Below are 288358 nucleotides of genomic sequence, written 5' to 3'. Positions count from 1 at the left end.
AGCTGACCATTCACTGAAATCTGATCTTGGTCAGTGCTATCAGTGAGAGGAAGAAAGACAGAGTAATGGGGAAAGAGTAAAGACAAAAGAGTGAGAAAGAGACAACAATAGAAAGAAATACACAAAGATGAATTCTCTTCCACAATTCCATTCAAAATCAGATGGTTTAGCAATGGAGAATGAGGGAAAGTTTGGGCAATGAATCCTACATTCTTTCTTAAATTTGCTTCCCCACCTGATTGCGCACATTTGTCCAGGCTTGAAAATGGCATTGTACATTGCTGTCAGAATAAACTGTGTCTCTTTTTAAACACCAAGAATGCTGGCAACATAAGTTATCTGCTCACAAGTCACATAAATGAGTTGCTGGTGGATACTCTCAATTCTGTCTCCCCAGCTTCTGTCCATTTCCCATTGACAAACAACAAAACAGCACTTAACTATTGCCCGGACCTGCCAACAGAATGTATTCAGCTATCAGACAACCCTACAAATGAAAAGAAGGTCCCGCAGATTCTGGTTGAGGAGGCAATAGGTGGGGCGGGGAGAAGGAAGTCAAAGGCTTCACTCAGATCTATAGACGTCATCATTTTAATCTTCCATTCTTCACCTCCTTATTCGCTGTTATTCATTTCTCCAAATAGGCATTCGCTGTAACATACATCTTAGCAGAATGAACATTTTCCAAATCCATTCATTCTTGCTCCATTGACTTGCAGGTGTTCCCTCCTTCAACTTACTAACTGGTGGCACAATGGTTAGCACTGCTGCCTCACAGCGCCATGGACCTGGGTTCGATTCCCAACTTGGGTCAACTGTCTGTGTGGAGTCTGCACGTTCTCCCCGTGCCTGTGTGGGTTTCCTCAGGTGCTCCGGTTTCCTCCCACAGTCTGAAAGATGTGCAGGTTAGGGGCATTGGCCGTACTAAATTCCCCCTCAATGTACCCGAACAGGCGCCGGAGTGTGGCGACTAGGAGATTTTCACAGTATCTTCATTGCAGTGTTAATGTAAGCCTATTTGTGAAACTAATAAATAAACTTTAACTGAACCTCCTTCTCCCCCTGCCTCCCACCACCACAGCGAATCCCCAACCCCTATGTTGGGTGTGTCAGTGCTGCCACTTTCCATTGTTGAAATTATTCACTTTGCCACCTCATCTTTTCAGGGGATCAGTAGGAGTGGAAGAAAAACAAATTTTGCAATGCTTCCAGAAATAAACCAATGTAAAAGAGCTTACCAACAATATTTTGTTTGGTGTTGTGTGTACTGTATATGCCCTTGCTCCCCAGCTAGTGTAGAATAAATAAAACCCTTTTGTTTCCTGCCTGTGCAGTGAGGTTACAGTTTACAACTTTGGCAAATAGACAAATTTTTATCGCAAAGAATCTGAGTTTTGATTCCAAGAGAAACAACTGGAAGTATATCGCAATCTTCTCCCATTATCTGTTAGCATGAAGCTGCTAAACCATACCCATGGGGCTTCCCATTACCTAAAACAAGAGGCACAGATAAGAACTGAGCTGGCAAACAGTGAGTGATGTTGCAATAGATTCGCCATTCCTGATTAGTTGTGCTATATCGTCCATAACACTGGTCAGGTTAAAATGGGATAGAAAAATCAAGACCTATCAATCACATTTGTATGATAGAAGTTTGAAACAGCTGTACATTACTTAATGGATAACTGCACCATTTGGTGTCATTTGCTGATATCAGCCATTAAACTATAGCAAGCATCATCATCAAGCCCAATGTTTTTTTCAGTCAACATCTATGCATCATTTTGCAGCCGGCTTCACTGGATAATAGGAAACCTGATTGATTGACCCAGAGACCAATTCTACTGCCCAAATTGAATTGAGGCAGATTTTCCAGTCCTGCCGCCACAGGAATCGTAGCGGGCGGGACACGGACTACGCAAAGGTCCACTGACCTTGAGCGGAATTTTCCGGCCTTGGGGCAAGCGCAGCCACAACATCCTCACCTTTTGTTTGTGATCAGTAACTTGACAGAGATTATGCTTTGAACTTGGACCTTCCTAGTTAGACTTGGTGCCAGACTAGCCTGTTAAACTGATTCACTAATGCAGTCAGTGAAGAAGCTTGAAGATCCAGACAGGCATGATTATGAGGCAAGATGCAGCAACATGTACTCTGGACTGTAAATTTAGTCAAATTGTCCAATCTCAGATCAAACATATTTACTTAACAGAAAATTGAAGCATTAAGTCCACAGGATACAAAGGATTCAGATAGAAAATCATTTGGTTATTGAATTTCTATTTGGTTAACACAACCTGCAAGTTCCAAGGCTCTGCTGGTTAATCGATTATAATTGATGGATCAATGGTAAACTGGGTTACAGATTGATTTACCCCCTCCTTTTCCAGGCATCATAGCATGTCTTGTGTACAGTAAGCACAGTTAATGAGATGATTTAATCGTTGACTCTATACATGCTTCAGTGTCAACTTGGACTTTAATTCAGAGTTAAGCAGTGATGGAATGTTGTAGTATAGTGATTCGTATCTCTGCCTGTCACACGGGAGACCAGGGTTCGAGTTCCCAACAGGGAGCTTAGTGGTTGTGTAAAAGTTGCATTGTCAGTCACGGTGAGCATAAAATAAAGTTGGTACCATGGTTTAGTTGTTAAAGTGCCTGTTGGTAAACAGGAGATCCTGAGTTCAAATCTCAGTACTGCCTCCGCCCATTTGGCCAATGCATGGGCTTTAAATCGAAACTGTCTGAAAATAGAGGTTGGAAAAATATGTGGGGTACGATTGAACTAAATTTTATATGGAATGAAAGAAACAGGATTTACCTAGAATAAGTAAACCATGGCTCAGAGAAATACAGATGTTGGAGGCAATTTAACCCAATCATCTCATCCTTGTGGAGAAATTCCCTTCACAGAATCCACAGAAAGTTTTTACTTCTCGCTCCTTACCTGAGAGATCATTGCAGGTACTGCTCACTCTTTGTGAGATAAACTTGTCTATTTAACAATTTTTGTCCATGCCCACATGTTCTACAGTTATGGCTTAATGTGGTGCTCAGGATTAACTTCCCTTCCTTATTCCATTTAGTATGATACATATCACCTTAAGGTTGTCTAATCCTTCCTCATAACTTAGTCTTCTAACACTAAAGACATAATTTAGTCTTCTGACATGAAAGACGAGCTTTCCTGGCCCCCTCACACTGACAGGATCTTCCGAAGTCAACAAAGATTTGAAGGGCGCATCGCAGCAGGATCGGAAAATCCAAGCCTAAGGACATGTGTCATTCTCTGAAGCCAGAGTTTACATGTTTCTCTTGTGCCTTGGTAACTGGAACTGAATACACATACGGAAGTGCAGTTTGTCCAGCATGAAGGACTTAAACTCTGCTGGCTTGGCGGCATACTCAAAATTCTGTTTGCTTTGTTGACAGCTGCTCTGCAATGGTTGGGCAGGCTTTGTGTTTCAATTATCAGGACAGTAGTTTTCTTCAGTATTCAGTGAGAAGCTTTTATTGAATTGATCTTAAGATGTCAGCCTGTGGAGACAGAAGGCAATACCTTACCAAAACATGGCAGGGTGTTGTTTCTGACAATTCATTTTGGTAGGACAAATTTGAATGCGGACTACAGGGTCAAAGGTAGGGTTCTGAAGACTGTGGAGGAACAGAGAGATCTTGGGGTTCATATCCACAGATCTCTGAAGGTTGCCACTCAAGTGGATAGAGCTGTGAAGAAGGCCTATAGTGTGTTAGCGTTTATTAACAGGGGGTTTGAGTTTAAGAGCCGTGGGGTTATGCTGCAACTGTACAGGACCTTGGTGAGACCACATTTGGAATATTGTGTGCAGTTCTGGTCACTTCACTATAAGATGGATGCGGAAGCACTGGAAAGAGTGCAAAGGAGATTTACCAGGATGTTGCCTGGTTTGGAAGGTAGGTCTTATAAGGAAAGGTTGAGGGAGCTAGAGCTGTTCACTTTAGAGCGGAGGAGGTTGAGAGGCGACTTAATAGAGGTTTATAAGATGATGAGGGCGATAGATAGAGTGGACATTCAGAGACTATTTCCTCGGGTGGATGTAGCTGTTACTAGGGGGCATAACTATAAGGTTCGTGGTGGGAGATATAGGAGGGATGTACGAGGTAGGTTCTTTACTCAGAGAGTGGTTGGGGTGTGGAATGGACTGCCTGCTGTGATAGTGGAATCGGACACTTTAGGAACTTTCAAGGGGTTATTGGATAGGCACATGGAGCACACTAGAATGATAGGGAGTGGGATAGTTTGATCTTGGTTTCGGAAAAGGTTCGGCACAACATCATGGGCTGAAGGGCCTGTACTGTGCTGTACTGTACTGTTCTATGTTCTATGTTCTATGTAACCAGCATGTTTTTCTCCAGATCTTAGGACACTCTGCTTAAAAAATCAAGTGGGTGTGTTTCAAGCCGTCAAAGGCGTTGGGGAGCAGGGTTGCTTCTAAACAGTGGCAAAACCCAGCTGCACAGAGATTGGGGTGCCCTCTGTAAAGGACACCCTGTTCATAACCTGATTAAACCTCCCCCCTCAGCCCATCAAGGAGTTCTCAGGGGTTCTTCTCCCCACCCCGAATAAGAGTCGGCACTTCTCAAAGCTTGAACCTGATGACTCCGCCTGTGAGGGGCGGGGAAAATTCGAGATAGGGATCTCACCGGCGAGATCTGTGACTTCTGGATCTTGAGCCCCCGCTAGCATTTTCCTGAACGGTGATCATGGTCTCAAGATTGCCTCCAAAGTGTCTCATGGCAGAGTCACATGAATATGGCAAGCCTCTGAGTCAGTACAGGAATCTATTTGCAAAACTCAAACACTAAGGGCAGGATTTTCTGGCCCTTCCTGCCGGTAAGTAAAATGCCATCGGCTTCAGTGGGACCGGAAGACCAGCCTGGGGGGCAATGGTAAACCACCTCCACCGTCGGAATCACACCCCAGGGGGAGTGGGGGTTCCATGTGTCGAATCTACTATCACTCTTATCAGCATCTTGCCTAGCTGGTTCCACACCACTCATTGAATAAGTGCTCTCATTTTTTCTTTCAATGAGTTAATATTTATTTATCTTTATTGATTTAATCTGTCCTGGCATGTGAAAATTGTTTAGGTCCCTCTGCAATTCCTTGGCCAATCCATCAAAACCTAACTATTCCTGCCCTAGCAATTTAGCATGTCTGCAAATTTATGCATCTTGCATTCTTATTTCAGCATTTAGTTATTAACATAGATTAGAAACAGTAGGGCCCCAGCAATGAATTCTGGGATAACTCACTGGGGCCGATTTTACCAAATCGGGACTAAGTGCCGGGTGCGGCCGTAAATCAGACCCACGCCCGGCAGCGGCGCTCCAGCGCCCCCATACGCCTTTTTTCGGCGTGGGTCTAGTGGGAGGGACCTAGTGCATTTGCATCTGTCGGAGCGCCAACCTGCACATGCGCAGTTCGGGAAGAATTTGACAGAACGCGCCCGGGCACAAAACAAAAAGCAGAGAGCGGAGAGAGCCTCTCTGCTGTTCATCCTCTGGTCGGGGGTGGGGGGGGTGGGGAGGGAGGGTGGGGTGACTTATCATTCCCTGGGGGGGGGAGAGGGGGTGTGACGTCTCATTCCCTGGGGGGGCGGGGAGGAGAGGGGGTGTGACGTCTCATTCCCTGGGGGGGTGGGGTAGGAGAGGGGGTGTGACGTATCATCCTCTGGTCGAAGGGGGTTCCGCTGCCTGTCTGCGGCCGGTCCCTCCTGGCACCATCACTGGTTCACTACCAGCCACAGATTACTCTTCCCTGCAGGTGTGAGAGAGCGGGAGAGATGGCTGTGGCTGGTAGTGTACCAGCGAATGATCCGTCACATCCACTCTCCACCCCCCCCCCCCCCCAGGGGACGATACGTCACACCCCCTCCCCTCACACCTCCTTGGAGGTGATCCATCACACCCCCTCCCCTTCCACACCCCCCTCCCCCCAGTGAATGATCCGTCACACCTCCTCTCCTCCCCCCCCCCCCCCCCCCCCCCCCCCCCCAGGGGACGATATGTCACACCCCTTCCCCTCACACCCCCTTGGAGGTGATCCATCACACCCCCTCCCCTTCCAACCCCCCTCCCCCCAGTGAATGATCCATCACACCCCCTCTCATCCCACCCCCCCGCCCCCCCCAGGGGATGATCCGTCACACCCCCCTCTTCTCCCCCCCTCCCCCCAGTGAATGACCCGTCACACCCCCTCTCCACTGCCCACCTCCCCTCCCCCCGGGATGAGACGTCACACCCCTTCCCCACCCCCCCCCCCTCCCCCCCGGGGATGAGACATCACACCCCCTCCCCTCCCAGCCCCCCAGGGGATGATATGTCACACCCCCTCCCCCCCACCCGGGGATGATCCGTCACACCCCCTCCCCCCCTCAAGGGGATGATAAGTCACATCCCCTTCCCCCCAACCCACCCCCCAAGAGGGTGATGTGGGCATGCCCCCTCTCCTCATTCCACCCCCCCCACCAGAGTTCCAACTGGGCCCCCCCCCCCCCCCCCCTCCTCCGGCAGATGCCAGCGGGCCTGTGTGAAGCCCGGTCACTTCAGCCGTGGCTCGAAGTCAGTGTCCAGGAACCTGCTGCAGGCTGTCGAAGGACTGAAGGTGAGCGGTAAGGATGGTGGAGGGAGACCACGATCGAGGTAGGTTAGGGGTGTGCTCTGCTGGGGGAGCCTGTCTCGCACAGGGATCCGATCCCGGGGGGGGGGGCGGGGGGGCCTGCCTCCCACAGGGGCCCGATCCCGGGCGGGGGGGGAGGGGGGGGCGGCTGCCTCCCAGAGGGGTCCGATCCTGGGGGGGGGGGGGCTGCCTCCCAGAGGGGTCCAATCCCGGGGGAGTGGGGGGGCCTACCTCCCAGAGAGGTCCGATCCCGGGGGTGGTTGGGGGGGAGGGGGGCTACCTCCCAGAGGGGTCTGATCCCGGGGGAGGGGTCTGCCTCCCAGTGGGGTCCGATCCCGGGCGGGGGTGGTGTGGGGGGTCTGCCAGGGTGGTTAGAGGGGGTGTCCGCGAATGGTGGGCCTCGGCGATTCCCCTGCCAAATAAAAGTACAAGTTGGACTTTCATTTATCAGGTCGGTAAAGGCGCGGACGCCAATTGGGCCGAACGCTGGTAAAGGGGGAATTAAGGGCGCGCGCTTCATTATGCCGATTTAAATGAATGCAAATGCATTTAAATCGGCCCGCTGGCCGATTCGGGCGCACGCTGGATTGGCGCCCGGATCGGCCGTTGGTAAAGGCGCGATTGACCTTGGGTCGGGTCTGGACCGCGTTTTAGGCCCGACGCCCAACTTTACCACAATTTCACGCCTGAAAACGGGTGCGAAATTTTGGTAAAATCGGGCCCACAGTGTACAATCTGATATCATTCCCCTAAGTAATACCCAATGCCTTCTCTTTCTTTTGATTTGATTTGATTTGACTTGATTTATTATTGTCACATGTGTTAGTACACAGTGAAAGGTTTTGTTTTTTACACACTATACAGACAAAGCAGGAGCCATACCAAGCTGTGATACAAACAGTAAGAATGCTTTCTATAATGCATCTGTAGAAGTTGGTGTGAGTTGTAGCGGACGTGCCAAATTTCGTTAGACTCCTGAGAAAGTAGAGTTGTTGGTAGGCTTTCTTAACTATAGCATCCACATGGAGGGACCAGGACAGGTTGTTGGTGATCTGAATACCTAAAAGCTTGAAGCTCTCGACTATTTCTATTTCATCCCCATTGATGTAGACAGGGGCATGTCCTCCACCATGCTTCCTGAAGTCGATGACTTCTCCTTTGTTTTGTTGACATTGAGGGAGAGATTATTGTCACTGCACCAGTTCACCAGATTCTCTGTCTCTTTATCCATCTTTGGGTTTTACTTAGGTTATCCACTGCTCTTAGCTTGAGCCTTGTTTCTGAAAGTCGTCGCTATCTATACAAGCGTTCCTGAGTCCAGTTGGGTTATTAGTTCATCAAAAATTCAAGAAGTTGGTCAGATAGGATATCAGCTGTCTAACATTTTGCTGTCTCCCGCTCTAGCCCAATTCTGGACATTACACTTCAGATGTGATCTCAAGGCCTCGGAGAGGGTGCAGAGATAAACTACCAAAGATTTCAACTGTGTGAAGAGACTGCGAGAGGTTGTCTTGTTCTTCTTAGAGCAGGGAAGCTTAATGGAAGATTTAATGGAGGTGTTCAAACTTATAAAGGATTTTGATAGAAAGAAAGGAACTTTCTCCATTTGCAACAGGGTCAGTAACCGAAGGACGATGATTTAAGAGAACTGGCAAGAAAGCCAGAGGAGAGCTAAGGAAAATGCTTATTATGGAGCAAATTGTTATACTCTGGAATCCAATGCCTGTAAGTGTTGTGGAAACAAGTTCAATAGTATCTTTCAAAAGAGAATTGGATATATGCTTTGGGCAGGATTTTACCCACTGGGAAGTCACCTCCAGGCAGTGACCTTGTTCCTGATGCCTCCAAGAAGGGGCCATAAAGTTGACTGGAAAATCCTTGTCGGTCTCTGATAATAGTCAAATAGCCATGATGTGGAGATGCCGGCATTGGACTGGAGTAAGCACAGTAAGAAGTCTCACAACATCGGGTTAAAGTCCAACAGGTTTATTTGGGAGCACAAGCTTTCGGAGTGTTTCTCCTTCCTCACTCACATAATCAAATAGGCTATTGTCCACCATCAACTGGTTACCTGTCCCCCTCAACAATTAAAGACATGGGACAACTGAGGTCAACAATCAGCTGGTATCAATAGGCAAAAAAGCTTTGGAGTTCCATATGCAAGTAGATGCCATGAGGAGAGATAGGGCGGGATTTTCCAGCCATGCGCGCTGCAAAACCGGAAAATCCCACCCAAGCTCAACGGACCTTTGCACGGTCCATCACCCACCCCCCCACACCCCCCCCCCCCCCCCCCCCCACCGCGCCCCCCCCCTCCCTCCACCCGCTACAATTCCCGTTGCAGGCAGGAAGGGAAAATTCCTCCCCTGGTGTCACACACCACAAGATACCAAATTAGAGAGCCCCTTTATCACATAGCATTGTGAAGAGTAACTTCCTTGTGCATCAATCAATTTCTGAGTTTATAACTGTGCTAATGTTTTTGGTCCAAAGGAAAAAAGGGAAGGTGTGTTACCTTGTCTGAAATTGGCGAGCGGTTGAACATTTTCCAGCAGTCTGCAGATCTGGGGTGAGAGGGATGGTGCCCGGGTTCTGCCACCTTCTTCAACATGCCACATGAAATATTTTTCTGCATCTCATGTAAGAGCATCTGAATTTGTTTCTCATCCAAGTTGTGTGTTCTTCATTTCTCCTTCTTCCAATACTGCTCCCTTCTTTAGATGCCTTTACTTGCCTCTTCCCACTTGAACACATGTTGTAAAAGAGATACAAAATCATTTTTGTGCCATACCTTACAGCTACATCACAGCTAATTCACTGATCCAAACACTTTTTTTTTACCTATCTGCTACTTCCCCATCTCCTGCTGCAACCACAGCCAGTCTTACATTATCATTGGCTCTGGTTTAATTTCCATGAACCCTCCAGTTCACTATTCCTGTATTACATGGCATTTACCCTACTAAACCATCAATGGATATTTAAATAATCTCCCCCCCTCCCCCCCCCGCACCCCACAATTGACAACAGTATTAGAAGTTTTATTTATTTATTTATAGATTGGTGGCACAGTGGACAGTGAAGAAAGTTATCTCCAATTGCAACGGGATCTTGATCAATTGGGCCAGTGGGCTGATGAATGGCAGATGGAGTTTAATTTAGACAAATGCGAGGTGATGCATTTTGGTAGATTGAACCAGGGCAGGACTTACTCAGTTAATGGCAAGGCGTTGGGGAGAGTTACACAACAAAAAGGTCGAGGGTTACATGTTCATAGCTCATTGAAAGTGGAATCACAGGTGGACAGAGTGGTGAAGAAGGCATTCGGCATGCTTGGTTTCATCGGTCAGAACATTGGATACAGGGGTTGGGACGTCTTGTTGAAGCTGTACAAGACATTGGTAAGGCCACACTTGGAATACTGTGTACAGTTCTGGTCACCCTATTATAGAAAGGATATTAATAAACCAGAAAGAGTGCAGAAAAGATTTACTAGGATGCTACCGGGACTTGATGGATTGAGTTATAAGGAGAGGCTGAATAGACTGGGACTTTTTTCTCTGGAGCGTAGGCAGCTGAGGAGTGACCTTGTAGAGCTCTATAAAATAATGAGGGGCATAGACAAGGTAGATAGTCAATATCTTTTCCCAAAGGTAGGGGAACAAGCTGCCAGAGGTAGTTGTAGAGGCGGGTAGAAATCATAAAAACCCTACAGTGCAGAAAGAGGCCATTCGGCCCATCGAGTCTGCACTGACCACAATCCCACCCATGCCCTACCCCCACATATTTACCCACTAATCCCTCTAACCTACACATCTCAGGACTAAGGGGCAATTTTTAACCTGGCCAATCAACCTAACCCGCACATCTTTGGACTGTGGGAGGAAACCGGAGCACCCAGAGGAAACCCACGCAGACACGAGGAGAATGTACAAACTCCATACAGACAGTGACCCAAGCCGGGAATCGAACCCAGGTTCCTGGAGCTGTGAAGCATCAGTGCTAACCACTGTGCTACCGTGCCACCCGATGTCACAGGGATCAGCTAACTTGGTTCAAATTAAGAAACCTGGTCTGGGTACAATTTTATCTTTTAAAAAGTATTTAAAAGCATTTAGATAGTTACATGGGTACAATGGATATAGAGGGATATGGGCCAAATGCGGGCAATTGGGATTAGCTTAGGGGTTTTTTTTAAAAAAGGGCGGCATGGACAAGTTGGGCCGAAGGGCCTGTTTCCATGCTGTAAACCTCTATGACTCTATGACTCTATGAGTCACAAGTAAACTTACATTCACAAAGCAATGAAGTTACTGTGAAAATCCCCTAGTTGCCACACTCCAGCGACTGTTTGGGTAGACTGCGGGAGAATTTAGTGTGGCCAATTCACCTAACCTGCACATCTTTGGACTGTGGGAGGAAATTGGAGCACCCAGAGGAAACCCATGCAGACACGGGGAGAATGTGCAAATTCCACACAGACAGTGACCTAAGCTGGGAATTGAACCTGGGTCCCTGGCGCTGTGAGGCAGAAGGGCTAACCACTGTGCCACCATGCTGCCCCAATTGGATAACATTAGCAGATGCAGACCCTGGCTTAGGAGTGCAATGCAGGAGTAAATTTCACCACTGGATTTAGATGCCAGGATCTGCTGTTGCTAAAGAGTTTTTCATATTCTCAGTTATTGTCCCATTCCTCACCAGTATAGCTTGAGTTACTCGCAAATGTCAGCTACTTCTGATGACTTGAGTTCGCTGTCTGCATCAAATGGATCTGGCACTGAATCATATTCTAATAACTACCAGTCCTGGACCATTAGGAATAAATTGGTTTTCACCCATTCTTTACTTCAGTGGTTACAGCGGCTGGCACTGTTGATGAAATCTCTTTGAACTGATAGGCACGTGTTTGTGTTGAGTAATTCTGTTTACATTGGATTAGTGGGCTCTTATATACACACACAAAAAAACAGCTGTCATTCTTTGACAAGGGAGAGGGCCTAACTGAAGGATGGGAGATGGCGGATAAACCAAAACAGAAGGCAACTTATTAAAGAACAGAAAGAAATACAATCAATGTCAAAAAAAATCTTCACTTAGTCTTAACAAGATACATTTTTCAGTGGACTCTGCACGTTTAGTGAGACACTATTTGCATGCCAAACAGAGGAAGCAATATTTGATAGACAGAGCTAAGTGATCCACTACCAACGGAGCAAAGCTCTGCAGTTCTGTCACATCCAGTCATGAATGGTGGTGAGCCATTAGACAACTAATGGGAGGAGAAGGCTCCACAAATATCCCCATGCTTCATGACGGGAGGGCCCAGCACCTTAGTGCAAAAGACAAGGCTGAAGCATTGGCAGCCACCTTCAGCCAGAAATGCCAAGTGGAGGACCCATCTCAGCCTCCTCCTTAGGTCCTCAGGAGCACAGATACTAGTCTTCAGCCAATTTAATTCACTCCATGTGGTATCAAGAAAAGACTGAAGACGTAGGAAATTGCAAGGCAATTAATCCAACTTCATTCTGGCAGTCATACTGAAGGCTTAATCTCCACAACTGGCTGTATTCCTAGCTAAGTTATTCTGGTACAGCTATAACACTGACACTTAACCCAGGTATATCCTGTCCATAAATGCAGACAAATCAAACCTGGCCAATAACCATCCAGTCAGTCCACTTGTGACCAACAGCAAAGTGATGGAAGGTGTCATTGACAGTGCATTTAAGTGGCACTTCCAAAGCAATAACCTGCTTACTGTCACTCAGTTTGCATTCCTCCAGGGAACTCAGCTCCTGGCCTCATTACCGCCTTGGTCCAAACATGGAGAAAATAACTTAATCACAGATGTGAGGAGAGAACGGCCGCCCTTGACATCATGGCCACATTTGACTGAGTGTGGCATCAAAGAGCCCTCGCAAAATTGAAGTCAGTGGGAAGCAGGGGGAAGCTCTCCATCAGTTGGAGTCATACCTAGCATAAATGAAGACGGTGATTGAAGGCCAATAGAGTCAAAGAGTCATAGAGATTTACAGCATGGAAACAGGCCCTTTGGCCCAACTTGTCCATGCCGCCCCTTTTTTCTAACCCCAAGCTAGTCCCAATTGCCCGCGTTTGGCCCATATCCCTCTATACCCATCTTACCATGTAACTGTCTAAACGCTTTTTAAAAGACAAAATTGTACCCGCCCCTACTATTACCTCTGGCAGCTTGTTCCAGACACTCACCTCTGTGTGAAAACATTAGCCCTTTGGACCCTTTTGTATCTCTCCCCTCTCACTTTAAAGCTATGCCCTATAGTTTTAGACTCCCCTACCTTTGGGAAAAAATATTGACTATCTAGCTGATCTATGTCCTTCATTATTTTATAGACCTCTATAAGATCACCCCTCAGCCTCCTACGCTCCAGAGAAAAAAGTCCCAGTCTATTCAGCCTCTCCTTATAACTCAAACCATCAAGTCCCAGTAGAATCCTAGTCAGTCGTTTCTGCACTCTTTCTAGTTTAATAATATCCTTTCTATAATAGGGTGACCAGAATTGTACACAGTATTCCAAGTGTGGTCTTACCAATGTCTTGTACAACTTCAACAAGACGTCCCAACTCCTGTATTCAATGTTCTGACCAATGAAACCAAGCATGCCGAATGCCTTCTTCACCACTTTATCCACCTGTGACAGTTAGCTTCAGTCCCAGACATCACTGCAGGAGTTCACAGGGTAATTCCAAGGCCCAGCCATCTTCAACTGCTTCATCAATTACATTCTTTCCATCATAAGATCAGAAGTGGGGATGTTCACTGATGATTGCACCATGTTCAGCACAGTACAGCAAAGCCTGTTGGACAATATTCAGGACTGATGTAGCAAGTAGCATTCATGCCGCACAAGTGCCAGGCAATGACCATCTCCAACAAGAGAGGATTCAACCATCGCCCCTTGACATTCAATGATACTAACACTGCTGAATACCCTACTGTCAACATCCTTAGGGTTACTATTGACCAGAAACTTAACTAGACTAGGCTATATCAGCAAAGCAGAAACAGGCAATGCTGTACCTCCTGACTCCCCACGGCCTGTCCACCATTTACAAGACATAAGTCAGGAATGTGATGGAATAAATGTCTACTTACCTGGATGAGTGCAACTCCAACAACACTCAAGCTTCTCAACATTGTTCAGGACAAAATAGTCCATTTAATCAAGTACCCCATATGCCTACTTAAATATTCAGTCCCTCCATCACTGATTCACAGTGTGTACATCTACAAGATGCACTGCAGCAACTCAGCAATGCTACTTCAATGCACCTTCAAACCCACAACATCACCACCAAGAAGGACAAGGCCAGTTGACACATGGGAACACCATCACCTGCGAGTTCCCTGCCAATTCATACACCTTCCTGACATGGAACTATGTCACTGTTTCTTCACTCTCGCTAGATTAAAATCCGGGAGCTAACAACACTGTAGATGTACCTGCACCAGATGAACTGCGGCTTTTCAAGAGGCAGTTCACTGCCACCTTCTCAAGGGCAATTAAGGTTGGCAAAAATGAGTTGCAGTAAGATACTAATCCATGAGCCAATGCTACTTTCTGTACTTGAGGCAAAAAATCAAAAAAGGAATAATTTTGCAATCAAATTCTCTGCTGATTTGCCAAAGTAATTTATTTGGCGACATCTTGACACTAGAGTACAGGAAATAAACTGGACAAATTTGATAAAACAACAGGTTATCCCTGATTATCATCATAAACTGTAAGTTTGGAACAGTGATGTGGATTGATGAACAAACGGAGGAGGATAATGTGGATAAGTGGCACAACATGGTGCTGAAAGAGAGTGCAAATGGGAGACAATGATGTTGGATGACAGTCATGATGTGGAGATGCCGGCGTTGGACTGGGGTGGGCGCAGTAAGAAGTCTCACAATACCAGGTTAAAGTCCAACAGGTTTATATGGAATCACCTGATGAAGGAGCAGCACTCCCAAAGCTCGTGTTGGACTTTAACCTGGTGTTGTGAGACTCCTTACTTGGATGACAATGTCAGAGGGAAGACAATTGTACTGAGTGAGAGTATAAGTGCAGGAGAGTGGCATTGGGTGAGAGTGTCAGTTGGAGAGAGTGGCGCTGGGTGAGAATACAAATAAGGGGGAGAAGTGCGGATTGAAAGTATGAGTTCTGTAGAGAAGAAAAATAAACATGGTGCCAGAAAGCCACATATGTAACATCTTTCCCAAGTGTGAACTTCAAAGTTGAATCTGATGTGATTGCCCTATTGGTCTTCAATACAATTTATTCATCTGTTTCTATACTCCCAGCAACAACTATGGTTAGATTTAGAAACATCAAACCTTGTTACATTTCACTCCATCCCCAATCATTAAGCATTTCAAATGTAAAACAAAAGTTGTGTTACCTTTAAATAACTGGTGTTGATGATATGGCTCAGGAAGAGGATTTGCGTTACAGCTTTACAGATTGAAATATTTGGACAAATCTCAATCTTTCTGTGCAGTCTGCCACTGAAGACCATCATAGTTTGACACAAGTTGCCACTAAATTAGCAATCATATTGAAAAAGATTGTTGATATGGGTAAAAGGTACATTGGGCAGGATTTTAACTACTGGCTACCAATGGATGGCTAATTAAGCCAGCTAAGTGTCCAATTTAGGGCTACTTCCTGCCCTCACTGGCATTTTACCAGCATTAGGATACGGTTGATATTTTCCCACCTTGGCACTGAACACTGGGGCCTTCAGCATGGTAAGAAAAAAGCTTAGCCTGTCTACAAGACTGCCTCCATGGACTTGCACACTCCTTCTTCCTGTAGAATCAGCAGCGGCCATTTTTAATGTTGGCGCTGCAGAGACTACCACCATTCGCAGGATCCTGCTTTAAACTCCAGTGGCAGGATAACTTAGTGTAATAAAATTCCAGCCATTCACTCTAATTCAGTTAGGATTGCACTCCTGAGGGTGAGCTGTGGCATGGGGAGGCAGGGGGCAGGGTGTGGGAGGAGGTGGAAGTTTTTACTAAGCCAGTTTTCTTGCATCAATTTGTCTTCTCTTTTAAGGAACGGGAGTAGACCATTCAGCTCCACAAGTCTGCCCCACCATTCAATCAGGTCTTGGCTGATCTGGTTTCGAATTAAGTGAGTTCTCTCCTGAATGCATTGATTGCTTGGGTACAGTTTCACAACCTTCTGGTATTTCCATAAATTGCCAAAACCAAATAGAAATCAGTACTACAAAATGATACTGCACAATGTTAGCATCGAAACACTTCTCAGAGTTCAATGAACTTGCTTTGCCTGTACTTCGATGAAGGTATTAGCCAATCAGTCAATGCCTTTATTACACTGGTAGACAAAGGTATTTTATGCAAACATGCTAAGTGCCTTTATGCTAATTTTGCACAGCATAATTTCAACCGATAGATTTAACCGATTCTGCTAGAAACATGGCTTGTTTCGATTTTGAGAGGGGAGATGTTTGATGGCAGAGTTTTTAATGTTCAGACACAATCAAGAATCTTACTGTGGGAAGATACGGTTGAGGTGTGAACATTTGTGTGAGAGTGTGTGTCTGAGTAGAATGTGAGTGTACATGTGTCAATGTGTGTCTGTGAACGTGAGCGTGAGTGTGTGTGTTTTGTTCTGTGAAGACCACACAGTAGGACTGTCTAACCCCCAGTCAAATCATTCTTTTCAAATAAAGAAACAAGTGGACTAATCATGTAGAATATATTAACCATTGCAGTCCAAGAGATAAAAGAGAACTGGAGGATTACGAGCAGTGGTTGGGAGAGTCCTTAATCCTGTTTAATTAAAATGACCTTTACTATGCAGTGGAGTGACAGCTTCTCAGCACATTTCCCTTCTAATGCTGGAGAAAGGGTTTGGAATTTTTGTCCCAGGAATGCAAATACATTTCGGCTTAGTATTCGGTGCTCAGGAGGAGGGCAGTGAATAGATTGAATCTCAACCCTTTGGGCACTGAGAAATTGCAGATAGAAGTGCAGTGTTTTCACCGAAACATTTTCTGGTAAAGCACGTTAATTGTTTTATCGTACCAGAGGCTGTAATTTGCTTGTTGGTCATCTTCCTGTTTACTGAAAAGCTCCATTAAATGTGAATGGGCTCATGCTGCTGTGCCATGCTTGGGATGGCAGCAGCATCCTGCTGGTCTGAAGGCACTGTGCCAATGAAAGGGCAAAGGAAGTCAGGAATGCACAAGAGATCAGAGTTGGAGAAAGAGAGAGTTCATCTGTGTGATATATTTGTATATCGTACATTGGGGTTTGGAGGTGCATACTGCCCGTGAGTGTGGTCAAGTGACCTCTGGGGAATTAGCTCCGGACAGTGTGGGACCCAGTTGGGCAATCTTAGATGTGCATACGAACAATAAAGAGTTTCCAGTGTTCAAGTTACCAAGTCTAACTTGTGATTCTTTATGCACCCTTAGTCCAGAGGGGCATACATAATAATCTGTGGGCTCTAGGCCCTGGAACTCCCTTCAGAAACCTCTCCACCTCTCTTTCCTTTAAGACACTCCTTAAAACCTACCTCTTTTTCAAGCACCTGTCGTAATATCTCTTGATCCGTCTCAATCCTAAATTTTGTCTGAAAACATTCCTGTGAAGCACCTGGAGACTTTCTGCAGTATGTCTTTACTTAACGTTATGCCTGTGTTCCTGAAAAGTGTAACTTGAAATGAAACAACTTTAAGTGAATCAGATTTTCCCCTCACAGCAAATGTAAAAGTTGTGCTAAGTTCTCTTTTCTCTTCAGAAAAAGCATTAAGATATTTATACCCTCTAAGTTGCAATACTTTGCTTTGTAAATTCCTATATTCTTAAATGAAATAACTTCCAAAGTAAAATACATTTAATAATATAAAGTAAATGTGTGAACTCTTTCCACTTATTCCTGCTTGCTGCTCTCCTGCTCCGGTGATCTTCCAACTCACTGCCTCTCCTATTTGCTGCCGATTGTGATCGCCAAACCTCTTGCTCAGCACACATCCTGCTTCTAAACCCTTCCTCTCACTAACCCTCCCTCTCATCAACCCTTCCTTTTGCTGCTGAACTTCCCAGCCGCTGCCAACCCTCCCTCTCACTGAACCTCCCACTCCCCACCTCTCCCGCTTGCTATTTTCCTCTCCCAACTCTTGCTGCGAACAGGAAAAGCCATTCCAAAGTAACACTGATCAGGCCACACCTGACATGAAACAACATTAAAATAAAACTCACAATACTAAACCTGAATATGGGCCCCATTAACTACGCAGCATTAAAGGGAAGGACATGGAATGGGGCAACCTATAATGGGGACTCGCTGCGTAATGTTAATCATAGAATCCCTACTGTTTTAAAGTTTATTTATTAGTGTCATGAGTAGGCTTACATGAACACTGCACCAAGTAACTGTGAAAATCCCCTAGTCACCACACTCCAGTGCCTGTTCAGGTACACTGAGGGAGAATTTAACATGGCCAGCATGTCTTTCAGACTGTGGGAGGAATCCGGAGCACCAGAAGAAAACCCACGCAGACGCAGGGAGAACATGCAGACTCCGCACAGACAGTTACCCGAGCCTAATCGGCCCATCGAGTCTGCACCGACTCTCCGACAAAGCACCTTACCCAGGCCCAACCCTATCCTTGCAACCCCATGCATTTATCATAATGCCCCTTACCTTAACACATGCTGCAGCGGGAACCAAGAATCCCCTCCAATGAGCTTCATGGCCCTGCAGGGGTTCGATTTTCCCATTGCAATGCGCTAGCTTTTTGGCACGTCGGTTTGGAGATGCTCGTGTCGGCCATTTCATGGGATTCAGGCATGTGTTCCCGACGCATGCGCGTCTCCCACTGCCAGTGAGCAGGCGCAGTCGAGACCACGCTGAAAACCAGTGGGAAGACCAGGTATATAATTTTAATATGTTTTTAATGTAATTTAAATGTCATTATTGGACCCAGGACTGAATTCTCCAGGCTCGATAGCATCTCCCACCCTGCCAGGAATATTTCACTCCGGTGGGGTTTAGAGTAGCACCCCATGTTTGGCGAACAAGTGGGAGACCCCGCTGGCATGAAGGGGGGGGGGGCAATCGATGCCACTCCAGGGCTCGGGCTCTGGGGAATGTTGCCCCCCTGGGCATGGGCACCCTGGCACTGCCAGTCTCTGTCCTCTGGCACTGCTCAAGGGGCAAAGTACCTATGCCCAGGGACACCTTGGCACTGCCCACTCGGGCATGGGGCATTGCCAAGGGAGCGGGGCCTATTGGGGCAGGGCCCTGGTGGGGATGAGGAGTCCCATTGCCACTCTGCATTGGGATTTTCTCGGGGCTGGAGGGAGGCCAGCGTTCGGGCCGGTTGGGGAGTAGTCTGCCGGAGGGGTCTGCCTCCCGGGGGGGGGGGGGGGGGGGGGGGGGTCTGCCGGGGTGGGGGGGACCTGCTGGGGTGGGGGGAGTTGGGGCATTCGTCACTTCTGGGGGGAGGGGGTGGAGATCGGGTCACTCTATGATGGAGGGGAGGTCAGTGCTGGCCTAGGAATGATCGTGGGGGCCGCAATTGGGCCATGGGAGGATTGGGGGGCCAGTTTTGCGAGGGTCCCGGGCTTGTGAGCGATCGAGCTGGCCAGCAAACGGGAGGCTGACAGATCAGGGCCACTGTGCATGCAAAGAGTTCCGGAGCTGTTAGACTCTGGGGTGAATACGCCCCGCCCCCAAGCTTTTAATGATATTCACGATTGTGACCTCTGCAGTGCAGAGTGTGGGAGATTTGAGTCTGAACTCTCACTGAAAAAAAATTTCTGGGTGAATTGAGCCCCTAATGTCCTGGGAAAGAATGAGTTGAGATATAAATGGGTATGATGATCTTAATTTTACAGTGTTGTTATGGGCAAGACAGACAGATATAACGTGATGAAGTTCATTCCTTGTTTCTATCAAGCCTGAAGCACAGAAACAGGCTCCAGTGTTTGGTTTGCTTTGCTATGGCCTTATTCAGCCTCACTGCTGTTAGTGACTCGGGAATGTGTATCAGAACATTCCTTTGCTTCTCAACGTCATTTAGGTTCTTATTATACAAAGAATATGTGGTTTCTTTATTCTTCTGACCAAAATACATCACCTCACTCATATCTACATGGAAATTAATTTTTCAATTATCCATTCTTCAAATGTATTAATGCCTTGTATTTTCTCATATCCTTCCTTAGTGTTAATTACAACACCGCTCAAACTGGTGTTGTTTGAGATTCACAAAGCACTTTGCCATCAAGGAAGTACATTTGGAATATAGCCAATGTTGTAATGTAGTGAAGTTTGGCACTTAAAATGTGCACAATATTTTTACAATATGCTCCCACAAACAACAATGAGAAAAATGATCTGACAAGTTGTAGTGGTTGAATGATAAATGCTGGCCAGGACTGGAAGAACTCTCCGACCCTTCAAATTTTGCCATGAGATCTTCCACATTCACCTGCGAGGGCAAGGTGGGGTTTCAGTTTAATCAAGTTTATCTGACTGATCTCTGACAGTATAACTTCCCCTTGATGCTACAATGTAGTGTAAACCTAGATTGAGTTTATTTATTTAGTGTCACAAGTAGACTTACATTAACACTGCAATGAAGTTACTGTGAAAATCCCCTAGTCGCCATACTCCGGTGTCTGTTTGGGTACACTGAGGGAGAATTTAGCATGGCCAATGCACCTAAACAGCACGCCTTTCGGACTGTGGGAGGAACCTGGCTTACCCGAAGGAAACCCACGCAGACACGGGGAGAACATGCAGACTCCGCAGTTACCCAAGCCCATTCGGCCCATCGAATCTGCACCGACTCTCCAACAGAGCGTCTTAGCCAGGCCCAACTCTATCCTTGCAACCCCATGCATTTATCCCACTAATCCCCCTAACCTTAACATTTTAGGACACGAAAGGATAATTTAGCATGGACAAACCACCTACCTACACATCTTTGGACTGTGGGAGGAAAACCATGCAGACACGGGGAGAATGTGCAAACTCCACACTGACAGTCACCCAAGGTCAGAATCGAACCCAGGTCCCTGGCACTGTGAGATCACAGTGCTAATTACTGGGCCACCGTGCCGCCCCCACATGTATAAATGCAATTTATTGTTATAGGACTTAAGGAGGTTACAAACATGGGGAAGGGCAAGCCAATGGAGGTATTTCAACATGAAGATGACATTTTCAAAATCTAGGTGTAACTGGATCAAGAGCCAATATAGACCAGCAAGATGAGGGTCGATGGGTGAACAGAATTTGGTGTGTGTCGGGGTATGAGAAAGCTGATTTTTGGAGGAGCTTACATGGAGGGTGGAAGATGAAAATTTGAAGACCATTGGAATAGCTGAGTCTGGAGATAACCAAAGGTTAATGAGAATTCAGAAAGAAAAATGTAGCAGGTTAGCAGTAGTTTCATATAGTTAGGATCATCGACATCATCCTTCTGTGATGGATGATGGACATGCAACAAACAATCCATTTCAGGTAGTGTGTCTTCAAAAGGCACACCGTTGCTGACGGCTGAAGAACCGAATTATTAAGAGGCAGGTTCTGTCACAAGTGCCGCACATGAAGGCTATTGCTTTCACTTTTAGCATGTTTTGCTGAGACGCTGTAGCTATAGTCATCCTGGTGGTGCACGCCAGCCTAGAGGAGTTGCTGCCATTTTCCTCTGTCATCAGTTAGTGATCCCCAAGTGTGTTAATCATGTCTAGGGTCTTGCTGTCACATTTTCAAGCAAGCTTGAAGTAGAGCTTTTGTTTAAATCTAGTATTTTCCACCAGTGCAGTGCCTGCCTTCTTCCTCCCACTGCAGAATAAGGCTGCAAACAGAATGCAGGTCGAACACCAAGTAAACAGGCAAGTTAACTAGCTTTCTCCTTCATGATATCCCTCAATTGCTGTCTGAGTACCTTTTATTCATTCTGGGGACACATTGACCTTACGGCTCTTGGTGACATTTTAAGGAGCTCATTTTCCCTTTAAACCATAGCACAATCTTGACAAATGTCAAAGAATGACAAAACCTGCAATAGTTTATTCTGAGTTAATTCAATTCAGCCTCTCTCTTTAACCAGGGCTTGGGCCTGTCAATTAAGCATGTTAACCAATTGTCTTAAGAGAATGAAATCAAGAGGAGAGGCTTGGTGGGAACCTGGTTCCCTACAGTGACAATGGCAAGCTGGTCAATGGAATCAGCACTCACAAGGCCCGGGCTGTCTATTGACAATACATCTGTTAGTTGAAGGGTCAGTGCATCTGTTTTTACTTCCTGTGCTTGCTCCAAGCACACATCCTTCCCCGAGTTCACACAGGCCCCTCACTGGTCCTCCTCCCACTTTTCTCCATACCTGCTGTTGTCACGGTGGATTAGCAAACTCTTTCTCCCATTTTCCATGGTCTCCACCCTTGTTGCTGGCCACCTGTTACTCTAGATACTCAGATTACCTGAAAAAAAACAAGCAGTTGACATAGAGGCAAAGCCTACACACAGATAAAGATAGATGTGTAGATAAGAATGTTTTGGTTTGGCTGAGCCTCCATAGCATGCAAAAGTTCCCCTGATATTTGAAATAAAATCGTTTTTGACTACTGTTTTACAAGATCCTGTCTGCATTCTTCAATTTGCTCCCGATGTTTCTGAAGTTACAGGCCCTTGCTCAGTTATAGTTTCACAGATGCCAGGTTCCCCCAGCACTCACCTAAGTCATTGTTCTTTATCCCTCAGCCTGAATAATGAATGTCAAGAATCTATTTGAGCATTGAGTAGGGGTCAAGGTTGATCCAATTTTCACTCAATGGGCCCTATTTTACCATTTTGATTCTAAGTGCTGGGCGGACTTGAAACTGGGAGTGTTTCAGATCCGACTGAGGTGCCCCCATACACACTCTGCCTGCAAAAATATCAGCGATTCCGAATGGCGCTGCACAAGCCTGTGGGTGGGACTTAATGCGCCCAAAACCCTGTAGCCCCAATCGGTGCCTCCGACTGTGCATGCATAGAAAAATAAAGATAGAATGTTGCTCCCCTGCCACATCCCTCCCTGGCCAGGTAATGCCTCACCCTGGCCCCCTCAGACATTGCCCCACTCCCACAACATTACTGACCCCCTTATCCCCCCACTACCCGCCATCCAGACCGATCACGGGCCCCTTCCCCCTTCCCCCCCCACTGATCTCAGGCAGAGTGCCAGCGGACCCACCTCCCCCCTCTCACACCCCCCCCCCACCCCCCACCATTCTCAAGCAGAGTGGCAGCGAACCCACCTCCCCCCCCCCCTCGCACCCTCCCCTTGTACCTTTAGTCATCTGGTAATACAGAACCTAGACAACGTGGACTACTTTCCAAGCCTTGACCAGGGCAGACATCAACATGAGGTTCAGCACCATCTTCATTGTGCCAGTGCAACCTTCAGTCGCCTGAGGAAGAACTTAATACTGGGGCTGACCAGGACCTCAGACCCAGTATTAAGTTCATGGTCTACAGAGCAGTAGTGATACCCGCCCTCCTATATGGCTCAGAGATGTGGACTAGGTATAGCAAGCACCTCAAAACCCTGGTAAAGTGCCACCCGCGCTGCCTCCACAAGGTCCTGCAAATCCACAGGTAGGATACATGCACCAACATCGGTATTCCCGCTCAGACCAACATCCCAGCGTTGAAACACTGACCATGCTTGATCAACTCCGCTGAGTGCCCCATATCGTGTGCATGCCAGACTCGAGACTCCCAAAACAAGCACTTGACTGGAGCTTCGACACGGCAAGTGAGTCCCAGGAGGGCAGAGGAAACGCTTCAAGAACATCTTCAAAACCTCCTTGAAAAAGTGCAACAACTCCACCGACACCTGGGAATCTCTGGCCCAAGACGGTCTGAAGTGGAGGAAAAGCATCCAGAAAGGAGCTGAACACCTCGGGTTTCGATGCCAAGAGCAAGCTGAAGCCCGTCGATGACAATAAAAGGAGTAAATGGCAACCCGGGCACCTCACCCACCCGTTCCTCCACCCACTGTCTGCCCCACCTGTGACAGAGACTATAGCTTGTGCATTGGACTCCTCAGTCACCCAAGAACTCATTTTTACTTTGGAAGCAAGTCACCCTCAGCTCTGAGGGACTGCATAAGAAGATGGTGCTAGATTTTGTGGCCATTCCCTGTCGTATTTTAGGTTATAGCATCAAGCCTCTGCAAAGCTAAAGACAAGCGCAAATTCTCCACTTCTCCTTTGCATTGTGAATTATAGTTTAATTTAATGCCTTGTTCATGTGACTAATTTTAAAATTGATGTACACTTGTGCTCATTCATATGTTCAAAGGCCATCTTCATTGTTCCCTCAAAATTATCATTTCAGAAATAATCACTTTTATTTTTAATTTTGTCCCTTTCCCTCCGAAAGACATCGATTCTTCTTGGAATACAGTTTCATGGATACCACCATTTGATCACCTTGTCTATGAGCAGAAGTCTGTGTAATGAGGTGTTAGCTGGGACCAGATAATGCAGTATTCTGTGAATACCGAACAACTAGTCGCAGTAAAATTACTGAATTTGTCTGCAATGCCTCCATCTCCACCCCCACTCCCATCCCCTTTCTGACCCCAAATCACTTCCAATCTGGTCCTCTAAGAGATACACATGCTTCATTGTTCGATGCCTGTCACATTGAATGCTGAGTAGACCTAAATGGGGCATTTATCACAGTAGGTTGTCAAGGGGCTGTCTGGGAGTTACATGGGTATATTTACTATGTAGTGTGCTGCCAGATAGAGGTTGCAAACTAGCTCTAAGTATAATGAGATGTTTAAGTGGCCGGATTCAGGCTACAGCCTGTTTTATTTCGGAGTCAGTCTGGATTAGCGGAGATGGGCAGCCACTCTCAAATTCTTTGCAACATACAGCACTCATCTTAAGGTTTAAGTGGGAAGTATATATACCTCTACTTAGACACTCAAATGGACACACGCATAAACTGATAGGGCATCAATCAGCACCAAACACTGCCCTGCTGAATTTGATTTCTAATATTACAGACAGGTCAGCTGCCTACTATCAGAAGATAGGTTACAAGGATACACATAAAACAACCAGCGAGGACTGTCGATTTTCAAACTCTTCAGCGTTGGTAATGTTATATTCAGTTGACCGCCAAGGACAATCTGTCACTACATGAGCACTTAATCACTGCAGCACCAGTAAGAGTATCAGAGTCCTGGAATGACCAGTCCATCCACACCATCTGTCAAAACTGCCAGAGTACCAAATGATCCCCTCCTAGCCCAGTCACCTGGAAAAATTACTTTCTCCCCATGTATTCCTCTGTGTAATCCGATTATTACATAAAGGTGAAGATGAATCTGAAATGGAGCTCAGTTGGGTCAAATTCAAATCAGCTCCCCAGTATCAGCGTGTAAATGTTGTGGGAAGGCAATAAGAATGACACGCAAACCAATCTGAGAACTGACCACCGATATCGAGTGTGAAAATTGACATGAACAGTCCTCTGCTGTTAAGTCACTGTTGTAAGGTGTCTGTAAGGGATAGCAGCATAACATTCACTCAGAGGGAAATGTGTTATGTAATCTTCGTTTAGTTCGGCTTTTGTTTTCAACAGAATACACACACACGTACACACACACACACGCGCGTGCGCACACACACATACACACACACATGCACACACATGCGCACGCACACACACGCACACACATACACACACACATGCACACACATGCGTGCGTGCACACACACACGCACGCACACACAAACACACATGCACACACACATGCACACACGCACACAGCTCTTTCTTTTTGTAGCCTTGTGGTGTCCATGGACTACGTATATGTCAGTTGTCCTGGACTGCACCGCCCCTTTTTTTATTTTTCTGGGAAATATCTCCATTTCTGTTTGCTTGCACGTCAGCCACACGCTCCTGATCTTTGGGGACCTGATGCAGAGGGGATGGGGAAGGAGAAGGATCTCCTTGTGGGCCTGCTGTTAGGCCTGGCCAAGCTAGCCATTAATGGGTCCAAGAAGTGGGAGATCGAGGGGGGGGGGGGGGGGTCATTGATCCCAACTGTCTACCCCCCTTCAACAGCTATGTGCGCTGCCGGGTATCCCTGAAAAGAGAGCACAGGGTGTTCACCAGCACAGTCAAGACCTTCCATGCCCGATGGGCACCACAGGGATTGGCATGTTTCATCAACCCCTTAAATCACATTTTATTTTGATGTTTTAAGTTTCGTTTGAGATGCTGTTTATTTTGGTGCAGTATCCCTTAAAGGAACCGTGCTTTTAATTTATCCCTCAATTTGTTGAACTAGTTTATTTAGTTACCCAAAAGAAACACTGCTCTGATGTCTTCAAGCTTTCTGTCCATGTAAATCTGTTCATATGTGCCTAGAATTAATAAGTGAACCTACAAAGTATTTATCCAATCCTTTATTAATGATCAGTGTCTTTATGTCATTATAAAAATACAACAGTCACCAATTTTTAATTCAATTTTTGCCTTCTGCTCGATGTTTATGCTGGGTGGAAGGCAGACAAAAACAACCTCATCATTTTTTGATTGTTTCATGGGATGTGGGTGTCACTGGCAAAAGCCAGTGACCGACTCCGAATTTCCGTTGAGAGCAACTAAGAGTCAACCACATTGCTGTGGATCCGGAATCACATGTAGGCCAGCCTGGATAAGGACACAGGTTTCCTTCTCTAAAGGACATTGGTGAACCAGTATCCTTGTTTTTGCAACAATTGGTGATCGTTTCATGGAGGCAAACTTTCCCGTTCTGCCCACCACAGGAATCATAGCGTCCGAGGGGCGGAATATGGAAACCTCTGTTGACCTCGGGCGGGATTTTCTGGTTTCGAGATGTGACTGGAAAATCCCATCCATGGTCCCCATTACTGAGACTAGCTTTCAATTCCAGATGTTTTAGAAATTGAATTTAAATTCCACCAGTTGCCATGTCCCCAGAGCATTAGCCTGAGTTTCCGGATTACTAGTCCAGTGATGGCTCCCACTACCCGCACCACCTCCCCCTCATCATCTGCATATCAGTCTTTAAATGGAACTAACTGGTTCCATTTTGAAATATTTCCTGGGGGTCATTGCACCCTAATCGGTCATTGCTTCAACATTACACATCACTTTGAACAAGTTGAATTGGAATCTGTTACAGGGCCAGTTTTAAATTTAGTTTTGCATTTCGCACACCAGTAACACGGCTGAATGGGATAAATAAGTGGAAGATGGAATGGGGAGGAGAAGATCATAAAGTTTGGATAAGAATATATGATAGAGGTGCAGAACAGCCACTTTTCTATAGGTGAAAAGAGTTATTCAGCATTGGCATAGGAACATTGTTGACTTTTCTACTGTCGGGCCTGATTCAGCATTCTTGGCTTGGCTCAATTGCCAGCAATCTTGCTTCTGGGTGCAAGGTGGTGCATTCAAAATCCACGCAAAGACTTGACAACATAATATATGCTGACAACTCAATGCAGTACCGAGGCAGTGTTGCATTCAAAGATCTTGTCTTTCAGCTCAGATTCTAAACTGGGGTCTTGTCCACCTGTTCTTGTGAACATGAAGATTTCCTGGCACTATGTGCTGAGCAAAGTTTTCCTTGTGTTGTGCTCAACATTCCTCCCTCAACGAATGCCACCAAAAAAACTCAGTCCTTCATCACATTGCTATTTGTGCAAGGTTACCTGCAAGGCACTGATAATAGCTGAAGCGCTCTAAAAATAATTCACTGTGTGAAATGCTTTGAGACAGGGTGACAAAGTGATAAGATACTATATAAATACCAGTCATTCTTGCTCTCTGTTTAACCATATAAAGAAAGCATTGTAAAAACAGAAAGATACCTCTGCGATGATTGGATAATTTGTTGAAAAGAGTCACAATAACTAACAGACCAGAACATTGGTTAAGGCTTGCCTGTATTCCAACGCAACGCCGTAACTGAGTATCCAATACCGTGATGAATGTTGAACACAATTATCCTCTGAGTAACCTGTTAACATTAGTGTAAGTGTTTGTGACACTTATCAGCTGTGGAAAGTTGCATCTTCAAAGAAGTAGGAATTACTCTTCAAACCATTTTGTCCGATGTAAATCTCATCTTATCTCAACTTTCTAACAGACAGCATCTGTGGGAAAAAAATCTGGTTTATGTTAAGTTTCGGAGTCTAAAGGAGGAACAAAGTACTAGAGGGTACATAAATAAAACAGGATGTAAGGATGTTAGAAGACTTAGCAATGAGTTATTTCATTCAGAGAATTAAAACTGTCCAAGTGCCCTGGCTAACCTATAGATCATAATGCATTTGATCAGAGGAAATAGGATCAGAGGAAACACTGAGAGGTGAGATCAGGAGAATTCCACTGCAGTTACTCATAGTCATAGACTCCACTCGGATCAGTATATAGCTCCCCTTGTGTTCTTTTCTCCATCAGTCCCTTCACCCTTCTCTCCTCCCCGAAGGTGTTGACACTTGCTATGGTACATTTCTGCGGCACTCATTGCCTTACCCAAGTGGCTCTCTTTCTTCTGTAAGATTAGACAAGTGTTGGCAGGTTATTTGGCCTGCATTTTACTGTGGTGATGACGGCGACGCAACTGTCATTACTCCATTAAAACCGACAGCAAGTTTGGGCATTCGACATGCAGGGATTAAAAGAAATCCAGAGGTTGCTGTCAGTAAGTCTGTGATCCTCTGTAGGATGCACTACAGAGGTTCCCACAGACTTCTATCTCCCTTGCAATCATAAATTGATGCTGTTAGTCTCACTGGTAAAAGTTATACATTGCTGAGTGAGGTGTAACTGGGAGTTTAACAACATACTCAGTTCATAATTACTGATAAACACCTTTACTGACCTGAAAAGCTAATTTTATATTTATGGATTTCTCCACAGTTTAAAAATTCCACTTATTTTTAGTAACATAAGAAAGCTCTTTAGAAGTATTTCTCTTTATTTTAGCCTCTATCTTAATACAATCATACATCTTTTGCCATTTGAAAAGTTACATTTGAAGTGAAATTTTTTGTTGTTTAACTTCCTGCCTTGCTATATATGAATATTTTAATTTGACTCACTGCCTACCTGATTGCTGATATCACTGCTGCTGTACACCAAGATTTTGTACCAGATCCAAACGGATGTGGAGTAGGAGGTAATTCTCGCCATTGAGATGATTAGATTTTTGTGGGCAGCATTTCTCAAGGATACTTGCAAGCACTCTTTTAACTCACTGCTGACTGCAAAATTCAGGCCATTGAGTTTAATTCTCCCCTAACCTGGCACTTAGGGTTAGGTTCTCATCAGCTAGGCCACTGGAGGGTGATCAGGAACATGTGCCTCCCCACATCCAGCAGCATGAGGGCAAATTGCCGTGCCTCTCTCACCATTGTAACTAGCTGACAGAGCAAGAGTCATGAATCTGCAAGCTTTTTTATCCTGTTATTTGCATAGCCAGTGGGGAGCATTTATTTAAAGTCCCCAGTTGTTAAACTGTCAACATTCTTCTCATTTACTTCCATCTCATCCTGTCTGGTGTACACTGTGTGAAAAATACAGGGATTCCTACCTTGTCTTTTCAGTTCAGGTTTATTTTATTGTCTGAAAATCTGTGTGATGGACCAGGGACAGTTTTTCCATTTGTTTAATGTTGTGTGATATATATCATACACTGAGAAGTGGGAGATTAATGGGACCTCTGTCACCTTTACAAATACCAATCTGTTTATTGCTTGTTCAACAGGCCCAGTGAGGACAGTTCATTATTCACAATCTAGCAGAGTCGAGCCAGTAGAAAAGGAATACCATAAGTTGCTTAAAGAGTGCAACCCACCTTGTTATTCTAAACATAAGTTCTGCATCAATGCAAGTTCATCACCAGGCCTGTTTCTTTGACTTCTATTTACTTCCTTTCACTCGAATAACCTAAATTAATGTATGTTAGTCATTATTGGTCCTTATATCCATATGCTTCACAATCTGGCTAATCAACAACTAACTAACATGCAGTGCGAAGTGAAGGAGTAATAACATTATTTAGGACTATAAACTGGACCACCATTGGATATTGAAGTATATTTAAGTATTGCTGAAAAAAGACATATGCTGTCGAAGACTTTTGTCTTGTACTCATCAGGACAATTTGCAAGAAAACCAAATGTAAAGGGAACAAAAAGAGAAAATGCTGGAAAATCTCAGCAGTTCTGACAGTATCTGTAGAGGGAGAATAGGGCTATCGTTTCCAGTCTGGGTGACCCTTCTTAGGGTAAAGGGAACAACCATTTATACCAGTAGATGTAAAAAATCCCATGGCGCTGTTTGAAAAAGAAGTCTCCTGGTGTCCAGGCCAATATTTATTCCTCAACCAGCAGCTTAAGACAAATTATGTGGTCATTATCCCATTGCAGTTTGTGAGGCTGTATACAGATTGGCTGCTGTACTTCTGACCTTACAGTAGTGACTACATTTAAATAACACCTAACTGGCTATAAGTACTTTGGGATCTCCTGAGGTCATAAAAGTCACTATAACAATACAAGTTCTTTCTTTGTTTTTCCTTCTGTTCCTACTCAAAGGGAGGGTTTTATTTTATGCAGTGAAACATTGGAGGGAGGAGTTCCATCTTTCAGGGCACCACCAAATTAGGAAAGGGACAGCAGGGAGAAGAGAAGAGTGAGGCAGTTTTTGTTAACTCCTGTTAAAAATGAGTTAGGAGACAGATTTTCAACTCGCTGCCTCAATGTAAACCTATCATTGCACATTGAGCACCACAAATGAGAAGATTGATGGAAGCTTAATAATGGGTGACTTATCCAAATTGCCAGTTTTATACCCAACTGGGTGAGTTAAGATTGTGCCCTGTGGGTTGAAGGGTGCTGCTCATCCTCATGGGACTGTTATGACCTTAAGTAACTCACTTCCATTAGGGGCAAGGGTATTGAAGTGTCAGTTGGCCTTCTCTGCCATTCCCCATTCGATTCCCGGCTTAGGTCACTGTCTGTGCGGAGTCCACATGTTCTCCCCATGTCTGCGTGGGTTTCCTCCGGTGTTCTGGTTTCTTCACACAATCCAAAAGGCATGCTGGTTAGGTGCATTGGCCATGCTAAATTCTCCCTCAGTGTGGCGACTAGGGGATTTTCACAGTAACTTCATTGCAGTGTTAATGTAAGTCTACTTGTGACACTAAATAAATAAACTCAATCTAGGTTTACACTACATTGTAGCATCAAGGGGAAATTATACTGTCAGAGATCATCCCTTTTGGACAAGACATTAAACTGAAGTCCCACCTTGCCCTCACAGGTGAATGTGGAAGATCTCATGGCAAAATTTGAAGGGTAGGAGAGTTCTTCCAGTCCTGGCCAGCATTTAACATTCAACCACTACAAATTGTCTGATCATTTTTCTCATTGTTGTTTGTGGGAGCTGATGGTAAAAATATTGTGCACATTTTAAATGCCAAACTTCACTACACTGGCTACATTCCAAATGTACTTCCTTGATGGCAAAGTGCTTTGTGAATCTCAAACAACACCAGTTTGAGCGGTGTTGTAATTAACACTAAGGAAGAATATAAGAAAATACAAGACATTAATACATTTGAAGAATGGGTAATTGAAAAATTAATTTCCATGTAGATATGAGTGAGGTGATGTATTTTGGTCAGAAGAATAAAGAAACCACATATTCTTTGCATAATAAGAACTTAAATGACATTGAGAAACAAAGGAATGTTCTGATACACATTCCCGAGTCACTAACAGCAGTGAGGCTGAATAAGGCCATAGCAAAGCAAACCAAACACTGGAGCCTGTTTCTGTGCTTCAGGCTTGATAGAAACAAGGAATGAACTTCATCAAGTTATATCTGTCTGTCTTGCCTATAACAACACTATAAAATTAAGATCATCATACCCATTTATATCTCAACTCATTCTTTCCCAGGACATCTGGGCTTTGAAGCTCATTGGACGGATTCTTGGTTCCCCCCACGGTGTATGTCATCCTGCAAGAGGCGGTGCACTTATGGTCGGTGCAGGATCTTCTGGTCCTGCTACTGTCAATGGATTCCCCATTGACTTGTCCCTATGCTGCCAGGAAACCATAGCAGTGGTGAGCCATCAGCAGGCCCAGGAGACCCTGCCAGCAAGAAGGTTAGGAAAATCCCAACTATTTTATCCCTCCCCAGCCCCTTCTTTTACTTAATTGAAAGACTTTAACTCTAATTGCAAATTTGACCTTATGGATCCATTAAGCCTTCAAGTTACCTCATCTTCCCATCTGCCATTTTCCCATGCTGATGATTGCCTGCTCCATGTTGTGGAACAAATTCCTGAATCATTAACAACACTGATACTGGTTAATAAGGCCATAACGAAGCAAACCAAACACTGAGGTTCCTTTCTAGAGGATAGAATTGAAAGGAGGAGATGTTTGTTCAACTTGGTTAGATTAATCTCGGACTACTGTGCACAGCTCTGGTCCACATCTTATCAAATTGATATGAAGACATTGGAAAAGGTGCAGAAAAGATCCACAAAATTGATACCGGAACTGAGTAGATATACTTATCAGCAAAGGTTGAACAGAGAGGGACTTGTTTCTCTAGAAAGGAAAGGATTGAGGGGTGACCTAATAGAGTTGTTTAAGACTTTGGCTATTTTCCTCGGTTTTCCAACAAGTAAATTGGACAGTTTTCCAACAATGTACTGTCAATTTCTGTAACCATCAACATGTCTTGAAGTCGATGTTTTCAGCAAGTGGTAAGAGATGCCACTTTGTAAAGCTAACCAATCAACATGAGAGTACTGCTACAAGGTCATCCCAAATGCTTTGTTGCTGTTGGCAGCAGGTGGTTTTCTTGGAGGAAGCCCTGACATTCCGATCAGGGGTCACCTCCCAGCAGAAGCCAGACTTCAGACATTCCGACTCTAGGAGAAGACCTTGTCTTGGCTTTCTTTCTGGAAGTAAGCATCTACATTTCACAAAGGGAAAAGCAGACCCTGTGGGGGTCTTTCACTGCCTGCTCTCATGGTCTCTGCATGGGCCTCATTGACCAACCAACAGCACAGCCTGGTTTTGACCCCGTGTCTACAGCTGTTTCTCATTATGTTCTCATACATCTTGGTCTGTATCCTTTTGAAAGTGATTTCCTGTTCCAGGATTTCTCTGTAATGTTAATTTCTCTTGTCTTTTTTGAGCGCCGTCCTCTGATTCCTCTTTGGTTATACCAGCAACTTATTTTTCAGAAAAAAAAGGCACCGCCTGTCTTCGCTAAGTTAGTCGATCTCTGCTGGGACTGAAGGAACGTTACAATTGACTTCAGCAAACCTAGGCTGGGAACTAGGTAAATCAGCCATGTGGGTCCTGCTCGTGAGGTTTACCAGCTGGAAAATGTGCAAAAGTCAGCTGGTGGAGAAGTTGGCATTAGACATATGTAAGTTGGAGAGGAGGGGAAGCTAGGAAGGGGACAACATTGAAGACAGATGAGGGCCGTGCAGTTGATGTTGTCTACATGGATTTTAGCAAGGCCTTTGACAAGGTACCGCATGGTAGGTTGTTGCATAAAGTTAAATCTCACGGGATCCAAGGTGAGGTATCGAAATGGATACAAAATTGGCTTCTTGACAGGAGCCAGAGGGTGGTTGTAGAGAGTTGTTTTTCAAACTGGACGCCTGTGACCAGCGGTGTGCCTCAGGGATCAGTGCTGCCCCCACTGTTATTTGTCATTTATATTAATGATTTGGATGAGCATATAGGGGGCATGGTTAGTAAGTTTGCAGATGACACCAAGATTGGTGGCATAGTGGACAGTGAAGAACGTTATCTCCAATTGCAATGGGATCTTGATCAATTGGGCCAGTGGGCTGACGAATGGCAGATGGAGTTTAATTTCGACAAATGTGAAGTGATGCATTTTGGTAGATTGAACCAGGGCAGGACATACTCAGTTAATGGTAGGGCGTTGGGGAGAATTACAGAACAAAGAGATCTAGGGGTACATGTTCATAGCTCCTTGAAAGTGGAGTCAAAGTTGGACAGAGTGAAATCATAGAAATGCTACCGTACAGAAAGAGGCCATTCGGCCCATCGAGTCTGCACCGACCACGAGCCCACCCAGGCCCTATCACCATATCCCTACAGATTTATCCACTAATCCCTCTAACCTACGCATCTCAGGACACTAAGGCCAATCAACCTAACTCGCACATCTTTGGACTGTGGGAGGAAACCGGAGCACCCGGAGGAAACCCACGCAGACACGAGGAGAATGTGCAAACTCCACACAGACAGTGACCCAAGCCGGGAATCAAACCCAGGTCCCTGGAGATGTGAAGCAGCAGTGCTAACCACTGTGCTACCGTGCCTTCCCTGGAGCGTAGGAGGCTGAGGGGTGACCTTATAGAGGTCTATAAAATAATGAGGGGCATAGACAAGGCAGATAGTCAATATCTTTTCCCAAAGGTAGGGGAGTCTAAAACTAGAGGGCATAGGTTTAAGGTGAGAGGGGAGAGATACAAAAGTGTCCAGGGGGCAATTTTTTCACACAGAGGGTGGTGAGTGTCTGGAACAAGCTGCCAGATGTAGTAGTAGAGGCGGGTACAATTTTATCTTTTAAAAAACATTTAGATAGTTACATGGGTACGATGAGTATAGAGCGATATGGGCCAAATGCGGGCAATTGGGATTATCTTAGGGGTTTTTAAAAAAAGGGCAGCATGGACAAGTTGGGCCGAAGGGCCTGTTTCCATGCTGTAAAGCTCTATGACTCTATGACAGCCACCTACTGCTTTAATGTGGAGCCATGAAGAATAGGTTAAAGTGGAAAATGAGGAAAATCTAGAGGGGAAGGCCTACTGCCGTACCCCAAATCCAATACTCCTGTGCCCCAACAGGAACGTCTGCTGACCTCTCTTTCACCTCTGTGCTACACCTAAAAGCTCGTGGAAAAGTGCAGTCCAGCCATCCAATGGATTGCCTTACCTTCTGTCACTCCTGCTGACTTCAGGCACTGTCAGAACAGAGGCGACAATAATCCCTTTGACGGTAAAGAAATGTCCACTAACCTCGATTTGGAGGGAGAGAGCCCATTGGTGGGTCCCTTTACCTCAGCTCAACAATTTGCATGTTCAGGTTTCAGCTTTCTCCAAAGCCTAAAACGAAATCAACTCTTCTTCCTCCTATAAAAATTCCTCTTAATAGAGCCTCAAAAACTTCACCACCATACACTATTACATAATAATAGCACTTTATTTTATACAAAAATATTCACAGCCCAATGGCTGAACTGCAGGGTAGCTTGCATCAAAAGATTCATATTAATGTTAAGTAATCAGTTCAAGAACATGTAAAAGCCTGTATGTACCTATCATGTAGTAACAGAAATAGACAAAGAAATTCAACAGATAACAGGGAAGAGCCGAATGGGATGTTAAAAGAAGGCTAAACTTGAATCAAAATTGTATTAAAATTACAAACTCAAACACCATTCCCACACTACAGGCACTGATATACATGCACACTTTGAATAGAAACAGAAAATGCTGACAATGCTCAGGAGGTCTGGCAGCATCTGCAGAGAGAAAACAGTTAACGTTGTGAGTCCAATATGAGTTATTTTCCTCTTTGTAAATAACTTTGCAAATTTCATCATTTACGTAATTAACTGAGAACCTGAACCATGTGAGGAATAGGGCTGCACCAATACCGTCCTACTTTGCACATTGTGTGATTGAATTTAGACAAACTTCTGGAGCTGTCTTGATTGCCCTGGGCATGATGGAGGGTTTCCAGTTCTGAAAATGGGGAGATTGCATAAAGGATATTCTGAACTTTGTACAAATATTAACTCTTCTTGTTTGTAGGGTTTTGAGCTTTGTTTGTGACATAAAAGGTGCTCATATGACTGGTACTGAGGGCCTAAGCTCAATCTGAGTAGGTGCTTTATCTGGGTGCATGTGTGTGACCTGGGCGCCACTCAGGCACAGCATATTTAATGAAGGGCTGGATGTATAGCCAGCGTAGATCAGCAACAGATCATGGACACGGGTGAGGAATCTGAGAATGAATCACTGTTTTTTTGTTTTTGTTGAAACATACTGTCCTCTTGGCTATCCCACTTTAAGTTGGATTGAATGTGTATAGCTAGGATTTTCAAGGGTGCAATTGCCTAACTTTATCTCAAGGGGTATGTATTCATGTCTACCAAAGTGTACTCTCATGGCATTACACTAAGTCGCATTTAACTGCACACTGTTTGTCCCACACCAATCATTGAGAGTGTCGAGAGTTTCCTGAAGCTCAGGTTTTTCACCCTACAGCCTGGACTCAGTGTTATATCATCCATTTCCAGTATTTGAAGCCAGAGAAAAAGAGAGCATCATTAATAAGGATTAGGAAAAAATTGGCGCTAACCAAGTGTCCTAAGGCACACCTGTTATTATTAACTGAACACTTTTGATAGATAGCCATGATATCTGACACATAGATCAGTATTTAATGTAAACCACAGGCCCCTGGTTGGACAGCCGATGGGAAATGCATGTTGCTTCGCTCTGGAGAACCCAATGCCATTACCAATCAAGTACTTGTCCCCCCCACCTCCCCCCCCCCCCGCCCCCTCCCCACACACGCACACACACTCCACCGTACCATCAAACTCTCAGTAGGCAGATATCATGTCCCCAAGAGCCACTGGCTAGTGGTTGCATTGGCAATGTAACTGGGAGCAGTGGTCACTGGCTGTACAACAATCAGGCCTACCTTGAGGATTGCTTCTGGATCCCCAGATAGAGGTGAATGTGGGAGGGATGAGTGTTGCATGGAGCAGGTCCCTAGCAAAGGAGGCAGTCAGGAGCAAGGGTAGGGCGTTGATTTTCAGCAGGCACCCTTGCCTGATGCCTAGTGCCTTGATTGGGCACAGAGTGCCTGATAACAAAGGACCCCCTCCACCCCCACAACCCACCCACCCCCAACCATTATGCCCCATTAGGCTTCAGGCAAACCCCAACAGGGTTTGCTCACCAATTTTCCCTTGTAGTGATACCTCGCCCACCTCTGGTTGAATGGCAGTAATGGTGGGATGAGTCCTTTAAGTGACTCAAGTTCAAGTGACTAAGGGCTTCAAGTGACCTCCAAGCAGGAAAGTTGCCCTCCACTCCTGTCTTCGCTGATCAGGAAGGCAGTGGGACGGATCCCCACCTCTCACTCTCTTGCCCAATCAAACTCCCCTCCTCCCCTCGACTACCACCAGCGCCTCCCCAAGTGCCTCCAGGGTGCCATTAATTTACACCCAATGAATGCAGCCAGTAAGGGAGTCAGCAATCCATTGGACAAGAATCTCATGTAAGTTTAACTTTATCAACTTTATAACCACAGCTGGATGATCAACCCTGTCAAACATTTCAAAAAATCTGTTATAATAATGGTTGAGATTGTCCCATGTTTATTGATGCTTTTACAAAGGAGATTTACAACATCAAACAGACAATGGGGTGTCGATCAAATTGATGATAGTCAAGTAGAGAATTAATGTCTGATAATAACCACTTAGTCATGAACAGCTCCGCAGTTTTAGAGAAGTGGCCTGTCAAAGCAATGTGGTGTAGTTCGTCCAGTGTTTCTGGTTGTTACTTTGGCACAGGAACAACAGTTGCTTGATTCCAATGGCATGGAATTGCTCTCTCAGTAAAGGAAGGATTCAAGGCATCTCATAATGAACACTAAACCCATAGGCAAAGAACTGCTTAAACTTGTCAGGAACTCCGTCGTGTCCAGCTGACTCTCTAGCTTTAACTCTCAGGAGGTTCTCGGAGTATTTCCCATGGTTGGATCGCAGGAGGTTTTGCCGCCAGTAGAATCATCTGTAATTGGGAAAAGGTCAGAGATGCGACATCACCAGCTTTGTCTGCAAAATATCTATTGATGACATTGGCGAAGGACAATGACTGGAATTGTCTTCATTATGGACTGCAATGATCTGATTCATTACAAAGTCAAGATCAGTGATAACACAACATCACCTGTTATTACACAAGAATCAAGAATAACTGATAAATTCATCAAATTTGCTATTTAGTGATGTTCTTCATCGACAGCCAACAAATTATTCTTAGCAGGAGGAATCCTTTTGGTGTCCCCTCTGCATACATAATGAGTTCTGACCTAGGAAAATGGTAAGAAGTTTAACAACACCAGGTTAAGTTGATCCCAGTTGGAAGTCCAGTTGGAAGTCCCAACACCAGTTGGAAGTCCCACCCTGACTCTCACCAGAAGAGTAAAGCAATCCCTTCCCTCTGGATTGCCACGCAAAGGAAAGTTATTCAAATGAATGTAAACAGTGGATGTAGACAGGTATTCCACCATTCACTCAATTGTGTGCTGACTCTCCACAAGATAGTAATCTGAGATAAGATTTTGATAAGTCTTTATTCTCCATAGTCCACGACACAGGGAGGTTGACTGTAATGCCCAACGACCATCTCAGCACAGATTAGGGATCCAGCCATCAGGCCTGAGGCTCAGGCTTTTTGACTGCTAAAACGTGGCAATGAGTAGAATGCTGCTCATTGTTTTAAAAGGGAGGAAAACGTCAGTAAATTAAAAGATTCTGAAGTAATTCTGGGGATCAGTACCGCAGCTAAAGCACAATATGACACTGTTTATAAAGTAACATCAATAGCACAGGCCCCAGCGACTCCAGTCTTTTACTGGATTACCTTTTTGTAATTAGCAAAGAGCTTTTGAAAAAGAAAAACCTAGAAAATGTAAACATATGTCGACGTAAATATGAATTATACAAAGTGCAGAGTGAGGGTGTGGGTGGTCTGTTGTGAGTTGGAATTTGTTCACACGTCTTACTTTCACAGCTACAGATGAGGATACATCATCCAGGAAGGACAGCTTCTATGATCCAAACCAACTCGTAATGAGCTTCATCAACATTATAATTCCCCAAAATAACACCGTGGTACTTACACATTTTCCATCAGCATGTCCCAACATTTTTTATTGGCTTTCAATCCTGCCTGTTAACATTCGCTCTCATTCTCATAATTATTAGCTTTGAATTCTTTCTCAGCATCCTTTCATCTGCTCCAGACATCTTTAACAACAACAATTTGAATTTATATATCACTTTTAACACAGTCAAAGAGCCTGAGGAACTTCACAGGAACAATATCAAATAACATTCAACATGAAGCCACATAAGGAGGTAGTAGGAAAGATGAAATAGAATAGAATAGAATCCCTACAGTGCAGAAAGAGACTATTCAGCCCATTGAGCCTGCATCAACCCCAATCCCACCCAGGCCCTAACCCCATAACCCCACATATTTACCCTGATAATCTCCCTGACACTCAGTGGCAATTTAGACACTAAGGACCAATCAACCTAACCTGCACACCTTTGGAAAGTGGGAGGAAACCAGAGCACCCAGAGAAAACCCACACAGACACGGGGAAAATTTGCAGACTCCACACAGTCACCCGAGTCTGGAATTGAACCTGGGTCTCTGGTGCTGTCAGGCCACAGTGCTAACCGGGCTGTGCCACCGGGCTGCCCCAGAAACTTCAGCAGCGGTGGGTTAGGTTGGACATGAGGAGCATTTTAAAGAGAGAGTGTTAGAGGGAAACTATTGAGGTTGGAGTCCATGAAGCTGAATGCATGGTCGCCAGTCTGGAGCAATTAAAATAATGAGTATGTGAGGGAAAATTTGAGAGGCTGAGGAATATAGTATAATGTTCTTGGTCTTGTGTTAACATCCATATTTACAGTGTCTGCTGAGGCAGGGAAAACATGTACTTTATTGAGAAAGATCTAACAGTGGCTTCATCTTGTCAGGAGGTCTACAAGAGGGAGAAAGATCATGAAATGTTGCATAACTTCCTATGGTGATACTGTCTCATTAGCATATCACACAGTTAGTATTAACTCCTTATATTACTTCTAGGAGGGTTGCAGGGCTTGAGGAGGTTACAGAGTTAGGAAGAGGACATGAAAGGCTCTGCATGAATGCAAGTTCCTTCTTTCTTGCCCTAAATGGGAATTCAGGTAAAAGCTGTGTGTGGATGAAAAATTAGTTCACTGAAAGAAAGTAGCAACAATTAGTTAGGGGGATGATGTTGAGATGGGTAAATACTGACTGGAGTGACCCTGTGTAACCTGCATTAGCAGGTTGGATTCAAAAACACTGGGCCATAACTTCCTCAGAGTGGCCGTCAATGTTGGATTGCCAATTCGTACCCACTTACCCACACAATATTTCTTCAGTGCCTGTCTCACCGAACCTTCCTGACTCAGGCTGGACAAGATCTGGGCACTGCAGGGATCACCAGGTCCCAGCATTGAAGCCTAAAAGAATCGGAGCGAAGGAGATCGCGCCCCCTTTTTCACAGCAGGTAAGTTTAAAGGTCCCATTGAAAATAACAGACTCGGGAGAAAGTATGTGTCCAAGGTAAGTGGATAAGATTTGAGGGACGGTGTGGTGGGTTGGGGGGGACGGGGGGGGGGCTGTTGAACATTGGGGATAGGGGGTTGTCAGATATGGGGGGCTGGTAGGGGGTCAGACATTTGGGGTGCTGAACCAGACAGAAGGATGGTGTGAGGGGTTTTAGACATGAGGGTTTTGGACATTGAGGGGATCAATATCAGCAGGATTAGATATCGGGGTCATGCGGGGTTCAGAAATTGGGGTGTCAGCCATCAGAGGGGTCGGACATTGGGGGAGGGGAGTTGGATATCAGGGGAGGGTCAGGCCGGGGAGGGATGGGGTTCGGGTCAGGTTGGGTCAGCAGGTTGGGGTCCAGCTGGGTCGGGTTGGGTTGTGTCAAGTTAGGGGAGATCTAACCAGGTTGAGTTGGGGGAGTTTGGTTTGTGAAGGGGTGGTTATTAACCGGGTCGGGCTGGTGGGTCGGGTTGGGGGGGTGAGCAGATGGTCGGGTCAAGTTGGACTGTCAGGTTGGAGTGGGGTGGGTGTGAAATCCCATTCGAGTGTGAAGTCGGGGGAATCCCATGCTGGGACCCGTGCAGGGATCGATCTGGGTATTTAAAATAGTTACGCTGAAGTTAGAAATGGTTTTATTTCTTCTAACCTTTTAGAGTAACTAGTGTGCCATCTGCATTCTTTGGTCCTCCGACTCCTGGCTCTTTTGTATCCCACCTTCCTGAGTTCCTCAACTAGTGCTGGAGCATTCCTCGGCCTTGGTTCCATCCTTTGGAATTCCCACCTTTAAGTACTTTCCTCACTTTAAAAATCCATTATATCTATGAATAACACTCCATTCCTCTCCTATTTCAATGAGTTTGTATGTTTAATGCACAAATAGTGTTATATAAATTCAAGTTGTTATTAAGACAGTAACTTGACTCAATATTTCGAAGGCTGATCACACAAAATGAGGACAAACCAAATGTGAATAGATTCAGCAGAAGTCCATTCAGAAGGGTTTGCTGGCTCATGTTGCCATAGAAGTGCACACAAAGAAGCAGGTTTTACTTTTGTTACTACTCAGTCTATTGGACAGAGAGAACAGTTAGCCTCTTGTTAAATTACTTCTGTAACCCCTTTTCTCCCTTATCAGTGACACCAATACTTCTGTTATGTGATAGAGGCGGGTTCGATGAAAAAAGATAAAGGCCAAAGGATGTAGCTTTGATCACTGCTGCCATCTACAGGAGTTCTTTTTCAAAAGAACCGCATAGCCCCGTCCAATAATTCAGATTTTATGGCACGGGGGATCTCTGCAACTAAACTCATTGTGGTCTCACTCTCTTCCAGTGAGTTTGTGGCAGAGCAGTATTTCTGCTTGCTCATTGTTTGCATGCTGGACCCAGACCAATTTCTGGGGTTGAGACGCTTAAATATTTCAGTTGACTGTGATTCCATTTACAATACGAATAGCCACTCATCTCATATGGGGAGGATGGTGGGGTGATAGTTGGAGAGGAACATGTTTGAGAATTAAGTCCTTGAAGAACAGTTCACACAATGTTTAAAAGTGGGGAGTTTTCTGTTTTATATGCATTTTAAAATTTTAATTCCACTAAAACCTTGAGGAATAACAACATATTGCTGGTACAAATGTAATATAATATACTATATCCATTATAGTATAGGGTTATACTATGGGGAAATGTTGAGCAGGTTGGGCCTATGTTCATTAGAGGTTAAGAGAATAAGAGGTGAACTTATTGAATCATAAAAGATTCTGAGGGGGTTTCACATGGTAGATGCTGAAAGGATGCTCCCTTTTGTGGGGGATCTAGAACTTGGGGGCACGGTTTAAAACTAAGGGAGTCTCCCTTTTAACTTGAAGCTCACAAGGAATTTCTGCTCTTAGGGAGTCATTAGTCTTTGGAATTCTCTTCCACAGAGAACAGTGGACATTGGTTTATTGAATATGTTCAAGGCTGAGTTCGACAGATTTCTGATCGATGAGGAGGTGAAGGGTTGGGGGTTAGACATGAAAGTGGCATTAAGGTCACAATCGAATCAGCTATGATCTCATTGAATGGTGGAACAGGTTTGAGGGATCCAATGAGCTACTCCTCCTTATGAGCTGGTTTATTTTGCAACCGCCACTTCAGATGGAATTTTTGATGATGATACAAACTGGAGTGACAGCTTCAATCGCACCAAATTTGGCCTTGTCCATTTAGATCGCTGGTTGGTGCCATCTGATTTCAGGAAGTTAGGGACCAACCATGGTAAGTTTGTCTGCAATGTCTTACCATTCCCAGTGTCAGTCCACTATGTCCTCCTGCCCTACTTGTGTTTTCTATATTGTATAGCTCAAGTGGCATATTCTATGGGACTTCTTTGAATATAAAAGTTGTATTGCTGACCTTCACTAAAGGTACTGGGGGAGGGGGAGTGGTTTCTGGCCCGGTTTCAACAGCTGGGAATGGCAGCAGGAGTGGAGAATTGAGGGGGAGTCCCAGAAGTGGCCTTTGGCCTAGCAGGATTTCCCCACTCGACAGTCCCCAACCACCAATGATATAACAGGGTTCCTGCCATGCAATGGCAGGAACGCCTTTTAAATTCATTTACATTTAATTAATGATATCACGCCACCAAGGTTCCTGATAAGTTTTTACAAACTGGCAAACTGGTGCACAGGTAAGTGCAGCCTCCCAGAGGGAGAGTGTCATGCCCGGGCAATACCCTGACACTGCCACCTGGAACTGCCAGGGGCATTGTCAGGGGCATTATGGTTCAGGTCGGAAACTCCAAAATGTTTTATGAAGCCTGTGTGAATCATAGTTTTGCATCTTGAGTTTGGCTAGGATAAGCATGAGATGTTTCACTTCAGGTATGATTCAAAAGATCCACTAGGGAGCTTTTATCAAACAAAGTTTATATAAGAATGTAGTTAACATGTGTAGTTAGAATATTAGCAATAACTTTTATCAATTACAAACAAAAACAACCATGATAATGTTTACTCCTTAACCAATAAACATAGGATGTTCCAGTCAAAACCAATATCCAATAAACAAAACTCTTTAAACAGATTTATCACTGTCCAGGCTAAAGCTCACATGATACTGGAATGCAGTTCCCTAGGTTTAATGCTGATTTCGAATGATCTTGAAAACTCAGAGCACTTTTTAGTCAGATCAGCTCCCCAAAACCCCAAAGTACAGATTAATTACTGCAGCATGGCAACAAGTCTTTCTTTCAGCTAACTGGTAAATTTTCAAAGCAAAACAGAGAGAGAAAGAGACTTCTTTTCCAGCTTACTTCTAAGACTGCCTCTCCAACACTGCAGCCAAAATGAAACTGAAAGCTGAAAAACTTCGGTCACCTAACCTGCCCACAGTTTTTTTTCCTCCTTCCAGCAATGACATCACCCAAGGCTGTGACCATGATTTTAAAAAAACCTCTTCAAGGTAGATTAACATCACTAATGTCAGGGGGCACTGCCAGTGATCTTGGATTGGACAGATTCTGGATTGGGGGTGGTGGCGGGGAGGCGGGGGGGGGGGGTTCCCTGAGAGTGGGTGTCCTGTGTCCATAAGAGTGGGGGAAATCCTTTTTTGTTCAGATCAGGCTCCCTTTAAAAAGGCTGTCAGGAGCTGAAGTTGCTGGTGGGACCTGCCCAGCGTGACGCCACGGGGCCTGCCTCCAGGCTTTATTTTGACAATGTGTCAGAAAATATTTTGGGAAAAGCTGGCAGTGCAGCCATAGGGCTGGCTACACATTGCTTCTCCCGTCTGACTTGACACTTCGTGATGACAGGTCTCAGATACTCCATTTATTGTTTATTTTACATTATTTTTCTTTTATCAAATGGTTTCATGTAGATAATGATTATTTTTGTGTGAGCACCAGCTTTCAAATAATGGATCAAAGAACATTAACTTATCTCTGTGTTTGTGTCAAAATTACTTTTTGATTCCTCCTGAATAGTACAAAGGGAAATGAAGGTTTCCTATTGTAAAGGTTAATTAGTGCAAAACTAGTCTTCTGAATATCACTGCTCTCTTGATATTGTATCTGGAAAATGTTCTAGGTGTGAAATTCAGGTGCTCAGTTTTTTGGGTGCAGCAGCCACAATTGGTGGTGTGTCTGTGCCCTTTGAAATCAGTGGGCAAAATTCTCCAATTTTGAGACTAAGCGCAGCGGCGGGCAGCTCTGGCAGAGCCTTTCCCGCTGAGCAGAATGGGAGGATCCCGTGCCAGATTCTGCACTTGGAACCTCATTAATTATGCACAGGCGAGTTCCCTTCCCAATCTGCTAGTGGGTCAGCAGCTGATTTGCTTGCCGGCTGTCAGCTGACGGGTTCAACGATCCTGGCACCATATATTTAAACACTAGCACACTCACATCACTCTCTCCAGCCCACCTGTCTTCACCAGACCAAGTAGTGTATCAGCAACCTAGAGGGAAAAAGCATGCAGCTTCAAGAAAAAGTCTGTTCCTCAATTCAACCACTGTGCCCCCAAGCCCATCACCAAGCCCATAACCCACTTGGACCTTTATCCACCACATCTGGAGTCTTCATCCATCCCCTCAGTAAATCATCCATCCCCTTCAGTAAACAATGTGGTACTCCTTTGATTCACCGGTGTGATGCAGGACTGTAAGGGCAAACAGAATTCAGGTGGACAGCTGTTTTAATGAGCATGATGCAAATGAGATATAAATGAATGGCAATGGCATTCGCATCACCTGCCAGCAGGAAGACTGAATCGCCATTAACCCACCATTGGGAGAATTGCAAAGTGATTTTATGCCGGTGGATTTCTGACTTTTTGGCTCCCGCCAGACTCTCCACTCCCACACATCACCAAACCATGGCCAGAATTTCCAGCTGTTCATGGCCCGCTGCTGTAGCCAGTGATAATGGAGAATTTGGCACTCAGCCAAATCTCTGCTTACTGCAGCGGGACTGGAGAATCCCAGCTGCAGGTAAGGTCAGAAAATCCAGACCCATATCCTGGGTGAGATGGAAGAATCCCACCCAAGGTATTTAAGGCACAAAATTCATCCACACACTTCATTTGAATAATTTGGCCAGTAATTACTATGCCTGCAGCAATGTTCTCTTCTCCTCTACACTTCCAGAGAGCTCTGTGCACAGCATGAGGCTCAGGTTGTGTTGCTACAGGCCACATGGTACAGGCAACCTGCTGTTTCTTAAAGACAGATTGCTTCTTTAGAGGAAACTGCACAAACGAATTTCTGCAATGGGAATTCTTTACAAACTGAACACAACAGAAGGTGGGATCCAGACTGATGGATATGGCACTGGAGGCACTGTGCTGCAGGTGGGTAGGAGGAGAGAGATGGCAGGCCAGAAAACCATCAAGGATCACCTTTAGAAAAAAAGTGGGAGCAAGTGGTCAGGAAGGGTGACACAGCAGTGTCACAAAATGGCTAAAAACCTGACAAGGATGATCAATTTGATGTCAGTTAATGCATTGTCACATGACATCCCCTATGCATCCCACCATCAGTTTCTCATGCTGCTCAATGCACCACACCTTCAACACTCCACTTCCCAGAAGCGCTGCCTGTTACTCTACACTCACACCTAGCATCCAGTTCGCCTGAGGCCTACAGAGGATTTGGCTCTCAGCATCATAAAAATGGCTGCAAAGGAGCTTCACTCCCCTTCACACCCTCATCCCACTACTTGGTGTAATGAGCTAAATCTTTTGTTTCCCACCGCATTGTCTTCTCTCAGAGCAGCCTTTCCCTTCTGAGTTCCTGCTTTCAGACACCCAAAAGCTGCCAAGTGCCCAGGTACAGGAGCTTCAAGAGGAGGAACGTGAACAACAGCACGGCATTGATGAAAAGGTCCAGTCACTTGATCACCACTCACGGCTAGCAGCTGATGGAGACGGCCACTACACCTTTCTTGAAGGCTTGTGTCGAGTTGGGATCAATACCCGTGACTCACTGGGTGTGAGTCAGCTGCAATGAAGCGGAGAGTAAAGGGCAGTTCATTTTCCAGCCCATTGGAGGGCATGCTGGTGCATAAGACTCAGATGAGAATGCCCAAAAGGGTAGCATATAGGACAACACTGAAGAGGCAAGAACCCCAAGATGCTGGGTACATTAACTGGCCTTCCCTAGACAGCCTCATGTCACTGTCAAGGAGCACAGAGGAGACTGACTTAAACTTGGCAAAGAGCATATGCACAGCTTTCCCTCTCCACAGCCTCTGCTCCTGCAGACCCACAGACACTATCACTGCTGGCACATACCTTCGTGGACAAGTCCTACTTTCCTGTCAACCCTGTGAGGATGGAGGAACACTCCGGCAAACTTACCAGAATACTTCCAAAGACACTCCAGAGTACTTTCAGACATTTGCCAATAGAAACAGTTCCAAAAATCTAACTTATCTGCAATCGGGACACCTGGACCTTGAAGTAGTGACACCACAGGGCCCATTGTGCTGTTTAATGCTTCTTTATTCAAGAGTGGGAATCCAGACCTTGTCCAGATTGTGATTCCTGCATCACATCAGCCTGTTAGACTGTGCAAAATCAGGATAGCGGTGATGCAATATAACCAGGTGCATGCTGCGCCTGTATACATGAATAATCCAGCGCACATCACAGCCTGCCCTCAAGGAAGTCAGGCAGGCTTTTGTCACATTGCTGGATTGAATTTCACACTGTACGATTGAATTTCACACCCTCAATGTTTTAAGACATGCATTTGGTACTAAATCATATGACCAGAAGGATCCCAGGTTCAGTCTCACATTTGGGCTCACTAAAATGGTCTGAACCTAGCAGTTAGTGGAATACTGCTCAATTGTCCCCAACAGTCGTGAACTAAACTGATCCATCAGGATTTGCCCTCATTTTTATTCATATCCAGTGACCATGCAACATTGCTGGACATTGGTTGAGAGTACCATCAGGCTCCATTATAATGTTCCATGATTGATTTGACTGCCAATTCTCACAATTTAGACACAGGCAGGATGATTGGCCATTTGGGTTTAAATGTGCTCTCAAACAGTACACAGACACAGAAATCAAGTTACAGAATACTAATTAGATTGCGAATCCCTACAGCCAGCCAGGTCTTAAAGGTACAGACAATGTGGGTGGAGGGAGCATTCAACACAGGTTAAAGAGATGTGTATTGTCTCCAGACAGAACAGCCAATGAGATTCTGCAAGTGAGCACTTCAGCAGTCACGGGCATTCAGCCTTGGATCTTCAGGTAAGCGTTCTCCAAGGCGGCCTTCACGACACACGACAGCGCAGAGTCGCTGAGCAGAAACTGATAGCCAAGTTCCGCACACATGAGGACGGCCTAAACCGGGATGTTGGATTTATGTCACATTATCAGTAACCCCCACAGCTTGCCCCCTGGACTTGCAGAATCTCACTAGCTGTTCTGCCTGGAGACAATACACATCTCTTTAACCTGTGTTGAATGCTCCCTCCACCCACATTGTCTGTACCTTTAAGACCTGGCTGGTTGTAGGGATTCGCATTCTAATTAGTATTCTGTAACTTGATTTCTGTGTCTATGCACTGTTTGAGAGCACATTTCCACTCCATCTGACGAAGGAGCAGCGCTCCGAAAGCTTATGGTATTTGCTACCAAATAAACCTGTTGGACTTTAACCTGGTGTTGTGAGACTTCTTACTGTGTTCACCCCAGTCCAACGCCGGCATCTCCGCATCATTTGGGTTTATACCAGAGTAGGTTTGGAAAAATTCCATCAAAAGTCATACCTCTTCAGGAGAGAAGAGTAGGAAGGCGGGAGTCGGGGCTGGACTAAACCCTGATAGCCAACAGTCAATATTGGAGGGTTGCGTAGTTTGGGAATGATATCACAAGGGCCCACACAGGCTGATTTCCATTTTATCTTCACTCAGCTCAAACAGTCTGCAGTAACAAAGATAACAATGATCTAATGGCGAACTCAAAAAAGGAATTTTAGTCAAAAAATTATTGCATCTGAGGTCTGTAATTATCAGTGACACTTTAAGCACCCTTTCATCCTTAACTTCTGGCAAACAAACTCTTTGCATCTACCCTCAAACATAAATATAAAATTCTCTCCTCCAAATCCCTTTAAGCCCTACCCATTCACTCCCTTCAGCACACAAATTCTCCTGTAATAACATTGTACTAAAGTAACGACATACTTAGCACAAGGTCCATAAAATTATCATGATGTGGAGATGCCGGCGTTGGACTGGGGTAAACACAGTAAGAGCTTTAACAACACCAGGTTAAAGTCCAACAGGCTTATTTGGTAGCAAATACCATTAGCTTTCGGAGCCCTGTTCCTTCGTCAGATGGAGTGGATATCTGCAGATGGCCCCTAGACCGTAACGCTAATAGAACGGCCTTCCAGACAGTTGCGTTCTCCCGCTCTACTTGACCATTTCCCCTGGGGTTATAGCTAGTGGTGCGGCTGGAGGCAACGCCTTTGGCGAGTAGGTACTGCCTCAGCTCATCACTCATTAAAGAGGACCCACGATCGCTATGGACATAGGCTGGGAAGCCGAACAGGGTGAAGAGCGAGGTCAGGGTCCGAATCACTGTAGCCGTGGTCATGTCCGAGCAGGGGAAGGCAAAAGGGAAACGTGAGTATTCATCAATGATATTCAGGAAATAAACATTGCGGTTAGAGGAGGGGAGGGGGCCTTTAAAGTCAATGCGAAGGCGCTCAAACGCGAGTGGCCTTTACAAGGTGTGCCCTACCTGGCTGGTAGAACTGCGGTGTGCACTCAGCGCAGACCCTGCATTGCCTGGTAATCGTCCGAACTTCCTCGAGGGTGTAGGGCAGGTTACGGGACTTGACAAAATGGAAAAATCTGGTGACACCCGGATAACAGAGGTCGTTATGGAGGGACTGTAGCTGGTCTAGTTGGGCGCTGGCACATGATCCACGGGACAGGTCATCTGGGGGCTCATTGAGCTTCCCGGGCCGGTACATGATGTCATATCTGTAGGTGGAGAGCTCAATCCTCCACCGCAAGATCTTGTCATTCTTAATCTTGCCCTTTTGCCTGGTGTTAAACAGGAAGGCAACTGACCGCTGGTCCGTAATTAAGGTGAATCGTTGGCCCGCAAGATAATGGTGCCAGTGCCGGACGGCTTCCACGATGGCCTGGGCCTCCTTCTCGACCGAGGAGTGTCGAATCTCAGGGCCTTGTAAGGTCCGGGAAAAGAAGGCCACCGGACGGCCCCTCTGGTTAAGGGTGGCGGCTAGGGCAAAGTCAGATGCATCACTTTCCACTTGGAATGGGATGGATTCGTCCACAGCATGCATCGCGGCCTTCGCGATGTCCGCTTTGATGTCGTCGAAGCCCCGACGGGCCTCCTCCGCCAGGGGAAAAGAGGTCGATTTTAGGAGCGGACGGGCTTTATCCGCGTAACGGGGAACCCACTGGGCATAGTAGGAGAAGAAGCTCAGGCACCTCCTCAGTGCTTTGAGGGTAGTAGGAAGGGGAAGCTGCATAAGGGGACGCATACGGGCTGGGTCGGGGCCAAGGACACCATTTTCTATCACGTACCCAAGGATGGCGAGGCGGCGTGTCCGGAAAACACACTTCGCCTCATTATATGTGAGGTTCAGGAGAGTGGCCGTACAAAGGAATTTTTGTAGGTTGGCATCATGGTCCTGCAGGTCATGGCCGCAGATGGTGACGTTATCCAGATACGGGAAAGTGGCCTGTAGCCCGTGCTGGTCTACCATTTGATCCATGGCCCGCTGGAAGACTGAGACCCCATTGGTGACACCAAAGGGGACTCGGAGGAACTGGTAGAGGCGGCCATCCGCCTCAAAGGCAGTATATGGGCGATCCTCCGAGCGGATAGGGAGCGGGTGGTAAGCCGATTTCAAATCGATCGTCGAGAAAACCCTATAGTGCGCGATGCGGTTGACTATGTCCGCGATACGGGGAAGAGGATACGCATCTAGTTGGGTATACCTGTTTATGGTCTGGCTGTAGTCAATCACCATGCGGTGTTTCTCCCCCGATTTAACTACGACCACTTGCGCCCTCCAGGGGCTGGTGTTGGCCTGGATAATCTCTTCCCTGAGCAAACGTTGTACCTCGGACCGAATGAAGGCCCGGTCATCCGCACTATAGTGCCTACTCTTGGTGGCTATAGGCCTACAATCCGGGGTGAGGTTATCAAAAAAGGGGGGGGGGGTGATCTTGAGGGTCGAGAGACTGCAGGTGGTGCGCGAGGGGCGCTGCAATGACGGCGCCTTGCAGACGGAGAGCGGGGGATAAGGGCCATCATACTGCAGGGTGACGCTCCTATGATGGCTGAGGAAATCTAACCCCAGCAGTACAGCTGCGCAGAGTCGCGGCAGCATGAGGAGCCGAAAACGCTCGTAGACTGTGCCCTGTACCGTCAGCGTCACCAAACAGCACCCGAGGACCTCCACTGAGTGGGAATTCGAGACCATGGAGATGGTCTGGCTCCAGGGTCGCATGGGAAGGGCATATTGACGCACTGTGCGAGGGTGTATAAAACTTTCTGTGCTCCCACAGTCGAACAGGCAGTTTTCTGCATGACCATTTACCTTGATCTCCATTATTGACTTGGTGAACATAGAACATAGAACAGTACAGCACAGAACAGGCCCTTCGGCCCACGATGTTGTGCCGAGATTGATCTGAAACCAAGATCAAGCTATTCCACTCCCTATCATCCTGGTGTGCTCCATGTGCCTATCCAATAACCGCTTAAGTGTTCCTAAAGTGTCTGACTCCACTATCACTGCAGGCAGTCCATTCCACACCCCAACCACTCTCTGCGTAAAGAACCTACCTCTGAGACCTTTCCTCTATCTCCCACCACGAACCCTATAGTTATGCCCCCTTGTAATAGCTCCATCCACCCGAGGAATTAGTCTTTGAACGTTCACTCTATCTATCCCCTTCAGCATTTTATAAACCTCTATTAAGTCTCCCCTCAGCCTCCTCCGCTCCAGAGAGAACAGCCCTAGCTCCCTCAACCTTTCCTCATAAGACCTACCCTCCAAACCATGCAGCATCCTGGTAAATCTCCTCTGCACTCTTTCCAGTGCTTCCACATCCTTCTTATAGTGAGGTGACCAGAACTGCACACAATATTCCAAATGTGGTCTCACCAAGGTCCTGTACAGTTGCAGCATAACCCCACTGCTCTTAAACTCCAACCCCCTGTTAATAAATGCTAACGCACTATAGGCCTTCTTCACAGCTCTATCCACTTGAGTGGCAACCTTTAGAGATCTGTGGATATGGACCCCAAGATCTCTCTGTTCCTCCACAGTCTTCAGAACCCTACCTTTGACCCTGTAATCCACATTTAAATTAGTCCTACCAAAATGAATCACCTCGCATTTATCAGGGTTAAACTCCATTTGCCATTTTTCAGCCCAGCTTTGCATCCTATCAATGTCTCTTTGCAGCCTACAACAGCCCTCCATCTCATCCACTACTCCACCAATCTTGGTGTCATCAGCAAATTTACTGATCCACCCTTCAGCCCCCTCCTCTAAGTCATTAATAAAAATCACAAAGAGCAGAGGACCAAGCACTGATCCCTCTGGCACTCCGCTAGCAACCTGCCTCCAATCCGAAAATTTTCCATCCACCACCACCCTCTGTCTTCGATCAGATAGCCAGTTACCTATCCAATCGGCCAACTTTCCCTCTATCCCACACCTCCTCACTTTCATCATAAGCCGACCATGGGGGGCCTTATCAAACGCCTTACTAAAATCCATGTATATGACATCAACTGCCCTACCTTCATTAACACACTTAGTTACCTCCTCAAAAAATTCAATCAAATTTGTGAGGCACGACTTGCCCTTCACGAATCCGTGCTGACTATCCCGGATTAATCCGCATCTTTCTAAATGGTCGTAAATCCCATCCCTAAGGACCTTTTCCATCAATTTACCAACCATCGAAGTAAGACTAACCGGTCTATAATTACCAGGGTCATTTCTATTCCCTTTCTTAAACAGAGGAACAACATTCGCCATTCTCCAGTCCTCTGGCACTATCCCCGGGGACAGCGAGGACCCAAAGATCAAAGCCAAAGGCTCTGTAATCTCATCCCTTGCCTCCCAAAGAATCCTAGGATACATTTCATCAGGCCCAGGGGACGTATCGACCTTCAGTTTATTCAAAACTGCCAGGACATCCTCCCTCCGAACATCTATTTCCTCCAGCCTATTAGCCTGTAACATCTTCTCTTCCTCAAAAACATGGCCCCTCTCCTTGGTGAACACTGAAGAAAAGTATTCATTCATCACCTCGCCTATCTCTACTGACTCCATACACAAGTTCCCACTACTGTCCTTGACCGGCCCTAACCTCACCCTGGCCATTCTTTTATTCCTCACATAAGAGTAAAAAGCCTTGGGGTTTTCCTTGATCCGACCCGCCAAGGACTTCTCATGTCCCCTCCTAGCTCTCCTAAGCCCCTTTTACAGCTCATTCCTTGCTGACTTGTAACCCTCGATCGAGCCATCTGAACTTTGTTTCCTCATCCCTACATAAGATTCCCTCTTCCTTTTCACAAGACATTCCACCTCTTTCGTGAACCATGGTTCCCTCACTCGGCCATTTCCTCCCTGCCTGACATGGGCATACCTATCAAGGACACCCAGGATTTGTTCCTTGAAAAAGTTCCACTTTTCATTAGTGCCTTTCCCTGACAGCTTCTGTTCCCAACTTATGCCCCCTAATTCTTGCCTAATTACCTCTCCCCCAATTGTAAACCTTGCCCTGCCGTACGGCCCTTTCCCTCTCCATTGCAATAACAAACGACACCGAATTGTGGTCACTATCTCCAAAGTGCTCTCCCACAACCAAATCTAACACTTGGCCCGGTTCATTTCCCAGTACCAAATCCAATGTGGCCTCACCTCTTGTCGGCCTACCCACATATTGTGTCAGGAAGCCCTCCTGCACACACTGCACAAAAACTGCCCCATCCGAACTATTTGACCTACAAAGGTTCCAATCAATATTTGGAAAGTTAAAGTCCCCCATGACAACTACCCTGTGACCCCCACACATATCCATAATCTGCTTAGCAGAGTTGATGAGGCTGCGACTGGTCCAGGCAAATCGATGCCACCGTCGAATCCAAGAAGAATCCGTCTTCGTCCCCGTCTGATGACGTCACGGATAAAGCTTCCTGCTCAGCGCGTCTTGATGCCAGTCTCAAAGATGGCGATTCCCGCGCTTCCGGTGACCGCATCAAAGATGGCGATTCCCGCACTTCCGGTGACCGCATTAAAGATGGCAATTTGCGCGCAGCCGCCGCCTGCCTTAAAGATGGCTGCCCCCGCAGAACACACGTGGCGCCACAAGGCTTCGGAAGCGGCTTTGCCCGGCAGACTTTAGCGAAGTGGCCTAGCTTACCGCATCCGGAGCAAATCGCGTCCTTCGCCAGGCAGCGACGCCGAGGGTGCTTGGGTAGGCCGCAAAAGTAACATTTGGGCCCCGCCGGAACAGCCGTCGCGGTGGAGCCGTCGATAGAACGGGATGCAGGGTAGGACCCGAGGTTGTGAGAGGCCGCTTCTAACGTTTCAGCCATCGTGGTTGTTCTTCGGAGATCTAGGTCATCTTGTTCCAGCAGGCGCTGCCGGATGTATGTAGACTCAATGCCTGCAACGTAGGTGTCGCGGATCAGGTCCTCTGTGTTCTGAGCTGCTGTAACAGCCTTACAGTCACAAGCTCGAGCTAGGACCCGCAGGGCGCGCAGAAATTGGGCGCACGATTCTCCTGGCTGCTGCTTGCGGGTAGTTAGGAGATGTCTGGCGTAAACCACATTAGGGCTCTTTCGGAACTGCCCTTTTAGGAGTTCGATAGCGTCCGCGTATGTAGCAGCGTCCCGGAAGATTCCATAGACAGCTTTGCTTACCCGGGCGCGGAGCACGTGGAGTTTAGCATCGTCGGTGTCGATGGCCGTAGCGGTGTCGACGAATGCTTCGAAGCAGTCCAGCCAATGATCAAATCTATCAGAGGCTCCAACCTCTTGAGGGTCTAATGCTAACTTGTCGGGTTTTAGAAACTGCTCCATGCTGGTCAACTGTTGTGAATAAAATTAATGCGCTATCAATAAGGCGAAAGACTACCGGTGTGCCAATACAAGTGTAGACTTTTATTCACAACAGAATCAGGAGCAGATCCCAACAAATAACTGACCTGGACTGAACAAGGGGGAGGAGACAGCCACCTTTATACTAGGTGCCGAGGGGAGGAACCAAACTGGAAGGGGGTGTGTCCAGGTATGACAAACACACACAACAGTGGTCCATATAGGACAAAGGCACAACTGAGGTCCACCACACCTCTGTCTTCTTTGACTGATGTGGAGATGCCAGCGTTGGACTGGGGTAAACACAGTAAGGAGTCTAACAATACCAGGTTAAAGTCCAACAGGTTTATTTGGTCGCAAACGCCACTGGCATTTGCTACCAAATAAACCTGTTGGACTTTAACCTGGTGTTGTTAGACTCCTTACTGTTCTTTGACTGAGCCAGTTTTGTATCCACCTTGCCAGCTCACCTCTGATCCCATGCGACTTCACCTTCTGCACCAGTCTGCCATGAGGGACCTTGTCAAAAGCCTTACTGAAGTCCATGAAGACCACATCCACTGCCCTACCCTCATCAATCATCTTCGTCATTTCCTCGAAAAAAGTGATCAATTTCGTGAGACACGACCTCCCCTTCACAAAACCATGTTGCCTCTCACTAATACGTCCACTTATTTCCAAGTGGGAATAAATCCTGTCTCGCAGAATCCTTTCCAATAATTTCCCTACCACTGACATAAGGCTCACTGGCCTGGAATTACCTGGATTATTCTTGCTACCCTTCTTAAACAAAGGAACAACATTGGCTATTCTCCAATCCTCTGGGACCTCCCCTGTAGCCAGTGAGGATACAAAGATTTCTCTCAAGGCCCCAGCAATTTCCTCTCTTGCCTCTCTCAGTATTCTGGGGTATATCCCATCAGGCCCTGGAGACTTGTCTACCTTGATGTTTCTCAAGAACCCCAATACCTCCTCCTTTCTGATCTCAACATGACTCAAACTATCTACACATCCTTTCCCAGACTCATCATCCATCAAGTCCTTCTCTTTGGTGAATACTGACGCAACGTACTCATTTAATACCTCATCCATTTCCTCTGGCTGCACACTTAGATTCCCTCCATGGAAAACCATAGAAAATTACAGCTCAGAAACAGGCCTTTTGGCCCTTCTTGTCTGTGCCGAACCATTTTTTGCCTAGTCCCACTGACCTGCACTTGGACCATATCCCTCCACACCCCTCTCATCCATGAACCCGTCCAAGTTTTTCTTAAATGTTAAAAGTGACCCCGCATTTACCACTTTATCCGGCAGCTCATTCCACACTCCCACCACTCTCTGCGTGAAGAAGCCCCCCCTAATATTCCCTTTAAACTTTTCTCCTTTCACCCTTAACCCATGCCCTCTGGTTTTTTTCTCCCCGAGCCTCAGTGGAAAAAGCCTGCTTGCATTCACTCTATCTATACCCATCAAAATCTTATACACCTCTATCAAATCTCCCCTCATTCTTCTACGCTCCAGGGAATAAAGTCCCAACCTATTCAATCTCTCTCTGTAACTCAGCTTCTCAAGTCCCGGCAACATCCTTATGAACCTTCTCTGCACTCTTTCAACCTTATTTACGTCCTTCCTGTAACTAGGTGACCAAAACTGTACACAATACTCTAAATTTGGCCTCACCAATGCCTTATATAACCTTACCATAACACTCCAACTTTTATACTCGATACTCCGATTTATAAAGGCCAATGTACCAAAGGCACTCTTTACGACCCTATCCACCTGTGACGTCACTTTTAGGGAATTCTGTACCTGTATTCCCAGATCCCTCTGTTCAACTGCACACTTCAGAGTCCTACCATTTACCCTGCACATTCTACTTTGGTTTGTCCTTCCAAAGTGCAATATCTCACACTTGTCTGCGTTAAATTCCATTTGCCATTTTTCAGCCCATTTTTCTAGTTGGTCCAAATCCCTCTGCAAGCTTTGAAAACCTTCCTCACTGTCCACTGCACCTCCAATCTTTGTATCATCAGCAAATTTGCTGATCCAACTTACCATATTATCATCCAGATCATTGATATAGATGACAAACAACAATGGTCCCAACACCGATCCCTGCGGCACACCACTAGTCACAGGCCTCCACTCAGAGAAGCAATCCTCCGCAACCACTCTCTGGCTTCTTCCATTGAGCCAGTGTCTAATCCAATTTACTACCTCCCCATGTATACCCAGCGACTGAACCTTCCTAACTAACCTCCCATGAGGGACCTTGTCAAAGGCCTTGCTGAAATCCAGGTAGACAACATCCACCGCCTTCCCTTCATCCACTTTCCTGGTAACCTCCTCGAAAAACTCTAAGAGATTGGTCAAACATGACCTACCACGCACAAAGCCATGTTGACTCTCCCTAATAAGTCCCTGTCTATCCAAATATTTGTAGATCCTATCCCTTATCACACCTTCCAATAACTTGCCCACCACCGACGTCAAACTTACTGGTCTATAATTTCCCGGATTTCTTTTGGAACCTTTTTTAAACAACAGAACAACATGAGCCACCCTCCAATCATCCGGCACCTCCCCCGTGAATACTGACATTTTAAATATGTCTGCCAGGGCCCCTGCAAGTTCAACACTAGCTTCCCTCAAGGTCCATGCGAATACCCTGTTTGGTCCTGGGGATTTATCCACTCTGATTTGCCTCAAGACAGCAAGCACCTCCTCCCCTTTAATCTGTAAAGGTTCCATGACCTCCCTACCTGTGTGCCCTATTTCCGTAGACTCCATGCCCTTTTCCTCAGTAAAAACCATTCAGTATCTCCCCCATCTCTTTTGGTTCCATACACAGTCTACCACTCTGGTCTTCAAGAGGACCAATTTTATCCCTCACTATCCTTTTGCTCCTAACATACCTATAGAAGCTCTTTGGATTTTCCTTCACTCTGTCTGCCAAAGCAACCTCATATCTTCTTTTAGCCCTCCTGTGGTGACCCACTGTAACTATGTATTATATGCCTGGACACACCCCTGCTGCGCCTGACCCGAGACTCCTCCCTTTCCACCTGATCGAGGTATAAAGGTAACGGTTCCTCCCCTCTGCCTCAGTCTGGACCAGGCTAGCTACAAGGGTGTGTTCCAGTTCTTTGTGATTAAAAGCCTGTTTTATTTCACACTCGCTATAGTCCTCGTGAATTGATGGTGCATCACCTCCTGATTTCCCTCTTAAGCCCTCCTGATTTCCCTCTTTTAGCCCTCCTGATTTCCCTCCCTTATCCTTGAGTGGGCCAACCCTCCCCCTGGCTACCCTCTTGCTCTTTATCTATGTGTAAAAAGCCTTGGGATTTTCCTTAATCCTGCTGGCCAATGCTTTTTCATGACCCATTTTAGCTCTTCTTACTCCTTGCTTAAGTTTCTTCCTACTTTCCTGGTATTCCACACTTGCTTCGTGTGTTCCCAGCCTCCTAGCTTTGACAAATGCTTCGTTTTTCTCTTTGACTAGGTTCACAATATCTCTCGTTATCCTTTCTATAATAGAATACTGTATACCGTTCTGGTCACCCTAAGTGTGGCCTTACCAATGTCTTGTACAACTTCAGCAAGATGTCCCAACTCCTGAATTCAATGTTCTGACCAATGAAACCAAGCATGCCAATTGCCTTCTTCACCACTCTGTCCACCTGTGACTCCATTTTCAATGAGCTATGAGCCTGTACCCCTAGATCTCTTTGTTCTATAACTCTCCCCAACGCCCTACTATTAACTGAGTAAGTCCTGCCCTGGTTCGATCTACCAAAATGCATCACCTCGCATTTATCTAAATTAAACACCATCTACCATTTGTCAGCCCACTGGCTCAATTGATCAAGATCTCGTTGCAATCCGAGATAACATTCTTCACTGTCCACTATGCCACCAATCTTGGTATCATCTGCAAACTTACTAACCATGCCTCCTAAATTCTCATCCAAAACATTAATATAAATGACAAATAACAGTGGACCCAACACCGATCCCTGAGGCACACCACTGGTCACAGGCCTCCAGTTTGGAAAACAACTCTCTACAACCACCCTCTGGCTTCTGTCATCAAGCCAATTTTGGGTCCAGTTGGCCAGCTCACCCTGGATCCCGAGATTTAATCTATGCAATAACCTACCATGTGGTACCTTGTCAAAGGCCTTGCTAAAGTCCATGTGAACAACATCAACTGCAGTGCCCTCACCTACCTTTTTGGTTACCCCTTCAAAAAACTCAATCAAATTTATGAGATATGATTTTCCACTCACAAAGCCATGCTGACTGTCCCTAATCAGTCCTTGCCTCTCTAAATGCCTGTAGGTCTTGTCTCTCAGAATACCTTCTAACAACTTACCCACTACAGATGTGAGGCTCACCGGCCTGTAGATCCCAGGCTTTTCCCTGCAGCCCTTTTTGAACAAAGGCACAACATTTGCCACCCTCCAATCTTCAGGCACCTCACCTGTGGCTGTCGATGATTCAAATATCTCTGCTAGGGAACCCGCAATTTCCTCCCTAGCCTCCCACAATGTCCTGGGATACACTTCATCAGGTCCCAGGGATTGATCTACCTTGATGCGCTTTCAGAATTCCAGCAGCTCCTTTTCTGTTATATGTTCACTGCTCAAGACATCACTATTTATTTCCCCAAGTTCCCTAACATCCATGCCTTTCTCAACAGTAAATACTGATGAGAAATATTCATTTCGGATCTCACCCATCTCTTGTGGATCTGCATGTAGATGATCTTGTTGATCCTTAAGAGGCCCTACTCTCTCCCTAGCTACTCTTTTGCCCTTTATGTATTTGTAGAATCTCTTTGGATTCTCTTTTGCCTTATCTACCAAAGCAATCTTGTGTCCCCTTTTTGCCCTCCTGATTATTCTCTTAATTCTACTTTACACCCTCTATACTCTTCAAGGGATCCACTTGATCCCAGCTGCCTATACATGTCATGTGCCTCCTTCTTCTTCTTGATCACGGCCTCAATATCCCGAGTCATCCAGGGTTCCCTACTTCTACCACCTTGCCCTTCACTCTAAGAGGAATGTGCTTACCCTGAACCCTGGTTAACGCACTTTTGAAAGCCTCCCACTTACCAGACGTCCTTTTGCCAGCCAACAGACTCTCCCAATTAACTTTTGAAAGTTCCTGTCTGATACCATCAAAATTGACCTTGCCCCAATTTGGAATTTTAACTTTTGGGCCAGGCCTATCGTTCTCCATAGCTATATTAAAACTAATGGAATTATGGTCACTGGTCCCAGCAGTTTTTCTGCATTGAGTTACCGGATAATAGGTCTCAACCAGCCAGTAAATAGCCAGTCCTTATCTAGCTACGAGTTCATAATCAACCATTAGCAACAAGTCATAGGCAACTATTAATACCTACTCATATTCAGCAGAATGGAAGTGAGAGTGGAAGTTTCAGATTCCTCGGGTCACAGAAGTATTGAGATCAGAATTGGGAAGCAGTGAAAAAGTGTCATTATCCACCTTGATGAGATAGGAAGACATATCTCCATACAACCATTGTTCTAGCAAACTTTCTATCTCCACTGGAGAGGTATGAACCATAAATGTTAGGTCCAATACATTTTATTAAATCCTTTTGAAGTGGTTCTTGACTGCCATGGGTGTGAAATTCCAGTGAAGGACATGTTATGGAGCGTCTGAGTTGTATTCCACATTGGAACTTTCCAGAAACTGGTTGTTTGCAATACATGTGACTTGTGGCAAACATCTTTAATCAGTGTATTTTCTTGTCTTTCAGAAGTCCATTTTAAACAGTTCAGTATATATTTGGTTAGCCGGGGAAATTGCGGCCAGGATTTTCCCAAAAAATGACAAGGGCGTGATCTTACGATAAAGTTCTGAAGCCTGAATGTTACGGCCGTACATCCCGCCTCAGCGGATGGAGAATTGGCTGGGCACCAAATTCTCTGACCCTGCTGCAGTGGGGGCGTGGTGTGAACGACCAGTAAGAACGCACCCTAAGTGCCAAACGAGCGAGAAAATGAGAGAGAATGGCACCGGTTTTTTCAACGAGCCAGAAATCGCTTTCTTATGACACTCAGTACAAAGAAGTTGGGGGGGGGGGGGGGGGGGGGGGAGAGCCTAAGCTCGCCAGTGAAGCTAATTGCACAGCACTTGGAATGGTTCCCCCAATCTCCCAGTGAAATGGGAGACCCCCTGCCAAAGCCCCAGTCTATGTGGAGATCCAAGGGGAGCCCACTGGGACCTTCAGGCTACCATATTATTGTGGATTTGGATCTTAAACATTAATGGGAGAAAAGTTCAGAGGAGTATCGATTTCAATGAAACAAAAGCAAGAAGGTTTTCTCTGGAAAAATTGAGAGAGATCGGAGTCTAGAGATGAGAAAAGCACCACCATTTCAGGTGCCACATTGTCTAATGTTTTGTCAAGAAATGTGGGAGAAATCATTTGCTTTTGTTCGAGTTCTCTTGGGTAACAGCAACCTAAAGGCACTCAGTCGACTCCTTACACAACAACGCTGGACACCATGCATCCAATGCAAGGTGTTTAATTACTTGTGCACAAGGAGAACCCTCCACGGCCAAATTGGATTGACCGGAGCAGTTCTGAGGTTACAGAGAAACAGCTCAGCAGTTATAGTCAATTACAGCAAATCAGGAACAAGAGATTTTTCACATCTTTCATTGAAATACATATTTGGCAATTAAATCCAGGCCTTTCGCCCTTTCTCATTCGATAAAAAATTGACTTCTGCTAATGCTTCATTTGCATAGCATATCCTCACATCTTGCCTTTGGTATTTGTTGTGGAAAAAATCTGGTCTTGTTCACCTTCTGGTGAAGGCCGAAAAAGGAAAATGTTATGGGGGCCTGTGAAGAAATAGGAGAGACTGACTCCTTTTGAAGGTCCACTACTATACAGAGAAAGAATGACATTTTTTAAATTTGAACACTTCAACTTCCGCACAATTTAACTTCCAAACTATGAAACTTCAATCTGAATTTTTTAACTTCCATACTTTGTTCCCACGTTTATCACATTATCCAAACTGCTCTTTTAATCTGTTATCCCAATGTTTCAAATATTTTGATAGTCTTAGTTTTTCTCTATGTAGCACACTCCAATTTGTGTGTACTCAACTTGCTCTTATACATTCAAACCCACAGTATTAATAATTGATGGATAAAAATCGCATCTATTTATTTTGGCATTTTTTCTCCCCATGGCTGTGGAGCACTTTGATTTGAACTTAGCTTTTGTTTTACCACTGGGCTGTAAGACCACATATTTTAAGAATAATTCCTGTAATTTGCCACTTGTGAACTGTGTGCAGTGGGCAATTCTCCTCATTTTCTCTAATGCTGATACTGTCATTTACAGTTTGCGATCTGTGTTTGCTGCTAACTCAGACCAATGGGACGAATGTTTCCTTTTTGCTGGGTGTGGCAGTCCTCTCTGAAACACGATTTTGATTCTTACTGATGATTGGTGCCTTTCTCCTTGCTGAACAGTTCTGGATATGATCTGTGAGTACTTGACAGGATAGTGCGCAGGGAGATTCTATATGAATCTTGCCTGTGCTGTGCTCAACCCAACAGTTCTTGATGGAATAGGAGTGACCAAATAATGGCTCATGAGCCACATACAACTCTTTGACGCAGAGCATGCAGCTCATACTTTGTCCTATGAAATCCTTTGAATTACTCATTGGAGAGAGATAAAGAGCCAGGTGCAGTCTCAGCCATGAACTTCTTCACAGGGGCAGAGAGATGGAGAGTTGGCAGCAGTACTGAGAGGAGGGAGGAGGGTACAGGTCAATGATTATAGAGCCACCACAAGATTCCATCAAATGGTTTCCTGCCAGTAGGGCCCTGTGACCCTCAGTGCCATTTTCTTCATCTCCCTAATCCACCCTCTTGCTGCTGACCCACAATCTTACGGCTAGTGCATGGAAAGGAAGGAAACAATTTAACACAGGACATGAATGAAGAATCTGCTATGTTGGGACAGAGGTACCCTGATTGAAATTTGTTCTTCAATAGGTGGTTGTCTTTCAAGCAAAGTCAATCTTTTCATTAACCTCTTGACTGATTTTCCACACTGGAAGAGCAAAGCTGCCAAAGTCAGTTATACAGAGAGCATGTGCTAGCTCTGATTCATTGAAGCAGATTTTTTTTTTGCCACAATCTAAATTATGTGTGAAGGAAGCCTGGAAGATAAGAATAATAAAAATGTGTCAGTAAATGGCTGTATGTGTCTTGCGGCTCTCAAATGTCTAAAGATTATTGCATGCGGCTCTAAGTTTCAGAGGGTTTCACCACCCCTGCAATTGTATAAATACAGCTTTATTCGGAATCTAACCATGCACTACCTGATCTGGGAGTGTTTGATGAGATGGTGTAGAGTAGGCTGTATAATTAACCATAAATGACGATGTGGCAATATAGGAAGAGATGTACTCTATAATTAACCCCTGCTCTATCTGACCGAGTGATGCTTTGCTCAAATTTCCTTGACCTGGAAGTGCTTGATGCTGATGTCTAAAATAGGAAGATGTTCCATTCTGCAGCATTATCATTCCTAACCTGGATGGACACAAAATCCAGGGTAAAAGATTGACTTTCAAAGGAAATCAGCAACAACATTCTGGGTTTTACATCTGTCCTCTGGTGTATAACTGCATGCTGATGCATAGAAATCACCCAATTTCATACAAAATGTGAATCAGGCAGTCAATAATGGGCCTACACATTCACTTATCTCCAACTTCATAGCCAAAATTACCGATATTTGAGAGCAAGTCACTGGTACGTAGGGAACCATAGAATGGTTGCAACATAGACGGAGACCATTTGGCCTGTCAGGGCCACGTCAGCTTTCTAATATAACAATTTAGGTAGTCCCACATCCCATTCCTCTCCCGTAGCCTTGCAAATTTTCTCTGATCGGGTGTGCTTATCGAATTCCCTTTTGAAACCCATGATTGAATCTTCCTCTAATGCTCTCTCAGGCAGTGCATTCCAAATCCTGAACACTTGCCATACCAAAGGTTTTCCTCAGGTCATCTTTGGCTCATTTGCCAATCACTCTAAACCCCTGTCCACTGGGTCTCGACACTTCCAACAATGGGAACAGTTTTCCTCTATCTGCTCTGTTCAGTTCCCTCACTATTTTGAATACCTCTGTCAAAGCTCCTCAAAGCTGTCCCAACTTCCCCAATGGAATTGAGGTCCCTCATCTTGAATCTTTTCTGCACCTTCTCTAAAGCCTTCACATCCTTCCTAAACTGTAGAGCAGGAGAAGTGGCGAAGGCAGCGATCAGAGGAGTAATGGAGGCAACGATTGGAGGAGCGATGGAGGCAACGATCAGAGGAACGGTACAGTTAGTGAAGGGCAAGGAAATTTTCAAGTAAGAAATTGTGCCATAAAAATGTTCCCATAGGAGAGGCTGTTGTGCAGCAGGGAGGGGGGGGGGGGGGGGGGGGGCAGTGGAAGGGAAGAGGTGCCATGGGAGAGGCTGATGTGTGGGGGGAGGCGTGGGAGTGGCTGATGTGAGGGGGTGCAGGTGAAGCTAATGGGAAAGGCCGATGTAGGGCATGTGGGTGAAGCTGATGTGAGGAGAGGTGTGAGAAATACTGATGGGGGTGGGGGTGGGGGAGAGGACATGAGAAAGGCTGCTATATAGTTTGATACACAGAGCCAGAAAAGATTTTTACACATGTTGTTTCTGTGTTCACGCCTATTTCACAGCAAAAAGTGTCTTCCACATGATAAGAAGGTTTAGGATTCCCCGACGCTCTTGGGCATTACTAGAGGTTCTGCAGTCGGAGAAGTTTGGGGAACCTTCTCTTAATTAATCCTTATTTGTCCAAGCAACTGGCCAGAATTTTACGTTACTCAGTCAGGTGTGAGTGAAAGTATGCAAGAAGGCGTCAGGTGTGCATTCTGACATCATTGTGCACTCACAGGCGCACACGAGAGTTGGAAGCTGGTTCGCTGACAATCAAACAAACGATTTAGCCCATTTGGGGTCAATTGAGTACAATTTTACATGGCCTGTACAGCTGGTGGGCAGGCTAACTGAGCAGACAGCCTTTATGTTTTAGCCGCAACCTTGATCTAGGGCCAGATGAAATGTCAGGGCTGAAATAAAATTTGAAAAGTCGTCTGGAAACTGAGGTTTGTGCTTGAATGTGCTGTCATGAAGCTGTCTACTGAATTCTTCCATTGGAATTTAATTTGTAGAGATTTGTAGCTCCCCAAGACAGTAGCTGTCTCTTTGAGGCAGCCCATTAGAAGCACCAGTCTGCACCCTCCCTTTCTCTGTACCCGGCCTCTTCCTGCTTCCCCTGGCAGTGCTGAGGCTTTCCCAGCACACATTTCATAATGGTTGTCCATCAATTGGCCAGCCAGCATAATATCAGCTTCCGGGGCCGATTGCGGCCGGAAGTGCGTTTCATATCGTTTTTGGGCCTATCAAGTGCGCACTGTTATGGTTCAGGTCAGAAACTCCACAGTGTTTTATGGAACCCGTCCAGATCATAAGCTTTGCACCTTGAATTTGGCTAGGATAAGCATGATGTGGTTCACTTCAGGTATGATTCAAATGACCTACTAGGGAGCTTTTATGAAACAAAGTTTATTTATGAATATAGTTAACATATATGGAAAGAAAATTATCAATAAATTTTATCAATTCCAAAAAAAACAAGACAACCACAATAATGTTTCACCCTTAACAAATATATCTAAGATGTTCCCAAACAAACCAAAACTTCCTTTAGACAAAACCCTTTTCACAGGTTTAACACAGCAAACATTAATACTCACGCAATCCTGCAACTGAGTCCTTTGGATGAATGCTGCAGCTCTCTTGAAACACTCAGAAAGGTTTGAAGTCAGAACAGCTTCCCAGAACACCAGGAAGACTCTGTGGTCAAGACACCAACAGCAGATTTTCTACTCCAGAAATGCTTTCAGCTAAATAGCAGAATTTCCCAAAACCAGGGAGAGGGAGCAAGAGAGAGACAGTGCATTCAGTCTGATGTCCACTCCCTTCCAAACTAAAACCTGAAGTTCAGAACTGAAAATGAACCAGCTCCTGTCACCTGACCATCAAACATTCTCCTTCCTGGCAATGCAGACTCATAAAACTATTTCCGAAAGTAAAAATAAACAAAACCCCATTTAAGTAGCAATAAAAGGGCTCCTAGTAGACAACCCAGTGTCACAATGAAGCTGAGAACTACAGAGAACATGATTTTTAAAAATACTCTTAAAGGTACACTAACGTCACAGCGTGCCTAGCAGGTGAAACATTCAGGCCACTTTTAATTTTGTCCTGGATTGTCATGTCAATAAGCTTTTCTACTACCGAGGTTAAACCGACTGGCCTGTAGTTGCTGGGTTTATCCTTTTTGAACAAGGGCATAAAACTTGCTGTTCTCCTGTCCACCGGCACTGCCCCAAATCCATCTTTTTATATGGAGTATGGGGATGAAGGGAAGCTTCAGATGATATTGGTCACCAGGAATTTAACAAATCAGCAGAATTTTAAATGGTGCAGCATTATAGGGCTGCGATAGAAGTGGAGGTGGATGAATTGTCAGCTCATAAATGCAGTGCCCCACATACCATGCTGAGAGAGTGAGCAAAAGCCAGGTGCTTCATCCTGTTAGACTGAGACAAACATTTGAGCCAGCATCACTTCCAGGCTGTGAGTCACGCTTCTCTGCATGGTAAGTTTTGGAGCTTGGGGGACTATATTGCCTATGCTCCTTGTCAGGTGTGGAGATTGAACAGCGTTGGAGAGCCCAAAAGGCCAAAAGACAAAACTATCTTAAAAGCTCAGAGTATCCCAGCAAGATATGATCAACAGTTGTTGCTGAATTAGATCACCTCAGTTATTGAACAGCCGGAATACTGGAGTTTAGCTCAGTGGGAAGAGAATGATTCCTGAATCCTGATCTTTGTTGAATGACCCTCACTGGATGTTTATAACAGTTGACAATAACATTAGCTTAACTGAGATGCTCCACGCTGTTGGATAATACACAGATGAATTCCATGAGGACTGGCACTTAACTTCCCCATGTCCATTCTTCAAATGTGAGGGGTATGGAGGCAGAGCCCACACATATGTATTTTCCATCCAGGATCACTGGATGATTTTCAGGAGTTGTAAACTTGGCTGATTTTCCCAGCAGCAGCTCAAGGTGTAGAAGTCAATTAATGTCCTTGACCCACTGTCACAGCTGATATTGAAACAGAGAGCAAATCTGGAACCATGGAGACATTAGAAGCACTCTTTTTCTATAAGCAGGGGTTATTTAATAATATTGTCAGCATCTCAATTGTTGATGTCACTTTAAAGCTTTCCTGCATCTGAAGCAACAGGCTTTGCATTTTGTTTCGTAAATAGAAATAGTTCATTTGGCAGCAAAGAGCTCCAGCCAATATTGAGAGTTTATAAACTGAACTAAAGGACATTTTGCTGGCTCTTCCCATCTCCCATTCCCAACCCCAATTCTCCCCAGCCAGGATGCCATTGTTGGACTGCAGATGGTAGTTGGTAACAGTGATAGGACTGCGATCATAGCCTTCTGTCAATTCTCCGTGCTACACATAATCATACATCTGAACAAAGCCTGCCTTGAGGCAAAAGAGCTCATCTGCAATCCAGGGAAAAGAGACTCATCTTTGCTTTTTACCAACAGAAGGGGGGGGGGAAATCCAATAAATGTCAGTGTTTTTTAAAAAATCTTAGAGCCACTTTAAAAATGCCTCATGAGAATATAGAATGATACTTCCTATGACTGGATCCTCACTGCTCCAAAATGTTACAACTAATTACGATTCTTTCACTTCTTTCATTGAAGTTTTTTAATCTTCAAAGGCGAGTTCTCTCCCGGGTCAGCTATCATGGGACCGGCTACATTAGGAACTGTCCAGGGATCTGTATTTTTAAACAACTTTAACCTTCCCTCTCCCCCATTCACTGATGAACTGCATCCCTAGCTTTATGTTTTAGAAATAAGATACATTACATTTGATTAACAACCGCAACAAAAAAATGGGTGTTATGTTTCTATTATGTGTGCACACTGTGTCTCAATAGAGAGAGCAGTAATACCAATATTATGAATAGACTTTTGACTTGTGTTATGATTTGAGTCCATAATAGATATCTTCCCAGGGCATTAGTCACTCCTTTAAGTAGGCTGAGTGCCTTAAATTTAAACGCACCTATTTGTAAAATAAGGAATTCACTCCACCACCCGACTTAAGTAGGTCACCTTATTTGACTTCAACAGACTAACTCCTCCATCTTCTACCCTAGAGCTGTGGACAGAATCTCCTCTCCCTCCAGTTTTCTATCTTTCACAGTCATTCTGCCTGAAGGTGTGTGTGTCATCCTGTTAAAAAAAATCAGACTGACATTTAGGTGATTTTATCTTTTTATCTACTGCTTCACAGGCATATGTCAAAGGGTTTTTCAACAGTGGGGGTTAGAGCTGTTTTCCAATCACGCAAACAAGCTGATGAATCATTTTTTTGTTCTACTCTCTGGGAAAAATAACTTCTAGTTGTCACACATCATCTGAGAGCTTCAGAGATATCAACTTTAAAGTATTGAAATGGGTGACTTGATGGGAGTAAATTTATTTCCCCGGACGGGCAAAAGAGAGGTTAATTTTTTTTTATTAATTCTTTCTTGGGACATGGACTGGCTTGCTGGCCAGGCTTTATTGCCCATCTCTAGTTGCCCTTGGAGGGAAGTTGAGAGTCAGCCACATCGCTGTGGCTCTGGAGTCACATGTAGGCCAGCCTAGGTAAGGACGGCAGATTTCCTTCCCTAAAGGATATTAGTGAACTAGACAATGATTTCATGATCATGAGTGGATTCATAATTCCAGATATTTTTATTGAATTCAAATTCCACTATTTGCCATGGCTGGATTTGAACCTGGATCCCCAGAACATTAGCTGAGCTTCTCGATTAATAGACTAGCGATAATAACACTAGCCTATTGCCTTCCCTGGAAAATAATGAAACACAAAACCAACCTGCCTCCAATTTCTGCTTTGAACAGAAATGGGTTGGGAGGTGGGCAGTTAACCTACACTGCAGAGGTGGATCCCTAATTTAAATACTTTAATGAAGTTGCTTGGCTCAAATTTTAACTGTGCTTTAAATTTAATGGTTGGGCTTGGGTTTCCCAGGGCTTAGGCAGCTGGTAGCTGAAGGGAAGCAAGCAAAGCCAGGTTCTGGAGGTTAATGCAATGGCCACACTCCCTCTCTCACCATCTATCTGATCCATAATCTCTCCATGGCCTCTCACCTTCAAAGGTTTACTTTTAATGATGGATCTTTAGAAGTGATGTGAGAAAAACTCAAGTCCTCGAGCAAAAATCACTGCATGAAATCAATTTGCACGAGGTTGCTAAGATATCCCAATTTCAAACATCTTTCAGGATACAATAGTATTTTAGAAAAACCGAACAATGCACATTGAAACACCAAACTCGCCACTAACACTGCCCAATTCTGTAAGGAACAATACTTGACTCCAATAAAGAAAACTAATTTCCCCTTGTGTAGATTCAACCTAATCTGTTAGTAAAAATGCTACTGCCCCAAACATGTTTGGTTGCATATACTTAGTCAGATTCACCAATGTTTTGAGGATATGAAGGCATTGGAGAGGTGAGTGGGGGCATGAGTTGGCATGAATGGGGCATGGGTAATGTGTGTGGGTGGGTGTGTGTGGAGGGGTGGTGAGGGCTAGCGGAATGTTTCATGTTTCATTTTTCGTTCTAAAGTTTCGGACACGGTGCCGGATTCCCGAGTCAGACCTCCTGCCCAGCTCAATTCCACACATGGCAACCCCAACAATTCCTCCGGAGACTGCTAACCTATTCCATCCACCCCCACAGCCCCCCACCCCCCTAACCGCACCAAAGATTTGATGTCCAGGCAACCATATTTCAAAGTCTGGTTTGTGAAGCTGGGAATTCCTCTGATCCCTAATTTAAATACTTTAATGAAGTTGCTTGGCTCAAATTTTAACTGTGCTTTAAATTTAATGGTTGGGCTTGGGTTTCCCAGGGCTTAGGCAGCTGGTAGCTGAAGGGAAGCAAGCAAAGCCAGGTTCTGGAGGTTAATGCAATGGCCACACTCCTTCTCTCACCATCTATCTGATCCATAATCTCTCCATGGCCCAGTTGGCAAATAAAAGTCAGGCCATAATGTTCAATGGTTGGGATCATCTGTGTTTGATTATGCTAGTCTGGTAACAGATCCTTGTATGCTTATTTTGATTCCTTAAGTCTCTGCGTGGAGCTAGAGAATAAAGAAATCTGAGAAAGTTCCAGAAAGAAACTGGGGGCAGGATTGTCTGGCCGACCTCACCTTGAAACCGGAAAATCCCGCCCGAGCTCAACAGACATTTCCATGGTCCGCCCCTCGCCCGCTATGATCCCATTGTCGGACAGAACAGGAAAATTCGTCCCTGGTTCTCCTTGCAAAAGCTCCTGCAATTTTTGAGATATTTCAAAGTTTTGTATTTCTCTGAGATTAAATAAGACGTCTTTAAATAAGACCCAGTGAACACATAACAGAAGGGACCTTCAACATCTGCTTCTTTTCATTCCTCCACAAAGTGTAAAGGATTGTTGGCACTGAAATCTCTTTGGTCACATCCCAACTGTTAAAGTCCAGCAAAAATGGGACTGAAGTTTACTGTTTCATGGTGGAGGAATCAGCATCGTTGGACTGGATTTTATGTTCCCAAATCAGGTGCATTGCCCGCCCACCTCCCAGCAACGACAAACAATTTGGTGTTAATCACGCCAGTTTCCAATAATATAGAAGGAACCAAAATGTCTGGCCATCTGCCATTTAGAAATAATTAACAATTTATTAAGCTTGTTAACAACCCAATTGTCCACAATATTCCGTTGCTAGTTTTAGGGGGCCAGGCAGAGAAACGTTTGGAAGTCTTTTACACCTGCTAAAACTAGATGGCACAAGGATGGTAGAAAAGGACTGGCACTGGGACCATGCTTGAATATTCTAGCTGATTCTGCTGGGAAAGATGGCAACGTCTGTATGTTTTTAAATGATTTTTTAAAATATTTATGCGCTTTAAATGAACAATAAGACTGATTTGGAGAGATGGGGACATTTACAACTCTCGCTGTGACCATACTATTGCCCCCTTGTCGCATGGTGTCCTGATCTACAGTACTGATTGGGCATGGAGCCCCTCTTTGCATCACAGTCTCTCAGAGCCCACAAGTTATATATTCACACCAAGATGCGATTCAATTCCTCTGAATATGTCACTGCAACAAAAATTCAACACTATTGTTATACAACAACTCACAAGAGCTGGCTATATTGTGTATTTAAAAACAGTGCTGTAAAACATTGTCCCTGATAATAACTGCAAGCTTGGAATGGAGCAAGGGGAAAGGTTTGTGATTGGGACACAAGCTTTCTTTTCACCTAGAAATGGCCTCCTTCCCCCCACAGATGGCCACCAATTGGCCAACCAATGCTTGGTTGGATGTGCAGCGACAGCAGAGGTGAGAACGAATGAACCGCCCCCAGGTTTTTTTCCAGCCTCCCTCAACCTATCGAGAAAGGTAAAATCCAGCCCATTAATATAGTCGAAGCAGAGCCATCAATCATACTACCCCAAATATTGCTAGAATATCAGGGCAGCAGGGAACCTGGAAGTACCAATGAAAATTGCCTTCAGCACCATGGGTGTTGCAGGAGCTAATTGACCATGAATGCACCATGTTTAATTACAATGGATACCACAACTACTGTAGTCACAATTACACCAGGGACAACCTTTACAACCACAATGCTATACACCAACAATGGTCAACATTAGGAGAGGAGGGCTTAAAATAGGAAAATAATAGAATTGATGTACTCTCGGACAACCACAAGTTCAACTTACAAGTGAAATAAAAAATAAAAGTCACATTTGAAAATGCAGAACTCCTGCTCCTGGCCTCTTTAGGAGAACTTGCTTTTACTTGCGATTAGTAAAACATAAAACGGGAGGAGTAATATTAGATGAAAATTATGGAATTCTGTAAAATGAGATGTTCACAGCAACATTCCTGAAATTCCATACTATGAACTCACTTTAATGTCCTCACCTGTCAACGCAATGACCTTGAAGCCCTTCAGCCTGGTTATCAGGGGAGGAAGGCTAGATGAAAATTGCACAATAAAAGCTCCACTCGGTATTCAACAGGTGTCTAAGTTCGACCAAAAAGAAGTAAAAAAAAACTAATGCTGTAAGCCACTGGACATAATGAAGTCTGGGTCAGCCTGGACGCAAAGGAATGGGGGAGCAATAGTATTGAGAAGCATGTGTGTCATTTAAAAATATTCGTATAATACAATTCACTTCAACTCCATGATATAAGACAAAAAGCTTTTATAATATTAATTCTGGCATATGTTACATCATGTAATTTTTCTTAACCCTCAAGACAGTGTGAATTACATCATAGTACAGCACTGACTATATTGAAGAGTCCTTCAATACTTCTATTTCCCTTAGTATATTTCTCTTCTTCTCCTGAAATAATTAATGTTTGAAGGTATAATACCCAATTTTTGAGTATAAATTTTGGCAATTGGGTATTACTAATTGGACAATTGGATGGATGAAAAGTCAAAGTTTTTCCATCCTTTCCTCAAAAGTCATAGGAAAAAATTGAAAAGATTTCTGATAGGAGGGACCTGTCTCATGGTTCTTTTCTGTACTGCCTCCAGTATTTGGATATCTTCATTGTGACTAATTAGATCTGATCTAGAAGCTAACTTCACAAGGCCTGACATCCACTGTGGAGATTCACTACCAGCAGCTGTAGTTCAGTGAATCCAAGCCATGGTGTTACAACCCGTTCTCTGACCCACACTTCTGTCAGTCGAGATTCCATACCAGGAGCATAGCTTAGATGAAATGTTAACCTGATGGTCCGTTTGATCTTCCAGGAGGATATGGGCATCACTGGCTAGGTCAGTAATTGTAGACTACTCTATTTGCCCTTGAGGAGGTCTAAGCCTGAATGTTGTCCACATCTTTCTGCACATGGAAATGTATTACATTAGTATCTGAGGAGCCGCAAATGGTGTTGAACATTATGCAATCATTAGAGAACATTCCCTCTTCCGACATTATGATGGAGGGAAGTTCATTGATGAAACAGTTGAAGGTGGTTGGGCCTAGGACACTAAACTAAGGAATTCCTGCCATGATGTCCTGGAACTGAGATGATTGCCCTCCAAAAACTATAACCATGTTCCTTTGTGCTAAATATGACTCCACCCACAGAGAGTGTTCCCCTCAATTCCCATTGATTTCAGTTTTGCTAAGGTTCCTTGTTGCCACACTCATCAAATTCTGCCTTGATGTCAAGGGCCGTCACTCTCATATCGCCTCTTGATTTCAGCTATTTGTTCATGTTTGGACCAAGGCTGTAATAAGATTAGTAACTGAGAGACCCTGGTGGAACCCAAACTGATATCAGTGAGTAGGTTACTGTTGTGTAAGAGCTGCTTGATAGCACTGTCAATGATACTTTGCATCACTTTTCTGATGATCAAGAGTAGATTGATGCAGTGGTAATTGACCGGATTAAATTTGTCCTGCATTTTGCAGACAGTACCTGAGAAATTTCCACAAAGCTAGGTCGGTGCCAGTGCTGGAACAGCTTGACCAGGGTTGTGGCTAGATCTGGAGAACAAGTCTTTGTTACAATTGTTGGAATATTATCAAGGTCCATGGCTCTTGCAGTATCCAGTGCCCTCAGCTGTTTCTTGATATCACATGGAGTGAATCGAATTAGCGGATGATTGACATATGTGATACTGGAGGACACAGTAAGAAGTTTAACAACACCAGCTTAAAGTCCAACAGGTTTATTTGGACTTTAACCTGGTGTTGGATAGATTTGGACTGTTGGACTTTAACCTGGTGTTGTTAAACTTCTTACTGTGTTTACCCCAGTCCAACGTCGACATCTCCACATCATGAAGACTGGAGGACCTCAGCTGAAGCTGGTTGCAAATTCATCAGCCTTATCTTTTGCACAGGAGTGGTGGGTTCCCCCAGCAATGAGGATGGGGATATTTGTGGAGCCTCCTTATCCAATGAGTTGTTTAATTGCCCATCACCATTCATGACTGGATGTGGCAGGACTGCAGAGTTTTGATATGATTTGTTGGCTGTGTGTTTGTATAGCTCTGTCTATATCACATGTTGTTGACATTGTTTGGCATGGAAGTTGTCCTGTATTATCATTTTACCAGGTTGACACCTCATTTTTATGGATGCCCGGTGTTAATCCAGGCATACTCACCTGCACTCCTTACTGAACCAGCATTGATCCCCTCATTTGATGACAGTGGATATTTCAAGCCATGAAATTATAGATTGTGGTTGTGTACAATTCTGCTCCTGCTGCTGCTGATGGCTCACAGTGCCTTAATGGATGCCAGTTTTGAGCTTCTAGATCTGTTCTGAATCAGTCTCACTTAGCACGATAATAGTGCCAAACAATATGATGGACTCTATCCACAACGTGAAGATGAGACTTTGTCTCCACAAGGACTATGCAGTGGTCACTCCTACCTGATAAATGTATCTGCAATTGGTGAGGCGAGGTCAGGTAGATTTTTCTCCTCTTGTTGCTTTTTAGGGCCAGTCTAGCAGATATATTCTTCAGGACTCAGCCAGCTCAATTAGTGATGCGCATCAATTGGACACGAGGCTCAAAGCTTCGGTAAAAGAAGGCTTTTATTAACTAACAATGGAACTATCAGAACTTTAACACACTATCCCAGACTGAAGGGGTCCCGTCCGAGCAGGGAGTCTTATACCTCTCCCAGGAGGCGGAGCCCGACTGGGATGTGCCACAACAGTCACAACCACAGGTGTATCAATCCCACCCTAGTCCAACAACAACATTAGTACAATCCCACAGTAACCTATATACATTCCCATAGTGCTGGCCAGCCCTGGCCCAGCACTATCCAGTGGGAACCAACGATGGTTCACCACAATTAGTGCTACTGAGCCACTCTTGGTGGTTAGCATTGAATTCCACCCCCCAGCCAATAGAACATTCTATGTCCTTGCTACCTTCAGTGCGTCTCCCAAATGATGTTTAACATGGAGGAGTACTGATTCCACAGTTGAGGGAAGGTGGGAGGTGGTAATCAATAGGAGGTCTCCTTGGCTATATTCAATCAGGTGATTTCCTGAGCTTCAAAATTAATGTGAAGGATCCCCAGGGCAGCACCCTCCCAACCTGTGCCCTGTGCCAAGATCCCTGTGCTTGCAAACTGTGCATATGTAATGTGGAGCCCAATAAGAGCCCTGAGAGGAGGTTAAATGCATAAGGTAGATTATTTGGAGCTTGAAGCAGATGAGCTGGATCCAATCTGTTCTAATTTGGCAGTACCTTGCCTGATACCATCAGCAACCACAAGCTCTGATCAGATTATGCCGAGATATTCCATAAATCAATTGGGCTAGCTGTGTATTTTAAGGAGTATTTGCTCCACATTGTCTGCATCAGAATGACCTGCATTGACTGCTCCTAATTATCTCAACCCATTTGTGAGTGTCAGAGCTTTCTCTCTCAATTTACTTAGAAGTCGATTAGGAGTTTGGAATGAAAGCCTGAAGCTTTTTGTTTTTCTTTAATTTTGGAATTGTTTTACTTGGCCAGTGAAATGCCAGCGCGCCCTCCCTTACTGGCAGACAGCATGCAGGGGTCAACTCTCAGGGCCACTTTGGGGATGAAAGCCAAGTTCCTGAACATATATTCATGAAATAACAGGGGCTGCAGTGTAGAGGTTTTTCATTAGGTAAGTAGACATGAAGAGGAAAGGAATCTAAAAAGCATTAATGAGTTATTTAGGTTAAGAGCTTGTTTTTGGTTACATATCATCTCACCTCATGGTATATTTCAGCTGAACCTTGTCTTAAGTAGAGTACTGTGGTATGTTAATGTATGAGGCCAGCCTGTTTTCAGTGGTGACATTAATGGCAGATTAATATGAAGTGTTCTTTTCCCCATCTCTCTCTCTCTCTGTCTCACTCTCTTTTGCTTTTACGATAAAACTTAGAAATCATTGCTGCCCATAGAAGTAGACAAGCACTAAATGCATGCATATAAAATCCTCTGTGTGTAATTTTATTGGAGACATTAACTAATTTGAAATAAAAAAATTAACGTCTGTATTGACATAGTGGATGGAGAAACATCATACTAAATGTTCATTCATTAATTTATTAAATTAAATTATAAGCTTATAACCAAGATTTTACGATCCCGCTGTGGTGTGTCTCCCCCCCCCCCCCCCCTGGCAGATGTGGCCAGCCATTTAAACCTCCATTCCGTTTGGCGGGACTGTATTATCCCGTGAGCAGTAGGGGCTGTAATATCCTGGCTTTTATTTCTGTTTCCATCTCTGTTTCTGTCTCTATTTGGACCCCATCTCTCCCTCTGTCCGCCTGCTGTTTCAATCACTGGGATATAATTTCTCCAGTGTTTGCCTGATCTCCTGCTGTGACTTCAGTCGAAGACCAGTAGAAACTCCAGCAGAAAAACATTTCAGCTGATATTGCATCAAATTTTCAGCAAAAGACCCGCAAAACCCTGCTGAAAATCTACAACATTATTTCTTGCTGGTCATTTCCTCAGGGTCTTTCCCAGTATGTTGCAATAACTTCGGCAAATGATCAGCAGAAACTCCGTTCTTCTGATGTACCTGAGATTTTTGCCAATCTTCTGCCAAAGTTACATGAAGGAGAACCCAAGAGCAAATTCCTGTCGCCAATCTATGTTTCTCTGACTTCTTTCTTTCTGACTTGTTAATTTTCTGTCTGGCTCTTTTTTTCCCTTGTCTCCTTGTGAATCTTTCTCTGTCACATTTCCTTACGTCTCAGTCTTAGTTAAATGTTGAACAGCATTTCTTACTCATTCCCTGCAGAAAGTACCAACATGTCTGAGCTTTCTAATTATAGTATAATCATTTCAAAGTCATTGAAGGTGTCTGCTAAGTCGTGCACACAAAGCCATGTTGTTCTCCAGTCATTTTTCAGACTCCATGCTGGAACATGACAGAAGCCTGAAGCAACTATTGCTCCTCCAGCAGTTTGTCTGGGTTAATAAGAAGCCAGAAAACTTTTTGCCTTTTCAGAGATGAACTACTTCTCGCTCCTGTGCTTTTGACCCACAGCTCCTCGGAATCTGTAGGCCATGAAAAAGGCAACTTCAACAGGATTAATATCACATTTTCAATCTGTTCACACATTTCAGAACCAGGTTATAATAGCAACAACTTCTATTTATATAGCAGTTTTAATATAGTAAAACATCCCAAGTCGCTTTGCAGGAGAGTTAGCATGGGGCAGCGTGGTGGTACAGTGGGTACTGCTGCCTCACAGCGCCAGGGACCTGGGTTCAATTCCCAGCTTGGGTCACTGTCTGTGCAGAGTCTGCACGTTCTCCCCATGTCTGCGTGGGTTTGCTCCAGTTTAATCCAACAGTCCAAAAGACATGCTGGTTAGGTGCATTGTCCATGCTAAATTCTCCCTCAGTGTGTACCCGAACTGGTGCCGGAGTGTGGCGACTGGGGGATTTTCACAGTAACTTAATTGCAGTGTTAATGTAAGCCTACTTGTGACACTAATAAATAAACTTTAAACAAAATTTGATGATGAGCCACATATGGGGGTGTTACGGCAGATGGCAAAAAGCCTGGTCGAGGAGGTAGAATTTCTTATGCTTTTATGTCACAAGCAGCTTCTTAAAGGAGAAAAGAGAGGTGGAGAGGTTTACTGAAGAAACTCCAGAATTTAGGGCTTTGGGACCTGAAAACATGGCTGCAGTAGTGAAACAATAAAAATTGGGGATGCCCAAAGGACTTGAATTGGAGGGGTTCACATATCTTGAAGGGTTGTGTGGCTGGAAGAGTAGGAGTATTGGAAGAGATGAAGCCATGGAGGGATTTGAAAATGAGGATGAGAAGCTGAAGAGTGAGGCTTTTCATAACCTGAAGACAATGTAGGTCAATGAGCACATGCATGATGGGTGTAAGGGATATGGTGCAAGTTTGGACAAGGCTAGCAGAGTTTTGGATGACCTCATGTTTATGGAAGGTAGAAAGTTGGAGGCCAGACAGGAGTCCATTGAGGTCATCAATAAATGCTATTTTCTGACAAACGATGTCCTCTTACTTCTAACCCTGCAACACTCTCTCTCAATCCAGGGCCTCCTTCTGCACTGTAACGTTTCTGTGATAACAGCCTTTCTTGACTTTTTATTTTGTCACTATTACTTCTGTCATTGCTGTCTGATGTTTTCTATCTTATTTTAAACTCTAAGTATACATGTCGACATAATTAGTCTCCCTCCTACATCGTAATGATTAAAATCAAGATTAATTGAAACATCTCCTAAGCTCCTAAAAAATCATGGGTAGCCCAACAATTTTGATGGCTTGAGAGATGTAGAATAGTTACATTCATCAAGCATTGAATGCCGGTGTTCTTAAATTGCATATTAAGGTCACAAGAGGGTCAGTAGTCAGATACTCAATTGCTTAATGTGGAAATAGGACATCTAATCTGTTACAAGATGGTAGGTTCAGTCCCTAGGCCTCACTGAAAATAATGAGAATTGTCTTTAGCATTCCAGGATTAGGGAGGGTAAAGAAGCAGCCAAGGTGTTTGCTCCTGAAAACCATCCCGAGACCCCTGGTGCAACATTGGCGAAGGGCAGAATGGGACCTGGCTGTGATGTTTTGCTATCCAAAATACCAAACAAAAAATTGTCACTTGACTGAGGTATTGAAGCTCAGATATCTCGGAGGATTCTAAAACTAGAGATGGTAGAGGAGGTTAGAGGGATAAGAGGCAACACCGTGGAGGGATTTGAAGAGGTGAGTGGCATTTATTGCAAGTTATGATACAAAGCAACGGAGTTTTGGATGACCTTAAGTTTGTTCACAGTGGAAGATGGAAGTTAGCCCATGAGAGCTTTGGAATAATCATGTTTAGCGGTTACCAAGGTATGGATGGCAGTGTCAACAGCTAATGAGCTGAGGCAAGAGCACAGTTAGATGAAGATGAGAGCCATACTGGGAAAATGACCAAGCTGAGAGAGGATAACAGTTTTAATGGGGCCGAGGACATCAAGTGAAGAGATGGGTGTGATTGAGCATATCAGTAAACGCAGAAATGTCTTTGTGAACAAAGGGCCACTGGCACCATAGCAGAGTTGTTCTTAACTTGGGCAAGAGTTTTTTCCAGGGGTGGTCACAGAAGGAAGTGTGCTTGGAAGGGGGAACGGGGATATGGAGGGAGAGGGATAAGAGATCAGATATTTATTTGTAAAATAAAAGCAAAACTACTGCAGATGGCGAAAATCATAGAATCCCTACAGGGCAGAAGGAGGCCATTCAGCCCATCAAGTCTGCACCGACCACAATCCCACCCCAGGTCCTATCCCTATTACCCTACTTATTTACCCTATTAACCCCCTGACATTAAGGGGCAATTTAGCATGACCAATCAACTTAACCTGCACATCTTTGGAGTGTGAGAGGAAACCCGGGTACCCGGAGGAAACCCACGCAGGCTCGGGGAGAATGTGCAAACTCCACACAGACAGTGACCCAAGCCAGGAATCAAACCCAGGTCCCTGGCACTGTGGGGCAGCAGTGCCCAGCATACCGCCCTGAATCTGAATCTGAAATAAAAACAGAACATGCTGGAAAAACTCAGCAGGTCTGGCAGCATCTGTGGAGAGAAAAACAGAGTTAATGTTTCGAGTACATATGACTCTTCAGTTGTTGTGATTAATGAGTACATATGAAATAGCCAGGCCAAGGAAATGGCTGCAAAATTGATTTAGTAGAGAAAGAGGCAAGCTTGGGATGACAGCAGGAGAGTGGGAAAATCCAGGAATGCCGAAGGGTTAGGGTAAGGATTTGGGAGTTCAGGGTACTCAAGGTGGGAGAAATAAAAGAAGAGAGAGAGTAAGAGGGGCTTGGATGGACAAAGCTTAAAACAGAAAAAGGGGGAGAAAAGATTGTCATTCTTTTTGTGGAGCAAATTATTTACAATCTTCCACTGCTGGTGTAAAAGTGACCCTGCCTACTTACAGGCGATTAAAATGATATTCTGCTATTCTATTTATCTTCCACCACAGAATGAAAAGTGGGGCTTGCTTTGGTGGGTCATACTGAGTAACATACATGTTGGAAAGTCTTGGGGGCAATTCTCCCAAAAAGATTCTGAGTGTCGAATTCGCGTGAAAACTGGAGTTAATCACGCTGGTTTTTTCAGTGGGAATTCAGAGAAGAATCTCCCACATTCTGAGCACTGCAGAATGCACTCATGTAAATCATGTAAAAATTCATTTGGCGGAGGCCAGCAGCATAGCACTGAGCGGGTCATTGCACATGAGGTGATCTGTCACTGTTGAGATCGGCGCATGTGCAGTGGCCCCTGTCTGCCGGCCTCCCAATTGTTAGCCAGCTTGATCGTTGGCAAGCCACATGATCCCCATAATGCTGGCCATGCGGCCCCCTCATGGCTCGGTCGCTGGGCTCCCAATCATGCCTAGGCTCAACCTTGACCCCCCTGATCTCCTGCCATCCCCAAGCCCCTCCCTCACAGTGCCAAACCCCCCTGCAGCCCCGACCGCCCCCCCCCCCCGCCCGCCCCTACCAAGCAGGATGACCGCACCCCCCCCCCCACCACCCCCACCCCGATGGCCAGCCCCAATCGCTGGCTTCCCTCTGTCACTCAGCCCAAGTGCAGATTGCAAATGCCAGAGTACAATTGTGTGTTAACCAGTTCTTACAAATTGTTAAAAAAGAAGCATTGTTTTATAATAAACAATTTTTCTTAGTTTATTGAGGCAGGCTGGCTAAATTCTTTTTTATTCTGAGTAAAGATTAAACAATTAACCATTTTGCACTGCTACCTCAGAGCGCCAGGGACCCAGGTTCAATTCCCAGCTTGGGTCACTGTGCGGAGTCTGCACGGTCTCCCTGTGTCTGTGTGGGTTTCCTCCGGGTGCTCTGGTTTCCTCCCACAGTCCAAAAGATGTACAGGTTAGGTGAATTGGCCATGTTAAATTCTCCCTCAGTGTACCCAAACAGGCACCGGAGTGTGTAGCGACTAGGGGATTTTCACAGTAACTTCATTGCAGTGTGAATGTAAGACTGTTTGTGACTAATAAATAATTAAACTAAATAAGTTGAATTTTAAAATTAATGATATGAGTTACAGAGTAGTGGGGCTGGATAACAGGTGCACTCCTCCTTCTGTTTGAAATATAGGTTGGCAATTCCCCTCCAACCGCTCAACTACCTCCTGCCCCCCCAACCCCCTGCCACCCCCAAGGGTCAATTGATAACGACTAGCAGCAGAACCCTAACTAATTTTTCTCCTTGCCAACCCAATGGTATGTTACCTTTGGCTGAGATTGACCAACTCGGCACAAAGCAGGGATTAAACCTGGGACATAGCTATCAATAATAGAAGTAATAATGTGAACAGTGCATTTACCCATTGACCCTTCTTTCAAGAATTTCCCAAGTGCAACAATTTGACATGTGTACTTCTGTAAAGGAAGTGATATGCTCAATTTAAAACCCGGAGAGTTATTATGTACCATTATTGGCATGTTGAACCTGTCAGCTCTACTTGTGTGAGTAGACATTAGACTCAAAAAATAGTTAGGATTTCTATGTGGTGTAATGGTAAATGCATGAAATTCTCATTCTATGTTCATTTGAACAGTGAAAGCTATAGTCCTTCAAATATAGGCGACAGTTTGAACTTCATAACACTGTATTGAAGAACTGATGTTACAAATCTGTTACAGATGATGTTAATGAGTGGATCCATTGCAAATGATAATTAAGGGTATGAATTAGAAATGCACTGAAAGTATTTTTAAAAAAGCTTTGGCTGAAGTGTAATTTTGCAATTAGTACTGATGCACAAAATAAGCCTGTTAACAATGTTGCTTTCCAACTCAACTGAACATTCGTTTCCTCACCAGCATTCACCAAATTAGTGCATGTGTAATTAAATAAATAATTAATGGCACAAAATCAATTTTACATATCCCCAGCTCCCAAACCACTCTAAAACAGAAGTTGCTACGTAACGGATTCCTTCCGCATCATGAGAATATTAAAAAAACATTGAACGACGAAGCCCAATTTGGCCCATCAGTCCTACTTCTACAGATCATGTGTAATCCACTCTGCCATGAATTTGGCATTTCATCTCCGGAGGGAAAGCATTAGGTAATTACTCCCTCATCCTCTGCAGTAATTAGGTGAAATTCTAGAATATTATTCCATCTTCATACCACTGTTCAACCGTTGCCTACTACCTTCTGGACAACAGACCCTTAACTCCAGCCTTGACAATGCAGAATTAAGATCATTGGGATATTTGATGACTCCAATTTTTTCCAGTTCTGATGAAAGTTCATTGACTTGAAATGTTAGCTGCGATCTCAGCAGCCATTCACGCCATGTTCCCATTGCAGCGAGGTCGGAGAATTTGGCACCCAGCCAAATCACCGTTCACTGCAGCGGGACAGGAAAATCCCGCCGGTGTGAATAGCCATAAGATTCCAGCTGTTAACTCTGTTTTTCCCTCCAGAGATGCTGCTGCCAGACCTGCCATTTATTTCCAGCATTTTCCATATTTTTACATTCAGTTTTCCAGTGTCCAATCTTTCAGATTTGTTTCGGTCTATACCTACTCCTACAATCTCTAATCTTGTTCCCGACCAGTTTTTGCTTGCAATGTTACTGGCTGTTCATGCCACACTCCTGCTGCAGCATGGTCGGAGAATTTGGCGCCCAGCCAATTCTCTGTCCATGCCAGCAGGATGGGAAAGTCCTGCTGGCGTGACCAGTGGTGACATTTCAGCCGTTCGGTTTGATGACTATTATCAGAAAAATAAAATTCATCGGACTTTCGGCTGCCAATCCCACAGGTTACCCCTAATCTCTGATGTCTCCTGTGCTCCATGTGGCGCAGAGGACAGTCCGCCTGCTGTGCACAAGAGAGAGCCATTAATACTGTCAACTGGCAGATCCATCACCACACTGTGTAAATACAGCAATCTCTATCTCAGAACTGCTCAGATGATTGATTTTTCTTTCTTCAGCTTGTAATGGACTTTAAAAAAAAGTAGCTGTCATTATCACTGAAATATATAGCGCTTTGATTGCTGGATGAGTGTTTCCACAGCAAGGCACTGAGGGTGACTGAACAAGCATTCCTCAATTCATCATTTAAATTACACCATGCTCCGAGCTGGCACATTGCAGTTCAAGCCTATGGCTTAGCAACTGTTTCAACAATTATCTACGCAGCCATGTAATTGCTCTGATCAAGTTGATTCTTTTTAAATGTGCCTGGACATTGCAGAATTAGTTCCCCTTCCTCCACACACAGGGAGGAAGTAAAGCAGCCTGTTAAAACAATTAAAATATTGAGATTTTTACTGGGACGGTCAACCTCAAAGAGCAACAGGATGTAGCTTGTTCCAGTGGACCTTACAGTGGAATTGAATAGAAAAAGAATGTAATCCATTAAGAGGAACGCGAGCAGCAAAGTGTTTGGCACATGGTGCCTCTGTGCAACATGAGTGAACAGGAAGCATTTTCGTCCATTTGAACTCGACATTCTGATTCCGTTGGGATTCTATTATTTGGGAGAGTATTGGAAGGGCCATATGGGGTCAGAAGTGGTTTGCTTCTTCGGATTTTATACAATGTGAGGGAATGAGAGAAAGTTTGTTTAATTGGAATCCTATAAAATGGGAGTGAATGTGAGGTTGCAAGATGGAATATCAGTATCTTTCTGTATTGCTGCTGGGGCACAAAGAGATGTCTAAAAGTATGGGGGAGGTGATGGCCTAATGGTATTATCACTAGACCATTAATCCAGAAACTCAGGTGACCTGGGTTCAAATCCCACCAGGGCAGATATTGGAATTTGAATTCAATAAAAAATATCTGGAACTAAGAATCTACTGATGACCATGAAACTGTCATCGATCATTGTAAAACCCATCTAGTTCACTAATGTCCTTTAGGGAAGGAAATCTACCACCCTTGCCTGGCCTGATCTACATGTGGCTCCAGAGCCATAGCAATGTGTTTGACTCTCTGAAATGGCTGAGCAAGCCACTCAGTTCAAGGACAACTAGGGATGGGCAATAAATGCTGGCCAAGCAGTGACACCCATGTCCCACGAATGAATTTAAAAAAACTTTATCTATATGGGCAGAGGGGAAAACAAAGCAAAATCAAATTATAGGGATAAGAGAGAGAAAGCATTCCTAACAATTAGTGTTAGGAAGCTTTGGAAATCAGGGAAAGAGGAACTAATACGATATGATCTAAGGAAGGTTATCAGAAGGTGTGAGGACTCAAAAAGCCGCAACTGGTGGTGAAACAGAGATAATATGACTTGGAGGAGGGGGCTGAAGGGTGGGTCAGTAAATTTGCTGATGACACCAAGATTGGTGGAGTAGTGGATGAGGTGGAGGGCTGTTGTAGGCTGTAAAGAGACATTGATAGGGTGCAGAGCTGGGCCGAAAAATGTCAGATGGAGTTTAACCCTGATAAGTGCGAGGTGATTCATTTTGGTAGGACAAATTTGAATGCGGATTACAGGGTCAACGGCAGGGTTCTGAGGAATGTGGAGGAGCAGTGAGATCTTGGGGTTCATATCCACAGATCTCTGAAGGTTGCCACTCAAGTGGATAGAGCCGTGAAGAAGGCCTATAGTGTGTTAGCGTTTATTAACAGGGGGTTTGAGTTTAAGAGCCATGGGGTTATGCTGCAACTGTACAGGACCTTGGTGAGACCACATTTGGAATATTGTGTGCAGTTCTGGTCACCTCACAATAAAAAGGATGTGGAAGCATTGGAGAGAGTGCAGAGGAGATTTACCAGGGTGCTGCCTGGTTTGGAGGGTAGGCCTTATGAGGAAAGGTTGAGGGAGCTAGGGCTTTTCACTTTAGAGCGGAGGAGGGTGAGAGGTGACTTAATAGAGGTTTATAAGATGATGAGGGGGATAGATAGAGTGGACGTTCAGAGACTATTTCCTCGGGTGGATATAGCTGTTACTAGAGGGCATAACGATAAGATTCATGATGGGAGATATAGGAGGGATGTCCGAGGTAGATTCTTTACTCAGAGAGTGGTTGGGGTGTGGAGTGGACTGCCTGCTGTGATAGTGGAGTCGGACACTTTAGGAACTTTCAAGCGGTTATTGGATAGGCACATGGAGCACACCAGAATGATAGGGAGTGGGATAGCTTGATCTTGGTTTCGGACAACATCGCACAACATAGAGGGCCGAAGGGCCTGTACTGTGCTGTACTGTTCTATGTAAGGAATAGCCTAACGTTAGAGGAGCAAAGAGACATTTTGGGATCCAAGGTTAGATCAGATAGGTGAATTAAAGTAAGAAGAGGCCATGGAATGATTTTAATTGATGGCAAGGACAGTGGAGATTATTTTAACTCTTATCAGCCGATAAAGTGAATCAGCAGCCACTTTACACTTTTTTTTCCATTGGCCAAAGAAGTTAAAATGGCTCTCGTGGATTGAGTTTTCAGGGCCAGTACAGCTTGGAAAACATGGGATGAATGAGGCTGTTGTACACATAGGAACATAGCATCCCGAATGAGTTATGATATTTGGAGTTAGAGATAGCAGCTGGAACAGATCATGAGCAGTAAATGCAGTGTACAAAATTGCAGCACGTATACAAGTCATTGTCGCACATGGTGAAAGTACTTGGGAAATTGAAGAGAGTTGTGGAATTAAGGAGGTAAATGAACAGGCGTTACATTTCCTGCTGTTGCAGTGAATAGTCCCATTGGAAAAATAACAGATAATAGAGGATAGTGGGAGGCAGGGAAGAAAGTAGTTTTGGCAGACTGGCCAGTCAGCCAAAAAAAACTTGAGTCTTATTTATCAGTGTCACAAGTAAGCTTACATTAACACTGCAATGAAGTTACTGTGAAAATCCCCTAGTACCACAGTCTGGCACCTGTTCGGGTACACTGGGGGAGAATTTAGCATGGCCAATACACTTAACCAGTCTTTCAGCCAAACAAGGGTAAAAATAAATAAGGTAATACTATCATGGCATTTAGCTAGAAGGACTTCAACCAGAAGTTTTTTTTTGTTTCTCTTGCACAAGGCATGAAGTTGTTTTATCCTCAAAGATGGTGTACGCACAATAATTGCTTTTCCACATAAAAGGAAGGGGTTTCCAATTCAGGATATGATGAAAGGTGTCAGACGTCAGGTACAAATATGTTCACATAGGATCTACTTCCCTATCCAGTGACTGTGAGTGTTATCATGTCAGATTGTAGCACAACACAACGCCATCCATGCTCTCAAGACCAAACGCATCATTGTCATCAAACCAGCAGACAAAGGAGGGGCCATCGTCATACTGAACAGAACGGATTACTGCAAAGAAGTGTACCGACAACTGAACAATGAGGAACATTACAGACAGTTACCCGCAGATCCGACCAAAGAACACACATCAACTCAACACTCTGATCAAGACCTTTGATCCAGACCTTCAGAGCACCCTCCGTATTCTTATCCCACATACTCCCCGCGTTGGAGATCCCTACAACCTCCCGAAGATATACAATGTCAACACACCCGGCCGTCCCATCGTATCGGGCAATGGGACCCTGTGCAAGAACCTCTCCGGCTACGTCGAGGGCATCCTGTAACCCATTGTACAAAGAACCCTCAGCTTTTGTCGTGACTCTACGGACTTCCTACAGAAACTCAGCACACATGGAGCAGTTGAACCAGGAGCACTCCTGGATGTCTCGGCACTCTACACCAGCATCCCCCACAATGATGGCATTGCTGCAACTGCCTCAGTACTCAATGCCAACAACTGACAATCTTCAAATGCAATTTTACAACTCATCCGCTTCATCCTGGACCACAACGTCTTCACCTTCAACAACCAGTTCTTCATCCAGACACAAGGAACAGCCATGGGGACCAAATTAACACCTCAATATGCCAACCTCTTCATGCACAGGTTTGAACAAGACCTCTTCACTGCACAGGACCTTCAACCGATGCTATACACTAGATACATCAATGACATTTTCTTCCTTTGGACTCATGGTGAACAATCACTGAAACAACTATATGATGACATCAACAAGTTCCATCCCACCATCAGACTCACCATGGACTACTCTCCCGAATCGGTTGCATTCTTGGATACACGCATCTCCATCAAAGACGGTCACCTCAGCACCTCACTGTACTGCAAGCCCACGGATAACCTCACAATGCTCCACTTCTCCAGCTTCCACCCTAAACACGTAAAAGAAGCCATCCCCTACGGACAAGCCCTCCATATACACAGAATCTGCTCAGATGAGGAGGATCGCAACAGACAACTCCAGACGCTGAAAGATGCCCTCATAAGAACAGGATATGGCGCTCGACTCATCGATCGACAGTTCCGACGTGCCACAGCGAAAAACCGCACCGACCTCCTCAGAAAACAAACACGGGACACGGCGGACAGAGTACCTTTCATCGTCCAGTACTTCCCTGGACCGGAGAAACTATGACATCTTCTCCGGAGCCTTCAACATGTCATCGATGAAGACAGACATCTCGCCAAGGCCATCCCCACACCCCCACTTCTTGCCTTCAAACAACTGCGTAACTTCAAACAGACCATTGTCCGCAGCAAACTACCCAGCCTTCAGGCGAACACTGACCACGACACCACACAACCCTGCCACAGCAACCTTTGCAAGACGTGCCGGATCATTGACATGGATGCCATCATCTCACGTGAGACCACCATCCACCAGGTACACGGTACATACACTTGCAACTCGGCCAACGTTGTCCACCTGATACGCTGCAGGAAAGGATGTCCCGAGGCATGGTACATTGGGGAGACCATGCAGACGCTACGACAACGGATGAATGAACACCGCTCGACAATCACCAGGCAAGAGTGTTCTCTTCCTGTTGGGGAACACTTCAGTGGTCACGGGCATTCGGCCTCTGATCTTCGGGTAAGCGTTCTCCAAGGCAGCCTTCACGACACACAACGCAGAGTTGCTGAGCAGAGACAGATAGCCAAGTTCTGCACATATGAGGACAGCCTCAACCGGGATCTTGGGTTCATGTCACACTATCTGTAACCCCCATGACTTGCCTGGGCTTGCAAAATCTCACTAACTGTCCTGGCTGGAGACAATACACATCTCTTTAACCTGTGCTTAACCCTCTCTCCACTCACATTGTCTGTACCTTTAAGACTTGATTACCTGTAAAGACTCGCATTCCAACCATTATTTTGTAAATTGAGTTTGTGTCTTTATATGCCCTGTTTGTGAATAGAACTCCCACTCACCTGATGAAGGGGCAGCATTCCAAAAGCTTGTGGCTTGTGCTACCAAATAAACCTGTTGGACTTTAACCTGGTGTTGTGAGACTTCTTACTGAGATTGTATCATAACCAGGGTAGTGTGACGCTCTGTGCCTTTTCCCCCAACAATCATCAAAATGGTCGCCTGATGCTTCATCTTACATCTCCTGTTATAACGTCTGCCCAAGAAGTGCCCATCCTGTCAGAAGAATCCAGCAAAAGCATAGGAATTCCTGACCCTGTCATAACCCCAGATAATCCAATGGACTCATTAAAAACATGAAAACATACTCTAATGTAAAAAGTAAAGTTTGTTTATTAGTCACAAGTAAGGCTTACATTAACACTGTAATTAAGTTACTGTGAAATTCCCCTAATCGCCACACACCGGCACCTGTTCAGGTCAATACAGCTAACCAGCTCATCTTTCAGATTGTGGGAGGAAACCAGAGCACCCGAAGGGAACCCACATATAACATGGGGAGAACATGCAAACTCCACACAGACAGTGACCCAAGGGGGAATCAAACCCGGGTCCCTGGCGCTGTGAGGCAGCAGTGCTAACCACTGTGCCACCGTGCCACCCAAGTACTTCAGTCAGTGGATTATTTGGCCAGAAAACAGTCGATTTGCAGCCTTGTGATATGGGCCCTGGCTGTTCACCTGGATTTCTGACTTTTATAAAAGCGGCAGAAAAAAACACTGTTACTCACAGGTGTTGAATTTCCATTACCTTGTACATCGGAATTTGAGTGATTACTTTAAGATAATTAGAATAACTTGTTCTTTCTGTGGCCTATTGTTCAGCAGAGCTAAACTAAGCCATGATTTGGGCTCTACGCCTTTTGGACAATGCCACTGCAGGATAGCTTCCCCTCACCTCCATCTGCTAGGTTTGTTTACTGTATCACATTGCCTGGCTTAGAGAACAAAAGACAATGTGATTTAGGCTTCAGCACTGGCATGACTTATATTACACCTGTTTGAAGAAGGTTTAGCTATTGTGTGTGAAGGCAATGGTGCCCAATCACTGCAGACATTAAACTCATCACACACACAAAGTAAGGCAGAGAAATTATGCCCAGCTATCATCAACAGTTTAGTTGAAATTAAAAACTTGAAATACCCTTTCAGTTTTGATTAACCTCATACATGGTTCTTTTAACAGTTGAGTAAGCCAGTTTTTGAAGGAAAAGGGAATCAAAGCTGGATTTCGTCTGAACAAATAACAAAGAAAAGTACGGCACAGGAACAGGCCCTTCAGCCCTCCAGGTTTGTGCTGATCATGATGCCCTAACTGAAAAAGAACCTGCTGCCCTTACTCAGTCTGTATCCCTTTATTCCCTCCCTATTCATGTACTCATCCACATGCCTCTTAAATGTTGCTAACGTGCCTGCTTCCACCACCTCCTATGGCAGCACATTCACCACTCTCAGCATGAAAAACGTTCCCCGCACATCTCCCTTATACGTTCCCCCCTCACCTTGAACCTGTGGCCCCATGTAATTGACACTTCCACCCTTGGAAAAAGCCTCTCACTATCCACCCTGTCTATGCCTCTCATAATTTTGTAGACCTCTATCAGGTCTCCCCTCAGCCTCCGTCTTTCCAGTGAAAACAATCCTAGTTTATTCAACCTCTCCTCATAGCCAACACCCTCAAGACCAGGCAACATCCTGGTGAACCTTCTTTGCATTCTCAGCAAAGCTTCCACATCCTTCTGGTAGTGTGGTGACCGGAACTGCATGCAATAATCCAGGTTTTATATAGCTGCAACATGATTTGCCAACACTTGTACTCAATGCCCCAGCTGATGAAGGCAAGCATGCCATATGCCCTCTTAATCACCTTGGCCACCTGTGATGCCACTTTTAGGGAACTGTGGACCTGCACGTCCAGATCCCTCTGTATGTTAATGTCCCTAAAGGTTCTGCCATTTACAATATAATTCATACCTAAATTTGATCCTCCAAAATGTATCACCTCACATTTGTTTGGATTAAACTCTATCTGACATTTCTGTGTCCTCTGACAATCCTCAGCACTATCAGCAACTCCATCAATCTTTGTGTCATCTGCAAACTTACTAATCAGACCCCCCACATTTTGCTCCAGATCATTTATATATACTACAAAAAACAGAGCTCCCAGCACTGATCCCGGCAGAACACCACCAGCCACAGATCTCCATTCTGAAAAACACCCTTCCACCACTACTCTCTGTCTTCTATAACCAAGCAGTTCTGTATCCATCTAGCCTGCCCACCCTGAATCCCATGTGATTTTAGTTTTTGTACCAGTCTGCCATGTGGGATCTTGTCAAACGCCTTACTAAAGTCCATATAAACTACATCCACAGCCCCTCTCTCATCAATTATATTTGTCACCTCTTCAAAAAACTCAATCAAGTTGGTGAGACGTGACCTTTCCCATACAAAACCATGCTGCCTGTCGCTAACTAGTCCATTTTCTTCCAAATGTGCATATATCCTATCTTTTCCAAAAGCGTCCCCACCACTGACATCAGGCTCACCAACCTATAATTTTCTGGATTATCCCTGCTTCCTTTCTTAAACAAGGGAACAGCATTGACTATTCTCCAGTCCTCCAGAACTTCGCCTGTGGTCAAAGAGGATGTGAAGATATCTGTTAAGACCCGAGCTATTTCTCCCTTTGCCCCACGCAGTAAACTGGAATAGATCCTGTCTGGCCCCGGGGACTTGTCGACCTTAATGCAATTTAAGATACCCCACACTTCTTCCTTCGATATATTGACATTCTCTAGAGCTTTCACCCACCTATCCCTGACCTCACCATCTGCCATGTTCTTCTGCTTGGTGAATACCTATACAAAGTACTCATTAAGGATCTCACCCACTCTGGCTGCAGTTTAGTCAGCAATGTTCCTGTCATGCTTGTCTTTGGAGTAATTAATTGTCCAAAGTAACTGCTTGAATTTACCACTATCCTGGATTAGACAGTCTGTGAACACCATCAAAACCAAACTCAAAATCAAGGACAATTTGGAAAAATCTAATTGCACAGGGGCAGAAATTGCAAGGCTCCACTGCTGAGGGGACTTGATAGAGTGGATGTGGAAAGGATGCTTCCTCCTGTGGGAGATGCTAGAACTAGGGTCCATTGTTTAAAAATAAAGGTCACCCATTTAAGACAGAGATGAGGAAAATAAATGTCTCAGAGGGTTGCAAGACTTGTCTTTCTCAAAATGTGGTTGAATGTCTTTGAATGTTTTTAAGGCAACAGTCGATAGACTGTTGATAAGCAAGGGGCTGAAAGGTTATTGGGGTGGACGTTGAGATTAGAATTAGATCAATCATGATCTTATTGAATGGCATAGCAGGTTCGAGGGGCCGAGTGGCCTACCCCTGCTCTTTGTGTATCTGTATTTGGTGGGTTCTTTTCTTTAGCTGGTCTTGGCTGCTGCCTGAAACTGAAATAAAGTTCCATTCTTCATTTCAGAACTGCATTCCTTAATCCCATTGGCATACGCAAACTCTGACTGGGAATTCTGAATGCTGAGCAGCCTCAGAAAAGCCTCAAAACTTGGAAATATTTAGTATTTAATAGACACTGCCAGATTGCATCTCTTAACTTCACAAATGGCTGTAGGCTGCTACCAACCCATCATAAGAACATAAGAAATAGGAGCAGGAGTAGGCCATCTAGCCCCTCGAGCCTGCCCCGCCATTCAATAAGATCATGGCTGATCTGACCTGGATCAGTACCACTTACCCGCCTGATCCCCATAACCCTTAATTCCCTTACCGATCAGGAATCCATCCATCCGCGCTTTAAACATATTCAGCGAGGTAGCCTCCACCACCTCAGTGGGCAGAGAATTCCAGAGATTCACCACCCTCTGGGAGAAGAAGTTCCTCCTCAACTCTGTCTTAAACCGACCCCCCTTTATTTTGAGGCTGTGTCCTCTAGTTTTAACTTCCTTACTAAGTGGAAAGAATCTCTCCGCCTCCACCCTATCCAGCCCCCGCATTATCTTATAAGTCTCCATAAGATCCCCCCTCATCCTTCTAAACTCCAACGAGTACAAACCCAATCTCCTCAGCCTCTCCTCATAATCCAAACCCCTCATCTCCGGTATCAACCTGGTGAACCTTCTCTGCACTCCCTCCAATGCCAATATATCCTTCCTCATATAAGGGGACCAATACTGCACACAGTATTCCAGCTGCGGCCTCACCAATGCCCTGTACAGGTGCATCAAGACATCCCTGCTTTTATATTCTATCCCCTTCGCAATATAGGCCAACATCCCATTTGCCTTCTTGATCACCTGTTGTACCTGCAGACTGGGCTTTTGCGTCTCATGCACAAGGACCCCCAGGTCCCTTTGCACGGTAGCATGTTTTAATTTGTTTCCATTGAGATAGTAATCCCATTTGTTATTATCATCACCCCTCCCCTCTTAATCATACCCCCCTCAACTCCCTCGGAGACATCTCCGCGATTCAGTATGGCTCAATTACTCTTGGCACTAAGGAAATTAGACTTCAAAGTGCTTTATCTTTCATCCATATCCAATTTTTTTCACATACCATATTGAAGTACTGTTGGCCTGAGGGAAGCATCCCAACATTCCCAGTTCATTTGCAGCCAAGAGAAGATCTGCTCTGACTGGTCAACACCAGGAGGAATTTAGCTCGCAGAAGAGGAGAAATTTATATAGGGATTGCCATACATGACTAATTCATACTCATTCATTGTGTCGCAGGCGGAATGTTAAACTATTGCTGATCTTTGAAATGATTGCTGTATGTAGTCAGAGGTCTCCATAGCAAGGCATGTACTATCATGAGTGGTTAGTACTACTTAAAGGCAGCCTGTCCCTTTTAAAGCAGAGAGAAATAGTGAGGCTTTGTTTGTAAAAGCCATTCTGGGCCATTTCTTTGCATTTTGATTAAAACCAAGCGTCAGATCAAGCCCAAGATGGGTGCAATACCTTATTTTCAGCTTTGATCTTGTTTGTCTATCTTGTGGGGATCATGAATTGGATTCACTTTAGTTTTGGAGCAAACAAGGAAAGAACTTGGGTTTGCCCGGTCCATGCTGAACATTGGCTTTTTAACCCAAATGCTGGAATTTTATCGCCTCACCCGCCCGAGGCTCGTAAGATCCCAACTGAGGCCAATGAAGAGTGCCGTCCTGCAAGCCTCGCCTGCCCGATTCTGGGGCGGGCGTGCCAGCAAAACTCCGGCCTAAGATTACTGTTTGGAATCATAGCTCACACAAAGGAAGATGGTTGTAGTTGTTGGAGTTCCAGGACATCACTGCAGTTCCTCAGGGTAGTATCCTAGGCTCAAGCGTTATAGCAACATAGGAATTTGGAGCAAAAGTAGGCAATCCAGCCCTTTGAGTCCGCTCCACCATTCTATATGATCGTGGCTGATCTCCATCTCATCCTAACTCCACTTCCCTGCCTTTTCCCCATAGCCCTTTATCCCACTTTTGATCAAATATTTATCTAACTCTTTCTTGAATCCATTGATTGATCCTGCATCCACTGCACTCTGGGGCAGTGAGTTCCATAGATTCACAATCCTCTGTGAGAAGTAGTTTCTCCTTATCTCTGTCTTGAACCTTCCCCCGCTTAATGTACAACTATGACCTCTTGTTCTAGACTGTTCTAAAGGGGGAACATTTGGTTAATATTTACTTTATCAATCCCATTGAGTATTTTATATATGTCAATCAAATGCCCCCTCATTCTTCTGTACTCCAACAAGTACACGTCCAAGCTACCCAACCTCTCCTCATGCGACAGCCCCTTCAAACCTGGAATCAATCTAGTGAACCCCCTCTGAACCACCTCCAGTGCCACCACATCCTTCCTCAAAGAAGGTGACCAAAACTGAACACAACACTCCAATGCCATATACAATTGTCACAACACTTCTCTACTTATATACTCTGGACCCTTTGCAATAATTGCCAATATTCAATTTGCCTTCCTTCTGCACATGCATACCCACTTTGAGACTCATGCACAAGGACACCCAGATTCCTCTGCACAGATGCCTTTTGAATCTGCTTCCCATTTAAATAGTAATTTCCCCTTTTATTTTTCCAGCCAAAATAGATAACTTCGCATTTATCCACATTAAACTCCATCTGCCAGATTCTGGCCCATTCCCCTAGCCTGTCAATATCCATTTGTAAACTTTTTAATCTCCTCACTTTCCCACCTATTTTCATGTCATCAGCAAATTTAATTATGTTACACTCTGTAGCTGCATGTAGATCATTGATATAGATTGTAAATAGTTGTGGTCCAAGAACTGAATCCTGCAGGACCCCACTAGTTACAGATCGCCAACTGGAGATAGACCCATTTATCCCAACCCTCTGCTTTCTATCAGTCAGCCAATCCTCAGGCCAAGCCGCTACTCTATCCCCAGCCCCATGGGATCTGTCTTGATCAGTCTCTTGTGTGGCACCTAATCAAATGCCTTCTAGAAATCAAGATAGATCACCTCCACAGGATCCCCATTATCTACCTTGCTGGTTACATCCGCAAACAACACTAGCAGGTTTGTCAAACAAAACTTGTCCTTCACAAAACCGTGCTGACACTGGTGATTTGAGCTTTGCTATTCCAGCTGCTTCATCGTAAGTGAGAATGTTGCCTGATTGTTGCACAATACCCAGTACCATTTGCGGTTCCTCAGAAACTGAAGCACTTCGTGTCCAAATGCAGCAAAAGCTGGACAATATCCAGGCTTGGGCTGACAACTAGCATCTATCAGTCATGCTATACAAGTGACAGGCAATGACCATCTCCAACAAGAGAGAATCTAACCATCATCCCTTGACATACAGTGGAATTAAGTTTATTTACTAGTCACAAGTAGGCTTACATTAACAGTGGAACAAAGTTACTGTGAAAATCCCCGAGTCGCCACACTCCTGCGCCTGTTCGGGTACAAGGAGGGAGAATTTAGCATGGCCAATGCACCTAACCAGCGCGTCTTTTGGACTGTGGGAGGAAACCGGAGCACCCGAAGGAAACTCACACAGACACGGGGAGAACGTGCAGACTCCGCACAGACAGTGACCCAAGCTGGGAATCGAACCCGGGCCTCTGGCGCTGTGAGGCAGCAGTGCTAACCACTGTGCCACCGTGCTGCCCAATTTGCATCGCTGAATCCCTCACTATCAAATGCTGGGGGTTACCATTGACCTGAAACTGAAATGGATCAGCCAGATAAATATTGGTACTGCAAGAGGAGGTCAAAGGCTAGGAATTCTGAATCAAGTAACTCACATCCTGGCTCTCCAAAGCCTGTCCACCACATACAAGGCACAAATCAGGAATGTGACGGAATACTCTACACTTGCCTAGATGAGTGCAGCTCCAACAACACCCATGAAGCTCGACATCACTGAGGACAAAGCAGCCCAGCCCACTTGACTGCACAACCATTCACTCCCTCCTCCTCCACTGATGTGCAGTAGCAGCAGTGTGTACTATCGATAAGGTGCACTGCTGCACAAAATTGAACTCACCAAGGCTCCTCAGACAGCACCCTCCAAAACTATGACCACTATCATCTAGAAGGACTAGGGCAGCAGATACATGGGAACATCACAGCCTACAAGTTCCTCTCCAAGCCGCTCACCATCTAGACTTGGAAATGTATTGCCGTTCCTTCACTATCTCTGGAACTTGTTTCTCAATATCACTGTAGGTGTACCTACAGCACAAAGACTTGCAGCAATTTAAGAAGGCAGCTCACCACTACCTTCTCAATGGTAATTAGGGATGAGCAATAAAAGCTGGCCTTGCCAGTGACACCCACATCCCATGAATAACTATATTTTAAAAACTATCCATGTTACATTATCTTCCAAAATCAGAATGACTCAATTAGTTATTTTTAAGGAGAGAGAAATATAATAAGTTGGTAGTAAGGTGGATCACAAATTTTCATAAAAGGTCAGGCTTGTTTGTGACAGAATTCCTAAAAATATTCTTATGACCAAATCCCTCCCACCTCCGGTGCACCCGCCCTCCATTCATTCTAATGGTTCTCTACTGCCGAACAAATAACCCCTTCATCTGGAGAGGAAGGAGAATCTCTGTACAGAAGGAAATGGTTAATAAATTATTAAATGCCCTGCCCAATATTCTTCTCTTTTCAAAGAACTTCCTCCCATTTCAATGTGTGTCCTTTGCAACCTTGAGCCCAAGCCAACTCCAAATCTCTTCTCCAAGCTTACAGCTGGTTTAAATAAGAATGTGAAGGGTAAAGAGTGCAAATGAAAATGCTCTGATCCCAGATCTGGATCACAACTTCCACTAAAAAGATAAACAGTTTGGATATTATAAATCCTCTTAACCCTCTCAATACTGCGAGACCTTTCCAACTTACAAAGTAAACACCAGTATTGTTATCATTAAACATCTGCACAATAATTATGTCATTCTCTTCCAATCTTCTCTCCTCTCTTCTCCTGAAGGCATTAACCTGTAGTGGGGGACAGTTCTATGAATGCTGGCAGCCCTCCCACTATTTCACTCAAGTGGTCATTCTTGTATCTGAACCCAGATGATAAGGCCTCGTTTTTCCAACTGAGCAGGAGTCCCTTTAGGTCGGGAGGTTGTGAGCACAGGCGGACAGTGAAACTTGCCATGGAATATAACATGCTCTAATCCCACTGCTTTGCTGTGAGTTGTGGTCTGAACCTTCTTCCCTGAGTTAGTGAGGCATCTGCAAAATGGCCCCTGGGATCCTTCCTTAAATGTATTGATTGGACTCCAGAATATAATTAGGGCCCAACAGCCAGTTTAAATGGAGGCCTGAATGGTAACAGTTTTGGCTTTCCTGACACACCAACCCGATAACAAGGAGAAATAAGGGCCATAAGGTAAACAAAAACTAAATTATTTTTGTTTCCTTGTAGGGCCTGGAAGAGCAGCAGTGCTCATCTGGGCCTCATAAGGAAACTTTAGGTCCCTCCTGTCCCAGTCTTATCTCTCCCTCCCTCTCCATAAGGGTCTCCCGACCTCCCCTCCCAACTATTTGTCTAAGTGCTGGGGTACATTGTTTCAAGTCTTCAGTGGTGGTCATGACATTCCGGCCCTGCCCACCAACCAGCTGCTGGTTCCTGCCAGGTTTGAACAGGAGGCAACAATTGGGCCAATCAGGCCTAGGAGCTAAAAATTTCTTCAGCCTCATGCTGTGAAGGCCTGGACAGTTGTCATTCTCTTCACCGCACCGCCCCCCACCCCCCCCCCACCCCCCCCGCCCGCCCCGCACCCCCCACCCCCGTCAACATGACTCCAATCTCAAGTTAAAATCAGCCCCAAAATGAAAGTAATCCCCATCCCCCACCTATTTCCTGACAGAACTCTTCTTCATAAATACCTTCAGACACATTTTTTTTTAAACCATAAGTCGCCACATAATTGCTCTCACCACATGTTAATTAATTTTCTTCAACAACTAGGTTTGGCACTCATCCCACCAGTTAAGCTAAAATCGACCCCACAGACACACCAAGACATATCGAAGAAAAGTAAAGGTAGTTTTAAGCAAAATTCCTAAAGGTATGTGTTCAAAACAACAGACAGGTTACAATGGGGTTCACAGTAATTCCCTCACTACTGCAAATTTTCACAGTAACTTTATTGCAGTGTTAATGTAAGCCTATTTGGGACACTAATAAATAATAAATAAAGTGTCTATGATGCCTGTACATGACTTAAGATTACATCCAAAATTTTTGTTTTGCCATTACCCAAAAAACCTCCAGAATCCCCCACATAACACATTCCAGGGATCTGGGTGCCATCATGAAAACCGAGAAAGAGCTCAAGCAGTTTCTTTAGTTCTTCCATAACCTGCAGATATTTGGCTGCTTTGTTGCAACTACAGGCTTGCGAGTCAGCAGACCCAGTACACGGGCTCCCCCTGTGTTTCTAGTGAAGCACAAAGCAGAGACCTCACACACGCAGCAACTAGGTCGTCCTGAGTTTAGTCCAGAGCACTTCCCACCTACCCTGCCCTCCAGGTTTCAATCTTGTAAATATTAGCAATAGCCTGTTTATGATCTGAGTTATCGTTTAGAATATTCTCTGAGGTCAATTTCCCAAAATTGTTTGTGGCCCAAGTTGAACATTTCTGATGGTGCCAAGAAAGGAATTCGCACTGCTGTCACACACTCACAGCGCAACATTATTGCAGAAATACAGCTGAGTCCTTTCTGAACACACCACCTTTTTAACTCTCTCCTGAACATTTTCCCATGTATGTCTGTGAGAGAAGTTCTATGCTATTACCAAAACAAATAGCATGGTATGTGTTCATCCCTTACACATAATATTGATGTCGTGATGCAGTCCAGTAATTGTTGCAATCAGTGTCAGCTTGGCTTAGTGAGTAATTGAATCATGAGGCTGGAGGTTCAACACCCACTATAAGACTTGAGTACATAATCTAGGCTGACACTAATGAGGGAGTGCTACACTGTTTAGATATTAAACTGGAGTTTCATCTGACTATTCAGGTACTTGCCAAAGTCCCATGCTGCTATTCTTAGGTATATTAAGAGCAAGAAAGTGTACAAGACTGGAAAGGACCATTGCTACACATCTGCTTGGCCCCAGTGTCTGGAAACATCCTACCCCACAAATCGTACATACTCCACTATCAAATATTTCTCCAGGCAATTATTCCAAGAGAGTGGGGAATTTTCCTGAACCCTGAGGAACATTCCGTCCTCAGCCAACACCACTAAAAATAGATTAACCCAGACAGACATTCATCTAATTGCTGTTTGTGGTATCTTGTTATGAACCAAAGCACAACAGCATTCATTGCACTACACTCACTGAATGAATCTCAATGGAGCATACCAGATGTGTATTTATTGAGGCCTTAAACATGCACTCCATAAGTCATGACTGAAATTGGGTTTTTTACCCCCCAGTAGAGAAACTATTTCCTCTGGTGCGGGAATCCAGAACAAGGGGGTGCATTCTTCAAATGAAAGCAGGAAATACTTTTTTTTAAACAAAAAATGGGTAGTGGAAATCTGGAATTCTCCTGTCCTCGTTTGCTGCGTCGAATGAAATTTCTAAGACTGAGATGGATAGATTGTGGTTAGGTATCAATATGGACCAAATGTGGACAAGTGGAGTTGAGATGCAGATCAGTGGTGATCAGATTAAACGGTTGAACAGCCTCTGAATGGCCAACTCCTGTTCAAATGCTTTTATGCTCCTCCGGCCCTGGTGTACATTCCAGACACCAACCATCCTTCAGTCCTTTAGGTAAGAAACAGCCAGTGAGTATTGGCAGAATATTCAACCACAGGTTGAATCACAATGAAGTTGGATCCTGTTTACCCACAGAAGAAAAGGAACTGCCTGTTTCCTTACCACAGACCAAGGGCTTTGAGACCAATTGAGGTAACACCTCATTGGAAGAGATCAGCTGAATGTGCACAGACCAAGATGGATTTCAACTGTTCCTGCTCTGTGGGGCTCAGTTACTCACCAATGAAGTTCCAGTGCTTTAAATTTTTGAAACATCTGATTTATTAAGCACTTGGCAGTAAATTAATGTAACAGCTGGAAAGTGCTCCAGATTAGAATTCTAATGATATTTTAATTTCTAAAGGCCATGACTAGACTATATTTCAAATCACATTTTAAAAACAATCCCAATCTTTTAGATGAAATGAAACATTAACAGTAGGAATGGTGAGTGTCACTCTAAACTATTCCCTTTTTTTGTTAATTCTTGGACGTGGGCATCACTGGCTAGGCCAGCATTTATTGCCCATCCCTAATTGCTCTTGGACTGAGTGGCTTGCTAGGCACTTTCAGAGGATATTTAAAAGTCAGCCACATTGCTGTGGCTCTGGAGTCATCTGTAGTCCAAACCAGGTATGGACAGTGGCAATCTTTCCCTAAAGGACATTTAAGACTCGGGCGGGACAGTGGCACAGCGGTTTGCATTGCTGCCTCACAGTGCCAGGGACTTGGGTTTGATTCTCAGCTTGGGTCACTGTCTGTATGGAGTTTGCACATTCTCCTCATGTCTGCATGGGGTTCTTCTGAGTGCTCCTGTTTCCCCCCACACGCCAAAGGTATACATGCTAAATTGCCCCTTAGTGTCAGGAGGTTAGTCGGGTTAATAGGTAAGTTTATAGGGATAGGGGCTGGGTATGATTGTGGTTAGTGCAGACTTGATGGGAATGGTCTCCTTGCACGATAGAGATTCTATAATTCTAATGAATCAGATGAGTTTTTTGGATAATCATTTCATCGTCATCAGTAGACATTTATTTCCAGATCCTTGAATTCAAATTCCATTATCTTCTGTGGTGGGATTCAAATCCAGGTCCCCAGAGCATTTCCCTGGATCTATGGATTACTAGTCCACTGACAATACCGCTATGCTACTGCCTCCCCTGCAACCTGTTCTCCAAAAACAACAATATATGCAGTATGACCCAAGGACCTTTCCTGGTGCTTGCACTGACTATCCAATCTTGCTTATTCCTGTGAAATACATTGGAAAAATTTGTCCAATGTTTTCTCTTCTTTCTGTTGTTTAACCTTCTCTCCTAAAGACTCTACTTCCCTCAATGATGTTGTGGTGGACTTCTTCCAACTAACGACAGGAGACTCAGGGATAGGTTACAATAGTTTATTCATGATTCAGGCATGAAAGGTACTACCCCAGAGAATCCTCTGAAGCAGCACTCTCCTCTAACATGGCTCTCAACTCTAATACAGAGTTGGGCGAGAAATTTAACACATCTCTCCTAAGTCACAGAAACACTGTTTATACAGTTAGTAAGTACACAGAACATTGTTTAAAGTTCCAATCTTGTCTACATATGTTTAATATTAAACCTCCGCCCAAACCTTGGCTGTTATCTCCTCCTAACTGGAGACTGTTTCCTATGATGTCAACAACCAAGACTTTGCTGGTTCTTGCTGACCTCAGGTCCTTGAAGGTGTATAAAGTTCACTCGGTGTATATGCATTTAACTAGCATGTGCTATTTACTCTAATGCAGAGGTTTTTAGCTCTTAACTCCACCCCCCCACCCCATCTTTTACTAAATGTATTCATTTATCCTAACACTGAGATAGAGTATCTCAGGAAGACTTTACCTTCCAGTCCCTTGGCCAAGTGATTACTCTGTATGTGTAAGCTGAGTCTCAAGTACCTATCAGATGGTGGAGGTGTCAGAGCTGGACCTGATTGAGTTATTGGCCACTATCCTACAGCATGCCCTTAAGAGCAGAGAAAGCCGAGAGGAGGTTTGCTGGAGTTGTTTAAAATCATGAAGAGTTTAGATAGAGGAAAGGAAACAAGCTGCTCCTCAGTGGGATCAGTCCTTGCAGTGACGGTAATGCAAAATGTTAGGAACAAAGTGTAAGTTTGTATGTGTGTGTTAAGAAAGATGAAACATGGTTCTACTTTCATTTAGTTTTTTTTGTGAGTTTGGTGCCAGAAGAGACCCAGTTTGTACACATGTATTTTTAATGAGGATTTAAACCTTTGAACTGAAGCTATGGGTTACAAAAGGATTAGTGAATTTAGATGAAAAAAGTAAAAAAAAAAACATGCTGTTGCCGAGCGACAGGGGTCCAGGGACACAGAGACATAGGGGCCGATTTTACCAAATCGGGACTAAGTGCCGGGTCCAGTCGTCAAACGGATCCGCGCCCGGCAGCCGCGCTCCAGCGCTCCCATTTGCCTTTTTTCGGCGCCGGTCTATTGGGCGGGGCTTAGCGCTGTTGGAGCAGCCAGAGCTCCAACTGCACATGCGCAGTTCGGAACAGATCGCAGGCAGCGCGCCCGGGCGCGAAAGGCAAAGCAGCACAGACAGCAGAGAGGATGAAAGGAATTCCCTTTGGAGGATAATGTCCACGTTATAATCACAGGAACTAAAAACCTGACAGTCCAAAATCTGGGATAATATTACAGGACAGGGATTGGGGATATATATTTTAAAATATTATCCCAGATGTTGGACTGTCAGGTTTTTAGTTCCTGTGATTTGGACATTATCCGCCAAAGGGAATTCCTTTCATCCTCTCTGCTGTCTGTGCTGCTTTGCCTTTCCCTGGGGGGGGGGGGGGGGGGGGGGGTGGAGAAGGGGAGTGACGTGTCTGCCCCTGGTGGGGGCGTGGGGGGGGATCCCTCCTCCGATCCCTCCTCCGGTGGGGAGGAGGGATCGGCCGCAGAGTGGCAGCGCCCCCCCCCCCAAGGGGCAGACACGTCACTTCCCTTCTCCATCCGCGCCCCCCCCCAGGGAAAGGCAGAGCAAGGCCAGGAAGGCAGGAGGCTGTCGACGGACTGCAGATTGGAAGGATGGTGGAGAGAGACCAGCGATCAAGCCAGGTCGGAGGTGTGCCTCCCAGGGGGGTCCAATCCCGGGGGGGAGAGGGGTCTGCTGGTGGGGCCTGCCTCCCAGGGGGGTCTGATCGGGGTGGGAGGTGGGCTGTCGGGGTGGTTTGTGGGGGGGTCCGCGAAGGATGGTCGGGGGGGGGGGGGGGGATTGGCTTCGGCGGTTCCCCTGCTGAATTGGAGTCCCATTCAGACTTTTATTTAGCAGGTCGTTTAATACGCGGACGCGAAATGGGCCACAACCTGGTAAAGTCGGATTCATCGGTAAAGTTGGGCGCGAACTTCATTAAGTCGATTTAAATGCATGCAAATACATTTAAATCGTCGCACCGGCCGATTCAGGCGCGCGCCAGACCCGCGCCCAGATCGGGACTCGGTAAAGACACGATCTGCCGTGAGTCGGCTGCAGATCGCGTTTTATGCCCGACGTCCAACTTTACCGCGATTTCGCACCCGAAAACAGGCACGAAACTTTGGTAAAATCGGGCCCATAGGAAAGGCAGAAGCGTTCAATCCATGTGTACATACTAGAGTGGAGGCAGAAGGTCTAATCTCTCTAGGAAGAAATCTTTAGGACTGTGAGGGCACTGACGAGGGAACATATATGTTTGCCCTGAAGCTGAAGTAATAGTGAGTTCATAGTGCAGTTTGGGTATCTCGGGGAAAGACACCGGTTGAAGAAAAGCATCCAGTAAAGTCCAACAGTAGAAAACCATTTGAAACTGAGTCTGCCCAAGCCTTGGTGTTGCGAGACTGGGAAACATTCACTGGGGTTTTGTGTCAGTAAGGGTATTGCCCATAAAAGGAATAGTTCTGGTGTTTGTATAGAAATCTTTCCAACCTTCCTGTCCAGTGTAATATTGCTTATTTTTCTTGTTTAATAAACGTTAGAATTACACTGGCAGATAACTGACCTCCACGGTTTTTTTAAAAAAACAAAGTTCAAATCTGTCAAGCTGGGTTTCACTTTGGGATCTGACTTGTCCAGTATGAACATCAGCTGATTGTAACACAAATATGCCACCTTATGGTTGAGAATGGAGCAGCAGCTTGAGGGACACAAAAATAGATACACAAAGATAAAGTTTTTTTAAAGTTTATTTATCAGTCACAAGTAAGGCTTACATTAATACTGCAATGAAGTTACTGTGAAATTCCCCTAGTCGCCACACTCCGACGCCTGTTCGGGTCAATGCACCCAATCAGCACATCTTTCAGAATGTGGGAGGAAACCAGAGCACTCGGAGGAAACCCACCTAGACACGAGGAGAATGTACAAACTCCATGCAGACAGTGACCCAAGCTGGGAATCAAACCCGGGTCCCTGGTGCTGTGAAGCAGCAGTGCTAACCACTGTGCTGCCATGCCACCCTATGGAGTGACACAGAGCAGTAATATCCAAAAACAAAGAGAGACAGGCAGACAACAGAGAGGAATGGACAAACTTAGAGAGAGAGTGTCAGGAAAGAGAAATAGAAATATGGAGAGAGTAGTGAAATTGCATAACGCGAAATAGAGACAGGGACAAAGGGATAATAATTGCATGGTGCGGTTTTCAAATCATATGGGATCTCTCAAACACGAACAACTCGCTAGGAAGAATAATGTATGGATAAATTGAGGGAAGGCAGTCTGTGAAGTCATACATGCCCACATTTACATCAATAATTCCAGCCTTTCAAAGTCCCAGGTCAGAGATTACGCTAGGAGCTTTATGCTATGATAGCCAAGTGTGTTTGTATGATGTTATCACCGGCTGCCCAACCTAAAGGCACATGGCAACAGCAAATGGTAGCAGATTAATGACATATCTGTTTATATGTAGCACTGGCAATATCAAGCTCACATCACAATGTGTTAATGATTTAAACACATGACATTGCCTCTTTTTAATTTCTAGTACCTCAACCAGCTGTTCATTATTTTTAATTTTGTCATTCTGTAAATAATGTTAATATATTACAAATCTGATATCCGCAAATACCAAGTCGCTGAATACATTTAAGAGTGAATTAGATAGATTTCTAGACTGTAAACGTGTCAAGGGATTTGGAGCAAGCGGGGATTGTGGTGTTGGGATTTTCTAGCTGAGGTTGCCTTGAAACCGGAAAATCTCACCCGAGAAGCCAAAGGATCTTTCCATGGTCCGCCCCTCACCTGCTCCAATTCTCATGGCGGGCGGAACAGGAAAATCCGCCCTGGAGAATCAGCCATGATTATAGAGAATTATGGAACAGGCTCAAAGGGTCTAATGGTCTACTCCTCCTCCTAATTGGTAAGTTTGTATTGTACATTTGCATGTTTTTATATGTATCAAAAATAAATCAGTGCACCTAGTACTGCCCTTTGGGGAACACCAGTGTTTACCATCTCCAGTCAGAAATAACCGCTAATCATCACTCCTTAAATCAATGTTTTATCAAAGCTAAAACTGACACTCGTGTTCCATGAATCTCAACCAGTCGTGTGCGGTACTTTGTAAAACACTCTCTTAACATATAAACAACATGCACTGTACTCTCTTCACCAAAATATTCAATTAGATTAGTCAGACCTTTCAGTAAATATATGGTGGCTCTCCTTAATTAACTCAAATCTCTCCAAGTGCCTGGCAATGCTTTCCCCTGAGTATTATTTCTAAAACTTTACCTACCTATTCAAGTTAAACTAATCAGCCTGTAGTTACTCCGACTGTCCTTACACCCTTTCTTGAGTAAGGGTGTCACATTTGCCAGCTTCCAAACCTCTAGCACCTCCCCCATCCAGTAGACCGAGGTAGATGTATCCACTCGAAGTATAGTCAGCCTTCCCAGTATATCCTGCTGATTAACATTCATTCCCTCCAGTATTACTTCAACCATCTACTTTTCTATCAATATTTTGTCAAAATCCTCTTCCTTAGTAAACATCAATACAAAGTATAATTTAGTATTCTAGCCTTTCCATGAGCCTCAAAAAATATATATCATCTTATTTGTCCTTAGTAGGTGCTAACATTAAATGTTAGTATATAATGGAGGAACAACACAACAGGTTGTCTTTTACCATCAGCAAGTTTATTCTACTCACAGTTCAAAAGAGACACAAACTCCTTATGATTTCCCACAGCAACTGTTCCATCTGTGTCCATTTAGACTCTTTAGGAGGTTGAGCCAAGAACCATTATCTGGCTTTAATAAGAAAATTAGCTTAACAACGTAATTATCAAAGCATGCAATTGCTGATACATTGACTCTAGAACCCTTGTTACCCATTTGCTATTTACATGCCAGTAAAAAATGTTCAAGACCCCTTTTATGGTAGCTTCAATTCTATTTGATAGAATTATAGTTGATCTCATTTTCATTTGAAGGTTCCCCTGCCTTTCACCCTTGTTGGAATGAACCTAACTTATGCCTGAAATATATGTTTCTTAAAGATCATCTAAGGTTCACTTACAGTTGTTCCTATTTGTCTTTGGTCCTATTTTATCCAGCTAGATCCTTTCGCATCACATTGAAATTAGCCCTTTTCAAATTTAGACATTCTACTTTAGATTGCTCCTTGTCTTTCTCCATTAGAAATCTAAACCTTCTGATACATTGATCACTCTTACCCAAATGTTCCCCCACAGCCACTTGGTTTGATTGGACCACCTCATTCCCCAGCACCAGATCTCTCAATGCTTTCTTCCTAGTTGGACCAAGAAGCATACTGGTCAAGGAATTTCTCCTGAACAGTCTCAGAAATTCCTCCCCCTTCTTTAATTTAACATAATTTTGATTGATATTCAGATAATTAAAACCACTCTAAAGTTCTTCCTTTGATTTCCCTGTAGATTTGCTCCTCTGACTTTCTCTCAGTATGTGGAGGCATATAGAATACCCACAGTCCTTTACCTTTCTTGCTTATCAACTCTAACTAAATGGAGTTTGTTTTTGTTCCCTCAAGGACATCTTTTCTTTCCAACATTTCAATACCTTCCAGAAGGAGTAATTCCACCCCATCCCTTTTATTTTCCCTATCTTTTCTCAATACTTTGCATCCTTGAATACTAAGCACAGAGTCCTCAACATTTTTAAACCATATCTCCATTATTATCACTACAGCATATTCTCATTTGTACTTGTAGCTCATTGACCTATTGTTTAACTACACTTTGGGCCTGATTTTACCATTGCGTTGTGCCTGTTTTAGGGCACGAAAACTTGGTAAAGTTGGGCGTGAGGCGAGTAGCGCGATCCGCACCCGCCTCCATGCAGGTTCCCCCTTTACGAAGGCCCGAAAATGGCCACAATCGGGACCGCGCCCAAACAGGCGCGACAGCCATTTAAATGCATTTGCGTGCATTTAAGTTGACTTAGTGGGCTGCAAGTCCAGCTTTACCGGCACTTCCCTCTTTACCACCGCGTTTGCCCATCCAGAATCGGTGCAAAACAGACATGCTCCACAAAAGTCCAATTTGTTCGCTCCAGTTAGAGTGGAGATAGGTGCCTAGCATCCGACGGCTCTCTGCCTGAGATTGGGGCGGGGGGGGGGAGGGAGGTCCGCTGCCCCTCTGCCTGAGATTGGTATGGGGGAAGGGGGGAGGGGCCCGCAATTGGTCTGGGTGGCAGGAGGGGTGAGGGGATAAGGGGGTCACTAACATTGGGGGGGGTGGGGTAATGTCTGTGGGGGCCAGGGGGAGGCATTATCCAGCCCAGGAGAGAGTGGATTCTATCATTTTTCTTTCTCCGCATGCGCAGTTGGAGGCGCTGATCGGAGCTGCAGGATTTTGGATGCGTTAAGCCTCGCCCACGAGCTTCTGCAGCGCGATTCAGAATCGTTGATATTTCTTCAGGCAGAGTTCATGTGGGTGTGCCTGAGAATGAGTCTCAAAGTCGGATCTGAAACACTCCCGGTTTCAAGTCCACCCAGCACTTAGAATCAAAATGGTAAAATAGGACCCTTTGTATGTTTACATGCATCCATTCTAAATCTATCTTCGTATTCCTCATATTCCTTCATGGTCTGCACCTATCTAATATGGTTCTATTTCATTCTCTAGTACTATCCAACACTCTCACTTCCTTATACACCTTATTCCTCTTTTCTATCTATATATGCTGTTGTCCAGTCCCTTGCAACTTAGTTTAAACCCTTTCTAATCACATTGCTCAACCACCTCACGAGGGCATTCGTCTCAGTCTTGTTGAGGTGCAGCCTCTCCCTTCTGAATGGAGCTTTTTACCACAGAATAGGTCCTAATGTCGCCAGAATCTGAAGCCTCCTGCACAATCCTCAAGCAATGTACTGATATTCTATGCTAATGCATGACTCCATGAGTATTCCAAAGATTACTATCCTCGTGTCCTACTTTTTAATTTCCCCTCTAAGTCCTGAAAATTAGACTGCAGGGCTCAGATACTTGTCCTCATTATGTCATTGGTACTGACCGGTACCACAATTTTTGGTTCACTCTCTTCCCCCTGCAGAATATTCTCTGTGATGTCCTTTATCCTGGCACCAGGGAGATGACACACCATATGGGACTCCAGATAATCAATACAGAGATGCCTGTCTGTCTCTTATCAATAAAGTCTCCTGTAACAATTGCATTTCTAATTTCTGCAGTCTCTTCCCCATTGGTGCCATGACCTGGATTGCAGTAATACAAGGTGTTGTCACACCTAGCAGTCTCCAATGTTGAGGTGGTGCACACCACAAAGACTCATGCACTTCCTGCCTCTTCCTACTCTTCTCGATAGCTACCCATCTACTATCCTGAACTCTCACTGCCTGTGGAAGGACCACCTCCTGGAAGGTATGATCCGAGAAACACTAATACTCCCTGAGGCTCCTCGGTGACTCAAACTCGGAAACCCTGAGCAAGAGCTCAAACAGCTGGAGATACTTTCTACACACATGGTCGCCCAAGTCATGTGAAATGTCCTGAAGTGTCACATGGGGCAAAAATTGCAAGTAACAGGTCCCAGCTGCCCATTCATGATCAAATAAAACTCTATTTCCCTCTTTTAGAATATAGTTGATATCTTGTTTAAAATCTTAATTTTAATGAATACCTTTGGGCCTGCTGCTCTGTGCTAATAGTCTTATGATTAATTCACTTCCTGTTTCACTTACCTCAAGTGAAATGTTTAATTTTCTCGCTCCTAGTTCAGGGAGAGAAAAAGAGAAACACTCACCAACGAATCACTTACCTGCTTTCCTGTGATGTGACATTTTGATTTTTTTTTTCTTTTTATTATTGAACCTGGTTGCTTTGCTGCAAGCCCCCTAGAGCTTGATACTTCACTGCTGCTCTCACTCTGCTCTCACTCAATAATTAATAAATCATAGATCATAAGAAATAGGAACAGGAGTAGGCCATTCGGCCCCTCAAGCCTGCTCCGCCACTCAATAAGATCTTGTTGATCCAAAATTCCACATATTCGCCCTCCTGCCCTTTCCCCATAACCCTGATTCCCTTACTGATCAAAAATCTACCTCAACATTAAATATACACAAGGAGTTCCAAAGACTCACAATTCTCTGAGAGAAGGAATTGTTCCTCATCTCAGTTGTAAATTGGCACCCCTTTATTCTGAGACTATGCCCTGATGACTCTACTCGTTTCGATTATGATTCTCCAAATGTGTTGCGATCATTATAAAATCAAGAATTTTTGGAAAATTACAATACACTCACTACCTCTATAGCTACTTCTTTTAGAATCTTAGGATGCAAGCCATCAGGGCCAGAGGACATATCTGCCTTTAGCTCCATTATGGTACTTAATTCCTCCCTTATATTCTTTAGTATTAATGGGATGTTTGAAGTATCTTCCAGCATAAAAACTGATGCAAAATATGTGTTTAACCTCTCTGCTATGTTCTTGTTACCCACAACTATAAATTATTCATTTTCTAAGTGAACTACATTTACTTTGATCTCTCCCTTTCTTTTTATATATTTAAAGAAGTTATTATTGTCAGTTTTAGATTCCTCACTAGTTTGCCTTCATAGTTTATTTTCTCTCTCTTTATTATCTTTTTAATCCTCCTTTGCTAAATTCTGAATTTATCCAATTCTGCAGGACTATTAATGACATTTGTCTCCTTTTATACTTTTTATTTCAACTTAATACTCTCCTTACCTTCCCTGGTTGATTTATCCTTCTCTTAGTTTTATTTATTATTAGTCACAAGTAAGGCTAACATTAACACTGCAATGAAATTACTGTGAAATTCCCCTAGTTGCCACATTCTGGCGCCTGTTTGGGTCAATGCACCCAACCAGCACGTCTTTCAGACTGTGGGAGGAAACCGGAGCACCCGAAGGAAACCCACACAGACACAGGGAGAACGTGCAAACTCCACACAGACAGTGACCCAAGCCGGGATCGAACCTGGGTCCCTGGCGCTGTGAAGAAGCAGTGCTAACCACTGTGCCACCATGCTGCCCCTTAGAATTCTCTTAGAATCTTTCCTCCTTATTGGGATGTATTTTTGCTGAAAATCATGAATTACCTCCTTGGATGTTTACCACTGCTTGCTTACTGTCTTTCATGCTAATCTAGCCACCCAGCTTGCTTTAGATAAACTCTATCTTCATTTCATTGCAATTCCCTTTATTTAAATTAAATACAGTTGTTTCCAACCCAAGTTTCTCTCTCTCAAACTGAATATTAAATTCTATCATGTTATGATTACTATTGCCTAGGTGATCTATTACTCCGAGGTCATTTATTGAACCGCTTCATTACCCATTATCAGATGCAAGATAGCCTGTTCCCTGGTTATCTCCATGACATGCTGCTCCAGGAAACTATCCTTAATGCACACCATGAGTTTGTTATTGCAGCTTCCCTTTCCAACTTGATTAACACAATCAACATGAAGATTAAAGTTACCCATAATTATTGCTCTATTCTTTTTACATGGTCCCATTATTTGCTGATTTATACCCTTTCCTACAGTGTGGCTACTATTTGAGGGTTTACACAATACTCCTACCAATGTTGTCTTTCCCTTGCTATTTTTTACCTCCACCCAAATGGACCTTAAATCATCCAAGCCTTGATTGTCTATCCCAACTGACCTCATTCCATCTCTGATTAACAGTGCTACCCCACCACCTTTTCCTTCCCTCCTGTCTTTTCAAAAGTTCAAATATCCATGAATGTTACGTTCCCAGTTTTGATCTCCTATTAACTCTGTAATGGCTGTGAGATCCATTTATCACAATTTACGTCGTCAGTTCATCTACCTTATTCTAAATGTTTCGAGCATCAAGATACAAAGCCTTTAGACTTGCCTTTTTGCATTTTCTAATCATTTTGCATTTTCTAATCTAGTCCAAAGATGTGCGGGTTAGGTTGATTGGCCATGCTAAAATTGCCCCTTAGTGTCCTGGGATGCGTAGATTAGAGGGAATTGCGGGTAAAATATGTAGGGATATGGGGATAGGGCCTGGGTGGGATTGTGGTCGGTGCAGACTCGATGGGCCGAATGGCCTCTTTCTGTACTGTAGGGTTTCTATGATTCTATGATTCTATGATCCCAACCTTTCTTTGTACTGTGGCCCTATTTGCCTCTTGCCCGTGATTACTCTATCATTTTTTAATTTTAGTTTTCTTTTATTACTGTCCTTGTTTCTCTTTGCCTTGTCACCCTGCTTAGATTCCCATCCTTCTACCATTCTAGATTAAACCCCCTCCAACCGCATTAGCAAAAGCTCATCCTAGGATATCAGTCTCAGTCTTGCCCAGATGTGACCTGTCCAGTTTGTACTGGTCTCAGCTCCCCCAGAATCAGTCCCAATGTCCCAGGAATCTGAAACCCTCCCCCCTTGCACCATTTGTTCAGCCACGTATTCATCGGATATATCCTGCTATTTCTACTCTGACCAGCATGTGGCACTGGTAGTAATCCTGAGATCATAACTTTTGAGGTCCTATTTTTCAAGTTACTCACTAACTCTCTATGTTTTCCCTTTTTTTACCAATATCATTGATACCGATATGTACCACAACCATTGGCTGTTCGCCCTCCCCCTCCAAAATTTCCTGTAGCCACTCTGAGACATCCTTGACCTTCGCACCAGGAAGTCAACATACCATCCTAGAGTATTGTTTGCAGCCACAGAAATGCTTATCTATCCCCCTTACAATTGAAGCCCTGTAACTATTGCATGCCCACACTTTGTACTCCTCTCCTGTGCAGTGGAGCCAACCTGGGGTGCAACGAATTTGGCCATTGCCACTTTCCCCTGAGAGGCCATTCCCCTCAACAGAATCCAAAATGGTATAACTGTTTTGCTGGGGAATGGCCACTGGAGATTTCTGCACTTCCTGCCTGATCCTCTTACTCTGCCAGGTGGCCACCCATTCCCTTCCTGCCTGTGGAGCCTTAGTCTGTGGTATGACCATGTCTCTGTACTTGCTATCCATGATACTCTCAGCTGTGAGGAGGTTCCATATTGTCCCCAGCCGCTGCTCCAGCTTGGAAACCCGAGCTTCCAGGAGCTGCAGCTGGATACACTTGCAACACACACGCTGGTCCCAGGCACTGGAAATTATAAAGATAAAAAATCTGGCAGAAAATGTCTTTGGATGGTCTCCTGCACAAAGTACAGATTCTTTTTGGAATCTCATCAAATCTTTTTACAGGAAACTGTCTCGAATATTAGGAATGTAAAATAGCAATGACCTTAAGATCTATTCAGTTTATCATTTTTTTAACCTGATTTCTGAGTGCAGTTACTATGTTCCACATGAGGGGGCAGCAGAGATCCATTACTGCAATGACTACTCACAGGACAACGTGGAAATGGGCTCGATCTTGTGGAACCTGATGGTACAGGCAGCCATTTTGCCTGGTGGCTACGTGTCAGAGGCCAGTAACCGGAAAAAGATTCCTGATATGTCAGTGGTGTGCAAGCAGAAAACTCACCTGCTATCTGTGGGAACCCCGTAAATATTCATAGTGAAACACATGGATGCAATTAAAATGTAATTTGCTAGGATTTAATGCCCAATTAAATGAAGCTGACACCAGTCTCCCATGCCTTCAATAATTGAATGTCGGCTGCTACTGTCTCTGCCCTGTGGCCTTTGATGACCATGGTGGGCATCCATTAGCTGACAGCTCTAGACCGAGATAAACCAGGAGAGTCATAGGTTCCTAAAGTGCAGAAGGTGGCCATTCAGCCCATCAAGTCTGCACTGAATACAATCCCACCCAGGCCCTATCCCCATAACCCCATGTATTTACCCTAGCTAGTCCTCCTGACACTAAGGGCCCGATTTCACCATCGCGTTGTACCCGTTTTCGGGTGCGAAAACTTGGTAAAATCAGGCGTGAGGTGAGTAGCGCGATCCTCGCCCACCTCCGCACAGGTTCCCCCTTCACCAAGGCCTGGAAATGGCCATGATCGGGACCACGCCCAAAATGGACGCGACGGCCATATAAATGCATTTGCATGCATTTAAATTGACTTAATTGGCTGCACGCCCAACTTTACCAGCACTTCCCCCTTTACCACCACATTCGCCCATCCAGAATTGGCACGAAATAGACATGCTCCATTAAAGTCTGATTCAGGCGCTCCAGCTAGTGAGGGGGTAAGTGTCGAGCGTCTCTGCTTGAGATCGGTGGTGGGGGGGAAGGGAGGTCCACTGCCACTCTGCCTGAGATCAGTTCTATTAGGTCGCCCCTCAACCTCCGTCGTTCCAGTGAGAACAAACCAAGTTTCTCCAACCTCTCCTCATAGCTAATGTCCTCCATACCAAGCAACAACCTGGTAAATCTTTTCTGTACCCTCTCCAAAGCCTCCACATCCTTCTGGTAGTTTGGCGACCAGAATTGAACACTATATTCCAAGTTCAGCCGAACTAAGGTTCTATAAAGCCTTAGTGAAGGGGGGTTTGCTACCACTCTGCCTGAGATCGGTGGGGGAGCAGGGGAAGGGTGGATCACTCTGAAATTGGTGGGGAGGAAGGAGGGAGGGGCCCATGATCGGTCTGGGTGGCAGAGGGGGTTAAGGGGATCAGTAATGTTGTGGGGGTGGGGCAATGTCTGTGGGGGCCAGAGGGAGGCATTATCCGGCCCAGGAGGAATGTGGCAGGGGAGCCACATTCTATCTTTTTTCTGTGCATGTGCAGTTGGAGGCGTCGATCGGAGTTGCAGGGTTTTGGGCGAGTTAAGCCCCACCCACAGACTTGTGCAGCGCAATTCGGACTCGCTGATATTTTTGCAGGCAGAGTTGCGTATGGGGGCGCCTGAGACCGGGTCTAAAAGTCGGATCTGAAATATTCGCAGATTCAAGTCCGCCCAGCACTTAGAATCAAAATGGTAAAATAGGGCCCGGAGGGTCAATTTAGCACAGCCAATCCACCTAACCTGCACATTTTTGGACTGTGGGAGGAAACAGGAGCACCCAGAGAAAACCCACGCAGACACGGGGAGAACGTGCAAACTCCACACAGACAGTGACCCAAGCCGGGAATTGAATCCATGTCCTTGGCACTGTGAGGCAGCAGTGCTAACCACTGTGCCACTGTGCCGCAGGGACCACTGCTGCTGGAGGAGTTTGAGTCACTGACAGAGGGGCTGCAAAGCTCCTGACAACATTCAGAGTGTCTTGAGTTGACTCACCTGTGCCACCATCTCCTCTGGCCACTCTGTGCAAATGGGTACTACCCTTTCTTGACTGAGGTGCACCTAGGTGTCCACTAGGCCCACTGCTGCAGTGAGCTCATGGCACCAGTGATGATCTGCAGAGAAGCGCTGACACCAGTCTCTCGCTGTGTGGTCCTCTGAACCTGCCTCTCCATGACATCCTTTCCATGGAATAAGCAAAGCGCTCTCCAATGCACAGAGGTCACGCCGTGGGTGGACTCCTCCTTCGACCAGAACAGACCTGCTCAAAGCCTTAGGCGGTTGCACCAGATTCTCCTAATTTGCCTCTGCAACTCCAACAAGTCAGAGACCCTTCATCAACCACAGTCCTCCAACTGCAGGTGACCCCACCTGTCACAGCCCCCTTCATCTGTATCTGTGTGCATGGGACAGCACACAATCAACTGCTCACTGAGATGGCTGTATCTGAGCTGGAGCAGGGTGTAGGAGACAGGTGTGACCTGTCAGATACACCCTCAGAGACATCCAGACTGTCGCCCTCAGAGCGGGTGTAAGGTGGGATACCTTGGGGATGGTCACCACCCTCTGCAGTAGTTGACACTGCAAATGAAGCATAAAAGCAATTACAGAAGTGATGATGATAAAGGACACAACTGTGCATACATGCAGCAGGCTGCCATGGTAGCCAGAGACTAAGGGTAAACACAATTCCTCTTCACTCTCCACATCCACCAGTCCAAACCCAATGTCAGACCTGTCCACCTACTGGCTCAGGGCTACCAGCTCTGTCTTGGCCAATGGTCAAATTGCCAGCACTCCAACCCTGATCTTGGACCTTCCCCTAGGTGCTGAGGACCCTTCTGTCCAGCAAGCATTAGGGGAGAAAAAGTGATATTTCCAATGATACTGAGGACAAGCTCTCACTGCTGGATTCCCCTCTGTCCCATGAGGTGTCAGGTTGCCATTCAATCCTCACACTCTCAGGAAATCTGGGTAAGGTTTAGAGAAAGATGCAGATTTCAGCGATGCACACATCTGCAGCCTACACTGCGATGGAGATTGGTGAAGGCAAACGATTTACACTTCAATATTTACCCCAGTTCTTAACTATTAAGTGTCTCTACTTTTCATCCACTACACCAAGGGGTGGCACGGTGGCACTTCTGCAACTGCTTTTATACTTGAGTTGCAGGGTCAACTACTGCAGAGAGTGGTGACCATCCCCAAGGTATTCCACCTTACGCCCCCTCTGAGGGAGACAGTCACACCTGTCTCCTACATCCAGCACCAGCTCAGATACGGTGAGGAGTTGATTGTGTGCTGTCCCAGTGGTTAGCACTGCTGCCTCACAGCGCCAGGGACTAGGGTTCAATTCCCAGCTTGGATCACTGTCTATGCAGAGTTTGCATGTTCTCCCCGTGTCTGTGTGGGTTTCCTCTGGGCGCTCCGGTTTCCTCTCACATTCTGAAAGGTGTGCTGGTTGGGTGCATTGACCCGAACAGGTGCTGGAGTGTGGCAGCTAGGGGAATTTCACAGTAACTTCATTGCAGTGTTAATGTAAGCCTTACCTGTGACTAATAAATAAAGTAAAACTTTTTTCTTGACAGTATGATACTCAAACTCACCCTTGCAACGCGGAGGAGGTCATTCATTCTGTTTTGGTACAGGGCCCAGTCCCTCAGATGGAGCCCACTCAGCTCTACTGCGACCTCCACCTAGGCTGTCTTGGTCAATCGTGATGGCCATTTGTGACCCTCAGATTCCTTTATAATGGACTGAGGTTATGGAGATGGAGATTGCTTCTACATGAGTCCTCATACATGGGTCTCTCACCACACCTAGAGTATTGTGTCCAGTTTTGGTCTCCTTTTCTGAGGAAGGATGTTCTCGCTCTTGAGGGAGTGCAGCAAAGTTTTACAAGGCTGATTCCGGGGATGGCGGGACTGATGGAGAGATTGACTAGGTTAGGGTTGCTTTTGCTGGAGTTCAGACAAATGAGGGGGAAACTCATAGAGACTTATAAAATTCTAACTGGACTAGGATAGACAGGGTAGATGCAGGAAGGATGTTCCCAATGGTGGGGGTGTTCAGAACCAGGGGTCACAGTCTGAGGATACAGGATAGACCATTAGGATGATGAGATATTTCTTCACCCAAATAGTGGTGAGCCTGTGGAATTCATTACCACAGGAAGCAGTTGATGTCAAAACACTGAATGTATTCAAGAGGCAGCTGGATATAGCACTTGGGGCAAATGGGATCAAAGGTTATGGAGAGAAATCAGGATTAGGCGATTGAGTTGGATGATCATTCATGATCATAATGAATGGCGGAGCAGGCTCAAAGGGCCGAATGGCCTCCTCCTGCTCCGATCTTCTATGTTTGTATTTTTCTATGATGTCAGAGTCATCCTCGTCATGCGATACTGTGGCAGACCCGAATCACCCATTACATGAACTTGCTGCCACGTGATCAGATTCAGGCTGCGTTCCAGATTGCCAATGGCCTCTGGGCTCACCAACAGGTGCTGCGAAAGTAAGGCTAAATCCAGCCCTGTAAGTGATCACATCAACGTATTGTTGTTGCCAACAATATTCTGGAAGGGCTACAATTATACCCTTATTTTTCAGTGTCTAGCACTATAGAACAAAGAAAATCGCAGCACAGGAACAGGCCCTTCGGCCCTCCGAGCCTGCACTGACAATGCTGCCCGACTGAACTAAAACCCCCTACCTTTCCGGGAACCATATCCCTCTATTCCCATCCTATTCACGTATTTGTCAAGACGCCCCTTAAAAGTCACTATCGTATCTGCTTCAACTACCTCCCATGGCAGCAAGTTCCAGGCACCCACCACCCTCTGTGTAAAAAACTTGCCTCATATATCTTCTTTAAATCATGCCCCTCGCACCTTAAACCTATGCCCCCTAGTAATTGACTCTTCCATTGTGGGAAAAAGCTTCTGGTTATCCACGCTGTCCATGCCCCTCATAATCTTGTAGACTTCTATCAGATCACCCCTCAACCTCTGTCATTCCAATGAGAACAAACCAAGTTTCTCCACCCTCTCCTAGAATCATAGAAACCCTACAGTGCAGAAGGAGGCCATTCGGCCCATCGAGTCTGCACCGACCACAATCCCACCCAGGCCCTACCCCCACATATTTACCCGCTAATCCCTCTAACCTCCACATCCCAGTACTCAAAGGGGCAATTTTTAACCTGGCCAATCAACCTAACCCGCACATCTTTGGACTGTGGGAGGAAACCGGAGCACCCGGAGGAAACCCACGCAGACACGAGGAGAATGTGCAAACTCCACACAGACAGTGACCCGAGCCGGGAATCGAACCCGGGACCCTGGAGCTGTGAAGCAGCAGTGCTAACCACTGTGCTACCTCTCTCCTCATAGCTAGTGCCCTCCATATCATGCAACATCCTGGTAAATCTTTTCTGTACCCTCTCCAAAGCCTCCACATCCTTCTAGCGACGAGAATTGAACACTATATTCCCACTGCGGCCTAACTAAGGTTCTATAAAGCTGCAACATGACTTGCCAATTTTTAAACTCAATGCCGCAGCCAATGAAGGCAAGCATGCTGTATACCTTCTTGACTACCTTCTCCACCTGTGTTGCCACTTTCAGTGACCTGCATACCTGTTCCCCCAGATCCCTCTGCCTATCCTCTTAAGAGTTCTGCTATTTACTGTATATTTTCCATCTGTACTAGACCTTCCAAAATGCATTACCTCACATTTGTCCGGATTAAACTCCATCTGCCATCTCTCCACCAACTCTCCAACTGATCTATATCCTGCTGTATCCTGACTATCCTCAATTCCATCAACCTTTGTGTCATCCGCAAACTAATCAAACCAGTTACATTTTCCTCCAAATCATTTATATATATTACAAATAGCAAAGGTCTCAACACTGATCCCTGAAGAATGCCACTTGTCACAGCCCTCCATTCAGAAACGCACATTTCCACTGCTACCCTCTGTCTTCTATGACCGAGCCAGTTCTGTATCCACCTTGACAGCTCACCTCTGATCCCAAGCGACTTCACCTTCTGTAGCAGTCTGTCATGAGGGACCTTGTCAAAAGCCTTACTGAAGTCCATGTAGACAACATCCACTGCCCTACTCTCATCAATCATCTTTGTCGCTTCCTTGAAAAACTCGATCAAATTAGTGAGACCCAACCTCTCCTTCACAAAACAGTGTTGCCTCTTGCTAATACGTTCATTTATTTCCAAGTGGGAGTAAATCCTATCTCGAAGAATCCTCTCCAATAATTTCCCTGCCACTGACATATAGGCTTAGGTCTTTGGTTCTTTAAGACAAGATAAATGTGAGCAAGTGTCAGAATTCTAGGTCATTAAAAGTTTATGAAGTTGGAATTATTTTCTTTGGAAAGAAAGTTATGAAGGAAAATTGATTGTCAAGGTGAAGGGTTTAGATACGCAGTGTGGTAAATTGAAGATTAGTATTGTAAAGGACAGTCAGAGGAATATGTCATTGGGTGGGGTCACTTCAACTGAGAATATAAATAGGTTCAAGAGACAAATAGATATGTTTCTGCAAACTGGAATTGTTGTGAGAGTATTTGTTACTGGACTTGATATATCAAAAAGGAGTGGATTTGTTGAGTTTAATTTCTTTTCTCTCTCAATAAACATTCTTATCTGTGTATTTAATCTTCTGAGGAAGATAAATTACAACAAATGAACTTCCAAGAAGTTTGGGGAAAAGAGGAATTGTATTGCTGGAAGTGCCAGTTATCTATGTTTTATTACTGTTAATTTAAGTGGGCCACTCATCATTGAAAGTTTAGTGCGAACCGTAAGTGTCAATACCTGATAGTTTATCCCTTTCAGATTGAGTTTCACACCAGTTTCACAATCCACAAATCTATGGCTATTGCTGACAAATGAGACATGCTGTTGAAGGCATGGTGGCACAATGGTTATCACTGCTGCCTCACAGTGCCAAGGACCCGGGTTTGATTCCCAGCTTGGGTGACTGTCTGTGCGGTGTCTGTACGCTCTCTCTGTGTCTGCATAGGTTTCCTCCCCCTGTCTGAAAGATGTGCTGGTCAGGTGCATTAGCCATGCTAAATTCTCCCCCAGTGTACCCGAACAGGTGCCAGACTGTGGTTACTAGGGGATTTTCACAGTAACTTCATTGCAGTGTTAATGTAAGCCTACTAGTGACACTAATAAATAAACTTTAAAACTATTTTTCTTGCACTCATGTGATGAGTGCAAGAAAAATAGTTTTAAAAAGAAACAATTTATACTGCATGTAAAAAAGTTGCTGATTGGTTATGAAGTTAGCTCTGATTGGTCAGACATTGCCGTGGTAAAAGCACCAGGTAGCTATTGTCCCCCATGTTTTTGTTTATTCAAACAAGCAGCAATGTCTGAATATATTTTTTCTGCAGAGGACAGGTCTGTACCTATGAATAGATGTAGTTTCTAGCAGTATAAATGAGTTATATTGTGAGCTTGTCTGATAATCTTAAATTGGTTGTTTGTGTATTTCTCAGCACACTTGGGATTATTCAGCAAATGCTGCCCAATTGCGGGTTTCGATCTATGTCAGACATTGGCCGGATTTCTCCGGTTTCATATGACCTGCTATCACTGCCAGCAAGATTGGAGAATCCCAGTTGTGGGCGAGTTTGGAGAATTCTGGCTATTTTGTTTTGAGTTTTGCATGTGTTGATTGAGTATGGTCAGTATTCTGCCTATTGCAAACAGCTGAAGGAACATGCTGTTTGATACAATCCATCCATCTTTGGGAGGTATGGGCTACATACCTGGAATCACACTGGCTCTGAAATTCATATACCACATTGTGGTGTACACTCTCAATTAGTGTGGTAGGTAGAACTTATTTTTGTTTTAACTGCAGCATCCTGTTAGAGGAAAACACCACACATGTTGTCACTGCATTGTAGCAGCAAGAACAGCTAGCTTAACCTGCTGCTAAAATCTTTGAAATGACGTTAACCTTCCAAGGTAACCTGAGGTAGACTGGTCACTTTACACATCCAAAAATGGCAACCTCAGATCCAATTGTGAGTATGTGCAATACACAGCGAGCAATGATCTGTGTTTAGCTATGGTCTGATCTACATATATTCATTATCCCACAGGATCCTTTGATGTGCCCTATTTTGGCATCAAGCCTGCATGGTAAGCAAATGGCTCGTGACCCATTCGTAAGATTATCAATAAGGAATCCCAATGTGTTTATTCACCAGTGAAGGTAAGCTTGGGGTAGACAATAACAAAGAACCCATTAGTGGAGTTCTCAATGTCTAGGAGAGGGAGCTTGTTAGGCTGTTCCATTTCAACTGTGAATTTGAGCACAAGATGGAATTAAGATGTAATTACACATTAAGATGTGTAAGGAAATATAGCAAATATATCGTCCATGGATAGGAAATACACAAAGGGTCAGAGATTAGGAATCATGATGTCGAAAAAATGTTTCTCGTGGAAACTGATGAAAATGTTAGGAGAGCTGGGCCTAGAAGGGAAACACAGTAAGAGTTTTAACAACACCAGGTTAAAGTCCAACAGGTCTACCTGGTAGCAAATGCCATTAGCTTTTGGAGCGCTGCTCCTTTGTCAGATGGAGTAGATATCCTAGAAGGGAACACATGTCAACACCTCCTTTTTGGGCGTACATGGTGCAATTAAAGCTGAACACAACTTTTCAAATTACTAAATTAATAAATCCAATGAATACAGAACATGGCAATGCATCTAGACCACCATGTCATAGTGATGCCAAGCAAATCTGTATGCCTTCCTTGAGAAGTATATTAGTGAATAGGTTAGCAATGTTGAACAAGCATGGACACACAGCATTGCTAGCGATTTGAAAGTCCTGTCACAATCTTCGCAAAGATGGAAGAATTCTTCATCGGCTATATGGAAAACCCGCTCAGAGCTGATTGTGGCAACTCACTCAATCATTTGGCCAATTCATATTGTGCAGAACCAGCCATAGATAAGATAGGGGAAAATGGAACATGATTTTTATGTGATGCCGTGACCATGTGCTCATTCGACATTGAAAGCCTATTCACTAATGAATTGTGCGAGGAAGCCACATACATTTGTACCACATCACTACATCATGACAATCCAGATGTGCAGCCATTGGCTGCATCTGTATCCATTGAATTTATGAACTACACAACTCGCGCAGTTGTATTCAGTTTAAATGACACCATATGCATCCAGATAGAGGGTGTTGCCATGGTTACTCTCTAGGCCCAGCTCTACTTATATTTGAATGGGTTTCCATGAGAAACACATTTTCCATGGAATGACTCTTAAGCTCCTACCCCTTGCATATTTCCCATCCGGGATGATATGTTTGAATCTGCAGCTGTATGTAAGAATTTCCTTACACATCTCAATGGGCTTCATCCCACACTCAAATTCACCTTTGAAATGGTGCAGCCAAAGGGAACATGTCCAGACATTGCAACTCTTTTGAATAAACTAAAGCATGGAGACAATAGCATTCACTATGTCAACTTCACAACCAGAGCAGGCTTGCAAACCAATCAGCACCCCTTGTTTCAGACAGGATATTTTGCTGTTCCCTTTGAAATTTGGCATTTGTGTATCTATCCTGATGAGTGCAAGAAGAAAAGTGTTGACAGTGGGCGGGATTTTATGGCCTCACTCGAGCGAGACCAGAAATTCCCGCCCAAGGTCAATGGAGATTTGTGTTGTCGAACCCTCTCCCGCTCCGATTCCATGGCGAGCGAGATGGTAGAGTTCTGGCCAATATGGGCCTGATTTTACCATTTGGAGTCTAAGGGCCGGATCCAGGCGTAATGCAGATCCGAGCCCGGAATCCTCTTTGCAGCGCGCCCATACGCTTTTTGCCGGCTCCAGTCCGATCCGCGCAGAGGGCGGGGTTTAGCGCTGCTGGAACAATCGGAGATCTGAACTGCGCATGCGCAGTTCGAAACAAAATCTGAAGCAGCGCGCCCGAGCGTGAAAGAAAAAAACAGCAGAAAGAGCAGAGAGAGAGGGGGGGGGGCGGGGAGGATGGACTTGGGAGAATCTTGCAAACTGAAAATAATGTAGCATCTTCTTTGTGCTGCATAATTATCTATAGGAAAGGTAATTAAACTACAGCGTCCTAGTGAGCAATTAGTGACCTGAATAATACATTTGTGATCTGTAACTGGATTGTTGATTCCCTGTAGCCATGAGCCAGGTGCTCAAATGTTCAGAGTCATGTGGTGAACTTGGAAAAATTGTCCCCGTGGTTGGAAATAAGATTCAAGGAGATTACTAAATCTGGGAAATCAACCATAGTGAAAAGAAGCTTGTATTGGCAACTCTTCTCTCACATTCCATGGCAGATGTGCCCCTACTTATGAATGTGATTTGCATGGGCAACGTTGGGTGCTTCGGATTTTTATTCTGCAGGTCGCTAAAAGTGCGGATCCGGAACAGACCAGAAGACGGTAAAGTGGGATTTGGCGGTAGAGTTGGGCGCACCGTTCATTAAGTTGACTTAAATGCATGCAAATGCATTTAAATCGTCGGGCCGCCTGATTCGGGCACGGACCAGACCCACGCCCGAATTGGGTGTCGGTAAAGCCGCGATCTGCTCGGATTCGGGTGCAGATCGCATTAAAGGCTCAATGCCCGACTTTATCACAATTACGTGCCCGAAAACGGGTGCGAATTTTTGGTAAAATCGGACCCTATGTCTTTTTGTTTTCAGCAATGCTCAAGTTCTGTACAATCAAGCAACTAATGTGTGGCTAAATAGAACCTCAGTGTTCTGAGTCCAGCAGTGCAATTGCTCTCAATCCAGGCTCCCCAGACCTCTGCATAACCAGTAAAGGCAATTCAGGGGATCTACGATGCAAAGCCAGTCTTATGGGTGGGTGACTGTGTAGAATGCTGCGGTTAAGTGTCAGCGAGTGAGTTACCATTGTAGGCATGCTATGCTGGCAGTCCTGATGTCTCTGTTCTTCCAGCACACTGTGTGCGAAATGCAACCCCTATGCTCCTGCTCTCTCTGAGCTCCTGCCAGACAGAACCTGCAGTCAGATATACTCTGCAGAGACATAGCTAACTCGCTGATATTGATAAGCTAATACCCATTTTCTTAGAGGGGCTATTAAAACACTCTTTACATGCAGCACTTTCATACTGTTAATATTAGTATTAGAATTTAGAAGGGATGGGTTTGTGATTACTAATCCACTTGAAAAGGAATCCCTTCTTTGAAAATTGTTTGAGAGCTACCACTGCCACTGTATGCTTCAGATTCTATTTATCCACATTAATCTTTAGCATGCTGGTATTTTATTGAATTATTTTAATGTAAGATCACAATGTTCCTAAATTATTTAAAATTCACATTTAATAGGATATAATTAAATGAGTTGTCGATTGATCTAATCTCCTGTTGTCAAGCAGATTGCATAACATTGCAGCTCTGTTGTGAGTTTAAAAGCGCAGAAGAAGGCCATTCAGCCCATCGGGCCTGCACCACACATCCCACCCAGGCCCTATCCCCGTAACCCCATGTATTTACACTGCTAATTCCCTGAAATTAAGGGGCAATTTAACATGGCCGATCAACCTACCCGCACATGCTTGGACTGTGGGAGGAAACCGGAGCACCCGGAAAAAACCCTCGCAGACACGGGGAGAATGCGCAAACTCCACACAGTCACCTGAGGCTGGAATTGAACCTGGGTCTCTGGTGCTGTGAGGCAGCAGATCTTTCTGTATTCACACCCACTGCCACACCCCACCCCCCTATCTCTTTGTCGACAATGCTAATGTCACTGAAGCTTTTGGGGAAAGTGGTTGGGCGCCTCATTACCATAGGACAGGCAAGTTCCACTTCAGATCATATCTGATGCTACCTAACACAGCTGCTGGAACCTCATGCGTATGCCTGCCCATTGTATGGCATCTGCAGTTTACCAGGAATCTCTTCCAACTGTGGTGATGGTCCTCTTGCCCTTTGGGTAAAGGAGCAATTCTTGCAAAGTTTCAAATTCTTTTCTCGCTGGGACACCATTACTGGGGCCCACAGCTGCCTTTGTGAAGGTGCTGACAGGGTGCACCATTATCCGTTGACACCTTGGGTTCTTTGCTGAGCCAAAGTAGTGAGAGTTCCTGGAAGAGAAAGTGCCCATCCCTGGCTCTGCCTGTGCCATCATTTCACTTGTATGGAACAGTGAGAAGTTCCTGCTTTGAAAAAACTAACTGGAGACCCCTGAACGAGCAGAAATCTGGAACAAGCAAGTTGCCACAAATTTCCAGGGGAACTCCAATGCGTATTATATTTAAATGTTGATGACGGTTCTGCACAGACTGGATTTTATTTTCATTGTGAAACAGATCATAGAGCCAAAACCCACAGTGCAGGACAGGAAGAAGTCATAGCATAATAGTGAAGTGAATCACAGAGTTTTAAAGCCTGAGTGTTGTCACTGTGAGGAAAAGTTGCAGATAATTCTGACTGTGCAAAAGTGTAAAATGGGCAAAAATGCAAAGATTTGAGATCTGGAACAGCCTCAGGGGGAGGTGACGGCCCAGTGGTATCGCTGCACTATTAATCCAGAAACTCAGCTAATGCTTTGGGGACCCAGGTTCAAATCCCGCCACAGCAGATGGTGGAATTTGAATTCAATAAAAAATATCTGGAATTAAGAATCTACTGATGACCATTGTCGATTGTCAGAAAAGCCATCTGGTTCACTAATGTCCTTTGGGGGAGGAAATCTGCCATCCTTACCCGGTCTGGCCTACAATGTGGTTGACTCTCAGCAAGGGATGGGCAATAAATGCTGGCCAGCCAGCAATGCCCATGTCCCACAAATGAATTTTTTTTTAAATTGCCATCGCATCAAAGTCAAAACTACCACACTGAAGAAAGGTGGGCAATTGTTCAGTCTAGGGATCCTGGGAGGAATGAAAGAGCAGTAGACTGTGATGTGTATTGATTTCAACAGATTTAAAAGATGTCAGGAAGAGAAATAGTTCTAGAGCATTCTTGACTGATTTTGTTCCCATTGTGGAGAACAGATTTCTAGAGTTCTGGAGTTTAATTGTTGTGCTCTTAGCACCTCCCAAATGAATTGGCCAAACTCAGTGCAGAACAAGCTGGTAAATTTGCCAACTAAGTTATTGAAATAAGAAGGAAAATGATTTCAGAGACATTTTGAAGCAATATTTATTAAAATGATCTGTACATTTTTGAACAGATTGTCAAGGAAAAATATAACTTTTAATACAAGACATAATATTTTTTTTAAATTCTCATACAAATGTTTCTCATTGGACACAAATTTTGTAGGAATACAATATGTACAAATGGCAACAAAACTCATACAAGTTCAAATACCTGAGATCAAAAATATTCTTGTTATTAAATAGAATCTGTGCCATTATAGGTCCCAACAGGTCTTCCAATCCATGAATATTCAATCACACACATTCCTCCTCAGTACAATATTCCAGTGGGCACACATAACATCTATTAATACAACACACAAGAACTCTATACAAATGCATTATTCGCATCTGTTTCTTCTCCCCTTCATGAGAATACAATATTGTAATATTAATGAAGTAACTAAACAAATTGTGGGCATGCTCTCCATGTGCAGGATTTTCCAGCCTCACTCGTCCCGAAGCCGAAACATCCTGCTCGAGGTCAACGGATCATTCCATGGTCTGCTCCTCGCCTGCTCCGATTCCCGTGGGACGGTAAAATTCACCCCCCCCCGCCCATATCTTTCCATCCATTAATGTTAAGGGTGGAAAATCATGCAAAATACACCAGTGATTTCCAAATATGTTCTCCTGATGAATGAGGTTCTCTGCCAAGAGCACAATTCTGTATAGTTAGCCCTAAAATGCAAGTTAAATAACATATTCTTCAAAACATCCCTGCACAGAATGCCCTGTGTGTTTCTTATTCACTTTACACAAAACAATTGGTAACTTCAGAGGACACAGAAGGGGCATTGGAATACAAGGAATCAGGAATGAGGAAAAGCTGCCATTAAAACCAGTGCTTCTGCAAAACATCTAAAATTTTTTGTCATGAACTATCTATCCCCGCCATTCCAGCTCCTGAAGTAAAGATCTGTATAAGCATTTTCTGATTTCCAAATGTAAATCAGTCAGATCCCCAGAATATATGACAGCATATATCCTTTATAGTTTCTTTTCTTGGCTTGGTATTTCAATGATTCTAGCAGTTTTCAAACCATTATTAGGTGACTTCACATTTGGTTAATGGATGAAAGTACATTTGAGATGCAGTCCAGGTCCTACCAAGAGGCTGACTAGTGAACTGTCAATGCATCACTTCTATTCACAAAGAGAGAAATAGCTAATGTAGCCGATTACTTGCTGATGCTCTAATACCCTCATATAATGATGTTATATCGTTCTGTTATTTCTCACCCACTTCCCACATCCTGGGGGTGATTTTTCCACCCCACCGCACTAGTTTTCCAGTGCAGCGGGATCGGCCAGGCTCTAGATCGGAACGGGGGGGAGAGACTGGCCTGGGAATGGTTTTGGGGGCCGTGATCAGGCCATGGGGGTTGGAGGGGCAGCATTGCGAGGGTCCCAGGCAGGGCAGCAATCCAGTTGGCCAGCAAATGGGAGGCTGAGAGTTTGGGGCCACTGCGCATGCACAGAGTAAGAAGATCGCGCATATCGACACAGAGTGCTTACCCCAGTCCAACGCCGGCATCTCCACATCATGCACAGAGGCCCAGTGATTTCAGCCTCTCCAGCGAGGATAGGCCTGCCCCCTGAAATTTAATGATATAGACACTGGTGGCCTCTGCACAGAGTGTGGGAGATTCTAGTGTGAACTCCCACTGAAAAAAACAGAGTGAATTACTCCAGTTTTTCCATGAACTCAACAATTTCTTTGGGAGAATTCCGCTCCCTCGCTCTCTTCCAGCCACCTTCAAGAGGTTGAAGTGAACTACTGAAAGTGCTGAGTTTCATCTGTTTTTCAATCCAGATTAATTTATCTCCTTTGTATTCAAAATTTCAACCCCAACCATTACGAGGTGTGTTTGGTCATCTTCCTGCTCATGGAAGTAACACACAAATGAGAGCATTTAGGGATTGCCATAAAATTATCATCCAAATCCTCTGTCACAACAAAGCTGGACAACAACAAAGTCATTTCCCTTCTACCCTTAGGGATCGACTATATTCAATTTAAAAATAACATGCATTTGCAGCAGATCTAAACCACATCAAAATCAAAAGTTAACCTTTAAAAGGGAGATAGTTCTTTGGCCACTTTCAGCTCCTGCTTCTATAGTGAAAAGCATGTCCTCAGCCCCTACCCGCCAGAAGAAAGGAATTGGGTTTTGGTTGTGATTCAATGGATAAAATCTGGACAGCTAGAATGGATGGAATTAAAGATAAATCTTTCCCTTGAGATAGAACTGAAGGGAGGTGACAGGTTATAATCCTTTAACCTGTAGCTGTCACCTCATTGAATGAATGCACGATACTTTGCAGGTTTGTAGCCAAACAGGAAGTTTGTGCTAACAATTTCAGACTGGCTAAAGCTGTTACCATAGTAATAGGAAGGGCACAGTGATAGAATCGAAGATGATGGAATTAACAGGAATCCATTATCTGTCCACAATCTGTGCTGTTGTGTTTCCTGTTACAGAATCTTAAGTTTACGCTTTGTACACAGTGACCAGACATTTCAACTGCTCTGTGAAGTATTTATCTTTAAAGGCTGTGATCCAATCTCATATCTGGCACCAACCTTATTCTTGCGATCAGCCAAATAAAAAATTCACAATCATTGCTATGTGGAAGAAATGCAAGGATTAAACGTGAAATGGTGGATGCAAAAGATAAAAGAGGTTCACTAAGATTTCGGGTGTGTGTGAGATGGGGGGAGGTGCGGGGGGGGGGGGGGGGTGGGGGGGAGGTGATGTTGGGGATTTGGTTTTTCTTCCTTATTTAACAATTGAAACATGAAGCTGTTTCACATCCAGTTCAGTAACATTCAGACACAAGAGTCTATTCAAACTCTAGAATAGAGAATCTCTTGCAGTCATTAAAACGGTAGAACGGTAATGATCTATTAAACGGGATTTACTAATAGGAGATCTGAGTTTTGCAGTTTCAGAGAGGTCACCTACTAGCTAGGGTAGTGTTTCTTTCCACCTGCCTCCTACAGCTAGTCCTGTTCATGTTCATGACTCCAATGATTCTGCAATAAACTCTCTCTAGGCCGCAAGGAGTGAGATACATAATACAGAGATAGAGTCATAGACACCAAAACAAAAAGGACTGAAAGATCCAGAGAGTTCATTGTTATTGGCTAATCTGCAGCAATATGTTGGTAACATTAAAAACATACTGAATAGAATAATGTAACAATTAGTAGTTCATGCTAACCGTTGGCATTCCACCCAGCTATCACTCCAAGCTAACTCAGGCTAGGTATTTCATTAGTTTCCAATAAGACTCATTCATAAGTGCTGCCAAGGCCAAGTGACTGCTGTCGACCACAGCAACAGGTAACTGCAAACAACAGAGCTACAAACCACACAACTTATACACAAATATCATGATACCACAAATTATACTGTCTTACCGCTATTAATACACCTTCCAGCAGCAATATTAGTCTGAAAGCAAAGCACGAAGTAATGCCAGTGCAATGCGCCTTATTACCATGTCTGAACTAATGCAACAGAATGCAGCAGAAAATGGTGAATAAAATTCTAACATGCAACACTGGATGATTTATAATTAAATGTGCTGAATTGCAGTTCAGTTGTTTGCGTGTTTTAAACTGCAACATTTTAAATAAGTGCAGGAGGAAGCCATTCAGCCTATCGAGTTTGCACTAGCTCTCTGAAAGAGCATTCTACCTAGTCCCACTCCCCTACCTTACCCTTGTAATCTTGCAGATTTTTTTCAGATAGCAATGCAATTCCTTTCTGAACACCTCAATCAAACCTGTGCCCAGCACCCTCTCAGGCTCCAATCAATCCCTGGATGAAAAAAAACTTATACTCAAATCACTTTTACTTCTTTTTGCCAATTATTTTGAATCTGTTCTAGAGACGTTCACTGACTGTTGTCACCGTGAGATTAGAAATCCAATCCCATCAGATATATCAAGCTCCTCCCCTTGTACAGTATTAACTTTTCTCAAAAAAAGTAATACAAAAACTGACAAATCAAACACTTTAAAATCAAGAAAAACGACATTACAGGTTCCTCTTGGCACTGTGAGACTGTTAAATTCAACTCCATGGGAGAGATGAAGTGTCTTCCATTAAAGTTGCAGGGTGGGATAGCCTACTCAGACTGGTTGATACAAAACAAAACTAAGATATTTAAAATAGCAAGTTCAAAGCAGAGAAGTAATACCGCATGAAATTACAACTGAAGTTCCATCAGTGCTCTCCAGCAATGGAAGACATCCAGTGTAACAGTTGACATCAGATATTCCACTGTTACAAAAAAAAAGGGGCACATCTAGATTTGCCAACTCTGGTTGGATACATTCCTGGAAGTTTCATCACATGATTTTAAACCTCGAACCACCCTGCCCCCACAATCCCACTAATGGACTATCCTCAATCGTACTGACCACCCATTGGTCAATTGAAAAAGGAACAAACTCTGCTACCCGATTGAATTCATTGCAACTGGCAATGAACCAACCTCCTCCCAATCCCAACTCCACTATTTTTATAACTAATAAGTGAAAGGGTTCAAAGAAATTTTTAAAACACACAAATTTTATTTAGTTAACTTGTCTCTTAAGTTGCTCGCAACAATGTTACAGAGATCAACCTTCACTTCCTGGCGACTCCCAAGAGTTTGGCAATCTGAGGTACATGTTCTGAGCGGTGAGAGACATCTCCCCTGGTCACACAGCTCCACATTAACCTTGGGTTAATATTCTTCCTCAATCTCAGTGAGGGGAGCAGAAATGTGATGCAACAGATCTCAGTTAACGTAAAAAAGGCTTGCCAGTGTGCAATCAATCAATCTGCAATCAATTGTATGGGTTTCCTGGCACTTCATCCTTAAATCCCTCCATCCACTACACAAAGCTATGCTGAATGCCCGGTATGAAATAGAGTAACCGTGGCATTCATGGCTGCTATGGACATTGAGTCATGTATTATTGTTGTTTGAATCCCATTTTCATTCATTTGCCTATTTATGGACATTATTGAATGTCCAGGCAATTGAATGGGCCTAAAAATGAGCAATGGTGTCCCTTTCCCACTTTCTATCCTTGCCTGCCCCAGTTCTGTTCGGAAATCAGCAGACTGAGGGCAGAGATCCTGCACGTTGATACCCAATGATTCCTCAGGATACACTGGAAGGGTCCTGTTTTAAGTAGGCCATTGTTGTTAAGCAACTGGGTAAGGCTTATCCTGCTGGATGCAAGTACTAGCTCTGCTACAGGCCCAATGCTTGTGAATAAAGAAAACAAAACTAATAAAAATAACAACATTGCAAAATCAGCAATGTAAAAGATTAGCTTCAATTCTAGGCACTGCCTATGTGGGACGTGAACACACAACTTCAGCATTATCAGAAGTGCCAAGTGGCCATGAAGCGCAAGAATTGCAACAGGAAACACTCCCAAAATTTGTGAAGCTAGGACAATGCTCAATTCCACTGTATGGAACAGATGTATAAATAAGAGTGGCATGGTGGCACAGTGGTCAGCACTACTGCCTCACAGCACCAGGGACCCGGGTTCAATTCCGGCCTCGGGTGACTATCTGGGTGGAGTTTGCACCTTCTCCCCATGTCTGCATGAGCTTCCTCCCAAGCACTTCGGTTTCCTCCCACAGTCTAAAAGATGTGCAAGTTAGTTTGATTGGCCATGCTAAATTGCCCCCTTAGTGTCAGGGGGACTAGCACAGGGTTATGGGGATACAGTCTGGATGGGATTGTGGTCTATGCAGACTCGATGAGCCAAATGGCCTCTATCTGCACCGTAGGGATTCTATGGTTCTAAAAGGTGTTGATACTACTGGAGTTCCAGAGAAGGAGAGATAACATCAATGCATTCACCTGAGGCGAAACAGTCTCACTTGTAATTAGGTGAGAAGATGATCACCAGCCTGAGGTTCAGATGCTCAAAGATAAAAGATTTTGAGAACGATCGGTGACCATACTCTGAAAGAATATGGTCAGTATGCAACAACTTGGGATTTATCTGGAGGGCAATAGACAAGTCAGAACAAGTTGCAATGACATTGCATAGATTAATTGTGAGGCCAGTTCTAGAGTACGCTGCACAGTTTTGGTTAGCTGACCACAAAAAATATACGGCTACATTAGAAACAATTCATGGGAGAGTGACCAGGATGTTTTATAGCCTTAGAGTACTGAATTCTAAAGATCGATTTCAGTAACTACATTAGGGAAAGAAGGCTGAGGGGAGTAATGAAACTATTTCCAAATAATTAAAAGCTTCAATATGTTATTTAACTTGGTCTATGTGCATGGGTTCAAAAATCATAAGCAAAATTCACAAGGTTCAAATAAGGTTAGTGGTTCCTACCCACAAGATTACCGGCATGTGGAAGGAACTCTCAGAGAAGATAATTGATTTGGGTCAAGTGATGCCTTTGAATGACTGAGCTTGGTTAGCATCTGATGAAAAGGAGGAATGAGGATCTTATTGAGATGTTAACAGCAGAGCTTGATTTTATTTTCAGGGGAGGAAGTAAAGATTATATGGGGAGATTATATGGTGGATGGTTTGAGCACACAGAACCTGGATATAGTAAGCTTGATTGGTCCAATGGCCTTTTCTCTCAGTAATTTCTCACGCTCTGTTGCAGATCGCATTCTGTGGATCAGCCATTTCTAATTTAGAACATACATTTAAAGTTTTGTTTTACATGCATGGAACATTTCTAGTATATTTATCATGATTTGAGTTTTCATCCCCACGATTAAATCCATAAAATTCCACAAACCAGTGTTTAAGCACCTGCAGTGGTGAAACATATGTACACACCATCAATGTACAGCCATCATCAATGTATGTACACCTGCAATGGTGAAACATATGTACAACCATCATCAATGTACAACCATCATCAATGTATGTACATGTGTAGTAGTGAAATGTATGTACACACCATCAATTCTCCCACAACACAAGATTTCTTCATTATGATGCAGCAGGGTTGAGGGAAGGACTCAGCAGATACCAGGCATCGATCCAAAGGGGAAAGAACACAATTGGACATCCCATTATATTTGACTTGAGAATCACAAAGATTGGGTTTATAGAGTTTCAACTGCCAGCCTCTACATTGAGGTATTGAACAAAGAATGTGCAGAGAAAAGAGGAAAAAGGAAGCAGAAAATATAGCTTTAAATCTATTTACATGCTGGATATGTACAATTACACAGGGGGGCAGTATTTTGATACTCTGTGCAACATAATAAGTTAATGCAGTACTCTCCAGAAATAAGAATCTTATATGAGAATGCGGTTAAACAGAACAACCCCATAAGGTACAAACATTTATTCTTGCCACAGAAAGCACACATTAGCTTGTCAGTATCAGCCCACATTCAACTTCCCAAATGCACTATTCCACTTGAGGTTAGCTATCAATTCCCACACGGTCCCATCAACAGCCCCCAGCACTTCCCCACACCGTAAACACTTTTCTGGAAGTTAACATTCCATGCCCCTCTCACATTTCCTTATTCCATTGTTTAAGGGTCTCCACCCCAAATTCCGATGTATTTACTTACATTTCTCTTTTCTACTAGCTGAATATGGTGATGGAAGTATCACTATGAACAGATTTACAGCCAGACCAGTAAAGTTCAAACAACTTTAAGCAAAAAACTCAAAGATGGTCCCTTTCTTTGTCCCAGTTGCATGGGTGCAATCATTTCACAGCAGTTAAGGGATTAAAGGCACATAAAGACCCAATAAAATTAAAACAGAAAATGCTGGAAAGATTCAGCAGATCTGGCAGAGATTTTCCAGCATTTTCTGTTTTTATTTCAGATTTCCAGCATCTGCAGTATTTTGCTTTCATTATAATAAAATTAAAACCACTGGACAGAGGCACAATCTCTTTTTAAAGGTAACTCACCAACTGACTACTGGTAAAATCTATCAATGATTATATAATAATCACTTAATTGGTGTTCTATGAGGCAGGTGTCAGGAAGGATTCCTTTACACAAAGGATGGTTGCAGCCTGGGTACTAGACACATGTATTCAAATGTTTCTTTAATAAGAGGAAGACAGAAAGATTGGTATAATGTAAGTATAATACCAAATGGCTGAACAGCCTTCTTCATCTGAACTTTTTCTTGTGATGTATCTTGCCTGGCTGGGGTAATTAGAAGGCTGATTATCATTTAATGATGGCTGTCAGCAGGGCATACTCATAAAGGACATCCTTCCCCTGCTTGCAGTGTCAGCTGAGTTCAGATTTTGGCCTCTAGTCCCCGTGGGCTTGACGGCAGAAAGGAGTCTCGTATCCTAGCAACCTCAACAGCACACAGGTATCCGGAGACCTTGTTGTACCATTCTGGAGTCCGGCCCCTGAGGAAACAAAAGGGAAAAATAGAAACACAAGAAAAGTCAACAAGAAGGAAAAGCTAATCATTCCACCGGTACCCTAACTCACCCATTGTAACATTCAGCTTCATTTCAAACATCTCTAACGTTCCTGCCACTCGACTCCAACCAGCAGATCATTCTAAAATGTTCAAGACTAGAAGCATCCCAATATCTGTTTTAAAATTGGTGCGTGCTAATTTCTATTTGTTTTTAAGTTCCCTTTACCTGACTTACTTGGAAGTAATATTCTAGCCCATTATCATAGAATCCCTACAGTGCAAGAGAAACCATTTGGCCAATCAAGTTTCCACTGACTCTTGACAGAGTATCTTACTTAGGCCCTCTCCCCTGCCCTATCCCCATAACCACATACATTTCCCATAGCTAAATCATCAAACCTACACATCTTGGGACACGAAGGGCCAATCCACCTACCCTGCACATCTTTGACTTTAATAATTCTATTATATGAAAAGATCCCCATTAATCTCCCCCTCTGTAAATACAGTAAACTTTAAATAATCCAAGAGTTATTCAGGAACATCACACCTAGAAGAAATCTGGCTATCAGGATATAAGAACATAAGAACATAAGAAATAGGAGCAGGAGTAGGCCATCTAGCCCCTCGAGCCTGCCCCACCATTCAATAAGATCATGGCTGATCTGAAGTGGATCAGTTCCACTTACCCGCCTGATCCCTATAACCCCTAATTCCCTTACCCATCTGGAATCCATCTATCCGTGATTTAAACATATTCAACGAGGTAGCCTCCACCACTTCAGTGGGCAGAGAATTCCAGAGATTCACCACCCTCTGAGAGAAGAAGTTCCTCCTCAACTCTGTCCTAAACTGACTCCCCTTTATTTTGAGGCTGTGCCCTCTAGTTCTAGCTTCCTTTCTAAGTGGAAAGAATCTCTCCACCTCTACCCTATCCAGCCCCTTCATTATCTTATAGATCTCTATACGATCCCCCCTCAGCCATCTAAATTCCAACGAGTACAAACTCAATCTGCTCAGTCTCTCCTCATAATCAACACCCCTCATCTCTAGTATCAACCTGGCGAACCTTCTCTGCACTCCCTCCAAGGCCAATATATCCTTCCGCAAATAAGGGGACCAATACTGCACACAGTATTCCAGCTGCGGCCTCACCAATGCCCTGTACAGATGCAGCAAGACATCTCTGCTTTTATATTCTATCCCCCTTGCGATATAGGCCAACATCCCATTTGCCTTCTTGATCACCTGTTGCATCTGCAGACTGGGTTTTTGCGTCTCATGCACAAGGACCCCCAGGTCCCTTTGCACAGTAGCATGTTGCAATTTTTTTCCATTTAGATAATAATCCAATTTGCTATTATTATTTCCTCCAAAGTGAATAACCTCGCATTTGTCAACGTTATACTCCATCTCCCAGATCCTCGCCCACTCACTCAGCCTGTCCAAATCTCTCTGCAGACCTTCTACGCCCTCCACACGATTCACTTTTCCACTTATCTTTGTGTCGTCTGCAAACTTTGTTACCCTACACTCAGTCCCCTCCTCCAGATCGTCTATATAAATGGTAAATAGTTGAGGCCCCAGTACCGATCCCTGCGGCTCGCCACTAGTTACCATTTGCCAACCAGAAAAGCACCCATTTATTCCGACTCTCTGTTCCCTGTCGGATAGCCAATCCCCAATCCACTCTAACACCCTACCCCCAACTCCGTGTGACCCAATCTTCTTCAGCAACCTTTTGTGAAGCACCTTATCAAACGCCTTTTGGAAATCCAAAAACACCGCATCCACCGGTTCCCCTGCGTCAACCGCACTAGTCACATCCTCATAAAAATCCAACAAGTTCGTCAAGCACGACTTTCTCCTCATGAATCCATGCTGCGTCTGCTTAATCGAACCATCCTTATCCAGATGGCCTGATATGCTTAATATGGAGGTCAGAACTTGGGACTCAAACTGCTTCAAAGAAATACTGCCTTCACTACCATGTAGAATAATTAACCAGTCTTTAGTGGAAAAAGATATACAAGGTACATTCTTAGATCTCCATCTGTCACAAATACTGAAGAGTGGGATAGACATCAAATAGAGGCCAAACAATTGCACATGGAGAAAGGGAAAATCTTGGAAGGATGTGGGTGGGTGGGGTGGGGGGGGGGGGTGGGGGGTGATTTGACTCTCCTCCCAGCAGAATTAAGCGCAGAATTTTACCACCACGTTCGGGCGAGATCATAAAATCCCACCCAAGGCCAACGGAGATTTCCATTCTGTGAGCGGGTGAGGTGGTAAAATTCCGGCCCAAGAGTCTCAAGTCATCTGTGCTCAGTATCCACAGAGGATGGTACACAGCCATGCAGAAAATAGTTTGAAACGGGATAATGTTACTCTTACTTAGAAATAAAGTGACCCCATTTCTGCAGGTTTGTCCCAATTGTCCACTGTAATTGCAGGATCTGTAGAAAGCTCGGAGAGCGGAATAATTACTATTTACACTATTTCTCCAGGGTGAGACACGACCTCCCTTTCACAAAACCATGTTGACTCTCACTAATATGTCCACTTATTTCCAAGTGGGAATAAATCCTGTCTCGAAGAATCCTCTCCAATAATTTCCCTACCATTGATGTAAGGCTCACCGGCCTGTAATTACCTGGATTATTCTTGCTACCCTTCTTAAACAAAGGAACATTGGCTATTCTCCAATCCTCTGGGACTTCCCCTGTAGCCAGTGAAGGTACAAAGCTTTCTCTCAAGGCCCCAGCAATTTCCTCCCTTGCCTCTCTCAGTATTCTGGGATATATCCCATCAGGCCCTGGGGACTTGTCTACCTTAATGTTTCTCAAGATCCCAATACCTCCTCCTTTTTTGATCTCAACATGACTCAAACCATCCACACATCCTTTCCCAGACTCATCATCCACCACTGGACATTCTAAGAACTTTTTCAGTGGTCGTGTTTACAGTCCTTGGCACAATTAAGAATCCAACTATTCACCACATTCTACTAATTCTATGGATTTTTACAATTCCTCTACATTTCATACACTTCATCCTTGGGCACAAGGTGACACAATGGGTTAGTCATTGAATACTGGGCTTGAGTGATATTTAAAGAATGTTTTTAAATTTTTACTCCATTCTTAAAATTACAAAGCCAATGGTCAGAGCAGACAAGGCAAACCCGAATCCACCTCCTTGCTTGCTCCAGAAACAAATTTCAAATTGAATCCAATTTATAATTCCCACAAGAGAGACAAACAAGATAGAAGCTGACAAGAAGTGGCATTGCACCTGATCTTGAGCTTGATCCAACTCTGGACTTAACTAAAATGCCACAAAGTGCAGCCCTGCCAGATGATCCTGGTTTCATCCCATTTTGATGTCAGTAAAGGTCTAACATGAAATGGGTCTTGGCTGCCTCAACTGAGAAAAATAAATGTTACATTAGAGTAGAAGGGGCTCCTCTTCTGAGACTGAGACACATTGTCGGATCAGAGGAGAAGTCACCTATTTGGCACCTGACTAGAGCTGCATTTGACTGGGAAATGTTTGATGCCAGTGCATTCCAACACTCCATTTTCCAGCACTAATATCCAACATCCTAATGAGCACAAAATCCAAAAGGAAAAAATGTTTTTTTTTTCAAAACACCTTTCATTATTTAATTCAAGTCTGGACTTTGAACTTTTCAATTCATCACAACAGTTGTTATAGTGTCAGTTGGTATATTGTCTCCTGAACTCCTGCCTGAAACTTTCCCAACTTGAATCTGACCCCAGTGCCTGAGAATGATGCCAGTCATCAGGCCAGCTCTTTCCCTCAATGTTCACATTCTGGTGATTCATGCAGAACCACACGTCAATCACGCCGTGGGGTGAGGAGACATGAAACACATACCTCAGGTCAGTCCTGGAGATATATGTGAGCCGGGATCGGCCTGGGCCACAAGTTTCAACCAGGTATTGCGAGTTCAGGACTACAGCTCTCACACCTCCTTCCAGGTGCACAGACTCATGTTCAACAGAAACTGCCGCCAGAATGCATGATTCCTTCAGGAAATCAGTCCGCCATGTCCTAGGTCAGAAGAAAAACAATTACAATGCTACAGCGAATCGGACACTGGACTAGACACTGTCTGCCCCCATATTATTCAGCCCAATGCATGCTGACAGGTAGAAATAATTGGATATGCACGATTCATTCATGGGGTGTGGGTGTCAGTGGCTTGGCCAACATTTATAGCCCATCCAAAATTGCCCTTGAGAAGGCGGTGATGAACTGCCTTCTTGACCCCCTGCAATGTGGTAAAGGTGCACCCACAGTGCTGTTAGGGAGGGAGGCCAAGTGACAGTGAAGGAATGGTGATATATTTCCAAGTCAGGATGCTGAGTAGCTTGGAGGAGAATTTGCAGGTGGTGGTGTTCCCAGGCATCTGCTGCTCTTGTCCTTCTAGATGGTGGTGGTCACGAATTTGAAAGGCATTGCCTAAGGAGCCTTGCTGAGTTTTTGCAGTGCATCTTGTAGACGGTACACACTGCTACCACTGTGTTTCCACGGTGTTGGAAGGAGTGAACATTTATGGGTGGGCTGTCTATCAAATGGGTTGTTTTGTCCTGGATGGTGTTCAGCTTCTTGACTGTTGATGGAGCTGCACTTATCCAGACAAGTGAAGAGTATTTTGCTGTACTCCTGACTAGTATCTTGTTGATGGTGGATAACCTTGGGTGGGAGGTCGGGGATGGGGGAGTTGGGTAGTCAGGAGGTGAGTCACTCGCCGCAGGATTCCCAGCCTCTGACCTGCTCTTGCAGCCACATTTATATGGCTAGTCAAGTCCAGTTTCTGGTCATTGGTAACCTAAAGGATGGGGATTCAGTGGGGGATTCAGCATGACAATGCCTTCAGACATTTCTTAATGTCACATGGAGCAAATTGAATTGGTTGAAGACTGGCATCTGCGATGCTGTGGACCTCTGGAGGAGACTGAGATGGATCATCCACTTGGCACTTCCAGCTGAAGATTGTTGCAAATGCTTCAGCCTTATCTTTTGTGAGGAACCTAGCGCTCACACCCTGAGTGTGCGTGAACTGAGTTAACATCAACAAGTCAACAAGTATTAGCAATATGCTTTTGCACTTGAATCATTTATTGCAGTCAATCAAATCAGAGAGGAGAATGAGGTCTCCGAATATATTTTCAGCTTAGTTCCTAGGCAAAATGTTTCTAGTGAATTGAATGGAACTAAATGGGAAGGATTGCAAAATCCTTATTTTGTAATATGATAACTTTTTCAGTATCAGTACTTATACACTGGCATCAGCTGTGGTAAACGAGGAATCCAAGGGGCAGATTTTCATGTTCCCCCACTGAACATATTGAATTGCCTGAAAAATCAGCCAGGGAGGATCACATGCTCATTAAAGGGGTCTGTCTGATATTCCAGTCATTGTAAGGACATTTGGGTAGACCCTTTTATAACATGGCATACCCAACAATTCAATGTACTGTCATACAGAAAGTAGAGAAAAGGAGCAGTGGTAAAATTACTTTTGGACATATTCCTGTCAGGCAGGGTTGCAGGCACAAGAGTTAGTGTTACATTTTTAAAAAAGTGATCAGCAATTGAATTGCGAAAACCAAATTTAGTCAAGAGTGGGCCAGTGGCCATTAATTTGAGGTTTCAGCCCACCCAACTAACTTGGCACTGAGCCCAGCAAGTTTCCAGGGTCAAACATGTTTAAAATGTTTAGATGGACTCCTATTGTAGGGTTTCCCACCCCACCACCTGAAAAGGGGAGGTACGTGAGGCCCAGAGTGGCCGGGAGGGGAGGGAGCACCCTCAAAATAGGATGGGAAGCGGCCCTTAATTGGCCATTAATTGTATACTTAAAGGCCTCAATTAAGGTGAGGGATAGTGGGCTACCTTAGGCCTTGCCTGCCCAGGTAAAATTGCAGATCGGTCATGAGGCAGGAAGATGGTGGGGAGGCCATTCTTGGAATTTTACAGACCTGCCCACCTGCAAACCCATGGCGGGGTACCATATGATTCTGCCCTTGATTTATATTCCCTTGAATTTAGAAGGCCAAGGAGTGGTTTAACTAAAGTGTGATTAAAGAACCTTAGAATCACTGCAAATCTAGTGGAAAGTAAACTTTTCAGCTGATAACTGGAGTCCAATTTAAAACCTGAAGCAGCTGAAGTTTAACCTTGTGTTTTCTATGAGAAAATGCTTTCTGAGTTTGTAAAGTTAAAGGTGCATTTAAACTAACATTATTCAAGGCCATGCTTTTGAGCGATCATTTGAACACTCAATCTGGTGTTCATACAGAACTATGGAGGCAGCCTCCGCAACTTTAGGAACATGTTGATTTATATTCAGTGAGGGCAATGGTTTCTGCTTGCTATGTATTGGTCACATTATAAATATGCTCATGAAGCTACTGAGCAGAAGGAATCATTCACACATGTTTGGTCTTGGGCCCAAACCTAATTACACTCATTCAAAAATAAATATCTGCATACAAAGACGTACAACTGCTCTTTCTGGCGAGTACACTCATTGTGAACTATTCATTACCACAAAAAAGTGAACATAAAACATTTTCAACAGTTTACTCGACTATATCCAGTGACAATGATCTTACATATGAGCTGGGAAAGAAACGTCAACCAGTGTAACTGATTCAGCTTTGCTTACATCATGTCAAAATTAAAATTAATTACATTTAATTATTTTATATGGAATATTCAGATGAGAGGATCCCTCAACATGGTCAATCAGAAACCAGGAGAAGTAGCCAATTACAATGCAATGCTGCTGGCATGGCCTCATTATCATGCACTGTTGCTGACCCAGTGACTGGCCTTACCTCAGGACCACAAAGTCTCGCCTGGGATGTGGTGCCATGCTGTCCAGAACGTAATGGCAGATCTCCATATTTTTATCTAAACTTTCCACTACATTTCCCATCAATACATCATCATCCCAGAGGTGGCGTTCTCTTAGCAGACGGTTCAACACACTGTTTGGGGGCGCTTCTACCTCAGTCGTCACTTTCCATAACCGAATGGGGTGTCCGTCACCAACCTATCGGCACAGAGAAGAACCAAAAAACACATGTAAAGAGTGTTGTCATCTCCTTTCTCTGTTGCCAGAGCCATTTCATCAGAGATTACAGAAAATCAGAGTATTCCAGGAAATGTTCTTCTGGAAAATAATTTGCTGGATCAGTCCTGTTTGGGAAGTAATTTTAAACCCCATTCCCTATCTTAATTCCAGGGTTGATGGAACTTGCCCACCCTATTAATACCTAGGTGACTTCCCTGCCCCAGCTCATGCACCAGGGAAAACTTCCCTCTGATGCACCAGGGCAAGGCAGCTCCTGATGGAGCACATCAACCACGCAGCTTTGCCAATTGCTAAATTTGTTGTGGTGTCTGAGGACAGGCAAGAACAACCACAAGCAATTATGTTACCAATGATTCTCATCCTCAACCATTCATGTAGTGATTCAGTGGAAAGCTTTAACCTATGATGCCAGTGGGATAATTCTGCTCGGCTGAAGCAACACCTGCAATCCTTTATCCAACCTAATTCTAGTGGCAGAGAAAGTCTGCTCTCCTATTCAGACAAGATCTGGAGACAATTTTGTTTTGCTATCATCGATGATTTTATCTGGAGTCACACATCCTAAATAAATCAGTGGCTGAGATCACATGACGTCTCGCCAGACAGATTGCCAAGATATTTTTTTTTTTAAACTAGAAGTGGTTTAAATACTGGTTTATAGGATGGGATTGTCCGACAAGTAACAAATACAGCACACATTCTTATCTGTTAAACAGACCGAAGCTTTCAGTGACTTCCTCTTTTCGATGAGTTTCCATATTAATCACTTGTCCCAAAGCTCTGTTGTTGGTTGAGACAGTTGCACAGTCATCAAAATTTCCCCCAAAAATCCAGCCATTATAAATACTTCCAACCCGTGGTTAAAGAAACTGCTCAATATTTAGCCATCAAGAAAGCTGAGGTAACCATCCGAGCAGCCTTTGTGAGCAAAAGGAAAAATATAATCATCTCGGTTTACTGCTGAAATGAGTGAATGTAATGTTGAGAGAAAAAAGGATTAAGTACAACTGTGACTCTCCAAACAACAGAATGCCTAACTTTTCTTTCTTGTTTGTTGGAGGGATGTGAATGTTGCTGGCAAAGTCAGCATTTACTGCCCATCCCTATGGCCCTTGAAAAGGTGCTGCCACTCATGATCTGGTGAGACATCTGAATGCTGTCAGCGCCTGAGCAATTGTGCTCCAGGATGAGTTTGGCTCATTTTGGTTTGGGAAAAATGGAGGAAAAAATAGACTGATGATTAATAAGATCTAGATGATAAGTTACAACCGTTGGTGCCATATTACACTGCAGAATTCTATATTCACATTCTATAATAATGTTCAGGAGGCATCTGGATAGATACATGAACAGGGCAGGGAATAGAGGGACATGGACCACATAGAGGCAAGAAAATATTAGTTTAGAGGGGCATCTGTGTCGGCATAGACTTGGTGGACCGAAGGGCCTGTTCCTGTGCTGTACTGTTCTTTGTTCTTTCTTTGTAGAAGAAGCATAGTTGTCTTGTTAGAGCACAGGGTGGAACAGGAAAGGTAAAATTCAAGATTAATGTAACGTGGACAACCCAGATCTATCTCGACCAGTTCAGAGGGCATTGTTGAAGGCCCATGAGCAACTTACACTGCTTCCCGGTCAAGTTTGCTATGTGGCACTGGGAGATAAGAGGGGAGAAGAACAGAGAAAAATTTGAAATCCTAGCACTTAGTTCTAAGTTTGTAGAGTTTGGACAAAGCCATAAATGTACATTACATTAACAGTAATGTGCAACTTTTAGTTTATGGAAAGCAAGAAATGGTTTTAGGGTCCAACATTCATATTAAATTTTAAGGAAGAAAAACTAGTATGCTTGTAATTTCAGAACAGTTCTACAGATGGTGAACAGGTAAAATAAAGTTATACGTGCACATGTATGTGTATATATTGCGATGCTATGATTAAAGTGTATATGAATGATCCACTTTGTTTGCAAATTGTCCACTCCAGTCTGGATAGTTGAACCACTTCACAACCCAAATTTGGCCAGAAGCTTAACTTGAAGAAGGATTCATTTGCAATATTCATTTCAAGAATTTCATCTTGTGAAATTTCGTCCAATACCTTCTTGTAAGAAAGTTCTGTGTTCACAGGTCCTACGGTGCTGGTCCACCCTTTAAATTTCTCACTAGCCTCCCTTAGCAGGCCCTGGATCGTGTCCTCCATGTGGATCATATAGTCTTTAATCCTGTCTTCATGATGTCTTCTGAAGCTCTCCAGGGGCAGAGGATGAGCATCTGCTGCAATGTATGAGTTTCGGGACTGCACCATTATATCATGCGGAATCTGTCAATAATAAAATTATGTAAAACTTTCAAATTTCAGGTTCACTTTAGGTATTTTCACAACTACAGTGATTCTGGTCATTCTTATAAGTGCTTCAAGCACCTTATGCTCAGGAGTGTGCTCATACTGCCCTATGTCTAACTAAACAATAGGATAATTCATTATTGTATTAGGGAATTGTGTTAAACACACACATACCCCGTCACATATATTTCTTCAATCTTTACGAAGGCAGCTGAAACATTTAGTGAGATGCAAGTCTTTAAGCTGCTTTAATTTACAGAGAGTAAGTGAGCTTGCAGAGGGACAGCTAATCATATAAGGGCATCAGTTCCGATACAAACTGCCCTGAAAGACAGATCTTTATTCTTTCTGATTCTTTTCCCCTCATCAATGCTCATTAAGCACTCATTGTTTGTCATGATGATGCTTTTGATTCGCACCTTAGGATGGGAGAATCATTGGAGAAAAAGAAACAGTGGGTGGGATCTTGAGCCCACACTCTCCATACACAGGATTGCCAGCAGGGGAGCAAAATATGGTGAAAACCAAAAATCACAAATCTCACTGACGAGATCATGATTTCTGATTTTCAGGCATAGACTTGATTTTAAAAGATTTTAAGAAATTTTAATATCATTATCCACTCACTTGCCAAATTATCACCCTGAACTTCTACAGATGCACCATAGAAAGCATTATTTTCAGTTGTATCACAGCTTGGTATGACTCCTGCTCTGTCCAAGGCCACAAGAAACTACAAAGGGTCGTGAATGAAGCCCAGTCCATCACGCAAACCAGCCTCCCATCCATTGACTCGGTCTACACTTGCCGCTACCTCGGAAAAGCAGCCTAATCAGGACCCTACACACCCCGGACATACTCTCTTCCACATTCTTCCATCGTGAAAAAGATACAAAAGTCTGAGGTCACATACCAACCGACTCAAAAACAGCTTCTTCCCTGCTCCCATCAAACTTTTGAATGGACCTACCTCACATTAAGTTGATCTTTCTCTATACCCTAGCTATGACTGTAAAACTATATTCTCCACTCTCTTCTTTCCTTCTTTATGGACGGTATGCTTTGTCTGTATAGTGCGCAAGAAACAATACTTTTCATGTGACAATAATAAATCAAATCAAATCAAATCGAACTAAATATTCATACTTGCCAACGTTTAGAACAGGCTTGGCCAAATGCAAACCTGTCAAGGGGATATCTCCAGGGATTAAATAGTAAGTATAGCGCCCGGGGGAGAGGGATATGGCCAAACAGTGCCCTGACAGTGCCTCCTGACATAGATTGGCGCTGTGGCATTGACAGGGTGGGCCCTAGGGGACCCTCACGGGCGGGGCTCTACTATTTGTGGCTGGGGGAGAGCCGACACTGAGGGTGAGGCCGGGGATGATTGGAGGGGGGAAGCCCCAGATCCCCATGGTGAGGAGTGGGGTGGGGACTCTCAGAATTCCCATCCCACCAGAGTGACGACGTAAACCCCAACCACGCATTGTTTTAGATGTTAAAGTGTCAAGATCTGGAGAGGAGACACACCAGTGGAGCTGGAGAGTTTCACACCAGTTTTCTTACCAGAACTGGTAACTTTGCCCCAACCATCATTAGAAGCCTGGGAAACCTGGACAAGCAGCAGGTGAACCTGTTAGAAGAATTGGCGAGGGGAACTTCTCATATAAGTTCTTACCCAGACCATGTAAATGCACTGACACATTCATTGATAATATCACACATTGCAATTTTAATCCTTCCTTCACCCTCCTTTGCTCCTAACAGCCAAGTGCTGTTGGAAAATACTGAAATATGACCCCCAAATCTTGCTATTTTTATTATTTTATGGGATGTGGTCGTCACTGCAAAGTCCTAATTGCCCGTGAACTGAGTGACCTGTTAGGCCATTTCAGAAGCAATTAATAGTCAACCACATTGCTGTAAAATAAAGTAAAGTTTATTTATTAGTCACAAGTAGGCTTGCAATCACACTGCAATGAAGCTACCGCGAAAATCCCCGAGTCGCCACACTCTGGCACCTGTTCGGGTACGCAGAGGGAGAATTTAGCATGGTAAATTCACCTAATCTGATTTGATTTGATTCATTATTGTCACATGTATTAGCATACAGTGAAAAGTATTGTTTCTTGCGCGCTATACAGACAAAACATGCTGTTTATACAGAAGGAAACGAGGGAATGCAGAATATAGTGTTTCTTTGGACTGTGGGAGGAAACCGGAGCACCCGGAGGAAACCCACGCAGACACAGGGAGAATGTGCAAACTCCGCACAGACAGTGATCCAAGCCAGGAATGAAACCTGGGTCCCTGGCGCTGTGAGGCAGCAGTGCTAACCACTGTGCCACCGTGCCGCCCAACAGATGACAAATAAAGAATATTAATGAAGCAGATGGGTTTTTACAACAATCAATGATTATTTCATGGTCTCCATTACTAAGAAAAGGTTTATATTCCAGATTTTATTAATTGAAATTAAATTCCACTAGCAGTCCTGTCCCCATAGCACTCGCTGTCTTCTGGATTACTGGTTCAGTGACATTACCACCATTCCACCATCTCCCCATTGATCGTACCTGGAAAAGTTTCTTGCACTCTGCGATCATGTGACCCAGTCCCTCAGTTGCTGCCAGGTTCTCATTGAGGTCCCTCTGATCGGGCTTGCTCAGGACACCCCGCCTTCGGATCACCCTACCAACAAGGCCAGGAAAAACATGCCATCAAAATCCCAGGCAAAGTTACATTACAGATACAGACACATAAGTGGACACCACTGTTTCTGTGATGTAAACTGTCATCATATAGGACCATATTAATCAGCTGGACAGATAGAATACTGAGCTACAATACAATCTTCCACATTTCATCAGTATCCATATACAGTTATGCAAGGGAGGGGAAGGTTGGGCACTCTTTGATGGAGGTTTTAGTTCTTTAGTGGTACCGGTGCCATTCTTTTGCCTCTTTAACATTTTGAAATGCTATGGTGTTGCTCATTGTTTTCTAGATCAGTGTAACATATTCTTTTAAGGATGAGTGGCTTCTCACCTTCATTGCCTCAGATGAATATTGGGCATCTTCTTTCGAGTGCCAGAGTTCTGAATATGGAAGTGCGCCAGAGTGTAGCACTCCCCGCGCACCCCCCCCCCACTCCCCCCCACCCACCCCCCACACCCTCCCCCCCCAAACCCCCCCCCCCCACCCCCCCACCCTCCCCCCCCAAACCCCCCCCCCCCCCACCACCACCACCACCAGTACCCTTGCCTTCTTAAGTCGGCAGTAACTCCATTGGTTGGGTCATCTGAGCCAAATGGATGACGGCCGCTTCCCCAAATACTGAAAGGTGAGCTTGCATTCGGCACAAGGCCATCTGTTTTTTTCCCTCTAGAAATAGCCAAGGTGGAAATTTCCGCATGGCTTCCAGCCAGCTACTGGTCCAATATGCAGAAACCAGCACTGAAGATGTAACCACTGTATCATCTCTTAACCAAACACACTGTCCCACATGTTCTTTGATAGAATGAGGATGAAGGGTGAGCAAATCAAGACTCATTTACCACAACGTCTATCACTAACTATCCCAAAACCTTTAAACTAAGGAACTCTACTTCCATCTTTCTTCCTTTCCTCTTACATTCAACTACCTGCTAAAATCATGGCTTGGTGTCAGCTAATTACTATGTTTCAAATTACGTAATTTTCACTCCTCTCTTTAAACCCCAATAATGCATTATGAGATGGGCTTTGATAAACAAAATGATTTCTGATGCTATCATTGACAAGTCTGTCTTTCCTCCATTCCAAAGGGAATTAACAACAGCAGAGTTCCTGTGAACGGCAGAGCTCACCTTGGTGAGGAGCTTTCTTTCTTTGGCACATTCAGGTGGAACAGAGATGGTGCAAGGCAGACAGCCAGGTTTCCAGCAGTCATTTGGTTCTGCTGTACTGATGCAATGTCACTCAAGAAGTACAACAGTGACTGAAGTACCTCACGATTCTCATCTGGCATCAGCACAATAGCAGCCTGAAGGGCTTGGAGTCGTTGATCCTTTGGCACATCTGAGAGACAAAAAGGATGATTCACACACATGGAACTGTACATTCTTACAACTTTAACATTTGAGAAATTTTACCAAACCAAAACCCCACTGCAGGCTTGATTACAGATGCAATATCTTGGATAGTGGCACGGTGGCACAGTGGTTAGCACTGCTGCCTCACAACACCAGGGACCCAGGTTCAATTCCTGGCTTGGGTTACTGTCTGTGTGGAGTTTGCACGTTCTCCCTGTGTCTGCGTGGGTTTGAACTCATTTCTCTGGATCAGTAGTTCAGTAACTGCAAGATGCACTGCAGCAGCTAGCCAAGGTTTCTTCAACAGTACTTCCCAAACCCATGATCTGTACCACCTAGGTCAAGGGCCACATGCTCATGGGAACATCACTAACTCCAAGTTCTCATATAAGTCATATGCTAGCCAAATTCACCATTCCTTTATCATTGGGTCAATACCTTGGAACTCCCTACCTCACAGTGCTGTGAGAGCACTTTCAACACACAAAGTGCTGTGGTTCCAGAAGGCTGCTCCCCGCCACTTTGAAGGGATGAACAATAAATACTAATCTTGCCAGTGACACCACATTCCGTGAAGGAACAAAAACAAACTTGACTGCTTCAGATTCCATCAGAACAATTGTGAAACTCACGTTAAATTTGATATTGTGTTTAATTCCTGACACTCAGAGCATCTCAAAACAAATATTATTCAGATCAGTGTCGTGGACAATCTGGGTTAAAGAGCTAATCTAAATGTTTCATCTTTGAGAGTCACAGGTTCTTTGGTCTCAGCATCATAAAAATCTCAATTTTAGTTAACTGGATATCTTAGTGAGTTAAACCCTTACATTACAAAGCAAAAGACAAATTTGCATTCATATAGCATCTTTCATGACTTCCAGATGTCCCAAAGGACTTTAGAGCCAATTAAGAAGTGTATTTTTAAAAATATTCATAGAATCCTACAGTGCAGAAGGAGGCCATTTGGCCTATCGAGCCTGCACTGAATACAATCCCACCCAGGCCCTATCCCCATAACCCCATGCATTTACCCTAGCTAATCCCCCTAGCACCAAGGGGCAACTTAGCATGGCCAATCCACCTAATCAGCACATTTCTGGAGTATGGGAGGAAACCAGAGCAGCCAGAGAAAACCCATGTAGACACAGGGAGAACATATAAACTCCACATACACTGACCCAAACCGGGAATCGAACCTGAGTCGCTGGCGTTGTGAGACAGCAGTGCTAACCACTGTGCCACCATGCCGTCCATGTACTTTTGCAATGTAGGAAACAAAACAGATTTGCATGCACCATACTCCTACAAACAGTAATCCAAAATTGACCACATAATATATCTTTGTGATACTGATTGAGGATTAAATATTGGCCAGGACACAATTTAAGGCCTCCATTTAATGTCCCATTCGAAAGTCATTGGTCGGAATTTTCCCAAAAAATGGCTAAAGGGATGATCTTAGCAGAATTTGGCAGAGTGTTGGTTTCGGAGAGCAAAGCAGTGTGCTTTCCTCCAGAAAAATAGGATGGTTTTCTCTCCAGATCTTACCACACTCCATCAAAAAAACCCAGCTGGGCGAGTTTCACACCGTTACGCAGGGGACGGAGCCTAAACATGTCAGCAAAGCCCAGCTGCGTGGAGATCAGGGCGCCATGTTTAAAGGGGGGTGGGGGGGGGTGGGGAGTGCCTTAACCTGATTACGTTGCTGGCGGGGGGTGGCAAAAATCAGAAGTCACAATCTCACCGCTGAGATCTGCGACTTCTGGGTTTCGCCACATCTTGTGTCCCCGCTGGCAATCTCGTGGACGCCGAGAGTGGGCTCAAGATCCCACCCAAAGGGCAGGATTTTCTGGCCGCCCTCGCCTCAAGGCCGGAAAATCCCGCCCAAGGTCAACGGACCTTTGCATGGTCCGTATCCCACCCGCTACGATTCCTGTGGCGGGCAGGACAGGAAAATTCCGCCCTAAGTGTCATCTTGGGTGAGAAAACCAGTGTGATTTGCACCTAGTTACAAGGAGAACACCTTGCTAAGATTAAATTAGTCAGAACTCATGACTTGAATTTATGACATTACAACTCACAATCAGGAGGAAGGGAAAGAAAATGCATTTTCTATATTTTACTCACACTGATAGATCTGTAGAAAGGTTTCTGTCAATTTGCTCGTGAAGATGGGTTCTGGAAGGTCCCGGAAATATTGCTTTAACATGTCTGCTACATCGAATGCTGACTGACCATGGTAATTAACATTCTCCGGACTGTTTTCATTCATTTGCCTCAGAGCCTGGATTCGAGATTTCACCCCTGACTTCCTGAAGATGCCAACCTGCTTAGAAAAATCAATGGTCATCTTTCTACTCCAAGCAACTCAAACCATTTCTCAGTGGGAGATTTTCCAAATATACAACACAGACAGCTGATCAGTATCCACCACTGAATTCAGATGAGACGATGGACACCCCATCGTTGTAACTGAAAGGAGATGCTGCAAGATAGAATCATAGAATCCGACAGTGCAGAAGGAGGCCATTCAGCCCAGAGTCTGCACCGACCACAGTCCCACCCAGGCCCTATCTCCATAACCCCATGCATTTACCCTGACACTGAGGGGCATGGCCAATTCACCTAGCCCGCACATCTTTGGACTGTGGGAGGAAACCGGAGCACCCGGAGAAAACCCACGTAGACATGGGGAGAATGTGCAAACTCCACACAGACAGTGACCCAAGCCAGGAATCAAACCTGGGTCCCTGACGCTGTGAGGCAACAGTGCTAATCACTGTGCCACCGTGCCACCGATAGCAGATAGCAGAGGGCCAGCTATGTGTGTCTGAGATTGGATATCAGAGTCAATTCCAGAATGGTTTTCATTCTTACATGGAATATGGGTATCACTGGCTTGGCCAGCATTTATTGCCTATCCCTAATTGCCCTTGAACTGAGTGGCTTGCTGGGCCTGATCTGGGGGCAGTTAAGAGTCAACCACATTGTTTTTGGTCTGCCGAAACCAGATTTGCTTCCCTAAAAGAGATTAGTAAACCAGATAAGTCATTATCAAATCGACAATGGTTTCATGGTCATGGTTAAACTGTTAATTCTGTTATTGATTTCAAATTTCATCATCTGCCGCGGTGGGATTTGAAGTCGGGTCCCCAGCACATTACGCTGGGTCTCTGGATTACCCATCCAGTGACAATACCACTACATCACTCCCTGCCCATCTGTCAAAGGGATAAAACCCATAGCAGATAGCAGTGATTTTGACACATCTTCTTAAACCTCTTCAGTTACTGTATCTATATAGAAAGCACCTGGAGGGCACACGCTAAACTGTAGTCCCAGTGTAAAGATGCAACTAGCAGGGGAGAAATTACTTTAAAACTACATAAGGCTATAGGAGGTAATTAGTTTATTCTAACTTAACCATTGCCCCAATAGCTTACTGCTAACTCTTCCTTTTTTAATTGTGAAGGGAATGTCTTGGGGAAATGAGATTGGATAAACCACAGTCAAGAAGCATAATAAACAATAAATGGGCAGCACGGTGGCACAGTGGTTAGCACTGCTGCCTCGCAGCTCCAGGGACCCGGGTTCAATTCCTGGCTTGGGTCACTGTCTGCACGTTCTCCCCATGTCTGCATGGGTTTCCTCCAGGTACTCCGGTTTCCATCCACAGTCCGAAAGATGTGCTGGTTAGATGCATTGGCCATGCTAAATTCTCCCTCAGTGTACCTGAACAGGCGCCTGAGTGTGGCGACTAGGGGATTTTCACAGTAACTTCACTGCTGTGGTTAATGTAAACCTACTTGTGACTAATAAATAAATAACCATGATGAACTGATGGTCAGGTTAATTCTGTAATGTCACTTCTGTGATTCTACAGTTGCTGTGAGTAGCGAAGATGCTGAACTCGATACACTGATCCATCCAACAGTGGCAGATTGCCTGCACTTTAGGGGAAGGGGAATTATACCCTCCTATTTTTGTTGATGTAATTTCTCCCAGCTCCTCTTCTGCTCTTTGCAAGTCATTCATTGGTTGGGGTTCAGTTCAAATTCGCATTTATCCAGACCTTTGCTTAGATCATTCATACCTCAGTCACTTGGGGATCTACAAATCTAGCTTAGTGATGACTTTACTTCCTACTCTTTTCTATCCTTTTCCCAAACTTAGCACATGGCTGACCTAGGGTGGCACCATGGAGATGATAAACTTATTGAGTGGGAATTCATACCTGTAAAACTATGCCTAACCCCTCTAAAGATACCATCCATTAACATGTTGCACCGCTGTACAATTCCATTAAGAGATTTTCACTACCTCTGGCCTGGAGTCAAACAAAGGTGCCAATCTTCCAAGGATACCAACGGTTATCAAATGTTTCTGCGACCAAAACCCGCAAATATTAACATACTTCCCAGAAAACCCTACAATTATTGATAAAACCTTGCCGACCTTCCGGAAATATTGAGATTCTATGGCGAATCCTGTGCCAGACTGAAATAATCTTAAGAATCTCATGTCCTGTGTTGTAAAGAATAATGTCAACTACCTACAACATTATTACAACAATAAAATAATATTCAATAAGCAAGAAATAAAATGCTAATAACTCAACAAATGGGGAAAAATCCAGAGGACATCTGATGACCTGAGAGATCAGGATCTCCTCAGTTAAAACAAAAGCAAAATACTGTAAATCTGAAATAAAAACAGAAAATGCTGGAAAAACACAGCATAAAACCCATCACAATTCTACCTCTCTCCAATTCCAAAGAAACTCTGTTTCACTCTCCACAAGATGCTGCCAGACCTACTAGGAGGGAGTTTACAGCCTCGCTCGAGCAACACCAGAAATTCCCGCCCGAGGTCAACGGACATTTCCATTGTCCACCCTCGCCTGCTCCAATTACGTGGCAGGCGGGGCAGCAGAATTCCGGCGGCTGAGTTTTTCCAGCATTTTCTGTTTTTATTTCAGATCTCTTCACAGACATTCTATGGTCCAGGGGTCACAACATGAAAACCTTGTTGTGTCTACCCTTGTGGCGAACTGTTCTGAGTAACGTTTGCTGTTGATAACGTCCCAAAGAGAATCCTTCTCGTGAACTTTACAGGTAGTTCAGATTTGCAGCAGAACATGCAAACGCACCTGGCCCATGCACTGGCTGCGTAGGTAACGCATGGCCTGTTGGATGCTTTGCGGTAGCGGCTGTCCTGACCTCTTGACATTTACAATTGGCGGCACACCAAACACATATTTGCTTCTGTAGTCTGGCTCCTTGCTCCTTTTCATGAACTTGGGAACACCCCTGTAGGGTAGAAAGAGCAGAAATCCTTTGGATTGGTGACAACATTTAGACAAATAAAATTACAATGACCTGAATTATTGGCAAAATGCCATTAAGACTTGTTCTTTCTTTTTATTTTATTCCTCTTATTATTGTGATCTAATAGTCAAACTTTATCATTCGGCCCATCTCCCTCCAACACAAACTTTCTTGCGTTTTCTCAAAGTTATTATGCTCATTCTTCCTAAGGTCCAAGTATATTGGATTCAAATCTCTTGAACCTGGACAGGCATGGGATGGAACCTGTTGGGACTGAGCTGAGGATGCGCGTGTTGTTGCAGCATACCATTGCTATGATCCAGTTGCACCCTCAACACACTTACAGCAGAGATTTATTTCTGCACATGGAAGAGGGAAAGTGGAAGCTGTGAGATCCTATAGCCCGACAGTTTAATGGGTCCTGAAATAAAAGTACCAGGTTCTCTGAGGTCTACAGCTGGAGAAATACACTAGTCTGAGGCTCCCAGTGTAGTGCTCAACACCAGCTACTTGCATCTGGGTGTCTCCAACTAGAGGAAATTGAAGCAGGAGACTGTGAACATCCCATCCCATTTCATGAACATTTGAACACTGGTTCGACACCTACTGCAGGCGAAGACTTAGTTCTATCCACTTTGCCCAATTTCTTTTCCAGACTGCAAGAGAAATGACAAATGGGGGAGGTGTGTAGTGATTCATTATCATCCATTTTCCAGTTCCACCAAAGTTGAACTTCAGACCCTAAACCTTGCTTCAGGCTTTTGACTTCTGCATCCTGTCCTCCAGCTCTGGGTTTGCTTTCCAAATTCCTTCCCTTCTCACAGATTGTTTACCTTTCTTTATAGTACACCTCTCTCATTTTGCTTTGACACAAAGAATTTCAATCTGTTTCCACCCTTTGTGAGTTTATGAACAATTCAACCATAGCCCCCCAACCCTACCACCAAGCTCATTTTCCACATTTCCGCCCTCTCTCGCTGATGTCATATGACACAATCTACATCCAGTCCCCACAGCTGCAAGGAGGAAACCATCTGCAATGTTCTGAGAGTCAAAGGCCGGGGTGGACCAACGCCAAGTCCTGTGGATTCCTGTTATTGTGCATTCTCTGTCTAGTTACAGTAAATATGGAGAGACAATAGCAGGGCTCATATCCAATAGGATGCTTTTTATCTTCAAGGAAATATCCCAAATGAATCCTCTTGATCACCAGGTCGCAGTTTGGTGACACTGAGTGCATGACCAGCTCCTGACAACCACTGTACAGATTCCAATTATCGAATGCACAAGGGAGGGAATGTTTTGGCAATTTACTAACACAAATAATCTGATTTTCCTTCAGCTCTTGAGGCCACAAGTTCAAATTTCACTGAACATCAATGGGTTGTTTCATGGAATAATGAAACATGGATTGCGATCCTATCAGGGGGAGAGTCAAACCCACATCTCTCTCCCACGTTTCCTGGAGGCTGGATTCACATCCTTAGAGGAAGAAGTCTGGAAGCTTATTTTCCACCTGACCTCTTGACCAGAGCTTGAGAAATCCAAAACAAAGAGAGCAACAAAACAGTCAGAATCTTCCACTGGTTGAAGTGGACAACACTAAGAGTAGGATTGAGTCAACCACTCCGTCTACACTTCCCGCTGCCAGCGGGAAAAGCAGCCAGCATAATCAAGGACCCCGTCGGGAAAAAGATATGAAAGTCTGAGATAACGTATCAACCAACTCAAGAGCAGCTTCTTCCCTGCTGCCATCAGGCTTTTGAATGAACCTACCATATATTAGGTTGATCTTTCTCTATAACCTACCTATGACTTTAACACTATACTCTGCACTCTCTCCTTTTCTTCTCCCCTATGTACTCTATGAACAATATGTTTTGTCTGCATAATGCGCAAGAAACAATTATTTTCACTGTAAACCAATACATGTGACAATAATACCTCAAATCAAATCAAAAAATCCCCATATTACATTGGATGAGCTGATCTCAGCTGGGATGATGGTGAAAGTGCTACAATTGATTCAGTAAAATTGAAAAATATAATCCAGGATTTCTTCACCTGATCACTTTGCTGCGAGAACTGTGTGTTAGTAATATCTCTGAATATAATTTCAACACATACCATTTGCAATTTATGGGTGGGACATGTCTTTGGGTTCAGATTATAAACTATCAGAGATTACCATCAGGAATCAATTAATTATCCAATTTCCTGAATTGGATTCCCATCTACTAGTCACCACTGAGTATTTGTTTTCCAGATATAAACCATTTAAATCCCTCAATTAGATTCCAGCCTCTGACTCACTCTGGGTATTTATTGCTTTGGAGGCAATTTTCTGCATATTACATTTGATTACAGGTTATTAATATTGCCCCGTGTGGGATAATCTGCATGTCACTCACCATGTTTCCTTTGAAGGTTACTATATACTTCATGTCTAATCAGAATTATGATGCAGAGATGCTGGCGTTGGACTGGATTAGGTAGAGCAAGAAGTCTCACAACACCAGATTAAAGTCCAACAGGTTTATTTGGTAGCATGAGCTTTCGGAGCGCTGCCCCTTCATCAGATGAGTGATGAAGGGGCAGCGCTTCAAAAGCTCGTGCTACCAAATAAACCTGTCGGACTTTAACTTGGTGTAGTGAGACTTCTTATTGTAATCAGAATTACTACAGATCTAACTCTGACACGCTTTATGAGCAGTGGTGAGGAAAACATTTTTCTTGGCCATGGAGCCCATGTTCAAATTCTGCAGTTTGGCTTTCTAAACATGGCAGATGCAGCAAATGAGAAAACTGAGTGACTCCCTTGGCCATCCCATGTAAGTCTTAGATACTGACCAGTTCCAGCCCTGCTTGCTACGGACTGCATGTCTTTCCATGATGGCTGTCAGACGCAGTAAGGAGAATCGCTGCAGAAGGTTGAGTTGAGCTGCCGACTGTCTGTTGATTTCCAATGAAGCGGAGGTCAGGCTTGGACGGTGAGAGTTCTGAAAACTGTGCCAGCGCAGCTTCCTGGAGGAAGAAAATGTAATCATGAACCCAGGACACCAAATACCAAGGCTGCCAAATCCATGCAAGATACCCATGGCCAAACTCGGCCAGGTCAGCGTGCCAGCATAATGTATCACAAGGCACCCACTGAGAAACCTTGCCACTGACCCTGTCTGAGTACGCAGGAGAAGGAGAAAGCTCCCCAATTTAAATGTTCCAGACAGGCTTCTGGGCTATTACAGGCACCCATCAAAGCAGGGGTTGCAGCTTTCATTACACTACTCAGCTGCTCAATTTCTAGCAGCAACCCAGCCTGAAGACAGATTTCAAGAAGGATTTTCACTTCCCTGAATTATTCAGGGAGCTTGGCCAATGACCCACTGATGTTCAACTCAATTTATGACCCTTCTGCCACACTCCCAACAGTCTTCAACTTTGTTTGTGTAAATTTAGGTCCTTGTTGGCTTTACAAGAAATTAGGCCCGATATTTAATTTTATTCCAAATGATTCTTTATAAACCTGGTGCAACAAAGTTGTATATTATGAAGGAGTTCACACCTGCGATTCCACAGGTAGTGAAGTGGCCACAGCTGCTGGGAAGTTTGCTGAGGTAAAAGTGAAGGTAAACTGCCTCCTTCAGGAAGGACTAAATAACCAGAGAATAACTTCATCTAGGCTCAGTGTTTCATGCTGCAGTTGCAAGGCAAGACTGACCAAGACTTGGAAACAGAGGAAAGAGGAATTAGGAGTGTTACATCATAAAGTTTATGTATTAATGTCACAAGTCGGCTTACATTAGCACTGCAATGAGGTTACTGTGAAAACCCCCTAGTCGTCACACTCCGGCGCCTGTTCGAGGGAGCATTTAGCATGGCCAATGCACCTAACCAGCACATCTTTTGGACTGTGGAAGGTAACCAGAGCACTCGGAGGAAACCCACACAAACACAGGGAGAACGTGCAGACTCCACACAGACAGTGATCCAAGCTGGAAATTGAACCCGGGTCCCTGGTGTTGTGAGGCAGCAGTGCTAACCACTGTGCCATCGTGCCACCCCAAAGTGCCATGCACCCATTTAATAACTTGGAGCAAAGATGCAAGTAAAAAAAAAACCACGGTCAAAATCTTACATTGCTCGGGCAGACATGCAGCAGAAGCACATGAAGTCAGGCGAGAAGACATCAGGCGCGTACCCAAACATCATCACGCACTCGCAAGATATTTTGGTGCTGGGTACACACAAGAGTTGGAATCGGGCCTGGCAACAACCAAGCAGGCAATTTAACCCATTAAGGGACTAATCAAACGCGATTTTACACAGCCTATCTGCTTTTACAGTTGGTGGGCAGGCTGATTGACCAGACGGCTTTTATTTTAGCGGCAACCTCGATCTAGGGCCAGTTGAAATGTCAGGGTTGAAATAAAAGGTGTCCGGGGACTGAGATTTGCGCTTGAAAGCACTGACCAGACTACTGTTTACAGCGATTTTCCACTGGAATTTATTTTTCACAGGTATTATCATAGAAGGGATTCACAGAATCTCTACAGTGTAGAAGGAGGCCATTCAGCCCATCGAGCCTGCTCCAACAACAACCCCACCGAGGCCTTATCCCCACAACCCTACGTAGTTAACCTGCTAGTCCCCCTGACACTAAGGGGCAATTTAGCATGGCCAATCAACCTAAGCCACACAACTTTGGAGTGTGGAAGGAAACCAGAGCAACCAGAGGAAACGGGGAGAACGTGCAAAATCTGCAGTTTCCCAGCACAGTCCCGCTGCAGTTATCCCCCTGAGGGGGTATATTAGAAGCAGCAACCCACAATCTCCCTTTTCCCAGTGCCCACCCTCTTCTTGGCCTCCCCAGCAGCACTGAGCCTTTCCCAGTGGACATGTCGCTCTGGCTGCCCGTTAATTATCCATGCAGTTTCAAATCGCAATTCGGGGCTGATCACGGCCGGATGCATTTCTCACACCCGCTTCCAGGCCTGCCAGATCCACTCACCCAAAGGCCGAAAGATTCAGGCCCAATGTCGCAATAATCATGCAGTTTTCATTTTGCTCACTCTATACATTATAGCTAGTGGGTTATCACAAAGATTAGTGTTTGGGCCTCAGCTATTTATAATCTATTTCAGTGACATTGGTGAGAAAACCCAACATAATTATCCAAGTTTGCTGACGATACAAAGCAAGGTTGGGAAATAAGCTGCGAAGAGGATACAAAAGATGGCAAAAGGATTTAGACAGGGTAAGTGAGTGAGCTGGATGTGGCAGAGGGTAACTAGTAAGGCATCGTTGTAAATGAATCGCAAAGTTAACATGCAGATACTGCAACCAGTCGGGAAAGCAAACAATATGTTAGCAATTATTACAAATGGATTAAGAATATAGGATAAAAGAAATCTTACTGCAGTTACACAGGGCTTTGGTGAGACCACACCTGGAGTACTATGTACAGTTTTCATCCCGTTACTTAAGGAAGGATATACATGCAACAAAGGACTTCCCGCTCCAGGCCTACATCCTGGAGCAGGTGTGGGAAACCAGAGTGTTGTCCACGATGGAACCCAGTGGAAAATTGCGCCAAATAGCGCTATGCTGAGCTCATTTATTATACAGCTGAGGGTTTTCCGATGTTGTTTGTGGCAGAGCGAGCAGGAGGTCACATGCTTGCTGTCATATCTGGATGCCATTTTTAAAAGGCAGCGGCTGCTTCATCTTGCTCTTAACTATGGACCAGGATGTGAAACGCACAACCCAAGGAACACCGAAACCCAGATTCAGCGATGCTTCACCGAAAACACTGCTGAATGCAGTGGAGGTGAGGAGAACACCTTCTACCCGAGGCATGGAAAGCTGAGGCCCGCCAACCCAGCAATCCTGCATGGGACAGTCGCCAGGGTGGTGATTGCCAACTGCCTTCACCAGAGGACCCCCCTGCAATGCAAGTAAAGGATGAATAATTTCATCCATGCCACCAGGGTAAGTGAACCCTCTACTCCCCATACTCACCTCCCTGACTGGGAACTGGGACATAGGCCTCAGTGGCAAGGCCACCAACTGCCTAAAAACACATCTCAAACTGATGCGATGACACCTCACAGCCCCACTGCAGTCCATTTCTCCGCAGATAGAGAGTCGATTGTGGGTCTTTGACTGTGCCACACAGACAGCTCATGTTGGTGAAATTGGCAGAGAGGGCACCAGCATTTGCTGCTGATGCTATGCCACTGTCAGCCTTATCCATCTATCTGCAGGAGTTCACCACTCTGGAGGGTATTACTGACAAATCCTTGTGTGACCAGCTGCAGTGTATCTTTCACATGGCACACAGTAGCTAGTGGGTTGTTGGTGCAGACTGGCATCATGCGAATGGCATTTGCATTCCAATTGCTCTCAAACCATCTTCTCACCCTGCACAGGACATGTTAATGCACAACCAGTGTGAGAGAGAGGACAGGATGGCTGAACCCTGGTGCCTCACACCATTTGAACAGTAGGCTGCCGTGTGGGCAGAGGAGGTTCAAGACCAGGTGCAGGTGGCGAGGTCAGCTTTCGGCCTCCATCTAGGAAGGAACTATGCTGACTGTCTTTACATGGAAACCAAAGGGTTATGCTTGGTGCCTGTTGGAGGCAGCCCATGCAGTCACGCACTCCCTCCTCTTTCGGTTACGGATGCCAGCAAGAAGAGGGTGAGGCCTAACCTAGAACATGATTCCAGCAGCGGCTCCAGTCCACAGAGGATTGAGGAGGATGACAACAACGATGATACTGTACCTAGAGAGCCATCACTGCAGTCACTACATCCTCCATCAGCCCAGAAACACAAACTTCAGTGGGTACTAGATCTCGTTCATGCAGGGTCTCACACTCTGGCTGTCACCGTGAGACTTCTTACTGTGCTTACCCCAGTCCAACGCCGGCATCTCCACATCTTGTCACCGCACAGACATGTGTCTGCAGTGGGAGGAGGCAGTGACAGCCAGGGTCACTGGCACTCGGAGAAATGCTGGGGAAGAGACTTCAGCCAAGCATAAGTCAGATGTGGAGCTTCTGGGAGTAGTCCTAGACAAGATTCCAAGTTTCAGCAAGAAGTGAAGAAACATCAGGCAGAGGTGTCAGTGACCCTCAGCAGAGTGGCACATGAGGTGGAGGTATTCTTCGCCTTCTCTTTGAAGAAGTGTTGCTGACCTGTGCTAACACTAAGGTCTCCATGGGAAAGGTGGCAGATGCTCCATAGCATCGTGTGATCACAGGGCACTGATAACTATAGGAGCTACTTCATGGAACACTGATGTGCACATTTTAATTCAGTCTCTTGGTTAAACACGTACAGGACACGACTGACTAGTCTCTCTTCAAAGGTTATGGGGAAAAGGCGGGAGAATGGGGTTGAGAAACTTATCAGCCAGAATTGAATGGTGGAGCAGACTCGATGGTCTAAATGGCCTAATTCTGCTCCTATATCTTATGGTCTTATCACAGGAAACCATTTGTTAAGATGAAGCAGAGATAGAAATCTATTGAAAACAGTGTCTTATTCAAAAGGCACTGATGAACTTTTGAAACCCAAGCAGAGGACAGCTGGTGGATAATATACAAACTATGAAATAGCTCATTTTATTTCAGTAGAATGTTTCAGTTCAGTTCCGACTTTGTTTTCCTCTCAATTAACTCCCGTTCTCATGAAGGCACCAATTGTCTTTGAGAAACCACATTCTTGATTTGCGAGTACAAACTGAGCAAGTTGGCAGGATATTTGGCCATGAGGACATGGCAGTAAAGCTTAAAACTTGTCCTCACTCATTGTCCACAGATATGCAATTTCTAGCTGTGACCATAAATGGGAACACCAGCTGATTTCCTCACTCCCCACCTCCCCCACCCACCCACTCCAGCCCAGGAACGACGCTGCCAGATATTGTGTCATTACTGCTACATTGACTGGAACCAGTTATTTGAGTGAGATACTGCCCTTGCAATTTCACATCATCCCAGCCCAAAGGACCTTGATCCAGTTGTATTGCCCTCGCCTTTGTCTGGGCTGAAATTGGCTATTTCCTCACAGATAAGGGATGCAAATTGTTGTCACTTCTGAAAAACACCAGAGGGTGCATTTAATAAATTTTCCTCGCAGTGTATATTTGGTGGTTGTCTGACTACATTCCCCTTTATTCCATGTGGCACAGTGGTTAGCACTGCTGCCTCACGGCGTCAGGGACCTGGGTTCGATTCCCGGTTTGGGTCACTGTCTCTGTGGAGTTTGCACATTCTCCCCGTGTCTGCGTGGGTTTCCTCCGGGTGCTGCGGTTTCCTCCCACAGTCCAAAGATGTGTGGGTTAGGTGGATTGGCCATTCTAAATTGCCCCTTAGTGTCATGGGGAATAGCTAGGGTAAATACATGGGGTTATGGGGATAGGGCTTGGGTGGGACTGTGGTCAATGCAGACACGATGGGCCGAATGGCCTCCTTCTGCACTGTAGGATTCTATGATTCTATGAATTACAAGTTGGATTATTAAAAATTACAATGGAAAGCCAGGAGCAAGCCTTCACTCAAATATCTGCTGAATTACGACAATTAACTGCGAGCAATTATAAACAGTGAGATGAATATTCAAACAAATGTGAAAATTAGATACAAGAAGAAAGTATTGCATTCATATAGTATGACACATCTCTCAAACACTTCTCAAATTGCTTCAAAATGCAATTATTTTGAAATATAGTGAGTAATCGCTGTTAAAATGGCAAATACAGCAGCCATTTTGTACACAGCAAAATATTACAAACAAAAATGAAATGAAGATCCATTAACTTTTTTGGATGGTTTTAATGAGTTGGGAATGTTGAAGGGAACACTCTGCAAATATGGGACCTTTAATATTTACTTGAACCATCAAACCCCCGTCTAACATCTTACCTGAGGAATGAAATAGCAAGTTATCAAATATCATAGCAATCTCCAGTCATCTGAACTAGGATGTGTTTTGGTTACACGTGACATGTATGTATTTGTTTCTGATTATATAAAACATGATATCAGAAGGCAGATTATTATCTTTGCATTTTGATGGAAGCAAACTCCAGCAGACCCTGTTCTGCAAAACTTCCCAAGAAGTATTCCTTTCCAGATTCTGCCCTGATATTGTGTATTAAAGTTTAAAAAGTTTAATTCATTAGTGTCACAAATAGGCCTACATTAACACTGCAATGAAGTTACTGTGAAAATCCCTGAGTCGCCACACTCCGGCACCTGTTCGGGTACACTGAGGGAGAATTTAACATGGCCAATGCACCTAAACAGCCCGTCTTCCAGACTGTGGGAGGAAACTGGAGCACCCGGAGGAAACACACACAGACACGGGGAGAACGTGCAAACTCCAGACAGACAGTGACCCAAGCCAGGAGTCGAACCCGGGTCCCTGGTGCTGTGAGGCACATCCAGTGCTAACCCACTGTGCCACCATGCAGCCTGTGTATTGGTTGGGCAGTAAATTCAAAACCATTTCTCACTGTGCATAGTGTGGACAATATCATAAGTGTGAGATTATCTACCCCTCCTGAAATTTCTCCCTTTCCAGAACAGGAGGTAAACTTGTTAATTTGACAACAATTTGGATCCCTTATCTGTGAGGAAATAGCCAATTTCAGCCCAAAGGCTAGGGCAAGATCCTTTGGGCTGGGATGATGTGAAATTGCAAGGGCAGTATCTCACTCAAATAACTGTTCTTCAAGCAGTGGATATTTGGTGGTTGTCTGACTAAGAGTTGCATCATAGTTGACTTCATTCCCCCCTTATTCAATGTTCACGCATACAATTACAAGTTGGATTAATAAAAATTACAATGGATAGAGATCAGAGATTGGAAGCCTAGACCACGGCTATTGCAGCAGATTGTCAGCACCTACTGGCTGAGATCACCTAATATAAGACAAACCTGCTCTTGAGTTGTAGGTTCCCTCACCTTTAGAACTCAGGTTGATCCAAGATGGCACCGGAGTGTGGCAATTTCTTGCACGCTGTGCCCAGCATACCCTCTAATTCTATCTTTTACTCTCATTCTATGCTTTTAAAACTCTATTCTAATTCTTTTAAACTGTGTAACAATGCTTTCTGACATCAGACTTTTGAATGCACCTATCTCATATTAAGTTGATCTGTTTCTACACCCGAGCTATGAGTGTAAAACTACATTTTGCACCCTCTCCTTTCCTTCTTGATGTACGGTATGCTTTGTCTGTAAAGCACGTCAGGTTTTGTGAAGGGGAGGTCATGTCTCACAAACTTGATCAAGTTTTCCGAGGAAGTGGTTGATGAGGGTCGGGCAGTGGATGTTGCCTACATGGACTTCAGTAAGGCCTTTGACAAGGTCCCTCATGGCAGACTGGTGCAGAAGGTGAAGTCGCATGGGTTCAGAGGTGAGCTGGCAAGGTGGATACAAAACTGGCTCGGTCAAAGAAGACAGAGGGTAGCAGTGGAAGGGTGCGTTTCTGAATGGAGGGCTGTGACAAGTGGCGTTCCTCAGGCATCAGTGCTGGGACCTTTGCTATTTGTAATATATATAAATGATTTGGAGGAAAATGTAACTGGATTGATTAGTAAGTTTGCGGACGACACAAAGGTTGGTGGATTTGCGGATGGTGATGAGGACCATCAGAGGATGCAGCAGGATATAGATCAGTTGGAGACTTGGACGGAGAGATGGCAGATGGAGTTTAATCCAGACAAATGTGAGGTAATGCATTTTGGAAGGTTTGATACAGATAGGAAATATACAATAAATGGCAGAACCCTTAAGAGTATTGATAGGCAACGGTACACAGGTCACTGAAAGTGGCAATGCAGGTGGAGACAGTAGTCAAGAAGGCAGACGGCATGCTTGCCTTCATTGGCCGGGGTATTGAGTTTAAAAATTGGCAAATCATGTTGCAGCTTTATAGAACCTTAGTTAGACCGCACTTGGAATATAGTATTCAGTTCTGGTCGCCACACTACCAGAAGGATGTGGAGGCTGTGGAGAGGGTATAGAAAAGATTTACCAGGATGTTGCCTGGTATGGATGGCATTAGCTATGAGGAGAGGTTGGAGAAACTTGGTTTGTTCTCACTGGAGCATCGGAGGTTGAGGGGAGACCTGATAGAAGTCTACAAGAGTATGAGAGGCATGGACAGAGTGGATAGTCAGAAGCTTTTTCCCAGGGTGGAAGAGTCAATTACTAGGGGACATAGGTTTAAGGTGAGAGGGGCAAGGTTTAAAGGAGATGTACGAGGCAGATTTTTTACACAGAGAGTAGTGGAACTCGCTGCCAGGGGAGGTAGTGGAAGTGGATACGATAGTGACTTTTAAGGTGAGTCTTGACAAGTACATGAATAGGATGGGAATAGAGGGATATGGTCCCCAGAATGGTAGGGGGTTTTAGTTAAGTCGGGCAGCATGGTTGATGCAGGCTTGGAGGGCCGAAGGGCCTGTTCCTGTTCTGTGATTTTCTTTGTTCTTTGTTCACGCAAGAAACAATACTTTTCATTGTATACTAACTCATACATGTGACAGTAATAAATCAAGTCAAATCAGTTCAAAAACTGGCTGAGCAAAGTAATTATGACAGCCTGCAAAATGCTGTTTTATTGATGTCTGTGACTATTTTCCAAGAGAAGGTCAAAAATCACTAACCTGTTTGGTCTGGTTAGTGAAGCCCCTACTCCAGAGTCTCTCCGCTCCCTCATCTCGATCTCTTCCGTTTCAATTAATGAATTCCCAGTACTGTCAAAATCACTTGCAGAGGTCCCCACGTCAGACATGGAACGGTCTTCAAAATTCAGACCCTGCAATGGAAAAACCGTCTCTCCGGTAGAATCAGACTCTGTGTCATTAAATTCCGCGCATATCCTTTTTGACCAGAGGTCTACTGACTGCTGTAACCCATTGACATTCTTCAAAACATCATCTAGCTGTTTAAAGACATCCTCACGCCCAGCCACGTCATTGTATGGATGAGTCTCAGGCACATTGTCATAAACACTCTGCTTGCTCCCCGTGGAGCTGCACGAACCCCTTCGCCCCTGAAATGCAAATTGAAAATTGTTGATGCTACTGCAAGTGGACATTCCAAGGGACAAGTTTTCAGATCTCCAGTTCACCAAATGGTCACCCGCACCCGGACACAGGCTTTCTATCGAGAGGGCTTTGGGGAAGGTCCCTACTTTGTAGTTTGTGGGGACACGCACAACATAGTCTTCATGTGAACAAAGTTCATCTTTTCTATTATGATTGGAGGCCATAAGCCCAATTTCATAGTCCTCCAAGTACAGTCCACAGTGTATTGTACTGCGACTACTCCGAGAGTTGAAGGTTTTGGAATGTTCTCTGTGTCTACTGTCAGCTGGAGATGCAATACCAGATTGAGAAAAATCCTTCATCAAACCCTTTGGGCTCTTATTCTCAGTTTCCAGAGGACTGGCGTTCTGTGAAGGTTTACATTGCAGTTGGGTAACTGTCCTGTCACATCTTGGCTCTTTGTTTTTTGAAACAGTTTTGCTTTTACCTCGAAGAGTTCTAAATCGAAGGGACTCAATCCGTCTCAGAAAGCTCTTGGTCCTGTGTTTTCTGGGGTTCCCAAGGAAGTCTAGAGTTGTTTGTGTTCCAGTGGAAATAAAGTTGTCATTAGAGCAGTCATCGGGCTTTTGTGTTGTTGGGGAATGAACCATCATAACGTTCCTTGGACTTTCCTTTGGCTCCAGCCGAGCACCTGAACAATGACCTACCAACACCTCTTGGACACTCCCAGCACTACTGCTGCTCCGCACAGAACTAGCCTCGGGATCACTGAGGTCAGAGAGCACGCTCTCCCGACTGGCTGACTCCTTCATTGTTGAGTTTAGGATCTCAGCTCGGTTCGACAGGAAGTCGACAGTTGTCAGCCGCGACCATCTTTTGCTCTCTCGCTGAAATGCCCAGCGGTCACTGATAGCGCAGAGGTCATCTTCTTCAGAATCGTCACTCTGGAATAATAAATGATACAATAGATAAAAGAGGGTCACATCTTGAGAAAAGGACAAGGTGAGAGCTCTATTATTGATTGTGTTCTTTCCTGCCCCCAAAGACCACCTGAAAAATGAATGCTATTCCTTTGCTCTTGAAGAACACTGCACACACTAGTCCCTTATAGCTTATCTGGTATCTGTACCTGACTATTCTTGGCTAGAGCAGCAATGTAACTTACCTGCATAAGAATATTAGTGGCCTTTGCATACAAATTTCCCCTAATAGTCACAGCTGTAAAGTCTCCCAGAAAAATCTGACACCGGAGCTCCATTTTGTGTTGAAAGGTCATCTTCAAAAGGCTTAAAGAACAGAGTCGGACCGTGAAGAAAATTTTGCTGTTTTTAACTTTTTGTAACTCATTGGCTATGAAATCTTTAGGGCATCTTGAAATCGTAAAGGCCTAAATAAAAGCTATTTTTTCTCTGAATTAAAAGTGACTTTTTTGGTCATATAGGTGTTGCAGAATATGGTTAATCTTTTGAAGTTACTGATGGCAGTCACATTCAGTTTCTTGCTATTCTCCAACCCCACTATCTTTTGCAATATCGTTTATTTCCAGCCACATATGGGAAACAACCACAAGCTCGCATGACAGCTGCAAACGTCATTCACCTCCCCCTTTCCTCGGCTGCCAGAACAAAAAATCTTTCCATACCAGAGAGCAGAATTCCCCCTCCCCTAGATTGATATTAATCCATAAATAAAGAGCAGCCGCATTCAAACCTGCACCTTCCTCCTATTTTTATGCCATTACTCTTCACACCCACGTGTGGTTTTCCTGTGTCTTACATAGTGCCATCTTGTCAACTTGCCATAGGACAGGCTTTCAAGACACCTACAGAGTTCTTGGGATGCTGCCAGCTAATGTTGAAAGCATCTCAGCAACCTAAGGAAGGTTTGCTCAAGGCTACGGATGAGGAACAACAATATTAATACATCTTATCCCATCTTCGGGTCCTCCAACATTGGTAAAGATCATACTTAAACAACATTGTCCAACCACAGTTGACAATTAGACTCAGTGGGGGCAATCTGGAGCCTGCGCTCACCATCCATGGGAATGGTGGCAAGAGACCAAGAGCCAGTGAAACCTAGAAATCGTGAGTTTTTAAAAATTCATTCATGGGACACAGGCGTCGCTGGCTGGCCAGCATTTATTGCCCATTCCTAGTTCCCTTCTTCAGAGGGAGGTTGAGAGTCAACCACATTGCTGTGGCTCTGGAGTCACATGTAGGCCACACCAGGTAAGAATGGCAGATTTCCTTCCCTAAAGGACATTAGTGAACCAGATGGGTTTTTCCGACAATCGACAGAGGTTTCATGGTCATCGGTAGATTCTTAATTCCAGGTATTTTTTATGGAATTCAAATTCCACCATCTACCATGGCGGGATTCGAACCCAGGTCCCCAGAACATGAGCTGAGTTTCTGGATTAATAGCGATAATACCACTCGGCCATCGCCTTCTCACAATTTCACCGGTAAGATAGCGATTTCCAATTCTCACCGCCCCTCGCCGATGATGTAATCACCTTCACGCCAAGAGTGAGAACCTCAACTTAATAAATTTAAATGTCATTTATCAGACCTCTCCACCTCTGTCATATATTGACCCTGAGCCATATTGTCAAACCTCGCCGATGTGAGGTCACATCAGTGAGCTTTACAACAGGTCCAGACAGACGTAAACCTGTCATGGGGCTTCCCTTGGGGGTATAGAGGTATGTATAGCCCCTGGGGGGAGAAGGGGGTGGAACATGACCAGACAGCAGCCTGGCCCCCTGCCCCCTGGCATAGGTTGGCACTACCAGGATGCCAGCATGCCAACCTAGCAGTGGCAACCTGGCAGTGCCAATCTGTGTTGGGAGCAGTAATGAGGTGGACCCTCATGGGACTCATTTATTTATGGCGGTGATGGTGGAGGTGGTGGAGGGGGGGGGGGGGGGTGAGGGGCTGTTGGTAGCAGGCATGGGAGTGGTGGGGATGCTAGCAATGTCTGCTTGAGGGTTGGGGTAGGGAAAGGAGTCCAATGTTTGGGGGGGGGGGTGGGGGATGCCAGTGTTTGAGAGGGGGAGGGGAAGGGGTCCGATGCCAGTGAGTGGGGAGGGGGGGGGGGTGGAGAAAGAGGGTGATGCCGGTGTTGATTGCAGTGGGGGAAGTGAGAGAGAGAGAAATGCCAGCTTTGATCATGGGGCTGGTGGGGGGAGGTTATTTCTCCTCTGATTGGGGCACCCATTTCAGTGAAGTTGGCTTTACCACTGTGTTTAGGCCCCACCTCGAAACATGGCAAGCATAAAAGAAAGCATTTCTCAAGGCTAGGAGGCTGGGAACACACGAAGCAAGTGTGAAATACAAGGAAAGCAGAAAGAAACTTAAGCAAGGAGTAAGGAGGGCTAAAAGGGATCATGAAAAATCATTGGCCAGCAGGATTAAGGAAAATCCCAAGGCTTTTTATCCATATATAAAGAACAAGAGGGTAGCGAGGGAGAGGGTTGGCCACTCAAGGACAGGGAATCTATGCATGAAGCCAGAGGAAATGGGCGAGGTATTAAATGAGTACTTTGCGTCAGTATTCACTAAAGAGAAGGACTTGGTGGATGGTGAATCTGGGAAAGTGTGTGTAGATAGTTTGAGTCATGTTGAGATCAAAAAGGAGGAGGTATTGGGGTTCTTGAGAAACATTAAAGTAGACAAGTCCCCAGGGCCTGATGGGATATACCCCAAAATACTGAGTGAGGCAAGGGAGGAAATTGCTGGGGTCTTGAGAGAAATCTTTGTATCCTCACTGGCTACAGGGGAGGTCAACACAGTAAGAAGTCTCACAACACCAGGTTAAAGTCCAACAGGTTTATTTGGTAGCAAAAGCCACTAGCTTTTGCTTTTGCTATCAAATAAACCTGTTGGACTTTAACCTGGTGTTGTGAGACTTCTTACTGTGTTTACCCCAGTCCAACGCCGGCATCTCCACATTACAGGGGAGGTCCCAGAGGATTGGGGAGTAGCCAATGTTGTTCCTTTGTTTAAGAAGGGTAGCAAGAATAATCCAGGTAATTACAGGCCGGTGAGTCTTACGTCAGTGGTAGGGAAATTATTGGAGAGGATTCTTCGAGACAGGATTTACTCCCACTTGGAAATAAGTGGATGTATTAGCAAGAGACAACGTGGTTTTGTGAAGGGGAGGTCATGTCTCACTAACTTGATCGAATTTTTCGAGGAAGTGACGAAGATGATTGATGAGGGTAGGGCAGAGGATGTTGTCTACATGAACTTCAATAAGGCCTTTGACAAGGTCCCTCATGGCAGACTGGTGCAGAAGCTGAAGTCGCATGGGATCAGCGGTGAGCTGGCAAGGTGGATACAAACTGGCTCGGTCATAGAATAGTAAGAGTTTTAACAACACCAGGTTAAAGTCCAACCTGGTGTTGTTAAAACTCTTACTGTGTTTACCCTAGTCCAACGCCAGCATCTCCACATCATGTCGGTCATAGAAGACAGAGGGTAGCAGTGGAAAGGTGTGTTTCTGAATGGAGGGCTGTGACAAGTGGCGTTCCTCAGGGATCAGTGCTGGGGCCTTTGCTGTTCCTAATATGTATAAATGATTTGGAAGAAAATGTAACTGCTTTGATCAGTAAGTTTGCGGATGACACAAAGGGCTGGTGGATTTGCGGATAGCGATGAGGACCATCAGAGGATACAGCAGGATATAGATCGGTTGGAGGCTCACAATGTAACTCACTTATACTGCTAGAAACTACATATATTCATAGGTACAGACCTGTCCTCTGCAGACAAAATATATCCAGACATTGCAGCTTGTTTGAATAAACAAAAACATGGGGGACAATAGCTACCTGGTGCATTCACCACGGCAATATCTGACCAATCAGAGCCAACCTGACAACCAACCAGCAACTTTTTTTACATGCAACATAAATTGTTTCTTTTGAGGTTTGGCCTGATAAGTGCAAGAAAAATAGTTTTAAAGTTTATTTATTAATGTCACAAGTAGGCTTACATTAACACTGCAATGAAGTTACTGTGAAAATCCCCTAGTCACCACACTCCGAAGCCCGTTCGGGTACACTGAGGGAGAATTTAGCATGGTTGATGTACCTGACCAACATATCTTTCAGAAAGGGGGAGGAAACCTACGCAGACACAGGGAGAGGGAACAGACACCGCACAGACAGTCACCCAAGCTGGGAATCAAACCCGGGTCCTTAGCACTGTGAGGCAGCAGTCATAACCATTGTGCCACCATGCCTTCAACAGCATGTCTCATTTGTCAGCAATAGCCATAGATTTGTGGATTGTGAAACTGGTGTGAAACTCAATCTGAAAGGGATAAACTATCAGGTATTGACACTTACGGTTCGCACTAAACTTTCAATGATGAGTGGCCCACTTAAATTAACAGTAATAAAACATAGATAACTGGCACTTCCAGCAATACAATTCCTCTTTTCTCCCAAACTTCTTGGAAGTTCATTTGTTGTAATTTATCTTCCTCAGAAGATTAAATACACAGATAAGAATGTTTATTGAGAGAGAAAAGAAATTAAACTCAACAAATCCACTCCTTTTTGATATATCAAGTCCAGTAACAAATACTCTCACAACAATTCCAGTTTGCAGAAACACATCTATTTGTCTCTTGAACCTATTTATATTCTCAGTTGAAGTGACCCCACCCAATGACATATTCCTCTGACTGTCCTTTACAATTCTAATCTTCAATTTACCACACTGCGTATCTGAACCCTTCAGCTTGACAATCAATTTTCCTTCATAACCTTAAAAACTTAAACTCAGTTGCCTAGGTTCTCCTCTTTCCAAAGAAAATAATTCCAACTTCATAAACTTTTAATGACCTAGAATTCTGACACTTGCTCACATTTATCTTGTCTTAAAGAACCAAAGACCTAAGCCTATATGTCAGTGGCAGGGAAATTATTGGAGAGGATTCTTCAAGACAGGATTTACTCACGCTTGGAAATAAGTGGATACATTAGTGAGAGGCAACATGGTTTTGTGAAGGGGAGGTCGTGTCTCACTAACTTGATTGAGTTTTTCGAGGAAGTGACAAAGATGATTGATGAGGGTAGGGAAGTGGATGTTGTCTACATGGACTTCAGTAAGGCTTTTGACAAGGTTCCTCATGGCAGACTGGTACAGAAGGTAAAGTTGCACGGGATCAGAGGTGAACTGGCAAGATGCATACAGAACTGGCTCGGTCATAGAAGACAGAGGGTAGCAGTGGAAGGGTGCATTTCTGAATGGAGCGCTGTGACCAAGTGGCATTCTTCAGGAATCACTAGTGGGACCTTTGCTGTTTGTAATATATATAACTGATTTGGAGAAAAATGTAACTGGTTTGATTAGTTTGCGGATGACACAAAGGTTGGTGGAATTGTGGATAGCGATGAGGACCATCAGAGGATACAGGAGGATATAGATCGGTTGGAGACTTGGGTAGAGAGATGGCAGATGGAGTTTAATCTGAACAAATGTGAAGTAATGCATTTTGGAAGATCTAATACAGATGGGAAATATACAGTAAATGGCAGAACCCTTAAGAATATTGAGGGATCTGGGTGAACAGGTGTACAGACCACTGAAAGTGGCAACGCAGGTGGAGAAGGTAGTCAAGAAGGCATGTGACATGCTTGCCTTCATCGGCCGGGGCATTGATTTTAAAAATTGGCAAGTCATGTTGCAGCTTTATAGAACCTTAGTTCGGCCGCACTTGGAATATAGTGTTCAATTCTGGTTGCCACGCTACCAGAAGGAAGTGGAGGCTTTGGAGAGGGTACAGAAAAGATTCACCAGGATGTTGCCTGGCATGGAGGGCATTAGCTATGAGGAGAGGTTGGAGAAACTTGGTTTGTTCTCACTGGAACAACGAAGGTTGAGGGGTGACCTGACAGAAGTCTACAGATTATGAGAGGCATGGATAGAGTGGATAGTCAGAAGCTTTTTCCCAGGGTGAAAGAGTCAATTACTAAGGGGCATAGGTTTAAAGTGCGAGGGGCAAGGTTTAAAGGAGATCTGCGAGGCAAGTTTTTTACACAAAGGGTGGTGGGTGCCTGGAACTTGTTGCTGGAGATGGTAATGGAAGCAGATACGATAGTGAGTCTGGACAAATACATGAATAGGATGGGAATAGAGGAATATGGTCCTCGGAAGGGTAAGGGGTTTTAGTTCAGTCGGGCAGCATGGTCGGTGCAGGCTTGGAAGGCCGAAGGGCCCTGTTCCTGTGCCATAATTTTCTTTGTTCTTTGTTCCTTGTGGCGGCCTGGAACACCTGTGTTTTTTGACAAAGTGCCATAACATCTGATGAAAAAACTTGCCTGTTTCTCTTGAGAGAAACATGCCGGTTTTCAGTGAGACCCAGACACTTTGCCACTTTTTGGTAATATTCTACCCAGTGTCAAAGCTAGAGTTGAACAGGCGAGGAGTTATGATACTTGATCTGCAAAGAGGGACCCTTTTAAAAGGTAGTTCAATAGCTTCTTCTTTTGCCCCCATGGCAAGCTCTGCCCTTCCACTTATCCCCTAAGGCCCTCATACCCACTATGCCAAGCGACAGCACTTCCATGTCCACTGACCCACTATACACCATCTGGAAGCAATGAACACTATAGTGTATAGTGAGTGGTATGTGTAATGAAAAAGTAACTCATATGTAACTTTCTCCTTGGGTGGAAAAAAAATAGCTTCACCACAAGCTAATAAAAGTGTCAATCAACCTGACCCTCTTAAGTATCAATACCAAAAAACAAAGCCTTGAAACCACTTAACTCAAGTAAATAAACATTGTGAAATTGACAGCAGAGATCAGAGAGCCTTAACTGTCAATCAAACAATGTTTTCTCGGGGGCACATGTTTTTTGTATTCTAATAGTTGCCCAGGCTCTCAGTCAAATATACATCATGAGGCTTGAGGGCACAATTAGGGCCATTGTGAGGGGGTTAATGTAAGGGCATCTCCCAGGCGTCTGCGTGGGTTTTCTCCAGGTGCTCCGGTTCCCTCCCACAGTCTGAATGACATGCTGGTTAGGTGCATTGGCCATGCTAAATTCTCCCTCAGTGTACCTGAACAGAGCGTGACAACTGGGGGATTTTCACAGTAACTTCATTGCATTGTTAATGTAAGCCTGCTTATGACACTAATAAACTTAAACTTTATACCAAAGTAAAAGCAATGAAAGAAAATATATCTCATTATTTGCTAAAACAGCTTTGGAAATGGCAGCTGAAGCTTTGACCTTAAAAAGCGCAGTAGGAGAGTAGTTGCTCGAAAAAAAGTGACAAATATGATTCTTCAAGGGTACTTACCGACTTCCTTTTAGTGTTGACATCAAGTTTTATGGAGGCATATTTATTCAGGATCATCAGTCGCCTAAGGAGAAAATCAAATTCAAGCTACATTATTTCATCCACATGACTTATTTACAGAATTTATATTAAATTCGTGTATGGGATGTGGGCATCGCTGGCTGGGTCAGCATTTATTACCCATCCCTAATTTCCCTTGAGGAGGTAGTTGAGAGTCAACCACATTGCTGTGGATCTGGAGTCACATGTAGGCCAGACCTACAGGTAAGGATGGCAGATTTCCTTCCCTAAAAGACACTAGTGAACCAGATGGGTTTTTACAACAGTTTCATGGTCATCATTAGACTTTTACATAAGAACATAAGAACATAAGAAATAGGAGCAGGAGTAGGCCATCTAGCCCCTCGAGCCTGCCCCGCCATTCAATAAGATCATGGCTGATCTGACGTGGATCAGTACCACTTACCCGCCTGATCCCCATAACCCTTAATTCCCTTACCGATCAGGAATCCATCCATCTGCGCTTTAAACATATTCAGCGAGGTAGCCTCCACCACCTCAGTGGGCAGAGAATTCTAGAGATTCACCACCCTCTGGGAGAAGAAGTTCCTCCTCAACTCTGTCTTAAACCGACCCCCCTTTATTTTGAGGCTGTGTCCTCTGGTTTTAACTTCCTTACTAAGTGGAAAGAATCTCTCCGCCTCCACCCTATCCAGCCCCCGCATTATCTTATAAGTCTCCATAAGATCCCCCCTCATCCTTCTAAACTCCAACGAGTACAAACCCAATCTCCTCAGCCTCTCCTCATAATCCAAACCCCTCATCTCCGGTATCAACCTGGTGAACCTTCTCTGCACTCCCTCCAATGCCAATATATCCTTCCTCATATAAGGGGACCAATACTGCACACAGTATTCCAGCTGCGGCCTCACCAATGCCCTGTACAGGTGCATCAAGACATCCCTGCTTTTATATTCTATCCCCTTCGCAATATAGGCCAACATCCCATTTGCCTTCTTGATCACCTGTTGTACCTGCAGACTGGGCTTTTGCGTCTCATGCACAAGGACCCCCAGGTCCCTTTGCACGGTAGCATGTTTTAATTTGTTTCCATTGAGATAGTAATCCCATTTGTTATTATTTCCTCCAAAGTGTATAACCTCGCATTTATCAACGTTATACTCCATTTGCCATATCCTCGCCCACTCACTCAGCCTGTCCAAATCTCTCTGCAGATCTTCTCCGTCCTCCACACGATTCACTTTTCCACTTATCTTTGTGTCGTCTGCAAACTTCGTTACCCTACACTCCGTCCCCTCCTCCAGATCATCTATATAAATGGTAAATAGTTGCGGCCCGAGTACCGATCCCTGCGGCACGCCACTAGTTACCTTCCTCCAACCGGAAAAACACCCATTTATTCCGACTCTTTGCTTCCTGTCGGATAGCCAGTCCCCAATCCACTTTAACACACTACCCCCAACTCCGTGTGCCCTAATCTTCTTCAGCAGCCTTTTATGGGGCACCTTATCAAACGCCTTTTGGAAATCCAAAAACACCGCATCCACCGGTTCTCCTCCATCAACCGCCCTAGTCACATCTTCATAAAAATCCAACATGTTAATTCCAGATTTTTATTGAATTCAAATTTCACCATCTGCAATGGTGAGATTTGAAGTAGGAATCCCCAAGCATTACGCTGGGTTATTAATCCAGTGACAATACCACTGTGCCACTATCCGTCCTTAATTACTCACAATAAGATCTCAGCTGTGAATCCTAGGATTTTTTTTGAAGGGTAAAGATGTAGGGTGGGATTTTCCAGCTACTCTCACACCAAGACTGGAAAATCCTGCCTGAGGCCAATAGACCTTTACATGGGGTGAGCCCCCACCCGCTACACTTCCCAGGGCGGGCAGGATGGGAAAATCCCACCCATAATATCATTCAGCAGCCTCACTTCTATAACACTCGACACATTTCCTATACTTCCCATATTTCCCCACTTGAATTTCTTTCCTCCACTCCTGATAATGCTGATCTTGCTGTTGTACAATTCCACAAGTACTAAAGTAAAATTTATTTATTAGTCACTAGTAGGCTTACATTAACACTGCATTGAAGTTACTATGAAAATCCCCTAGTCGTCACACTCCGGCGCCTGTTTGTATACACTGAGGGAGAATTTAGCATGGTCAATGCACCTAACCAGCAGGTCTTTCAGAATGTGGGGGAAAACCAGAGCACCGGGAGGAAACCCACGGAGACACAGGGAGACGTGCAAACTCCGCACAGACAGTGACCCAAGCCGGGAATCGAACCCAGGTCCCTAGTGCTGTGAGGCAGCAGTGCTAACCACTGTGCCGCCCAAGTACTGGGTTGTCCTCCAGTACCTTTGCTCAAGTCCTCACTCTTCACTGATGGATAGATGACTCTTGAGGTGCATCAGAGTGAACAGCTACTGACCATACTGGACATGCACTATCCATCATGACTCGGTGATCAGAAAATGAACTGGAGTTGTGTTAGTCTCTGTCAAGCCAAAGAGCCTTTCTAGCAATGCTGAGGTCAGCAATATTATAGGAATTTGTCAGGTTTGCTTTCAAAATATAATTCCTGGAGGATAAACTGAATGACACATTTACTCGATAAACCCCAGTAGAAATCAGAAATCAAATGGTGGTTTTTATCAATGCTTAGAGGCCGGAATACCCTGAACACTTTGATGTTCTCAAAACCAGAATACAAACTTTACTTGGGACTCTTTCTATCTCTGTCCATAACCAAATCCCTGCACAAGCTCTCCCACTATTGATACTCCCACTCCCGACTTTTATTTATATTAACTGTTTTTGTATTAAAACTAAATTTCCCTAAAAATTACTCACAAATTTCATTAGATACTCACTTATTGTTCTTCACCTCACCCCATCCCCACAAGTTTTATTTTATTTCTTTTGAAACTACAAATAGGTGGGATGAGCAATCTCAGTATGTGCAGCAGAAACAATTCTCTCGAGAGCTGTAAAAAATCCTGGGATCTCAAAGGATCACATTTGGATGTCAAGCGGGCGGCACGGTAGCACAGTGGTTAGCACTGCTGCTTCACAGCTCCAGTGACCTGGGTTCGATTCCCGGCTTGGGTCACTGTCTGTGTGGAGTTTGCATATTCTCCTCGTGTCTGCGTGGGTTTCCTCCGGGTGCTCCGGTTTCCTCCCACAGTCCAAAGATGTGCGGGTTAGGTTGATTGGCCATGTTTTAAAAAAAAATTGCCCCTTAGTGTCCTGAGATGCGTAGGTTAGAGGGATTAGTGGGTAAAATATGTAGGGATATGGAAGTAGGGTCTGGGTGGGATTGTGGTCGGCGCAGACTCGATGGGCCGAATGGCCTCTTTCTGTACTGTAGGGTTTCTATGATTTTCTATGAAGCCACCTCACAACCGATTACAAATAATTTGAAAATTCTTGTGAATTGATAATGGCAAACCTGGAGGCACATTCAAAGATGTCAAATACAGAAATGCTGGGAACACTGTGCATGAGATAGTGTTTTCTTTATTCATTCGTGGGACATGAGCGCCGCTGGTTGACCAGCATTTATTGCCATCCCTAGTTGCCCTTGAACTGAGAGGCTTGTTAGGCCATTTCAGAGGGCAGTTGAGAGTCACCCACATTGCTGTGGCTCTGGAGTCACATGTAGGCCAGACCAGGTAAGGACGGCAGATTTCCTTTCCTAGTGAACCCAGGTGGGTTTTGACGACAATCGACAAAGGTTTCATGATCATCAGTAGATACTTAATTCCAGATTTTTTTAAAATTGAATTCAAGTTCCACCATTTGCCATGGCAGGATTCGAACCCAGGTCCTCAGAACATTAGCTGAGTTTTTGAATTAATAGTCTAGCGGTAATACCACTAGGCCATCAACTCCCCTTAATATTTCAAATGTAGATCCTTTATCAAAATTGCTGAAACTGCTAAATTGCTAAAACTCAACAGCTCTCCTCTGAGATGGTACCTCGCTAAGTGAGTGATTCAAACAACATCAACATTCTGGTGTGCAGCCAGAGAGCAGTATAGCACATTACCTGAAAGAAGCTGCAATTTGGGATGGAACTGGTTCGACCGGTATGTCACATAAATTACGTCCTCAGATATTTTTTCCGTCCACCTCCCTCCCATAATAAAGCAGGATCTCTGGCAAAGTGCCCTGGTAAACCCAGTAACCCTATCCCATATGCCCTTGTAAAGCATCAGTGAAACTATTGGCAGCTAAGATCTGGTAGGAGCCCCATTGAATTAATTGGAAAGGTCCCAGAAATCACAAAGGTAAAGCCAATATCTTTGTCTGGGTCTTCCTTTCAGAGGATAGGATTTTGCCACTCCAAAATTTCCCAGTGGTCTGAATTGGGCACCACAGAAGCAGATGTACCTTACAAAAGGAGGCAGCACACCCTTGCCCATGTAAATGGCCCCAGCTCAGCGATCTGAGACACAATATATGGCCTTTGCTTTGGGTGGGTGGGAATTTTGCTCCACTGATGGAATGAGCCCATCAAAATATTGTCCCCATAAAGAATAATTTATCACTTCATACTTTTGGCAGAGAATCATAGAATTCTTACAGCGTAGAACGAGGCCATTCAGCCCATTGGGCTGTACCGACAACAATCCCACCCAGGCCCTATCCCTGTAAATCCACACATTTACCCCATTAATCCCCCTGACACTAAAGGGCAATTTAGCATGGCCAATCAACCTAACCCGCACATCTTTGGAGTGTGGGAGGAAACTGGAGCAACCGGAGGAAACCCACGCAGACACGGGGAAAACGTGCAAACTCCACACAGTCAACCGAGGTTGGAATTGGCCCAGGTCCCTGGAGCTGAGGCAGCAGTGCTAACCACTGTGCTATCGTCTGCCCTTGAACCATTAGAAAATAACAGAAAATTGAGCACATGCTGCAAACTGCATAGAGGACACCTCAAATATTCTGTATGAACTTCCAACTGGTGAAGTTTCCAGCCAAAGCATAATGTTAGTCCAAGGTTTTATCAAATGATGAGAAGGATGATCTCCAATTCACCACACTACTGATGGTTATATCACTTCTTCAAAATACAAGTTGAAGTGCCCCTGCACGTGGCACATACTAGCAAAATCCCAAGGAAAAGATGGACAAAGAACAGACAATTCCTCAACAGAGTCACGCACAAGCACTAGTGATCATTAATCAGTTGTTTTTCTTCTTGGATCAATCAGGCTTGGAAAGGGTGGGGTCGAGCCTAACCTTGAGTAAACTTGAAACACGAGATCACTGTAAAGTGGATGATTTTGAAATAACTAACATGAGGCTCTTGTTGGCTGCAACAGCACCACAGAAAATGCCTCACATGACAAGGCCACAGCACATTGTAGGAAATGTTTAGTTAAAGTTCAAAAGTTTGTCATCTGTACACATAAGAAACTACTGAGAGATACCAGATAAATAAAAGTTGCAAATGATCCTGTGGAAACTCGAGGCACTGTCAGTGACATGCACAACTGTTTATGTCTGTACAATATAGGAATTACAATCCAGGGAATGTTTGAATAGGATGATTTATATTGTAAGGATTGGAGTGGCTTCTAGTCTTTACTGTCTGGATATTAATTATTATCTGAAACGGGCGCAGAAACAAGAATTAAGCTGGGAGCATCACATGTCAAACATGAGTTTGCCTGGTACTCGTCCCATTAAATAAATGGAAGAAAGATTGGTTTGGCTGAGTTAATGATGCAAGCAGTTAATGATGACCGCCATTTCAACTCTGAACTTCAACTAAGTGGCTGAATCTCAACTGGAGACAAGTAAGTGCCTCATTAATGCAGGTAAACCAAGTCCAGAGACGTTATGATCAGATGCAAGTGATTTTCATAGAATCGTAGAATCTACAGTGCAGAAGGAGGCCATTTGGCCCATCGAGCCTACACTGACAACAATCCCACCCAGGTCCTGTCCCTGTAACCCCACATATTTACCCTGCTAATCTCCCTGACTCTAAGGGGCAATTTACCATGGCCAATCAACCTAACCCGCACACCTTTGGGCTGTGGGAGGAAACCGAAGCAGCCGAAGGGAACCCACGCCGACACTGGGAAAACGTGCAAACTCCACACAGACAGTGACCTGAGGCCGGAATTGAACCTGGGTCCCTGGCGCTGTGAGGCAGCAGTGCTAACCACTGTACTACCGTAAATCCTGATGTCCCCATTTTATTGGGCAGAGATTCTGCAGGATTTGTTAAAGGCACTCAAAAAATACTTCTGATTTGTTTTAATTGCCGCCCTATACTAGGGCAATGAGTTTACCACTAGAAGCCCACTAAACAAATGCAAATAAGCCTGAACCCAGGAAGTTTAAATCAGTCTGAAGCTTGTGATTTTGTCACGCAGTTTGCTGGCACAGCTCCATGGAGCTGATCGTTGGCACAGCTCCGCCAGGAAAATACCAATGCAATTTTGGTGACACAACAATTTCAAGAGTTATCTGAGTTCGGAGGAGGGCCGGCAAGATTTCAGATACACCAATGAATGTTATGGAAATCCTTCTGCATGAACTTAGACAACGGACACAAGCACGGTTTGGCAATGCAGCATCAATGACTTTCAGCAGAGCAACACAGCAGCAAGAAATGACCAGGGTAGGTCAACCGCTTCAAGCCCAATAACTCAGAGCTAGAAGGAATTTAATAACCTGACCAGGACAGGCAAGGGAAGAAGAGTTCAACTCATCTTTCTAGAGCATACTTGTAATGTCTCATAAATAGTGACCTGCCCCTACCATTATGTTGAAGTGCTTCCCCTCACTAAGTAGGAGGCAGCACCAGGCTCTCAGCTTTCACTTGTAAGTGCTCCTTTATTCACAGCCTTATTTTAACATCATCTCACTAAAGGTGTTATTTGGAATCTAGCTACTTGATGCACGTATCTCAACACACCCATTACAGGAATTGGACAACGGCTGAGAGTTACTGGCATCTCATGATGGAAGATCATTCTCATTTTTCTCATTCTTTTGATGTAGAAAACAAGCCAAAATACCAGAAAGAGAACAAACCTCCATTCTCCCTTCTCCTATGAGGAGGAAGCTCAGCTGATATTGAGGAAGGAGATCATACACAATGACAGAAATTGGGAAGTGCTAGAGTAGCTGCAAATTACATTTTGCTCTGTACATAAGCCGTCAGCAACTGATTTCATGAAACCCATCCCACCACATCATTGCAGCTGAAAGTCACTTGTGAACACAGTTCCTCAACCACCCAGTCTAGCCTAACTTCCTCATTTCCTCCTCCAGAGTCATGTGAAACGGAAGAAAAACCCAGGCCCCACTTCATCCGGCCCAGCCAACACCTCACAGTATGCTTACTCCATACCTCCTAATTACCTGTTCATTAGATACTTACACCAATTGATCTACTGAACTAATCTGAGCACCTAGGAGGGTTGGACCCTAGAGGTGAAGACAATGAAGACATTGGGGGGGATTCTCTGACATCCCAGCAGAGTGTTTCTCAGCGGCACGCCATTCATAAGAACATAAGAAATAGGAGCAGGAGTAGGCCATCTAGCCCCTCGAGCCTGCCCCGCCATTCAATAAGATCATGGCTGATCTGACGTGGATCAGTACCACTTACCCGCCTGATCCCCATAACCCTTAATTCCCTTACCGATCAGGAATCCATCCATCCGCGCTTTAAACATATTCAGCGAGGTAGCCTCCACCACCTCAGTGGGCAGAGAATTCCAGAGATTCACCACCCTCTGGGAGAAGAAGTTCCTCCTCAACTCTGTCTTAAACCGACCCCCCTTTATTTTGAGGCTGTGTCCTCTAGTTTTAACTTCCTTACTAAGTGGAAAGAATCTCTCCGCCTCCACCCTATCCAGCCCCCGCATTCACCAGCAGTAGGATCTTCTGGTCTTGCCGCTGTCAACGGGATTTCCCATTGACTCCACCCCCATATCACCAGGAAACACACAGTGGGGATGCATTGTCAGCAGGACCAGAAGATCCCACCGGCACGAACAACAGGAGAATTCCGGCCATTGATGACAAGAGAACTGGGAGATAGCACCTTGTAGCAGCAGGGCCCATGGTGCAGCTCTCTCAGTTTTTAAAGAAGAATACATCAAGTGTATGTGCCAGTTCCGGGGAACAGGTTAGAGTCTGTTGTAGATGGAGTCATCGTCTACCACACTCCCATGTTAATGTGACAGGCGACTTTACAAAACTGCAGCCGCCCTGATACATGTGGGAGCTCTAGAGTTATCTGCAGCAGAGTCTCATAACCCTGCCCCAAGAGCAATCTGCACATCTGCTATAGGTGCTCAGTTACTGATGGTCAATTCTGACATTCACTTATTCACCCTAACGCAGACAAGCTATTAGAAAAACAGAAAGTACTGGGAAAACTCAGCAGCTCTCGCAGCATGCATGGAGAGGGAAACAGTTAACGGTTTGAGTTAACGTTTTCATTACTGTTGCCCTGAGATAAACTGACATTACTGGTTGTGAATGATCTGGATATTATTTCCATGTAATCAAGCCAAGCTAGCTCATGATTTGCGTAAAACAAATCTGACCATTACTGTCCCCAGTTTACTGCATTCCTGGAAACATACTAAAATACTACAAAACTACAAAAGGTCGTGAGTGTAGCCCAATCCATCATGCAAACCAGCCTCCCATCCATTGACTCTGTCTATACTTTCCGCTGCCTCGGCAAAGCAGCCAGCATAATTAAGGACCCCATGCACCCCGGACATTCTCTCTTCCACCTTCTTCCATCGGGAAAAAGATGCAAAAGTCTGAGGTCACGTACCAACCGATTCAAGAACAGCTTCTTCCCTGCTGCCATCAGACTTTTGAATGGGCCTACCCTGCATTAAGTTGATCTTTCTCTACACCCTAGCTATGACTGTAACACTACATTCTGCACGCTCTCGTTTTTCTTCTCAATGAACGGTATGCTTTGTCTGTATAGCGCGCAAGAAACAATACTTTTCGCTGTATGCATGTGACAATAATAAATCAAATAAATCAAATAAAATTAAACAAGAGTTGGCACCTTGAGGGGAGAGGAGGGAGTGGGGACAAAATTTAAAAGGCTCTATAGAAAGACATTACCTGCACAGAGATTTCACAGAGTCACTGTCAAGGAAATCATGATCCTTCTTGACAGCTGCGATGTCGATAGGAAACTGGGAATCTACAAAGCAAGAAAACAAACACATTGATGTATCTCGCCCTCATGTATTCCATCCATCACCAAACATTATTCAGGTTTCTTTCTCACACCAACTTTCATCTCCCCAGATTCTAGTAAAGGATCACAGATCTGAAACATCAACCCAACCTCTTTCTTTCCTTCACAGTTTTTAACTGACCTGGTGAAAGTTTCCAGCATTTTTTGATTTTATTTTGTCCTTTCTTCAAGTGCTGAGTCTCACAGGGATACAGTCATATCGTCACCAGACACTTCCTGGTCACTCATTCACGTGGCCATCTTTCATATTTAAAGCCAGGCAATTTTCCAAATTTGCACTCCCACAAGGGAGTGCGCTACATTGGGAGGCTATACAAAAAATCTAGACACACACACCATGCATGATCGTCCAACTGTCTCAATAAATGGTCAAAAAATCACCCACACCTTCACCTAAAAGATCCAAGAATTGTTTCTGGTAAGTGAGATAAAAAGTGATAAAATCATAGAATCCCTACAGTGCAGAAGGAGGCCATTCGGCCCATCGATCCTACACTGACAACAATCTCATCCAGGCCCTATCCCTGTAACCCTACATATTTACCCTGCTAATCCCTCCGACACTAAGGGGCAATTTAGCATGGCCAATCCACCTAACCCGCACATCTTTGGAGTGTGGGAGGAAAGTGGAGTTCCCAGTGGAAACCCACGCAGACATGGGGAGAATGTGCAAACTCAGCACAGACAGACACCGAGGCCGGAATTGAACCTGTGTCCCTGGCGCTGTGAGGCAGCAGTGCTAACCACTGTGCCACCATGCCTCGCCAATATTGAAAAACACACAACAGGTTTCCTTTATTATGAGGTGCTGCAAGTCTGAAACAAAAGCAGAGAATGCTGGAAATATTCACCAAGTCAAGGCAGCATATGGGGAGAGGGATTGAAATGTTGGCCCGGATTTTCCAGTCCCGCCTGCCATGGGAATCGTTGTGAGCAGGACAGAAAATCTGAGTGATCAGAATTAAATCCCACCTATTAGCTCAGTTTCTCTCCACGGATGCTGTCTGACCTGCTGAGTATTTCCAGCAGTTTCTATTTTTATGACAGAGCTGTACTGCTGTCAGTCAGTTGGCAGCACAGCGCTGCAACACTATGAGATCCGCCAGTCATAGAACTTTAGATTCATAATCTAAAAAGAGATAAAAGTGGTCAATAAAAGAGAAAATTGTAAAGGCGAAATACTGTGGATGCTGAAATCTGGCTGGAAAATCTCAGCAGGCCTGACAGCATCTGTGGAGAGAGAATAGAGCCAACGTTTTGAGTCTGGATGACCCTTCGTCAGAGAAAATTGTGACTGAATTGGTGCCACTGAAACCACCTCTTCCACCCTCCTTAACTGCTAAGACAGATTAAAGACACAGTATATTGCCAGTGTAGACTCAGCTCAGGTTGACTAGCTGAGGGAAAAATAGCAGAATTCTAAGGCCACAACATCAGAGCCGAACTATACAAATGAAAGATAGTGTTGTACAACAAGGAATGATGGGAAATGAGGAAATCCAAAAGTCAATGTATGGGGAGAGGGCCTAGGTGGGATTGTTGTCGGTGCAGACTCGATCAGCCAAAATGGCCTCCTTCTGCCCTGTAGGGTTTCTATGATATGAAAACTTAACTTCATAACTTTCAGTGACTCTAAACTAGTTCAAAGGTGAAATGTGTTCACAAATATCAACTAGAACGTTAAGCAACGTTTGGCATTTTTTGGGATGTGATCAATTTCCCAAAAGAAGCAGTGATAAATGCTTTCAGTGAGACTCGAGCTGTTAGCCTGAAGGTACAATGAATTAATGGAGTGAAGATTTGGCTGAAGTTCATTGCCCAATGTGCTCTACTTCCAGTAATTGTTCCCTGCCGACCCTCCCAGGTTCATTTAAAGTTACGGTCAAATTTTTATTGCCACTTAAAAGTTTTGCTTTAACTAAATATATAAAGGATTCATTTCAAGTGGTTCGGCACAGAACTTTAAAACAGGAAGCACCATTGAAGTAGGTGATAAATATTCAAAGTGAAAGTAGTTTACAAATGTTAAACTTTTGTGAACTCAGTCAGTTTTATTAACAATTCATAGATTCTAAAAATGAGAACATGGGGCAGAAAGCATATGCCTGTTCAGGTGGCCCATGGGCCCAAGTGATACTGGGACTGGGATCTCTATACATTGGGTCACACCTGATTGGGAGTGCATGTAATTTTGGGGGTGGAGAGGAATGGAAACAGGGGGTAGGGGGCAGAAAATCAAGGGTCCTAAAGCCACTTAGGAGAACTGTTGCTGCGAAGAATAAAGAGTGCAAGGACTGCAGATCAGGCCCCAGGTTCTCCAATGCCACTTTGGAGACTTAAGTCTGGGAAGTAGACAGAGGAGGGAGTTCTGACTCTTCCCCTGGGTGCACAAAGACTTCCCAGGAACAGACGGCTAAGGAGCTCAGTGAAAGATCCAGGATCCATCCAGGTTACAGCAAATAAAGTTTGTAGATTGACACTAGGGAGGTAACAGTAGATAGGCAAAAGGCCAACATAGAAGTAAAGATGGATTCGGAAGAGAAAGATCCTGCCCAATATGCATCCTCAACTTGTAGGAAGTGACTACCAAAGTGGACTTTAGGAAACTTTACAATGTGGTCTACCTGGATTTACAACATGCGTTTTACAAAAATCCATGTGAAGGCTAATGCAGGGACTCTCTCAATCAGCTGCCATAATTTCAGCAGAAATTCAGCAGAAACCCCGTTTGCACATCTTACTGGGGTTTTTGAAGGGTCCAAAGTTTGAGTGGTCAATCGGGAGAGTCCCGAGAGTCCCGAGGAAATTCGCAATATCCAAGACAAATTTCACTCAGAGTCTGGTATGAGACTAGAGAAACACGGGAGTTTCAGCATAGGAAGAAGATATCCAAGAGCTGTTCCTATCAAAGTAATCCATATTCGTTAACAGTGTAGAAAAGGTTCAACCAGAAGAGGACAAAAGGGAGGTTACAGAGGATATAGGTAGGTCGGGCGAATGGGTAAAAATTGGCAGAGGGAGTATAATATGGGAAAATGTGAAGTTGTTCATTTTGGCAGGAAGAATAAAAATGCAGAGTATTCCTTAAACAGAGAACGACGGCGGAATTTTGAGGTGAGAGGCATTTAGGTGTTCAAGTTCATGAGTCACAAAAAGAGAGTATGCAGGTACAGTAAGTCGTCATGACTAGTGGAATGTTATCCTTTGTTATGAGAGGAATTGAATATAAAAGCAAGGATGTAATGCTTCAGGTATACACGACATTGGTGAGACCAAATCTTGAATATTTTGTGCAATTTTGATCTCGTTATTTAAGAAAGAATTTAAATCCATTGGCGGCGATTCAGAGGAGGTTTACTATATTGATGCCCAGAATGAGCTTTATGAAGATAGGTTAGACAGACTGGGCTTGTTTCCACTGGAGTTTAGAAGAGTGAGGGCTAACTTGACTGAAAGATATAGGATCCTGAATAGACTTGGCAAGCTGGACGTGGAAAGGATTTTTCCTCTCGATGGTGGGCCCAGAACTAGGGGGCACAGTTTTAAAATTAAGGCTCATCTTTTTAGGACAGAGATGAGGAGAAATTCTTTCTCTCAGAGGATTGTGAAATTTTGGAACTCCCTGCCACAGAAGCTGAATAGTTTAAAGGTGGAGGTAGATAATTCTTGTTAGGCAAGGGAATCAATGGTTAATGGGGGTAGCTTGGGATGTGGAATTCAAAACACAGATATATCAACCATGACCTTATTGTGTAGCGAAGCAGGCTCAAGGAGCCTCCTTCTGCTCCTATTTTGTATGTACATATGTTCGTATATAATATTATTCCAAATTAAACTGTGGAATAGAATAAGAGGATACAAGTTCAAACTAGTAAAATGTAATTTTAGGACTTGCCAGGAAATTCTTGTTCATAAAAAGAGTCGATCACATGTGGAACAACATTTCAGATGGAGGGAAAAATCTTGGAATCATTGCGAAAACGAACAGTGGAATTGCATTAGAGCATCTTTAGGTGGGTATATTAAGAGGGGTTAAATTGCCTTTCACATCCAGGGCAGTATGGTGGCACAGTGGTTAGCACTGCTGCCTCACAGCGCCAGGGACTCAGGTTCAATTCTGGCCTTGGGATACTGTCTTTGTGGAGTTTGCACCTTCTCCCCATGTATGCATGGTTTCCTCCCACACTTCAAACATGTGCAGGTTAGGTGGATTGGCCATAATAAATTGCCCCTTAGTGTCCAACAATGTGTAGGTTAGGGGGATTAGTGGGGTATATACAAGGGGCTACAGGGATAGGGCCTGGTGGGATACTCTTTTGAAAAGTCAGTGTAGATTCAATGGTCCGAAAGAACTCTTTCTACACTAAAGAGATTCTATGATCGATAATTATCTGGACGTCTTCTGAACAAAATTCAAATAAATACTTGTGTTCATATTGAGAAAAACTCTTTTGGGGGATAAATGAAAGAAAGGCAGCCGGGGGCAAGATCCTGTTTGCATCTAATTTAAGGGCAAAATCAAGAATGCACCCCAACCTGTATCTACACATGGCAGATTTAAAACAAATGTCTCAGATTCTCACAGCCAGGGTTTCCTGATTGGCCTCTCCTCCCACATTCTTTTCAAAAACCAAATTAAACAAATAAATAAATAAGGCATAAAGGCCACACCCACCTTCATAGAGCTGTGCATACTGAGGAAATCCTGCTGCCCGCAGCCATTCACACACCTCCTTGGCCTCCAGTTCTATAAAAAAAAATGACAAGAGTTCAGTAAATTAGGTCTTGCTTCGCCACAGAGTTGCAAGCTGCACTTAACAATGTCAAAACAGAACAATAGCTTTTGGTCTACAGCACAGAAACAGGTCATTCAGTCCAACTGTTCTTTGTTGACATATGTGCTCTTCATGAGCCACTTTCACCCGACTTCACCTAACCTGTTAGCATATTTGTTTATTTTCGCCTCATATGCTTATCTATAATCCTCTTAAATCTATGGTATTTGTTCCATAGGTCTAAATTTTTTAAATGGTGGAAGCTCAACCTCCACCATCCAGAGAGTCATTGGGAAGCATATCCCTGCCGACTCCAACTGGCTACCATTTCACCCTCAAGTGAGTGTTGACTGGTAACAGGTGGAACCTTCATCCATACTTGGAAGAAATTCCTGCCTTGGAGAGCTGTCAACCATATTAGGGAGGGGAGGGGTGGATGGGGGCTCGGGAATGTTCTGTCGGGGGGCGGGGGGGGGGGTCAAAACAAGTGTGCGAGTGGCTAATCAGGGAATAGGATAGGGTAGGGGGATGAAGTTCCAGAGATGTCCAGTCCATGAGAGAAGACTACCCCTAGTCAGAAGGGGGTTTCCATTGGAGGGCCCCCCACAACCCCTGCAGCATACCCCCTTCCCCAATTCCCAGAGAGAATCCCATCCACACAATATCATGCTCTTCTCCCCCCGCATCAAAACCGGCCGATGGGTTTGTGTACAATTCAGGCTCTTGTGGTTGTATATTCCAAACTCTCGGTGCTCGTTGGGTGCAGAAGTTTCTCTGGAATTCCCTTTTTGATTTATTTGTGACTATCTTATGTTTATGGCCAGGGATTTTTGAATCCCCTCCAAGTGGAAACATCCTTTCTTAAGTTTATCCTGTCAAATCCCACTCTTCATTTTAAAGATTCCTAACTAGTCACCTCTAAGCCTTTTCTGTTTTACAAAAGACCCCCAGCCTGTTTAATCCTTTTGGATAGTTATATTCTCCTTATTTCTTTATCCTGGAGGAATTGGCATTATTGTGGTCACTGTTCTAATCATTGTTTTTTTTTGCTTTCCTCCTAGACTCCAAACTTCTACTTCTCCTTCTGGTAGTGTCAGTAATCCGAGTACTAGACAGATCAGGCAAAAGCAAGACAGAGAGCAAGGGAAGCCCAGATTAAACCGCATTTATTTCAACGCGAGAGGCCTGACGGGCAAGGCAGATGAACTCAGGGCATGGATGGGTACATGGGACTGGGATATTATAGCAATTACTGAAACATGATTAAGGAAAGGACAGGACTGGCAGCTCAATTTTCCAGGGTACAGATGTTGTAGGAAAGATAGAACAGGAGGTAAGAGAGGAAGGGGAGTTGCACTTTTGATTAAGCAAAACATCACGGCAGTACTGAGAGGGGATATATCTGAGGGTTTGCCCACTGAGTCTATATGGGTAGAACTGAGAAATAGGAAGGGGGAAATCACTTTGATAGGGTTGTACTATTCCCAAATAGTCAGCGGGAAATTGAGGAGCAAATATGTAAGGAGATTACTGGTAGCTCCAAGAAAAACAGGGGGTAATGGTAGGGTATTTTAACTTTCCCAATATTGACTGGGACAGCCCAGTCAATGTTGGGAAAGTATTAGAGGGTTGGGTGGAGAGGAACTTGTCGAGAGTATTCAGGAGGAATTTCTAATTCAGTATGTGGATGAGCCAACTAGAGAGGGGACAAAGCATGACCTCCTCTTGGGAAATAAGGAAGGGCAAGTGACAGAAGTGTTAGTGAGGGATCACTTTGGGACCAGTGACCATAATTCCATTAGTTTTAAGATAGCTACGGAGAATTATAGGTCTGGCCCAAAAGTTAAAATTCTAAATTGGGGCAAGGCCAATTTTGATGGTATCAGGAAGGAACTTTCAACATTGGGGGGAGTCTGTGGAAAGGCAAAGGGGTGTGTGGTAAGTGGGAGGCTTTCAAAAGTGTGTTAACCAGGGTTCAGGGTAAGCATATTCCTCTTAAAGTGAAGGGCAAGCCTAGTAGAAGTAGGGAACCCTGGATGACTCGGAATATTGAGGCCCTGGTCAAAAGGAGGCACATGACATGCATTGGCAGCTGGAATCAAGAGGATCCCTTGAAGAGTATAGAGGGTGTAGGAGTAGAGTTAAGAGAGAAATCAGGAAGGCAAAAGGGGACTCGAGATTGCTTTGACAGATAAGGCAAAGGAGATTCGAAAGAGCTTCCACAAATACGTAAAGGGTAAAAGAGTATCTAGGCAGCAAGTAGGGCCTCTTAAGGATCAACAAGGTAATCTATGTGCGGATCCATGAGAGATTGGTGAGATCCTAAATTAATATTTCTCATCAGTATTCACTGTTGAGAAAAGCATGGGTGTGAGGGAACTTTGGGAAATAAATACTGATGTCTTGAGGAGTGTACATATAACAGAGAAGGAGGTGCTGGAAGTCTTAAAGTGCACCAAGGTTGATAAATCCCAGGACCTGATGAAGTATATCCCAGGACATTGTGGGAGGCTAAGGAGGAAATTGTGGGTCCCCTAGCAGAGATATGTGAATCATCAATAGTCACAGGTGAGGTACTAGAAGATTGGAGGGTGGCAAATGTTTAAAAAGAGCTGCAGGGAAAAGCCTGGGAACTACAGGCCAGTGAGCTTCACATCTGTAGTGGGTAAGTTGTTAGAAGGTATTTTGAGAGACAGGATCTACAGACATTTAGAGACGCAGGGACTGATTAGGGACAGTCAGCATGGCTTTGTGAGTGGAAAATCATGTCTCACAAATTTGATTGAGTTTTTTGAAGGGGTAACCAAAAAGGTAGATGAGGGCAGTGCAGTTGATGTTGTCTACATGGACTTTAGCAAGGCCTTTGACAAGGTACCACATGGTACGTTGTTGCTTCAGGTTAAACCTCACGGGATCCAGGGTGAGGTAGCCAAATGGATACAAAATTGGCTTGATGACAGAAGACAGAGGGTGGTTGTAGAGGGTTGTTTTCCAAACTGGAGGCCTGTGACCAGCGGTGCTGGGATCGGTGCTGGGTCCACTGTTATTTGTCATTTACATTAATGATTTGGATGAGAATTTAGGAGGCATGGTTAGTAATTTAGCAGATGACACCAAGATTGCTGGCATAGTGGACAGTGAAGAAGGTTATCTCAGATCGCAACGGGATCTTGATCAATTGGGCCAGTGGGCTGACAAATGGCAGATGGCGTTTAATTTAGATAAATGCAAGGTGATGCATTTTGGTAGATTGAACCAGGGCAGGACTTACTCAGTTAATGGTAAGGCATTGGGGAGAGTTATAGAACAAAAAGATCGAGGGATACATGTTCATAGCTCATTGAAAGTGGAGTCACAGGTGGACAGAGTGGTGAAGAAGGCATTCAGCATGCTTGGTTTCATTGGTCAGAACATTGAATACAGGAGATGGGACATCTTGTTGAAGTTGTACAAGACATTGGTAAGGCCACACTTGGAATACTGTGTACAGTTCTGGTCACCCTATTATAGAAAGGATATTATTAAACTAGAAAGAGTGCAGAAAAGATTTACTAGGATGCCCCCGGGAGTTGATGGTTTGAGTTGTAAGGAGGGGCTGGATAGACTGGGACTTTTTTCTCTGGAGTGCAGAAGGCTCAGGGATGATTTTATAGAGGTCTATAAAATAATGAGGGACGTAGATCAGCTAGATAGTCAATATCCTTTTCCAAAGGTAGGGGGGTCTAAAACTAGAGGGCATAGGTTTAAGGTGAGAGGGGAGAGATAGGAAAGGGTCCAGGGGGCAATTTTTTCCACTCAGAGGGTGGTGAGTGTCTGGAACAAACTACCAGAGATAGTGGTAGAGGCAGGTACAATCTTGTCTTTCAAAAAGCATTTAGACAATTACATGAGTGAGATGGCTATCGAAGGATATGAGCCAAGCGCGGGCAATTGGGACTAGCTTAATCATTAAAAAAAAGGGGCGGCATGGACAAGTTGGACCGAAGGGCCGATTTCCATGCTGTAAACCTCTATGACTCTATGGTACCTGGAGCAACAACATGGTTTTTATTATTAAAAGGCACATGCATTTGGAGGGGTGTGGGGAAGGGAATGGATGATGTCTGTATGATAATTTTATGGACATTGTGCTACGTCCATAAAATTGGGAACTGGGGTGCTGGCATTGACTATTGGGTGCGGTGGGTGTAAGGGAAGGGGTCCAATGCCGACAGTGTTTGGGGAGAAGGGGGCTGCCGGCACTGACTATTTTTGGGGAGGGATCCAATGTAGGCAATATTCTGAGGGGCGCGGGAAGATGGGGCACTGCCGGCGTTGACTGTTTGGGGAGGGTGTAGGAGAGATGCCAGCTCTAATTGCGCGGCAGTGGGGAGGGGGTGGGGGAGGAGATATTTTGCTCTTGGGCTTTCCCGACGCGTTTGGGCTCGCCCCTCAACGTGACAGCATGAAATACACCCACCTGTTTCTCTTTGACAAAGTGTCAGAAGATCTGGAGAGAAAACCAGAGTCAGACCCAGAGTTCCAAACACACCAGGCATTCTCCAGCTTTACTGTAAATAATGGCCGCTAAATATTCAACCATGGGAGGACAGTCATAAACATTTACTTTCCAGCAAGATTCACTGAGTCTGATAATTCATGGTCATTCTTCCCTCCCTAGACCAAGGCCACAGAAGCAAACAGTACAGCCTAAATACCACCCTGGTTATGATCCGAGCAGGAAGCAAACACAAGGCCTCCTGCTGTGTGCAGCATAAATGCGCTTCAACATTGAAGAAACTTATTTTCCTCAGTTGCATTCCTTTGAAATGGTTCATCAAAGTGATTCTATTTTCTCTAACATATTTTATATTCAGTCACTTTATGTACACAAAGGATCATTTATGATAAGTATGTGTATGTGGTAAGAAGATTAAGCATGAAGTACAAAAGCTTCTTTAACTAATCTTTCTCCATGCACCCAAAAAACATTGAGAAAATTTACATCTCAAAAGCCTATACTCGGTGCGTGTCCAATATTTAAGCTGGAAACAGAATCAAACCAGCTTGAATTTGAGTATTTACAATGAATTTTGCAGCCACAGTGTTTTAATGGCCAGTCCAGTTCAGTTGCTGGCCAATGGTAATCCCCAGGACTTTGATAGTGGGAGATTCAACGATGGTAATTCTATTGAATGTCAAGGCGTGAAGGTTATATTCTGGCTTGTTGGAGATGGTCATTGCCTGGCACTTGTGTAGCACAAATGTTACTTGTCAGCCCAAGCCTGGATATTGTCCGGGTCTTGCTGCATGTGGACACAGACTGCTTCAGTATCAAAACCCTGGATCTCCCTCCCTACTAACGCTGTTGGTGTACTTACTCCACATGGACTGCCGCGGTTCAAGAAGGCAGCTCATTACCACCTTCTCAAAGCAATTCTTCCAAGGGCAATAACTGCCAGCCTACCCAGTGATGCCCAGATCTCATAAATGAATTAAAAGTTCTGAATTATCCAGTATACCCCAAAAAGTGGATCGACGACTTCAGCTCATTAAAGACCGTGATGAAGACATGCAAATATACAGTCATCACACGGGCAAAGGTCTCTCGAGCACTTGCGCTGAACAGCTGCTGCCAGTATAATATAAGCCACACAGAACATTTAGGTCATTGTCCTGGAACTGTGGGCTGGATTTTACATTTGCAAATCGAGCAGATTGCAGCCTGCACCCATATTGAGCTTGTTAAAAACCCAATTGTCTCCAATATTTCATTGCCCACTGCATTTTCAGGTGCTGAACATGAGTGTGTTTTACAGTAGCTATGATGAAGTGACACAATGGGGGAAGAAAAGGCTTGTCATCTGGACCATGGCTGAATGTACCAGCAGAACCTGTTGGAGAAGGAGTCAGCATCTGTTTTTCTTGAGCCATTTTCAAAAATCCATTTTGTACATTTTAATTAAAATTAAAAACTGATTCTGAGAGAATTATAGCCGACAGCGGTGGGTGGTGGGGGGGAGGTAACCAGAAGAATGGTTGCCCCACAGGCCGAATGCTGATAACAGAAAGGAGGAGAGATTTCCAGTCCCTCAGTTGCAGGAAATTCTGCCTCAGGAAGGCTGCCAACCATTCAGAGGCCAGCAGCTCTCCAGTACTGGCAGCGCCACCAGGAGTGGTGGCCACTGCTTTGCAGAGGCAAAGCTGAGCCGGATCGCGACTTTGTCTTTGGGAGTCATGCTGGAGCCAGCCAGAGCACAGTGGGGAATCAAGTATTGAGAAACAATGGAAGGAGGCGAAAATGAGGAGAGTAACACTTTGGCAGGGGGCGGGGGAGGGGGGGGTTGCTTTCAATGGGCTCAAGAGGCCCATTAAGGAGGGTTACTCGTCTGTCCGCTATCTGCTAAACTGAGCACTTGGCGTGGATCTCTCCCACTGCTTGTGAAATCCTGGCCCTTAAGTGGGTAGATTTCAACTGGTCCACTGGTGTGCGGACCAGTTGACACCATCCCCCGTAAAACTGCAATGAAGGCAGGGGAGGACAAGTAGATCACCTGCTGGATTTTACACTTATCCCACCCTCACCTTCAATCCCACCAGCTGGGGAGTATAAAATCCAGCCTGTTAACTCTGCTTCTCTCTTTACAATTGCCGTCAGACCTGCTGAGTTCCCGGCATTTTTGTTTAATTTTGAACACGATACAGAGTGAACAGTTACACAGGGTGCCTTTTTGGTTTGCATTACAGTTGTTGAAGCTAAAGGTCTTTTTTCCATTTACACGCACTACCCATAACTTCAAGCTGACTGCCAAGTGTCATTTATTCAGCTCACCTTGAACTCCTTCAGTTTGCCCTGCAAGAAAATCAGAAGTGAATCCTGCCTGAGTTCAGCCTCAGTGTCTATGATCTCCGTGGGTTTCCTGTTTATTATGAGTTTAAGAAGTAAACAGGTTTCAGATGTCTATCAACAGAACAGGCTGACTGCTGAGAGATGGATTATACTCGAGATGTGGCTGGCAAAGCCAGCATTGTTTTCCATCCCTAATTGCTCTTGAATTGAGTAGCTTGCTAGGTCATTTCAGAGAGAAATTGCTATGGCTCTGGAGTCCATGTCGGCCAGGCCAGACTCGGTAAGGATGGCAGATTTCCTTCGCTAAAAGGCAGGGAACCAAATGGATTTTTAAGACAATCAGTGATAGTTTCATGGTCACCATTACTGCGACCAGCTTTCAATTCCAGATTTATTACTAACTGAATTTAAATCCCACCAGCTATCATGGTCAGATTTCAACCCATGTTCTCAGAGCATTAGCCCGGGTTGTTAAGTTATTAGTACAGCCATGTTGCCACTATGCCTCCGTCTCCCCATCCCTAAAGACTTGGTTGGCAAGGAAACAGAGATAAGGCATCATGTAAACTAGGGGAGTAAGTGAGGTTCATAGCAGAGTGACAATTACATAGGTATGGGGGTTACAGTAATCAACTATCATTTGAAGAAGGTGGAGAAGAGTGACCAAACAGCATTGTGATGATCCCAAGTAAAATGAGAGAAACTGAAAGAAGAGGAAGAAGAAAGGATTACTGCATAATAACAGACAAGGACAAACAGGGGGACCACGGATGCAGCACAATGAACTCTAGCACCCAGATTACAGCACAGTAATCAATTGGGAGGAGCAAGAGTCACAACATAGTGAAAACTGGGCAAGAAGATTACAACACAATGAAGACATGGGGGACGAGGAAATGAGTTTAGAATGCAGATTAACCTGCGTTGACAGATTGAAGGCGATAAAACATGCATCATAATAAACAGGCACAAACGGCCTGGTTTTCATTCAATTGAGCATTACTACCTTATTCAACAAGATGAATCAATAAGCATCACTGTGTTCTTGCTTAATATACCAATAGAAACCATAAGGTATAAAACTCATAGCTCTGGCTACATGTTTTCAGGTGCAGTGAACCTTGTGCTTGAATTAGAACTTGATGTCAACATCCAATACCTCATCTTGGAGAAAAGTAACCCAGCCCTTTCATTCAGTGAGCTATTCACTTCCAATTGCCAGAAAAAGTATATATTGGATATATGAATTGTCCCATGCTTGATGAAGACACTTAAGACATTATTTAAAGGAAACATTCTAGCAGCCTTACTTTACTGGTATTAACCTATTTAAATGAGTGAACGTTCAAAATAGCATCAAAACCACTGCTTTGTTATAGTGCCAAGCATGGCTTGCACCATGTACTTTTACTGGGGTCACATCCCTCTTCCAACTCACCCATCCCTTCACCTATTTCTTATATCAGTTGTACCTCAACCCCTAGCTCCAGACCAATATCATTTCCAGTATTTGTAAGTCTTTTCCCACTTCACCCCTACAACCAACTGAAATCATAGAATCATAGAATCCCTACAGTACAGAAGGAGGCCATTCAGCCCATTAAGTCTGTACCGCCAACAGTCCCACCCAGGCACTATCCCTACAACCCCATGTTTTATGTCAAGATGGAGCCAGAACGTGATGACTTCTTGCAAGCTGTGCCCAGCATACCTTCTAATTCTATCTTTTATTCTTGTTCTATGCTTCTAAAACTTTATTCTAATTCTTTTGAACTCTCTAACAATGCTTTAATTCAATCTCTTATCTTTCTCTACACCCTAGCTATGACTGTAACAATCTGCACTCTCTCCTTTCCTTCTCTATGAACGGTATGCTTTGTCTGTATAGTGCGCAAGAAACAATACTTTTCACTGTATACCAATACATGTGGCAATAATAAATCAAATCAAATGTATTTACCCTGCTAATCCCCCTGACACTAAGGGGCAATTTAACATGGCCAATCAACCTAACCTGCACATCTTTGGAGTGTGGAGGAAACTGGAGCACCCAGAGGAAACCCACGCAGACACAGGGATAATGTGCAGACTCCGCACAGTCATCCGAGGTCAGAATTGAACCCGGGTCCCTGGTGCTGTGAGGCAGCAGTGCTACCCACTGTGCCACTGTGCTGACCAAATGTGCAATGAGGTCAGGATACATCAAGTGGATGAGTTGGCAAATCATCCTGAAATATTTTCTAGTCATGGCACATTTCTGAGGAGATAGATAATCGGATCTGCAGAGTTAATGGAGCCCAGAATAGTATATTTTCCCATTAGTTGGGATGCAGTTAACATCAATAAATGGCATCAGCCAGATGGCATTTTTTTTTAAAGGAAACCCAGATTTCTCTTGGCAAGGATTCTGTGGAAAGGGGATTCATTGCTTTATGTGTGGAATTTGGAAAAACTAACAGGTTACCTCATCTCAGCCAAGAATGTAATCATTCATCCAATTCCTTTCCCCCTCTCACTGTACAAATACACTCAACCTCTGCCAGGCAAAAATGATGTCAAAATTACAAATCCCAAGAACTCCCATCTGGATGGGGTTCCAAAAAATGCAGAAGCAAGTGTGCTGCTTTCTTCATATCATAGAATCCCGACAGTGCAGAAGCAGGCCATTCAGCCCATTGAGCCTGCACCGACTACAATCCCACCCAGACCCTGTCCCTGTCACCCCCCTCCCCCCATATTAACCCTGTTGGTCCCCCTGACACTAAGGGGCAATTTAGCATGGCCAATCAACCTAACCTGCACACCTTTGGAGTGTGGGAGGAAACCTGAACACCCGGAGGAAACCCACACAGACACGGGGAGAATGTGCAAACTCCACACAAACAGTGATCCAAGCCGGGAATTGAACCTGGGTCCCTGGCGCTGTGAGGCAGCAGTGCTAACCACTGTTCCACCATGCCACCCTATATAGGACGTAAGAACTAGAGCAGGAGAAGGCAATTTAACCCCTCGAGCCTGCTATGCCATTTAATACGATCATGGCTCATCTCACCTCAACCAAAAACAGGCACAATACATAAGCACTAAAGAACATCATTGTGCAGTTTAATGAGTGTAAAAAGGGCTGGTGACAAATTCATCAAAGTCAAGGTCCATGCCTCATTTGCATGTGAACTTACACCACTGCAAAATTTATTGGAGCCTATTTTTAAGCAACTACAGACCTAATTTCAATGTTGAAAAGTGCCTCTTGTGATAACCTTAGGACCATCTAAAAGATCCATCTGTCTGGAATGTGAGCGTTTAGTCACCAGAGAAGGTCTCTCAAATTTCTCTGTAACAGTTAATCCTCCAGCTCTGCATCATGCTGCTACTGGCATGTTTATGGTCCAAACAAACAGTGCACCTTCCTATCTGAGGATTTCCACAATCAGGCCTTTTGGAGGGTGGAGCTACACAGCACTGAGCACACAACCACTGTCCTCAAGACTGTCTATCCACCCGGATTGTGTTGAAGAGCCTCTCCAGAATGATCCAAGCAGCTGAAGTGATTGTGGACTCGATGGGATTTCAAGTAGAAGTATGGACAGGTGTGGCAGACCTTGAGTTATCCTTTGGTGCCAAATAGATGCATAAAGATATGCTTATCTGTTAAGGCACCTTTGGTACAGTTCTCAGTGTTAACATAGAAGCACTGTGGCAGCCTAACGATGATTAATTAGGAGTGTGCTGCTGATTAGTTATAAACGATTTGAATGCTCATGGATGTAGTTGCAGATTATACCCAAAGGTGGTCACCGAGATACCACCTAAAACTTCCTGCACCTTGGAGAAATGAACCAATGTCTTATTGGCCTGCTGCTGCTGTCAAGCAGCTATTCAAAAGCTGATGAACTGTGGAGCAGCCTTGGCAAATGAGGCATCACTGATCTTTTGGATGCAGGTATGCACTGTTGATTAGTTAACATTGGTAAAATACTCTGTAACTGTGTTGGGTCATTACCAATGGAAAGGCCCCATTGAATACAATGGAAGGGTGGAGCTTCACAAAATTCTGGAAACGAATCTATCATTACCTACTTCCAGCAAATACACATTATCAGTGAGGTATGTAGTTCAATATGCCTCCAGAAGAGGTACTGAACCATACAAGCTAGGAAAGTCCCAAATTCGACCCCTGACTTGTACTAAGTTGACTAACCCAAATAGGGCAGCCATAGGGGCAATGTGTTTGATATGTGCATCGTGGACTCAGTCATCGCAAAAGAAAAAAGCTATGCCTGATCATCATTCAGTGCTGAATTAAATGAGGATTGGAAATGCAAATGTTGGATGAGGATAAAACTGGGCTGCCTGTTGCAATCCAACATTCTGCTGAAACTCCAGCCTGGACATTCCAGTATGTGGTAATTTTAACACTGGTGTTAGTAACGCAGATTGGAAAATAGAACATAAATTGGAAAATTAATCCTCATTCTCCGAACTCGCACGTAAAGAATCACTAGCTGGGGGAGAGGTATCAGGGTGCCACTGCAAGGGTCTTTGGAAACGACGCAGGGAAAACAAAAAACATCAAAACAATGAACACAGTCAATGCACTTGAGCAGGAACAGGCTTAAATTAACTCGTTGAAAGTGAACAATAGCCACCTATATTTTAAGGTTTTTTTTAATGTTACAAAAGCAGGAGTAGGAGCTAGTTTCCTGCCTCCCCCACTTCAAGTCACACATTCAAGAAACAGATGTCGTGGGAAAGGAAGCCACACATGTTTTTTTAAGATTATAAAAGGATGCAAGCGTTTATCAAAAGGATGGTTGGAGGCAGCTGAGGACACCGCGTATACTTCTAGGTTTGTGAAAATCCCAACATTCCACAACAGCAGGGAACAGGTTTTGGCCCGAGTACTGCAAAAGGCCTGCAAATCTTCACTGTTATCAGCTTCCTTTTCTGAAACCAGGTTACTCATTTTTAGCCTCTTTCCCAGCACGTTATTGCAGTAAAAGTCACCCTACCTGGGGCAGCTAGTATGAAAATAATTACTGGTTCCTATTAAAACTCAATCCCCAAAATTCTTTAGAGTTTTTAGTTACAGTTATACTACAAACAGCAACAGTGGTCCACATACCTGTATTAGATAATAGTTACACATAGCAGTGATCTCCCAACAATGGGCAAATACTAGCTTGACACTTTTAATCATAAGATACATGACACCAGTATATTCTTCTTTCCTTTCCTTATCCTTGTCTTTCAATAAAGTTAATTTATTAGTCACAAGTAAGGCTTGGTTAACACTGCAATGAAGTTACTGAAATTCCCCTAGTCGCCACAGTCTGGCGCCTGTTCGGGTCAATGCACCTAACCAGTACATCTTTCAGACTGTGGATAGAAACTGGAGCACCCAGAGGAAACCCACACAGACATGGGGGAGAATGTGCACATTCCGCACAGACAGTGACCCAAGCCAGGAATTGAACCCAGATCCCTGGCACCATGAAGCGGCAGTGCTAACCACTGTGCTACCATGTCCTTCTATTCATTTCATCTTTCTTTCCACTCACCTATGGAATTGATAGTCTTCTTGGAGACTAAGAGAAATCAAGACAAGGCTTATTTTCTTTTAATTCATTCTGGGGATGTAGGAGTCACTAGCTGGACTTGCATTTATTGCCCATCCCTAATTACCATTGAACTGAATGGCTTACTGGGCCATCTCAGAGGGCAGTTAAGAGTCAGCTGCTTTGCTATGGGTCTGGAGTCATGTGTAGACCAGACCTAAACGACATTAGTGAACCAGATGGGTTTTTATGACAATCAACAATAGTTTCATGCTCACTATTAGACTTTTAACTCCAGACATTTAGTGAATTCAAATTGCACCAGCTAACATGGTGGGATTCAAAGCCTGGTCTTCCGGATTACTAGTCTGGTGACATTACCACTACACCACCACCCCTTATAAGGAGATAGGGATATCCCAACATCCATGTAGATAGTAAAAGGCCTCTATTAAATGTATATGGCTTTTCATTTTAATGGGCCCCTTGCACTATCGCCAAAGTGTTAATTTGTTTTTCTAATACTGGAAATATCAGTTCATACAGGCATAATTAGAAGCAGGAGGAAGGGAGACTGCAACTTCACAGAGTCTCCCACACCTGCTAAATATGAGACTGTTGTGTTGTATATTTGATAAGAGTCACAAAAGGGAGGCTCAGGCTAGGAATAAAACTGAGATTTGAACTTGAGGCGAATATGTGCAGCCAGAAAACACGGTAACAAAGATTGATGCTCATCAAATCTGACCCTGGAAGCTGCATGTGAACACAGAAAAACCTGGGCTAAACTGTACTTTGGATCAACCAATTAGATCAAATTAGATTACCCAAAGCTTAAGGCACAGCCCAGTACCCCTAGCTCAATGAACAAGGAAAACAATTTTAAAAATAGAAATAAAAGATGTCCCAGTTCACCAGTCCCATTCTTTCCACGGATTGTGTGCAACTAATCATGGATTTTACTTTTCTGAGTGGAAGTTCTGGCTAAATATTCCATGATTCCTCAAAAGGTCTTGAAGCAAAATACAGAATATTCTTCCAGCTTTATATCTATTATTGAATTATTGCCTCTAAGCAACATTCTTCATCAGTGTCAGCTGCACAAGAACCCTTGAAGCCTGCAGACAACTTCATTAACTTCGTCCACATCTATCCTTGTGATCACCTATTGCATTGCAACTAGATATGATTTAATGTCCCCATTAAAATGATGTGCACAAGGCAATGAGTTCCAGGGTAATCTATCTTGGGAGAGGGTTCCAGATGCATGAGAAGCAAAGTGTGAAGCTTCAATGACTGATGCACTATGCAGACATTTTCATTTTGTGCTAAGGGATTTCAGGAAGCATCCCATCCCTGTGAGAACAAGCAGGATACAATATATCACAAAGGACCAGGGCTTTCTATTACTGCTTTGCAGAGCATCACAACTCATTCATACCAACTTACTGAATTATTGGCGCTTTATATAAAAGATAACACATCCTGTTCCAACAGCTGGTTTTATTCCCAGTGCCGCTGAGATTAACATTTAACACCCGTGCAACTGGTCCCAGTTTTAACGTTAAATATAGTACCGTTCTAACTTCTGCCTCTCCTTTTTAATCATTTCCCCTCTTTATGTTGTGACTGCGCAGCCCAAACATTAGTCATTTGTTATTAGTTGCATACGAAGAGGATTGCCAACATGAAAGAAATTCCATGTTAGATTTTTAATTGCAGGTCAGCTACCCAAGGCATTTCCTGCAACAAAAAGATGATGTATTTAATATGTGCCACCGTAGCCTCAGCAAAAAGGCCTGATATTCTCCCTGATATTCTCCCCATGTTGAAAGACTTGTCAATGTCACCTCACATAATCCTAAAATAATTCTTCAAAGACTGAGGAGTAGGATACATGCCAGACCTGTCAATGGTGCAAGTGAGGGCCTAGACTCCTACCAGACCTGGGTACCAGAAAATGTAAGCAACTTTGTATTTTCCTCACCACCCCCACCATCACATTGACACAGTGGTTAGCACTGCTGCCTCACAGCACCAGGGACCTGAGTTTGATTCCCGGCTTGAATCACTGCCTGTGTGGAATTTGCACAGTAAGAAGTCTCACAACACCAGTTTAAAGTCCAACAGGTTGATTTGGTAGCACAAGCTTTCGGAGCGCTGCTCCTTCATCAGGTGAGTCATGTGTGGAGTTTGCACATTCTCCTTGTGTCTGCGTGGGTTTCCTCCGGGTGCTCTGGTTTCCTCCCACAGTCCAAAGATGTGCAGGTAAGGTGCATTGGCCATGCTAAATTCTCCCTCAGTGTACCTGAACAGGCGCCAGAGTGTGGCAACTAGGGGATTTTCACAGTAACTTCATTTCAGTGTGAATGTAAGCCTACTTGTGACCAATAAATAAACTTTACTTTTTAAAAGGGACGAATGAGTACAAGACAAATATATTTTTGAGAGGACATCATTCTGAAATATTAACTATCTCTCTCTCTTCCCACAGATCCTGCCAGACCCAGTGAGTATTTCCAGCATTTTCTGCTTTTATTTCCGATTTCCAACATCTGCAGGATTTTTCACTTGGGACAGTTCTGATGGATAGTCCTTACCTGAATCTTAACCCTGCTCTTTCGAGAGCATGATGTGGTGATGCCGGCGTTGGACTGGGGTAAACACAGTAAGAGTTTTAACAACACCAGGTTAAAGTCCAACAGGTTTATTTGGTAGCAAATGCCATTAGCTTTCGGAGCGCTGCTCCTTCGTCAGATGGAGTGGAAATCTGCTCTCAAACAGGGCACAGAGACACAAAATCAAGTTACAGAATACCGATTAGAATGCGAATCTCTACAACCAACCAGGTCTTAAAGATACAGACAATGTGAGTGGAGGGAGCATTAAGCACAGGTTAAAGAGATGTGTATTGTCTCCAGGCAGGACAGCCAGTGAGATTCACTCACTGGTTCACTGAATCTCACTGGCTGTCCTGTCTGGAGACAATACACATCTCTTTAACCTGTGCTTAATGCTCCCTCCACTCACATTGTCTGTATCTTTAAGACCTGGTTGGCTGTAGAGATTCGCATTCTAATCAGCATTCTGTAACTTGATTTTGTGTCTCTGTGCCCTGTTTGAGAGCAGATTTCCACTCCATCTGACGAAGGAGCAGCGCTCCGAAAGCTAATGGCATTTGCTACCAAATAAACCTGTTGGACTTTAACCTGGTGTTGTTAAAACTCTTACTTTCGAGAGCAGACAGATCTGCTCCTTAGTTCCAACCTTTCCTGTATTTATTTCAGCATCTGTAGACAATGATCCACAGTAACTTTGTAAACCGCAGTCAGCCAGAGTTCCTAGTTCTAACCACCACTATCTGATCGCCAGAAGATGTGACAAAGGTCTGTTTAAAGTATCAATCGGTCACATCCAGAATAACGTTTCAGTTACTTCCATCGTTTGCCTATCAAATATCTTTTTAGAACAGCACAGGCATCGCCAGCCAGTCCAGCGTACAAAATGGCAATTTGAAACTAGCATTGGGTGCCCATTTGGTGGGCAACTGTAAGATCAGAATTCGTTCAGAAGTGGCTGAGTGAGAAGATGCTCAAATCCAAATGATAATAAAACACAGCTCAAGCCCATGCGAAACCCGACTATCATTGATCTCAGTACTCTGGGCCTGGATTAGGAAACATTCAGCCGCTTCTGATCAGCCGCATCCAGTAACCCTGCTGGATCAGATCCAAGTGTAAGGACTAGAGGGATACCTGCAAACCTGTGCCGCAGCATCCAATTCCCACCTAATATAAACCAAATCCCACCCAAAAGGTGATAAGAATTCACTGCATGAACAATTGACACTTGTAATCCATTTGAGTTACTGACCCGTGTCACGCATCCACTGGATTGACGATGGTGTTAAATCGAGAAGCGAGGGAAGTTTCAGCAACTCGTAAGGAAGGGTTTGCTCGTATTCTCTTTGCCGAGGCTTAATCCTGGTTTTTAAAAAATCCTTTTCTGGAGCAGCTCTGCAATGAATTCAAATCTCACTTACCGTAGCTCGCCAAATTCATCGAGGAGCAGCCCTGATAATAAATAAGTCAGAAGCCCCTCTTGGCTCCGATCTTTTAATCTCGTTAGATAAGCACTCTGAAAAATTCCATGTCAGAAAAGCGACTGCAGGGAAGGCCAATGGATTCAGTAACAAGCAGTGGGAGTGACCTGGAGTGCAGCTTAAATCTCTCCCACAGACCCAGACAGAGCCACGTCCATTCACCCAGTGGGCCAGTTGACATCAACACACAGTGAAAGGTCTCAGCAAGCGCCCCAGGCCAGTGCTAACAAGCGGGGAGGGTAAGGAAATGCTTAGAGACCTTGCACCTCAAAGTCTGTTTCAATGCAGTTCGTTTTCATTCCAGAAAGATGGACTGGGTATTTGGAGATTGAAATGATCAAAGTTGAGCTGAAGGTTATTTTTTATCAGTTGTCCTTTATAAGAAAATAAATTCACTGAATGTTAACATCCATGCTTCTTGCTTTCCTCTTTATGTAACGATAAAATGATCAAGCTTTTGCACAGTAGGAGTCTATTTCGTCACATCAGTGTCAAAAGTGATCTTTTTTCAAGTATTTCTCTGTTTTCCTTTAAAAGCAACTATGGTTTCTATTGTGCCACTTTTATCTGACAGGGCACTCAAAGGCCCCACAACTCTAGTGTAAAAAAACAAACCTTTTCATTTTTTTAAATGATTATCCTAAATTTATATCCATTTTAGTTACTGAGTTAACTACTGGGGTGGCATAGTGGCACAGTGGTTAGCACTGCTGCCTCACAGCACCAGGGACCTGGGTTCAATTCCTGGCTTGGGTCACTGTCTGTGCGGAGTTTGCACATTTTCCCTGTGTCTTCATTGCAGTGTTAAAAAAAGTTTATTTATTAGTCACAAGTAAGGCTAACATTAACACTGCAATGAAGTTACTGTCAAATTCCCCTAATTGCCACACTCCGTCGCCTGTTTGGGCCAATGCACCTAACCAGCACGTCTTTCAGACTGTGGGAGGAAACCGGAGCACCCAGAGGAAACCCATGCAGACACAAGGAGAATGTACAAACTCTGCACAGACAGTGACCCAAGCTGGGAATCAAACCTGGGTCCCTGGCACTGTGAGGCAGCAGTGCGAACCACTCTGCCACCGTGCTGCCCAATGTAAGCCTTACTTGTGATTTATAAATAAACTTCACTTTAGTTGTCATTGATTGGTGTACATGAACTTCCAGAAAGCATTTGATACAGTGCCACAAAACAGACTCATGAACAAATTTATGTTCATGGAATAAAAGGGAAAGTAGCAACATTGTATGAAATTGAGTGATAGGAGACAGTAGTGGTTAATGGATGTTTTTCAGACAGGAGGAAGCTTTGTAATGGAGTTCCTCAGGGGTGGGTGTTAGGACTCTTCCTGATACATATTCATGATCTAGACCTTGGTGTACAGGGAACAACATGAAACTCTGCAACTGTTAAGAAACTTCAAAGCATTGTAAACTGTGAAGTATTCAAAACTACATAGACAAGTTGGTGGACAAGTGACAGATGTCATTCAGTGCAGGAAAATGCGAGGTGACTTATTTTGGTAGCAAGAACATGGGGAGACAATATAAAATAAAGGATACAACTCTGAAGGGAGCACAAGGACCTGGGTGTATACGTACATGAATCATTGATGGTGGCAGGGTAGGTTGAGATAGTGGTTAATAAATCAGAGAGTAATAGGGACGTAGAGTACAAGAGCAAGGAGTTTATGTTGAACTCGTTTATGACATTAATTCGACCCATAATATTGCATTCAGTACTGAGTGCCACACTTTAGGAAGGTTATGAACGCATTGGATAGAGTGTAGAACGGATTCACAAGAACGGTTCCAGGGACGAGGAACTTCAGTTATGAAGATAGATTGGAGACATTAGGACTGTTTTCCTTGAAGAGAAGATCGAGAGAAGATTTGATAAGAGGTCTGGGCAGAGTAGACAGGGAGAAATTGTTTCCACTCATGAAAGGATCGAGAGCAAAAGCGTACAGATTTATAGTAATCAGCAAAAGAAGCAAAAGTGACGTAAGGAAAAACTTTTCACGCAGCAAGTGTTTGGGCTGTAGAATGCATTGTTTTAGAATACGATGGGGGCAATTCAGCTGAGGCATTTAAAAGGGAATTAGACTGTTATCTGAAATTGAAGACTGTGCAAGGTTACAGGGAGAAGGCAGGGGAATGACATGAAATAAGTTGTTCATTTGGAGAGCCAGTGCAGACACAATGGGCCTAATGGCCTCCTTCTGTACTGTATCAACTGTGTGATCATTATGTACTCCAACAGCTTCCTCATCAGAGTAATGACATGTAAGAACAATGGGGGAGGGGTGGGGGGAGGAAACAGTACAATAGCAGAGTGACTCCCAGACTTCAGGGTGTACAGGAATGCTGCAAACCACAAGTAGATAGCTGTAGCAGATTGTGGGGCTTCTGTCGGACCTGATTACATTGGAGGTTTGCAATCGTTCCCAAGTATCTGCTGCTGTAGGATGTAGATAAAGTCTTCAGTTTGATCTGCAGATAGTGCAGAGTTAGCTGATCTTAATTGTGGCTGATCTCAATTGTGGCAATAGTTAAGGCTCTACAATTGGACACACTGTCCTGGGTTAGGGGGGAAATGTCTACTCGTGTTGCCCCTTCTTAATTGCTCTCCAGTGGTACCAGATGGAAAGTGAGTTTTATGTGAAAATTATCTACCAATTAGCTCAATCAACAGTGTTCTACAGAGCAAGGATTGTAAAACTGGACTCAGGCCTGGTTTATGTGAGTGAAAGTTCAGAGTTTAGAAATGTGTACAGCTTCAATCCATCCCTAATAGGATTACATGCAAACATTAATCTAATATGTCTGATCTAATCTAACAGTAGACTCTACTGGAGTTTGACATTGCAATGCATAATTCAGATGGAGTGAGTTACAGTTAGCAAGCCATTTCACACTGATCACTTGTCAGCTGTAAAGATTCTATAACAAAATAATTTAGGATAATCTTGATCCAACTTCTACTTAGTACATGTCCACAACTGATTATAATTGGGCACAAGAATGATGCAGAAATGGAAATGTCAATTTGGAGCAATTAGGACACCCTTTTGAAGGCATGTTCAGGTTCTTCTTTGGGAGTAATATAGAGAGAACTTTATTCTTCATTTGTGCTAGAAAGCCAGGGGTCCAGGCTTATAGTCTGGTGACATGGGTTCAAATTCCACTGTGGCAGGAATTTATATTCAATTAATAATAAATATGGAATTGAAAGCTAGGCACTGTAACAATGACCACAAAATGATAATTGTCATAAAAACCCATCTCATTCATTAATGTGCTTCAGGGAAAGATACCTGCTGCCTGTACCTGATCTGGTTGACATGTGACTCCAGAGCTACAGCAGGGACATGTGACTCTTAAGTGCCCTCTGAAATGGCTTTGCAAGTCACTCAGTTGTCGCAATCAGGGATAGGCAACAAATGCCTGACCAATGATATCCATATCCCATGAAAGAATCTGAAAAAGGTGATATGGCATTTCCATGTGGCTTGCAGAACAGTTCAAATCGTCCAGCAATTGGTGGTGATTCACAGTTCTTCACTCATTCAAGGGATGTGGGCTTTGCTGGCTAGACCAGCATTTATTGCCCATTCCTAATTGCCTTTGAAAAAGCTGGTGGTGTCTTTCTTGAGCCTCTACAGTCCATGTAATGTAGGTATCTCACAGTGTTGTTAGCGAGGAAGTTCCAGGACTTTGGCCCAGCGACAGTGAAGGAACGGTGATATATTTCCAAGTCAGGATGGTGAGTGGCTTGGAGAGGAATCTCCAGGTGTTGGCACTCCCAGGGGTATCTCTCACCACAAATTGCTGAACAATTTGCACATTAATAATGATGCACCCATTAAACTAATCATTAGTTTGGCAGCAAATTTTGGTTATTTATCCATTCCCTCAATGGGCTGGATACAAACCATTAAACAATAAACAAGTACTTTCATTCATTTTACACCGCTGCAGTGAGAGCTGACTGAACTAGCAATTCTTTCAGGAAGTTTTAACATCAGTATGTAAAATAACTTTCAAGCAGGGTCTCTGAGCCCGTTGAATAATCCTTGGAATTGTGTGCTCTCCACAGGCTGCATCCTAAAGAAGCTCCACCCAGGATTCCATCCAGATGCCTTAATGAAACTCAGTATTCATTCCTTGAGAAGTGAGACCTACCAGCTGCTCCACTTAATCAAACTATTTGTTTTATGTTTCTTCCTCAAAACTCAAGCAGTGACCTCACTCTTGGGGAGTGGAAGGAAAAAACGTTTTTACGACAACGTAGTCATTGAGTCTTTTTTCATAGAGCTTGTTTCTAATTACAGGGGCCATCCTGGCGCCAGAGCTGAAACCCAGCCCAAAGCAAGCAATGACCTAGAGTTTAAATTTAGATAGGCAGCAGCCTCTCTGCCTGCATACACACACACACGCACTCACACACATACAGACCCAATAAGTCTTCATTCTGGAAGATCAACTCCACACACCCTCCAACTCAATCCCTTTTATCTAAGAAACACATTTATTCGTCTTTTATCAACACCTCCCCTAACAGGATGTTGACCCCAGTTGGGTCCTGATTCAATTACTAGCATTTGCCCTCCAAAACCTCAGCAAAGCAGTGAGCCTAGTCAATGAGTGCCAATGGGTTAATTAAGGCTTCACAGTTATTCACATATTCCATCTGCCATGTCCCTGCCCATTTACTTAGCATGTCCAAATCCCCTTTAAGCCTTCTTCCATCCTCCTCTCAACTTACTTGCTCACCTAGTTTTGTGTCATCAGCAAATTTGGAAATATTACACTTGATTCCTAAATCCAAATCATTTTTATAGATTGTGAATAGCTATAGCCCCAGCACTGATCCTTGGAGTACCCCACTAGTAACAGTTTGCCATTCTGAGAATGACTTTCACCAAAGATTCTTAGGCAACCACTTCCATCCAGAAGGACAAGGGCAGCAGACACATGGAAACACTATTACCTGCAAGTTCCCCTCCACGCCATTCACCGCCCTGACTTGGAAATATGTCGCTGTTCCTTCGCAGTTGCTGGGTCAATATCCTGGAATTCCCTCCCTAACGGTATTGTGGGTCAACCCACAGAACATGGACTGCAGCGATTCAAGAAGGCAGCTCACCACAACCTTCTCAAGGGCAACTAGGGATGGACAATAAATGCTGGCCAGCCAGCAATTCCCGTGTCCCATGAATGAATTTTTTAAAATGACTGGCTTATTCCTATTCTGTTTTCTGTCTGTCAACAAATTCTCAATCCATACCAGTATATTACCCTATTCCCATGTGATCTCATTTTGTTTACTAACTTCCTGTTGTGGGACCATATCAAAAGCCTTCTATTGATTCTCTTTCATCTATGCTACAAGTAAAGTCCTCAAAAAACTCCGACATATTTATCAAGCTAGATTTCCCTTTCATAAATCCATGTTGACTCTCTCCAATCATACCATTATTTTTCAAGTGTCTAGTTATCACATCCTTTATAATAGATTCTAACATTTTTCTGACTACTGATGTCAAATTAACAGGTGTACTGTAACAAAAACAGAAAAAGTTGGAAAAACTCAACAGGTCTGGCAGCAACTGTAGAGGGAGAAGATAGAGTTGACGTTTTGAGTCCGTATGACTCTTTTTCAGAGCTAAAGAGAAGGAACTAGGAGAAATCGCGACCAAGATGTGTCGGTCACAAGACAAGGGAAGCATTGATGGCAGGAAAAGGTGCGAGTAGTTGCATAAAGGTAATAGAGGGAATTCTCCCAGCTCGCCCACCACAGGAATCGTAGAGGGTGGGGCGGACCACGCAAAGGTTCCTTGACCTCGGGCAGGATTCTCCGGTTTAGGGGCGAGCGCGGCTGGAGAATCCCACTCTTGATATCAAAATGTGTTAATGGGAGAATAAAGGTCAGTGGTTCTCAGTTTTCACTTTCCTCCCTTCTCAAATGATGGGGTTACATTTACTACTTTCTAGTCAAAGGAATCTATAGAATTTTGAAACATAACCTCCAATGCATCCACAAGATATGGTAATCTGTTTACAATGATGTTAGATGAAGCAGGAATATTGTTCAGGACATCTACAGAATTCCCCGCGCGCCTTTGAAGAATACCATACAATCTTTCACATTTATGTGAGCTACTAAAACAGTCATGTTCCCCTGGCTATTTGTATTGGTATTTAGACATCAGGGTACAAAAGGTCAGATGCTTGGAGCAGGCTATTCAAAGAATTGAAACAGATGGAAAACTCCTTACAAAAAGAGGCAATGTGTCCTTTTAAAAAATAAGAAGTAGGGGAAAAAAATCTTGATGTCCTACCAGAACGGACAAGCCTTCCCAGGCAGCTTCCTTCCTTGTTCCCTCAGTAGGCCAGGATGAGGGTGGGTAGGGGGCAGGGGAGGAAACTGGTCAGAATATTTTTGGCAATTATGTTCAAGTTAACTGTCCTGTATGGATCCCTGGAAGTGTGCACTACAGACAAAGCTTTGTAAATAGGAAACAGCCCTGGGAAGAAGAAATGTTTAAAAGAATTTAACTCTTTAGTTGCATGTAGCGGCTTGTCAATATTCTACATTTGATGTGATTGCCTTTGTAATATTGCTGCATTTTAAAGCATTAGTTGCATTCCAAGCACTTTAGGACTTCATTGAATTTATATTGAACCCGATTATTTTTTTTAAGCACAGAAACAACATTGTTTGGACAGTATATCACAGGTTAAACAGACTCCGCAATGTCAATTCCATGCCCATTGCCCAACCATCCAGGAGCCCATGCAATGGAGGGAATATGGAGGAATGCAATATGGAGGGATATGGGGATAGGGCCTGGGTGGTCGGTGCAGACTCGATGGGCCGAATGGCCTCTTTCTGCACTGTAGGGTTTCTATGTTTCTAATCAACGGAATGAGAATTGGGTGGGTTCTGTACTGAGTGGGACTCTGCTCCACCAGATTGTTCTTTATTTAATGAAAGTTTTAATGTTACCCTATTGACAATTGCCGATATTATGTGGTATAGGACATAAGTCACAAATTTAATCACAGCATGACAATAAAACCCTGAACAGAAAAGAGAGAAGGGCAAACAGTGACTGTGTAAAAATTTAGAAAGCTAGTGTATACACTTTTCACTCACAATCAGCAGCCTGACTACAGAATGCATGGGCAGCAAAGATCTTATCCAGAGATGCAAAATTAATTTTGAACATTTTAGTTCTGTTTGTGTGTGCATGCAACATATCATTCAGCAGTAATGCCCTATCATAGGGTCAAATTAGCACAGTTATTGCTCTCCTGGAGAGCAAGTGTTTTGAAACCAAAATTGGATTGCACCAAGGCTCGGCACTGAGCCCCTTCATCTTTCTGATTGTCATGGATGCTGTAAGTGAGCAAGTGAGACAGAAAATGCCAAGGACAGTGATATTTGCGGATGACATTGACTGTATAGTGGGCATGATGAGAGTATGACTAAGTATCTGGAGAAAAGCCCTGGAAGACAGGAGTATGAAGATCAGTAGACCAAAGACCCAATTTATGGACTCCCAGTTTTATCCTAGCAAAGAGGATCAGAGTGAAGATGTGAAGATTATGAGTGATGACTTGGAAAAAGTGAGAAGTTGTAAGTACCTGGGGTCAGTGGTGGCAGAAGGTGAAAGTATGTAAATTGAAATTAAGCAACAGATTAGCTCTGATTAGACTAATTGAAAGAAGTGCAGTGGAGTGTTGTGTGACAGAAAAGTATCACTGAAACTGAAAGGAAGAATCTACAAGGCAGTTATGAGACTTGCCGGAGAGTGCAAAGACTTGGGCAAGATCAAGAAGCGAGGAACAACAACAGGGTACTAATGAGATGTAGATGCTAAGATAGATGTGTGGAGCACTCAGAAAGGAAAAACACCAGAAACCAGCACACCAGGGCAGTCAGTGAAGATTATGGAAGCATTGAAGCACCATGACCCGGAACACTCTGCTTATGAGGGTGATGGAAACAAAGACAATCAATGATGAAACTGGATAGGCACTTAAGGAAAATAAACTTGCAGGGCCACAGGGATAAAGTGGGGGAATAGTACTGATTGAATTGCTCCACAGAGAGGCAGAATGGACTTTTTGGGCTAAGTAACCTCATTGTGTGTTATGACTCTATGAAAGAGGGGAAGGTGGGGAATAAAAGGAAGGTAGAGAGATAATAGAAAGACAAAATATGAGTGGTATTACCCATGTCATTTGGATGACTTCTAGATTACAGAAGATGGTCATGTCGACCTATACACAAGCCACGTGTTTGCATTTGGTGGATGAACAGTGATCTATGTCCACAACAAAAATTATTTAAATCCTCTTTCCTAGTCACACTGGCAACTCTGACAAAATCTCAAAAGTTCTGAGGTAAGTGATTGAAAAGGAAATCTGGAATGCATTCCATTTCCAGCTGCAGATTTCACAAAGCAGTGGTCTTGATGGTTACTAGTTGTTATAATTGGGGGTACCTCACACCCAGTATTTCCAATGCACAAGCTGGCTCAATGATTCAACTCATGCAGATACTAAAAACATTACAAGTATTGTAAGAGCACCATGTGAGTCAGGAGAACTAGTGGTCTAGACAGCATTGTACATATCAAAGATGTCTGGACAAAACTGTATGTACTATCAAGAGCTGATGATCTGACTAATGAGGATTCACTTTTGACACAAAAATCACTAGTTACACTGGGCACCCAGCAAGTTCAATGACTACCATTTTTAGTTGAAATACATAACTTATTCATTGCCAATGGAATGCAGAGGTTAGCAGAGAGGTTATCATGCGAAAATAAGGAACATTGCAGTTTGGAAGAGTTAGGTTAATATGCAACAAACTCCAAAAGGAACAAGAAAGGTAATGTTCCCTTTTGAATAACGTTCAGTACAAATTCATATGAACCCTTATCCTGCTGAATAAATGGCAATGCCATGTACCCACACAGCCAATCATCACTGTGAACAATTACAGTGACCAATCATCATTCTGAACAACAGCTCTGTACAGTTATATAATGAACAACAATTAGCCTGCTGAATAACATTACCATTATACAGTAAAATCTTTACCCTGCTGACTGAATGGCAACTCTTCATAATTGGAGTAAAGATAGACTTTAAAGTTAAAGTAAAGAAAGTTTATGTATTAGTCACAAGTAGGCTTACATTAACACTGCCAGTGCAGTTACTGTGAAAAGCCCCCAGTCACTACACTCTGAAGCCTGTTCAGGTACACTGAGGGAGAATTTAGCATGATCAATCCACCCAACCTGCACCTCTTTGGATTGTGCGAGGAAACCGGAGCACCCGGAGGAAACCCACGCAGACACAAGGAGAATGTGCAAACTCCACACAGACAGTGATCCAAGCTGGGAATCGAGCCCAGGTCCTTGGTGCTGTGAGGCAGCAGTGCTAACCACTGTGCCACCATGCTGCCTGTTGAATTCAGTTACAGTGCTAACCCTAACCTTTGTACACAAGCAGCAACCTGTACCATTTCAAAATTGGCTTTTATTGGGGCTAAGCGGAATTCCATGAGATCACGCAAACTGGGTGATTAAAGGGTGCATTCTAGTGTTTCAGGACTCATACTTGCATAGCACTCAGTTAAGTCAGTTCAACTTCTATCTAATCTTATTCTATTTCACGGTGGCACAGTGGTTTGCACAGCTGCCTCACAGCACCAGGGACTAGGGTTCGATTCCAGTCACTGTCTGTGTAGAGTTTGTACATTCTCCCTGTTCATTCCCTCTCACTCAGTGCCATACTGAATCAGTTTTCACAGTTGATGGAAACCTTGCCCGCAGCTGGGATTCCCCTGTCCTACTGCAGTGAACACAGATTTGGCTGAGTGCCAAATTCTCCATTCTCTCTGGCAGCAGCAGCGAGGCATGAATGGCCAGAGAGTTCCAGCCAATGTGTCTCACAACCAGGTGAGCAACTTGACGGAAAAGATTGATGGAGATTGATGGAGACCAGTGTAGGTGCTTTCAATCTTTGTAGCTGCCAATTTCACACATTTTACATTGAACTATATAAAATATACAACAGAGAAAGAGGCTATTCAGCCCAGCCAGTCTGTGCCATGACATCAACCCTACATACTATACCACTTCATCTGTGCTACAAGCTTAATTTCATTGTAAATCTAGTTGGGATAACTACATTCTATCACATCTGGCTGACACACATACATAGTATGTGAATATTTAACATTTAGAATTTGGGGACAAACCCTACTCAGTCCGATGGGTGAATTTTCTCTCTCTGCCAAGTCAAATGTAATATTTCTGGTTCAATTTAATCCCAGTCCTGGTTGGGTTTAAGATCATAGAACACATTATTTTGCATTGATTAATACTAACTTGAAAATCCTGGATAGCAATAGCTGGTGTGAGAAATAATAAGTATCACACTGACACTGCATGATGGTAGTATTTTTCATCAAGGATTAATCATAGAAATCATAGAAACCCTACAGTACCACTGGGCCCATCGAGTCTGCACCGACCACAATCCACCCCATATCCCTACATATTTACCCACTAATCCCTCTAACCTATGCATCTCAGGACACTAAGGGGCAATTTTAGCATGGCCAATCAACTTAATCCACAAATCTTTGGACTGTGGGAGGAAACCAGAGCACCCGGAGGAAACCCACGCAGACACGAGGAGAATGTGTAAACTCCACACAGACATAAACCAAGCCGGGAATCGCACCCAGGTCCCTGGAGCTGTGAAGCAGCAGTGCTAACCACTGTGTGGCAGATTACCCCAGATTAAGATATATTGGTGGGGTGGTGTAAAAGGATCTCTAAATGTAACCCATTGCAAGAGCAATAAATGTTCAATGGAACAGTGTAGAGTGAACTTTACATTGAACCCAATCCATGCTGCATCTGATCTGAAGTCTTTATTGGTGTTGAACACTTTTGCCTTAACAAGCATTTTTTGTAATGTCAAAAGATATTGTAACATAAGTAAAACAGTGGGTGTTAATCTGTACATAGCCTAATTTATAGGGCTGCACCAGTCAACATGGTCATGAAACCAACTTCAAGGGAAATGTAACAATACAGCGTAAACTAAAACTTTATATAGTTTGAAACAAAGACTAGTCCATAAATACACAATTTGCAGTTTCTAAAGGGCAATAAGTCAAACAAAGGCTGCTCACAACAAATTCCAGTCAATAGTCAGTGTACAGGGTATGTGAATAGTGATTAATGCATTTAGAATAATCAAAATCCTACATACAAACCATAAAAGATCAATGCAGAAATAAAAATACATGCAACTTATAATTCAAAATTTGATTAACCTATGTTTTGTCTTTTAATTAAAACATATTTTCCAAAAGCTCCCTGGACAGTAAAACCAGCATGATTATGTAATATAAAAGTTGATCTCCCTCCCTCCAGTTTTCTATCTGAGATTCTAGCATCACCTCATTCCTTGGGCAATAATTTCCAATCATAAAAGTTGTCTCTCAACAGATTCTAAAAAAGTAAGCATTACTTTGAAGCCATGTCAGCATTCTGTGTGGCAGATAAGCGATCTTGACCTCCTTTAAAATACCTCAGGCAGCTATTCTTCATTTTGTCAGTGAATGATCACCTCTCAATATTGGCAACTTCTTAGTTACTGCTAAATAAGTGTATTGCTTTTTTCACTTCCATGTCCTCTTTTGCATCTCATTGAGTAGGCCCAAAAGTTGAAACTGCAAGAAAACTTAAGAAGGTAGCCACATAATGGATATAGAGCAATAGGGGTTTAGTAAACCACAAGTATCTAAAAAAAAAAGCCAAAGGGATTTGGGTGTAAGAGAAACTGAAAATAGAGCAAATACATAAGTGGATTTATAAGAAAACACCTCAATAATAATGAAAGGAATACAATCAAAACCAGAAGTCTCATTGGTGTGTGTAATGTGGAGTCCAACGGACATGGCCAGAACAAATTTTGAGGTTGGTTAAAATGAACAAAGCTAAGAAAGGAAATTCTTTGCAGGATTATTGAGTGTAGCACCAGAGAAGAAAAGCAAGTCATAAAATTGACAGGTTTCTCTTTGAGAGTGCTAGCAACTGTACCAGCAGAATGGATAAAAAATGGAAAGGATAATTCACAGAATGAAAGTGTTATATATCTATATTGCAACATAGAGACAGTAGAATGATTTTAAATAAAAGCAATTTCACTGCCTCCCATTCTAAAACACTTTAGCTGTGATGGACAAGAAAATACATTATTTTCGAAAGGTTAATCCTTCCACCTCTCTTCAATGTGGAGATATATATACGCACACACAAGCAATGCAAATGTGTAATTTCAAATTTGATCAATAGGAACATTCATTCCCACGTGCCTTGCAATGACACCAGAGGTTATAACAGGTCAACCACTAGTCTGTACAGTAATTGGCCAACAACCAGTCTCTATGGTAGAAATCTTTCTCAATAACATAATTAGCAGTAATTTCCATCAAAGAACAATGACAGCACTCAAGCAGCTGAATGACAAGAACTTTAGTACTGGGGAGAACCAAGACAAAGAAAACCACTGGCAAAATGGAGGAACAGGATTATTTTTAACCACGTGGTAGACTTTGCAATGGCTTGAGGGTCTGGCCTTTAGACTGATAGTTCATACAATTCATATCAGATAGAAAATGAGCCAAAGTCCCTCACCCACACTACCAAATTAATTCATTTCACTGAAATGAGTGGCTCATTGGAAATATTTTCAAGAATCAAGTAATGACATCACAGATTGCAAGCTGGTTATTGTGAAACAGTGAACACTGGTTGAATCGTTTTTTAAAAATGTATTGCTGTCTCTCTTTCATGCAGGCGTAAATAGCATTCTCTTCTGGCGACCTTTTGACTGCAAAGAAATTGGAATCAAAGAACCCACTCACGAGCTAAACTTCTCACAGGAAATTGGAAAGAGACAGCCCATGAATTGCATATCGACAGGATCCCGGAACAGGGGCCACAGTGTGCAAAGCCAAAGATTACGACCGCCTGCTCATTCCTTCAGTCTGAGAGCCTCATTGTTGGGCACAGCCCTAGCACAGAGTAAAGGACATGCCAATTTGATGGAGCAGGAGAGAGGAAGGGTTCAGTTCTGTGATTGACTCAAAAGGAAAACATTCAGTGCACTTTCCCCTCTCCCACTCATTTGATGTTGATTCACATTAGAGCTGAATACTCACCAGTTGCTCAGAGACCACCCTGTGTAGTAATAATCTATTAAGAATGTCCCAGATTCAATTTACAGTCTAGGTCAGATCTCAGCTGTATCAACATGCACACTACAATCGTCCACAGCTCCTCTGCACTAATATATTGAAAATTAGCCATAATTATCGTTCCAAGTTGGGCGGAATTTCACTGTCCCACCCGCCATGGGAATCAGAGCTGGCGAGGGGCGGACATTGGGAAGGTCTGTTGACCTCGAGTGAGATTTTACAGTTTCAGAATAAGCGAGGCCATAAAATGGGTGCATATGAATTGTGCTTGTGAATAGGATTAGGCTCCGCTGTGATGTTCCCTGAATTTGGATAGCCTACCTTACACCACATGTGAAAAGCTGCCCATTTGGTTGAGGTGCAGGAGGTTAGCCAGTTACCCTCATTAGGGTCAACCTCTTCAGAAGAGGGAGAACAACTGGACAAAACAAAGTACAATTCAAATCAAATTTGGCTATGATTCAGGTTAAATTCAACTAGATTGCGGCCCTAAACTAAAGCAGACAGCTGTAGCCCTCCAGATTTAAAGCTCCCCTCATTCTCAGATGATGAAGGAAAATTCTGTGTAAGTATCTTCTGGGAATCTATCACTTACTCGTCACAATTATACAATTTTCTTTTGGCCTTAAAAATTCCATTTGAAATTAGTTTGGATATTCTTAACAAGTTGTCAACAGGGGACATTGGCTCACAGTACAAACCTATTCCTAATTTAACACCTCACTCAAGTAGGCAGCAGAATGACTGGTGCAGGAAATTAAAATTAAAGCACATGGGATTGGGGGTAGTGTATTGAGATGAATAGAAAAATGCTTAGTAGACAGGAAACAAAGAGTAGGAATAAATGAGTCTTTTTCCAAATGGCAGGCAGTGACTAGTGGGATACCACAGGGATCAGTGCTAGGGCCTCAGCTATTCACTACATGAATGATTTAGATGAGGGAACTAAATGTAATATCTCCAAATTTGAGATAACATAAACCTGGGTGGGGGGATGAGCTGTGAGGAGCATGAAAAGATCCTTTAGTGCAATTTGGACAAGTTGAGTGAGTGGGCAAATGAATGACAGATGCCGTATCATTTGAATAAATGTGAGGTTATCCACTTTGGAAACAAAAATGGGAAGACAGATTACTATCTGAATGACCACAAATTAGGAGAGGGGAATGTGCAATGAGACCTTGGTGTCCTAAACCACCAGTCACTGAAGGTAAGCATGCAGGTGCAACAGGCAGTAACCACAGTGGCACAGTGGTTAGCACTGCTGCCTCATAGCACCAGGGACCCAGGTTCAAATCCCAGCTTGGGTCACTGTCTGTGCAGAGTCTGCACATTCTCCCCATATCTGCGTGGATTTTGCCTGGGTGCTCTGGTTTTCACCCACAGTCTGAAAGACGTGTTGGTTAAGTGCATTGGCCATGCTAAATTCTCCCTCAGTATACATGAACAGGTGCCGGAGTGTGGCGACTAGGGGATTTCCATAGTAACTTCATCGCAGTGTTAATATAAGCGACTAATAAATAAACTTTACTTTAGTACTTGTGGAATTGTACAACAGCAAGATTCAGGACTAGAGGAGTGGAGGGAAGAAATTGAAGTGGGGGAGTATGGGAAGTATAGGAAATGTGTCGAGTGTTGTAGAAATGAGGCTGCTGAATGACATTACGGGTGGAATCTTCCCATGCAGTGTTCATGTAAGCCTACTTGTGACACTAATAAATAAACTTTAAACTTTAAAAGCCACATGGCATGTTGGCCTTAATAACGAGAGGATTTGAATACAGGAGCAGGGATGTCTTGTTGCAATTATACAGGGCCCTGGTGAAGCCAAATCTCGAATACTATGTGCAGTTTTCAGCTCCTTATCTGAGGAAGGATGTTCTTGTTCTAGAGGGAGCGCAGAGAAGGTTTACCAGACTGATTCTTGGGATGGCAAGACTGACGTATGAGAAGAGTTTGAATTGGTTAGGATTGTATTTGCTGAAGTTCAGAAGAATGAGGGGGATCTCATTGAAACGTATAAAATTCTAACAGGACTAGAGAGGGTATTCGCAAGAAGGATGTTCTCAATGGTGGGGGTGTCCAGAACCAGGAGTCACAGTCTGAGGATACATTTAGGACAGAGATGAGGAGAAATTTCTTCAGCCAGAGAGTTTTCAGCCTGTGGAATTTGTTACCACAGAATGTAGTTGAGGCTAAAACATTGTGGGCGGAATTCTCCCATCCCACCCGGGAATTGTAGCGGGCAGGACACGGAACATGGAAAGGTCCATTGGCCCTGGGTGGGATTTTCCAACCATAGGGCGAGCGTGGCCAGAAAATCCAGCCCTGTATGTTTTCAAGAAGCAGTTAGATATAGCGCTTGGGATGAAGGGGATCAAAGGAAATTGGGGCGGGGGGGGGGAAGGTAGGATGAGGGTATTAAGCTGGATGAACAGCCATGATCATAAAGAATGGCAGAGCAGGCTTGAAGGGCCAAATGGCCTCCTCCTGCTTCTATTTTCTATGTTTCTATGTCTACGTGCATGACAATCTGTTTAAGCCAACTTATTTCTAATATTTTAACATTTTCAACGATGGTCAAAGGTTGACAACATTAAATTACTTTCTTATTGTAATTAAGCAACCCATAAGGAAACATCTCCAGTTATCATATTATCCTAAAGAATTGGATGTTCAGGAAGCAAAATCACAGGGTTTACCAAAAGTCACCTCCAGCCACTTGGGGGTGCAATTGGGCAGAAGTGGTTACTTGTTAGAGCTGGAATTAGTGCAAACCAAACAGAACAAAGAATTAAATTAATGGATTCAATCACCAATAAATTTACAATTCATTCACATGGGTGAGTTCCTGTCATTTCTGGGACAATATCGCACCAGAATTTATAAACACCTGGGGCCCCGAGCTCTTGCCTGGCTGCCTGGTTCTACATGATGGTCGTAAATTCTAACACCATTCCAAAGAAATGATCAAAAATCATCGCCATACCAAAACCCAGAAGACTCCATACTCGCAGCTAGCTACCGTCTATTCTTTCTTCTGAAAGTCCCATACAAAATCCTTGAAAGCCTCATCCTACAGAGCATATCCCCAATTGTAGAAGAAGTCCTTAGTGTTGACGAAGTTGGTTTGCTCGAGGACCACAGCATATGGGAACAGGCACTGGCCCTTACCAATGAAGCTGGTATTGGCCCTCCCCATTGGGTGACTAAACGTATCGGAACACTGTTGAACAATCAAAGGTTCAGAGTTCACGTTGGGCAGGCAACAAGTACATGGAAAAGACAAACCAATGGACTCCCCCAAGGTTCAGTACTGGTTCCAACACTGTCCAACTTATTCACAAATGATCTTCCAAAACCTACTTCCCAAAAATTCATACAGGCCAACAACATCTGCCATGCAACTGAAGGCCCCAGTTTCGACATCTTGGACTGGACCATAAATAAGGTCTTATACCTTGAATAATACTGCAACTCAAGCCAAGGCCTACAAAAACAGTATCCAGCTTATTCCATCTTCACAATGACAAAGCTAATAAAGAGCTCAACATCCAAATGAATGGTTCTAAGTTAAAGCACCACTCAACTCCAACCTACCTCGATATGACCCTAGATAGGACACTGATCTTCCGGGAACACCTGGAAACAACTGCAGCCAAGGTCAGGTCCAGAAACAACTTGATTGTCAAACTAGCCGGCATAACGTGGTGGGCTGCTACCTTCCAAACCTCAACACTCACACTCTCATACTCAATAGCGGAATACTGCACCCCAGTTTGGTCAGGATCATCACACACACACACACACACACACACAGAGTTGATACCCAGCTGAATGCTACTATGTGTGTAATTCCTGAAACACTGCGCTCAATACCACTCCCTTAGCTCCCTGTCCTGGCAAACATCACTCCCCCACATAACCGCCAACTTGCAACACCCACAAAATGATAGAAAAAGTTCGCAATGACTCCCCACCAATTCATGCTAATCAATTCAACCCATCCAAGGTACAACTCTCATCAAGAAGGTCAATCTGCTGAAACGCTCTCACATAGGACTTCAAATCAAGCTCCACCTGGACAAATGACTGAGAATCATTGGGCACAACAAACAAGTACCTGGTCTCAAACCCAACCCAACAGCTGCCTGGTTTAGACCTTCCAAGGAAAGAGTGGTCCACCCTCAACAAGTTCAGGGCTGGCCACAGCCCCTGCTTGGCCACCCTCCACAGATGGGGCATTAGTGACAGCCTGCTATGTGTCTGTGGGAGAGAAGTGTCCAATCCACAAGCTCAGTAGAGGCCGATCCACACTCAACACAGCAGAACTGGAAGAAATTACTTGGCTTAGGAACTTAGCAATCACAAAATAAATAATGGGACCTTGAATCCAGTCCAAAAATAAAGTTGTCCCTCTCTGCTAGATCAAAGGATATAATGGAAAATGGATGTTGGGCAGCCACAATGTAGTTCTGAGTTGCCATAGTCCTAAAATATACAGTTACCTTGAAGAATGGGCTGCTTTTCTAAGGCACAAGTAGCGCAGCGGAGACTTTAAGTAGCACCTAATCTGATAGAATGCTTAATGGCAAAGGGAGCTTTACTCTGCATATACCCCATGCTAAACATGTTTTGTGTTCCCTGCTGATTAAGGGAGCAATTTTACTTTACCAGGTGAGAAACCTGTAGGACTGGGTGGAATGTCAGATTCTTCACCCCACCAAATAATTCACCCTAATGAGTTCGCTGGAGAGTAAATTGTGTAGAATGTAAAACAAAATCCCAATTGTTCCTGACAAATTGCAGCCCATTCTCCAAAAGGAAAGTGTTACATTTCCTGGTACATTCCTTAATCCTTCGGTGTAAAATCCACAAGGAATCATAGAATCGCGACAGTGCAGAAGGAGGCCCTTCGGCCTATCGAGTCTGCACTGACCACAATCCCACCCAGGCCCTATTCCCATAACCCTTCATATTTACCCTGCTAATCCTCTGACACTAGGGTCAATTTAACATGGTCAATTAACTTAACCCGCACATGTTTGGACTGTGGGAGGAAACCGGAGCAGCCGGAGGAAACCCATGCAGATACGGGGAGAATGTGCAAACTCCACACCGACAGTGACCCGAGGCCGGAATTGAACCCAGGTCCCTGGCACTGTGAGGCAGTAATGCTAACCACTGTGCCACTGTGCCACCCCAAAGAGTAAGAACCTAGGGCATTGCAATGCCCGAGTTATTATCTAGTTGGGTGAGGGGTGATAGCTTGTGGGGCTTCTCTTCAGCTTATTAAACTCTTCAAAAAAAAGGCTCAGACATTTATTCAAGCCCTGGTCATTTTTCCCCAACAGTTAATAGTCCAAATGGGGCACGACTTTCTGAAAAAAAACGAAGTACCCAAAAGGTGGGAAAACAGGAGGTGTTCCACCTATTTTTTGGATGAATTTGGTTTAATGTATTGCCGGCACTCTGTGCAGCATAGAGGCCATTAGGGGACTTAAGGCAGTAGGGGAGGGGCGCCCGAAAGGCCAACATCAGAGTGCTGAGGCGGCCAGTGCACATGCGCCAATCTCCCAGTATACTTTGCACTCTGATTACCAGCCTCCCAATTGCCCATCCAATTCCCCTGCCCGACATCACCAGCCCTGGACCCCCGCCCCTGGTGGTCAGCCCTGGTCTCCGATTGCCGGCCCCACTCCAAGCCCCCACCCTCCCATGCAGAAATCCCACCCATTCTCTTCCCTCCTGCCTCCCCCACCCTCCTGTCTGGCTCTGCCCCATCTGGCCCTGCCCCATTGGCACTCTCCAGTGCCTGCTAGGCACTGCCAGTGTGCCAGGCTAGCAGTGTCAGGGTGCCCAGTAGGCAGTGCCAGGGTGTCAGGCTGGCACTGCCAGGGTCCCAAGATTTGGTGGGAGACAGAATGAGTTATAAAATTATTTATGGCACAGAAGAAAGCCATTCGTCCCATTGTCTGCTACCAAATCCTACTCATCCACCGCTTCTTTCCTTTTAGTTCCTTATCTTACAATGTATCCAGTTTAAAATGCTCATCCTCGAGTTTAGATTCCTTCATAGTCTCATCCATGCCGGTTCCCCATGGATCAAGCCAGTCAGCCCCATTCCTCCGCTCGGACCCTGTATCCCTGCAAGTACATTCCCTTCTAATGGCTATTCAATTTCCTTTGGAAATCATTGATTGTTGCTGCATCCACCACACTTATGGGCAGCGAGTTCTAGGTCTTTACCATTCACTGTGTTAAAATGTCCTTCCCCCTGCTTCTCTTGCCCAAATTCTTAAATCTATGTCCTCTATTGCTTGTACCATCAGAGAACAGGAAGACTTTTTCCTTTTCTACCTTATCTAAGTCTATTATAATCTTGTACACTTCTTTCAAATATCACCTCAATCTCCTTGACTGCAAGGAGAATGAATAACACAGGATTAAGGAGCAGGAGTAGGCCATTTGGCCCTTCGAGCCTGCTCTGCCATTCAAGATGATCATGGTTGATCTGATTATGGTCCCAACTCCACTTTCCTGTCTTGCTCCCATATCCTTCCCCCCCTCTCGTGGGCTGATGAATGGCAGATGGAGTGTAATTTAGATAAATGCGAGGTGATGCATTTTGGTAGCTTGGACCAGGGCAGGACTTACTCAGTTAATGGTAGGGCGTTGGGGAGAGTTACAGAACAAAGAGATCTAGGGATACATGATTATAGCTCCTTGAAAGTGGAGTCACAGGTGGACAGAGTGATGAAGAAGGCATTCAGCATGCTTGGGTTCATTGGTCAGAACATTGAATACAGGAGTTGGGACGTCTTGCTGAAATTGTACAAGACATTGGTAAGGCCACACTTGGAATACTGTGTACAGTTCTGGTCACCCTATTATAGAAAGGAGATTATTAAACTAGAAAGAATGCAGAAGAGATTTACTAGGATGCTACCGGGACTTGATGGTTTGAGTTATATGGAGAGGCTGGATAGACTGGGACTTTTTTCTCTGGAGCATAGGTGGCTGAGGGGTGATCTTATAGAGGTCTATAAAATAATGAGGGGCATAGATCAACTAGATAGTCAATATTTTTTCCCAAAGGTAGGGGAGTCTAAAACTAGAGGGCATAGGTTTAAGGTGAGAGGGGAGAGATACAAAAGGGTCCACGGGGGGTAATTTTTCCACACAGAGGGTAGTGAGTGTCTGGAACAAGCTGCCAGAGATAGTAGTAGAGGTGGGTACAATTTTGTCTTCTAAAAAGTATTTAGACAGTTCCATGGGTAAGATGGGTATAGAGGTATATGGGCCAAATGCGGGCAATTGGGACTAACTTAGGGGTTTAAAAAAATGGGTGGCATGGACAATTTGGGCCGAAGGGCCTGTTTCCGTGTTGTAAACCTCGATGAACTCTATGACTCTATGACTCTATCCCATGACAAATCTATCCAACTCCGCTTTAAGAGACGCAATGACCTAGCCTCCAGTGCCAGTTTGCCCTTGGGGAGTGCCAGGCTGGCACTGCCCAGGTGGCACCCCTCTTACCCTGACCTCCTGGGGAGGGCCTCAAAGATCTCTCTTCCCCAGTGGTAAGGAGCAGTTGTAAAGCCCGCTGGAGCAAATTGGAGATTTCAGTCCTGGGTCTGCTAATGAAATGGAAATGAAGGTTTCCATATTGTAATCAGCTGATGACGCTAGAAATCTTCCATTGAGAGACACACAGAGGCCATGGTGCCCTTTGGAGAAATCCAGACTTTACTGAATAGGACAAGAAGGGAAGCCATTCCTGGAGATTCTACACTAACAATCTAATATGTAGGTAAAAATGAAACCAAGTGGTGGCAATCTCACTGAGGTTGAAAATGGAGGTAAGTTGCTGAATGAGATGATGGATGGGATCGAAAAGCTAAAATTACAGATGCAATAAGATAAAGGAAAAAGAGACAGGAAGGGAAGGATGGGTTGGAATCTTTTCACTTGTGTGACATATCATGATGATTCTGTAAATTCTAAGTACCCCGACTACCCCAAAAAACTAAGGCGAGGAGAGATTTGGCACCAGAGGAACTGAACATGTCCAAAAATTACCCCACCATAGCACTGTTTAAAGAAAGAGGCTGAGAAACACAGACCAGCCCACTTACTTTCAAGATAGCTCTGTGTGTTTTCTAATTTACTACGTATCCTTCCAGATCAAGTGAGCAAAAACAACATACAATGTGAAAGGTTAGTGTCTGATTTGAGTAAGGCTTGGACTGCAACCAATGAACATAATCAGAGTCTGGTTACATCAGATTACTGAAACTAAAACACCAAATGTAGCTAAAAGAACTGAAACCGAACATTAAAAGGGAACTGACCAGGGACTAAATCACTCACGTTGTTTCCCGCTTAATGGGGAAGAACAACTCGTGGTGAGGGAGGGAGAAAATAAAGAACTGACTCCGTGCTTTTTCTCACTTTTCTCTCAGAGACCCTGGCTCTGGTTAGGATACATTTCAACCGGGTATAACAGCTTTACGCTATTTCTGCAAAATAGTCATTCTTACTAGTGAGCACCAGCAGACAATTCAACCTGGGCAGAAAAATGGTTGGCAAAACATAAGGGTGGCACAGTAGTTAGCACTGCTGCCTCACAGCACCAGGGACCCGGGTTCAATTCCAACCTTGAGTCACTATCTGGGTGGAGTTTGCACGTTCTCCCTGTGTCTGTGTGGGTTTCCTCCAGGTGCTCCGGTTTCCTCCCACATTCCAAGGATGTGCAGGTTAAGTGCATTGGCCATACTAAATTGCCTCTTAGTGTCCAAAGATGTGTAGGTTAGGTGGATTTGCCATGTTAAATGCACGGGGTTACGGGGATAGGGCAGGGTGGTCGGCAATGATAAAACGTTCTTTCGGAGAGTCTGTGCAGACTTGATGGGTCGAACGGCCTCCTTCTGCAGTTCTCTCAGTATTGGACACTGATCAGGATCTGAAAACACAACTACTTTTTCTCTCTGACCCTCATCAAAGAGCCTCAGAGAACTGAGGTCAATCTGAAAGGCCAGCCACTCTGTAATCGCAACAGTGATACCTGGGAGCAATGGCCATTGGTGGGACTACAAGCAGAGCCAGAGTCTATTCCAAGACCTAGTCAATGCGAAGGGTCTCACAGCGTGGAAGAAAGGTGAGGCCCAAGGGCAGTGTGAATCTTAATGGAGAGGCCAGGAAGGAGGACACACAGGAGAGGACAGACCTTGATTGGGTACTCATTGTAGAAAGTGAGCCCTCAAGGGAGGTTTCACCCATCCGAGGGCCAAGCAGGTTAACCTGCCAGGCCTTGCACCTGGCAGGTTAATATCCCTCCCCGTGCCAATCCCAACTCTAATCTCCTCTCACCAGCCTCAAAATGGGCATGGGAAGGCCACCTGCCGAATTTTACAGACCTCACAGCCGGCAAATCTGTCGGTGGGGGTTCCTGACATTTTGCCCAAGGTATATTTGCTAGCTGAACTATCATAGAAACTTGATTTTTGTGAATTGGTGAGAACTCTGTGGACCTTTAAGGGTGAGGACAGGACCGAGAGTCGGAAGTCCCCCCCCCCCCCCCCCCCCCGTCCCCCCCCCCCCATTACTGACAGATCCCATATTTGCTGGAAGGGGAGTGGGAACAAGGTGAGAGTCACTCAGGAGGGAACCCTGAACTCAGGAAGACCATTTGAACTTAGCACTGAGTGAAGGGGTCAGGAATTTATGGAAGAAACATAACTGCTCATGAGGGCAAATAACTGAAGGACTGTCAAGCTATTTAAATCCCCAGTCCTTTAAAAATAAAAAGCAGACCACCTATGTTAGTGAGAATTGGAAAATATCTGGTCTAACAGTTGCAGTAGCTACTTGCTGGCATTATCACAAGGACTATCATTATGGACGGGATTCTCTGGCCTCCCCTCAGCGTTTCTCTCAGTGGCAGGATCATTGCCGGTGGGATCCCCTGGTCCCACCACTGTCAATGGGAATTCCCACTGAAGTCACCCCACCCTGCCAGGAAACCCATGGCAGGGGGTGCGCCGCCGGCAGTACCAGAGAATCTCGCCACCAGCAAACAGTGCGCTACATCCAAACCCCACCGCCCCACGAGACAGGTGCACCAAGCCACAAAATTTCCCCAACTCAAGGTATCCATCTCAGGGGCAAAAATGCAACCCTTGAAGTCTAGGATTTTAGTTAAGTCTTTCTTATGTGAAAGACTGGATGCAGACAAACAGGTGTGTCACTCATGATGCATCATGACAGGAAATACACTTTCACACAGGATATGACAGTCCACAGAGATTTATCATTCAGTAGATGGCTTTAGCCCTGCAATTGCTTCAGTTTTGTGAGTTTTAGTATGACTCTGGGACCTGTATATAATCGTGTGTAAGTGAGTGATTTTTGAGTTGCCCTACATCTCAGTTACAACTGTCAGCCACACATGAGATCATCAAGAGCCATTGTAAAATATTCAGTGCAAAGAGAAAAATCCCCAAATTTTCCCATACCTAATCAACAAAGAAACGGAAAGTCATGCACCGAGAAGAATGAATGGAAAGTAAGCGATTTCTATAACATTTGACTATAGGACTGGATAGTCTAATCAGTGACCTTACAATGCTGATCTTTCACGATTAGGATCTACGTTTCAACGCTCATAACAATCTCAGGGAACCAAAAAAAATCACTAATTTATTTAGCCAGATCTGCTAAGTGAACATTAGCAGAACCTGAAAAAGGAGGCAAAGTCTAATTGCTTTATAATGGGGAAACTGTTATAAAGGACTTGGAGGATGTAAAGGAGAGCACCACAACAGGCAGACTTATATGGTGGGCACTGTGCAACTGAAGGAGCATTATATTCAGGTATTATAAGACAAATATTGGCAGAACCAACAGTCTTATAGAAAGAGTGAGATACAAGTGCAAAAACTGAGTCATAAGCCTATTTCTGTGGATTAAACAAAATGTTATAACTGACAGTCAAATAATGAGGGTGGAATACGGACAGCACAGTGGCACAGCGGTTAGCACTGCTGCCTCACAGCATCAGGGACCCGGGTTCAATTCCAGCCTTGGGTGACTGTCTGTGTGGAGTTTGTACATTCTCTACATGTCTGTGTAGGTTTCCTCTGGGTGCTCCGGTTTCCTCCCACAGTCCAAAGATGTGCAGGTTAGGTGGACTGGCCATGCTAAATTGCCCCTTATTGTCACAAGGTGTGCAGGGGAGAGGGCCTTGGTAAGATACTCTGTCAGAGAGTTGGTACAGACTCAATGGGCCAAATGGCCTCTTCTGCACTGTAGGGATTCTATGAATATATAATAGAGATAGTGTGAAAAGTAACAGACTTAAAATAAGGATGGGTATGATGAAGGTGTTTTAACCGAATTCTGCAATAAGATGGGAGGTATAACAGAGTGTTACAATGGACAGCATTCAAAGTCAATTTTAATTCTATCTGGTAGTTGGTACTTGCCAATTCAAATTTGGACCAGTGTTAACCTGCAGATTTGTGCAGGCAGATGGGCCACATACATGCCTGAAGCAGATGGCGGGGGGGGGGGTCTTATAAATTAATGAAAACTGGGGTTCCATCATATCAATACTCCAATGCAATTTTAACCAGGACTTCAACAGGGATGTGACTTTCACACCAGAGAAAGCAGATCTACAGCTGGTGCAAAGACAGGAGAGGCCTTACTGATAAATCTAAAATTTTCCTTTGAGGAACCAGGAGAATTAGGAATGTCTGGCAATTAAAGTCAGCGAGATCCAGCTGCCTCTGCTGATGGAAAATCAATTCACCAGAAACCCATTACCGAATCAAAATGCACCCCAAAAGGCATATCTGTAGCGATGAATTCAATTTTATTTGGTTTTGCAATCAAATAAGCATTATGACTTAGATTTTTTAATTTCCCATTCTGCCAGCTCAAGTGCAGCATAAGAGCATATCACTGATCACATCACTGACCTTGGCACATCTTGCAGGTTTGGTGTTACTATAAATACCAGAAGGCTCCCTCAGTAGGAGTGGAGACTCAAATGTTGCTGTAAGTTTTAAAGGCCTTTTACAGAAGGGACAGCAGGTGACAAGTGATGGTAAAACCTGCAGAATATTGAGCAATGAACCTCTCTAACTTTTATAGTGTCACAAACAAGCAACGAGAAAAAGGCAATACAGTTTTCTGGCACATAGGGCAAGAGACACAATGAGGACATATTGGAAGGAGAAGCAGTTGGTGTCACCTCCACAACTATTAAATCAAAAATTCACTGCCACAAATGTAATTGCTTTATTGGGATGGACAAAGTGGGTACGTGACCTATCTCATTAAAAAAGTAGCTCAGTATTACATGTGCTGCCGGTAATTAATCATTAACATTCACCCCAGCTGGGTAATGCATATTTGCCAGCATCCTATGTTTTCCATTTGACTGTCAAAGAACAAAGAACAGTTCAGGAACAGGCCCCTCAGCCCACCAAGTCTGTGCCAATGTAGATGCCTCTCTAGTCTAATATTTTCTTGCCTCTACATGGTCCATATCCCTCTACTCCCTGTGTCACAATCACAGTCATGCAGTCAATGGGTATCTTTCCAATTTCCCATGAGATGAATGTGAGTATCTTATAACTTAGGCCATATAAAGCAGGAGAAGTCACCAGATAATGCAAAGTTAGTCCATAGGAACAGTGACAAGTTGACCCAATGAGGTGCAAGGACTGAGTATCATAGAAGATCCATTGGCCAGAGGTGGAGACAAAGGGCAGGATTCCCTAGTCGTTAACACCAGCGGGAGTCTCCCGTCCTGCTGCATTGAATGCAGATTTGGCCGAGTGTCAAATTCTCTGTCCTCTCTGGCAATGGTGATGTGGCATGAACAGCCAGAGAATTCTGGTCAAAGTAGTACCATAGTACCAGATTTAGAAATATAGTTTTCTATTTAATCATTTAGGTCATTAACAAGAATAGTGAATAGTTTAGGTCCCAACATAGATCATAGAATCATAGAATCTCTACAGTACAGAAGGAGGCCATTTGGCCCATTGACAAGAATCCCATCCTATCCCATAACGCCACATATTTACCCTGCTAATCCCCCCGACACAAAGGGGCAATTTAGCATGGCAATGCACCCAACCTGCACCTCTTTAGACTGTGGGAGGAAACCGGAGCACCCGGAGGAAACAAATGCAGACACGGGGATCCTTACACAGATCCTTACACCACTAGTCACATCCTGTCAATTTGAATACCAGTCCATTATCCTTAATCTCTGTTTTATGCTGTTCAGTAAGAAGTCTCACAACACCAGGTTAAAGTCCAACAGGTTTATTTGGTAGCAAATACCATAAGCTTTCGGAGCACTGCTCCTTCGTCAGATGGAGTGGATATGGCCTCTTTCTGTACTGTAGGGTTTCTTTCTATGTTCTACATGTGACTCCAAACCCAGAGGCAGTACAGTGGCACAGTGGTTAGCACTGCTGCCTCACAGCGCCAGGGATCTGGGTTCGATTCCCGGTTTGGGTCACTGTCTGTGTGGAGTTTGCACATTCTCCCCGGGTCTGCTGGGGTTTCCTCTGGGTGCTCTGGTTTCCTCCCACAGTCCAAAGATGTGTGGGTTAGGTGGATTTGCCATGCTAAATTGCCCCTTAGTGTCAGTGGGACTTGAGTCCGACCGACCATAATCCTACCCAGCCCTCTCCCCATAACCCCGTGCATTTACCCTAGCTAGTGCCCCTGACACTAAGGGACAATTTGCATGGCCAATCCTGCACATTTTTGGACTGTGGGAGGAAACCGGAGCGCCCAGAGTAAACCCACACAGACATGGGGAGAATGTGCAAACTCCACACAGACAGTGGCCCAAACCGGGGATCGAACGCGGGTCCCTGGCACTGTGAGGCAGCAGTGCTAACCACTGTAGCCAGTAAAGAAAGAAACACAATAAGTGTGGCACAGTGGTAAACACTGCTGCCTCACAGCTCCCGGGACCCGGGTTCAATTCCAGTCTTGGGTGACTGTGTGGAGTTTGTATATTCTCCCCATATCTGCATAGGTTTCCTCCAGGTGCTCCGGTTTCCTCCCACAGTCCAAACATGTGCAGGTCAGGTTGATTGGTCATGCTAAATTGCCCCTTAGTATCAGAGAGATTAACAGGGTAAATACGTGGGGTTGCGGGGATAAGGTCTGGGGGGGATTGTGGCCGTTGCTGACGATGGGCCAAATGACCTCCTTCTGCACTGTAGGGATTCTATGAAGTGATGCATAACTCACAATTGGACGAGTGAAAATGGTGGCCAGGAGGAGAAAAAGGAAAAAAATTAGGGCACCTTTGATTGGAGGCATTAGACCTTAGCTGAGAAGCTATAGGAGATAGATTAATGTGTTACACTTTTAAACAAAGGATGCATTACAGCATTGAACCCATGTACATCCGTAGAGAATCCCTCCACGGCAGATGGTGGAATTTGATTTCATTAAAAAATATCTGGAATTAAGAATCTACTGATGATCATGAAACCATTGCCGATTGTCAGAAAAAACCATCTGATTCACTAATGCCCTTTAGGGAAAGAAATCTGCTGGCCTTCAAACATCTCCACAAAAAGAACCACTCACCTGACGAAGGAGCAGCACTCCAAAAGCTAATGGCGTTTGCTACCAAATAAACCTGTTGGACTTTAACCTGGTGTTGTTAGACTCCTTACTGTGTTCACACCAGTCCAACGCCGGCATCTCCACATCATCCCCTTTTTGGGACAGGCACTGGAAAATCCTTTGGATTATTCTCATTATGTTCCTAAAACATCTACTGTCCCATCATCCTACCTTTCCTGCAATGGTTTGTCCACCCCATCCAGCTAGATGCCAGATACAGAAGGCAATATCCATCATCAATACGAATGCTGGAGTATCGTGTGTAGCATCATCAGAGTTAATCCAGGTGGGAATTGTGCTTTCAGCATTCCAATGATGTGCTAAAAAATTACTCTGGTGAATGTATGAACCTAGTTCCACTTCTCAGTGTCACCTCAAAAAATTCTGAACAGGTTTGCAGAGGGTGCTCCTTATTTCTATAAAGCCATTTGCTGATTTTTTGATTGGCAAAAAGAACCAGTAAGAAGTCTCACAACACCAGGTTAAAGTCCAACAGGTTTATTTGGTAGCAAAAGCCACTTTGGCTTTTGCTACCAAATAAACCTGTTGGACTTTAACCTGGTGTTGTGAGACTTCTTACTATGTTTACCCCAGTCCAACGCTGGCATCTCCACAAAAAGAACCAGCACAGAGGGCTGACTCAGTAACTACGTCATTGTACCTGCCAGAGTACGTCACATTGACATACAGCATCAATGTGCCTGTGGTGACAAACTAGCTACACATTGAGAGGCTGATATTCCTTCCTATCGCTGTAATTCAATGTATCTTTTGTTTATGATTTGATAGCCATGCGTGCAGTTCACATTGCCTTTCACTTTTAGAAATCCTACTTCTTTGAAAAAGTTTCTTACTGTGTGTGTTGATAAACTGCACCCCATTTAGATCGACATGGACTGTACATTAATCACCGGCCAATTGCAATGGTGGACCACAGACCCCAATGTTGTAGAGATTGCCTGCACTGGGCAGGAAGGATTCTGCTATGTAAAATCTCCATGAAAAAAAAATGTAATTCCTTGAAGATGGCTTCAGGTTATGTAATACTTGAAGCACACTTTTGAGATTTGAATCTCGTCAGCATTGTCCTTACATGGCTGGAGGTCAATAGTTCTGTGCTCTATTATCATCTTACCCTCCTCAATGCCCTTTGATATCGTTAGAACCTTCTCTGGCCCTGTTGCTCCTCCCCATTGTGATGATAGAAGGGTACTTGTCGAGGGATGCCCAAGATGACATCATACTTTCTGGCATCTCAAAGAAACTCCCTCTTAATGAGGCAGTGAAAACTAATTTAAAAAGCTTCCATCCTGAATGCAGAGTTTTAAGCCTCAGTAGTAATGAGCCTCAGGATAAAGTGCTTAAATATCAGGAGCAAGAAAATATCTCCCCCAAATAAATAGTCTTCTTGAGATAGATCAATAATCTAACCTCACTGACATAAACATTAACATCTTCCACTGAAATTTATATTAAGAGATCGAGTCTGGTTTTTCCACTTTAGGAGGTTGTGTGGACAATGTATGGAGGGTGGGAACCATATCCAACCATTCACTTGCATCTTCTCCACTTCATTTCTAGTAAATCTTGGTAAATAGTAGTGCAATTCCCAGCAGCCAGTTCAATTCACCAGATTAATGTTTGGACAGAGACTCAGTGTAGTACGAGGCACTCTCTGCCCACATTCAACACTTGTCCTTTCATTTGTAGATGGGAAGGGGAGAATATCCCGGCCTGTCTCTCTGAACAATATCTCATTCACCTTGCCAAGCCTTCCCCTCCTCATCATTTAAGTTTCAAAGTGAACCTGATCATCAAAGCATTTATGTAGCACCTTTCACAACCTTGGAACATCCCAAAGTACTTGAGAGGCAATGAAGTATTTTCTGAAGTATAGTCACTGCTGTAATGTAGCAAATATGGCAGCCAATTTGACACCACAAGCTTCTCCAAACAGTAATATAATCTGTTTTCATAATACTGATCAAAGAATTAATATTTGCCAGGACAACAGGGATAACTCCCCTGATCTTCTCTGAAATAGTGTCATGGGATATTTTACATTCACTTTAGAAAGCAAAAGGTCTCAGTTTAATGGTTCATCTGTAAGAAGGCACTTCCAACAATGCAGCACTCCCTCAGCTCTGTTCTGGAATGTCAGCCTTGATTTTGTGCTCTGGTCTCTGATGTGGGACATAAACCCGCAACTTTGTGGCTCAGAGGCCTTTTTCTGAATTACCCAGTAATGTTTTTTAAAGTTAAAGTTTATTTATTAGTCAGAAGTAAGGTTTACATTAAAACGGCAATGAAGTTACTGTGAAATTCCCCTAGTCGCCACAGTCCGGTCGGTGCCTGTTTGGGTCAATGCACCGAACAGCAGCGTGGGGAGTGAGTTTGTAGTTCCTTGTTGCTTTCTCCATGGCAATGCATCAGCCAATGTGAATTGACTTGCCAACCAATCAGCATCTTTTTCTCCTATAGCACAAACTGTTGTGATTGTTTGAAATCTGGCATTCTATCATTTATCCCAATGAGTGCAAGATTTAAAAAAAACTTTGGTAATACAGTCTCTTTTCACCACGATTCATTGTGTTCCCAGGAAAGTAAATCATTTTAATGTCCTGACTGACATTCTCACACCCATCAAAAAGAACATTTTGGGATTTTATGGCCAGCCCCGTGATGTATTTTCTGGCGGTAGAGGCGGTCCACCATTGGCTGATAGCGGGATGTCTATGGGATTTTGCATGCCTCACACTCTCCGCTGCGGGGGAATACACCATGAAGGGGTCGCCATCGGCGGGAACAGAAGATCCCGCTGGCAGAAAAGGGCCAGAAAATTTCAGCAACTTGTTCCATATTCCCACTAATTCACCAGACATTTGGAATGCGTCATAATGTCACCTAATGTGAAAATTGACATGTCTTTGGACTGAATCACACTAATTCTTAAATTATTAAACCTACGGTTGGCATGGGCTTGATGAGTTAAGTGGCCTCCTGTGATGTTATGGTTTAATGACTCTATCACATAATACATGGCATTAATACAGAAATCAATGGTGTGGTTCAGATACCCTGGACTTGCAATTATTCACATGCAAGTATAGATGTGGCGTAGGCAGATTGTTCAACATAGAAAGAGGATCACAGCCAAACCATTCTCATCTGAAGTTCATGGGATACACAACTTCATGACAAATCCCTCAGGGGTCACTGGATAGTGATCTAATGTGATTGATTTTCCCCTCCCTATGGGATTGCTTAAGACAAAGGTAACACTCAAAATGCTGATGTGAGATCACTCAACCCAACACAAAATTCTTTCGAGAACATTCAAAATGTTTCAAACATCTCAGTAGTTTCTAAATAATATTTGCAGTGAACACCCTGCAAGCTTTGCAGTGCTCAGCAACACTTCTGATCAGTGAAAACGTGACTGATTAAACTTTCGCCGTGAGAAATCTCTGCCTGCGTGCACAGGTACTGGGACGGCATCTTTCAAATCATTTTACATGCTTTTACATGGACACCCAGTTTCGCTTAAGATCATTCTAGCTTTAAATTTTGATTTTGTTTTTGGAGAAAAGCATGAACGGGGAGATATGTTGGGGAATAATCGTGTGGCACCATCATATGGCAAACTGGCACTGGTTTACCATCACAGAAGGAGATGTGTGATCAGCTTAATTTCACAGCCCTGCGTGTTTTACACAGTAATGTTGTCAGGTATATACAGAAGCTGCCAGTTCACTGCCCACAGAACTGTTTGTGAAAGATTGCAGTATTTGAGCAAGCACAAAATAGACTAAGTGTAGGAATTCGTGGAGTTTGTATCAGGATGTGGGACTAAAACATGGCATGTGCCTCCTTTATATATAAATCTCCACATTCGCAGAAAAGGGGCACTCAAAAACTACAATAAAAATCACACATATGCTCCTATCCAATTCCCTGAGATTTGCCATTGTGTATATTTATATGCAATACATTATACACAATATGTGTTACATCCACACACCGGCTCATCACAGTAACTTCATGGCAGTGCTAATGTGAGCCTGTTTGTGACACTAATAAAATAAAACAAAACAAGTTTTAGAAGGGAATATATATCAGTTCTCACCCACTACCCGTCGGTCGCTCATTTTATTGAGGAATGTTCTAAAGCTCTTGAAGTGGAAACTCCGGGACCTCCTGAGGGTTGTCGGCGGCTCGCAGCCATCCATGCTCGCGGGAGATCAGAGCCTGCGGCTCGACAGCAAGTGGGACGTGTGCCGGGTGTAAGTGCTGCTGCCAGGGCAGCGCTGGGCATCGTGCGAGCCCCGGGCACAGTGCGAGGCTTCCTCTCTCTCTCTTTCTCTCTGTGCGTGACCGTGGCTGTGTTGGCGGGGTGGGGCTGAGTCACTCTGCTTGCTTTACTCACTCCACTCTTATTGGAACAAACGGTTACTTTCCCCCCTCCCCAGCTGCAGCTGCGGGAAGTTTGCAGCGAAAGCCACAAGTTTGAAAGTCACAACTCAAAATGAGATCACAGATTATTTACCAGCCCTCCTACACACTCCTGGGCGGGGGGGGGGATTACCAAAACAAACCCGTCTGCTTCGACTTCACCATCCAATTGAATCATACAGAACAGCAAGGGAGCCATTCGGCCCACTGTGTCTGTGCCCGTCCTTTAAAACCGTTATCCTGACACTTCTTTCCCCATTTCACTATTTACATTCCTTTTCACAAATATTTTTCCTCCTACTTTTCTTAAACGAGGATTCCTTTGCTATAGAAATCCATTGATGCTGAATACTCTCAGGAACAATCATTCGGCAGAGTTACCCACATCCTATGCCCACTCCTTATTTTGGCGTAATCTACCTTCTCATCAAATTATGGTATTCTCCCTCACTTCCTCCCCCCCACCCGCCCAAATAATTCTGGGTTACAGGTTCCCCAAGTGTCATCAGCACTCCAATATCTTGCCCAAGTGGCCAGCCTAGTCAGTGGATATTATTGGGATATTCTACAATGAACGGAACATCACAGCCGAGTTCCACCCCAAAATTTAGCAATGATTACCAGTAGCAATTAAAAAGTCTTCATTAACAGTTCCCCCAGGGCCACAAAAGTCATTTTAATACAATCCACTTTCATTAATCATTACTGGACTGCATGTCGATCTCGGGGAACATCCAAAGCCTACATGTGTAGCAAATGTCAAATCGTGTTTGCCATTTCCCCCATATTAGGGTTGACATTCTGTATATCACTAATATTTGTACTCTAGGCTTTTACCTCAAATTAAAAGAACCGTGTCTGAAAGCAAACTGGACGCTACGTCCAGAGCCCTGCTGGAAACAGTCAAAGATGCCAAGCTGCTCGACGTCTTCAGCAACCCAGCAGATGGAGGGCAGCGTAGATACACATGGTCGCGGCCAGATGGGTCTGTCCGCTCCAGGATCGACTTCATGTTTGCATCCCGCGCGCTCACGGTCAGGTCTACCGACGTCAAGCCGGTGTTCTTCTCTGACCACTGCCTCCTGCTGGCAGACTGTCAGCTGGAGGAAAACCAGAAAGTGGGCAGGGGGTCCTGGAAGCTGAATATAGAACTGTTGACCCCAGAGAACCTCGAGGAACTCAAAGGGGTTTACCACGGTTGGAGAACCGTGAAACCCTTCTTCGAGTCTCCATCGCTCTGGTGGGAAACCATCAAGGGCAACATCAAGAGTTTCTTTATCCGCAAAGGGGTTCAGAAGGCCAGGGAGAGACGGGGGGAAATGTCTCCAGAAAAGCATGCAGGAACTACTCCAACTGCAGTCGATGGGGGTTGATGTCAAGGAGGACCTCCGGGAGGTGAAGAGCCAGCAAGCCTCGCTCTTTGCCTCGGAGGCCTCCAAGGTTATCTTCCGGTCCAGGGTCCGCTCCGTGGAGCAGGACGAAACGTGCTCGCGCTTCTTCTTCCAGAAGGTGCACAGAGAAACCTCTGTGATCACCAGCCTGAAGGAAGAAGATGGCTCTGTAAGGTCATCGCAGTCTGACATTCTGAGGATCTGCAAATCCTTCTATGCCGGACTGTATGACCTGAAGCCAACAGACAGCACGGCCTCCCAGTCTTTCCTGTCGTCTATCACGCAGGTCTTGGACGACGGCGAACAGGAGAGCCTGGACAGACCGGTAGCTCTGGATGAGCTGACAAAGGCCATCGAGTCCCTTCAGAAGGGTAAAACTCCCGGTAGCGACGGCTTACCGGCTGAGCTTTACTCGGCGTTGTGGGACTTGACGGGCCCGGACCTCCTGGAAGTATACGAGAGTATGCTTCTGGAAGGCAGCATGTCAGAATCCATGAGGAAAGGCATCATTACCCTCATCTACAAGCAGAAGGGGGAAAGGGAAGAAATTAGAAATTGGCGACCCATCTCACTATTGAATGTGGACTATAAAATTCTGGCCAAGGTCATCGCCAACCGGGTCAAGTCTGCTCTGGGGTCAGTGATCCATCCTGATCAAACCTGTGCTGTACCCGGCAGGAAGATCTCTGATAGCCTCGCGCTACTCAGGGATACGAACGCCTACGTGCAGGACAGGCGGGTGGACACCTGCCTCATCAGCCTAGACCAGGAGAAGGCATTTGACAGAATATTGCACAGCTACATGATGGATGTGCTCTCCAAAATGGGCTTTGGGGAGGGAATCCGCAATTGGATCCAACTGCTCTACACAGACATCAGTAGCGCAGTTTCAATCAATGGGTGGGAATCAGATAGGTTTCAGATCAGGTCTGGAGTCAGGCAGGGCTGCCCTCTCTCCTCCGTCCTTTTTGTGTGTTGCATTGAACCCTTTGCCGAGGCCCTCAGAAGTCACCCAGGCATCAAAGGGGTTACAATCCCGGGCAGCGGAGGGACGCAAGTCAAAGCCTCTCTCTACATGGATGACGTGGCTGTTTTCTGCTCGGACCCCTCGTCTGTTCGTAGGCTCCTACAAGTCTGTGAACAGTTCGAGCTGGCCTCGGGAGCCAAAGTCAACCGGGTTAAGAGCGAGGCCATGTTCTTTGGGAACTGGCCTGACACATCCTTTGTCCCCTTCACCGTCAAGGCGCTGGGGATATGGTTCGGAGCGGCAGGGGCATGCGCCAAAAACTAGGAGGAGCGCATCGCCAAAGCCAGACAAAAATTGGGATTGTGGGCTCTCTATCACTGGGAAAAACCTTGTGATCCGATGCGAGGTACTGTCCGTGTTGTTGTATGTGGCGCAGATGTGGCCTATCCCCAAGTCCTGCGCAGCAGCAGTGACCCAGGCCATCTTCAAATTTATCTGGAGATCAAAGATGGATCGTGTCCGCAGGGAGGCGATGCACAAATCTCCAGAGAACGGAGGGAAAGACGTTCCCAACGCCGCCCTCATCCTGATGGCCACCTTTGTATGCGGCTGCATCAAGCTGTGTGTAGATCCTCGGTACACTAACAACAAGTGCCACTATTTTTTGAGGTTCTACCTGTCCCAAGTGTTGCGGAGGATAGGTCTGGCCACATTGCCGCGGAATGCTCCAAGTAGTTGGACCGTACCGCAGCACCTGTCCTTCATGGAGAAATTCTTCCGGAAACAGACCTTTGACCACATGGCTATCAAGCAGTGGTCAGCACGTAATGTCCTTGAGGCCCTGAGAGAAAAGGAGATGGCGGATCCTGTCGGATGGTTCCCTGAGCAGACTGTCAATGTCATTTGGCAGAATGCCTCATCACCAGAACTCACAAACAAGCACCAAGACCTGGCTTGGCTGGTGGTGAGAAGGGCACTCCCCGTCAGATCCTTTATGCATGCCCGAGGTCTCAACCTCACCGCACGCTGCCCTCGAAGCGGCTGCGGGGCTGATGAGACGGTCGCTCACCTCCTTGTGGAATGTGCCTTTGCAAAGAAGGTCTGGAGTGAGATGCAGTGGTATTTGTCACGGTTCGTCCCGAGCAGCTCGGTGACGCAGGACTCTGTGCTCTACGGGCTGTTTCCGGGGACGCACACCGAGACAAATATCAACTGCTGCTGGAGGGTCATCAACTCGGTGAAGGACGTGCTTTGGTCCGCCCGAAACTTGCTGATCTTCCAGCTGAAAGAATTGTCCTCGACCGAGTGTTGCAGACTGGCACATTCCAAGGTCCAGGACTACGTGCTCAGGGACGCACTCAAGCTTGGGGCAGCTGCCGCAAAGGCACAATGGGGAAAAGCCACCGTGTAAAGCGTTTCAACCGAGGCAGACCGAGGGCCCGGTAACTGCAGAATACTCTCAGCCTGCGTAACTGTGTGCTTATCTGAAAAATAACGGCACACAGTAAACTCTGATGATGTACATAGTTTTAAGTAATGAAATGTAATGAATGTAATGTTTTGTAAATAAGTACTGTATTGTAGGGTAAAAATGATTCATTTTTTGCACTGTTTGTAACTTTTGGATCTGTCGTTTGCAATGTCTTATGTGAGAGTTTTTTTTATGAATGAAGTATATTTTTGAAATTAAAAAAAAATCTGGAGTCAACATACTTTTTAATTTTGAATCCCTTCCAAACAGCACTGTAGGTGCACCTACTTTACAAAGACTGCAGTGGTTCAAGAAGATGGATTACCACCACCTTCTCAAGAGCAATTAGGGATGGGCAACAAATGCTGCCCCAGCTCGAAATACCCACATCCCATAATTATTAAATCACAATAGTCTTCCTTCCTCATGTGGGCTTTCAAACTTTCTGCAATGGAAAGGGTCTGTTAGCAGCCTCTTTGAAACTCCTTTCATTGCTATAAGAGAGGCTCGCAAGAGTAGAAATCTATGTTCATAAGTTCATAAGACATAGGAGCAGAATTAAGCCATTCGGCCCATTGAGTCTGCTCTGCCATTCGATCATGGCTGATATGCTCCTCATCCCCATTTTTCTGCCTTCTCCCCATAACCGTTCAACCCATTACCAATTAAAAATCTGTCTAACTCCTCCTTAAATTTACTCACTGTCCCAGCATCCACCACACTTTGGGGTAGTGAATTCCACAGATTCACAATCCTTTGGGAGAAGTAGTTCCTCCTCAACTCTGTTTTAAATTTGCTACCCCTTATCATAGAACATAGAAAAACTACAGCACAAACAGGCCGTTCAACCCACAAGTTGCGCCGAACATATCCCTACCTACTAGGCTTACCTATAACCCTCTATCTTACTAACTTCCATGAACTTATCCAAAAGTCTCTTAAAAGACCCTATCGAATCCGTCTCCACCACCACCACCGGCAGCCGATTCCACGCACCCACCACCCTCTGAGTGAAAAACTTACCCCTAACATCTCCTCGGTACCTACTCCCCAGCACCCTAAACCTGTGACCTCTTGTGGCAACCATTTCAGCCCTGGGTAAAAGCCTCTGAGAATCCACTCTATCAATACCCCTCAACATCTTATACACCTCTATCAGGTCACCTCTCAACCTTCGCCTCTCCAAGGAGAAAAGACCTAGCTCTCTCAACCTATCCTCATAAGGCATGCCACCTAATCCAGGCAACATCCTTGTAAATCTCCTCTGCACCCTTTCTCTGGCTTCCACATCCTTTCTGTAATGAGGTGACCAGAACTGGGCACAGTACTCCAGGTGGGCTCTGACCAGGGTCCTATACAGCTGCAGCATTATCTCCCGATTTATAAACTCAATTCCTCTATTGATGAAGACCAGTATTCCATACCCCTTCTTAACCACAGCCTCCACCTGCGACGCTGCTTTGAGCGTCCTATGAACCCGGACCCCAAGATCCTAAGACTGTGGCCTCTTGTCCTAGAATGCCTCACAAGAGGAAGCATCCGCTTCATGCCTACCTTATCCATTCCTTTTATCATCTTATATACCTCAATTTGATCTCCCCTCATTCTTCTAAAGTCCAGCGAGTATAGGCCTAAACTGTTCAATCTCTCTTCACACGACAAAACCCTAATCTCTGGAATCAATCTAGTGAACCTCGTCTGAACTGCCTCCAATGCCACTACATCTTTCTTCAAATAAGGGGACCAAAACTGTGCACAATACTCCAGGTGCGGCCTCACCAATGCCTTGGAAAGTTGCAACAATACTTCCTTACTTCTATATCCTATTCCTTTATATTCCATTTCTTAGCCATAAAGCTTTAGTTCTAACATTCTCTTTTGGGACCCATTGACAATCCAAAATAGAGGTTCACAAGTTTGAATCCCAGCACTGGCTGAACTGATTGTTTGTGCACTGGCATAATCCCATCAATTGCTAATCAGGTTACCAAATGAAGCCCAACCCAACATTAAGCCATTACTTCAGGTACAATGAAAAACGGATTGTCATTTCACCTGAATGATACTGCCTGTAGGCCAGCCTCACAGTGGTATTCATGGTAAATGCAGGAAAGTACATGGACACAACAAAGAATGGTTATAAGTGCAGCTGGCCAAAGAGGAAAATTTCAAAAATGTTTCGTAAATTTCCGAGTTTCAGTCCAGAACAAGCTTCAACAAGCTCTTTGCCCAGAGTGATACAGGCCAATCCTTGCTAAGGTCAATAAAAGCACAAAGTAAAAGTCCTCAGAAAAGCTAAACAGAGCACTGGGTAAATTAGTTCACTCTCACTCGGTGGATGAGGTCTCCATTGTCCTTTACATTCAGCATTTTGTTTAGTCTATGCTTCACTTGCCACAGTTTGTGGCTCAAGTTTCATTTCCCTAATTGATTAAAAGATGCAGCATTTCCTCTGAAAACAGCATCATTTCTGGTGTGTTGACAGCCAGCAGGAAACAAGCAGTCAAACTAAACTCAAATGAGGTGTGAGAAAATGGTATGAATTCCAGCAATACTGAAAAAGAAATCATGCACCTACATTCTGCATTTTCCTCCTTCCCAACATTAAGTCACATTGGTCAACTGAGCCCTTTTGAATTTTTTGTATTGAAAGGAGTTTATTATAGCCTCCCAATTCCTTAAAGAGCTGTTTCAATAACAGCAGTGCAGCCCTTCAATTTCACTTGGAAGACTTTTCTTCTTGTAGCAATCTCAACGGTGACTGTTGGTAGTCTAATTGCCAATAGAGGCCATTATATCTGTGACCAATTCTGCCATCACCTACTGCTGAGATATATACATCTTTCCAGCATTAAAGTGGGAATAAAGTTTATTTATTAGTGTCACAAGTAAGCTTATGAAGTTACTGTGAGAATCCCCTAGTTGCCACACTCCAGCGCCTGTTCGGGTACACTGAGGGAGAATTTAACATGGCCAATGCACCTAACCAGCACGTCTTTCAGACTATGGGTGGAAACCAGAACACCTGGAGGAAATCCACGCAGACACAGGGAGAACGTCTCAGGCTCTACACAGACAGTGACCTGTCTTGGGAATTGAACCCAGGTCCCTGATGCTGGGAGGCAGCAGTGCTAACCATTGTGCCACCATGCTGCTTTACTGCTCTGTTACCCATATGTGCTTTGGGCAATTGTTATCCCCCAACTGTTGTCCCAGCTGAGATTAACTGAAGTAGCTCAGACCAAGGATAAAGTTGCTTTGTATTAATCAATCCTACAGCATTTGATGCATTTACTCTCTTCAAATTGTTCAAGATATATAGTGAGTGGTTCAGCAAATATGATATAAAAGATTAAGTCAGCATATGATAGGTACTATAATTAAATTGAAGGAACTCAAACTTCCATGTCAAGCTGGCTGAAATGCTCTCTGAAGTGTTTAGCACAAAGTTAGAATCAGGCACTTCCTGTACTTGAGGTAAACGTGTTTGTTCTGCTTTTCTCAATGCACACTTAAGATTAAAAATTGTTCCTTTCAAGTTGTTCCTCTTCTTTCTGTTAATACTAAGGACCTTTGAATTCCTGAGGCTGGCACATTGCCCCTCTTCTTTTCAGTTATCAAGTTAATTCAACAATACTTTTTAATTGAATGGTCTTAATCAGAACAATCAGTCAGCTATTGAGATATTAAATCTGCAGTTGCTGAGTGGACAGACATGACCCTGTGATTTCCAGTCATAAATTGTCCCGCTCATTGTAAGGAACCTGACTGAGGAAGGCACAAGAGAAGCTGAAGATCTTAAAGAAAATGGACCTGGAAACCATAAATAGGAAACATTCTTCTTTAAAAATCCTCACCAGGACACAATAGCTTCCTAATACTCTTCAAATTGCACTGCAGAACCTTTACACAACAGATGAGGCCTCACTTTATGATATGATGCATTGGATGGCATCTCCAACAATGCAGTACTTCCGTAGGACTGGCTGCAACTACCAGTTAAATAAATGACCACAATTAAAGTGCAGAAGTTGCAGGAATGTGAATGGTTTATATTATGACATTCTTCAGGAACCTTAATCTTCAAATTTCTTAATTGTTTGGCACAAAGGAAGATAGTTGCAGTTGTTGGAGGTCAATCATTTCAGTCCCAGAACATCACAGCAGGAACTCCTTAAAGTAATGTCCTAGGCCCAACCACCTTCAGCTACTTCAATGATTTTCACTCCATCACAAAATCTGAAGTGGGGATGTTCGCCGAAGATTGCACAATGTTCAGCATCATTTGCAACTCCTCAGACAATGAAGTAGTCAGTGCCCATATACAACACGACCTAGATAGCATTCAGACTTGGGTTGATAAGTGGCAAGTAACATTCATGCCACACAAGTACAATAAGAGAGAATCTAACCATCTCACTTGGGCATTCAATGGCATTACCATCACTATATCCCCCACTATCAATATCCTGCGGGTTACCATTGACCAGAAACTGAATCTGACATATAAATACTGTGGCTACAGGAGCAGGTCGGACGTTGGGAATTCTGTAGAGAGCAACTCACTTCCTAACTCCCAAAAACCTGTCCACTATCTACAAGATTAAAGTCAGGAGGGTGATGGAATACTCTGCACATTCCTGAATGAGTGCAGCTCCAAAGGCATTCAAGAAGCTTGACACCATACAGGACAAAGCAGCCCACTTGATTGGAATGCCATCCACCACCTTCCATACTCAATCCTCCACCACTGACATGGTAGGTAGAATTAAGGATGTTCTTATGAAGGACCCTCTTGGGTCAAGTGATCACAATATGGTCGAATTTCTGATACAAATGGAAGAGGAGAAAGTAGGGTCCCATACCAGTGTCCTCTGTTTGAACAGAGGGAAGTACGATAGGATGAGGGCTGAATTGGCTAAGGTGGACTGGGAGAGCAGACTGGTAGGTAGGACAGCTGAGGAACAGTGGAGGATTTTTAAGGAAATCCTTTTCAGTACTCAGCAACAATATATTCCGGTGATAAAGAAGGACTGTAAGAAAAGGGATAATCAGCCGTGGATAACGAAGGAAATTAAGGAGAGTATTAAATTAAAGACTGATGCGTACAGAGTGGCCAAAAATAGTGGAGAAGCGGAAGATTGGGAAAACTTTAAGAAACAACAAAGAACGACTAAGAAAGCGATAAAGAAAGGAAAGATAGGTTATGAAGCTAGGCTAGCTCTGAATATAAAAAATGATAATAAAAGCTTTTACAAATATATAAAAAGGAATAGAGTGGCAAGAGTGAATGTTGGACCCTTGGAGGACGAGAGGGGGCATTTAATAGTGGGAAATGAGGAAATGGCTGAAACTTTAAATAAGTTTTTTGTGTCGGTCTTCACGGTGGAAGACACAAATAGTTTACCGAATATTACCGATAGAGGGTTGGTAGGAGGAGGTACTCAATACAATTAATGTTACCAGGGAGGCAGTGCTTGGTAGACTAACGGGACTGAAGGTGGAAAAATCCCCGGGCCCGGATGGAATGCATCCCAGGGTACTGAAAGAAATGTCAGAGGTAATAGCGGATGCGTTAATGGTTATTTATCAAAATTCGTTGGATTCTGGGGTAGTGCCGGCGGATTGGAAAACGGCTAATGTTACGCCGCTGTTTAAAAAAGGAAATAGAGAAAAGGCGGGTAACTACAGGCCGGTTAGCTTAACGTCTGTAGTTGGGAAAATGCCGGAATCCATCATTAAAGAAGAAATAGCAGGCCATCTGGATAAGAATGGTTCAATTAAGCAGACGCAACATGGATTCATGAGGGGAAAGTCGTGCTTGATGAACTTGTTGGATTTTTATGAAGATGTGACTAGTGCGGTTGACGGAAGGGAACCGGTGGATGCGGTGTTTTTGGATTTCCAAAAGACGTTTGATAAGGTGCCTCACAAAAGGTTGCTGAAGAAAATTGGGTCACACGGAGTTGGGGGTAGGGTGTTAGCGTGGATTGGGGAATGGCTATCCGACAGGAAGCAGAGAGTCGGAATAAATGGGTGCTTTTCTGGTTGGCAGATGCTAACTAGAAGGTCTGCAGAGAGATTTGGACAGGCTGAGTGAGTGGGCGAGGATCTGGCAGATGGAGTATAACGTTGACAAATGCGAGGTTATTCACTTTGGAGGAAATAATAGCAAATTGGATTATTATCTAAATGGAAAAAAATTACAACATGCTACTGTGCAAAGGGACCTGGGGGTCCTTGTGCATGAGACGCAAAAACCCAGTCCGCAGGTGCAACAGGTGATCAAGAAGGCAAATGGGATGTTGGCCTATATCGCAAGAGGGATAGAATATAAAAGCAGAGATGTCTTGCTGCATCTGTACAGGGCATTGGTGAGGCCGCAGCTGGAATACTGTGTGCAGTATTGGTCCCCTTATTTGCGGAAGGATATATTGGCCTTGGAGGGAGTGCAGAGAAGGTTCACCAGGTTGATACCAGAGATGAGGGGTATTGATTATGAGGAGAGACTGAGCAGATTGGGTTTGTACTCGTTGGAATTTAGAAGGCTGAGGGGGGATCTTATAGAGACCTATAAGATAATGAAGGGGCTGGATAGGGTAGAGATGGAGAGATTCTTTCCACTTAGAAAGGAAACTAGAACTAGAGGGCACAGCCTCAAAATAAAGGGGGGTCAGTTTAGGACAGAGTTGAGGAGGAACTTCTTCTCTCAGAGGGTGGTGAATCTCTGGAATTCTCTGCCCACTGAAGTGGTGGAGGCTACCTCGTTGAATATGTTTAAATCACGGATAGATGGATTCCTGATCGGTAAGGGAATTAGGAGTTATAGGGACCAGGCGGGTAAGTGGAACTGATCCACTTCAGATCAGCCATGATCTTATTGAATGGTGGGGCAGGCTCGAGGGGCTAGATGGCCTACTCCTGCTCCTATTTCTTATGTTCTTATGTTCTTACTCCCTCCTTAACAGCACCGTGGACGTACCTATTCCACATGGACTGCAATTGTTCAAGAAGGCAGCTCACCACCATCTTCTCAAGGGCAGTTAGAGATGGGAAATAAATGCTGACCTAACCAGTGATGTTCACAGCCCGTGAAAGAATTTAAAAATTGCAAGAGTTTCAGTATCTTTCCAGATAGGAAAGGCTGGTATTGCAAACACAAAGCTATTAGTTAAATTATTCTAAAGAAGCTCCAATAGGAATTGCAGTCAGCAGAGTTTTTGATGACCTCAAGTTTACAAAGGGTTGGTCAGGAGTGCAATAGAATAGCCAAGTCTGGATGCAGCGCGGGCAAGGGTGAGGGATTCAGATGCAGTGGAAAACCTAAGACAAAACAAAGAACACAGAACAGTACAGCACAGGAACAGGTCCATCGGCCCACCAAGCCAGCGCCAGTCATGACCAACCGCCTGTATTCTTCTATTCCTCGCTTGTTCATGTATCTATCCAGAAAAGTCTTAAATGTCGCAAATGTGTCTGCCTCAACCACTTAACTTTACATGCATTCCAGGCCCCCACCACCCTCTGCGTAAAAAATTCCCCCGCACACCTCTACTGAATCTTTCCCCCCTTACCTTGAACTTGTGCCCCCTTGCAATTGTCATGTCTGCCCTGGAAAGAGCTTCCAACTGTTCACCTTATCTATGCCTTTCATAATCTTGTAAACTTCTATCAGGTCGCCCCTCAGCCTCCGTCTTTCCAGGGAGAACAATCTCGGTTTATTCAATCTCTCCTCATAGCTAATATCCTCCATACCAGACAACACCCTGGTAAATCTTGTCTGTACTCCCTCCAAAGCTTCCACATCCTTCTGGTAGTATGGCAACCAAGATTGGACACAGTATTCCAAATGTGGCCTAACTAATGTTTTATATAACTGTAATATAATTTGCCAACTTTTATACTCGATGCCCCAGCCAATTAGGCAAGCATGCCATCTGCTTTCTTCATCACCTTTTCCCCTTGTGCTGCCACCTTTAAGGATCTGTGGACCTGTATTCCCAGATCTGTGTGTCTATGCTCCTGATGGTTCTGCCATTTATTTTATAGCTCCTATCTGAATTGGATCTACCAAAGTGCATCACCTCACATTTGTCCGGATTAAATTCCATCTGCCATTTCTCCACCCAATTTTCTAGCCTATCTATATCCTGCTGTATTCTCCAACAATTTTCATTGGGGCAGCAGGGTGGCACAGTGGTTGGCACTGAGGCCTCACAGCGCCAGGAACTCGGGTTCAATTACGGCCTCAGGCCACTGTCTGTGTGGAGTTTGCAAATTATCCTTGTGTCTGCGTGGGTTTCCTCCGGGTGCTCCAGTTTCCCCCACAGTCCAAAGACGTGCGGGTTAGGTTGATTGGCCATAGTAAATTGACCCTTAATATCAGGGGGATTAGCAGGGTAAATGTGTGTGGTAATGGGGATAAGGACCTGGGTGGGAGTGCTGTCAGTGCAGGCTCGATGGGCTGAATGGCCTCCTTCAGTACTATAGAGATTCTAGGCTTCTATGACTATTCATAACTTCAGCAATCTTAGCATCATCTGCAAACTTGCTAATCAGACCAGCTACGTTTTCTTCCAAGCCATTTATATACATACAAACAACAGTGATCCCTGTGGAACACCACTAGTTACAAACCTCCATTCAGAAAAACACCCTTCTAATGCTACCCTCTGTCTTCTATGACCAAGCCAGTTCTGAATCCATCTAGCTAGTTCACCCCTGACCCCGTGTGATTTAACCTTTTGCACCAGCCTGCCATGAGGGACCTTGGCAAATGCTTGCTGCCTAAAGTCCATGTAGAAAACATCCATGGCCCTTCCCTCATCAATCATTTTTGATACCTCCTCAAAAAACTCAATCAAGTTAGTGAGCTATGACCTCCCTTGCACAAAACCATTCTGTCTGTTGCTAATAAGACCTTTCCGTTCCAAACGTGTATGGATCCTATCCTTAAGAATCATCTCCAACAATTTCACTATCACTGACGAGAAGCTCACAGGCCTATAATTACCCAGATTAAGCTTGCTACCCTTCTTAAATAATGGCGTAACATTGGCTATCCTCCAGTCCTCTGGGACCTCACCTGTGGCCAAAGAGGAAACAAAGATTTCTGTTAGAGGCCCAGCAATTTCCTCTTTTGTCTCCCTCAGTAATCTTGGATAGATGCCATCTGACCCTGGGTATTTATCTACCTTAATGCTTTTCAATACACCTAACACTTCCTCCCACGTAATGATGACTTGCTCTAGGGGGTTTACATACCCCTCTGAGACACCATCAATCAATGTGTACCTCTCTTTTGTGAATATCAATGCAAAGTACTCATTAAGGATCTCATCCACTTCCTCTGGTTCTGTGCATAATTTCCCTCCTTTGTCATTGAGTGGACCAACTCTTTCACTAGCTACCCTCTTGTTCATAACATATGAACAAAATGCCTTGGGGTTCTCCTTAATCCTCCCTGCCAAGGACATTTTGTGACCCCTTTTTGCCCTCCTAACTCCCTGTTTGAGTTCTTTTCTACTTTCCCTGTTTTCTTCAAGTGCTTCATCTGTTTTTAGTTGCGTAGACCTTTTGTATACATCCTTTTTCTTTTTGACTAGACTTGCAATTTCCCTGGATTTCCACAGTTCCTGAATCCTGCCTTTCCTGTCCTTCCTTTTCACAGGCATATGCCTGCCCTACACTCCGATCAACTGTCGTTGAAAGGCTCCCACATGCCAGATGTGGATTTACTCTCAAACAGCCTCTCCCAAACAACAGCCTCCAAATCCTGCCTAATCCGGTTGTGGTTAGCCTTCCCCCAATTTAGCACCTTAACCCTAGGACAACACTTGTCCTTTTCCATGAGTATCCAAAAACTTACAGAATTGTGGTCACAGTTCGCCACATGTTCCCCCCACTGCAACTTTGATGACCTAGCTGGGCTCAATCCCTAGTACTAGGTTCAGTATAGCCCCCTCTCTAGCCGGACTATCTTCATATTGTTCCAAAAAACCTTCCTGGACACACTTAACAAATTCTTCACCATCCGGATCCCTTGTTCTAAGGGATTTCTGGTCAATATGAGGAAAATTTAAGTCTCCCACTACAACAGCCCTATTATATCTACATCTGTCCTGAATCTGCTTACATATCCATTCTTCAACTTCCCGTGGGCTGTTGGGAGGCCTGTAGTACACCCCCATCATAGTGACTGTCCCCTTCCTGTTTCTGAGCTCTACCCACAGGTCTCGTTACATGATTCTTTCAAAGTGTCCTCCCTCTGTATAGCTGTAATATGTTCCCTAACCATAGAACATAGAACATAGAACATTACAGCGCAGAACAGGCCCTTCGGCCCACGATGTTGCACCGACCAGTTAAAAAAAAAACTGTGACCCTCCAACCTAAACCAATTTCTTTTCGTCCATGAACCTATCTACGGATCTCTTAAACACCCCCAAACTAGGCGCATTTACTACTGATGCTGGCAGGGCATTCCAATCCCTCACCACCCTCTGGGTAAAGAACCTACCCCTGACATCGGTTCTATAACTACCCCCCCTCAATTTAAAGCCATGCCCCCTCGTGCTGGATTTCTCCATCAGAGGAAAAAGGCTATCACTATCCACCCTATCTAAACCTCTAATCATCTTATATGTTTCAATAAGATCCCCTCTTAGCCGCCGCCTTTCCAGCGAAAACAATCCCAAATCCCTCAGCCTCTCCTCATAGGATCTCCCCTCCATACCAGGCAACATCCTGGTAAACCTCCTCTGCACCCTCTCCAAAGCCTCCACATCCTTCCTGTAATGTGGGGACCAGAACTGCACACAGTACTCCAAGTGCGGCCGCACCAGAGTTGTGTACAGTTGCAACATAACGCTACGACTCCTAAATTCAATCCCCCTACCAATAAACGCCAAGACACCATATGCCTTCTTAACAACCTTATCTACTTGATTCCCAACTTTCAGGGATCTATGCACACATACACCTAGATCCCTCTGCTCCTCCACACTATTCAAAGTCCTCCCGTTAGCCCTATACTCAACACATCTGTTATTCCTACCAAAGTGAATTACCTCACACTTCTCCGCATTAAACTCCATCCGCCACCTCTCGGCCCAACTTTGCAACCTGTCTAAGTCTTCCTGCAAACTACGACACCCTTCCTCACTGTCTACCACACCACCGACTTTGGTGTCATCAGCAAATTTGCTAATCCACCCAACTATACCCTCATCCAGATCATTAATAAATATTACAAACAGCAGTGGCCCCAAAACAGATCCCTGAGGTACACCACTTGTAACCGCACTCCATGATGAATATTTACTATCAACCACCACCCTCTGTTTCCTATCCGCTAGCCAATTCCTGATCCAATTTCCTAGATCACCCCCAATCCCATACATCTGCATTTTCTGCAGAAGCCTACCATGGTGAACCTTATCAAACGCCTTACTAAAATCCATATATACCACGTCCACTGCCTTGCCCCCATCCACCTCCTTGGTCACTTTCTCAAAAAACTCAATAAGGTTAGTAAGGCACGACCTACCTGCCACAAAACCATGCTGACTATCACCTATCAATTCATTACTCTCCAAATAACTATAAATCCTATCCCTTATAATTTTTTCCAACATCTTGCCGACAACAGAAGTGAGACTCACCGGTCTATAATTCCCGGGGAAGTCTCTGTTCCCCTTCTTAAACAATGGGACAACATTCGCTAACCTCCAATCTTCTGGTACTATACCAGAGGCCAACGACGACCTGAAGATCAGAGCCAGAGGCTCTGCAATCACTTCTCTTGCCTCCCAGAGAATCCTTGGATAAATCCCATCCGGACCAGGGGATTTATCTATTTTCAGACCCTCCAGAATATCCTGCACATCCTCCTTATCAACTGTAATACTGTCTATTCTACTCCCTTGCAACCCAGTGTCCTCCTCAGCTATATTCATGTCCCCTTGCGTGAACACCGAAGAGAAATATTGGTTCAATGCTTCACCAATCTCCTCCGGTTCCACACATAACTTCCCTCTGCCATCTATAACTGGCCCTAAACTTGCCCTAACCAACCTTCTGTTCTTGACCAGTATTGCAATCCCCAGCATCTCTTTTGCCTTCCCCTCTGTCTCGCCTAAAATACCTATATCCCGGAACATTTAGTTGTCAGTCTTGTCCCTCTTTTAACCAAGACTCCATTACCGCAACCGCATCTGAGTTCCATGCATGAATAAAGGCTCAAAGTTCATCTGTTTTACCTGTTATAATCCTTGCATTGAATCAGATGCATAACAGACCTCCAAGCCCACTGAGTTCGACCTCCCCCAGCCGGCTCTTCCTCTTGGCTGGCCTGGCCTTGATCCCATGCTTATCCCCAGTCTCTACACTTGCTGATTCCCACCCCACTGCCACACTAGTTTAAACTCACCTGAACAACACTAGCAAACCTCCCAGCCAGGATATTGGTGCTCCTTCAGTTCAAGTGCAACCTGTCCTTCTTGTACAGGCCCCATTTTACTTGGAAGAAATCCCAATGATTCACAAATCTGAAGCTCCCCCTCCTGCACCAGTTCTTCAGCCACATGTTGAGCTGCACTATCTCGCTATTCCTAGCCTCACTAGCACTTGGCACAGGGAGTAATCCTGAGATTACTACCCTAGAGGTCCTGCTTTTTATTCTTCTACCTAACTCCCTAAATTGCCATTGCAGGACCTCGCTACTCTTTCCACCTATGTCATTCATGCCAGTGTGGACAGTGATTTCCCTCCCATTTTAGGATGCTTTGTACCCGCTCAGAGACATCCAGGACCCTGGGACCAGCGAGGCAAACTACCATCCTGGAATCCCTTTCGTGGCCACAGAAGCGCCTATTATAATACTCTATTATTGCTGTAACAGATAACTACCAAGATCTCGTCCTTTTTCTCATCTGGCACTTACTATGTTCCTAAATACTAAATAGAGACAATATAACCCCAATTTAAACCTGCCCACTTAAAGGCTCATGTGCAGCAATCACATGAGCCTTTAAGTGGGCAGGTACTGAAGAAGCCATGGAGTTAGCCTAGACTGGTCAGGCCTCACTTCTATGACTTTAGCTGGACTTCCACTCAAACCTGACTGGCAGACTGGAGTGGGAATTTGGGTGGCAGGACCCCACTGCCAGTGATGCACAGGAAAGGTACCTGTCAATCAGGTAAGTGATAGGTGGCAATTGGGAGAGGCTGGGACCTGCAAAACATAGGAGAAGCTCTTCTTGTGAGGCCTGGAGGAGTCTTCATGGCTCTCAAAGAAAAATTTTAAACTTATCTTTCTAGACCTCTTACCCATGATTCAGCTCCCATGAGGTTTTCCCTGATGGGAAATCTTTCTCTTCACCCTCTGTTAAGGGCATGGGTTAAAGTTACCATTAGGCCACTTCAGTCCCCAATTGTCATATATAAAGCAGAATCCCTTTACCTTCTTGAAGGTGCACTGTGCGCCTGCTTTGATTTCAGAACCTAGTAGAAAGGCAGTAGGATCACAGGAGTAAGTCTCAGCTCACAATTGTCTCTCTGCCCAACCTCCACCATGCAGGGTGAGGGAATTAAAACAAAGGTCTTTGTGCTATACACTAAGATCATATTTCAGAGCGTATGGCAGTTGGGACTTCACTGCGTTGGGCTGTTCAGTGGGAGCCTGCACAAATCGACCTTTTTCTCTCAAATCTGGAAGCTGATGTTCAATTTAACACCCTAGTAACATTAACTAAGTAAAAAGAGCAGGAGGGAGGTGGGATTCTTGGTAGCTCTGGCAAGCTGATGGTATTTCACTCAAGAACTCCTGAACTTCATCCACTCAGTGACTCTATCCATTGGTTAACTGCAGGGTCCATGTCACAAAAATTGCATTTTATTTCCCAGCAGTCTGCATCCAGCATCCATAAGCCATCACTGACATTTCCAGAGGCCACGAATGAAAAGACTGTTACATGAAACTGCACACGCTTCCTGCCATACTTATCATTCCTGTCTCCTTCCCCCCCAGCCTCCAGACAGACCACACATTATTATAACGTTGTGTTTTTCACATTTTCTGCTGGGGGTTGACTCTGGACTGAACCGTGTCAAGTCGCAGAGGGAATCTCTGGCTGTGCTTTTTATTGTCAAGAGCAAGTCCCACAATGCATGATCAAAGTTAAAAGAATGAAAGCAAAAATAAGGTGATTCAAGAAGCAGTGGTCGGATTTTAAAAGCTATCAATTGTAGCAGGAAGTTCAGTGTAACAGAAGCCACAAGATTAATGCAGGAAATGGAGGGCACTCCTATCTTTACTCACCAGCTCCAAAAAGAAAATCCTACAGTTTAAGTCATTGCATCATGATGAGCATTTTCTAATTTCATCCAACCCCCCAGCCAGATTTTTACACCAAGTGGAAAGAGTTACATGGCTTTGAGATCGTAGGAAAAACTAAGTGGGAGCACTGCCCCAATTCTAATTTGTCCTTAATTCTGATGTGCATGTGACTTCTGTTTGAAAATACACTCGTTATCTAAAATCATTAGTATATCGATGATATCACATCATCAGAAGACTTACTTTTGATGAGCACTTTAGCAGGTCCTGCAGAAAAATCTCAAAGCACTTCAGACTAACTGAATTACGAGTGACTGTTGTAATGAAGACAAACCTGTGTGAAGTCCATGGAGAAAGGCACTTGCCCTGTGCTAAAACATGTTTAATTTCTTAAGAGACAATAAATGTTGTCATGTATTGGTGGAGGGGAATATTGCCCTTCTACGTTACAGACCATGGATGACACTCCCAAATCGGTTCATTGGTGAGTGCACCACCACAAGAAAGCCCAGATTTAAAAGCCATTCCCTGCTGTTAACTCATATCATCTAGGAAAGGGGATGGGCATTATAATTGCTTCAGTTTCCCCAGGCTGTGAAATGGGAAAACTGGACAACATTCCTGCTTTTGATCACTGCTCAAAGATCCTTGCTGGCAAAGTTCATATGTATTGATATCAAGTGAGAAGCAGATGAAGCTTGGCTATAACAGCCTTTGGCTTGCATAACTTCTTGACATTCATTACCTCGGCTGACACAAAAAGAATGGTAACTTTGTTGAGCAGCCAAAACTAAACAAGAGTTCATGTTGTCAAGGGAGGAGGAAAGAAAACTTAAAGCAAAAAGCATTCATAGAATCCTTACAGGGCAGAAGGAGGCCACTCAGCCCATCAAGTCAGCACCGACCACAATCCCACCCAGGCTCTATTCCCATAACCCCACACATTTACCCTGTTAATCTCCTGACACTAGAGTAAATTTAGCATGGCCAGTCAACCTACCCGCACATGTTTGGACTGTGGGAGGAAACCGGAGCACCCGGAGGAAATCCACAGACACGGAGAGAACGTGCAAACTCCACACAGACAGTGACCCGAGGCTGGAATTCAACCTAGGTCCCTGGCACTGTACAGCATCTGTGCTGACCATCTTCATTTTATGTCGGCATTGTTTCAAACCTAATATCCGCTGTTTGTGGGTAAAAGCTACTGCTCGTTGGAGCACCCAAAAGTCAGTATAAGTTTTCTATGAAAGCACTAGAATCATAAAATCCCTACAATACAGAGGAAGTCATTCAGCCCATCGAGCCCGCACCAACAACAATCCCAGCCAGGCCCGATCCCCATAACCCCATACAATTACCCTAATAATCCACTGACACTAGGGTGCAATTTAGCATGGCCAATCAACCAATCTTTGGACTGCGGGAGCACCCGGAGGAAACCCACACAGGCAAATGTCCAAACTACACTCAGAAAGTCCGTGCAAACTCCACACTGGCTCTCACCCAAGTCCAGAATTAAACCTGGGTCCCTGGGGCTGTGAGGCAGCAGTGCTCACCACTGTGCCACTGTGCCGCCCACTAATGGTTTACACTTTCACAGTTGTATTATGATTACAAGAATTACCAACTGCCGAGCTCAGATCCTGTTGTTTCAGTTTTGGAAATGTAATTTTGTGCTGCAAGACTAACTGACTTGCTGTAATCATGTGACTATGCCATGTGTCTGCCTCTGGAAGTGGACATCTTGAGATCAGTTGAGTAATGCCTCTCACGGAAACAGGCACAGAAGAAGTGCAGCTTCCTTATACTTGCAATGCTTGTGTTGTAGAGCTGACATTGTTTAGTGAGATCTCGGTTCAGTTTTACCTTTTATTATATCAGCCAAGTGTTAGTGGTTTCCTTGTCTGGTTACGTCATTGGTGGCGAGGGAAAGAGGCAAACAGAGAAATCCTATTTGGCACCAGGGAGATCAATCAGCACAATGAAAGTCAATGTGGAACAAAAATAGACACCAACCTGACATCATGCATCATTCAGAGGGAGGATGACATAGCTAATCATCATTTACTTCTTCAGCAAGTGGAACAATTATCAGGAAGTTCAAAAAATCAAATTACAGCAAGTTGATGAAATCTCAGGTGCAGTCACAAGAAAATGACTCATTCACTTGGTGTATTTTGGAGCTGCATTTCGCTTCAGTTAAGTGCTATTGGATTATGCTGTCTCTGTCAGATGAATTTTTGTGAAAAAATTCTGTGTTGAATTTGCATAAAAACTGCTTTTTTCAGCAGGATTTTCAAAATGAATCTCCCACACTCAGGGGCGGGGCCTATTCCCGCTGGAGAGGCTGACAGCATAGCGCTAAGCGAGTCACTGCACATGCGCCGATCTGTCAGCGCCGAGATCCACGCATGTGCAGTGGCCCTGCACTGCCGGCCTCCCACCACCCGATCGCTGGCCTTCTGGATAGCTCTAGGCCTGCCCCAACTCCTCTCCCCCACCCCACCCCACCCCCCCCCCACCCCCCAGCAGTCCCAATCTCCTGATCCCCCTCCCGCAGTCCCAACTCCATCACCTCTGCCCCAATCTCCCGATCCTCATCCCCCCCAGCAGGCCGACACCCTCTCCCCACCCAAATGGCCACCCCGATCGCAGGCCTTCCTCCCTTTGTCACCAATCCTGATAGCAGATTGGCAGCAGGACTCCCCCTCACCCCCGCCATTCTCCCCCCGCCCACGTAGGCCCTGACTCCCCCCTGGTCCCACCCAGTTGGCACTGCCCAATGCCCAGTGGGCAGTGCCAAGATGCCCCCCTTCACTCCAGTGGGGTTGGGCTGCCAGCTCCCCGCTAGTCAGGAGCTGTTGTAAACCCCGCTGGAGTGAAGCTGAGCTGGTGTTGGGGGGGAAATTCTCACGGGCCTGGAGACTTCAGTCCCGAGCCTGCTAATCACATTCAAGTGCTCATTGTAATATTTTAATCAGCTACGCACCAGAAATCGGCACAGAACTGGCAACAACGGAATTCCAACAGCAAAGACGCATGGAGGCCGTGGTGCCCTATGGGAAGCTCGCTACACGGCCTCCGCTTTTGTCTCCCAGAACAGGCTGGGAGAATCACCTCCATAGTTCTTCTTTGTCGGAAGTTCCTCAGGATTGAAGATGAATTGCTTCCACTCCAATCCAATGGGCTCTGAAATACCTGATAAGCATGCAGATGTTGTTTGCGTAGATGGATTGCTTGGAGGTTTATGCATTCCCTCCAATGCCAGGAACTCACTTCTGCATGTTCCTGATGAAGTCTCTCACTGTGTTTGGTACCAGATGAATTGATGGGATTCCCAGATGAAGTAACATATATTTTGTGAAATAATATGGTTAATCTCCTAAAAATAATCCAACAGAGCAAGGAGAGCCTGTTGCAGTTTTTAGGCAAAGATATATTGTGGGATCACAGTCATGTTGAATTTTATTCTGGTGTTTGTGAGTATGCATTTAATTTATGTAAATTAGGATGTAACACAGAATGACTTTTGTTGGTGTCTATCAATGGGAATGTCCATTATGTCAATCAATGTTAGATCCTTGCTATAACATTCTCAAATTGTGTTAAGTTCTTGTAGTTTCCAAAACTCTTTGTCATTTCATCAGAACCTAAGAACGAGGAGTATTAGTGGGCAACTCCGCTCCCCGAGCCTGCTCCGCCATTCAGCACGATCATGGCTGATGTCATATCATCTCAGCCTCAACTCCACTTTCCTGTCTGTTCTCCAAATTCTTTCGACTGATTACTCATTAAATATCTGTCTTTCTCCTTCTTAAATTGACTCAATGTCCCGGCATCCACCACACTCTGGAGTAGTGAATTCCATAGATAAGTAGTTTCTCCTCACCTCTGTTTTAAATCTGTTACGCCTTATCCTAAAGCTATGACCTCTTGTTCTGGATTACCCCACAAGAGGAAGCATCCACTCTACGGACCCGATTTTACCATCAAGTTGCACCCATTTTCGGGCGCGAAAACTTGGTAAAGTCAGACGTGAGGCGGTTGCGTGATCCGCTCCCGCCTCCACGCCGGTTCCCCCTTTACCAAGGGCCTAAAATGGCCACCGTCGGGACCATGCCCGAAACGGGCGCAACGTCAACTTAAATGCATTTGCATGCATTTAAATTGACTTAATGGGCTGCACGCCCAACTTTACCGGCACTTCCCTCTTTACCACCGCGTTCGCCCATCCAGATTCGGCACGAAATAGACATGGTCTGCAAAGGTCCAATTCGGGCACTCCAGCTTCTGAGGAGGTAAGTTCGGAGCTTCCGGTGGCTCTCTGACTCAGATCAGTGGGGGGGGAAGATGGGTCAGATGGCTCTGTGCGTCAGATTGGTGGGGGGGACAGAGGGGGCGAGGGGGTGGGTGGGCGGGCAGGGGTCTGCTGTCACTCTGCGTGCGATCAGTGGGGGAAGATGGGCAGGGGGCTGCAATCAGTCTGGGTAGCGGGGGGGGGGTGAGATAAGGGGGTCAGTAATGTTGTGGGAGTGGGGCAGGGGAGGCATTATCCGACCAAGGAGCAATGTGGCAGGGGAACGTTTTTCTTTTTTTACTGAGCATGCCATGGATGCGCGATCGGAGCTGCAGTGTTTTGGGCGCGTTAAGTCCCGCCCACAGGCTTCTGCAGCGCAATTCAGGATCGCTGCTATTTTTTCAGGCAGAGTGTGTATGGGAGGACCTTAGAACAGGTCTAAAAGTCGAATCTGAAACACTTCCAGTTGCAAGTCCGCCCGGCACTTAGAATGAAAATGGTAACATTGGGCCTTGCCTCTACTTTGTTAATACCTTTTATCATCTTATATACCTTGATCAGATTGCCTCTCATTCTTCTAAACTCCAGGGAGTATAGGCCTAAACTACTCAATCTCTCTTCGTGTCTTGTCTTGCCCCTACTCAACATATCTGTTCCATCCCATCTATTACACTGCAGTAAGAGAGAAATAGTTTCTTGATTTAATCTCCTGCTGTTCCTTTGTTTCTCATTCCTTTTAATAAAATAATTAAACTTCAGTAGAACCACCTCAGAGGGAGCATGGGAACTCTGGCCAATTCTTCTGGCACATGCAAGGATGCAAACGCTAGATAGATAACACACATGGCTGGATTTTCTCCCATGGTGAGTTCTATTCACAACTCCAACCCTGACCCAGCCTCCTGGATTTTAGCTTATTTACCATTGAGGGAGAACGACCACACAGAGAGCAAAACGCTGCAGTGGAACATTCACCACAGTGCCAGAAAGAGCAGCAACATCCAAAAGGGGAGTGGCAGTGAGGGAGACAAATCCATTAATCGACCCTCTTCCTCCAATGGTCCATTAGGAGGCAAACTGTTGCTGTCCCATCAATGTATTCCTTGTGGTTGTCAGCATTTGAGGCAGGAGGTGGGGAAATCAGCCTAAACCCGCAATCTTCCTCGCTGTCATTTAAATGTGGCAGGGAGGTCAATGGCCAAACAGTTGAATTTTGTGCTGAGGGGCAGTTGGAGAAAGCTTTCGGGGGATGCTTACTGGGTGGGAGTTGAGCAGCAGGCTGCTCCAACTCATTTTCCTCCAACTGGAAAATAAAACAGATGGAGATCCCACTATAACTGTCTTTACTCAGTGCAGATGTTTGCCATGTATCGGTTAAATTCCCTACAAAAGGATGAGGATTATGTAAAACTTTACAGCACAGAAACAAGCCATTTGATCCAATAGGTTTGTAATTCAAAGCAGCCAAACTTGATTGATGTTCTATACAACTGCTTCATTTTCATATTGATTTTTAGGAATAAAACCTAATGGACCTCTTGGCATCGACCTGGCACCATAAATGACAATGGCACACCCAACCCTGAAAATCCTCCTTACTAACCTTTGGGAGCTTGTGCCAAAATTGGGAGAGCTGTCTCACAGACTAGTCAAGCAACAGCCTGACGTAGTGTTGGTCATTAAGACCAAACCTTACAGCCAATGTATCGGACATGTCATCACCATCGTTGGGTATAGCAGGACAGATTTAGCAGAAATGGCGGCACATTGGAGAGGGAGATGCCCCAAGTGTTCTCAACATTGGCTCTGGCTGCCAGAAAGTTTCATGGCATCAGGTCAGACATGAGCAAGGAAAACTCCTGCTAATTATCATCGATAACTGTTCCTCAGTTTCTCCATTTTGAACATAATTTGGAAGACTGATGGTCACAAACTGTACTTTAGGTTGGTGAAAGAGTAGTTGGATAGCACCACTACTCACCAAATTGTCCTACCGGAAATATCTGCCAGATTGGACCTGCTGTTGGTGTCAAGCGAATCAACAAGTGAGAAAAATACCTACTTAACCTCTTCCTCAGCAATCTACCTGTCGCAGATGCATCTGTACGTGAGAGTATTGGTAGGAATGACCTAGTGGAAACTTAATCCAAACTCCACACTGAGGATACCCTGTCCATCATGTTGCGCGACACTACCACCATGCTAATTGGGATGGATTCAGAATAACTGAGAAGATATTTCTCCTCATGAGGGAATCTAGAACGAGAGGACATATTTTATAATCAGGGGTTTTCCTTACAAAATGGATATGGGGAGAAATTTCTTCTCTCAGGGGGTCATTTGTCCTTGGAATTCTCTTCCATAGATCTTTGAAGGCTGGCACTTTGAATATATTCAGGGCTGAGTTAGACAGAACTTTGATTGACAATGGAGTGAAGGATTAGGGGGAGGGGGGCGGGCAGGCAGTAAATTGGAATTAAGGCCACAGTCAGATCAGCCATCATTAAATTGAATGACAGAGCAGATTTGATGGGATGAATGGCCTACTCCTACTCCTATTTCTTATTATTATATAAACAGATCTTACACTTCAAAAGTGAGCTTCCATAAGGTTCTGCAGGCCATCAGCAACAGCAGAATTCTATTCCACCCCAATCTGTTCCCTCAAGGCCATGCATATCCCTCACTCTGCCATTAGCATTAAGCCAGGGATTAATCCTGCTTTATCAAGGAGCACAGCCAGGCACACTTAAAAATGAGGTGCAAACCTGGTGAAATGACAAGTCAGGACTACATGCATGCCAAAGCATAGAAGCAGCAAGTGATAGACAGAGCTAAGCAATCCCACATTCAATGGGTCAAGTCAAACCCTGCAGTCCTGTCACATCTAATCATGAATGATGGTGGACAATTAAACTAACCGGAAGGGAAGAATTCACAAGTATTGTATCCTGAATGATGGGAGAGCCTAGCACATCGATGCAAAAGATAGGTCTTAAACACTTGCAATGAAATGGAAAATTCTGGAAATACACAAAGTTTGACAGCATTTTTGGAGAGAGTAACAGGATCTGAAATGTTAACTCTGGCAATATTTAATGGAGGTGGAGGATCAGTGAGAGTCGTGTCTGGACTCCTTTCGAGAAGGTCCACTGATAAATGCCTGGCAGACGGGGATTAAGGGTTCTGGGAGTGAAAATCCTGCCCTCCTGAGCTGAGGCTGGCAGCCGTCAATACAGACCACCAGAGGAGCAGTGAATGCTGCCAGCAATACATCCACTGGAGCCTTGGTCATCAAGGAATCCAGACCACAGATGAGTGATGGCAGGATGGGATTGTGAGGTGGGAGTCATGGGAAGGGATGGTGGTCAGCAGCAATGGGAGGGAGTGTGCTCTCAGTGGACCCACACTTTTCCGATGCTGGTTCTTCCATCAGATGCTAAATGCCTTCTAACGACACACATTGACAGGGTTTGCTTTTTGGGCTTTCTGCCTAGATTCTCCTGACGGCCACTGGATGAATTCCAGCCATGGTGGAATGAGGACGATAAGAGGGTATTTATTGTTAATTGACCAGTTAAGGGCCTCAATTGGTAGTAGGGCAGGAAGGCTGTCATTGAGCCTTCCCAACCCCAATGTGTTTTGCAGTGGCCCCACTACTGGCCAGTGGTGGGATCTTCTGGTTCCGCTACTGTCAATGGGGTTTCCCATTGTTTGCACCCTCCACCTCTGGGGAACCTACGGTGGAGGGTTGCCATAAGTGTTACCAGAAGATCCCATTGGTGGGAATAGCTGGAAAATTCCACCTGGTCACCTACAGTGGTGCTGTACTGCAAAAAAACTCCTATACCTCAACTAACACTGCTTCACAAGTTGCTGTAACATTTGTTAGAATTATGAATAACAACATGCAATCAAAGCATCATCGAAAAAGAGAGAAAAAGAAAGCTGAATTATGTCTACACACCTGGTCCCATAAGACTCTGGCCTCTAACCTCACTTCACCTGTGGGCTATACTTTGACTTGATGTACTTTGTGAAACATTGTGGGCGATTGAGTAGTAATATGATTCCAACTGACTCTCTCACTCATTACCTTTTCCTTTATCTTTTGTTGTGGAAGCCACTGATCTCTTTCTCCTTTTTCGGTCAATTTTCTCTGCTCTTCCTCTGCTGAGCACATTGACTCACACTGAGGTTGGCTCTCACAGAGACTTGCAGCCTTCCAATTATTCATCAAAGTGGCCATTTTTCATGTACGAATCTGAACAGCAAATATTAGCAGGATATTCTACCATTTGGACCATCACAGTGTTACTGATCTTGTCCTCACCCGACATCTGTACATTTGCACTCTCTGGTAGGGTAAAATTACTGGAAAACAGCCAGGAGCAAGAACCGTGGTTAATTTCTCTCCATTTCATCCAACACAGGTCTGAGTGCTAGGGTGCTTATTTATCCTCCAATATTCTAATTAGTCACCTGATCCAGAAAGAGTTCATCCCCCCCTCCCCAACCCACCCACCCCCGCCCCCCCACCCCCATGTCCCCCAGTCTGCTCTCCATAGTAAAGTAAGTAAAGTTTATTTATTAGTCACAAGCAGGCTTACATTATGCAATGAAGTTACGGTGAAAATCCCCTCGTCGCCACACTCCGGCGCCTGTTCAGGTACACATTATAATGGCCAATGCACTTAACCAGCACATTTTTCAGATTGTGGGAGGAGACCGGAGCACCCAGAGGAAACCCATGCAGACACGGGGAGAACGTGAGACTACACACAGACAGTGACCCAAGCCAGGAATAGAACACGGGTCCCTGGCGCTGTGAGGCAGCAATGCTAACCACTGTGCCACCCCATTGCTAAAACATGAGCAAATTGGAACCAACATTAGACAGGAGACATTTGCAAGCATGCTGACCTGACAACACACCAAACAGGATTTATCAACTACAGTTACCTCAAACTGGACCTGCTTTGAGGAAAGTCCCAGCTTACAGGGTCCAATAGCATGTATTTATATATACATAATACCTTTAGCGTATTAAAATGTTCAAAGGGCATTTTTTAAAAATAATACTGAAGGAACTATAGGTCAAAAACCTGGTCAAGGAGGTAGTTTTTAATAAGCGTTTTTGGGAAGAAAAAGAGGAAATGAGGCAGAGAGGGTTAGGGAGGGAATTCCATAGAATAAGGCTCTGACAGCTGAAGGCATAGCCAACAATATTGATGTGATTAAAATCCGGACACTCAAAAGTCTAAAAGTGTGGGGCTATAACATCTAATTCTGCAAACAGAGATTGTGTGCAGCAGAGATTTGGAATCCAGAAGTTTTCAGGAGATGGAGAGGCAAAGTCGAGACAGAGGCAATTGTTGTCGTGTTGATATCTTGGTCCACACATTTCTGTCTTGCTATGTAAATATTACAGAATTTAATATTCACATGCAACTTACACTTGGGTGGCTAATTTGGACAAATGCCACTTTTATGGTGCCAAGTTGCAATGCCAACCACCAATTCAAAGGTTCAATGTGTGGAATTATTGAACGCTGCTGACACTGTAAACAACTTACTACCCAGTAGCACAAAACATCTTACTAACACCATGTAGAAATTTCTCCAACATGTACAGGTATTGATGTCATGTTCACAGTTTACTAATATTACAGCTGGCTACAACCATGCACTTTAATGGAACACTGTGTGATAGCTATGAAAGGTGCTTACCAGATACCATCATCCATGGCAGCGTCTGAAAAGAAAACATAATTGATTATTATAAATGAAACGGGTAAAATATTGAGGAAATATCAATTTAAAAATGAAAATATTTCAGTTATTTGATTATTTATTTCTTGGGAGAAGAATAGCCCAGACTACTTTATTCTACGTCAGTCATTGTGGCTAAGACCCATCACAGGCAAGAACCAAACATCTGGAGAATTAGCCAAAAGTCCACTGCGTTTCAGTGGCACCAGAAAATCTAGGTCGCAGGCGGGTCGGAAAATCCCAGCCTGTAAATTTTAGAAGGATCTGGGGACAGGGGGTTACTTACAGTGTCAGCTATCCTGGGGCTGGGAAGGGAAGTCAGGTGATCACTAGCTTCGTGGGAATGTGATAAAGGAAGCAGGAGATGGATCTCAATGATAAGCTGGGAAATGATATGAAGAGACAAGAGGTAAAATAAAGAAAGGCATGGGATCAGGATTAGAACAGGAGGAAATCCGTTGAGGGATTTGGACCGAGGGAAGGATGAGGAAGGGAGGGAAAACAGCTGAGGTGGCTGAACAGATGGTCTCAATCATATTTACAACAAAGTCCATGAACTCATCGCAACTCTTGTTGGAGGTCAGGATGGAGGGAGCAGGAAAAATGGTTTGAGAGATGGTTGATAGTGAAGAAAAAAGTCAGAGTTATCTTTCCTGTCCAGAATAATTGTAGAATAATAGGCAGTTTTAGGAGCGAGACCTGAATGTTCTCGATGTGGTCCAGCCACATCTGCTGATGGCTAGCTGAATCATTTGTGTAGCAATTGCACTCAAGTCTGCATGCCTGTGACTTGAGGGAGCAAGGCTTATACCTACCCTAGGGGGAAAAATCAGATTGGGACAGAGTAAAGATTTTACATAAAGGTATGAAAGTTAAAAGTGTGTGAGCGCTTGAACAGATCAAAGCTATAGAACTACAGCAGCAAATGAAAGGTCTAAAGCTCAGAAGGAAAGATATTGAAAATTTAAAGAGGATATCACGTTGATTGATTTTGATGTTATTTGATATGAGACAAGTACTTAGACGTTAGAGATTATGGGGAGACACGATATGATTTTACAAATGTATATACATGTTTATATATATAACATATGTATAATATATTATGCATGTTTATCATTATGATAGTGCAGTTAGAAGCTGGCTCTTTCCAGTATTTGAGGGACCTAAAATGAGGGGCCAAAAGAGATTTGGAACAAAACAATGGAAACATTTTACACAACAAACTGTAAGACTACTTCATTCAGAAAGCATATCAACCTTAAAGAATAGGTTCGATAGGAAGATAAAGGAAAAGGTGATAAATTGATATAAGAACAAGCTTTGTAAATGCGATTAGCACTATTCCTCACAAACCTAATGGTCGGCATGAATGGTCTGTTTCCATGTTATAACTTCTTTGTACTTCTATGTATTTCACTCGGTACCCTACTGTTATGCATCATTCTTTCTACTCTAAGGCTTTGTCAGATTGTAACTCCTCACTGTGACACTTCATAAAGCACTTAGAGTCATAGAATCCTACATTGCAGAACGAGGCCATTCGGCCCATCGAGACTGCATTGACCACAATCCCACCCAGGCCCTATCCCTATAACCCTAGCTAGTCCCCCTGACACTAAAGGGCAATTTAGCATGGTCAAGCTACTTAACCCACACATCTTTGGACTGTGGGAGGAAACCGGAGCACCTGGAGGAAACCCACGCAGACATGGAGAGAATGTGCAGACTCCACAGAGACAGTGACCCAAGCCAGGAATCGAACTTGGATCCCTGGCACTGTGAGGCAGCACTGCTAACTGCTGTGCCACCATGCCGCCCAATTAACTAAGTCATTTAACGCTTTTGAAATGCCTCTCAATGTACCCAAATTTCTCATTGCAACACTCTCTGATGTAGCCACAGTCTTCATTCTAACAGTCTGTTGTATACCTCACATCCCTCCAATACTCACTGTGCTCACACAGAAAAATGGCTGTGTGGCTGAAGTGCCAGAGTTCCCAGTTCCTGCGGAACTTTTGCATAAATTAGTACCTTTAGGAGAATCAGGTAATTTTTAAAAAGTAGATTTTAAATAAACAGTAAGTCAAAAGTAAAATTGTGCCCCAATTATTAAACAGGAAGGAGTCACCACATTCTAAGACCAAATAGGAAAAAGACTAACCCCAAGCCACCTTTCTGTCAATCATGGTAACTCGTTAAGCCTCAAACCTGTCTTTTCTGCTCATTCTGCTCCCACTCACCAAGGAGAGATTTCAACTGTGCACCGTTGCCTGTGTACCTACCTACACATACCTCACAACACAATTGGCCTTCTGTTCCCTATGGTTTACCCAGATAGGGAAATTTTACAAATGATCAATTAATTTTTAAATTTAAGTACTAAAAACGCCTGTTGCAAACAGAATATTTTTAATCTAAGTTTCTTTCCTGAAGGCACTGCTAGGGCCCTGTTGTAAGATACCAACAATCTTCCCAGCTCATTCCCCACGTGTGAAATGAGATAGTGATTGTTAACAGGATGGTTGACCATAAGGAGGATCATAGCTGAGCAGAATGTGGCCCTTACTCTGATAACCACTCATGTTTACTTTGTAGGAGAGATCATTGGAGTCAATTGGTAATCAAACCCTGGTTCGTCTTTCCCCCACCACCCACCTCTGCAGATCAAGGTATCGGAAACTAATTTTAGTGCTCCAAGTGTTGCCTTAATTTAATCGGCTAACTCAGCACAGATTATGAACACAACGTTATCATTTCCTTATCTGTATAATTCAACACTACATCTGACTGTGCATTGGTTCACTGAACCATCAGGAGGCAGGCAATGTATTGAAATTGCAAGAATTAGTGGGCCTAGTGATAAGAGATAATGTAGTTTAGCTGATGATGGAGTGAGAAACTTTGTTTAATTAATGCACTAAGCATTTTACCAATCTCTCTTTATTCTTTATATCCTTGCACATAGGATTTCCAGTGTAACCTCAGCAACCGAATCATTTAAACTGTAGCGTTCCAATGGATGGCTTTCTTTTCAACCAGAGCAGACATACTGCTGAGTTTCTGAGTCACAGACTGTCAGCCTTCAGTGTACAGCAAAAAAAGGGGGAAAAAAACTGGATTTCCTCCAAAATGAATAGCGTCAGGACAGAGAGAGTACTGTGCACAGGCTCTATTACTACATATTTTATAGGCTACGTGTTGGAGTAACAAAAAATAATAATAATAAACAGTTCAGTGTGAATTCCTGCTCAATGAACATTCCTTTAAACAGTAAGAACATTGTGAAGCAGGAGGCAAGCTCCATAGTGCAAGTATTCAACATCAATGTTTACATTCTCAAATAAACCTGGAATGTATATGTTTTATATATATATAGCACCGTCAAATGCTCATATTATGTATAACTCAGAATAATTCAGCAGATTGATCTGACAATCTTTTCCAAATTCAGAGGTATGGGCTAATGAGCTAACCATGGAACTGTGGATTAGTTAGAGCACATAAGGAGACCTCACTTTCTACACTGTCTGCAGCCCTCATGATTTTGAACTCCTCCATCAAATATCCCCTCAACCATCTCTTTTCTAAGGAGAACAATGCCAGCTTCTCCAATGCATCCCCCTAATCATTCCTGGAACCACTCTAGAATTTTTTTCCGCACCCTCGCTAAAGTTCTCACATTTTCCCTAAAGTATGGTTCCCCCCCCGGGAAGGTCACTCAGAGGCAGCACGTGCAGGCTGCTGGTGCAACACACGTTTCTCCAAAATTCCTCCCATGCCCACTAAACCTGGAAGATTCCATCAAATACTCCAGCTGAGGCCAAACCAGTGTTTCATAAAGGTTAATCATAATCTCCTTGCTTTTGTGTGCTCTGTGCCTCTACTCATTAGCTCAGAATCCTGTATACCTTTTCATCCACTTTTTCAACCTGCTCTGCCACCTTTAATGATTTGTATCTCCAAGTGCACCTAGTCCTGAACCTACTATGAATTGTACTCTTGATTGATATTGCCTCTCCACATTCTTCTGACCAAAATGAATCAATTCACACATTTTTGCATTAAATGTAATCTGCCATGTGTCTGCCCTTTCCACCAACCTGTCTTCAATTGTGCCCATTATACCCAAGTCTTGGTCATTAACATGTATCAAAAAAAGTAGCATTTCTCATACTGACCCCTGGGTATCCCTATTAATTAAATTCCTCCAATCCAAAATACAACCATTAACTCTCTCTTTTCTGTTATTCAGCCAACTCTGTATCCATGCTCACATTCCCCTTTTTGCCCATGGCCCTCTACATTGTCTTAGACTCGTCTAATATCTGGGGTTTTATCAAGCTCCCTTTTGGAAGTCCATGTAAATCACATCAACCCTCTCTGTTACTCATCATAAAACTCGTGTCAAGTTGCTTAAACACGATTTGTCTTTAACAAATCCATCCACCATGGGGCGGCACATTGGCACAGTGGTTAGTACCTCAGGGACATGGGTTCAATTTCTAGCTTGGGTCACTGTCTGTGTGGAGTTTACACGTTCCCCCTGTGTCTGCGTGGGTTTCCTCCAGGTGCTCCAGTTTTCTCCCACAATCTGAAAACTGTGCTGGTTAGGTGGATTGGCAGTGCTAAATTCTCCCTCAGTGTACCTGAACAGGCGCTGGCGTGTGGCGATTGGAGATTTTCACAGTAACTTCATTGCAGTGTTAATGTAAGCCTATTTGTGATAATAAATAAATAAATTTAATCCCAGCTCTACTTAATTAACCCACATGTGTCTAAGTGACTGTTAACATTGTGTCGCATTAATGTTTTTGCCAATACCAGTGTAAAACTAACTGGCTTATCAGTGAGCCTTTCTTGAACAAATGTGAAGAAGGGAGCAGGAGATTCTCAACATGGAGACATGTAGAACCAGGGGAGAATTCAGGGGGATCTTAGGGGTATCTCCCACCAAGCATTCACAAATCACAGCACAGATTAGAGGCAAAGTGCTCTCTCCTTACTGCTTCCAGTCATTAAATTATTTGAATTATTTTAGGAAATTACTAAGTTTATAATTGAAGGGAATGCAGTAGACATGTGTCTTTCCCAATGTGTGCGCTTGAGGGACGAAATAATCGGCTCCTGTTCTTGTTTACCTATGTGTTCCAGAGGTGGGGGTCCATCTTGGGAACATGCAAACAGAAAAGTTACCCTTGTGAGTAAATAAATAGTTCTCATATTCGAGATTTGAAGCATCATGTAAGAGACTTTTATGAGAATTAAAATTTACGATAGCAGTAACAAATTGGCAGCAATTTGGGAGATGGTTTAAAGAGAGAAAGCATGGAAAATAAATCACACATATAATTTCCTAAAATGCACTATCAGTGGGCAAGGATCTGTTCCAAGAATGCAAGTGGAAAGTTTCTCAGAGTGGCAAGAGTTAGCCAGTGGGTCAGCCTTGAATCAATATTGGAGCCATTCTTGATCTCCATGTACATAAATGACATGCACATGTCTCCTTTATGACCCTCCTTAAAACCCAACTCTCTTGTTCTTAACATTCAATGGAGAGCAGTAAAGTTTTTAATTTCTGTAATTATATTTCTTGTACTAGGAAATGTTCTTTAGCTGTTTATTTAACTTGGTACAGATTTACCGGGTTACATCTGCCTAAAAAGGATGAATAGTCTGGGTTTCTTTCCACTTGAAAAGAGAAGACTGAGCAATGACGTAATAGAGGTCTTTAAAATTATGTAAACTTTTGATAGAATAGACACAGAGAGAATGGCTGGAATTCTCCAACCTCGCCCAGGGCTGGGATTCTCCGGTCCCGCTACAGAGAATGGAATTTTGGCTGAACGACAACTTCTCCGTCCTTGCTGGTGAGATCGGAGAATTCCGATCAATGTTTTCACTTGTGGGCCAGAGCAAAACTAGAGATTAAAATAAGATAGTCTCCAAGAAATCAAGTAAGTAATCAAAAGAAACATTCTTAACCCAGAGAATTGAGATAAAGTAGAACTTGCTACCACAGGGGAAAGCTGAGTAGTACAGATGTATCTAAGAGGAGGCTAGATAAGCATATGAGGGAGAAAGGAATTAAAAGTTATGTTGATAGGTGAGGAAGGAGGTGGCTTGAGTGGAGCATAGATGCCTGCATTGACCGGGTGAACCATTCGCCTGTTTCTGTGCTGTAGTTTCTATGTAATTCTATGTACAGCTATCCCTCGTTTAGTGTTCCCAATGTGTTCCTGAAAAAGTGTGTTCAACAAAAATGCACTAAAAGAAAATAGTTTTGCCACAAATAAATGAATAGTACAGACCTTGAATATTGCTGATAAGAAAGACATAGTGCCAAAGCTTTTCATCTTGCATTCCTATACTGTCCTGATCAGTACAAGATGAAATGCTTTGACCGCATGTCTCTTTATTCAGCAATGCGTAAGAAAATATGTTGGTTTATGTTGGACACAGCTCTGCCCATTTCTTTCCTCCCTATTCATTGCAACCATATCGGACGCAGCAAGCACCACCTGAAAAAAATTAGTTGCATCTGACTCAACACAGCACGAGGAAAGCAGCCAGAAATTTCCCTTCTAAAGATAGAAATATTCTTACAGGACTGGCAGTGATAGGGGCTAGTGACAGTCTGTACCATATCCAAGAGCATTTCTATGAGTTGGTCAACTTAGTTAACATTTGGCTGCTACAGGACTCACACCAGGTGATGGACACCAGCCTGGGCCTTAGCTGCCTCCCAGGTACCTTCACTGAGCCCACCTGCTCGGTTCCCGTCAGACCATTCCTCACCGTTGGCACCCAAGCCCTCTTCAATCACTCGGGCAGCCTGCACCACTTCAAGGGTGTGGTTACACTGGGCTGAGGTGACCTGACTGGGTGAGTGGGACACCAGCAGAAGGCTGCAACCCACTGAAGGTGAGCCAGTGGACAGGGATTAGAACATAAGACCATAAGACATAGGAGCAGAATTAGACCACTTGGCCCATCGAGTCTGCTCCGCCATTCAATCATGGCTGATATTTTTCTCATCCCCATTCTCCTGCCTTTTCCCCATAACCCCTGTTCCCCTTATTAATCAAGAACCTATCTATCTCTGTCTTAAAGACACTCAATGACCTGGCCTCCACATCCTTCTGCGGCAAAGAGTTCTACAGATTCACCACTCTCTGGCTGAAGAAATTCCTCCTCATCTCTGTTTTAAAGGATTGAGCCTTTAGCCTGAGGTTATGCCCTCTGGTTCTAGCTTTTCCTACAAGTGGAAACATCCTCTCCACACCCACTTTATCCAGGCCTCGCAGTATCCTGTAAGTTTCAATAAGATCCCCCCTCATTCTTCTAAACTCCAACGAGTACAGACCGAGCGTCCTCAACCATTCCTCATATGAAAGCTCTTCATTCCAGGGATTACCCTTCCAAGGCCAGCACATCCTTCCTTAGATATGGGGCCCAAAACTGCTCACAATACTCCAAATGGGGTCTGACCAGAGCCTTATACAGCCTCAGAGGTACATCCCTGCTCTTGTATTCTCGCCCTCTCGACATGAATGCTAACATTGCATTTGCCTTCCTAACTGCTGACTGAACCTGCACGTTAACCTTAAGAGAATCTTGAACAATGACTCCCAAGTCCCTTTGTGTTCCTGATTTCCTAAGCAATTCCCCATTTAGAAAATAGTCTGTGCCTCCATTCCTCCTTCCAAAGTGCATAACCTCACACTTTTCCACATTGAATTCCATCTGCCACTTCTTTACCCACTCTCCTAATCTGTCCAAGTCCTTCTGCAGCCCCCCGCTTTCTCAATACTACCTGTCCCTCTACATATCTTTGTATCATCTACAAACTGAGCAAAATTGCAAAATTGCCTTCAGTTCCTCTTCCAAATCGTTAATGTATATTGTGAAAAGTTGTGGTCCCAGCACCAACCCCTGAGGCACACCACTAGTCACCGGCTGCCGTCCTGAAAAAGTCCCCTTTTTCCCCACTCTCTGCCTTCTGCCAGTCAGCCAATCCTCTATCCATGCCAGGATCTTACCCTTAACACCATGGGCACTTAAATTATTTAACAGTCTCCTATGCTGCACCTTATCAAAGGCCCTTTGGAAATCTAAATAACTCATGTCCACTGGTTCTCCTTTATCTAACTTCATTGTTACCTCCTCAAAGAACCCTAACATATTTGTCAGACATGATCTCCCCTTGACAAAGCTGTGCTGACTCAGTCCTATTTTATCATGCACTTCCAAGTACTCTGCGATCTCATCTTTAATAATGGACTCTAAAATCTTGCCAATGACCGAAGTCAGGCTAACCGGCCTATAATTTCCCGTCTGCTGCCTCCCTTCCTTCTTAAACAGCAGTGTTACATCAGCTACTTTCCAGTCCTCTGGTACCCTCCCTGCCTCCAGTGATTCCTGAAAGATCACCACCAATGCCTCCACAATTTCCTCAGCTATCTCTTTTAGAACCCTGGGGTGTATCCCATCAGGCACGGGGGATTTATCCACCTTCAGACCGTTCCGTTTCCCCAGAACCTCCTCCTTAGTGATGGCCACTACACTCACCTGCGCCCCCTGATTCTCCAGGAGCTCTGGCATCCCACTGGTGGCTTCCACAGTGAAGATTGATGCAAAGTAATGATTCAGTTCCTCTGCCATTGCTTTGTTTCCTATTATTACTTCTCCAGCCTCATTTTCCAGTGGTCCATTAGCTATTTTTGCCTCTCTCTTACCTTTGATATATTGAAAAAAACTCTTCCTATCTTCTTTTATATTACTAGCTAGCTTACACTCATATTTCATCTTCTCCCCCCTTATTGCTTTTTTAGTTGTCCTCTGCTCGCTTTTAAAGGCTTCCCAATCTTCTGGTTTCCCACTAATCCTTGCCACTTTCTATGCTTTTTCTTTTGCTTTTATGCTGTCTTTGACTTCCCTCGTCAGCCATGGATGCCTCGTCCTCCCCTTAGCATGTTTCCTCCTCCTTGGGATCAACTTCTGTTGTGCCTTCTGAATAACTCTCAAAAACTCCTGCCATTGCTCTTCCCTGCTAGGCTCCCTTTCCAATCAACTCTGGCCAGCTCCTCCCTCATGTCTTTGTAGTTACCTCTATTTAATTGCAATACCGTTACATCTGATTCCAGCTTCTCCCTCTCAAACTGCAGGGTAAATTCTATCATATTGTGGTCACTGCTCCCGAAGGGTTCCTTCAGCATAAGTTCCCTAATCAAGTCTGCCCCATTACACATCACCAAATCCAGAATTACCTGTTCCCTAGTAGGCTCTGTCACAAGCTACTCCAAAAAACCATCGTATAGACATTCCACAAATTCCTTTTCTTGGGATCCACTACCTACCTGATTTTCCCAGTCCACCTGCATATTGAAGTCCCCCATGATTATTGTCATATATGCCTTTTTTATATTGCCTTTTCTATCTCCTGATTTATTTTCTGCCCCACACCCTGACTACTGCTAGGGGGCCTGTACATAACGCCAATCAGGGTCTTTTTTCCTTTGCGATTCCTCAACTCTACCCACAGAGATTCTATGCCTTCTGATCCTATATCACTTCTTGCTATCGATTTAACTTCATTCCTTACTAACAATGCAACCCCACCCCCCTTTGCCCATCTACCTGTTCTTCCGATAGGACACATATCCTTGGATATTTAGATCCCAGCCCTGATCCCCTTGCAGCCATGTCTCTGTGATGCCCACAACATCGTACCAGCCAATTTCAATGTGCGCAACAAGCTCATTTACCTTGTTCCGTATACTGCGCGCATTTAGGTACAACACACTCAGTCCTGCATTGACCACCTCCCTTCTCATGCTTGTCACTTTTTTTGCTCTGCCTGAGGTTAGATTCCTGCCACCTTCTATACTCATGGGTGGGTACCAGTAGACAGGAAGGTGGGTTGAAGTGTGACTACTTCAATGCAAGGAGCATCCGGAACAAGGTAGATGAAGTTGGGGCGTGGATTGGTACTTGGGACTATGATGTTGTGGCCATTACGGAGACATGGGTAGAACAAGGACAGGTTGTTGGATGTTCTAGGGTATAGATGTTTCAGTAAGTGTAGGGAAGCTGGTAAAAGAGGTGGAGGAGTAGCATTGTTAATCAAGGATAGTTTAACAGCTGCGGAAAGGCACTTCGAGGGGGATCTGCATACTGAGGTAATATGGGCTGAAGTTAGAAATAGGAAAGGAGCAGTCACGTTGTTAGGAGTTTACTATAGGCCCCCAAATAGTAATAGAGATGTGGAGGAAGAAATTGCTAAGCAGATTATGGATAGGTGTGGGGGTCACAGGGTAGTTGTCATGGGGGACTTTAACTTTCCAAATAATGATGGAACCTTTGTAGGTCAAATAGTTCGGATGGGGCAGTTTTTGTGCAGTGTGTACAGGAGGGTTTCCTGACACAATATGTGGATAGGCCGACAAGAGGTGGGGCCACATTGGATTTGGTACTGGGAAATGAACCGGGCCAAGTGTTAGATTTGGTTGTGGGAGAGCACTTTGGAGATAGTGACCACAATTCGGTGTCTTTTGTTATTGCAATGGAGAGGGATAGGGCCGTACGGCAGAGCAAGGTTTATAATTGGAGGAGAGGTAATTATGATGCGATTAGGCAAGAATTAGGGGCATAAGATGGGAACAGAAACTGTCAGGGAAAGGCACTAATGAAAAGTGGAACTTTTTCAAGGAACAAATACTGTGTGTCCTTGATAGGTATGTTCCTGTCAGGCAGGGAGGAAATGGCCGAGTGAGGGAACCATGGTTCACAAAAGAGGTGGAATGTCTTGTAAAAAGGAAGAGGGAAGCTTATGTAGGGATGAGGAAACAAGATTCAGATGGCTCGATTGAGGGTTACAAGTTAGCAAGGAATGAGCTGAAAAAGGGGCTTAGGAGAGCTAGGAGGGGGCATGAGAAGTCCTTGGCGGGTCGGATCAAGGAAAACCCCAAGGCCTTTTACTCTTATGTGAGGAATAAAAGAATGACCAGGGTGAGGTTAGGGCCGGTCAAGGACAGTAGTGGGAACTTGTGTATGGAGTCAGTAGAGATAGGAGAGGTGATGAATGAATACTTTTCTTCAGTGTTCACCAAGGAGAGGGGCCATGTTTTTGAGGAAGAGAAGGTGTTACAGGCTAATAGGCTGGAGGAAGTAGATGTTCGGAGGGAGGATGTACTAGCAGTTTTGAATAAACTGAAGGTCGATAAGTCCTCTGGGCCTGATGAAATATATCCTAGGATTCTTTGGGAGGCAAGGGATGAGATTGCAGAGCCTTTGGCTTTGATCTTTGGGTCCTCACTGTCCACGGGGATGGTGCCAGAGGACTGGAGAGTGGCGAATGTTGTTCCTCTGTTTAAGAAAGGGAATAGAAATGACCCTGGTAATTATAGGCCGGTTAGTCTTACTTCGGTGGTTAGTAAATTGATGGAAAAGGTCCTTAGGGATGGGATTTACGACCATTTAGAAAGATGTGGATTAATCCGGGATAGTCAGCACGGATTCGTGAAGGGCAAGTCGTGCCTCACAAATTTGATTGAATTTTTTGAGGAAGTAACTAAGTGTGTTGATGAAGGTAGGGCAGTTGATGTCATATACATGGATTTTAGTAAGGCGTTTGATAAGGTCCCCCATGGTCGGCTTATGATGAAAGTAAGGAGGTGTGGGATAGAGGGAAAGTTGGCCGATTGGATAGGTAGCTGGCTATCTGATCGAAGACAGAGGGTGGTGGTGGATGGAAAATTTTCGGACTGGAGGCAGGTTGCTAGCGGAGTGCCAGAGGGATCAGTGCTTGGTCCTCTGCTCTTTGTGATTTTTATTAATGACTTAGAGGAGGGGGCTGAAGGGTGGATCAGTAAATTTGCTAATGACACCAAGATTGGTGGAGTAGTGGATGAGGTGGAGGGCTGTTGTAGACTGCAAAGAGACATAGATAGGATGCAAAGCTGGGCTGAAAAATGGCAGATGGAGTTTAACCCTGATAAATGTGAGGTGATTCATTTTGGTAGGACTAATTTAAATGTGGATTACAGGGTCAAAGGTAGGGTTCTGAAGACTGTGGAGGAACAGAGAGATCTTGGGGTCCATATCCACAGATCTCTAAAGGTTGCCACTCAAGTGGATAGAGCTGTGAAGAAGGCCTATAGTGTGTTAGCTTTTATTCACAGGGGGTTGGAGTTTAAGAGCCGTGGGGTTATGCTGCAACTGTACAGGACCTTGGTGAGACCACATTTGGAATATTGTGTGCAGTTCTGGTCACCTCACTATAAGAAGGATGTGGAAGCACTGGAAAGAGTGCAGAGGAGATTTACCAGGATGCTGCCTGGTTTGGAGGGTAGGTCTTATGAGGAAAGGTTGAGGGAGCCAGGGCTGTTCTCTCTGGAGCGGAGGAGGCTGAGGGGAGACTTAATAGAGGTTTATAAAATGATGAAGGGGATAGATAGAGTGAACGTTCAAAGACTATTTCCTCGGGTGGATGGAGCTATTACAAGGGGGCATAACTATAGGGTTCATGGTGGGAGATATAGGAACGATGTCCGAGGTAGGTTCTTTACTCAGAGAGTGGTTGGGGTGTGGAATGGACTGCCTGCAGTGATAGTGGAGTCAGACACTTTAGGAACATTTAAGCGGTTATTGGATAGACACATGGAGCATACCAGGATGATAGGGAGTGGGATAGCTTGATCTTGGTTTCAGATAAAGCTCGGCACAACATCGTGGGCCAAAGGGCCTGTTCTGTGCTGTACTGTTCTATGTTCTATGTTCCATACTCCCTGTTCTATTGCGTGATCTGGAAACTTTACTAACCTCTCCTGAGCCCCCAGCTCCATTAACCTGCACTTCTACCCTCTCCTTTAACTTTGATTTTCTAATTCTCCACACAACTGAACCCTCCCCCACTCTATTTTGTTTAAAGCCCCATCTACAGCCCTAGTTATATGATTCGCCAGAACTCTGGTCCCAGCACAATTCAGATGAAGACCATCCCATCGGAACAGGTCCCCTTTTCCCCAATACTGGTGCCGATGTCCCATGAATTCAAACCTATTCCTCCCACACCAATCTTTGAGCCATGCATTTAACTCCTTAATCTTACTGACCCTGTGCCAATTCGCTCGTGGCTCAGGTAGTAACCCAGAGATTATTACCTTTTTGGTTCTGCTTTTTAATTTAGCTCCTAGCTCTTCACACTCCCTTAGCAGAACCTTTGTTCCAGTTCTACCTATGTCATTGGTACCTACGTGGACCACGACAACTGGATGTTTACCCTCCCACTCCAAGTTCCTCTGCAGCCCAGATGAGATATCCCGAACCCGAGCACCAGGCAGGCAACACAACCTTCAGGATTCTTGATCCTGGTCACAGAGAACAGTGTCAATGCCCCTAACTATACTATCCCCAATTACAACTACATTTCTTTTTTCTCCCCCACTTGAGCGGCTCCCTGTACCACAGTGCCGTGGTCAGTTTGCTCATCCTCCCTGCAGTACCCGTTGCTGTCCACTCAGGGAGCAAGAATCTCAAACCTTTTGGATAAGTTCAGGGACTGAGGCTCCTGCAGCCCGACCTCCTGGATCCCTCTACCTGCCTCACTCGCAGCCACACCCTGACTACTGGCCAAATTCAAGGTATCTAATCTAAGGGGTGTGACTGCCTCCTGGAACACAGATTAGCCTCGGAGACCAGCTGTTCACCATGAACTCAATTACAAAAACTCAGCTAGTCGTGAAAGCTGGAAGCATTGAAATTGAAACTAAACTTTGGCAGGCTTCTTAATGTATATGCAGTATCAAATTATCAATCACTCAAATCAAAAATCCAGGTTGTGACCAGCAGCACTATTTAGGAAAGTTTCTATTTTCAAAACAGCTGTAAAAATGAAAATGTTACTAAATTGTGCTCTAAACAGGGGATGTCTGTATGTAGAGGCCACACCCTATTTTTGATGAAGCTTCCTATTCCACCTACTGAAAAAAAAGGCATTACATGACAGCAGAAGACAACAACGTGCATTGAGACTTTAACATTATAGCATGGGTCTTTTTCTGATTGGCAGTCAGTAGCTAGTGGGGTTCTGCAGGGACCTGTGCTAAGACTCCAACTGTTCACATTATATATTAATGATTTGGAAGAGGGAACTGAATGTATTATCTCTAAATTTGCAGATGATACAAAGTTGGGTGGGAGGGTGAGCTGTGAGGAGGATGCAGGGATGCTTCGGTGTGATTTGGACAGGCTGAGTGTGTGGGCATATGCACGCAAATGCAGTATAATGTGGATAAATGTGAGGTTATCCACTTTGGTAGCAATAATAGGAAGACAGATTATTACGTGAATAGGTGTAAATTGAGAGAGGTGGATACTCAACAAGACCTTAGAGTCCTCATGCATCAGTCGCTGAAAGTAAACGCATAGTTGCAGCAGGCAGTAAAGAAGGCAAATGGTATGTTGGCCTTCATAGCAATTTGAGTTTAGGGAAATGGATGTTTTGTTGCAATTGTATAGGGCGTTGGTGAGGCCACCCCTGGAGTATTGTGTGCAGTTTTGGTATCCTTATCTGAGGAATGATGTCCTTGCTGTAGAGGGAGTACAGTGAAGGTTTACCAGGCTGATTCATGGGAAGGCAGGTCTGTCATATGAGGAGAGACTAAGTCAATTAGGATTATATTCACTGGAGTTTAGAAGAGTGAGAGAGGATCTCATAGAAACTTATAAAATTCTGACAGGGTTAGACAGGGTAGATTCAGAAAGAATGTTCCCAATGGTGGAGGAGTCCAGAAATAGGGCTCATAGTTTGAGGATAAGGGGTAAAACTTTTAGAACTGAGGTGAGCAGAAATTTCTTCACCTAGAGGATGGTGAATGTGTGGAATTCACTACCACAGAATGTAGTTGAGACCAAAACATTATCTGATTTCAAGAAGATATCAGATGTAGCTCTTGGGCCTAAAGGGAGCAAGGGGTATGGGTTGAAGGGGGGATTAGGATATTGAATTTGATGATCAGCCATGATCAAAATGAATGGTGAAGCAGACTCTAAGGGCTGACTGGTCTACTCCTGCTTCAAGTTTCTATGTTTCTATGTTTCTAACCTGCTCACTGCCACTCAGTTTTGGATTCTGCCAGATCATTCAGCTCCTAACCTCGCTACGGCCTTGTTTCAAACATAGACAAAAGAGCTGAATGCCAATGGTCAGATGAGAGTGACTGCCCTTGACATCAAGGCCTCATTTGACCCAGTGTGGTTCCAAGGAGCCCTCAGAAAACTGAAGTCAATGGTAATCGGGGGAAAACTCTCCACTGGGTTGGAATCATATCTAGCACAAAAGAAGATGATCACTGTGGTGGTTGGAGGTCAATCATTCAGCTCCAAGACCTTTTCAGGAGTCTCTCAAGATAGTGTACTAGAGTCACCCATCTTCAGCTGCTTCATCAATGACCTTCTTTCCATCATAAGGTCAGAAGTGGGAATGTTCATAGACAATTCAGGAGCAATCAAATGTAACAAGACGTTGACAATATTCAGGCTTGGGCTGACAATTGGCAAGTAACATTGGCGCACACAAGTGCCAGGCAATGAGCATCACCAACAAGAGAGGATCTACCTATCACCCCTTGACATTCAATGGCCGTACCACTGCTAATCTCCCACTATCAATATTCTGTCATTGACGGAAACTGAATTGGGCAAGCCATATAAATACTGTGGTGACAAGAATAAGACTAGGAAAGCCTGCCAACCATCTACAAGGCACAAGACAGGCATGTCCACTTTATTCTTTAGAATGTAGGAAAGAGGAGTGACTTTATTGAGGTGCATAAAATCATGAAGGGCATAGATAGGATGAACGAACAAAGTATTTTTCCCAGGGAAAGGGAATTGAAAACTAGAGGGCATAGGTTTAAGGTGAGAGGGGAAAGATTTAAAAGGATCCTGAGGGGCAACTTCTTCACACAGAGAGTGGTGCGTATATGGAATGAACTGCCAGAGAAAGTGGTTGAGGCAGGTTCAATAGCAACATTTAAAAAGCATTTGGACAAGTACATGAATGGGAAAGGATTAGGGGGATATGGGCCAAAAGCATAAAATTGGGACTAGCTGGGAGGGCGCCATGGTCAGCATGGACCGGTTGGGCCGAACGGCCTGTTTCCATGCCATATTACTATACGACTCTATGACTCTAACAAAGTGCATCACAGGAAAATTTTTTTTTTTTAAGTTGATGCCCAGCCACATTAAGTCAGGGCCCATATCTAGAACAGCAACCAAAGCCTGTATGTTATAATGTTGCTGGGTTGTGTGGAAATTATGACAAAGAACTACAACTCAAACAGTTTACAATAAGATCTTCAGCAGCTCTTACCCGTCATGCCTATGGCCACACTGGTGAGAACCCCTCCGCTACTGACATGTCACTTCCTATGTGCAGGTCATGGCAATAGATACATGAATGCACATTCTACACACATGAAAACTTTAGACCTGTAACTTCTGAGCAAAGGAGCTCCCTATGGAGCTGCCAGTCCAGAGGTAATCTCGAATGTATCTAATAATCTCTCTCCTGGGTCTCACGACATTGGTTGGTACAGGTTTGTACATGATATGGAATTTGATTACAAAACTGGTCAGTAACAATAACCACAAGGAACATAACCACAGTGGAAATCCAAAATTGTTTTAATTTGACACAGTTGGCGTCAAACCTTATGGGACAATTGGAAAAAGCAAAGATCCTTCTTGTATCCTGGCCAATATTCCTCGCTCAAACTGCACCACAAAATTTGTGGCCATTTGTTGGGTTCATGGGGCCATAACATGCACAGGTTGGCTGCCATGTTTGTCTACAAATCAACAGTAACCACATTGGAAAAATAAATTCCTTGGTGATACCTTAAGGACATGAGAAGGTACTCTTATAAATGTATATTCCACCTCCTCTCAGTGCCTAGTGCTACTAAAACACAACAAAGAATATGCTAAAACAGTTGATAGGCCATCGATTATCGAATCAACTCTTTGGGAATGTACTTTTCGCTATTCCTACAAATTGTTATGCTGTTCTGTTTTATATGGAACAATTAGATCTTTAACCTATTACACACCCAATCCCATATACACAGCACCCTTATCCTTGACAACTTTTGTTGACAACCCATCTCCAAATGCAAGAACACTTCACTGCAATGTATGCACTTTCTGACCCCGGTATTTTGCTTCAGTCAGTTCCTTATGTTCCAAACGGCACCTCGCTGCATTCTGGAACTCTCTTTCCAAACTTTTTTGGCTTATTATATCTCAACCTTCTTTCAAAACTTCCCTGAAACTTGTCCCTTGAAACTTTTTTTCAGTCAGCCCTTCTACTCTCATTTTTTTCTGGACATTGCCATCACTTTTCTCTGAATGATCTTGGATCACTTTGTCTGCGAGAAGTCCTACATACATATGAACTGTTATTGCCTTCTGTACAAGGTAATGTTATTTTAAGGCATCTTGCCCAGAAGCACATTTCCTTGTGTGGCCGTGGATAATTTGAAGAGTGGTTGCTAGCTCCTAGAGGAATTTAAACAAGAACACTTAAAAAGTTATGAATAAGCCAATGTCTCACCAAAAAGACACCATCAAAATTTCACAGAACCACAAGCCAGACTCTGAATCTGACAGTCAAATTCTCTAGACAATGAGCAGCAATCAGAACTACTGAGCTAGGGAGCAAGCCACTTCTTTAAAATACTTGTTTGATGTTTCTGTTTATAATTAATGACAACATCAAACTTCCTTGGGATTTCTGCCTTTGCCCCTTCCTCCACCCTGCCCCTATCTTTCCTCCTTTTCTCAAAATGCCCACACTTATTGTGGTTGGAAAGGCCCAGATCAACTTCCAATATCTCACCCACAGGATCATTTTTCATGTGTGAGTGCGACACAGTAAATATCAACAGTAAGTGAGAAATAGTACAGCCAGATCTGATTCTAATTTGACCCAACATTTATCTATACATGTATTTTCTACAGGGTACTGGATAGCAATCATGGCAGGAAGTCTGGTCAATTATTTCTCCTCCATATTCCTCAGACCATAAAGACAATGGCAATGCCTCTACCACAATTCCTAAGAGATTAGCTCAACTCAACACAAACCAGTGATTGACCTTGGAGTTCTGGGAAGTATTACCTGTTTGTTGAGAGACGGGAGACTGGGCAATTGTACAGTGCTACAGTCAGAAAGCAGTGAACAGTAATAACCTTGCTGGAGCATTCTTCTGAGTCACTGCCATAATCAACTGCTGATTACCACAAGAGCAGGTGTCTGAATGAATCACTCACATACAGTTCCCTCAAACACAGCACTCAAGGTCTGGGATCTGAGGGCTAAAGTTTGTTTCAAGAATTTTGATTAGAAAGGTATGAGACGACATCCAACCAAAAGATATCTTTCTCCCTTCTCTTTTTCTGTGCTCCCTTTCTTCCCCTCCATCTCCTCCCTGCTTCGTCTCCGTCTCTTCATTCTTTTCAACTCTTTTCTTTCTTTCTCAAACTCATCACTTCTCTTTAGCTTTCCTATTTCCTTCCTATCCTCAGTTTAACTGCTTCCCTTCTTCCGTCTCTTGGTCTCCTGTCCCTCCTTGTTTGTGTTTCCTTTTCCTTCTTTTTTTTGGCTTCTACCTCTCTCTCCCTTCCTATCTCCACTTGTGCACTTTTAATTGTTAAATTTATGAAGTTGTTCACCTCCCAGGGGCATCCATTAGGCTATCATGAACACGCTCCTAATTTTTTGTCTAATAATAAGGAAGTGCACCCACAATTTCTCAATACATGCTCTTGGCTCCCATAGACCCCAGGACATTAGGCAGTGGTGTGGCAGTAATGTAACTAAACTAGCAATCCATTGGTCCAGGCACTAATACTCACAGGACATGGGTTCAATCCCACCATGCCAACTAGTAGAATTTAAATTAAATGAACAAATCTGGAATTAAAAGCCAGTCGATAGTTGTAAAAACCTGTTTCATTCACAAATGCTCTTCAGGGAAGGAAATCTGCCTTCCTCACCTGGTCTCATCTACATTTGGCACCTGACTGCAACAAGTCACTCAGTCACTCAGTTGTAACAAACAGCTACAAAGTCTGAAAGGAATGAAAACAGGGACCACAGGATATTGAGCTAGATGCCAGAAACAACATCACACCAAACCCTGTCAACCCTGTAAAGTCCCCTTATTGGCCTCTGAGGCTTGTGCCAAAATTGAGAGAGCTATCCCACTGACTAATCAAGCAACAAGCTGACACAATCATACTCACGGAATCATACCTTACAGGTAATGTACCAGACACCACCATTACTATCCCTGGATATGTCCTGTCGCACCAGCTGGACAGACCCAGCAGAGGTGGCTGCGGCACAGTGATATACGGTGGGGAGGGAATTGCCCTGGGACTGTACAACATCATCTCTGGAACCAATGAATTCTTGAGGCATCAGGTCTAACATGGGCAAGGAAATCTCCTGCTTGTTAGCACCTGCCCACAGTTGATGAATCAGTAATCGTCCATGTCCAACAACACCTCAAAGAAGCATTGAAAATGGACAATAAGTGTTGGCCTAGCTAGCAATGCCCACATCTTGTGAATGAATAAAAAATCCACCTGTCTTTATAGAGTGCCTCTGACATAATAAAACATCCCAAGGTATGCCATAGAGGCACTATAAAGTAAAATGTAACACTAAATCGCATAAGGAGATATTAGAATAGGTGACCATATGTTTGGTGAAAGAGGAAAGTTTTAAGGTGAGTCGTAAAGGTGGAAATTGAGGCAGAGAGGTTCAGGGAGAAAATTCCAGAAGTTAGAGGCTAGTCAACAGTGGTGTCACCACTGGTGAAGAGACTAAAATCGAGGATCTTTAAGAGGCCAGAATAATAGGAATGCCGATATCCCAAAGCCTTGTGGGACTGGAGGATATGACACAGATAGGGAGGGACCAGGGTTTGTAGGGACTTAAAAACAAGGATGAGAATCTCAAACATGAAGGCATTCTTTCAAGGGACTCTGGAAGGCAGTGTAGGTCAGGAGGCATAGGGATGATGGATGCAGTTGGTACAAGTTAGGAGACGGGTGGCAGAGTTTTGGATGACCTCAAGTTAATGGAGTGTAAAACATGGAAGATGAGCTAAGAAAGCATTATGATAGAAATATCCGGAGATAACAAAAACATGGTTGAAGGTTTCCACAGGGGCAGCAGAACTGAAGAGATGTTATCGAGATGGAAATAAGCGGTCTTAGTGATGGTGCGAAAATGAGTTTGAAAGTTCAACTCGGGATCAAATAAGACTAAGAGGTTGCAAACAGTCTGGTTCAACATCAAAACAATTGAGAGATGAAATCAATGGTGAGGGAATAGAGTTTGAGAAAGAAACCTGTCATCCCAATACTTCATAGGATCATAGAATTCTACAGTGCCAAAGAAGGCCATTTGGTCCATCGAGTCTGCACTGACCACAATCCCACCCAGGTGCTATCCACATAACCCCATGCATTTACCTAGCTAGTCCCCCTGCCACTGAGGAGCAATTTAGCATGGCCAATCCACCTAACCCGCACATCTTTGGACTGTGGGAGGAAACTGGAGCATGCAGAGGAAACCCATACAGACACAGGGAGAATGTGCAAACTCCACACAGACAGTGACCCAAGCCAGGAATCGAACCCAGGTCCCTGCCACTGTGAGGCAGCCGTGCTAACCACTGTGCCACCGTGCCGCCCCTATATTTAATAGAGGAGGTTTCTGCTCATCCAGTACTGGCTATTCCTTAAACAGTCTGACAATTTAGAGACAGGGGAGGAGTTGAGAGAGCTAAAGGTAGATATAGGTGGCATCAAATATTTTGTCACATTTGAAAACATGGCTACAAAGCTAATGTGGCCACGGTACACATGAACTCTCATTTTGAAAAGTGTTATGGTCGGGAAGGTTATGGATGTGTATTCTAACCTTTCAGAAGAACAATCTTCAGATTACGAGATAGTTAAAGCTGCTTGTACTTAATGTTTATGAAGTTGTCCAGGAAGCATTTCAGTTGAAATTTTAGACTTTAAAGAGACCAAAAAAAAATGTTGGTAGAATTTGCGAGGGAAAAAGAAATGCTGTGGGATCGATGTTTTTGATCAGTAAAGTTTGAATGCAATTTTGAGAATGTGAGGAAGCTAATGATAATGAAAGAATTTCAAAATAGCATCATAATAGCTATTAGGTTGCACCTGGAAGACTGTAATGTTTCTAAGATCCGGGAAGCAATAGTTATGGCAGATGGGTATGATATATCACATAGACATTTAAGGAGAAGTAGATCTCCATTTGTAAACTAACTGGGAAACTGGAGGAACAGAAAAAAGCCTAGCTTTATAGAGGAGGCAGAAGATGTTCCAATCAAGAAAAATGATAGTGTAGAAGGGAAAAGTGATGTAAAGAAACCTGTATGTCTTTATTGTTGAAAGACTGGGCATCCCAAAGCCCAGTGTTGGAGGGTGAATTGTAAACCAGTGGCAGTAGTAAGAACACTTAAGGTGTCTTGAGACTAGGCCATACCAGAAAAGGAAATGGATGCTAAAACAATGGCACTGGTGCAAATGATGTGGAGATGCCGGCGTTGGACTGGGGTAAACACAGTAAGAGTTTTAACAACACCAGGTTAAAGTCCAACAGGTTTATTTGGTAGCAAATGCCATTAATGGTGCAAATGACTGGTGCAAATGACAGAGACTTCCACAAAGAAAGCTGCACCAGGAAGTGAGACTTATGAGACATCCAGTATTTCTACTGTTTTTACATTAAGATTAGTTATAATTTAAAAAGATTACAAGGGGTTTATGTTGGGTGGGGAAACCACTATTTGTGTCAAGAAATAAAATTGTTACAAATTGTTCGAAACGTATTGTCAGCAAAGGATTTGGACCTTTCTTCAGAAAGTTCACTGAATCAGAATGTATTAATGCAGGGTATTGAGGGGAAGTTGTGTCTTACCCATTGCATTGAGTAAATTTAAGTTGTGCTCTGATGAAGGGGCCTTGTGAGGTTGGAGCTGTTCCAAAATTACCTATTGCAAATGTAGAATAAATATTGGGCAATGATATAGTGGCAGTGCAGTTTTTCAGAACCTGGCATGGAATGTCATAGGTCCAAGGTAGTTTGTGTAATTAAATGCAAGGAGGCAATGACCTAGTGATATTATCACTAGACTATTAATCCAGAAACTCAGCTAATGTTCTGGGGACCCGGGTTCGAATCCCGCCAAAGCAGATTTTGAAATTTGAATTCAATAAAAATATATGAAATTAAGAATCTAATGATAACAATTAAATCATTGTCAATTGTTGGTAAAACCCATTTGGTTCACTAATATCCCTTAGGGAAGGAAATCTGATGTCCTTACCCAGTCTGGCTTACATGTGACTCCAGAGCCACAGCAATGTGGTTGACTCTCAACTGCCCTCTGAACAAGGGCAACTTGGGATGGGCAATAAATGCTGGCCAGCCAGTGACGCCCATGTCCCATGATTGAATTAAAAAAATAAAAACTCCTTGCCCGATTGTAACCCAGTTGAGCGAAGAACTGATCCAATTAATAGTACTGATGTATTGACCTCAGTAACGGATAGCAACAGAAGTGCCTGCAAAATTGAAAACTAAGAATTGTCAGCTGAAAGGACTGAAACCACAAAGTGGTTTGGGAGGGTCAATGTTTGTGGACACATGATTGACAAGCATTTGCAAGTGTTGACACATCGGGTACAGCAGCAGGAAACTATGCAAGTGGACTGTTTACAAAAGAACCTTTCAAACTTGCAGAGGAGTTGAATGATATGGTTCATGAACAGCACTAAAGTATTGGAATATTGGAACGAGCAATAAAAATCCAGTGCGAAGAAGTGTTTGACTGTTCTCGAAGAAAATTAAGTAAGATCCCTTTTGTATGGGGTCAGGAGAAACTACAAGATCTTAAAATATTGAAAGATCATACTAAGCAGGAGTATGAAATCCTCTTGTGTGAACATAAAAAACATCCCAATAACATCCTTGAAATAACTAAAAGAGATTTTTCGGTCAGAGGAGAAATGAATGGTTAATGCACAAAGATGCTTATTTGACCTTATTGTCTCGAAATGAAAGTTTATCATGTTTGAGTTTGGAAGAGGGAATTACGCTTACAACTAAGTAAAAGAACAAAAATTGGGCCATGGACTTGAGCAAAACCTTCTTTGCTGAGTTAAAGACTGGAATATGAGGGAAAAGCATTGAGTTATGATAATTCTATCATTCTACTAATCCCTGCATGTTCGTGGAGATGTAAAAAAACAGAACAGTGCAAAAAGGCAGGTTGAATGACCTAATATGGAACACCATCATCTTACAGGTATCTCATAAAGGAGGACATGGGAGGAGGACAGGGAAAAGATTCCAAACCGAGGAGGAGAATGGGGAGAGGTCCCAAAATGTATTCCCAGGTGAGGGATGAATGTTAAGGAATAGGAAATATTGGTTAAAAAAAAGAAGCAAAGTAATATGTTCCGAATTTAGAAAAGAACCGCAGGAAGCACACTTTAAGTGAAGTAGGCACGAGAAAAGCCCTGAAGATCCGAGAAGGTTGGTAACTCTGTGCTATGGACCATTGGGGAAAAGGTACCCCTTAAGAGAATTGGTATTCTGCTTGGCACAACAAAGTTCTGAAATTGCAAAGTGAAGCACAAGTGCACTCAGAGATCCAAGTGAAAAGAATCTCGGAAGGTGAAGTTGAAACCCTGTGAAGTGAATCATTGTTGAAGACTTCCAAATGGAGAGGACTTTTGAAGAGAATTCCAAGGCAAGATCTTCTGATGTGGTATTTGGAAATGCCTGTGAGAAAGATGAAGTATTAATGATTGGTTGGATCACAATGTGACAAACATATGAGTGGGTTGTTGAGAAATCCATGGAATCTGTTTTGGTTGCATCTGTCTTCTATTGTGAAGTGTGGTGAGTCTGACCACAATTTGCCTGTTAATTTACTTGTACCTCATACGCTGAATGTTAGACTATAAGACAGATGTTGAGAATTGTTTCATCTTTATGAACTTGAATGATAAAGTTTATTTTTGTTTGTTCAAAACCCATGGAATCTTGTGGCTTTATTTACTTAGTAAGTGGCATGACCCTCAAACTATCTATTTTCAACAAAACATTATTGATCCCTAACCAGATTTCCCCCCACATCCCGCGGTCTGGCCAAGGATCTTAACTGTTGCAACAAGTCTCTAATCTAGATTT

The 288358-nt window shown here is 44.3% G+C and overlaps 1 protein-coding gene across 2 annotated transcripts; it reads right to left on the bottom strand.

The window, feature by feature from the left end:
- Positions 1 to 125113: 125113 nt before the first annotated feature.
- On the bottom strand, positions 125114 to 235726 carry stard8 (StAR related lipid transfer domain containing 8). Of its 2 annotated transcripts, XR_013497650.1 has the most exons (15): positions 235481 to 235726; positions 186793 to 186864; positions 181979 to 182060; positions 172812 to 172875; positions 164104 to 165431; positions 155275 to 155448; positions 152247 to 152406; positions 149225 to 149423; positions 146870 to 147080; positions 145598 to 145712; positions 142776 to 142997; positions 140419 to 140636; positions 137447 to 137623; positions 133258 to 133529; positions 125114 to 125811 (listed from the first exon to the last, which is right to left on the bottom strand). XR_013497650.1 is itself a non-coding variant. In XM_078211429.1 (14 exons), the coding sequence occupies exons 1-14, from the start codon at positions 235581 to 235583 to the stop codon at positions 133412 to 133414; spliced, it is 3243 nt and encodes a 1080-aa protein (XP_078067555.1). In that variant the 5' UTR covers positions 235584 to 235726; the 3' UTR covers positions 133196 to 133411. The 2 variants fall into 2 exon arrangements, 1 of the variants encoding a protein (XP_078067555.1); XM_078211429.1 differs by lacking the exon at positions 125114 to 125811 and having other exon boundaries at positions 133196 to 133529.
- Between the last annotated feature and the right edge of the window lie 52632 nt (positions 235727 to 288358).

This window comes from Mustelus asterias, chromosome 4 (genome assembly GCF_964213995.1).
Source record: "Mustelus asterias chromosome 4, sMusAst1.hap1.1, whole genome shotgun sequence".
In the NCBI taxonomy this organism is placed as follows: Eukaryota; Metazoa; Chordata; class Chondrichthyes; order Carcharhiniformes; family Triakidae; genus Mustelus; species Mustelus asterias.
This window is presented reverse-complemented; position numbering and strand designations above follow the sequence as displayed.

What these genes read in the sequence shown, in the direction of transcription:
- stard8 (XM_078211429.1), bottom strand. Translation starts at nt 235,583, where the DNA reads ATGGATGGCTGCGAGCCGCCGACAACCCTCAGGAGGTCCCGGAGTTTC. An exon ending in CTTTCTACAGATCTATCAGT is followed by an intron (nt 147,081 to 149,224) that starts GTGAGTAAAATA and finishes TTTGTCTCTCAG; the next exon opens with ATGTGCCAAAGGATCAACGA. An exon ending in ATCTCCAGGACTGACCTGAG is followed by an intron (nt 133,530 to 137,446) that starts GTATGTGTTTCA and finishes TTGTTTCCTCAG; the next exon opens with GGGCCGGACTCCAGAATGGT.